At 40.4% G+C, this 288,358-nt stretch overlaps 2 protein-coding genes across 2 annotated transcripts in view; one reads left to right on the forward strand and one right to left on the reverse strand.

Moving 5' to 3' along the window:
• Positions 1-75,945: 75,945 nt before the first annotated feature.
• Positions 75,946-203,325, forward strand: C3H11orf65 (chromosome 3 C11orf65 homolog). Its single transcript, XM_053705059.1, has 9 exons — positions 75,946-76,018; positions 77,886-77,994; positions 91,904-91,996; positions 117,744-117,797; positions 118,888-119,097; positions 157,056-157,189; positions 168,531-168,701; positions 186,839-186,894; positions 203,009-203,325. Exons 2-9 carry the CDS (start codon positions 77,893-77,895, stop codon positions 203,098-203,100), a joined length of 912 nt encoding a protein of 303 aa, XP_053561034.1. The 5' UTR covers positions 75,946-76,018; positions 77,886-77,892; the 3' UTR covers positions 203,101-203,325.
• A 35,186-nt stretch (positions 203,326-238,511) lies between these two features.
• Positions 238,512-288,358, reverse strand: part of ATM (ATM serine/threonine kinase) — a 925,848-nt gene continuing 876,001 nt past the window's right edge. Inside the window, exons 62-63 of the mRNA XM_053708547.1 lie at positions 240,632-240,759; positions 238,512-239,266 (exon numbers count right to left, since the gene is read on the reverse strand). Coding sequence (XP_053564522.1) covers positions 239,083-239,266; positions 240,632-240,759 — 312 coding nt within the window. The 3' untranslated portion in view covers positions 238,512-239,082. The remainder of the gene's footprint in view (positions 239,267-240,631; positions 240,760-288,358) is intronic.

Genomic DNA, 288,358 nt, shown 5'->3' on the forward strand with positions numbered 1-288,358 from the left:
ATCAAACACATGTGATATGGCTAATACAACATAAGGTATCCATACTTTTATACTTGCATTTTCACTCAATCCACATGTGTTCAAAAATAGAGAACTGAACATAAATCCAAATTTGAACTCAAATTCAAACCTGAATTTAAAATAGTTCCAAATAGTTACCCACTATATGAAATTTATTGAACACTTATTAGAATTAAACTATATATTATTATTTAACTTTCATCCAAAATATTAAGTTAAATTAAGAAAGCTTGGATATCCACTTCTCTATTCATTACATAGGGCTCCAAGGTCTGGAGGGAGTGGATCCAGAATGTTTCCCTTTGTCTTAGGCGTAACATCCTGTCCCCCCTTCTTTCATACTACCTGTTCAATTGCTTTGAATCTTAAACTTGAGGGATCGTTATTATGTACCCTTCTAAAATGGTCTGTCACTCCATGGGACATATCTCCCTTTTTCAATATTGGCTATATGTTCCAAAACTCTTCTTTTGACAGTTCTTTTGGTCCTGTCCACATACTGGCAATGGCAGCCACACTTCAAAACATACACTACATATTTGGAATGGCAATTCGTAGATGTCTTTATTGGTTTTGTAAAACCATTTACCTGTGATACTATTTGTTTGTTATTTTCATCAATTATTGGACAAGTATTACAGTTTTTTCGATTACACCTAAAAAAGCCAAAATTGGCTTTATTAAGCCAATTCTTATTTGAATCTTGTTTCAATCGACTTGGAGCTAGAATGTCCTTTAAGTTTTTATTCTTCCTGAATACTACTGTCGGGGTCTTATCCAAAGATTTTTTTAGGATAGGGTCTTCCAGCAATACATGCCAGTGCTTTTTTATAGCTCTTTTGATTCCCCATGATTTTTCATTATATTTAGTCAGAAAAAGGTTATTCTTCTTGCTGTCCTAAGACAAAGGGAGACATTCTGGATCCACTCCCTCCAGACCTTGGAGCCCTATGGAATGAATAGAAGTGGCTATCCAAGCTTTCTTTATTTAACTTAATTTCATATTTTGGATGAAAGTTAAATAATAATATATAGTTTAATTCTATCTAATAAGTGTTCCGTCGCCAGAACCCAAGGTATGGCAGTAGCTCCCTACTTGGACGACATTTTGGTTCAAGCACCATCCTATCATCTTGCAGAAGACCATTCAGTTTCTCTTCTCTCTCTTCTTCGATCACATGGATGGAAGATAAACTTAGAGAAGAGTTCTCTCATCCCGTGCACCAGGGTAGAATTACTGGGCACTATAATAGATTTAGTATCCATGAGGATATTTCTAACCGTCCAGAGACGGTGCAAACTAGCTAAGGCATGTCTTGCCCTCTGGACCTTCTTAAGGCCATCTGTGGCTCAGGGTATGGAGGTAATTTGTCTCATGGTGTCCAGGATGGACATAATTCCTTTTGCAAGGTTCCGTCTCAGACTGCTACAGCTGTTCATGGTTGCCATTCGGATCTGTCTCAAAAGATTTCCCTGGACAACCGGTCGAGATAATCGCTCTTTTGGTGGCTCTGTCCAGATCACCTGTCCCGAAGGACATCCTTTCTCAGACCATCCTGGGAGATTATGACTATGGACGTAAGCCTCTCAGGATGGGGAGCTGTTTGGGGTGCCAAGAAGGCACAGGGCCTGTGGTCGCAGAAGGAAAGCTCCCTCCCAATCAACATTTTGGAACTTCCAACAATTTACAATGCTCTGAAGGCTTGGCCTCTTCTGGGTTCGGCCCAGTTTATCAGATTCCAATCGGACAATATAACCTCGGTGGCTTACATCAACCATCAAGGGGGAGCGAGAAGCTCCCTAGTGATGAGGGATGTATCTTGGATTCTGGAATGGGCAAAGGCCCACGACTGTTCGCTTTCAGCGATCCACTGGGAAGCGGATTTTCTTAGCAGACAATCCTTGTCTCAATACCAAGCTACCCAGATATGGGTCGAGGTCCAGGGATCCTCAGGCGGAGCTAATAGATGCATTAGCGGTGCCTTGGAGTTTCAAGCTAATCTACCTTTTTCCACCCTTACCACTCCTTCCTCGAGTAGTGGCCTGCATCAAGCAGAAGCAACCGTCAGTGATACTGATTGCTGCCTCGTGGCTGTGACGGACATGGTTTGCGGATCTAGTGAGCATGTCATCTTTTCCTCCATGAAAGTTGCCTTGTCGCAGGGATCTGCTGCAACAAGGTCCTTTTGTTCACCAAAATCTAGATTCTCTGAGGCTGACTGAGTGGAGATTTAACGCTTAGTCTTAACCAAGAGAGGGTTTTCTGAGGGAGTTATTGATACTCTCATTCAAGCTTGTACGCCGGTTACTTGTCACATCTATCACAAGGTGTGGAGAACCTACTTATTCTGGTGTGAAGAGCATGCATTTCCTTGGCATAAAGTTAAGGTTGCCAGGAGACAGATTTCTGCCTTGTCTGTTTTACTGCACAAGAGGCTCTCTGAGCTTCCAGACGTTCAGTCCTTTGTTAAGGCTCTGGTTAGGATCAGACCTGTGTTCAGATCTTCGGCTCCCCCTTGGAGCCTGAATCTGGTTCTTAAGGTTTTGCAACGGGCTCAGTTTGAACCTATGCATGAAATTGATATTAAGTTGTTGTCCTGGAAAGTTCTCTTTCTACTGGCTATTGCTTTGGCGTGCAGAGTATCTGAGATTGCCACCTTACAATGTGAGCCTCCTTATCTGGTGTTCTATTCGGATAAGGCTGTCCTGCGTACTAAGTTAGGGTTTCTCCCTAAAGTCGTGTCAAACCGCAACATCAATCAAGAGATTGTGGTCCCTTCATTGTGTCCTAATCCTTCCTCTTCGAAGTAACGTTTGCTTTATAATTTGGATGTGGTTCATGCCTTGAAGTTTTTCTTCAAGCTACTAAGGATTTTAGACAAACTTCTTCCTTATTTGTGGCATATTTTGGGAAGCGTAAGGGCCAGAAGGTTTCTTCGACTTCCTTATCTTTTTGGTTGAGGAGTCTTATCTGCTTAGCTTATAAGACAGTGGGTCATAGACCTCCTCAGAGAATTACGGCTCATTGTACTAGAGCAGTGGCTTCCTCTTGGGCCTTTAAGAGCGAGGCCTCTATGGAGCAGATTTGTAAGGCGGCCACTTGGTCCTCCTTACACACTTTTTTTTAAATTTTACAAGTTTGATGTTTTTGCTTCAGCCAAAAAAGCCTTCGGGAGAAAGGGGCTGTGGTGCCCTCAAATTAGGGTCTGCCTCTCTTTTGTCCCTCCCATTATCATTCAGTGTCCTCTATAGCTTGGGTATAAGTTTCCCAACAGTAAAGAATGATGCCGTGGACTCTCCTTGTATTAAGAAGGAAAACATAAACTATGCTTACCAGATAATTTTATTTCCTTCTGTACAAGGAGAGTCCACGGCACCCGCGCGTATTCTCCGATGGGCAGCCCCCTAAATTATCATTTTCTTCTGGCACTTTTTATACCCTGATATTTCTCCTACTGTTCCTTGTTCCCTCGGCAGAATGACTGGGGGATAGGGGAAGTGGGAGATGTATTTAAGCCTTTGGCTGTGGTGTCTTTGCCTCCTCCTGGTGGCCAGGTTCAGTATTTCCCAACTGTAAGGAATTATGCCGTGGACTCTCCTTGTACAGAAGGAAATAAAATTATCTGGTAAGCATATTTTATGTTTCCATGATGAATTGAGGAATACAGGGACACCACATCTACAGTTAACCAACTGTAGTGTGGTTCCCAAAAAAGTTTTCAAAAATCTGCAATAGATGCTTGGTATCCCTGAGATAACTACACACATTAGGGAGTAAGGGTTGGAGTAGGCTATTCAGCCACTTCAACAGGGGTTCGCACAAGGAGCCAATTCCTGAGACAATAGGGCGTCCCTTTACCTCTACTAGGGATTTATGGACTTTGGGTAATATGTGGAAGATATTAATTATTGGTTCTTGTACCAATAAATAGTCATGAGTACTACGATCAATGTGGCCCAACTCTAGGCCCTCATCTAACAGGGACCCTAATTTTCTCATAAAAGTAAATGTAGGGTCACCTGGGAGAAATTTGTAGTCTTCATGGTTATTTAATTGGCGCAAAATTTCATTCTTGTAGGATATTTTATCCCACACTACTATACTTACTCCTTCTGCTGTTTTAATCACCAATTGGTCATATTTTTTATGACTTATTTGCCAACCTACACATAAACAAAGAATAAGGCCTTTTCTGATTTAAGAAAACTGAATGAATAATCAGGATCCATTGTCCCCTCCGGGTAATCGGCAACAACCCAATGAGTGTATGTGAAAACAATTTGAGCGTGTGAGAGAGTCACTCACCAGGCCGCCATCAGAGCTCAGCGTTTGCTGCCAGAATCACCGCTTCATACGTAACCAACCTGTGCCGCACACGAAGCAAGATTCAAATCCTCCCACTTCAGATCGCGTGGCTCACAGGGTTTCACTGGATGGCTCTTGCGGACAAGTAGAGTGCTTACATCACATCACCTCCTCCAATAGGGTTCGCTCTCCTCCGGATTAATGACAAACTGGGATCCGCTTCAACGGGTAGCACTGGCTTGATGAGTCGGAAGGACTGGAACATATGGCGAGAACATAGTATGGTGTGTATATATGTGTATTACCAAACCGTCATTATATAGTGGGAGTGTTTCTCTGCTTGGTGGTAATATAATATAGCATGGCATATATCTATATATCACTATACTGTCACCATACAGTGGGAGTGTTTCTCCGCCTGGATCAAACACCATTAGACTGGTGTGTGTGGTGACAGGCTGTGCTCTCGCCAACCTGTGGTACACCTGTAGGTAATGTCGATACTTTGGTTAGATAATAGACATGCCGTTTCTTACAATAGGGGCATTGTTTAAATATTAAATTTTCAATTTAATGTTTACCCATTCATGCATTTAGTCATCTACTTATTTATGTACATATATGGATTAATTGTGCATTCTCTTGCGATTTTGGATATATATATATATATATATATATATATATATATATATATATATATATTTTTTTTTTACTTTTTGAATATTTATTATTTTGTATATACTGTGTATATTTTGTATACTACAATTCTAAGTCTCTTATCTTATCAGATTGAAATGTTGCCCTATATAGCTTCATATGTGAGTAGTTTCAGGGGTTATTTCCTATCTCTAATCTGTAATTCATATATTTTGTGTTAAATGTTAACTACTGTAAGTTAAGGGTATGTAACTTTTTCAAGAGCGGTCAATGGTCAGTTTAATGGGGGGGTGTTTTTTGTTAACCTATTACATTTGTCTTAAGGGCTTTTAAACAGGTGTATGGGTCAGCACTTCAGGCTGTGACTACGGATATCATCCGAAACGCGTAAGCCTGTCAGTGCTGCGCCCATGTTTGACCATTTTCTACATATTTTCTGTGTCTAGTTTTTTTTTTTAAATTGACGAATAAAATTGTTGATACTTTTAAACATTTGATGGATGTCGGACCTCTTCATTGAATTTATTTGCCAACCTCTCATCTTTGGTAAGATTAAGGGGGACCTCACTAAGTCTCTGCTACTAAGCCACTAAATCTGCCTCTATTCTTTTTTGAAAATTGAGAAGGATGTCTCCTCTAGACTGAACAGGATAAAAAATCGATTTGGGCTTAAAGCCTCCATGTGAATTAACACTGTAAACCCTGATTACTCTCTAGACTCAACAAATTCTGTACATCCTGCAATTTGGAAAAATCTAAGGGGGAGCAACCACTATAACAATTACCCTCATCGGTAATATCTGAACTGGGTTCCACTATAATAATTACCCTCATCGGTAATATCTGAACTGGGTTCCTCGTTAGTAAGTATGTGTCCCTTGAAGTGTTTTCTTAGGGTAAAATTTCCGATTCACCTGTTCACATCGACCAATGTCTGGAAAAGATTAAATCTGTTGGTTGGCACAAATCCCATTCCATACCCAAGTACCCTTTTTTCATGTTCACTAAGAGGATAGTCTGTTAGATTGATAAGATTACTGGTAATAGATTCATTCATTGATATTTGTTTTGTCTCCTGCCTTGTCTAAGGGAATAACGCAATTGATTTGTTTTTCCTCTTGTTATACCTCTTGCCCCCTCCTCCTCTTTGTATGGTATTCACTGGGAGTACTTGAAAAACCTGGTCTAGGTAATTTTGTTCTTTATTCTGATTAGCTGCAACATTCTCCCCCATGCTCTGTGAGTTTGACGTATACTTATTGCCTCCTTGTCAGGGTGCCAGGAATCAGACTGAGATGAGAAGTGCAAAAATAATCACACCTTTATTAATAACAAAAAATAATAAAAAGTCCACAAGTCAAATAACAAGCCAGGAGTCAAAACCAGAGCTGGAAGTCAGACGAGCCGAGTCAGGAGCCAAAGCGAATAGTCAGACAAGCCGGAATCAGGAACAAGGAAAACAGCAGAGTCAGGAACAAGCCAGGGATCAGGAACCAGGAAGGATGTCGGACAGCCAGGTAATGCACAGGAACTCTCAAACAGGTCTGAGACAACGCAAAGGCAAAGCATACTGAACAGAGGCCCTTTAAATAATAAGTGATGACATCACAATTCTGAGACTGCTTCCTGTCTCACACAGATGGTGCACACCAGTCTGGCCATAAAAGGAAGTGCAGGAAATGAGCAGCATCCCCCACAATGCACCATAGTCAGCAAGAGAGGTGAGTAAAGTGGCTGCCAGCAGCACATGACAATCAAAACAGGGAAAAAACCCTGACACTCCTATAATCTGTTGGGAATTAGTTATGTTATCTTGGAACTTAACCGTCTTAGGTGTCAAATCTTTTTGGAGTTTTAGAATAGGTTTAGGCATAGTATCAGGTTTATGACTATTAGCCTGGTCATTGTCAGTCAAGTCATTATCAGAGTTTGTAGTTTCACCTGAATCAGTGCCCCTGGTTTTGAAGATCTTGTTTATCACTATCTGGTTTCCCTTCCCTCCCTTGGTTTTTACGTTTATTGAATCTATCACGGGATCAATTTATAGACCCTCTCTGCCAAACGTAGACACGTCCCTGAGAGTAATCCATTTGATACCTCATGAATTTATCATGTTTTGTTTGGATAATTTCTTTCTTAAGGGTAGCTATTGTCTCTTTTAGAATAGCATCATATTCCCTATATTTTTAAGATGAACTGAATAAAGTATTGAAGCTTTTACGAAGATAGTGCTGGCTATTCTTAATCTTGCTTTTTGGAACCATTTCCCTTCTACAATGCAATCCTTCTGCAATGATTGGTGGACAAGCGGTCAAATGTGAATGAGGGGGCCGAACCTGCACGCTACGTTGAACAAGTGTAGACGAGGGTGAAGCGGATAAGAGTGGTGCAGATGAGACGCGCAGCTATACGGGATCCTTGGACATAGTTCCTATATAAGAAGAGTGAGAGGTAAAGTTCCAGACCAAGGACAGCTACTTACCGACGTTTGTGCTGTGACAGGCGGCAGATGCAGTGGGTGAGTCCTTAGCTCCCTGTGATACCGGATGTAAGTTTTTTCCTTTCTCTTGGGGGATCCAGACCTGTACAGAGGCCAGCAGATGCCGCTGCTTCGAGCTCCAGTCTGTTATCCACACTCGTCCCTCCTCACCTTTATTATTGTCATTTACTTTGTAACCATCTGGAGATTGAGCACTCTTTCACTTGGGAACTTTTTGCTTTAAATATATAAAATACCTTTTCAGGCAGGAAAGGGTGATGGGGGAAAAACATCAAAAATACTTTTAAAAGTATAGTTACAATCAGAAAGGGTCGGAAAGCCGCAGCTGTTACCCTATCCTTCTGGCTCAGAAGTGTGATTCGGAGGGCGTATGTAGAGGCGGGACAGCTGCCTCCATCACAGATTATGGCACATTCTACTCGTGCGGTGTCTTCTTTCTGTGCCTCCAAGAATGAGACTTTATGTTTTTGCATTTGCAGAGGCGTCTTTTGGGGAAAAAGGTTCTTCAAGCTGTGGTGCCTAGTATTTAGGACTGCCTTCCCTCCCTACATTTTTCGTAGACTCCACAGCTTGGATATGAATGGATTGCGTGGACTCTTACTGCCATTAGAAAGAAAACTTAATGTTTGCTTACGTGATAAATTCTTTTCTTTCTTGGCAGTGAGAGTCCACGAATCCGCCCTGATAAAATGTAGTAGCGGCAGTCTTATGGCACCTCTGTACTCCTTTTTATATCTCTACTTTTTCTTATCCTTGGCTTGAACTACTGAGGGTAGGGGAAGTGGGAGGGATATTTAATGCTCTCTTTCATGTGGCCAGGTGAAGTATTTCCCATAGGTTATGAACGTATTTTGTGAACTCTCACTGCCATGAAAGGAAATAATTTATCAGATAAGCATAAATTATGTTTTTTTAAGCAGATAGTGCTGCAATACTGAGGATTATGAATGGTATCTTGCTTCAGGGGTAAACTTTCTCTGATGTGCCCCACACAGTTCTGAAGTCTTTTTGAAGTAGGTTGGATTTAAGAATAGAGATTTAGTTTAAATGGGAATTGCTGAAGGTTCCCTGTAATATATTGTATTGATAGATAATTAGAGATATTTTGCTCAGTTGAAAAATCTTAATGCATAAATATGTGTCCTTATAAGTTTATCCTGTAATTTTTTTTATAAGTCATTTCGCCCAAAAATTGCGTCTCTTGTAACTAGAATAGATTATTTAATACTGGCCCTACCCAATACATAGATGTAACGTATAAGTATAACTGCTAGCAAGGAAGACACTCCACCTAACCAATTAAATAATAGGGGAGTAACATAGGAGAACTATGGTGCCATAAACGCACAAGCTTGTTGCCGATAACCCCCCCCCCCCCTCATTATGACGACTGAATCAACGTCAGTCTGATGATAGAGAGGGGGCATGGTTAAAAGAAGACATGTTGCTCGCTCGCACAGGGAGCTAGGGTATAAAAATGACCCAATAGCAAGGCCTCAGTTTGTTAAACAATACATTGAAAAAAAAGGCCTATAATATGGCTGAAACGCGTCTGTTTTGCTCTGCTTATGCGCTCTTCACCCCTGTCATCTGATGTTGACGGATTCAGTTAACGGCCAGGAAACAAGGTGAATTGCGCTTTTTAATTGTTTTGCACTGCTAGCACTTTTTGTAGTGTGTAGGGAGATGTGAAGGAAGGGGCTTTGTTCCTCTTTATTTTAACTTAAAGGGAGAGTCAATTTAAAATTAAACTTTTATGATCTAGATAGGCATGCAATTTTAAACAACTTTTCAATTTACTTTAATCATAAAATTTGCTTTGTTCTCTTGGTATTTGCTGAAAGCTAAACCTAGGTAGGCTTATATGCTAATTTCTCCTTGAATGCCGCCTCTTATCTCAGTGCATTTTGACACTTTTTTACAGCAAGACAGCACTAGTTCATATGTGCCATGACATTGTCTCACTTCTGTGGAGTTACCTAGGAATTAGCACTGATTGACTAAAATGCAAGCCTGTCAAAAGATCTGAAATAAGGGGGCAGTCTACAGAGGCTTATATACAAGGTAATCACAGAGGTAAAAAGTATATTAATATAACCATGTTGGTTATGCAAGACTGGAAAAAGGGTAATAAAGGGATTATCTATATTTTTAAACAATAACAATTCTGGAGTAGACTGTCCATTTAATTCAATATACATAGTAACATACATTGGATGAGGTTGAAAAAAGACAGAAGTCAATCGAGTTCAATCTATAGAAATTTTAATATACTTACAATAAAAGCTACAGTTGAACTTAAATTAGTCCCATTAAAAAGGTGACCCATTTAACACAAGCAATCATATCCCTGAATTCTGTTTCTAGCCAGAAATGTATCTAAACCATTTTTAAATGTATCAAAAACTTTGGCATGTACAATCTCCTTAGGTAATGAGTTCCATAATTTGATTGCTTTTACTGTAATTGTTTACCAGAACTGCACTCCATACTCAAGGTGAGGTCTTACCAGGGATTTATATAGTGACAGAATTATGCTTTCCTTCCTTGCATCAATGCCTCATTTAATACATACTAGTATCTTATTAGCCTTAGAAGCTGCTGTACTATGCACCCAGCTTTAGCTTGTTTAACTCCTAAATCCCTTTCCTCCTCTGTTGTGCCATGTCTAGTCCCATTTAAATAATAGGTTAAAGAAGCTATACAATACTACCCAAAATAGTGTTACTATAGTGGAGATATATTAAAAATGAATCAAGGACTCTCAATTAATTATGTTCGTACATAGATGCAAATCAAAGTCTTTCAGTCAAGTGCACAAGTCCATTTCATCTATCAGGCGAAGGGATATGGTGTAGTAGGTAAAAAGCTTCAATGTGTATGAGGTGTGGTGCAGGCAGCACTCTCCTTTCTCCTTCACAGGTGATCGTTTTAAAATGTAACCCAAAGCAGAGAGGCGCCAACATGTGTGTATCAGTAGGTTATGAAAATAATACACACAGTAAGGATAAACACAGGGTACTCACATTTATGTAGAGCATACCAATGTGATTGTAGACATAGGCTGGTTATCACAGCTAACGAGCTAGCTGTTCCTGGGCTCTGGAACCGGGGGATTCCACAATCCGATAGTTTGGTAGTGTAAAGCTCACAGTAGGAAAGTGCAGACAGCGGTATCAAATAAAACAGTGTTTATTAAACACAATACAAAAAGATACCATAAAAGCAATCCCACTGGATGAGCAATAAAAACAATTCTATTTTGCAACGCGTTTTTCATCAGGCATAACTAGAATTTCAATTTATCCGGCTTTTATAGCCGTACACTACCAAACATTTGTTAGCATCTCCCCTACTGGGAGGAAATAAGACAACCAATCCCAGTATATTTTTATATGCATTCACATTCTAATTACACATTTTTAGTATAAATGACACTCACTAAATTATTTTATACACTATTCCATTACCTACTTTTGTGGAGTGTCACGCTAGTTTATATTAGGCTTTAGATCTATATTTATACATTCATTTAGGCAATTGGACACACCCCACTTATTTGTTCTCCCTTTTTTCTTTACACTATTTTTGAGTGAGATATTTAGAATGTAGATAATTGGGAAACACTGTTGCTTATTGGGTATAACTGATACATTTCCCTATTCACAGTTTTGTCAAGTGGTAATAATATCCCCATAACACTTTACATCTGACACATAGTAGCTCAGACATAGTTGCACAAACATGCAGCAATGTAGCGAGATCATGTCGGTACACACTGGTCGTCTAGCAACGTGTATTGGTTCAAAATATCTTTACAGCAGTGTAGCTACTTTCAGTTAGTGCATCACTTCAGTTAGTAATCACTGATTTTTCAAAATTCCATTATATATATTTTTTTTTATTTTTTTTTTTATTTAGGTAACAATGTTGTACATACAGTACATACATGCATAGAAATACAAGGTCGTCCCATTTGGTTACAGGGGGGACAGTAGGCAACTTAATTACATGTGCATGGTATGAAAAAAAAATTATGAACATAAACCGTCAATTGATTCTCTTAAAACACAAACAATAGAAACATTTGTGACAGGTATGAACCCCAGTTACCTCATTTTACATCTAAGCTGTGCTAAGGGGGATGCAGTACAGCTATAATAACACTGTATATAAATATATATATATATATATTTTTATTTTTTATTTATTTTTATTTTTTTTTGGACACACTTTGGCTTTAATGATTGAGCAGTCCGAAGTAGATTACACATTTTCACAGCTTTTAGTGACGTCACTTTATCACTCCCACACACTCGAGTTCAATATAATGTATATTTTTATTAGATTTTCTTTATTCAGCCTCATTGACACTTTAGGGATCCACACAATAGTAACTTTCATGTATTTTTTGCACTCTGTATGTGTATATTTATTACCGCATTGAATAAATCTTGTGTTCATTTACGAGTGATCCCCACACACCCACCATTAGGACGACAGGGATTGGTTGTCTTATTTCCTCCCAGTAGGGGAGGGGCTAACAAATGTTTGGTAGTTGTATTGTATTTAAAAAACACTGTTTTATTTGATACCGCTGTCTGCACTTTCCTACTGTGAGCTTTACACTACCAAACTATCGGATCGTGGAATCCCCTGGCTCCAGAGCCCAGGAACAGCTAGCTGGTTAACTGCAATAACCAGCCTGTGTCTACAAGCACATTGGTGTGCTCTACATAAATGTAAGTACCCTGTGTTTATCCTTACTGTGTGTATTCTTTTTGTAACCTACTGATACACACATGTTGGTGCCTCTCTGCTTTGGATTACATTTTAAATAATAGGTTGCCTACTTATTTTTATTTCCAAAATGTATAACCTTGCATTTTCCAGTAATAAATATCATTTTCCATTTACCTGCCCATTCTTCTCATTTTTGTAGATCCAGTTTGTTAGGTGTTCTCTTAAGAGGGGGTATCACTTAGCACTTATTAGTATTCTACACCTTTACCTGGAACTTAATGGGTTACCTGATCTCGGGAACAGAAATCAGACACGCAGCAAGTAAAAGTCTAATCACTGTTCTGTTTATTATAAGGCGTACAATACTTTTATAGACAATGGTTACGGCATATAGGGTTAAACAATGACGTATCATAATCACACCATTTTACATAGTATAGCTTAGAACAAAATAACCTTATTAAAAAATAAGAAATAAAACAGGAGTGTTAAGGGGTATTTTTAATAAGCGAGGAGTGTTAGTTAAAAAGTATATCTTGGCGCATCGCCCAGCACCTAGCAAGGCCATTGGACCAATTATTGAGATAACGTGTTCAGCTTAGAACATCAACGTATTATTTTCTCACAGCATAATAAGCTGTTATAATAAACTTATAATAAACCATTCTTAACCAAAATGGATGACTAAAGACAAAATGGCATCAGTATTGCTATATATATTCTAACACCGTTGTAAAGCAATTTCATCCTGCACTGACCTAATGACCTTATAAAACTTTGTATCATCTACAAAAGTAGAGATGTTGCTATTTATTCCTTGGTCCAAGTCATTAATAAAAAATATTAAAAAGAACAGGGCCCAGTACTGATCCCTGGAGGACTCCACTGATTACCAATCTGAGTATGAGTATTGCTACCTGTCTTTTATCCAGTTATTTATCCATAAAATAAAATTTTCAGCTATTCCCAGTCCCTTCATTTTGTACACGAATCTCTCATGTGGCACTGTTTTAAATGCCTTTGTAAAATCCAAGTATATCACATCAACTGATTCCCATTTACCTATATTTTTACTTAGTTCTCTGTAGAATCCAATTAGATTAGTTTGACATGATCTATTGCTCATAAAACCATGCTGATTTTAACTCATAATCTTGCTTGCACAAATATACTCATCAATATAATCCCTTATGATCCCTTCAGGTATCTTTCCCACTGTTGATTTCAGACTTACTGGTCTATAGCTTCCTGGATCAGCCTGGCTTCCATTTTTTAAAAAGTAGCACCACATTAGCTTTACACCAGTCCTGGGGTACTATGCCTGAGGATAATGAGTCTTGAAAAATTAAGCGTAGAGGTTTGGCTTTAATAGTGCTAAGTTCCCATAAAACCCTTGGGTGTATTCCATCTAGACCTGTAGTTTTATTTAACTTAATATTATCCAGTTTTTTTCCTGATATCCTCTAGAGATAACACAGTTAATGGTATGGGCTTGTATGTTCTAGTTTGTTTCAAAGTATCTCCCATTGGTTCATCCCCTGTGTATACTGAAGAAAAGAACTGGTTTAGTACCTAATCCTTCTCCCTGTCACTATTAATATTAATCATGCTTTTATTTTCAACTTTGGGTAATTTGATTGCTTTTCTGCATGCTTTGTTACATTCCTTATATATTTGGAATGTTGAGTCTGTACTATTTTCTTTAAATAATGTCAAGGTATTTGAAAGATTATTAAATAATATATAGAAGTATATTTATCTTTATTTAATAAATCTGTGGATGTGCACATGGTCTGTAAAACAAAGGATTATTTCTAAGAGATCTCCCACACTCATTATGTAAATTATGCTAAACACACAGGGGGGGGGGACAATGGAACATTTGGCCTGCCCAATTTAATACAGTCACTTAGAGGAATGTTGGGGAAGTAATTTTGAAAGAGAACAGGATACAGGCCCATATATGGGTTTCCTCCAAGGTAAATGCCGATCCGTCTGAAGAGATGTGAGAGATGCAAACATTCTTCAAGGGACTGATAATTAGCACAGATTTGTTTGAGTGACTCAGGCTGTGTGGCTGATAACACCAGAATACACGTGACACAGACATTGTGTCTGGGGTTAGGATAACATAGAGAAAGCACATGACTTACATTATGATTTCAAAGCAACTGTAGTTAGATTTCAAATAAAATATACTAGGAAAATAAATACAAGACATTCATATTTTGAAAGCATGAATATCTTAGCCTCTGTGTGTTTAAGAACATGAATAGATGTTTATGGACCTGAAGAAAAGTGATTATTAACATTTATTTTTTTATTTCAGATCTACATAGACAGGATTCATGTATTCAGAAAGAAATACATATAATCTCAGATCTGCATGAAGAAGGCTGATACATCCTGGGCTTATTAGAAACATAAAATATGGCATATTCTTGTTGGAATACAGTACAATACTGAATTAAAAATAAGCTGCTATTCACATATAAATGCCAGAATACTGATAAAATTGTAATGCATTTTAAGCTAATAATTAGCAGTATTAAATTGCCTTAATATAATAAAATGTTAATAATATAACATATTTAGTATCAGAATAATCAGAAAAAAATAACCTAATATTAACCATCTGTAATTGGGGTTATATATGATTAATGCAGAAAGTGTAATCTGATTAAATAACCATTTTATGAAAAAAATTAACTTGCTTAAAAGTGTTTAGAAGTGGTCTTGTTGTATTTGTTTGTTTGTACGTCTGCTGCCACCTAGTGTTATGATGCGGAATTGCAACCATGAGACGATTGGTTGTTGCAAAGAATGCATTTCCTTGACAACACATTTACCAAATGAACCAATCCATGTTCAGTTGCAAAGAACCAATCCAAGACAAGGCCGTGGACGTTTCCAATATTCACCAATGACTGATAAAAATAAAAAACGGGGAGGGGTGAGATGAGATGATTTAAACCCCAGCATAAAAACTAAAAGGTTGTGAGGTTGTTGTTGACTGATCCTGAAGGGAATAACTGCCGTGGTTATTACTAAAGCACACACCTACTATTGGACTCCATATGCATTATCCCCGAATTTTGACATTTCTGAGGTGAAATTGGATCTGTTGCGAAACATTGGAAACTGGATTGATGTTTGGTGATGTATACAAAAGTTTTATTGTAAGATAAGTCATATGCATAGCCTTTACAGTTAATAGATTTAAAGAGCAGATTATACTTTTAAACTGTATGCCATTGTTTCAGATAGCTCTTAGCCTGCCTATTTGCATGAAAGCATTTAAAGTAAGCATTTATCATTACTGTATGTAGCAGAGTTAAAGAAATAGTTTGGATTTTAAGTTAATATTTCACAGCCTATATATATATTGTTTAAATCTGTATCTGATTTGTTAAGTAATTCATCTGTGCAAGTTCTGATACTGTAAATTTTGTATTAGGATAAATTGCAGTTAAATAGCAGAATATATATATTATCCTATTGTTTAAGAGCACAGCTTAGAATTGTATTGCTTGGATGTTAAAAGATTTGTAAATAAGGTTGGTTTTTAAGATAAGCGTGTATGAATTTTGCATAGCATGTTTAAATAGTTTTCAAGTGCATATAATATTATTTCATTTCCTTTTATTGCAAATATATTTCAATATGTTTATGGATATTAACTAAATAAAAGAATTCAGATATTTATATTAATTGTATGGTCTAGTAGGTGCATGTTGAGCAAGGGTTTCTATTTTTAAGGAAAATTATTATTTGTATTGTGATTATAACCCTGCCATAAGCTGATATATCATTTGGATAGCACTACTAAGATTTTCATAAATATACTGACAATAATTTAAATACCCTACATTTGTTCCTAATTTGTCTTAACACTTTTTTTTTTTAACTTTTCAAATGCTTTATTGAAAATTACACATAATACAGTAAATATAAGAAAAAAGGACAATTACAACGGCAACCAATGAATCAAAGATCATTTATGTCCAATAAGAACATATACAAATTAGGAAATACATATTCCAAAATAAACACCAGAAGTGGCAAAAGTACCCAAAATGAGGGACTTAGTAACATGACACAAAAGAGGGACATAACGTCCCCAGAGAAACTTAGAGTAGAGGTAGATTGAAGAATAGGAAGGATGGGGGGGGGGGAGGACGAGAATAAGGGGGGGTGAAGCAACATCCAGTCAGGAAATGAATAGGTAGTGTTGGGGGGATTAATCAATCAGTAGTCAGGGGGTTCGGTTTCCAGGTCGTGTGAAAATGAAGTTGCCAGTCTGCCCAAATTAATTCAAAAAGGTCTGAAGTGCCTAATTTGTAATAGATGTCTTTCTCCATAGTATACAGGTAGGCCATTGTGGAGCAAATTTTAGACCAATTTGGGAGGCACTCGCTCTTCCAAGCGCATGCAATGGTGTGCTTAGTAGCTATAAAAAGATATATGCATAAATAAGAGTGGTGTTTAGGGAGGGGGTGCAGGCCTAAGTGTAGGAGAGCTACTGCAGGTGATTTATGAAGAGAGATGCCCAGTTTGGAAAGCACACAAAAGCACGTGTTCCATAGGGGGCGGAGCTTAGGACAGTCCCACCTTATATGCATGATGTTACCCTTCTGGCCACAGTTTCTCCAACAGTCAGGTGAAACATTTGGGAATATTTTAGAGAGTCTGGAAGGGACGTAGTACCAATGTACTAACAATTTGTAATATGTTTCAAACAGGGTAGTGCAATGAATAGTTTTACGGGTCAGTTCAAAGGTGCATCCCTAAGTCTCCATTGAAGTGGTCATCCCCAAAAGGGCCTCCCACTTCAATAGGTGGGCCGGAGGGTCTGTAGATGAGGATGAACCCAGAAGGGTATAGTGAAATAATAAGGGGCCACAAAGTCTATTTCCAAGAATCCACACGGATTCCCAGGCGGTCAGTGGGCGAGCTAGAGTAGGATTGAAGCCCCAACTTAGTAAGAAGCTTTTGACTCTGTAGTATTCAAATGAGAAATACAGAGGTGGCACACAATCCTCTTGAAATCCAAAGGTCTGACACTGTAGTGATCCCCAATTGGGCCCATCTATTAGGGTGGGTATCCTGCAACCCAATAAGGAGTCCAGCCAAAGAGGTAATGGGGGAAGGGTGTGGGGCTATGTGTGAGAAGTGACGAAGGCTGTCCCAAAGCTTTAGGCATTCACAAATGATGGGGTTGGTAATACCTAATTCCGTACGGCAGTGTAGGGGAGTCCAGATCAGATCTCTGATTTTTAAACTATAGGGTAAGGAAGCCTGCTCAAGAGACCTCCATTTACTTGTAGATTGTTTAACTCCCCACTGAGCAATATGGGTAAGCATAGAGCCCTCATAATATCTGAGAACAGAGGGAGAGCCTATACCACCCCTGATTCTAGGTAGTTGGAGAAGCTTGTGGGCCACTCTAGGCGGCTTACTACGCCAGATGTGTTTAGTAAATTCACCTTGAAACTGCAGTAAGATGTGTTTTGGAACCTTAATGGGAAGACAGCAAAATAGATATGTAAGTTTAGGCAGGAAAGACATTTTAAGCGCTGCTATCCTACCTAGCCATGAAATATGGGACAAGTCCCAAGTTTTATTGAGGGAGCGGAGTTTGGTCAGTAGGGGTAAGTAATTTTCTTTAATAACCCGAGACAAGTCACCCGATAATTTAACTCCTAATTGGAGGACTGAGGATTCCGTCCAATTGAAGGGATACTTGGACTTCAGGGAGGATAAGCACGAGCTGTGGATATCCTGTGTATATATCTCAGTTTTTGTTAAATTTAGTTTATAATATGAGTGGGCATTGAAGGAATCTACTATTTGTAATAATCTTGGCATGGTTTGTTTCAGATCTGACGAAAATAGGGTCACGTCATCCGCGAATAAGGCTATTTTATGGACCATTCCATGGAGAGTGACCCCTTTAATTAGGGGATCGGCTCTAATCTGGGCTGCTAGCAGCTCGATGGCCATAGCGAACAATAAAGGCGACAGGGGGCATCCCTGTCTGGTGCCATTTGTTATATCAAATGGGGCCGACTGGAAGCCAAGCCCCCTTACCAAAGCAGAGGGAGAGGAATAAAGGGCCCTAATTGCTTGGATAAGCTCACTAGGAAAGCCGAAGGCCTCAAGGACCTCCCATAAAAACCGCCACCGTACCCGATCAAAGGCCTTTTCGGCGTTGAAAGAGATAACCGACAAAGGCTTGCGGAGACTAGAAGAAAGGCTAAGAATATTTAAGAGACGACGAGTGTTATCCGGACCCTCTCGCCTGGGGACAAATCCCACCTGATCAGGATTGATAAGATGTGATAAAAGGGATGCTATTCGGTTGGCCAGCAATTTGGAATAAAACTTTATATCAGTGTTAATAAGTGATATCGGACGGTAGCTGGAACATTGGGAGGGGTCCTTGTTGGGTTTAAGGATCGTTATAATATGGGCCTCAAGAAATTCTTTTTTCATAGTGCCCTCATTTCGGGTAAGGTTATAAAATTTGGGAAGTAGGGGCGAGAGCTCTTGGGAAAACGTTTTATAAAAATGGGCCAGGAATCCATCAGGGCCATGGGATTTAAAGGGTTTTGAGTTTTTGATGACCTGTCGAACTTCAGTTAAGGTAAAGGGAGATTTTAGTTGGTCACATTGGTCTGTTGAAAGTATAGGGAGATTCAGGGATTTTAGATAACTGCATAATACCTCTGGGGACGACGGGTTAGGATTTTCAGAGTTGTTTATATTGTAAAGATTTGAGTAATACTTGGCGAACTCATTGCCGATTTGAGAGGGGATTTTAAGAAGGGATTGGGGTGTCCGAATACTATGTATGCACGAAGTGCCCGCTCTACATCTGAGTTTGTTGGCCAGGAGGGTATCTGCCTTATTACTTTTGTAATAGAATAACTGCTTCAGTTTGGTTAGGTTGGTTTGGGTCCTTTTAAGTTCAATTTGGGATATGTGATTTTTGATGGTAATAATCTGATTCGACAGAGTGGTTGAAGGGGCTCCTCTGTTTTGAGATTCAAGATTCCTCAGCTGAATATGAGCCTGTAAAAGGGTCAGACCAGCTTTTTTTTTATTGCTCGCCTGCTTACTGATTATGAGTCCTCGTATTGTCGCTTTTGCAGCACCCCATAGGGTATCATCTTTGACCAGGGTGTTGTTGTTTGTTTGTATGAAATGTTTAATCTCAGTGCGCAATAACTCTCTAAACGGTATATCACTCAATAAGTTGTGGGGCATTCTCCATAGGGGTCTAGATAGAGAAGAATTTATTGAATGGATATCAGCTAAGACGTGATCATGGTCCAACCAAGCACAGAGTGAGATGTTGGATTATGTAATGAGGTCTAACGAGTCTGCTGTGGAAAAGATGTAGTCAATCCTAGCATACTGTCTGTGCGGGTGTGAGTAATGCGTGAAGTCCTTGTCTGTGGGATGAATAGCTCTCCATATATCGTAATATCCAGAACAGGACATTAGGTTACGGAACTTCTTAGCTAAAAGTTCAGAGGCTGGGTGTGTCTTATTTGTGTCAGCAGATTTTTTGTCAATTTTAGGGTCCCAAACCATGTTGAAGTCACCTGCTAAAATGACTCTGCCTTGTTTAACTTGGTCTATTGTGTGAAGAATACGTTTCAGGCATTTTGGCTGGCGAGCATTAGGGAGGTATACAGAGGCCAACGTGTATAGCACGTGGTTCAGTCTGCAAATCAGTATTACGTATCTAGCCTGCGGGTCTCTAATAGTCTGTATGAGTTCAAAAGCGATGCGCTTATGAAGCAAAATAGCTGTACCTCTAGCTTTTTTACAAAAGGGGTCATATTCTATATGGGTGCACGACTTGGAGAAGAGTCTGATGGGTTCGTCTATTAGCCAATACGTTTCATGCAAGAAAACAATGTCAGGGTTATGGTGTTTGAGAGACCGAAGAAGGAGGCTGCGTTTGTGTGGGGAGTTAAGACCTCTGGTGTTATGGGTAAGAAGTCTAAGTGTGGGTCGGGGCATATATGACTATGAGAGGACAAACTGTACGAGTTGTATACGTCACTTGGGATAAAGCATTGGGAAGGAGAGGTAGGGAAGAAAGGAGAAAGAAGGAAAGAGGCACTGGGAAGTACCTGAAGTGTGGTGAAAATAGTCCACCTTAAAGGAACCCTGGAGTGGGTTTTCTAGTGGGGGGGGGGGAGAACTTAATGCTTGAAAGCAAAGGGGAGATGATAGGGCTGGAATATCAGCCCCGCTCTAACATGCAAAACATCTCTTCGGGAAAACATTAAACCTTAGATGCAAACTAAACATAGCTGAACGTGTAATAATAGTTAAATATATAGCCGTAACAGAAAATATAGTGGTTCATTTCTAAATCCCTAAGGAAATCATTCTGAACATTTAACTAAACTTATTTACTTAATTAGTGCAACTTTAGTGAAGGTGTAGAATCTGAGCCCAGAGAAGCCCTATTGAATACCTATTATAATCAAGTGGCTGTACCAGGTTGCCCCGAAAAATCCAGGGGTTGCTGCAACTTAGGTCGCTTCGGTCTCTGCTCTCTTGTAGTCCATTCCGGAGCCGAGGCTCAAAGCGTAGGTTGAACTGGAGCCTGTGCTGTTGGGGGTTCCTGGAGCAGACCCCATGACGTGAGAAGAGAAAATCCCTGAGATACCGAGGAGGCCACAACTGTATGGTTGTCTTTGGTAATAAAGAGTCTCGTAGGAAAGCCCCATCTGTATCTAACATTGGCTTTGCGCATGGCGGAGGTAACTGCTTGGAACTGTCGCCTTTGTTGGAGAGTATGTGTAGATAAATCAGGAAGAAGTTGGATTTCTTTGAATTTGTCACTCAGTGTTGGCTTTTGAAAGGCAGCCTGCATCAGCCGATCCTTATACAGGAAGCTGTGGAAGCACACAATAACATCCCTCTGTTTATCCTGCGCTACCAATCTAGAGCGCAATGCTCTATGAGCCCACTCCATAGTACATGTTAACCCCTCAGGGACGCCAATAAGTTCCCGGAAAAGAGCCTGTAAGTAATCTTGTAGTCCAGATAGAGCAACAGATTCAGGAATACCTCGGAATCTAATGTTGTTGCGCCTAGCTCTGTCTTCTACGTCAGCTAGCTTGAACTCTAACTGAGAAATTTGTTCGGCCAGGCTCTCGGAATAAGCCAGAACATTAGATTGATCCACAGCAAAGTCATCCTGCTTACGCTCCAAGGCATCCACCCTTTCTCCAATCTCTGAGATTTCCTTCTTGAGCTCAGCCGAGCTACGTTGCATCTCCTGGGTAATGGAATGGGTCTGAGTAGCTAGGAGCTTTTTAAGGGAAGACTCTGTGATGAAGTGCTGCGAGGCAGCCACTGAGTGGTAACTAGATAGAGACTCCTTGTCCTGAGAGTCAGGCTCGCTCAACTCTCTATTAGGTTCCATAGCCAGTTCCCTGGACGCTTGTGAAAAATGATCAAAGACTGTTTTTTTGTGGACTTGAGGATCTTTCTAGCTATGTGAGGCATTTTCATACAAGGTTCCAAAAAAACATAGGGAGGAATGGTAGTTAAATTTTATACACTCAGAGAATATACACAGTACAGAGTAAATGATTTATAAGCTAGATGCACCTGTACATTCAGAAGCAACACTTTCCACAAAAACCTTTAGAGCGGGGCTGGAAGAAATGTCACATTTACGGTCTACATTATTACATGCTTATACTACTAAACATAGCAGGCAAATTATAGGACATAGGAACCTGAGGAGTGAACCGTCACAAGAGCACCTTAATGTACCACTAATTGGGAGAAAAAAGGTGTTAAAAGCACATATGTATATACAGCTTTAGTACAACCTGTTATATGGTTAGAGCGGGAATGAGCAATGTACCATAATAGGAACTACATTATGTATTTGAGACAGGACAGTAACAACCGTGCAGGCATACTAGACCTAGCCCCTCACCTTAGGGAACTTGGGGATACGACCCGAAGGAAGGGAGAGGGAAGTTGGAAGTGACCCACCCAGGCAAGCTGGGCGGGAGCGGAATGGTGAGGGGTGACCTCTCAGGTGTTACACTTAAAGGCCTACAATCACAATGAAGAAATGCAGTTTTCAATATAAATCATAACACAAACAAGCTATTTAGGCCCTATACAGTTATGCAATTCAAGTACTAAGAACCCTGTAAAAGCAAGAGAAAAAAAAAACAAAAAAACGTTAGGGTAAGGACATCTGAGAACAATTTAGCTGACGCAGCAGCACACCCAATACAGTAATTATGAATATGATTACCCCCCAGACCAAAATTGCTTGCCAGGGAGTCTGGTGGGAAATGAGGAGCCGTCCTGTGAAGATATTACATATATATATATGCCTAATTCTTTGCAACTCTTGCTATTTAGTGGTTATGTGCCACAATACATGAACCACTTAGCTGGTGAAGGTCAATCCTGAAGTATACTGCCCTGATCTGGCCTAGATTAAAGAGGCAAGTTTAGTTCTGGCTCCAGATATTCAGTGCTCTCAATCCCTGTGGGAGAGCAAAGTCGGCAGGTAATTGATGCGCCAATGTCTCTGTCCCTAGAAAAGGTCTAGGCTTAAAGGTGTCCAGAAGAGGGCTAAGACCTGGGAGGAGCTATGTGGAGAAATGCAGGGGTTAAGGTACAAACAGTTCTAGGAACCCTGAATAATAGCCCAGGCTATAAGAAGCAGTGCTGTAGGGGTGACTATGAGTCTGGAACAACTGCACAGGGTGTTTGCGCAGGATGTTTGTTTACTTGCCAGTAGTTGTTGGGAGTGTAAATCAGATATGTGGAGTTGGATTCTGCTCCTGTCACCTCCTGCGCCTCTCCCAGTGTCACTGATCAGAAAGGGCTAAGCCACAGTGATACTGTCACCTCCCGTGTTGTTAATGATTCCCTGGTTACTTCAAAGGGAATATGTGTAAAGACAGCTTGGGGCACTTACACCTTTGTATGCTCAGATGTTTAGGGTAGGAGTGCTTGAAAATTTTGGGGGCGGGAAGTCAAGAACCAGATGGGTACTATAGCGACTAATGAGTATGTCTTACACTTGGAAGCTGCAGGGGTTAAAAAATGTGAGGCCGAATTATGTCCCCCTGACAGGTGTGCAGCAATATCGTGTCTCACCAACTCAGAAGGGACCTCCCGGTCAACAGATGTCTAAGCGGGTCCACCCGCAGCAAAGGAAACTCCCAGGGCGAGCACCCGAGCAGAAGGAAGGAGGAAGACTACAGAAGTCTATTCCACAGAGGCCCCTGTGCTGGATTCTGTGTCGGGCTGCAAAGCCAAGATGGCGGCCGTTCGCGCCAATCCAACTCCGGCGGGCTGCCTCCCCTGTCACTGATGAAATGTACACCGGGGCAGAAACAACAGGCTAGGGCTTGCGGCTGGAGTCTCCACAGTTCGGATCGCCAATTGCGCAGGTTTGCGAGGCTTCAGACGGCTGTGCATGGTATGTGTGTTGTCCCCACGTGGAATTGCAGTCACTGGCAGCCACCTCCTCAATTTCTCTTAGCTTTAGCCGCTCCTGCCTCTTCCAGCCACACAGCTGTCTGATCTCTTCTGAACCGGAGCGGAGCCCCGACCCTCCGGCTCAGTAAGTGAAGGCTGGGGTTGTTGTACAAGTAGGCGCCAGTTCCCCACCATGGGCAAGAGTAGTTCCACAGTATAGCTACTGATCGGCCGATCTGAGACAAATCTAGGAGAGATATTAGTTCAGTTTTACCTACCAGTTAAAGATAGGAGGTTTTATAAAGAAAAAGGCTTATTTGGCCTGATAAATGTAATTAAAAATCGTCTTAACACATTTTTACCACATTGGCTTGGATTTTTTTTTAAACTTTTATAACCATGTGGTATGTGTTGATATGTATATTTATTTAACAAAGTTTTAAATGCTATCCATATATCCTTTTTATTTTTATTAGATAATTCTTTGTCCCATGTTATTTAACAACTTCCTTAAATCATTGAAAATGAAAAGTCTTAGTTAAACCCTTATGACACTGCTTATGGAGAGTGATTTCAAACGTGACCATTGTATGAACACTGTTACCCAAAAGTTATTTGACTTCTATGTTTGATATTATATATTGTTTGATAACACTAAATCCAGTATAGCTTTATTTTTATTTGGCTGCTCTATTAATTGTGACAAGAATTTATCCCTGAGAACATTAAAAAAGCTATCCCCCTTCATTGCTTAACTAGTTTCATTGGCTCAGTATATGTCAGGGTAGTGTTAAAATCTCCCATAATTACAGCCCTAGAATCGCATTAGTAGTTGATTTTCCTCCTTTTCACTAATGTTTGGGGGGCTTGTAGTATGTTCCTAGTATTATTTTTTTAGGACTTTCACCCACTCATTATGTTAACCCACAGGGTCTCTACATTATTACCTGTATCATCATAAATATTTCCCTTATTCCAGGATTAAGGTCAGGTTTGATATACATGCAAATCCATACACCCCTTTTATTTAGTGATGTCCGGTTCATGAACGAATCGTTCATTTGAACCGGATCTTTTCACTGAACTGAATGAATCAGTACATCAGACTGAACTGATTCGTTTGAAACAGTTCAGTTCCTGAGTCATCAGCAGCACTCTGGTAATACGATCCTAGAGTGAGTTCTGCTCTGCTAACTCCTCCTTTAATGAATCACACAGCAGAATCTCACTCTAGGATCATATTACCAGTGTTGTTGAATCAGTGAACTGTTAGCTAACTCGTCTGCAATGAATCAGTCTGTTAACAGTTCACTGATTCAAAAGAAGTGAACTGTTAGCAAACTACTCAGTGTACTGCTAACAGACAGATTCATTGCATACGAGTTAACTAACAGTACACTGATTCAAATATCAGGTCACACTCACAGCAGTTCTCAACAGACCCCTGCATTTACATTAACCCATTCAGCATCCCATGTTTGTGTATATATATATATAATATATATATATATATATATATATATATATATATATATAAAATTTGTTGTTCTTCCTCTATATCTAAGCTAACTTTTACTTAGCAACAGCTACAAATTATATATATATATATATATATATTATATATATATATATATATACACACAAACATGGGATGCTGAATGGGTTAATGTAATTGCAGGGGTCTGTTGAGAACCGCTGTAAGTGTGACCTGTTATTTGAATCAGTGTACTGTTATCTAAATGATTCATTAGAGTTACAGTACACTGAGTCATTTACATACAGCACTTAGCACTGCAGGAAACGAATCTGCGGCTCTACAGTTCACCTACTGAACATGAGGTAGAGCCTCTACCTCATGTTCAGTAGGTGAACTGGTGAATCGGTTCATGAACCGGTTCAGTTAATCGAACCGTCCGAAATGAACCGGTTCACCCAAAAGAACCGAACTGCACATCACTACTTTTATTACTCCTGTCCCTCCTAAATAAAGTTAACTGCCCAGTCATGTGATCACCCCCACCAGGTTTCAGTTATACTAAGAGCTCCAGCTCCCCATTTTACTCATCATGTTTCTTGCATTTTCTGTCATACATGTAATTTTCATGTGTTTTTTGCTGCTACTTCTATTATGTTTGGACTGGCTCTTCCCCACCCCACTTTGCCTAGTTTAAAAAGATTTTATAAGTTTGCGACCATCCTCTCCCCCAACACATCTGCACCCATGTTATTCAGGTGCAATCCATCCTTAGTGTACAAATAAAAGTAAATTCTTATTAGCTGATACTTACTATTAAGTATAAGGAGTGCTATTAACCCCTATCTGTTTTCTTTACTCTCTTGTAACTACCAAAAAGAGCTCTAGCAATAGTAAAAGTCACAATTATTTAGAAGATGTGGCCCATAAATGGCCAGATAAGTAGTTACATTCTTTGCATCATTGCGTTCAACAACAAAAAATGAGGTTTTTAATGAGTGTTATGCTTTGCAAGTGCCTTTAGAATTTTCATTTTACAGCGTATATATTGATAATTGATTGTTATTTGTACATGTGATATTATGCACTATATATGATACATGGTTCTTTGGTGCTGCCTGTTTAACTTTTTGACATTGGTTCATAAATGATGTCATAATTGGGAAATACTGTGTAAGCAAGACTCTTTTATTGGACATTATATTTTTAATTTATATAAACCTAAATATAAAATTATATAAAGCGGCACCTTTTTACATCTAAAGCATTTCCTGATTTTTTTATCCCAAAGTTGGACTCCGCTCAAAGTTCTACTGAGCTGGTCTTGTTTATAAAATGCGCTTCGTGGGCGCGCTGTCTAGTAACAGCACGCCCGATCGTGCCATTGAAGTGAATGTAGCACGCTTCTGCTACCAGATCAGAGCGGGAGCAAGCTGCATTCACTTCAATGGCGCGATCGGGCGGGCTGTGACTAGACAGAGCGCCCACGAAGCGCATTTGAAAAACAAAACCCGCTCAGTAGAAACTTGAGCGGAGTTCAACTTTGGGATGAAAAAAGTCAGGAAATGCTTTAGATGTATAAAGTTGCAGCTAAGATAATGCTATATAATTCTGCACTATGTGCAGAATTATATATCATTATTTTGAATGTTTACTGTCCCTTTAAAGGGACATGAAACCCATCTTTTTCTTTCATGATTTAGAAAGAGCATGTTATTTTAAACATGTTTCCAATATACTTATATTATCTAATTTGTTTTGTTCTCTTGGTATTCTTTGTTAAAAAAAGATGCAAAAGTAGGCTCAGGTGCTGCTGATTGGTGGCTGCACACATGTCTCATGTTATTTGTTTACCCAATGCGTTCAGCTAGCTCCCAGTAGTGAATTGCTGCTTTTTCAATAAAGGATATCAAGAGAATATAGCAAATTAGAAAATTGAAGTAAATTGAAAAATTGTTTAAAACTGTATTCTCTTCCTGAATCATGAAAGAAAATTTTCCCTTTAAGGATTATCTGATATTGTACTTATATTACTATGAGTCCCTCAATTTTAAAGGGAGAGTGTACTGTAACATTGATTTCCCCTAAATACGTTTAAATGATTTGCTATACCAGCTGAAGAGTTTAAAATGTATGGATAATTGTTAATTTAGTTATATTTTTGTACATTAAATAGCTGTATTTGCTAATTGAAACCATAACCCAATCAAATGGGCTGAATTTCCAGCATGAGTAGACATCATTAGATGATCACTCTATTTTTACACAAAATGCTCTTTATCTTATCTCTCTATAAACAGAGAGACCTATACTTATAATAATGTAACATTAACCTTTTAATATCCCTCTGTCCAACCTCCCCCCACACACACACACACACTGGGAGTGTGATTTCTTCTAAACCTTCTGGTTTACATAGATTTTTTTTATAACCAGTACTGAAGTATTGAAATATTCAATATAGGTGGGGATAAAACTGGCAAATACAGCTATTTCAATTGGCAAAATAAAGGTAAATTAACTATTTGTAAACAATTTAATACTCTCCAGTAGGTAAAATGTATCATTATTAACACATAAAAGGAGGGGAAATCACAGTACAATGACATTTTAAATTAGATCAAAATTTTACATTACAATGTTCATTAATTAGAGTTTGTAATTTTAACCTTACTGACCCTGCAAAGGAGTTAAATGCATAGGTAAAGCCCCACTCAGCAGCTCCAAGCCTTGGTGATCCTAAGCAGGATATGGTGAGTTGTGAGACTACTGTTACTGATTGGCTGACTGTTTATGTTCTACTCGGGAACTGCAAGGTACGCAGCCTTCAGTGGGACTTTGACATGAAATACATCACTGCATATACTTGCAGCACTTAGATAAGCCCTTAGTATTAACTAGCCTATGTTTGGGGGAGCATGTCCTCCATATGGGTACCTACTATATAGCTAAGTTACCAATATATCCTTTGTTTAACCACATCTAAGCACTCATATGCTCAATTTGACTCCCTCTGCTTAAGTTAGTTACAACTAGTATTATTACCCATTTTTTCAATTGTTGTGTCAAACGTAAGCATACTTCATGGGGGGTGGGGTGTCCTGTTGAAGCCGTAATAACGGCCTTACCTGTAATAGATATTAGTACATTGATTGGAATTATTACTCTATCACCCCTTGGTCTGTACTTTCAGTTTACTAGATACCAACATAAGATAATCGTAGTCTGTATGGCTCAATTTCCAGAGGGCAGGCCAGGCATGTGTATTTGTATGTTTTTTAATATCATTTTTTTTAAATATATCTATATTTTATCAATTATTATTAATAGTTAAATTTTATCCAACAACCACCTACTTTCTTTTTCCATTATTTTGAACCTGGTAAATCTCATACTTATTGTATTCTAGTGTGGCACACAGTACCTCTTTTTTCTCTACTTTGTAACGTGAGTGGAGCTTTACCTATGTGTTTAATCACGTTGTAGGAGTTAAAACATAGTTATATTGAGTCACTAATGCAAAAATCAAATGCTCTAACAAATAAGATAATTTAATTTTTGCATCAGAATATTTTATATATATAGATCCATAGCGTGTAGTATATGCACTCCCACCAACAGACTTCAACTTGCCAGGGTGCTTTAGCCAGGTATACAAAGTTTCAAAGAATTAAGCACTCACTGGACTGCAGACATCAGTGGTAAATCCAATCTTTATTATGTGACGTTTCTGGACAAACAGCGGAAGGGACGCTGTTTGTCCCGAAACGTCACATAATAAAAATTGGATTTACCACTGATGTCTGCAGTCCAGTGAGTGCATATACGGTATATATATATATATATATATATATATATGAAAAACAATTATGATTACATTTAAACAAATGTGCTGGTTCTGATCCAATGAGTTGGGAAGATTATTTGACTTTGCAGTGTGTTTTATTTGCATATGTGTCATACCTGTTAGACAACATCATTTAAATATTTTTTCTTTTCCAAACATTAGTAAGTCTCCTGTTCATACAAAGGAATTTGGATAGCTGTGCTTACATTAATGACATATTGGGAGGTTTATAAACAATAGAGTCATTAAACTGTAACACAAGACTTTTGTGGAGGCGTGGAAAGGACACATCTCAGATATGTGTGTTCAAATTACAAAGTAGTTCCATCACTTTAAAACATTATCTAGTTACTAGGCGTTGCTTATGCAACACAAGGGTAAATATATTCTATTTATAAAAGTATGGAGAGTTATTATAATATTATATATGGCACAAAAAACAATCCCTTAGTGGTGCTGAGAATTATTATTAAATATTGAATTTAATAGCCTTAAAATATTTGTTTTTGTTTCATACTTACATTTTCGTGATTAAGTTACAGTATTTTTTTCTTATTAAACAGGGTTTTCTATCTTTGTGATCGTGATTTAACAGTTTTCCATTCATTCTTGTTTAATGCCGACAAAGGGCTTGTTTCCACTGAGCAGTAAAAAATTGAGCTGTAACCTACCAACGTTGCTGACATCTAAAAGTAGTTTACGATTCCATTTTAGTACCAGGTTTCCATTGAAATACTTGTGTGCATTGTGTTCCATCGGTCTTTTTGAGTAGACCTCGGATTTCTTGAATATTGCATCATAACAAGTTAGTTGCTAACAAGTTAGTTGCTATGGTAACCCGAGCTTATGTTTAACGTCTGCACTCCTTACCTGTGATCACCTCTAAAGAGAAACAAAAACAAAGATATACTTATTTATAATACATATTTAATAAATATAAGCAATTACTACTTTATTTCCTAAGATATGGAGAGTCCACAACAACATCAATTACTAATGGGAATATCACCCCTGGCCAGCAGGAGGAGGCAAATAGCACCATAGCAAAGCTGTTAAGTGTCAATCCCCTACCCATAATCCCCAGATATTCTCTTTGCCTCTGTCAATGTAGGAGGTGAAGTTCAATGATCAGGTCTCGGGGAATTGCAGTAGCTCCATACCTGGACGACATATGGTTCAGGTGCCATCTTTTCAACAAGCAGACTCTCATACAGAGATCTTGTTGTCTTTTCTACCTTCCCACAGATGGAAAGTGAATCTGGGAAAGAGTTCCCTTGTTCCAGCTACAAGGGTAGTTTTCTTAGGGACCATAATAGATTCCCTATGAAAATATTTCTGACAGAGGTCAGAAAATCCAAAATTATTTCCTTTTGCCTCTGCAGTCTACTGTTCGGCCATCAGTTGCTCAATGTATGGAGGTAATTGGTCTGATGGTCGCTTCCATGGACATCAGTCCCTTTGCTTGATTCCATTTGAGAGCTCTGCAATTATGCATGTTGAAACAATGGAACAGAGAACATTCGGATCTGTCTCAGAGGATAGATCTAGATCAGTCGACAAGAGACTCCCGTGGTGGCTTTCTCAGGCAGTGACGTGCAGTCATAGGAGGCAGGGGAGGCAGCGCCTCCCCTGTCCTATGTGTGTATTACACTTTTTTTATTTTTGTTTAATAAAAAAATATATATTTTTTTTAAACTTTACATATATATATTTTTATGTACCCTAAGGCTAAGGTAAGACCCTCCCCTCCTGCTGCCAAATCCAATTTCATGATACAAGGCTGCCTGCCTGCATTGCAATCCATGATATCCATCCATATCCATGTTGCGCAATGGAGAGGCTGTGAGCCGTTCAGCTGCCCTCCCATTACGCAGCATGGATATCTTGCTATAGACTGCGAAAGCTAGCCCCACCCAGAGGTGCTCCTCGCGGCCCATACACTCCTAATAGAGGTTGCTGTCCAATGCAGCCTCTAGCCAATCAGTTTTCACTCAGTGACATCAGTCTTCTTCTGGAGCCTGTCAGCTTGGAGGAGGCGTGTGTTATTCTGGCGCGGGAAGAGTAATATATTTGTATTTATATCTATCTTTTTCACGCAATCCTCTCCTCTTGGTCTCCTGTTCTCCTCTCTCTGTCCTTTCTCCTCTCCCTGCCTCTCTCCTTTCTCCACGCTCTCTATCTTCCTCTCTAGTCACTTGGCTTCTTATTCTCTTGTTCCCCTCATTCGTGCTCTTCTTCCTTTCTCCCCTCTCCATTCCTCATCTCCCTCTACTCTCAATCCTCCCTCCCCACTTTCTTGTCCTCCTCTGTCACTGTGTGTCTGTGCTCCCTAGTCCCTTCCTCTCTCCCCGGGTCTATGTGCCGGATGGTGTGTGGGGCTCCCCGGGGCCGGGCAGAGGATGTGATCTGCCCAGGGCCGGGCTCAGTCTCACAGCGGCCAGCGCGCGATGATCAGGATCTTCCCGGACTTCAGTGTGCAGGTGACAGCGGCTCCTGGGGCTGGCGGCCAGCCCCAGTAGCCGCTGTCACCTGCACACTGAAGTGGCAGGGATGCAGCTGCAGCTGAGGTTGCTAGGAGCGGAGGTGCCAACGGGAACCATTTGCACGATGTGCCTGGGGTCAGCTGAGCTCAAGCCTTCTACCACCAACGGTGAGTACAGGCAGGGCAAGTGCAGGCAGATGAATGGGATATGGGCAGATGCATACTGGGTATATCAAATCACACAATACAGTTTGGTGCGAGGAGTCAAGGACCAGTGGTTATTAGCACTGGATGTGGAGCAATAACTTGTGCACATATATATTCAGCTTATCTCATAGTTTATTTTAATATATCTGATTGTATATCTTTTGTTTTCTATCTAGGTTTTTTGCCCCCTATTACCATCCAATTTTTCATTCAAAATCACCTTGTGATTTATTTATTTATTAGCATAAAGGGTTATTTTTTTTTTTAATCAGTTGACTTTGTAAAAATTGTAAGCTCAAATAGCAAACTTCTACTGACTTTTCCAGCATAATATTTTTATTTCTCTAGTCTTACTCTGTCGGTTTCTAGCGCCAGATATTTTTTTAATTTTCTCCCTTGCATTTCCCCTTTTTCTTTTTCTTATCAGATATTTCTGCCCTGTAAATTTTCTGTATCCTCCCACTTTTCTTGCACTTTGTATTTAACTGTCTTATTCTCTATGCTTTGGGCTGTATAAGCATAATTTGCAGAATTAAAGTAAAAAGTATGTTTTAAACATATTTTAATGGGCCTGGATTTCTAGATCTCAGAGCAAGCATTTTGTTATCTGGCAAGAGTTTCTGTTACAATCTTTTAGACTAAAATCAGATGTTTACTAAGTTGACCAGTTTTCCAAGACACCATTTAAAGGGAAATGAAACCCATATGTTTTCTTTCATGATTTAGAAAGAGCATGCAATTTTAAATAACTTTCCAATTTACATCTAATATCTAATTTTCTTCATTCTTTTGATATCCTTTGTTGAAAATCATGTCTAAATATGCTCAGTAGCTGCTGATTGGTGGCAGCACATAGATACCTCATGCGATTGGCTCACCCATGTGCATTGCTATTTCTTCAACAAAGGATATCTAAAGAATGAAGGCGTATCCTAACCACTGCCTCACCAGCCTCTGATGTCACCGCACATCACTGTTCTCAGGATCATCTGTCTCAGGGCACATGCTTCCAGAGACCTTGGACGCCATTCTGCTGGGCTGGGGAGCAGTCTGGAACTCGTTAAAGGTGCAGGGACTATGAACTCGGTAGGAGTCTGCTCTCCCCATAAACATCTTGGAGTTGAGAGCGATTTACAAGTCTCTGATGGCTTGGCCTCAGTTGTCCTTAGCCCGGTTTATCAGGTTCCAGTCGGACAACATCACCTCAGTGGCTTACATCAACCACCAGGGAGGAACTCAGAGTTCTTTAGCCATTAAGGAGGTGGATCAGATTGTTCGGTGGTCGGAAGCTCACAATTGCTGTCTATCTGCCATCCATATTCGAGGAGTGGACAACTGGGAAGCAGATTTCCTGAGCAGACAGACATTTCATCCCGGGGAGTGTGCCCTCCACCCGGAGGTGTTCTCCAGGTTAACCCTCAAATGGGGGGTGCTTTAGTTGGATTTGATGACGTCTCGGCAGAACGTCAAGCTTCCAAGGTACGGTTCAAGGTCAAGAGATCCGCAGGCCGCTGTGGTGGTTCTTTGGGATTTCAGTCTAGCATATCTGTTTCCTCAGTTTGCTCTCCTTCCACTAGTCATTGCTCGTATCAAACAGGAGAGAGCCTAGTAATTCTAATAGCTCCTGCATGGCCTCGCAGGATCTGGTATGCAGACCTAGTGAAGATGTCATCTCTTCCACCTTGGAGGTTGCCTCTGAGGAAGGACCTTCTAACTCAGGGTCCTTTCCTTCATCCAAATCTCGTTTCTCTGAAGCTGACTGTTTGGATATTGAACACTTAGTTCTGTCTAAGCGTGTTTTTTTCTGAATCGGTCATTAAGACCATGATTCAGGCTCGCAAGCCTGTTACTAGAAAGATTTACCATAAGGTATGGCGTAAATACCTTTATTTGTGTGTATCCAAAGGCTACTCATGGAGTAGGGTCAGGATTCCTAGGATTTTGTCCTTTCTCCATGGAGGGTCTGGAGAAGGGATTGTCACCTGCACACTGAAGTGGCAGGGATGCAGCTGCAGCTGAGGTTGCTAGGAGCGGAGGTGCCAACGGGAACCATTTGCACGATGTGCCTGGGGTCAGCTGAGCTCAAGCCTTCTACCACCAACGGTGAGTACAGGCAGGGCAAGTGCAGGCAGATGAATGGGATATGGGCAGATGCATACTGGGTATATCAAATCACACAATACAGTTTGGTGCGAGGAGTCAAGGACCAGTGGTTATTAGCACTGGATGTGGAGCAATAACTTGTGCACATATATATTCAGCTTATCTCATAGTTTATTTTAATATATCTGATTGTATATCTTTTGTTTTCTATCTAGGTTTTTTGCCCCCTATTACCATCCAATTTTTCATTCAAAATCACCTTGTGATTTATTTATTTATTAGCATAAAGGGTTATTTTTTTTTTAATCAGTTGACTTTGTAAAAATTGTAAGCTCAAATAGCAAACTTCTACTGACTTTTCCAGCATAATATTTTTATTTCTCTAGTCTTACTCTGTCGGTTTCTAGCGCCAGATATTTTTTTAATTTTCTCCCTTGCATTTCCCCTTTTTCTTTTTCTTATCAGATATTTCTGCCCTGTAAATTTTCTGTATCCTCCCACTTTTCTTGCACTTTGTATTTAACTGTCTTATTCTCTATGCTTTGGGCTGTATAAGCATAATTTGCAGAATTAAAGTAAAAAGTATGTTTTAAACATATTTTAATGGGCCTGGATTTCTAGATCTCAGAGCAAGCATTTTGTTATCTGGCAAGAGTTTCTGTTACAATCTTTTAGACTAAAATCAGATGTTTACTAAGTTGACCAGTTTTCCAAGACACCATTTAAAGGGAAATGAAACCCATATGTTTTCTTTCATGATTTAGAAAGAGCATGCAATTTTAAATAACTTTCCAATTTACATCTAATATCTAATTTTCTTCATTCTTTTGATATCCTTTGTTGAAAATCATGTCTAAATATGCTCAGTAGCTGCTGATTGGTGGCAGCACATAGATACCTCATGCGATTGGCTCACCCATGTGCATTGCTATTTCTTCAACAAAGGATATCTAAAGAATGAAGGCGTATCCTAACCACTGCCTCACCAGCCTCTGATGTCACCGCACATCACTGTTCTCAGGATCATCTGTCTCAGGGCACATGCTTCCAGAGACCTTGGACGCCATTCTGCTGGGCTGGGGAGCAGTCTGGAACTCGTTAAAGGTGCAGGGACTATGAACTCGGTAGGAGTCTGCTCTCCCCATAAACATCTTGGAGTTGAGAGCGATTTACAAGTCTCTGATGGCTTGGCCTCAGTTGTCCTTAGCCCGGTTTATCAGGTTCCAGTCGGACAACATCACCTCAGTGGCTTACATCAACCACCAGGGAGGAACTCAGAGTTCTTTAGCCATTAAGGAGGTGGATCAGATTGTTCGGTGGTCGGAAGCTCACAATTGCTGTCTATCTGCCATCCACATTCGAGGAGTGGACAACTGGGAAGCAGATTTCCTGAGCAGACAGACATTTCATCCCGGGGAGTGTGCCCTCCACCCGGAGGTGTTCTCCAGGTTAACCCTCAAATGGGGGGTGCTTTAGTTGGATTTGATGACGTCTCGGCAGAACGTCAAGCTTCCAAGGTACGGTTCAAGGTCAAGAGATCCGCAGGCCGCTGTGGTGGTTCTTTGGGATTTCAGTCTAGCATATCTGTTTCCTCAGTTTGCTCTCCTTCCACTAGTCATTGCTCGTATCAAACAGGAGAGAGCCTAGTAATTCTAATAGCTCCTGCATGGCCTCGCAGGATCTGGTATGCAGACCTAGTGAAGATGTCATCTCTTCCACCTTGGAGGTTGCCTCTGAGGAAGGACCTTCTAACTCAGGGTCCTTTCCTTCATCCAAATCTCGTTTCTCTGAAGCTGACTGTTTGGATATTGAACACTTAGTTCTGTCTAAGCGTGTTTTTTTCTGAATCGGTCATTAAGACCATGATTCAGGCTCGCAAGCCTGTTACTAGAAAGATTTACCATAAGGTATGGCGTAAATACCTTTATTTGTGTGTATCCAAAGGCTACTCATGGAGTAGGGTCAGGATTCCTAGGATTTTGTCCTTTCTCCATGGAGGGTCTGGAGAAGGGATTGTCAGTCAGTTCTTTGAAGGGTCAGATTTCTGCATTATCTATTTTGTGCCAGATTTTCAATCTTTTTGTCAGGCCCTGGTCAGAATCAGGCCTGTGTTTAAGTCTGTTGCTCCTCCTTGGAGCCTTAAGCTTGTTCTTAAAGTTTTCCAGCAGGCTCTGTTTAAGCCATTCCATTCCATAGATATTAAGTTGTTATCTTGGAAGGTTTTGTTTCTTATTGCTATCTTTTCTGCTTGGAGAGTCTCAGAACTCTCAGCTTTGCAATGTGATTCGCCTTACCTTATCTTTCATGCTGATAAGGCGGTTCTTTGTACTAAGTTGGGTTTTCTTCCTAAAGTGGTTTCGGATAGAAATATTAATCAGGAGATTGTTGTTCCTTCTCTATGTCCTAATCCTTCTTATCATAAAGAACGTTTGTTGCACAACTTGGATGTTGTGCATGCTCTAAAATTCTACCTACAGTCCTCTGCCCTGTTTGTTTGTTTCTCTGGAAAGCGTAAAGGTCAGAAGGCTACAGCTACTTCTCTTTCCCTTTGGTTGAGAAGTATAATTAGTTTTATTTATGAGACTGCTGGTCAGCAACCTCCTGAGAGAATTACAGCTCATTCCACAAGGGCTGTCTCTTCTTCTTGGGCTTTCAAAAATGAAGCTTCTGTGGAACAGCTTTGCAAGGCTGCAACTTGGTCTTCTCTGCATATTTTTTTCCAAATTTGATACTTTTGCCTCGGCTGAGGCCTCTCTTGGGAGAAAAGTTCTTCAAGCGGTAGTGCCTTCTGTCTAGGTCTGCCTGTCTTATTCGCCCTCTCTAGTCATCTGTGTCCTCTAGCTTGGGTATTGGTACCCACTAGTAATTGATGTCGTCATGGACTCTCCACATCTTAGGAAAGAAAACAAAATTTATGCTTACCTGATAAATTTATTTATTTTCGGATATGGAGAGTCCACGATCCGACCTTTAATTTAAAACAGTTATTTTTTACTATTCCTCAGGCACCTCTATACCTTTGTTTTATTCCTTTTTCCATTTACTTTGGTCGAATGACTGGGGATTATGGGTAGGGGAATGACACTTAAAAGCTTTGCTGTGGTGCTCTATGCCTCCTCCTGCTGGCCAGGAGTGATATTCCCACTAGTAATTGATGACATTGTGGACTCTCCATATCCGGAAAGAAAGAAAATTATCAGGTAAGCATAACATTTTGTTTATATTATAATTACATTTTCTACTTTATTAAAGGGATAGAAAAGTCAAAATTGAAATGTCCTTTAGCAATAATGTGTCTAGTAAAAGTAACTACTATTTTTCAGCAGCATACGCGCATATTCTGTGAGCACCGTGCACCAGTATTTAAACACCACACCTGCTCAAAGAGCTGGCAGTGGTGTGTATTGCTTTGGTGAAGACATAATTTGTGTCATACAAGCCACCACTGACTCTCTGCAAAGGTGTTGTGTTTGAATACCAGTGCATGGGCCCTCAAAGGATATGTGCGTATGCTGCAGAATAACTTTTACTAGAAACATTTTTACTGATAGAAATATATTGCAAAAATACTTCTATTTCAAATTTAAATGCACCCATGTACATTTCAATTTTGACCTTTCTTTCTCTTTAATATATGTAATCTTTATTGCTGCCCTAGGCATAGGTCTTGTTTGAATTCTGTAGATATGTGCTTGCATATATTTTTATATGTAATGTAAATACATATTTATATTTCTAGAAGAACAGAAGTGCAACTATTCCTATACATTGGACAACAATAAATATTACATATTACAATTTTTATCTACATTTAAAAACTTGAATTAATTGCAAGTTTTAAAATTTCAATGGGAACTAGGCCTAAAAAAACTTTTCTCTTTTACACCAAGTTGTGCTGGGTGTAATTTTTTCAATGTATCGGCAGCCTCCAGCAGTGTATTAACGGTTTGCGCTTTCATTGGAAATCTGTTGTAAATTAACACGGGCTTCTAATTCTTTTTATGGGATGCAAAAATATTTTCGGCAGCCGATATTAGGCTAGGTTATGAGTGGAGCACTAACAGTTACACACGAGCGATAAGGGGTTTATTGCAGGTTTTTGCGCACATCTGGTTTTTCACTTGAAAGTGAACATGATCGCTTGAGCGCAGTTGAAGTTAACACGCAAGCTCTGATGAACTGTTTTGTAAAACAACAGACAATCTGTTTGCTTTTTTTAGAGAAAATGGACAGAAAAAGGTTTTTAAAAATACAGGAAATGTGGGCCAAAAAATAATGAAAGTGCATACTCGTATTTAAACATAAAAGCATTTTGAGTTTAAAGAGACATAAAAATCAATATTACACTTTCATAATTCAGATAGAGCATGAGATTTTAAGAGACTTTTACATTTACTTATATTATAAAAATTAGTTTATTCCCTTGGTATCTTTTCCTGAAAAGCATACCTAGGTAGGCTCAGGAGCAGCGATGCCTTACTGGGAGCTAGCTGGTGATTGGTGGCTACACATAAATGCCTCTTGTAACTGGCTCACCAGATTTGTTCACCTAGCTTCCAGTAGTGCACTGATGCGGTGGAGCTAACTTTTACCTATGTGTTTAATGCCTTTGAAGGGGTTACACACATATTTATATGCAAGCAAAAGTGAAATAATAAAATGTTCTAACTCATTAGCTGGTTATTAATCTGTAAATGTGCAGCATTACTGGCACAGTGTATGAGAATATGTACGCTCCAAGATAGAGGCGTCCAGTACGAAGATGCAGAGCTTGGCCAACCTGTACTTTATAAGGGTTTAAAATTAGAGAACGGCTTTGCAGGCCAGCAATTTAATGTCCCTTTAAATTTATAATTACATATCTGCATAAAAAAATCTTAAATAAAACGTTATAAAGTTATAGGGGCCTATTTATCAAGCTCTGCCGAAAATCAACCCGATCCAATACGATCGGGTTGATTGACACCCCCTGCTAGTGGCCGATTGGCCACGAATCTGCAGGGGGCGGTATTGCACGAGCAGTTCACAAGAACTGCTGGTGCAATGATAAATGGCGAGAGCGTATGCTGTCGGCATTTATCAATGTGCAGAGGACATGATCCGCAATATCGGATCATGTCCGCTCGCATCATGATAAATAGGCCCCAAGGTATTATTTTGTCTCCTATTTTTTTTTAAATGCCTCTAAAAAGTGTGCATGTTCCACTTTTCTCATAGAGCAGTCTCCATCATACTTAGGTATGGGGAAAATGACCTGAGCCTCCAACGTTCTACACCGTGATTGGTTAGTTCAGATAAATCTGTCCTTATTTGGCCACAGCTAAGGAAACTAGGAACATAGATTCTACCAGACATTATGACAGGAATAAACTTGAACTGCTCTTGGGCTAACAAAACGACAAGTAAATAATTTATTTTGCAATGACTATAATGTCCATTTATGTATCAGCAAATAAGCACTATATTGCTAAAAAAAATGTTTTATAAGCATTTAAATATGCAGAGTCTTTAAAATATACAGACCACAGTGCACCACAGTAAGAAGCTGCATGTAAATAGGCTTGTGCATTTATCTAAGTAAATAGCTTAGTCAAGCAAACGTCAGCAAATGTAGATATACAGTACACAAAGGGTTTCACAGCCCCCGCATACTATTTAAATATATTCTTCAATGTAAACCTTTTTAACTCTGTGGTTGGCACTTTTTAAGTCTTCAGTGTAGATATTGGAACATACATAACTTCTGACCAATCAGCCGCTGGTTTGGCTCTAGGACTCGTTCCAGTTGCGTGTACAAGGTCTTGGAGCCCAGCAGCTCTGATGCTGCAGCATACTGTTTTAATGTTATATTAATATATTTTTTCCAGGATTGCACCCCAACCTACCTGGGAGAATGAAAAAATAGTAATTTACACAAATAAAATAAAAAGAAAAGCAGGCAAAATAAATAATGAATGTACACTGCATTTTTTTTAAAATAAGGGGATTTTATTTTTAGTTAAAGTGATTGTAAAGTTTAATGAATTACTGCCCAGTATCTAAAAAATAATCTTAAAAACAGGGGCACTTTAATTAATTCAACTTTACAAAGATGCTTCTTTTGTAAAACATTTACCATTGTGTTATGGTGAACATACCGCCATTCCTCCACTGGCATCTCCTGCTGTATTGAACATAGCGATAACAAATCCAGCTTTAACCAATCATTGTGTGCCCCAATAGCTGGACACCATGTGGGGCATGCAACGATTGGATGAAGCCGGATTCGTCATCGCTCAGCTAAATGAAGTATGGGATGCGGGCAGAGGAACGGTGCAATGTTTACGATCACAAAATGGTAAATATTTTACAAATAAAGCGTCTTAAAAAAAAGTAATCAATAAAAGTGCCCCTTTTTTGAAGACTAATTGTATATACTGTTCCCAATCCCTTTAAAAGGGACATGAAAGTCAAATCCCTTTAAAAGGGACATGAAAGTCAAAATGAAACTCATAATTTAGATAAAGAATGCAGCTTTAAGACTTTTTAAAACTCTTACTTACTTTGATCTCTTGGTATTCTTTGTTAAAAATAATATGTGCATATCCTCAGCAGCAGCAATGCACTACTGTGAGCTAACTGATGATTGATGGATACACACATCTGCCCCTTGGTATTGATTTACCAGAAGTGTTCAGCTAGGGGTAAATTCTGGTCGTGATATTTTGTGCTGTGTCTTTGATTTACTGGGCCATCTAATGCTAAGACTTGTGGAGCTTGAGTTTGTTGGTCATTCTGCTTTGTTTAAGCCGTCTATTGTGTCAGCTAGAAGCCTTAATGTTCTGGAGCACTTTCTGAGGCTGAGGCCTCCAAACCTACCTCCCGGCAGGAGACTTGTGTTCTGTTATTTTGTAGTACTCTTAGTGCAATATACTTGGACTTGTTCCAGAATAACCTGAACAGAGATTACTTCCATAAAGAACCCCCTAGATACTTTCTAGCAGCTGCTATATATTTACCTTGACAAGTTTCCAACTCCACTCCCTGCCAATGCTGCCTATCCTGACTTAGGTGAGGATGGATGTCTGGCTGGGTCCTCGCTTGAGAAGGTAGAGATGGTGCCCGCTAGGCCTGTTCATTTAGTGTCTATTTAGATGGCTGATGATATTCAGGAGACCCAATCTTCTGTGTTTATGTTCCACCTTGAGCCCTCCAATACAATTGATATTCAGGTGCAGTTTGGTGATTCTGGTGAACAGGTGCAACTTAAGAGTGACCTAGTTCTGAAACAAGGTGTCCAGCAGTGCAGAAGCCTTGAGACGAAGCCGGTTCTTGTATGTGGCAAAATGTGATATATGCTTGTACAAGAGAACACTATTACTGCCGTATTATGCCTGACTGATCAATTATGGAGGTTCTTTGCTCTAATTTCTCATGGTGAACAGAGGATTTATGCTGCCAGTCTTATATTAAACTGGACCTTAGGAAGATCAGAGAGTTGGCATCTAAAATGCGGAGTGGAATAACTCTCCAAGATTGTTCGAAGTATTTACAGCTTGGACTGTTTCCAGCTAAACCAGGGCCTTAGGTTTACATAAATAGCGATTAATCACATGTCTTCATAACTCTAACAGAAGAAAATGCAGTTGGTGCTGCTTTACTAGGGCCCACAATATCAAGATAGTATAGTAGAAACCTGCACATTCTGGGTGTTCCATTTACTTTGTATAAGAAGATGATAAATCTGCTGTCAACAACAATATCCAGAAATACTAATCCTTGTACATAAATTCACAGTTAGTCTACTTATTTTCAGCAACAAAAAGAAAAGAATGTAGGTATTTTATTACAATACAAAGAGAGAAAGACGATTAGAGGGTTACAAGCAACATATATATGTTCCTAACTCACCTTGCTTAGAGTATTATATGACAAATGTCCTCTATGCACAAAAAAGCTAGCATTGTTCACTTGAAATGACACTGGCATACGACACTATAAACAAATGAATGTCATAAATAAGTTGTAACTAACATTTTATTCCCTTTTTGTGTGCTACTATAGTTCATAAAAAAATGTATTCACAGATAAATCAGATAGAGCATACAGTTTTAAGAAACTTTCCATTTGACTTCTATTATCACATTTTGCACATTCTTTTTATATACACACTATCTGAGGCATTAGCTCCTACTGAGCATGTGCACAAGTTCACAGGATATAAACATACTAGTCTGTGATTCGCTGGTGGCTGTCAAATGATACACGGGGCCAGGAAGTGGGGGAAAAATACACTTGTCAGAAAAAAATAAATCTACTGCTTATTTGAAATTCAGAGTAAGAGTTATTGCATTGCCTTTTTATTTTGCACTGGTTAATTATGCAATTGTACTGTATTTAGTGGTCCTCTAAAGGGACACTAAACCCACATTTTTTCTTTAATGATTCAGATAGAGCATACACTTTTAAGCAACTTTCTAATTTATCAATTTTTCTTTGTTCTCGTTATCTTTAGTTAAAAAGCAGGAATGTAAAGCTTAAGAGCCGGCCCATTTTTTTTATTTTAAATCTGGGTTATGCTTGTTTATTGGTTTGCTAACTATAGCCACCAATAAGCAAGCACTATCCAGGGTGCTGAACCTAAAATGGGCTGGCTCCTAAGCCTGAAATTCCTGCTTTTTAAATAAAGATAGCAAGAGAACGAAGAAAAATGGATAGGAGTAAATAAGAAAGTTGCTTAAAATGTCATGCTCTATCTGAATCATAAAAGAAAAAAAACATAATTTATGTAAGAACTTACCTGATAAATTCATTTCTTTCATATTGGCAAGAGTCCATGAGCTAGTGACGTATGGGATCTACCGCAGGACACAGGAAGGCAGGCATCTGGGGCAAAAACACGCCAAGGCTCACAGTGAGTAAAAAATTAGGTGCAGGACACCACCATAAAGCACCGATACAAGCATCTCACAAGAGGGGGGGGGGGGAGCAGGCACTATTGGGCTCCATTATAGTGAAATAGATGACCCATAGCAAAAGGCAAAGCTATATCTGTGGCCTCAATCATATGCATTACCATTCAGCACAGGCCTGAACCACCAGCAGACATTACAGCAGTGCTGGCAAGCACAGAACATAGCAACAGTTCAGAGCAGTCCACATAATACATAAAGGTACTGTGCAGTACCGGGGACAATCCATACAGGAAATCCAAACACTGCTAATTCCTGAGCTACAATCCAGCAAACACCACTAACATATACCCCCCCCCCCCCCCCACGCAGAAAAATATAAATATGCCTGGGAAAAGAACTAACAAGACTGACAACAGCACACACCCCAGAAATATGCAGCAATTCATGAGGCCAATGGATACAAACCCTGCTCAAATGAACCATACCTCTGACAACAATATCCCCACAAATGTCATGCAAAGCACCGGGCATCCCACTACCTCTGCAACACTAGATGCCACACAACTTACAAAAGAAGATTTGAAGTCATTATGTACAAAAGATGACCTAAAAGAGATGCTCTCAGAGGTGAAAGGGTGGTATGGTGACCTGAAGAGAGATCTGAATAAGGTTACGCTAAGGGTCACTAACTTAGAGGAGAACCACAATACCACCTGCAATGATATACACCACATGTCCCGCCTGGTATATGACCAAGAAGAAACCATTTACAACTTACTTGAAAAAGTGGAAGATCTAGATAATAGGGGTAGGAGAAACAACCTCAGAGTGCGCGGGATCCCAGAATCCATACAACAAGGAGCCCTGGAAGGATGTCTCCAGGCTCTGTTTCGCACAGTAAAAGGAGATGAAAATGCACCAGAGTTGGTCATAGAAAGAGCGCACAGGGCATTGAGAGCCAAACCGCCACCTAAAGCCCCACCCAGGGACGTGATTTTAAAGCTATTGCACTTCAAAGACAAAGAGGAAATTCTAAAGCATTCAAGACAAAAACAGGACATCACGCATGCTGGAAATCGTATACAGATCTTCACAGACCTCAGCCCCACAACACTTCAAAAGAGAAGGGACCTTGGCCATATAACCACCGCACTCCGGGAGAAAAAAATACCTTACCGCTGGGGATTCCCAGTCAGCATCATAGCTACTAATGGCAACAACACTGCAGTCTATAAAAATCAAGAAGACCTTCATCACTTTTGTGAGACTTTACAGATAAAAATCCGGACTAGAACCCAAGCCACTGATGGATTCACGCCACATCACCCTCTTGGGGGCAAACCAAGGTCCTCGGCGGCGCTCTCGGCCGCTCGGGACAACATCACATACACAGCCGCAGCAGCTGCAGCCGAGGACCCTGAGAACTCACGACACACACTGGACACACCACCAATACAGCCCCCCAGAGGATCCTAGCCAGTGAGACGGAGCTACAGGTCGTATGATATATTTTCAATGTTTATATTTCTAATGTTGGATTTGGTGGCGGGGATACTACCCTGCAAATTTGTTCAATTATTGTTACTGTTTCACTATCTTATTGTAATTGGTTTATTGCACGTAATTGAGCTTATCTCTTCATGTACAGTACATTAACTTGCACTTATAGAAACAACCACAGTTTTGATTGAAGTGGACATTCTTATTCTTGACTTGTACACACATACCTCAGTACCAGGACATTGGACATTCAACCTTCAAACAAGAACAACTAGAATACTAGGCATAGCAGGTACATACCTTAACTAGCGCTCTCACATCAAAACATTAGGAGAACACCCTAGGCAAACACCTCACATATACAACACCGAGACTCTTCCAACGTAGGAAACATGCAACCACACTCCCTCAAGCTGATCACAATCAACACAAAAGGGCTTAATAGCCCAGAGAAGAGGTCCATTGCGTTCACCCAATTATCTAAGGATGGGGGGGACATTATATACATACAGGAAACGCACCTTAAAAAAGGGAGAGAACCTAGATGCATCAGCTATAAATACAGAACCTGCTACCTAGTGTCAGGTAACTCGAAAAGAGGTGGGGTAGGAATCTTTATCAAAAACTCAATCCCTTTCCAACCCACCCAAGTGATACGGCACCCTAATGGCTCGTATGTACTCGTAGTGGGAATCCTATATAACTCATACATCACCTTAGCCAACATATATTTACCAAACCAAGGGCAACACATAGCATTTAAGAAGTTAACCCAATTATTACTAGAACACACAAGAGGAGTACTATTACTAGCGGGAGACTTTAATCTACCGCTGGACCCTATTAAGGACACATCAACAGGAAAGACTAGCACACCGCTAAGGGTAATTAAAGCCGTGAACACACACCTCCAACTACTTAAATTGCATGATGTATGGCGATTAGTACACCCCCAAAAACGAGACTACACCTTCTACTCACACCCCCACCGCTTATACACAAGGATAGATTATCTAATATCAGACCACATAGGGTTGTCCTTTATAAACAATGCCAGTATTTTACCAATCACATGGTCTGATCATGCACCGGTTCAATGCTCAATATCCTGGCCTGACATGCCCATACGCCACAACACCTGGAGACTTGACGACCGAATGCTAGACAGCCTTCTGACCAAACTAGAAGTCGACACGACTTTAAGACATTATTTTGAAGACAACCCACTAGATGCCCTGCCTACCTCTACCACATGGGAAGCCCACAAGTGTGTGGCACGGGGGGGAATTCATTAAACTCGAAGCGAGGGACATTTAACAAAACAGACAGTTTGTAAACTCCACACAATCACAGATCAGATACTGGGAATCGGAACTAAAAAGAAACCCCACCTCCACCACCATCCTAGCCTCACTAACCAAAGTTAAAACTGACCTGCACAATCACATGGTTAAAGAATACCAGCGAAAGGCATCCATTTTGCAGCAAAAATATTTTGACCTAAATGATAAAATAGGATCCTCTCTTGCTAAAGCACTAAAGAGAAAGCAGCTTAGTATGCACATATATTCAATGAAAGATGCTGCTGGATAGGTGCAGAAAGACAGTGAAAAAATAGCGGAGACATTTCGACAGTACTATGACAGGCTATACAATATCCAAAACACTAGCACACTGACTGACATAGACAAATACTTGGAGGGAGTGCAATTGAACACGCTTTCCCCAGAGGATAAGGAGACACTGGACAGACCAATCACAATCGAAGAGGTAAAGTCGGCCATTAAAAGCATGCCAAATGGCAAAAGCCCAGGCCCAGATGGACTGGGAGTCAAGTATTACAAAACATTCATTAACCATCTATTACTGCCATTAGCAACCCTATTTAATTCCCTATTACAAGAAGAAGGGTTCCCAGATCAAATGCTAGAAGCGAACATAACTGTTTTACCTAAGCCGGGGAAAGCCCCAGACAGGCCAGAGAACTTCCGCCCAATCTCCCTACTAAACGTAGACATAAAAATATATGCCAAGATATTGGTCAATAGAATCAACAAGCTTCTCCCCGCCTTGATCCACCCGGATCAAGTGGGGTTCGTTCCAGGCAGGGAGGCACGAGACAACACGCTAAAGGTGTTACAGCTAGTAACTCACGCCCAGCAACAACAAACGCCCCTGATACTAGTCTCGACGGACGCCGAAAAGGCGTTTGATCGAGTGCACTGGCCTTTCCTGGCAGCAGTCCTCACCAAAATGAAATTTAGCACAACCCTCATAAACCAAATATTTGCACTATACAGAAACCCCACAGCAAGAGTAAAAGTTAATGGTCTACTATCCAACAGATTTCATATCAGGAATGGCACCAGGCAGGGGTGCCCCCTCTCGCCACTCCTTTTTGCCATATCAATAGAAGCACTAGCGCAGAGGATCAGGGAAGATGCACAGATTCAAGGAATAGACACCAGATCATGCACACATAAGCTGGCCCTATATGCGGACGATGTCCTAATGACTCTGTCCAATGCAGACACCTCTCTCCCAAGAGCCCTAGCCATTTTTGAAGAATACGGGCAGTATTCCAATTTCCACTTAAATGTAACAAAATCAGAAATATTGAACATAACATATGATACAGGGGAATTGGAAAGGATACTACAAAATTGCAGCTTGCAGCGATGCAAGGACAAAATGAGGTACCTGGGGATATATCTATCTCCGGACCCACAAATTGTCTTCCGAGAAAATTATAAAACCCTGGAAAGCACATTGATAGCAGACCTTTCCAGCTGTAAAAATAAGGAAACGCATCGGAGGCAGCACCTGTGTGCTGAGGTTGTATGAAAACAATAGAAGTGTGGGTAATATGTAATAGAGACTTCCTGTGGGTGGAGCGTTGAGGAAGGAGCACTCACGCTGAGCTCTCTCGTATGTGGAGCTAACTTTAGACCTAACACCCTACCACGGAGCCCTATTGCTGGGGCAAAAGAAATACCCAGCCTGGGGGAGAGAAATTGTGGTGTGAGGAAGTCATAGCACCCCTAACAAGTGGTCATTGCATATCCGCTGGGAAGGAATGCGGCAGCCACCCCTGTAGGAGAGACAGACATAGCTCGGAGCTGACATTGTGCTCGGAGGGAACCGAATCGCACCTGAGGTCAGAAAGGTGGGGACCTGAGGCACAAGCGGTGCGGTGGGCTCAGAAGAGTGACGAGGGAGCCACTGCATAGAACACAACTGTGAGCGGTGTCAATACCCCCCCCCCCCATACAGGAAAGTCGGCGTGGAAACGTGACGTCATAACCGCAAGACGGTGGCATTGAGAGAAGCTGCCGGATGGGAGCTGCGGTGTAAGCTGAACCGCGGGTTGAGACACAGGCTCTACAGACGGATCAAAAGTAGAGGCCCCCCGGGTGGGGCAAACCATCGGAGAATGGCCACCTGAAACAGAAAACCTGCCGTGAAGCAAGGGGGGGGGTAAGTGTACAAAATATTAACTCACACAAGACTGATTGTAAAACTGCGGAGGCGAGATTTGATGTAAGGAAAACTTGAGGGGTTGAAGGAACAGGGGGATGGCACGCAGCTGTATTGCACCCAGGGCTGGAGTGGCTTTATTGACCAGAAATGACTATACACAGATTTAAGGCAGTAGCCACTGGAACTTTTAAAGTCACAGTAGAATAGGAGCCCTTAAGCAATAGAGGGGAGCACTTACTTTGCATACGTTTTTCTTCCCTTTCAAGAGTTTAAAGGGTAGAACATATAAAGGCCGGTGTGCTCAGAGTAACAAAGGAGGACCAGCCCAATAAAAAATCTAAAGACTTAGGTTTATGAGGCTTGAGCACTAGGCCGGCTGACTCACAGTTTGAGAATTTGATGTGAACAGGACCTGCCGGGAAACAAGCTATAGACTACCCTGTACTCCCAGAGTTAACCCCGGCAAGCATCAGAAGGGAAAGTGTAAGAGGCCAGAATATATGTGGCAGGAGGTGGTGTAACTTAAAGCAGCTCCTTTCCCTCAGTATTTAATCGAGGAAAAACTTTGTGATTCAGAGATGCAGAAGGGGCAGCTGCTTCTTGGGGCAATATAAAGGAGCCATTGGATCAAGGCCAGAACTTTGTTTAGTATTTAACTTTGTGAATAGCTGCTGACCACAGTTGAAGGTTGAGAGACATTTCACACTGTTAAGACGTTAAATACTAGACATTCTGCACAAGACAGTGAGCTGAGTAACAGCCTAGGCTTGCTTAACTCCAGTTAAAAGTAACACAGCTGAGTGGGTTGTGATTTTTCTCTGACTATTGAGGCATTTGAGGATTGAAAAAGATCGCAAACAGGGAAAAAAAAAAGAAAAAAAAAAGGGGGAAAAAAAATAAATAATTTTTCTATGTTTTTGTATATGTGAAGAGACCACATTTGCACTATAAGATTATCTGTATATTTCTAATGTTGCAAGTTACTAGATACTCTGTGCAAGAAAATTTGCAGGTTAACAGGCTGGATAAGCTTAATTCTTACTGAAAGTAATATAGCTTAGAGGATTGTGACTTTTTTCTGAATATTAAGGTATCTGAGGGCTGAAAAAGACTGCAAATAGGGAGGGGGGAGAGGAGAGGGAAGGGGGGATTTTCTTTTTTCCCCCTCTTTTCTTTCTCTTCTCTTCTTTTCTTTTTATATATATAACTGTCATATATGCGAAGGGACCACATGTGCATTACAAGATTAATTGCATTTTTTGTATTCTTAATGTTGCATAACACTAGGTAGTATCTGAGTACTGAAAGTAATATAGCTTAGAGGATTGTGACTTTTTTCTGAATATTAAGGTATCTGAGGGCTGGAAAAAAAAAAAAAAAAAAAAAAATTCTATGTTTTTGTATATGTGAAGAGACCACATTTGCACTATAAGATTAACTGCATTTTTGTGTATTTCTGATGTTGCAAGTTACTAGATACTTTGTGTAAGAAAATTTGCAGGTTAATAGGCTGGATAAGCTTAATTCTTACTGAAAGTAATATAGCTTAGAGGATTCTGACTCTTTTCTGAATATTAAGGTATCTGAGGGCTGAAAAAGACCGCAAATAGGGAGGGAGGAGAGGAGGGAAGGGGAGAGGAGAGGGAAGGGGGGATTTTCTTTTTTCCCCCTCTTTTCTTTCTCTTCTTTTTCTTTTTATATATATAACTGTCATATATGCGAAGGGACCACATGTGCATTACAAGATTAATTGCATTTTTTGTATTCTTAATGTTGCATAACACTAGGTAGTATCTGAGTACTGAAAAAGGCTATAAACAAGCGCGAAACACAACTCGTTCAGATGCAAAGGGGTTATGTGTGCCTTTCAAGATTAAGTCCAGAAATGTAAAGCACAGACAGGGAGCAGACACAGCAACAGTAAGGTCTAACTAAAGCTGCAAAACTAGGAACAGATTCTAATAACATTCAGTATCAGGAGTAATTGCTAGACACAGCTGAATGTTGGAATGTATTTAATTCCTATGAGGGTGTAAAAAGTTCAGATATCTAGGGAATAGACACAGCAGCACTAATGTTCAGTTAGAATAGCAACCTAGGAGTAGAGCCTATTAGAGTAACTCCAACAGTGAGTGGCAGCTGGTTTAGGTCTATTAGAGAACACCAAGAGAAACTTGGCAGAGAAGAAGTGTCAGAGAAAAGACAGTATACACAAAGGGTCGTGGTAACACTAGGTTTCAGGAGAAAAAGAAACGTACAAATGGAAAAATACGTTACAAGTGTGAAAAACAAATCACCTGCAATGCCTATAAGAAGAGATAAAAAACAGAAAGCTCAAAGTGAAATTAGCGCAGAATCCAACATACAGAGTCCAGAGAGAAATGCAGAAACTCAGCTCACAATTAATCAATTGGCTGACTTAATTCTACCACAATTCGAAATTGTTAAAAAAGAGATTGCAGATTTATCGCATGAATTTAGGCAATTCTCGATCAGGTTAACTGAGGTAGAAAGCAGAGTGTCAGAGGTAGAAGATAAAACAAACTTACAGGAATCAACACTGGTTAGACACACAGAAAAAATTAACGCATTACAGACAAAGATAGAGGATCTAGAAGACAGGTCACGAAGGAGCAACATTCGTGTAATAGGTCTACCTGAAACAAATGGGCAGGAAGATCTATTGACCTTTGGCGCTGTCACACTGCCTAAGTTATTAGGGATGCAACCTGTAAACGGGGCGCTGTTGGTTGAAAGAGCGCACAGGATTGGCCCTCTAAGGCAACCTAGAGAGAATAATACTAGGCCGAGAGTGGTTATTATAAAATACCTGAATTTTCAGGATAAGGCAAACATAATGTATCACTATAGGAAAACAAGAACAATCATGATAGGCGACAAACCAATCTTAATTTTTCAAGATTTCTCAGTGGAAACATCGGTCAAAAGACGGGCCATGGCACCGTACTGCACAGGGCTGATTAAAGCCGGGCTGAGGGCCACGATGAAATATCCAGCAAAAATCACGGTCCTGGGCATGGACGGTGTCATGGCGCTAAATACGGTGGAAGAAGCGAAAGCTTTTTGCGCAGAGAATAACAGAACTATGATGTACTGCTAGGGGTGCCAGAAGATCTCCGTAATTGTAGAGTAATGATGAGAAGGTACCAGGAAGCGGACACGGGGGGGGGGGGGGGGGGACGCGGGGGGGGTCTCTATCTGGTTTTTTTTTTTTTTTTTTTTTCTTCTTTCTTCTTTTTTTTTTTTTTTTTTCTTCTCGCCAGTACTTCTGCTCCGGTAGAATAATGGCGGTAAAAGATAGGCTACTACTTGTAAAAGATGAGTGTGTCACTTAATTTTGTATCATGGAATGTGGGAGGGATAACCTCCCCTATTAAACGAAAAAACATCCTCAAACTATTAAAAAAGCAGAAACCAGACATCATATTATTGCAAGAATTGCATTTGAAAGCGTCTGAAATAGATAAACTACGAACCAATTGGCTTGCTGAAGTTATCGCAACTCCTTGTGAGTCACGCAAACGCGGGGTTGCCATATTATTAAACAGGAGTCTGGATTATGAGATAATTAAGGTAAAACTGGATCAGAAGGGTAGATTTATTATTTTGCAAATAAAAATTGACGGTAGAATATGGACCCTCTGTAACATATATACGCACCCAATACATTTGAAGTGAAGTTTTGGCACCTGATACAAAAAGAGCTGACCCCGTATTTAGGTCAGAACCTAATTATCGCGGGAGATATGAATACAACACCATATCCAGACAGCGACAGATTTAAGGCAGGGTACAGACAAGCATACCATCGGGAAGCAAGAACTTTTCGGAATTTCTTAAAAACAATCAAAGTCAACGACATTTGGCGTCTACAGCACCCAGATGATCGTACCTACACGTGTGAGTCTAAGACGCATCGGTGTTTTTCTAGGATAGACATGTTTCTAATAGAAGAACAACTTCTAAAGTATGAAATTAGGACACACATAGGAGAGATTATACTATCTGACCACGCAATAATTAGCTTCAAGATTGTACCGCCTGACAGGTCAAGTTTTAAGACAAATACATTCAGATTCCCTGGATATATGTCTAACAATCCAAAATTCATTAATTGGGTCTCGAATAAATGGAAAGAAAATATTTTATTCAATAGGGAGTATACGGATAAACCAGAGATCTTGTGGGAGGCAGGGAAGGCGGTCATGCGCGGCGAGATAAAGGCGTACATGGTAAAAGCAAATCGGAAGAACAAGGCGAGAGAAATCCAGTTGGCCAACCAGGTTAGAAACGCGCACGCCAGGTATTTGTACTGCCCCAATGCTGGTCGGTGGGAAAAATACACGCAAGCTAAAGCAGAAAGAGAACAATTTATGAAAGAAAAATGGGCAAATGAAGAGGCAAAGTGTAGAGCAAAATTTCAAGGCATGCAGGGAGTCTCGGCAAAACATCTAGCCAAGATAACCAAATATCGTAAGAAACAAAATATAATTTTGTTGATCAAAGAAGGAGAGAATACACACACTACTCCCACTGCAATTAGAGAAGCATTTTTTCAATACTATCAGAAGTTATACTCCAAGGAGGGCATAAATAGGGAGTGCAAGGAACAATTTTGGGATCAGATAAAAACTCCTAAAATCACCCCAGAAGCGTTACAGCAGATTAACGCACCAATTTCGGAAAGGGAGGTGTTGGGAGCCATTCAAAAAGCTAAAATAGGAAAAGCACCAGGACCAGACGGTCTCTCTGCGGAATTCTTCAAAATGATCTCAGAAATGATAGCAGGGACTCTCACCAAATTATACAACGGGTATTATATTAAGAAAGACATGAAATCCCCTTATTTTTCTGACGCAATAATATCATTAATATTAAAAAAAGGGAAAGATGCCTCAAATTTGTCCTCATATCGCCCTATCTCATTACTAAACCAAGATTACAAGATATTAATGTCTATAATAGCAGATAGATTAAAGAAAGTTATACCAGATTTAATAAATGCAGATCAGGTCGGGTTCATACCTGGCAGGAACTCGGTACGCAACATGAGAAGGGTGTTGACAATGGTGGATCATTTTTACCAGGTCGGACGGCGCGCCTCACGACAAAAAAAGAATAGGAGGGATCAAGACATTGCAATAGTAACAATAGACGCCGAAAAGGCATTTGATTCTATAGGATGGGACCATCTTTTTGTAACTCTGGAGAAATTCGGTCTCTCGGGTGCCTTGCTCGACCTGGTCAAAATGATCTACAAAAAACCTAAGTCACAGTTGTTAATTAATGGGGAATTACTGAAGCCGATAATACTGGGCAGGGGAACGCGTCAAGGGTGTCCTCTTTCCCCTTTATTGTTTGACATCGCGCTAGAACCCCTCGCAATATACATCAGAGATAAATTACCACCGGTAAAGATAGGCGCAGAAAAAATGACGATTTCATTATACGCAGACGATATTTTGTTATTTTTACAAGACACAGCTAATTGCGTCCCTCAACTTCTGTTGATGATCCAGAAATTTAGCTCATTTACAGGGTATAAAATAAATCCCACAAAATCTGAAATCTTATGGCTAAAAAAAAACCGAAGCGAGTCAGAACACAATTTTCAAAGACGTCCAGTATATCAATTACTTGGGGATTAAAATTGCGAAAAATCCATGCGAATGGTACCAGCTGAATTATAAAGAGCTATTTCACAATATCCAATTCGAATTAGGAAAGTGGAATATGTATTATTTATCATTAACTGCACGAATTATACTGATAAAAACAATTTTCTTTCCGAAGGTGTTATTTCGTCTACAGAATTTACCCCTAGTAATCAAAAAGGAAGATATAGATAGGTACAATAGAGCATGTGCACTGTTCATTTGGGGTAAGCAGAAGCCCCGCATTTCGTCGGAAAAGCTAAGCTACCCCAAACAATATGGCGGATTTGCCCTCCCCAACATTAGATACTACAATTATGTCTCTCTGATTAAGTTTGGAATAGATTGGCTAGCTGAGTCTGAATATGTCACCTATTACAAGTTGGAAACTGAAATGGTGAAACCTTTTAAGTTACAAGCAATATTACACTGCCCATATAAGACCTTACCAAGTAATGTGGCAAATTTGGTAACATTTTCTAGTATTGTGTGGGCATGGCAAAAATATTGTGACTTATTAGGACAAAAGTATCAGGTGTCAACAGTGCTTCCGATTGTTGGGTGTGTAGATTTTGCTCCAGGGTTGCATAACAGGACATTTCGAGAATGGGAAGATAGGGGCTTGAGATACTTTTCACAGATAAGAACGGGGCAGGAGAGACTAGCACGGACTTTTGAGAGCTTAGCGCTAGAATACAATCTCCCCGCCAAACATTTTTATACATACCTGCAAGCAAGACATTTTGTAGAATCACACATTATGGAACATGGTGTGGACTGGAGTCAGGAGGCTATAGAAGCAGGTCTAAAATTATACAAGGCAGGAGTACGTTCAATAGCGATGTGGTATCAAAATATAGTGCGGAGGCTAGGATTGAGACAAATAAATTTGAGCACAGAAATATTTTCTAGATATTTTCCCTCTATACAAGCTGAAAATATTTTGGATAGTATCAAAAGGGTGGAAGCAGCTTCTGAGAGAACTAGCTGGAGGGAGTCGCATGCGAAATTGTTAAATAATTTCTACTTGACTCCAGAGAGAATCAGCGGATGGACTAGAGCCGCCCCAGTAAGCTGCTACAAATGTAATTATATGAAAGCAAATCTGCTACACTGTGTATGGGGCTGCCCAAAAGTACACCAATTTTGGTTGAGAGTGCAGTTCTGGCTCAATAAATACTTACATGACAAGATAAAATTAGAAGCAATACAGATATTTTTCTTTTACCAGGCTGAAAACTTAGGGGATACAAATCGTGTAAATTTGGCTATTTTAGCAGCCCGTAGTCTCATATTTAAGAAATGGAAACAGATAGCGGCTCCAAGTATGAATGAGTTTATCAATAATATGAAAGTTCAAATGACAGTAGAAAGGCAGGATTTGAAAAACTCAGACAGACACTACAGAAGGTATTTTTGTAAATGGAAAAAATATATTGAGTCTTGGCCAATAGTTTTACAACAGCAGTTCCTCGACCCATTGCAAGGCACAGTCCCTTTCCTAAACTTAGTAGCGGCAGAAATTCTGCCGCTACATTGGATGGAGCAGATAAGATGACACATTCGTCTGGGGCAGGGTTCTGAAATTTTTAGAAAAACGCACAAACATTCTCAAGAGGGAAATAATTTTTTTTTTTTTTCTTTTCTTCTCTCTTTCTCCTTCTTATTTTCCCTCCCCCTTGCTTTCCGTGTCCCTCCCCCCCCCCCCCCGGGTGTTTATATTCACCCGCACTAAAACGGATTTTAATTTGTAGTCCAAAGCCAGGAGAATCTGTGTTTAGTTCTTTGTAACCAAGAGACTAATAGCTATAGAGATAGACTGAGGACAGTTGGTAGCCTCAATCGATAGGAATATAGCACTGAGGGTTTATATACCTCAGGACGTTTAAGATTGGTGGGACAATCTGGAGAAAGGAAGGGCCAGAGAACGGCTCAACGTAATATCTAAATGTGGAAATAGTATCCCTCATTTGTAATAAGAGCTAGAGGAGAAGTGTTGGAGGTAGTTGTGGGGGCTATACTAGAACACAAAACAACAAATTGTTTTTCTTTCTTTTTTTTTCATGACTTCTTATGATGTTCAAAGGATAAATGTAATAAGATGTAATGGATTATTTTTGAAGTGGCTATGATTGTCTAATATGTCTTATCTTTAATAAAATTTAAAATTGAAAAAAAAAAAAAAGAAGTGTGCCTTTCTTTGATATAAATTTTTAATCATGTTCAAATAAAATATTTTGGATTTTTATAACATCTAATTTTGGTACTGCCTGCAATTTCTTTCTTTTTTGTGGACTGACCAGCTGGAAAAATAAGTCAATTTCATGGATAGGTAGGATCAATGTAGTGAAAATGAATGTGGTCCCTAGACTACTATATTTACTCCAAACAACGCCAATCCCTCTACCGGTGAACTTTCTACAAAAAATACAAAGTATTCTAGAGCAATACATTTGGGGAGGGATCAGGCCAAGAGTAGCAAGGAAAACACTGTACCTACCGAGAGACAGGGGAGGGCTAGGGGTCCCAAACATTCAAACAGGCAATCACGTTACACAGACTGCTGGACTGGAGCTCTAATGACCCTAATAAAAAATGGGTTCAACTGGACTGTGACATAATGGAAACAAAAAACGCAGGCCTGGGAGCCTGGACAAAGACAGACATACAGCGACGACAATATACCCCTTACTGGTAGACTTCTATACGACCTGGGACAAGATAATCCGTACTATGCCAAACATATCGACAGTGTGCTCTCCACTAACACCCATACATCAGAACCCCGCGGTGCCATGGAACTGCCCAGAGAAGAACATAACCTGTCAGACACCTATCAGAGAATGTACTTTATTGGCACTGACTGACGGGGGTAAACTCAAGCCTCACCTAGACATAACAGAAGAACAACCTGACCTACTCATGAGCTGGTATTCACACGCCCAATTAAACCATTACCTCATGACACACAAACATAAACAATGCCTCACTAGGCAACTCACCACATTCGAAAGCTTATGCGTGAAAAACACACCAACAGCTCACGCAATCTCCTTGATATACAAAATCCTTCTCACAGACGACACGCAAGCTTTACCTACTTACACAGCTGCCTGGGAGAAAGAGCTGCATACAGAAATAGAACCCAAGGAGTGGCAGATACCCTTTCAAACAACTAAAACTGCCTCTATATCCAAAAAAGTACAGGAATCTAGCTATAAATTTATGTCAAGATGGTATCTTACCCCCAGTAGATTGCAACGTGTATATATAAGCAAGCCTCAGGCAAATGCTGGAGAAAATGTGGGGAATTGGGCACACCAACACATATTTGGTGGGACTGCACTAGACTAGATGACTTTTGGGTGGGAGTCCTCCACCACATGGAGATAGTCCTGGGAACCCCCATACAGAATAGCCCAAAAACGTTGTTATACATATCACTACCTAAAATGGCCAGCAGGGCAGGGAGGGCACTCATGCTGGTCATGTTGAACGGAGCTAAACTACTGATACCAAAACATTGGAAATCACGAGTAGTCCCCACAGTAGAAGAATGGCGCAATCAGGTAGATTCCCTGCTACACCTAGAGAGATATCATCACAAGACACAGGGTACTATAGACACACACAAAATGATGTTAGCACAGTGGAGGCAACACAGACAATAAGCAGCACTAGAAGAGGTACTTAATACTGACCCTAGTCCGATTGGACAACACTAACACGAGATAAAGCACACAGATGACATGATAATTTATCTCAAGCAGAAATCAGATATTTGCATGCCTCCCCCCTTGGGATGATATCCAGTGTATGTGCTAATGAGAACCGCAGTATGCCACAGGTGTTACACACCTTAAAATGAAGGACTTTACTTGTGGACTGGTACTTGAAATCGGCTTTGCATTCACAGACTTTTCCCACATGAACAGCAATGCATAACCAACCCAGGCACTTGCAAAGTCGCAAAGGAAGGGATGTAGACATGTACAATACTTGAGGATGTTCATTGATCTCACTTATGGAATGTACAATTTGTAAAATTGAAAAAGTTTGAAAAATTTTTTAACGCTTTAATCTCATGGAATGTTAAATTTGAAAAACTGAAAAAGTTTGTAAAATTTGATTGCACTTAAATCTCATGGAATGTAAAATTGGAAAAATTTGAAAAAGTTTGTAACACTTGTTGGCACTTCAATAAAGATCAATTAAAATAAATTAAAAAAAAAGTCCTTCCAAATGAATAAGCAGAGTAAATATTTAGTTGTATTAATTAATTAAAAATAAATATACCACAAGAATCTCATTTTAAGTTAAAGTCAAAATTAAACTTGCATGATTCAGATGGAGAATGTAATTTTAAGACACTTTTAACCCTTTCGTGACCGAGTTATAAAGTCTACATCGGAACAACATTCCGATGTAGAGATTTCAATTATGGGATCGGGTCTGGGGGGCGTCCCTATGTCGCTAGGAACGCCCTCCAGACCGCGATCAAATCCTGCAAGCGCAGTAGGCTTCAGGACAGCCGTTGGCTATGACGTTGCATTCCGTCTTAACGGCTTTAAAGCCCAGCGCTGTTGTGACGGAATACAACGGCATAACGGCGGGAAAAAGTTAAATTCACTTTTATTTTCAAATGTGCTTTGTGTTCTTGGTATCCCTTGTTCAAAAAGAATACACTCATATCCTACAGTAGTGGGAGCTAGTTGCTGATTGGTGCCTGTACACATTTGTCTCTTGTGATTGGTTAACGAGATATGTTCATCTAGCTGTCAGTAGTACAATACTGTTCCTTCAGCAAAGGATAATACGAGAATGAAGCAAATTTGAAAATAGAAGTAAATTGGAAAGTTGTTTAACATTGTATGTTCTATCCAAAACATGAAAGAAAATATTTGGGTTTCATGTCCCTTTAACCCCTTAACGACCGACGACGTATGCCATACGTCCTAAAGAAAAAAGCACTTAACGACCGAGGACGTATGGCATATGTCGTCGGTTTAACAGAGCACTGGAAGCGATCGAAATCGCTTCCAGCTGCTCTAACAGTATTGCAGGCTTGCCTTGATGTCTAGGCATCCTGCAATACTGTTCCCGAGTGCCGGAACCGGATTGATCACTCCCCCAGGAGTGATCACTTCCGGTTTCGCTCCACGTGGAGCCCGGCAGTGTTTCAGAGCATCGGAAGCGATCGGACACGCTTCCGATGCTCTGCTTGTGTGCTAAGTGCCTCGGTGGGTCGAGGCACTTAGTTGGTTATTAAGTAATAAATAAAAAAAATAAATAAAAAAACGGATAAAATAAAAAAAAAAGCCCAAATAGCCCCCCCCCTCCCCTAGGCATCCAAGATGGCGATGCCCAGTGCATCATGGGGCCTCTGGGGGTGTCCCTAGCCTGCATCATCATAGGGGCAAGCTAGGGTCACCCAATCTGAGCCTCCCACCCTAAAAATAATAATAATAATAAAATACCCCATTTGTCTGATCATGTCAATATTTGTAAATATTGACACTGATCAGTGTGGATCTCCCTCCCTCTCCTCACTTGCAATTTTGTTGGAGAGAGAGAGAGACCTATATTTAGCAGAGAGAGAGATTTATTTCTTTTATTTGTTAAAAAATATAGAACCAAAGGCTCTTTTCAGAGCCATTAACCCCTAGCTTGCCAGTGATCACTATATATCACTGGCAGTAGCATAGGTGCACTTTTTTTTTGCTACATTTTGCTGTCTGTGCATTTATTTAGGGGTTAATTTTGTTGTTGTAATTTTTTAAAAACCCAAAGGCTCTTTTCAGAAACATTTAGTTAATTTAATTTTCAGAGCCATTAACCCCTAGCTTGCTAGTGATCGCTATAAATCACTGGCAGTTGCATAGCTGTACTTTTTTGCTGTCTGTGCATTTTTTTAGGGATTAATTTTGTTGTTGTAATTTTTTAAAAACCCAAAGGCTCTTTTCAGAAACATATAGTTAATTTAATTTAATTTTCAGAGCCATTAACCCCTAGCTTGCCAGTGATCGCTATAAATCACTAGCAGTTGCATAGCTGTACTTTTTTGCTGTCTGTGCATTTTTTAGGGGTTAATTTTGTTGTTGTAATTTTTTAAAAACCCAAAGGCTCTTTTCAGAAACATTTAGTTAATTTAATTTTCAGAGCCATTAACCCCTAGCTTGCCAGTGATCGCTATAAATCACTGGCAGTTGCATAGCTGTACTTTTTTGCTGTCTGTGCATTTTTTTAGGGGTTCATTTTGTTGTTGTAATTTTTTAAAAACCCAAAGGCTCTTTTCAGAAACATTTAGTTAATTTAATTTAATTTTCAGAGCCATTAACCTCTAGCTTGCCAGTGATCGCTATAAATCACTGGCAGTAGCATAGCTGTACTTTTTTGCTAGTTAATTTAATTAATTAATTTAGTTAATTAAATTTTCAGAGCCATTAACCCCTAGCTTGCCAGTGATCGCTATAAATCACTGGCAGTTGCATAGCTGTACTTTTTTGCTGTCTGTGCATTTTTTTAGGGGTTAATTTTGTTGTTGTAATTTTTTAAAAACCCAAAGGCTCTTTTCAGAAACATTTAGTTAATTTAATTTTCAGAGCCATTAACCCCTAGCTTGCCAGTGATCGTTATAAATCACTGGCAGTAGCATAGCTGTACTGTTTTGCTAGTTAATTTAGTTAATTAATTTAGTTAATTTAATTTTTTTAGTAATTGTTTTCTGTGACAGATACAAAAATGTCACAGAAAAGATATAGTGCTGAGGAGGCGTATGCCATCCTTGCGTCAGAGTCAGATGCCTCTATTTCTGACTCAGACCCCAATTTTGACCCTGCCATGTGCTCAGATACATGACTAGATGCAGTCTCAACTGATAGTGATGTATCTGTGGCTGCTAGCCCCCCTGCTACCCCCTCTGCCAGCCCCCCTGCCAGAAGGAGGCGTGTTGCTGCCATTGCTGCTGAAGAGTGGGTAACGCCTCATCTCCAGAGGCCAGATATCCCACCCTTCACAGCAAATGCTGGCATAAATATAGATGTGGCAGGTTTTAGCCCCCAGCAGTTTCTGGAAGTGTTTCTGGGCGATGATATATTGGGGAACATTGTCGCCCAAACTAATTTATATGCCCATCAGTTCCATGCTGCAAAGCCTGGAACATATTTGGCAAAGCAGCAATGGGCCTCCATCAATGTGCCAGAATTCAAAAAATTCTGGGCATTGACTATGCTGATGGGCATCATAAAGAAACCCTCCATTCGCTCCTACTGGAGTACTAGCCCCATCTGCTCTACCCCCATTTTCTCCCAGACTATGTCGAGGAAGAGGTATGAAATGATTCTGCATTTCATGCACTTCAGCGACAACAGCCTGTGCCCCCCTAGGGAGCATCCCCAATTTGACAGGCTGTATAAAATCCGCCCCCTGATAACCCACTTTTCTGCCAGGTTTGCAGAGGCTTATACACCTGGAAGGAATATATGCGTTGATGAATCCCTAATGAAGTATAAGGGAAGGCTGGGATTCAAGCAGTATATTCCTTCCAAACGCTCCAGATATGGGGTAAAGGTGTATAAGCTCTGTGACAGCGAGACTGGGTATACTCAGGCCTTCCGGGTGTATGAGGGAAAGGATAGCCACCTTGACCCTCCAGGTTGCCCAGAACATATGCGAACCACTGGCAAGATTGTCTGGGACCTGATATTACCCCTAATGAACAAAGGGTATCACTTGTACTTAGACCATTTTTATACAAGTGTCCTTTTGTTCAAGCTACTGTATTGCTTTGATACAGTAGCTTGCGGTACAATTAAAAAGAACCGCGCAGGTTTCCCAGGACAACTTGTACGCACCCGGCTACGAAGGGGGGAGACCTCAGCTCTGCGCCAAGAGGAGCTGTTGGCACTTAAGTACAGAGACAAGAAGGATGTATACCTTCTTACCACCATCCACACAGAGAGGACGGTGGCGGTTTCTGTACGTGGCAGAGCTGAGATCATAAGGAAGCCAGTGTGCATCAAGTCTTATAACCGGCATATGGGTGGGGTTGATCTGGCTGATCAGCTGCTGCAGCCCTACCTAATTATGCGGAAGACAAGGGCCTGGTACAAAAAGGTTGCAATTTACCTAATGCAGATTGCAACCCACAACGCTTTTTTGTTGTTCAAAAAAGCAAACCCCAGAGTTAAAAAAACTTTTTTACAGTTTCAGCTCCAGATTATTACTGGGATTTTGTACCATGATGCACCTGCTCCCCGGGCGGTGATGGGAGAGAGCAGAGTTGGGGCTACTCATTTTATTTTTAAAATCCCCCCTACTGCCGCAAAGCAGAAACCACAAAAAAAATGCAGAGTCTGTACCAAGAGGGGGAAGAGAAGAGACACCATATATCACTGTCCTGATTGCCCTGGACAGCCTGCACTCTGCATTGGGGACTGCTTCAAGCGGTACCATACAATGGTCAATTTTGAAAAAAATAAATACATTTGGTGTTATATATATATATATATTTTTTTTTTTTTTGGTTATGTTTACTGTTAGATGGGTTTTTTTTTTTTTTTTACTTTTACTGTGCCAGATTTTTACATTTCACTACTCTTTTGGCAGTAACTACTATTTTTTTCTAAAATTGGGCCTGTTTTTTTTTTTTAACCAAAGCCCCTGTCAAACCTATGCATGGGGGACATAGGTGTTCTCAGGGTGCCTTGCAAAAAACAACCTGAAGTATGTTTTTATAATAACTTACAACAGTCTCTCCTAAATCATAGTCAAAAAGCAATGTGTCTGTAAAAATGAAAATTGAAAAATTACCACCATACACTTTCTCCAATTTTTTGGGCTAAAACGGTTGCTTCAAAGGCATCAAAGCACACCATATACAATACCTTGGGGTGTCAACATTTAAAAAATATACACTTTCAGGGCAATAAATAAAAGTGGGGTATGCGATAGGCCACAAACTAAATATAGGCCTATCAGAAGAAATACTCTCATTGTTAATAACTAAAATCACAAGTCATAAAATTGTAACATAACCTTCCCAAAATCCTGGCAAACCTATGCATGGGGGGCATAGGTGTACTCAGGGTGCCTTGCAGAAAACAACCTGAAGTATTCTTTTGCAATAACTTACAACAGTCTCTCCTAAATCATAGTCAAAAAGCAAAGCGTTTTTAAAAGTTAAAATTGAAAAATAACCACCATACACTTTCTCCAATTTTTTGGGCTAAAACGGTTGCTTCAAAGGCATCAAAGCACACCATATACAATACCTTGGCTTGGGGTGTCAACTTTTCAAATATATGCACATTCATGGAAAACAAATAAATTGGGGTATGTTAAAAGACCCCCCAAAAAGACGATAGGCAAAGAAAATATGTTAAATGTGAAAAAAAATCACAAACGCATGTCAGACATTTGGCATTGCACTACCCAAACAAGCCACCAAACCTATGCATAGGTGGTATCACTGAACTCAGGAGATGTTGGTGACCACATATTGGTGTCTTCTTTGGTAGTAACACATAACAGGAGCTGTGAATCCATGTCTAAAGTACAATGTATGTGAACAATAACACAAAAATATGAATGCCCAATAGTTTGACAAAGACTAGTGGTTAAATTAGTGCATGGAAAGTGTTAAAATACCTGCATTTGAAATACCCTAGGAAGTCTACTTTTCAAAAATATATGGTTTGATTGAGGTAAATTACATTGGCCGGCTTCAGAAATGTCTTAAATAGGACATGGGTGCATGGGATGTGAAAAATCAAAGTGGAAAAAATGGAATGGGCTTCCTAAAAATAAGGCCTTTTAGCCCCCAGAGAACCCAACACACCTATACATGGGTGGTATCACTGTACTCAGGAGAGGTTGTTGAACACATATTGAGGTGTTTTTTGGCAGTAACACATAACAGGAACTGAAAATCCATGCCTAAAGTACAATGTGTGTGAAAAATAACACAAAAAAATGACTACCCAAAAGTTTGACAAAGACTGGTGGTTGAATTAGTGCATGGAAAGTGTTAAAATATCAGCATTTGAAAAACCCTAGGGTGTCTACTTTTCAAAAATATATGGTTTGATGAGGGTAAATTCCATTGGCCAGCTTCAGAAATGTCCCAAATAGGACATGGGTGCATGATGACCGATGTGAAAATTCCAAGTTGAAAAACTGGAATGCGCTACCTAAAAATAAGGCCATTTAGCCCCCAGAGAACCCGACACACCTATACATAGGTGGTATCACTGTACTCAGGAGATGTTGTTGAACACATATTGAGGTGGTTTTTGGCAGTAACACATAACAGGAACTGAAAATACATGCCTAAAGTACAATGTGTGTGAAAAATAACACAAAAAAATGACTACCCAAAAGTTTGACAAAGACTAGTGGTTGAATTAGTGCATGGAAAGTGTTAAAATACCAGCATTTGAAATACCCTAGGGTGTCTACTTTTCAAAAATATATGTTTTGATGGGGGTAAATTCCATTGGCCAGCTTCAGAAATGTCCCAAATAGGACATGGGTGCATGATGACCGATGTGAAAATTCCAAGTTGAAAAACTGGAATGCGCGACCTAAAAATAAGGCCATTTAACCCCCAGAGAACCCGACACACCTATACATAGGTGGTATCATTGTACTCAGGAGATGTTGTTGAACACATATTGAGGTGGTTTTTGGCAGTAACACATAACAGGAACTGAAAATACATGCCTAAAGTACAATGTGTGTGAAAAATAACACAAAAAAATGACTACCCAAAAGTTTGACAAAGACTAGTGGTTGAATTAGTGCATGGAAAGTGTTAAAATACCAGCATTTGAAATACCCTAGGGTGTCTACTTTTCAAAAATATATGGTTTGATGGGGGTAAATTCCATTGGCCAGCTTCAGAAATGTCCCAAATAGGACATGGGTGCATGATGACCGATGTGAAAATTCCAAGTTGAAAAACTGGAATGCGCTACCTAAAAATAAGGCCATTTAGCCCCCAGAGAACCCGACACACCTATACATAGGTGGAATCACTGTACTCGGGACATGTTGTTGAACACATATTGAGGTGGTTTTTGGCAGTAACACATAACAGGAACTGAAAATACATGCCTAAAGTACAATGTGTGTGAAAAATAACACAAAAAAATGACTACCCAAAAGTTTGACAAAGACTAGTGGTTGAATTAGTGCATGGAAAGTGTTTTAAATACCAGCATTTGAAATACCCTAGGGTGTCTACTTTTCAAAAATATATGTTTTGATGGGGGTAAATTCCATTGGCCAGCTTCAGAAATGTCCCAAATAGGACATGGGTGCATGATGACCGATGTGAAAATTCCAAGTTGAAAAACTGGAATGCGCGACCTAAAAATAAGGCCATTTAACCCCCAGAGAACCCGACACACCTATACATAGGTGGTATCATTGTACTCAGGAGATGTTGTTGAACACATATTGAGGTGGTTTTTGGCAGTAACACATAACAGGAACTGAAAATACATGCCTAAAGTACAATGTGTGTGAAAAATAACACAAAAAAATGACTACCCAAAAGTTTGACAAAGACTAGTGGTTGAATTAGTGCATGGAAAGTGTTAAAATACCAGCATTTGAAATACCCTAGGGTGTCTACTTTTCAAAAATATATGGTTTGATGGGGGTAAATTCCATTGGCCAGCTTCAGAAATGTCCCAAATAGGACATGGGTGCATGATGACCGATGTGAAAATTCCAAGTTGAAAAACTGGAATGCGCTACCTAAAAATAAGGCCATTTAGCCCCCAGAGAACCCGACACACCTATACATAGGTGGAATCACTGTACTCGGGACATGTTGTTGAACACATATTGAGGTGGTTTTTGGCAGTAACACATAACAGGAACTGAAAATACATGCCTAAAGTACAATGTGTGTGAAAAATAACACAAAAAAATGACTACCCAAAAGTTTGACAAAGACTAGTGGTTGAATTAGTGCATGGAAAGTGTTAAAATACCAGCATTTGAAATACCCTAGGGTGTCTACTTTTCAAAAATATATGGTTTGATGGGGGTAAATTCCATTGGCCAGCTTCAGAAATGTCCCAAATAGGACATGGGTGCATGATGACCGATGTGAAAATTCCAAGTTGAAAAACTGGAATGCGCTACCTAAAAATAAGGCCATTTAGACCCCAGAGAACCTGACACACCTATACACAGGTGGAATCACTGTACTCGGGACATGTTGTTGAACACATATTGAGGTGGTTTTTGGCAGTAACACATAACAGGAACTGAAAATCCATGCATAAAATACAATGTGTGTGAAAAATAACACAAAAAAATAACTACCCTAAAGTTTGACAAAGACTAGTGGTTGAATTAGTGCATGGAAAGTGTTAAAATACCAAAATTTTAAATACCCTAGGGTGTCTACTTTTCAAAAATATATGGTTTGATGGGGGTAAATTCCATTGGCCAGCTTCAGAAATGTCCCAAATAGGACATGGGTGCATGATGACCGATGTGAAAATTCCAAGTTGAAAAACTGGAATGCGCTCTCTAAAAATAAGGGCTTTTAGCCCACAGAGAACCCGACACACCTATACATGGGTGGTATCACTGTACCCAGGAGATGCTACTGAAGACATATTAGGGTGTTATTTGGCAGTAACCCTTACCATTTTATCAGTAAATGTATTCTTAAATTGCTATTTGTCAAAAAATCAAATTATTTCCCCCCCCCAAAACTTTGGCATAGATTGGTGGTAAAATGGTTGCATGAAAAAAGTCAAAATACCCCAAGTTTAATACCTTAGGTTGTCTTCTTTTAAAAAATATATACATTTGAAGGGTTATTCAGGGATTCCTGACAGATATTGGTGTTACAATGTAACTATCGCCAATTTTGAAAAAACATGGTTTTGAAATAGCAAAGTGCTACTTGTACTTATTGCCCTATAACTTGCAAAAAAAGCAAAGAACATGTAAACATTGGGTATTTCTAAACTCAAGACAAAATTTAGAAACTGTTTAGCATTGGTATTTTATGGTGGTTGTAGATGTGTTAGAGATTTTGGGGCTCAAAGTTAGAAAAAGTTTTTTTTTTTCATTTTTTCCTAATATTTTATAATTTTTTTATAGTAAATTATAAGATACGATGAAAATAATGGTATCTTTAGAAAGTCCATTTAATGGCGAGAAAAACGGTATATAATATGTGTGGGTACAGTAAATGAGTAAGAGGAAAATTACAGTTAAACACAAACATCGCAGAAATGCAAAAATAGCCTTGGTCCCAGATGGTCAACAAATTGAAAAGTGGTCTGGTCACTAAGGGGTTAAAGTACATCTGATGATGCCTATAGCAGTTTCCAGTATTGTAACATTTTCAATATTTGTGCAAAATCTTTTGTTGATTCAGAATAAATTATGGCACGCACTGTATTGTGAATGTTCATGTTTAACATAACAGTTGTATTTAAAATATACAGTAACTTGCATTGCTTGAAGTAATAACCTGTGTTTTTTTTTTTTTTTGTATTAACACAATTAGAATGCAAAAATGCTTGTAATGGTATTTCAGATCTGCTACTGGGAATTACAAATAAAATCCAAATGAATAGGATGGCGGTAACTTTATAATTGTAAGAATAGATAGGTATAACAGAAATGCCAATTCTCACATCTCAGAAACAAATAATCAAAACTATATAAAATTTGGTGTTTATTTTTGGGCTGGCAGTCATTACAATAATTAAAAATCGTTACTTAATTAGTTAATATTTTATAAATTGAAAGGGTCTATTTTTTTGCTGTTTTTCAGTATTTAGACAAAGTTACAGCCAAAATGACTTACACCTAAAATACTGTAAATGCTTCTGGTGTGATTTAAAAAAGCAAACAAAAAATATAGCTGCAAGCAGCGATAGAGGTGGCCACGCGCATCACCTTTGCAATGGCATACAAGCTGTTAAGTCACAATATATAGCTATGCAGCAAATTTCAAATATTTAATATAAGCGGTTGCAAAGAAATCACATTTTCAAATTTTTTTGCGTAAACCAATATGGCTGCCATAGCTTGTGACCAATTCCTTCAACATGAACAAATGTGACTCTATGTCACAATATAAGGTTATACAGCAAGTTTCAAAGTTCTAAAATAAGCAGTTGCAGAGAAAATAGATTTTCTAAATGTTCGCTTAAAACAAAATGGCTGCCAGATCATATGATATACAGCTTCCATATTATGCACAATAATTTTCATCATAGATGTCAATAAACATGGCAAAAATAAAGCATTTTTGTAAAAAGGTTGTTGTTTTATTATTAATTTAAAAATATCGTTAAGCGTTTTTGAACAATTCAAAATGACTGCCAAACCACATGACCTATCAACTTCTCTTGAACAAATCTGAATGTTAGTCAAAAGATAACTCTGTAAACAAAATTTCAAGTCTGTCCCATAAGCGGTTTTGGAGAAGAAGATTTTTGTAGCTTTTAAACAGTGCATACGAAATAAAATGGCCGCCAAGCTATGCAATGTATGGCTTTCAAATTGCACATACTAATGCTCACTATAGACCTCTACAATTAGTTTGATGAAAATTTGCAAATGTTTTATTTCACGAAGGCGACTGCGCAATGCGAATTTTAACTGCAATATTGTCTTTAAGGGTTATGACTATGTGTAATCATGTGTCTATTACACTGTAATATTGTTAAATATTGTAAAACTAATATATAAAGTGCAAAATTACGCAATTAAATGGCGATAAAAAAGGTTAATGTCTCACAGCAGCCATGTTGATTATGGAAAAATCGCAATTTTAACAAACATGGTAGAGGACCTTGCAAGGAGCATATTTGCAAAATTGCGCTTCATTGCACTAAGCGGTTTAAGAGAAGATGTTTAAAGATTTTCGCAAAATGCAAGATGGCTGCTACATCATGTGACCAAGGCACTTCTGTTGAGCAATGACAAATCTAGGTCATAGCAGCACTAAGCACAGCAAGTTTCAAAGTTGCAACATAAGCAGTTCCAGAGCTAAAGATTATTAAGCAGTTCTCAAAATTTGTTGCAAAAAACAATATGGCTGCGTAACCTTATGATCTATGAGTTCAATGTTGCATGAGATAAAGCATTGCAATAGGCTGTATCAGCGTACCTGATTTCAAGAGTTTAGCATAAGTAATTTGTGTTCTGTGAGCAATTGACTCAAAAGAGGCAGTTTTGAATTACAAATAATTACGATAAACATAAAACCGATATTGCTGCTGCATCATATGACTGATTCTCTCCTAATGAGCAATTGTGAATCTAGGTCACCATATAAGTTTATACAGCAAATTTCAAAGTTCTTACATAAGCGGTTGCAGAGAAAATAGACTTTGGAAATGTTCGCGTAAACCAAGATGGCTGCCCGGTTGTAAGATATACAGCCTCCATATTACGCACAATAGTGCTCACTATAGAAGTGACCAAGGCACTTCTGCTGAGCAATGGCAAATCTAGTTCATAGCAGCACTGAGCACAGCAAGTTTCAAAGTTGTAACACAAGCAGTTCCAGAGATAAAGATTATTAAGCGTTTCTCGAAATTTGTCACAAAAAGCAATATGGCTGCGTAACCTTATGACCTATGAGTTCAATATTGCATGAGATGTAGCAAAGCAATAGGCTGTACCAGCATACCTGATTTCAAGAGCTTTGCTTTAGCAGTTCAAAAGTTATGGGCAATAGAAAAAGTGGCGGAATAAAAATAATAATCCTGACAATAACAATAGGTTGTCCTGCAACTTCGTTGCATGGCCACCTAAAAACATTTTATTTTGTCTTAAAAGAGTGCTAACAACGGCTCAGAGCCGTCACTAGCACTCACCCACCTTTAGAGCAATCTGGGGGCTCCCACCGACTCTCACCCCGGAGATCGGGCCTGTATAGTGACAGGCATCGCCGGGGCTTCCCGTTACGTGCAGTGACGTCACGCGCAATAACGTGATGACATCACGCGCAACTTTATTTAAAATTTACAATACAAAATATAGGGAAAGGTGGCATACTGCTTAGAAGCCTGTATCTCAGGCATTTAAGCAGCTACAGACCCCTAAGACCCACAGATGGAAAGGTAATCCCTAACTGGGGTGGGGTGAAAATAAAAAAAAAATTTAATAACAGAAAAAACAGAATTTTTTTTAAATCCAGCTTAGCACTCAAAGGGTTAAAGGGACACTGAATCCAATTTTTTTCTTTTGTGATTCAGATAGAGCATGCAATTGTAAGCAACTTTCTAATTTACTCCTATCGTTTTCTTCGTTCTCTTGCTATCTTTAGTTGAAAAAGAAGGCATCTAAGCTAAGGAGCCAGCCAATTTTTGGTTTAGAACTCTGGACAGCACTTGTATATTGGTGGGTGAATTTATCCACCTATAAGCAAGAACAACCCAGGTTGTTCACCAAAATGGGCCGGCATCTAAACTTGTATTCTTGCTTTTCAAATAAAGATACCAAGAGAATGAAGAAAACTTGATAATAGGAGTAAATTAGAAAGTGGCTTAAAATTGCATGCTCTATCTGAATCACAAAAGAAAAATTTTTGGTTCAGCGTCCCTTTAATCATCTCCAGCATTTATTTTTAAAGGCTTAGTAGGAATCTGTAGAAATAATGTATCTATTAAAATGATGTAAAAACAAAAAATGTACTATAGAAACAAAATACAGAACACGTTGTATTAGTCAGTGAAGTGAAAGTGACACATTCACATTGCAAGCATTATAATGTATAGTCATTATTAATTGTGCCTGTTATTCCTGTCATTTACCTGAAACATACTAGTTATCCTGAGAATGTCTGTGTATACAACAATACGTATCACGTCACCTATCTCAATACTGCAGTTATCCTGAGAATGTCTGTGTATACAACAATACGTATCACGTCACCTATCTCAATACTGCAGTTATCCTGAGAATGTCTGTGTATACAACAATACGAATCACGTCACCTATCTCAATACTGCAGTTTTCCTGGGAATGTCTGTGTATACAACAATGCTACATTAAATCTCACATCACCTATATCCATACTGCAGTTATCCTGAGAATGTCTGTGTATACAACAATGCTACAATAAGTCTCACACGTCACCTATCTCAATACTGCAATTATCCTGAGAATGTCTGTGTATACAACAATGCTACATTAAATCTCACATCACCTTTATCCATACTGCAGTTATCCTGAGAATCTCTGTGTATACAACAATGCTACAATAAGTCTCACACGTCAGCTGTCTCAATACTGCAGTTATCCTGAGAATGTCTGTGTATACAACAATGCTACATTAAATCTCACATCACCTATATCCATACTGCAGTTATCCTGAGAATGCCTGTGTATACGACAATGCTACATTAAATCTCACGTCACCTATCTCAATACTGCAGTTATCCTGAGAATGTCTGTGTATACAACAATACGTATCACGTCACCTATCTCAATACTGCAGTTATCCTGAGAATGTCTGTGTATACAACAATGCTACATTAAATCTCACATCACCTATATCCATACTGAAGTTATCCTGAGAATGTCTGTGTATACAACAATACGTATCACGTCACCTATCTCAATACTGCAGTTTTCCTGGGAATGTCTGTGTATACAACAATGCTACATTAAATCTCACATCACCTATATCCATACTGCAGTTATCCTGAGAATGTCTGTGTATACAACAATGCTACAATAAGTCTCACACGTCACCTATCTCAATACTGCAATTATCCTGAGAATGTCTGTGTATACAACAATGCTACATTAAATCTCACATCACCTTTATCCATACTGCAGTTATCCTGAGAATCTCTGTGTATACAACAATGCTACAATAAGTCTCACACGTCAGCTGTCCCAATACTGCAGTTATCCTGAGAATGTCTGTGTATACAACAATGCTACATTAAATCTCACATCACCTATATCCATACTGCAGTTATCCTGAGAATGCCTGTGTATACGACAATGCTACATTAAATCTCACGTCACCTATCTCAATACTGCAGTTATCCTGAGAATGTCTGTGTATACAACAATACGTATCACGTCACCTATCTCAATACTGCAGTTTTCCTGGGAATGTCTGTGTATACAACAATGCTACATTAAATCTCACATCACCTATATCCATACTGCAGTTATCCTGAGAATGTCTGTGCATACAACAATGCTACAATAAGTCTCACACGTCACCTATCTCAATACTGCAATTATCCTGAGAATGTCTGTGTATACAACAATGCTACATTAAATCTCACATCACCTTTATCCATACTGCAGTTATCCTGAGAATCTCTGTGTATACAACAATGCTACATTAAATCTCACGTCACCTATCTCAATACTGCAGTTATCCTGAGAATGTCTGTGTACACAACAATGCTACATTAAATCTCACGTCACCTATCTCAATACTGCAGTTATCCTGAGAATATCTGTTTATACAACAAATCAATGCTACAATAAGTCTCACTTGTCACCTATCTCAATACTTCAGTTATCCTGAGAATGTCTGTATATACAACAATGCCACCTATCTCAATACTGCAGTTGTCATGAGGTTGTCTGAGTATATGTTAAAGGGACAGTATACACTAATTTTCATATGCAAAACAGAATGAGAAGCAGTCTGCCAGGAACGAACAGCAGCATCAATAGCTTGTTCTATGGCCCGGTTACCACCTGGTAGTAGCTTCTTTCTGCCCAATTGTGCTTTTCACAGAGGAAAACTTTCCTGTAGTATATCAGTCTGATCCCGCCAACATGGTCAGTCCAGCCCCGAAATACCAGGCAATTCTCCTCTGAACAAGGAACATGACAACCCCAGACGATCGTTTCGGCCTCCTTTGGGCCTCGTCAGTGAGGTGCAGCCATATCCCTCTAAGCACATTGGGCAAGGAGTCCACGTCTGGTTTCCCCCATCACCCTTAGGGAGACTATCCCCAGGGTCATATTTACATATGCAAAACAGAATGAGAAGCAGTCTGCCAGGAACGAACAGCAGCATCAATAGCTTGTTCTATGGCCCGGTTACCACCTGGTAGTAGCTTCTTTCTGCCCAATTGTGCTTTTCACAGAGGAAAACTTTCCTGTAGTATATCAGTCTGATCCCGCCAACATGGTCAGTCCAGCCCCGAAATACCAGGCAATTCTCCTCTGAACAAGGAACATGACAACCCCAGACGATCGTTTCGGCCTCCTTTGGGCCTCGTCAGTGAGGTGCAGCCATATCCCTCTAAGCACATTGGGCAAGGAGTCCACGTCTGGTTTCCCCCATCACCCTTAGGGAGACTATCCCCAGGGTCATATTTACATATGCAAAACAGAATGAGAAGCAGTCTGCCAGGAACGAACAGCAGCATCAATAGCTTGTTCTATGGCCCGGTTACCACCTGGTAAGTAGCTTCTTTCTGCCCAATTGTGCTTTTCACAGAGGAAAACTTTCCTGTAGTATATCAGTCTGATCCCGCCAACATGGTCAGTCCAGCCCAGAAATACCAGGCAATTCTCCTCTGAACAAGGAACATGACAACCCCAGACGATCGTTTCGGCCTCCTTTGGGCCTCGTCAGTGAGGTGCAGCCATATCCCTCTAAGCACATTGGGCAAGGAGTCCACGTCTGGTTTCCCCCATCACCCTTAGGGAGACTATCCCCAGGGTCATATTTACATATGCAAAACAGAATGAGAAGCAGTCTGCCAGGAACGAACAGCAGCATCAATAGCTTGTTCTATGGCCCGGTTACCACCTGGTAGTAGCTTCTTTCTGCCCAATTGTGCTTTTCACAGAGGAAAACTTTCCTGTAGTATATCAGTCTGATCCCGCCAACATGGTCAGTCCAGCCCCGAAATACCAGGCAATTCTCCTCTGAACAAGGAACATGACAACCCCAGACGATCGTTTCGGCCTCCTTTGGGCCTCGTCAGTGAGGTGCAGCCATATCCCTCTAAGCACATTGGGCAAGGAGTCCACGTCTGGTTTCCCCCATCACCCTTAGGGAGACTATCCCCAGGGTCATATTTACATATGCAAAACAGAATGAGAAGCAGTCTGCCAGGAACGAACAGCAGCATCAATAGCTTGTTCTATGGCCCGGTTACCACCTGGTAGTAGCTTCTTTCTGCCCAATTGTGCTTTTCACAGAGGAAAACTTTCCTGTAGTATATCAGTCTGATCCCGCCAACATGGTCAGTCCAGCCCCGAAATACCAGGCAATTCTCCTCTGAACAAGGAACATGACAACCCCAGACGATCGTTTCGGCCTCCTTTGGGCCTCGTCAGTGAGGTGCAGCCATATCCCTCTAAGCACATTGGGCAAGGAGTCCACGTCTGGTTTCCCCCATCACCCTTAGGGAGACTATCCCCAGGGTCATATTTACATATGCAAAACAGAATGAGAAGCAGTCTGCCAGGAACGAACAGCAGCATCAATAGCTTGTTCTATGGCCCGGTTACCACCTGGTAGTAGCTTCTTTCTGCCCAATTGTGCTTTTCACAGAGGAAAACTTTCCTGTAGTATATCAGTCTGATCCCGCCAACATGGTCAGTCCAGCCCCGAAATACCAGGCAATTCTCCTCTGAACAAGGAACATGACAACCCCAGACGATCGTTTTTCATATAACTGCATGTAATAGACAATACTATAAAGAATAATATACACAGATACTGATATTTTTACAAAAACACTCCCAGATGGGCTATTTAAATAGATAATCTACAAAACATTTATGCAATGAAAAATCTAGTGCACAATATCCTTTTAATGCTACAGTGAGTCTCACATGAGCAGCCACCAGTGGGAGAGGAGACCAGAAATCTCGTCACCACTCAGTGCATATCGCAGTTTCTCAGATTTTCAGTAGGTGTATTATTGGGCAGCTCTGCAGTGTCAAGGACCTGTAAAACGTATGCATGTGTTTGGCAATGAGTAGCTTAATTGCTAATATATCATGCACATAACACACTGTTTATTTTATTATTAAAGATGTACAATTTCTGCTATACAGACAAAAACTTGAATATCTTTTTTAGATCTGTGAAAAAAGAAGAGTTTTGTCTCTCTCTCTATATATATATACTCACACATACAAAATGGGATACTAGTTACAACTCTACTACCCACCCCACATATGTACACTTGATATGACCCTGCAACCCACCCACCCACAAACACACCTGCTTTTTTACATAATCCAACACCCAACCAATACATTCTTGTGCCACCATCCCTCTCGTCCCACAGTCTAAATGCCATTGCTCTCTCTCTTTTACTAGTATTCTCCTGTTACACCCTACACACACTCCAACTGTCATTACACACACTGCAAGGAGGAAGAAGGGGAAAGTAAGAGACATCAGCAAATGAGGGGCATGGAGAGAGAAGAGACAAAATAAAAAGGAGATAGAAAGTTAAAAGGGAGAGAGAGAGAGAAAGAGTGTGAGAAAGACAGAGTGAGAGAGAGTGTGACAGGTAGAGAGTGAAAAAGGAGTAACAAATAAGCAGACAAGGAAAGAGTGACAGCGAGAGTGAAAGACAGCAAGAGAGAGAGAGAGTGTGACAGGTAGAGAGTTAAAAAGGAGTGACAAATAAACAAACAAGCAAGAGTGACAGCAAGAGAGTGTGACAGAGAGAGAGAAAAAGCCTGAGAGTGACAGCAAGAGAGAGACACAGCTTGCCAGTGACATCAAAAGAAAGAGAAAAAAAGCATGAGTGACAGCAAGAGACACAGAGAGACAGACAGCAAGAAAGAGTGTGACAGTGAGTGAGACACAGACCAAGTGACAGAAAAAAAGAGTGACAGAGGGGAGACATACAGAAGACACGTGTGTACCTGTCTATGTGTCTCTATCTGTCAGATTGACAAGACACAGAGAAATGCACATACATAGACACAGACAGACATGTATATATACACAGGGAGAGAGAATAATGCCCCTTTATACCATTAACACAGGGATTAACACCTTCCCTTCCATAATCCCTTTGTTGTCAATCATAGTGTAGTTTGTAGTAATGTGTGGTAGTAACATTACCACCACACAAAGAATTATGAACAATAATGATCAACAAGATTATTATACACAAGGCAGTTAAGAAATATAGTGACAATATAATGAATTCAGGATCCCAGCTTCTTGGTTCATAAAATCACATATTCTTCTCACTCCTTTGCCAACATTCGTGGTCCTTTCAAATTCAAAATGAACCCAGGTAAAATCCTGGCCAGTTTTCTATTGATGATTTGAGTCTCCAGCCCTTCTGCTTTTTGAGCCTTCCACTCTCTTTACCATGTGATTCCCTACAGTCACGTGACTGCTGTGATGTCAGAATGTCCTTTAGCGGGATGGAATCTAGCTGCTACCATCTTTGTTTTGGGCTTTACTTTTTGACGTTCATCATTATATATTTCCAAAAGAACCCATACTCAACTGATAAATACAAAAATATACTATGTTTACCTATTAAGTTTAAAAAGACACCACAGTCAACTTATACCAACGTTTGAAGCTAAAAGCTCGAACACCTAAAATGTTACGTCACATCCGTTCCAGAATTTGGTTGCTATAGCAACGGGACGCCACGGCTGCAGACAGGTAAGATATTGATACATACAACTCCGTTATAAAGGGGTTGCTCGTACTTACGCTATAAGATGACGATCCTCCTATATAGATGGATTGAATATGTATGCTATATGGGCGCCCGCATCCAGTAATCATGCTCGTGCTCATTTTACTCAGATTCTGACGGTTATGTTTAGACCCTCCTAAAGTTAGACACTTTTTTTTATATATATATATATATATATATATTTAAATTTAATGAAAAAAGTTCATGAGATTATTAGGACATTAAGCAAAAACTTTTTACTATTTCTTGATAAAAGTTATTAGGCAGAGGATAACAAATTCATCGCTAGCCAGGGAGCCACGCACATATATTTTAAGGCGCCAGACAAAGGCATCTGCAAAATATAGCTATAAAATCCAAAATGTTAGGCGCTAACAGTAGAATTTATGTAGATACAGTATCTCCCTGGCTCACACTATTTGACAAACCCTCGTTAAAGTGATGGTAAATTTTCCCTATTTTGTATAAACAGATATGGAATGATATTTTAGATGGACTTTAATTAATCTGTTGTAATGAAGATGTGTTTTAACTTACATTTTAATGTAGCTACCACCACCCACTTAAAAAGTATCTTTTTTTTGTGTGAGCTGTTTGAACTTTTGTCCAATCGTCGCTCTCGGCCGTATGGCTAGAGTGCCAATTGGAGAACAGTTCAAACCGTTAGCTCACAAAAAAAATTACTTTTGAAGTGGGCGGCAGGCAGGAGCACAGTGTATTTGAATTTCAACGTTACATTAAAAAGTAAGTTAAAGCCTATCTTTATTACTACTAATGAATTAAAGTCCATCTTTAATACCACTAACATTTCAGATGTTTATATAAAGGGCTACGTTTACCATCACTTTAAGCAACCTCAAATTGATTCTGCTTGTCAAAGCTTTCAAAAGGTATAAAGTAAGACAATGAACAGCAGATTGCAATGCTGCATAATAACCTATCTGGCAAGCACCATGTGTAAAACTTCATTATTTGCCTAATTATAAAGCCAATTCTTTTGCCACAATGTTGCTAGCCCTGTGTCTATACATACATTTTACTCTATCCCTACATTATATAATCCCTATTTCCCCACAGTCCTGAGATTGCAGATTAAGTAGTAGGTTTTTATAAACCATAGTTTCAATAAGGTCAGTTAAACCATTGTATCTCTATATATACAAAAAGATAAACTCATAAGGCAACTTCATTCTAAAAGCTATGCACTCTGCCCTTACCTTATCTTCTATTACTCCATTCTCTCCTCCCACAAGTCTTCAGGCTTCCCATCATATACTAAACTAGCGTGGAATTCAGATGTATCTACCCATATCAATAACAAAAACTGTCAAATTGTCTTGTAACACTGCAAGTTTCTCCATCCAAATTAGGAGTCAGTAAGAATATTTAGGAGCCAGTCATATTTTTAGACATTTTGATTTGTATATAGATATATTGAGAATAACCCAAAAAGTTAGGAGCCAGGGGTAAAATTCTAGGAGCCAGTGGCTCCCAGGCTCCTGGGTTTGTCAAGCCCTGTCTTATATTATACAACAGTTCTGAGCATCCCTCAGTATTTTAATCTACTACTACTACTGTTTATGTTTCTTTTGGAAAATTATAACTAAATCTAAAATATATTCAATAAAAAAAAAAAGATAGAAACAAAAAAGCGTTTTACAAATTTAGGCAAACACACATACCTTAGAGGGGACGTAGGTACCAGAAATGACTGGATATTTAGTTTATACTAGTTCAGAGGTCAGGTCTCACAATAGAAATCAAAATATTAACATTATTATACAGAGCAAGCTTCAATGAGCTGTTTTAATCAATGTTTTTGCATTACAGAGAAGAAATGGGAGAAACGAGTGATTACATTGCAAACTATGCAAATATATTTGATGTTGAGCTGGACAAAGCAGCACGGGTAATACAGCGAGCCTTCCGGAGGTTTATAGTAAGTAGCTGCCAATGACCTACCTATTGCTTAGCCCATAAACCAAACTACTGTCACCATATAATCTGGAAAGATAGGCAAGTTATTTTCAGACAAACCCTCTGAAGTTTGTGTTCAAATAAATACCAGAGGTCCATGTCATTGTTGTTATGTTCACTATACACCGTAATCTCTGTAATAACTACAGTTCCCTCTAAGGTGTGCACATTTTTCAAAGGGAGTGCACAGAGCATTTAAAATTGCACACAGGAGGTTAAAGGGACATGAAACCCCATGTTTTCTTTCATATTTTAGAAAGAGCATGCAATGTTAAGAAACTTTCCAATTTACTTCTATTATCTAATTTGCTTCATTCTCTTGATATCCTTTGTTGAAAAGCATATCTAAATAGGCTCAGTAGTTGCTGATGGGTGGATGCACATATATGCCTCATGTGATTGGCACACCCATGTGCATTGCTATTTCTCCAACAAAGGATATCTAAATAATGAAGCTAATTAGATAATAGAAGTATATTGAAATGTTTGGAATTGTATTCCCTCTCTTAATCATGAAAGACACATTTTGGGATTTCATGTCCCTTTAAGGCAGAGTTTTTTGGCCTTTTTGGGCATTTTTAAAAGTTTATTTTTAAAAACAATTGTGGGGATTACTCCGGACTTCTGAAGGAGACGCAGCGTGTCACCAGCAAGAGGCCTTCCACTAGCTGTTTACTGTATATTTATGTGGCTACCCTATCCCCTCACTCTAAAAGCTCATGTGTATTACACTAAGCGCTACAGCGCGCAGGCTTATAGATAGAGCACAGAGCAGATAGGGTGGATGTGTAAGGAACCTCTGTGCTGAAGTGGAGTCAGCAAACAGGAGCCCCCAGTACAGGTAGGCTGTTGTGCTGCACCTTTCTCCTGCGGTCCATGGGTAATGTGTTATCATTATTGTTAGAGTGACTTTGTAGCATAGAGGAATTCTAGAGGTATTAAAGGACACTGCAAAAAAGAACACATTTAGTCACTAGTGGCCAATAGAAAGAAAAATTAAGTAATTCAAGGAATGTGAATCATTTTAGGTTCAGCACCCTGGATAGTGCTTGCTTATTGGTGGCTACATTTAGCCAGCAGTCAGCAAGCGGTACTCAGGTGCTGAACCAAAAAAGTCCCGGCTCCTAAGTTTTACATTCCTGCTTTACAAATAAAGCTAGCAAGAGAATGAAGAAAAATTGATAATAGGAGTAAATTAGAAAGTTGCTTAAAAGTGCATGCTCTATCTGAATCATTAAAGAAAAAAATTGGGTTTAGTGTCCCTTTAAAGATTTACTATGCAAAGCAGAAGCCATACATCAACACTGTCCAGAAGCGCTGCCGACTTCTCTGGGCTGAGTCTCATCTGAGATAGACAGTAGCACAGTGGAATCGTGTGATTTGAGGTGCAACAAGTCAACATTTCAAATCGTTTTTGGAAAAAAAAGGCCGTCGTGTTCTCTAGGCCAAAGAGGAAAAGGACCATCCAAGCTTTTATCAGCATCAAGAAATATTTTTTTTTTGGGTATAACATCCCTTTGAGTATTATATGTATGATGCTAAATTGGTCATGGTATGGCTTTGCTGTACAGCATCATCATTATAGCTATGTGAGAGTGTTTGTTTATTTAGCCTAATGTATTTATTTATTTTAGAAAAGGTCACCCCTCACAATTGATTAAATTTGATTTGGTTGCAACTCACAAGCATCTGTGCCTTGTGTAAACCCGGGGCATCCCTGCGCACTGAATTTTCTGAGCACTCCCCTAGCTTTAATAAGATCAGATAAAGTTCTGCAGTCCAGTCTTCCCTCTCCTATGAAATATCTTACATCCTTATTACTGAGACTCACTCATCTCTCCATCCTTAGTGAATCCAAGAAACTGTGCTTTTGTATAACAAGCCATTCCTTACCCTGACAATCTTCACAAGTAGTTTGGAAAACAGCACATTTATACCTTTGGCTTGTGGGGCACGGAACCCAGGACTTGCCACGTCCCACTGATACTCCAAACAAACAAAAGGTTGTTCCAGCCACCAAAACTTTTAAAATAGACCTTTATTATTTCGCATAGGGTCCACAGAAAAACTACATCGTTTCAGGCCTGCTATAGGCCCTTAGTCATGTATGCATACATGACTAAGGGCCTATAGAATTCCTTACCCTGACCCAGCAGTTAGAAGCTTAAATGGATAGTAAACACCAAAAATGTTATTGTTTAAAAAGATAGATATTCCCTTTATTTACCATTCCCCAGTTTTGCATAACTAACACTGTTATAGAAATATACTTTTTACTTCTGTAATTACCTTGTATCTAAGCTTCTGCTGACTGCCTCCTTATCTCAGATCTTTTAACAGACTTGCATTTCAGGCAATTAGTGCTGACTCTTATATAACTGCACGTACATAAGCACAATGTTATCTATATGAAACACATGGACTAACGCCCTCTAGCTGTGAAAAACTGTCAAATGCATTCAGATGAGAGGCGGCCTTCAAGGGCTTAGAAATTAGCATATGAGCCTACCTAGATTTAGCTTTCAACTAAGAATAACAAGAGAACAAGGCAATTTGATGATAAAAGTAAATTAGAAAGTTGTTTAAAATTACATTCCCTATTTGAATCATGAAAGGTTTATGTGTGAGAAAGACTGTGTATGTCTCTGTGCGTGAGTGAGAGTGTGTCTGTGTGAGTGTGTGTGATAGAGGGTTTGAGAGTATATCTGTGTTTGTGTGTGAGTGCCTTTCTGTGAAGGAGAGTTTATGTGTGAGAGTGTATATCTGTGTGAGTTTGTGTTAAAGAGTACATATATGTGTGTTAGAGAGTGTATCTGTGTGAGTGTAATTGTGTGTGAGAGTGTGTATCTGTGTGAGAGAGTGTGTGTATATCTGTGTGTGAGATTATATCTGAGTTTGTGTAAGTGCATATTTGTGTGTATGTGAGTCTGTTTATCTGTGTGGGGAGTGGGTTAGTGTTTGTGTGAGAGAGAGAGACTGTGTATGTCTGTGTGTGTGAGAGTGTGCATCTGTGTGTTAGAGGGTGTGTGTCTGGGTATGTGTCTGTACATGTCTGGGTGTGTGTCTGTGTGTGAGAGAGGGTGTGTGTCTGTGTGTGTGAGAGAGGGTGTGTCCCTCTGTGTGTGTGATAGAGGTTGTGTCCCTGTGTGTATGATAGAGGGTGTGTCCCTCTGTGTGTGTGATAGAGGTTGTGTCCCTGTGTGTGTGATAGAGGGTGTGTGTCCGTGTGTGTGATAGAGGATGTGTGTCCCTGTGTGTGTGATAGAGGATGTGTGTCCCTGTGTGTGTGATAGAGGATGTGTGTCCCTCTGTGTGTGTGATAGAGGTTGTGTCCCTGTGTGTGTGATAGAGGGTGTGTGTCCGTGTGTGTGATAGAGGATGTGTGTCCCTGTGTGTGTGATACCCTGTTTGTGTGATAGAGGGTGTGTGTCCCTGTGTGTGTGATAGAGGGTGTGTGTCTGTGTGTATGAGAAAGGGTGTGTGTCTGTATTTGTGAGAGAGGTTGTGTGTCTGTGTGTGTGTGTAAGAGAGTGTGTGTGTCTGTGTGTGTGATAGAGGGTGTGTCTGTGGTTGTGTAAGAGAGGGTGTGTGTCTGTGTGTGTAAGAGAGGGTGTGCGTGTGTAAGAGAGGGAACATTGGTAATAACACACAGTACTAATTTAATGACAGTTCTATGTTAAATCACTTTGGATATAATTATTTCTTACACCCTTTCACAACAGCAATGGGATCAAGAGCTGTTATGTTTAGCTATTAAGTTCTATGTGAGTGCCTTGCGTATCTGAGCATATTGTTTCTTTATGGGCTATTATAAACACTTTTGTGTAGCAGTGCCATCAAGAAAAAGAGTTTCCTAAAAAGGAAGATGAATCATGAACATCTACATTCATCTTATTCCAAAACGCACCACCCAAACAATAATTTTATATAAAAAAAGAAGATATTTCCTGAGTACTTTTCTCATCATTGGCTCTTATCAATTTCCCAAATTGCTAGATGGTAGCAAACTAGTGGGACATAACTGCAACCAGAACAAGAGTGTTCTACTCCTATAAGTAAGCCGGCATATCAATAGGAATAGAGAGAAAAAAGAGTTAGAGGGTAAAAGTAATGACTTCCAGGGGAAAAAAGGTTTATAAAAAAAAAAAGGGAACCTCCATCTCCCTCTTCCTCAAGGCATACACAGTGGAGAAATGGTGGAGAAATGCCTCCCAGTAAAATTGGACCATTTGAAATGTATTTAAAGTGTTTATCTTAAAGGGACATTAAACTCTTAAGGGCTAGATTATGAGTGAAGCACTTTTTATTGCTCCCGCTCGCGTGCTAACTGCGCTTGACTTCAGCTTTTTGCACGTCAGGTACCGTGCATATAAAAAGTTTTCGCTTTCGTGCTAATCTGATGCGCGCAAAAAGCAGAAGTTACAATATCGGCACTGCATTAATGTATTCTCCCATCAACTTCAATAGAGTGCGAAAATTAACACCCAACATGTTGCCGCAAACCCAATTAAGTTTTTTCAAGTGCGCTAATATGTATATTTCACATTCCAATGTTATTCACTTAGAAGAATATTTTTTCTTTGTATTTATATATATATAAACTGTATATATCAGTGATGTGCAGTCACTAGAGGCAGGTGAGGCAGTGCTTCACCTCTCATATGGGCAAAAATATATATTTTTTTATTGGCTTTAAAAAAAAAATTGTAATTTTTTTTTCCCAGCATTTTTTTTTCTCACAGCTATATGTTGTGCAATGAAGAGGCACAAGCAGTTAATGGGCCATGCAATGATCTTAACCACTTTCATCCAGTAGATGGCGCAGCATGTTGTGTAATGGTGGGCAGACCTGCTTGTGCCTCTCCATTACACAACATGCTGCGCCATCTACTGGATGAAAGTGGTTAAGATCATTGCATGGCCCATTAACTGCTTATTTGAGGCAGTCCTATTTGGGCTGAACCAATCCAGCGAGAGGCATTAGTAAGTGGAACATAGGGTTGGGGCTGGATGTTAAATCATATAAAACAAAACAAAAACGGAAAAAAACAACTTTCATATATTTTGTTGCTGTCCTGTGAAGCTGCCAGCTTTGCTAAAGTAAAAAAGAGAGTTCTGTTCTTCCCCTTTAAGTGCAGTGGAATGTGCCACTGTCACTTCCTGAATCCTTATACAGAGCAGGAATAGAGGCACAGAGAGCAGTGTTTCACCCACATCTTATTAAAGTAAGATTTTACTGTAAGGGATTCTGTTAGTGAAAATGATAATTTAATGAATGTGGTTTAGTGTTTTTTTTACTCTTTTACAGCAAAGGACCGTTTTTGTATTTTGTTTACTCAAACTTTACACCCACTAACTTAGCAGCTTGCCTCTGTACTTCACACTAAATTATAGACTAATTTTCTGAACTCTCTGTAGCTCTGCTGTTTTATTACTTTAAAATGCAGTGGTTCCCCCCCCCCCCTTGTGTGTGTGTGTCTCTCTCTATCTATCCATCTCTCTCCTTATGTGTTGTTCTCCCTCATGGTCTCTTTCTCTCTCTGTCTCTCTTCCTCCCCCTCTGACTCTCATCCCTTATGTAATGAAAGAATCTATAAGCATAATTTGCAGCATTAAAGTAAAATGTATGTTTTAAACATATTTTAATGGGCATGGATTTCTAGATCTCATAATCAGAGCAAGCATTGTGTTATCTGTCAAGAGTTTCTGTTACAATCCTTTTAGACTAAAATCAGATGTTTACTAAGTTGACCAGTTTTCCAAGACACCATTTAAAGGGACATGAAACCCATATGAAACCCATATGCAAATTTAAATAACTTTCCAATTTACATCTAATATCTAATTTTCTTCATTATTTTGATGTCCTTTGTTGAAAATCACATCTAAATATGCTCAGTAGCTGCTGATTGGTGGCTGCACATAGATACCTCATGTGATTGGCTCACCCATGTGCATTGCTATTTCTTCAACAAAGGATATCTAAAGAATGAAGGCGTATCCTGCCACTGCCTCACCAGCCTCTGACGTCACTGCACGTCACTGGTATATATATATATATATATATATATATTTTTTTTTTATATATATATATATATATATATATATATATATATATATATATATATACAGGGAGTGCAGAATTATTAGGCAAATGAGTATTTTGACCACATCATCCTCTTTATGCATGTTGTCTTACTCCAAGCTGTATAGGCTTGAAAGCCTACTACCAATTAAGCATATTAGGTGATGTGCATCTCTGTAATGAGAAGGGGTGTGGTCTAATGACATCAACACCCTATATCAGGTGTGCATAATTATTAGGCAACTTCCTTTCCTTTGGCAAAATGGGTCAAAAGAAGGACTTGACAGGCTCAGAAAAGTCAAAAATAGTCAGATATCTTGCAGAGGGGTGCAGCACTCTTAAAATTGCAAAGCTTCTGAAGCGTGATCATCGAACAATCAAGCGTTTCATTCAAAATAGTCAACAGGGTCGCAAGAAGCATGTGGAAAAACCAAGGCGCAAAATAACTGCCCATGAACTGAGAAAAGTCAAGCGTGCAGCTGCCAAGATGCCACTTGCCACCAGTTTGGCCATATTTCAGAGCTGCAACATCACTGGAGTGCCCAAAAGCACAAGGTGTACAATACTCAGAGACATGGCCAAGGTAAGAAAGGCTGAAAGACGACCACCACTGAACAAGACACACAAGCTGAAACGTCAAGACTGGGCCAAGAAATATCTCAAGACTGATTTTTCTAAGGTTTTATGGACTGATGAAATGAGAGTGAGTCTTGATGGGCCAGATGGATGGGCCCGCGGCTGGATTGGTAAAGGACAGAGAGCTCCAGTCCGACTCAGACGCCAGCAAGGCGGAGGTGGGGTACTGGTTTGGGCTGGTATCATCAAAGATGAGCTTGTGGGGCCTTTTCGGGTTGAGGATGGAGTCAAGCTCAACTCCCAGTCCTACTGCCAGTTTCTGGAAGACACCTTCTTCAAGCAGTGGTACAGGAAGAAGTCTGCATCCTTCAAGAAAAACATGATTTTCATGCAGGACAATGCTCCATCACACGCGTCCAAGTACTCCACAGCGTGGCTGGCAAGAAAGGGTATAAAAGAAGAAAATCTAATGACATGGCCTCCTTGTTCACCTGATCTGAACCCCATTGAGAACCTGTGGTCCATCATCAAATGTGAGATTTACAAGGAGGGAAAACAGTACACCTCTCTGAACAGTGTCTGGGAGGCTGTGGTTGCTGCTGCACACAATGTTGATGGTGAACAGATCAAAACACTGACAGAATCCATGGATGGCAGGCTTTTGAGTGTCCTTGCAAAGAAAGGTGGCTATATTGGTCACTGATTTGTTTTTGTTTTGTTTTTGAATGTCAGAAATGGATATTTGTGAATGTTGAGATGTTATATTGGTTTCACTGGTAAAAATAAATAATTGAAATGGGTATATATTTGTTTTTTGTTAAGTTGCCTAATAATTATGCACAGTAATAGTCACCTGCACACACAGATATCCCCCTAAAATAGCTAAAACTAAAAACAAACTAAAAACTACTTCCAAAAATATTCAGCTTTGATATTAATGAGTTTTTTGGGTTCATTGAGAACATGGTTGTTGTTCAATAATAAAATGAATCCTCAAAAATACATCTTACCTAATAATTCTGCACTCCCTGTATATATATATATACAAATCAAAAGGGGTAACAAATAAGAACATACCTTTTTATGTTTTAACCATGAGAAATGTTGTGGTTAAAGAAATGCTGAAACAGTTCTCTTTGAGTCCAAGCTTGTTGTCAGATTTGACAAGTTTACCCCCACTTGGATATCCATATATTAAATTTCATAGGTAAATAGTAAAAAAATAATATACATGACATCTAGAAGGCAGTGTTACCACTTTATTCGAATGAGTGTCTTTCAAACGAAGGTTCTCATGGTTGTATGGATTTATTTTTTTTCCTGTGGAACAAACATACTTTCAGTATGTTCCACTTTTTTACTCAACTGTCATTTGATGTCATCAGCTGTATAATATCTAGAGTATCATGTGACCATTCAATTAAAAGAGGAGATTCCTGTGTTTCTATTGAGCGGTATTAGGATGTGTAGGTTTAGTTTTGGCTGATAAACTGTTTATAATTTTAGAGTCCTCCCTCATTGATTTGTCTAACGAGGTGCCTAAAGGGACATGATAATCAAAATTAAACTTCCATAATTCAGATAGAGTATGTGATTTCAATCAACTTTACAATTTTTTTCTTTTATCAAATTGTATTTTTCTCTTTTGTTGAAGGGCACACCTAAATAGGCTTAGGAGCGTGCACATGTTCTGAGCACTTTATTGCAGTAGTATCTTTAACAACATTATACGCCGTTGAATACTAGAGGTCATCAGTGTTTTCTAACAAACTATAACAGTTTTGCAATTATTGTTGCAAACATTACTGCTATACAGTGCTCAAGGCACGTGTATGCTCCTGAGCCTACCTTGGTATGCTCTTCATCAAAAAATACCACGATAATGATGCCCATTTGATTATAAAAGTACACTGGAAAGGTGGTTGAAATGACATACACTATCTGAGTCATGAAGTTTCATTTAGATATTTTTTATTGTACTAATGGTTCATAGACTTTCATTTTCACATTGTTCACATGTTAACCAGAGTATCAAATGAGTACCTGAGGCAGAAATATGGGTGTTGTTCTACTAATTCCCAGTAATCAGATCATATAAAGCCCAGAGGAGCATTTAACCATTAAGCCCCAGGTGCTTCTTCACGAGACGCAAACGATAAAAAATAAACATAAGATAAAAAAAAACTTTCATATGCTACAGCTTGTACTAAACCTTCACATTTATGTATAGGGAACAGGATCATCTGTTTGGCTCAGCTGGTTCAACCCCTTTAATAGAAATTACAATTTTTAGTGAGATTTCAGGAAAAAAGTATTTTTCTCCCTAAAACAACATTATGGGGCGTAGATATTTTTATGCTGTTGGTCATACTAAAGAATATCTTAAGAAATGGTGTATATTTTATTTTGGGGGGTTTATTCAATAACTAGATCTGGATCTAGAGGGAACTGAATATCTAGGATGTCTTCTATTTCGCTTATGACTGATCTCCAAAGGTTTTGAATAGAGTTACACAACCACCATCTATGTGCCATGCCACTGTTAACATGGCCACAGCACCAGCAAGTGTTTTTTGCTTTATGGAAAAGGCGATGTAATTTTTGGGGGATATAATACCATCTATGGAGAATTTTTAGGTTTATTTCTAAGGCGACGGATGATATAGAAGTTTTTAGAGTAGAGTGAAGTATTATAGAGCTTTTTTGTGGTAGTATAATGGTCCCAAGGTCCCTTTCCCAGCTTTCTATATATGGAAAGGTGTGTCCCGGTAAAGGTGTTATTTATATCTTATATTGCAGGGATAAAGTGTGACTAAGTGGAGGTTCTTCAATACATATTATTTCGAAATGGTTAGGGGTCTGGTCATGTTCATAGATAGATGATGTGTTTTAATGAAGTTATAAGCTTGTCTGTATACAAACCATTTGTTAAAGTAAGGAAAGCCTTGCTGTATCAAAGTTTCCTGGGATTTTATTTGTTCCTTGTCTATAAGCCACAAGATTGGGAAATCATTAAACTGTGTAGGGTATTGGTGGGATAGCAGTCCTGTACCTACTTCAATTAGATTTATGCACCCTAACCAAGATAATTTTTTGGACCTCCAGCTTGATAATTCTCTTATAATTTCATTTTTTATCTTTCTGTAGTTTATTGGTTTAGAGCGTCGATGGAGGTGGTAAGAAATATACCTAAATATTTGAGGGAACGGGGGCACCAATTGAATAGAGTTAATTGTTTAGTTTTAATTAGTGTGGTAGGGTCTAGGGTAACATTCAAGATCTCCAATTTTGATATGTTGATTAAGAAATTTGAGAGTGAGTGGAATACTTGGAATTATGTGATTAGGAGGGGTAAAAAGAGTACTGTGTTTGTTAAGGAAAATAATATATTGTCCGCAAATAGGGAGATAGTGAAGCTTTAGTTTCCAACATGGATACCTTTTATGTCGGGGTGTGCTCTGATCCTCGTTGCTAAGGTTTCAATGAGACAAGCAAATAATATTGGGGACAGTGGGCACCCCTGTTGGGTTCCATTTGTTATCTGAAACAAGTCAGATAAAATGCAGTTTGTAAGTATCCTTGCATTTGGTAATGTATATAGTGAAAATATGCGTTGTAGTATACCCGGTCCAAACCCATGATGTCTAAGGTGGTCTGGAGAAAGTCCCAGGCAACACGGTCAAAGGCTTTCTCCGTGTCTGTGGACAATATAATTAGAGGTATCTTATGATTTTAAACGTGAAAAATCACATTTAAAGCCCTGACTGTGTTGCCCTTCGCCTCCCTGCCGGGTACAAATCCAACTTCGTCTGGATGAATAAGGTATGGTAAGAGAGCGTTGAATCTGTTTGCTAATAATTTGGAGAAAATCTTTGTATCTGAGTTTAGTAGCAAAAAGGGATGATAATTTGAAGGGCATTCTGAGGGATTATTCAGTTTTAAGAGAACAATTATGTGGGCCTCCAATGCTGTATTAGGAAAAGGGTGAGAGTCATCTATGGTGTTGAAATACATTAAAGGACAGTCAAGTAAAAAAAATGTAAACAACTTTTCAATTTACTTTTATTACCAATTTTGTTTTGTTCTCTTGGTATTCTTAGTTGAAAGCTAAACCTAGGAGGTTCTTATGCTAATTTCTTAGACCTTGAAGGCCGCCTCTAATCTGAAAGTATTTTGACAGTTGTTCACCACTAGATGGCGTTAGTTATGTGTTTCATATAGATAACAGACAAGGTGGTCTCCTTGCAAAAAATTCCTTATTTTATTATATACAAAAGGAACAGGAACAAACAAAGTCACGACGTTTCGGGGCCGTGCCCCTTAATCATGTGATAACATCACTCATTACACACCTGTGTTTTATAGGCAAATACCTGGGAGTTTTAACCCTTACATTCTCAGAGCTTCACATAATATGTATATAGCGCCATCTTGTGTCACAATAAGTGTGAATGAAAAATTTAAAAACAACAGTTAAGAGGCCTCAAAAAACTATGATATACTTAAATATATATATACTTAATATCAAAATTGATAATATATATTGTAATAATGTAACAACTATCAACCACAGTGGATTAGCCTAAATAGGTAGATTTTATAGATACAATAATAAATGGCTCATTATTACTAAAAATAAATCACAAACAGTGTACAATTAGCAGTATACTTATATCACTTCAGAATCAGCAACTTCCACTCAAGGAATCAGGACAGGCAATGGTCATAGAGATCTAAGATACAGAATATAAAAGCAACAATTAAGTTACATAAACTAATAAACAAAAATAATAACAAGTTACTTAACCAAAGAAAATTTGACTTAAATAGTAACTTAAGAGTCCAATCAATAAAAGGGGTTCCAATCAATCTCTCTATTCATGCCCTTAGGTTCCAGGGTATCGAGCTTAAAGATCCAAAATGTTTCACGCTGTTTGAGCAATAGCTCCCTATTACCCCCACGCCTGGGGGTGCGGATTTGCTCGATAACCTGGAACCTAAGTTGGTTGACCTGATGACCTGCAGATAGAAAGTGGTGGGCTACAGGGGCAGATTGTACCTTGCATCTAATATTGCTTTTATGTTCCGTAATGCGGTCCCCTATGCGTCTAGTTGACTCCCCCACATAGACACGCCCACAAGGGCATTTGATGAGATAGACCACGAATTTCGTATTACAAGTAAAAAAATCTCTGTAAATAAATTTATAACCAGTGTGTGGGTGTGAAAAATGGGGACTTTTAATAATAGACCCACAATTGCTGCAGCCTAGACATGGAAAACAACCTAGGTTTTTATTAGTGATGTAAGTCTGCCTAGAGGTTTTACTGGGGCCCAAATCAGCTTTGACTAGAATATCACGTAGATTCTTAGACCTTTTAAATGCGGGCATAGGAAATTGCTGAAATTCTTTTATCTCTGTATTGCATCTCTGTAAAATGCCCCAATGTCAGCGAATAATTTTTGTAATTAATTTACTCTGTCTGCAATATTCAGAGACAAAAGTCATTCTGCTTTGGTCAGTTTTAGGAGGTTTAGATTTCAAAAGATCTTGTCTCTGCAAAGGTAAAACATCCTGAATAGTTTTAGTAACCAAATCTAGGGGATAACCACGTTTCAAGAACTTTTCACCCATTTCTGTTAATCTCAATTTAGAAGTGTCATCCTTAGCCACAATTCTCTTGACACGTAGCATCTGACTCCATGGTAAGGAATTAACAAGAGATGGGTGATGAGCGCTGTTAAAGCTCAAAAGGCTATTACGGTCAGTTTTCTTTGTGTAAATGTCAGTAAGGAAACCATTACCATTCTTAAATACTGACACATCCAAAAAATCGATTTTAGTTTCACTGCTGACCAAAGTAAGTGTGATATTAGTGGTAGATGAATTAAGATCAGCAACAAAAGACTCCAGGGCCCCAACGTCGCCCAGCCAAACCACAAAAATATCATCAATATAACGCCACCAGGTGGCGCCATACTGATGAAAAAGTGGATGTTCAAATACAAATTTTTCCTCATAGAAATTCATATAAATATTGGCATAATTAGGGGCGACGTTGGAGCCCATGGCAGTACCCTGCAATTGGAGAAAGAATCTTCAAATAAAAAGTAGTTGTTATATAAAATAACCTCCAATAGCTGTAAAAGAAAGTCAATCCTGTCAGCCGAATAGACACCTTTAGACTGTAAAGCATTCCTTACTGCACCAATCCCACTTGCATGAGGTATAGAGGTGTAAAGGCTACTAACATCTAGACTAAACAAAATATATTTGTCCGTCTGTAATTGTAAATTATCTAGTTTAATCAAAAAATCATTGGTGTCTTTAATAAAGGAACATGACTGCTCCACCAGGGGTCTCAATACTTTATCCAAATAAATGGCTATATTCGATAGATTACATTGAGCTCATGCACGTGAAGCTCCTAGGAGTTAGCACTGATTGTCAAAAGAACTGAAATAAGGGGGCAGTTTGCAGAGGGTTAGATACAGTTTAATCACAGAGGTAAAAAGTATATTATTATAACTGTGTTGGTTATGCAAAACTGGGGAATGGGTAATAAAGGGATTATCTACCTTTTTAAACAACAAAAATTCTGGTGTTTACTGTCCCTTTAATAAGGGAGGTGACAGTTGTTTTGCAAATAAAACTTTTTAAAAACTTACTAAGAAGCTTCCAGTTTAGCACGGTTGAGGAGGTAAGGCTAAGACACCCACTGAAAGGGGCTGAGAAAACATGAAGAGCAGACACTTCCCCCTTCCCTGCATATGAAAATACAGATTATACAAACAGGAACAGCAGGAGTCTGTAGACATCAGTATACATATAAAACTTTGGGGCTTGGTTAGGTATCTGAAAATCAGCACAATGTTATTATAAATTAGCAAAACTATACATTTTTACAAAAACACTCCCAGGTGGGCTATATAAATGGATCATCTACAAAACATTTATGCAAAGAAAAATCTAGTGTGCAATGTCCTTTTAAACAGTTTTACACTATGATTTTTTGAGGTTACATCGAAGAATTATTTGGAGATTCATCTGCTTTTTAAATATCACAGCACACGGTGTTGTATACTTTTTATTTCTTATTGTCAAATTAGAAAGCGGTTGGCCATCTTAAATATTCCCTAATTAAACTACGTTCTGAACATGTCTTCTCCAGGTGGGAAAATTCTAAAACTTTTTTTTTTCCCTCCTTAGAATATTAAAGTTTTTAATTTCTACAAAAATCTCATCAATTTTAAAGGCAAAGGGGATCCACGGCTTTTGCTAAAATGCATCAACCCCCAGGAGGTACGTACGTTATGTGGTCACATATATACTGTATATATATATATATATATATATGTTTACATATAGTTACGTTGTTATGACATAGTCTGTTATACTCACTGTATTATGTCACAGTCTGTTACACTCACTGTATTATGTCACAGTCTGTTACACTCACTGTATTATGTCACAGTCTGTTACACTTACTGTATTATGTCACAGTCTGTTACACTCACTGTATTATGTCACAGTCTGTTACACTCACTGTATTATGTCAGTCTGTTACACTCTCTGTATTATGTTGCAGTCTGTTATAATCACTGTATTATGTCACATTCTGTTATACTCACTGTATTATGTCACATTCTGTTATAATCACTGTATTATGTCACATTCTTTTATACCCACTGTATTATGTCACATTCTGTTATACTCTCTGTATTATGTCACATTATGTTATACCCACTGTATTATGTCACATTCTGTTATACTCTCTGTATTATGTCACATTATGTTATACTCACTGTATTATGTCAGTCTGTTATACTTACTGTATTATGTCACATTCTGTTATACTCACTATATTATGTCACAGTCTGTTATACCCACTGTATTATGTCACAGTCTGTTATACTTACTGTATTATGTCACATTATGTTATACTCACTGTATTATGTCACAGTCTGTTACACTTACTGTATTATGTCACAGTCTGTTATACTCACTGTATTATGTCACATTCTGTTATACTCACTGAGTCACTGTATTATGTCACATTCTGTTACACTCACTGTATTATGTCACAGTCTGTTACACTCACTGTATTATGTCACAGTCTGTTATACTCACTGTATTATGTCACATTCTGTTACACTCACTGTATTATGTCACAGTCTGTTACACTCACTGTATTATGTTACAGTCTGTTATACTCACTGTATTATGTCAGTCTGTTACACCCACTGTATTATGTCACAGTCTGTTACACTCACTGTATTATGTCACAGTCTGTTATACTCACTGTATTATGTCACATTCTGTTACACTCACTGTATTATGTCACAGTCTGTTACACTCACTGTATTATGTCACAGTCTGTTACACTCGCTGTATTATGTTACAGTCTGTTATACTCACTGTATTATGTCAGTCTGTTACACCCACTGTATTATGTCACATTCTGTTATACTCACTGTATTATGTCACATTCTGTTATACTCACTGTATTATGTCACAGTCTGTTACACTCACTGTATTATGTCATATTCTGTTATACCCACTGTATTATGTCACAGTCTGTTATACTCACTGTATTATGTCACAGGGGGGTAGTTATCAAGCCGTCAACCTCAAATATGCTGGAATTCCGCAGCGTATTTGTGGCGAGGCTGATTCGCCTTAGTTATCAAAGGCTAGACACCGGCAAAAGTAGAATTTTGTGACGTAAGCTTCTATCCGCCGGACTCAGTCCGACACAGATCGATTCTTACGTCACTACAGATGTTCCGCACACAAGTGCGGCACAATCTGACTACTTTTGCTAGTTATCAAAAAACTAGCAGGTACGCTCGGCACTTTTCCGGCCCAGCGTACCTGGTTTTCAATCCGCCGCCCTGGAGATGGCGGATCTCATAGGAATCAATGGGAGTCTGACCATAGCGAAAGTTCATGTTCGCTGCTGCCAGACATCCCATTGATTTCTATGGGAGATGTCTGCACCTAACACCCTAACATGTACCCCGAATAAATAAATGTATTAGCCCCTAAACCGCCGCTCCCGGAGCCCACCGCAAGCTACTCTATACATATTAACCCCTAAGCCACCACTCCCTGACCCCGCCGCAACTATAAGAAATGTATTAACCCCTAAACCGACGCTCCCGGACCCTGCCGCCACCTACATTATACCTAGTAACCCCTATCCTGCCCCCCCTATACCGCCGCCCTCTATAATAAAGTTATTAACCCCTATCCTGCTGATCCCGCACCTCGCCGCAACTAAATAAATAGTTTAACCCCTAAACCGCCGCTCCCGGACCCTGCCGCAACCTATATTAAATTTATTAACCCCTTATCTGCCCCCCCTACACCGTCGTCACCTATAATACATTTATTAACCCCTATCCTGCCCCCTACTACACCGCCGCCACTGTAATAAATTTATCAACCCCTAAACCTAAGTCTAAAACTAACCCTAACACCCCCTAATTTAAATATTAATTAAATAAATCTAAATAATATTTCTATTATTAACTAAATTAATCCTATTTAAAACTAAATACTTACCTTTAAAATAAACCCTAATATAGCTACAATATAAATAATAATTTTATTGTAGCTATCTTAGGATTTATTTTTATTTTATAGGTGACTTTCAATTTATTTTAACTAGGTACAATAGCTATTAAATAGTTATTAACTATTTAATAGCTACCTAGCTAAAATAAAGAGAAATTTACCTGTAAAATAAAAACTAACCTAAGTTACAATTACACCTAACACTACACTATACTTAAATAAATTATTCCTATTTAAAACTAAATACTTACCTGTAAAATAAACCCTAAGATAGCTACAATGTAATTAATAATTACATTGTAGCTATTTTAGGATTTATATTTATTTATTTATTTTTTTAAAATGGTTTTTATTAGAGGTTCAAAATAAAGCATACATGAATATAAACAGTGTCAGATGTAAACAGCACATTATTTGTATGAAAAGACAATTTCCAGTTAACAATGAATACATCTGAAAAGAAATTTAAAGAAAATACAATAAAAGCAGTATGCCAAAGAATGAGCAAACCTCCTAAAAAACAACAACATAAGAGGCCACCCTTGGGCCTCAGAAATGTAAAGCAAAATCACAAGAGGTTACCTTTGATCCAAGGAGACCACTCATGGGTCCCAGATGATTGACCTCATTTTTCAATTTTTATATATTTTTAAATAAAATAGTACACTGAACAAATGTTAATGACATAATAGCCTTATAGAGCTGTACTCTAAACAAAGAAAGCATTGTAATATAGGATATCGCAGGGCTCACTAATGTATCATTAGTTATATGGAGAACCTCTTGGAATAGACAAGTAGTAAGAGACATTTAGATCTTTCACTTAAAGGCCACCTGACCATAATACATACTTTAAATAGTGTAAACTTCCCCAGACACTAGCAGAGAGTTTGGAGTAATGTAACTTCAAAATGCAAAGGGAAATAAAATTTAGGTATGTTTTGTGTATAGTTATCTACCAATGAAACTTTGGAAAAAATGGGGGGAGGGTTTGGTGCGTGGGACAAAAGTTAACAACTTTATTCTATTTGAGAGAGTGGAGGTCCTTTGTGGGAGAAAAAGGAACATCAAATAAATAAAAAAACAAACCCCCCCCCCCCAAAAAAAAAACCTACAAGAGTTCCACCTCAATTGTATGCTAAGAACCCCCAATGATAGGCTACACCTATCCTGAAAGTGTGTTATGTAGATTGCCATGTTACACCCTAGACAGAATGGAGTATGATCCCTGAACGCTTAGTGCTGGCAGCATTTTGAAAAACTCCCTGTATGTAACAAACAACATACTTATCCCACTGCTATACATTTACATTGACAGAATTAAAATCTTCTTTCCTTGATAACATATCGGAAGGGAGAGAGAATGCATAGTGATAAATGATTACACACATAATAACAAATTGAACTAGTCAAACATTAAAACCAGGGCCTTCCACATGTTATCTACAAATGGGCTAGTTATGACAGTGGGTTAAGACCTACATAGTTCAGCCATATTTGTTTAGTATTGACCAATTGGTATTAAAGTGACCCTGGACTTTCCGAATGATCTAACCTATTCCCACCTTCCAAGTACTAATCAGTCCCTGCAATTCAGAGTATCTTACCACCGTGGGTATGAAGGGTGGGTATTGTAAACAAAATGAAGCGTCCTTCAAGTCTTTTTGTGAAGCTACCAAACGAAGTGATCTCACAGCCAGGTCTCCACACAGTATCTGAGTCGGGTAGTACAGCTGCTTTTTGGTATATCGCAGCAAATGCTCCTTTACCGACATAGGCTCAGCTTCAGTGGTTAAATGGAAACCCCCTCCTGATATGTCCTCATCATCACTCGTTAAAGGAAGGCAGACCGGGTCCAGTCTTTGCGTACAAGCTCCACTCTGATCCACATGTGTAGTCATACCTATCTTTGTGGTGGTATTCGTGGCAGCGGTCAGCTCTGTTAAAAAAGTGAATGCGGAGTATAGATCCTTGTGGGTCTCCCCCTCACTTGTTATGACTGCCGCGTTATCCTCTCTACCTAACTTGCGATCCGGCCAGAGGCTAGTAGGCACTATGATGTGGGACACATCTCCGGGTAGCTCATGGGCCCCTGGTGCAGTCCGGAGGGACTTTTCTAAGCTCAAGCTTGTTGGGGTCTGGGTTGCAGTCGAGAGGGCCTCTCCCCTATAAGCCCTCTCGGTCGAGATGATATCCAGGCTCTCCTCAATCTCTAGAGCATGTGTAGCAAGGATTGCACATATATCTCTCTCTAGGTCATGGAAGTGTTCCTGTAGTAGGCTTTGTATATGTGTCTCCCACTTTGCTAGGGCCTCCATTTGTGCTCATCTGTTTAGGAATAGGTCCTATAGCAGGGTAGTCTCTTATAACGATACTGTTGCGTTAATAGTGGTTCTCTCGTTGTAGGAAGAAAACAGTCTGTATATGACTGCTGGGTATCCTATTTCAGGATATCGTAACCCCGGAATTCAGGGGGGGGGGTAATATTGCGGCAGCCCCAGACCTACGCTCCAAATCCTTTGCAGGCACTTCTTCAATTTCTAGACTCACTGCGAAGGTGCAGAAGTTTTTCAAGATGGCTGCAGATCTTGGGAAGAAGTGTGTCACGTAGCTGACTCAAAAAACGTTGGCATAAACTTTGTCAAATTTATCCACTCTTAGAGCTTAGCTGGTAATAGTAGTAGAAAGCTGCTACAGTATAGGAAATGTCAAGTTTTACAATGAATAGCTCCTATAATTAGTGTTTGTCTCAGAGAGCTTCATTGAGACACGTCTTGCCGCATTGAGTGTAGGCTCCGCCCCCGGATTTATATTTATTTTACAGGCAACTTTGTATTTATTTTAGCTATTTAGAATAGTTATTAAATAGTTATTAACTATTTAATAACTACCTAGCTAAAAGAAATACAAAATTACCTGTAAAATAAATCCTAACCTAAGTTACAATTAAACCTAACACTACACTATCATTAAATAAATTAAATACAAATAACTACAATTAAATACAATTACATAAACTAACTAAAGTACAAAAAATAAAAAAAAAGCTAAGTTACAAAAAATAAAAAAATAGGTTACAAACATTTAAAAAATATTACAACAATTTTAAGCTAATTACACCTAATCTAAGCCCCCTAATAAAATAACAAAGCCCCCCAAAATAAAAAAAATTCCCTACCCTATTCTACATTAAAAAAAGTTGAAAGCTCTTTTACCTTACCAGCCCTCAAAAGGGCCTTTTGCGGGGCATGCCCCAAAGAAAACTGCTCTTTTGCCTGTAAAAGAAAAATACAACCCCCCCAACATTAAAACCCACCACCCACATACCCCTAATCTAACCCAAACCCCCCTTAAAATAACCTAACACTAATCCCCTGAAGATCATCCTACCTTTAGTCGTCTTCACTCAGCCGAGCCACCGATGGAACTGAAGAGGAGATCCGGAGCGGCAGAAGTGATCCTCCAAGGGGCGCTGAAGAAATCTTCCATCCGATGAAGTGATCCTCCAGGCGGCGCTGAAGAAGTCTTCCATCCGGGCGATGTCATCTTCCAAGCAGCGCTGAAGAAGTCTTCTATCCGGGCGATGTCATCTTCCAAGCGGGGTCTTCAATCTTCAATCTTCATCCCGCCGATGCGGAACATCCTTCTTTCCCGACAGACTACCGACGAATGAAGGCTCCTTTAAGGGACATCATCCAAGATGGCGTCCCTTCAATTCCGATTGGCTGATAGGATTCTATCAGCCAATCGGAATTAAGGTAGGAAAAATCTGATTGGCTGATTGAATCAGCCAATCAGATTAAGCTTGCATTCTATTGGCTGATCGGATCAGCTAATAGAATGCGAGCTCAATCTGATTGGCTGATTGGATCAGCCAATTGGATTGAACTTCAATCTGATTTTCTGATTCAATCAGCCAATCAGATTTTTCCTACCTTAATTCCGATTGGCTGATAGAATCCTATCAGCCAATCGGAATTGAAGGGACGCCATCTTGGATGACGTCCCTTAAAGGAGCCTTCATTCGTCGGTAGTCCGTCGGGAAAGAAGGATGTTCCACGTCGGCGGGATGAAGATTGAAGACCCCGCTTGGAAGATGACATCGCCCGGATTTTAAGACTTCTTCAGCGCCGCTTGGAAGATGACATCGCCCGGATGGAAGACTTCTTCAGCGCCGCCTGGAGGATCACTTCATCGGATGGAAGATTTCTTCAGCGCCCCTTGGAGGATCACTTCTGCTGCTCCGGATCTCCTCTTCAGTTCCATCGGTGGCTCGGCTGAGTGAAGACGACTAAAGGTAGGATGATCTTCAGGGGATTAGTGTTAGGTTATTTTAAGGGGGGTTTGGGTTAGATTAGGGGTATGTGGGTGGTGGGTTTTAATGTTGGGGGGGGTGTATTTTTCTTTTACAGGCAAAAGAGCTGAATTCTTTGGGGCATGCCCCACAAAAGGCCCTTTTAAGGGCTGGTAAGGTAAAAGAGCTTTGAACTTTTTCAATGTAGAATAGGGTAGGGAATTTTTTTATTTTGGGGGGCTTTGTTATTTTATTAGGGGGCTTAGATTAGTTGTAATTAGCTTAAAATTGTTGTAATATTTTTTAAATGTTTGTAACCTATTTTTTTATTTTTTGTACTTTAGTTAGTTTATGTAATTGTATTTAATTGTAGTTATTTCTATTTAATTTATTTAATGATAGTGTAGTGTTAGGTGTAATTATAACTTAGGTTAGGTTTTATTTTACAGGTAATTTTGTATTTCTTTTAGCTAGGTAGTTATTAAATAGTTAATAACTATTTAATAACTATTCTAACTAGTTAAAATAAATACAAAGTTACCTGTAAAATAAATATAATTCCTAAAATAGCTACAATGTAATTATTAATTATATTGTAGCTATCTTAGGGTTTATTTTACAGGTAAGTATTTAGTTTTAAATAGAAATAATTTATTAAAGTATAGTGTAGTGTTAGGTGTAATTGTAACTTAGGTTAGTTTTTATTTTACAGGTAAATTTCTCTTTATTTTAGCTAGGTAGCTATTAAATAGTTAATAACTATTTAATAGCTATTGTACCTAGTTAAAATAAATTGAAAGTTACCTATAAAATAAAAATAAATCCTAAGATAGCTACAATATAATTATTATTTATATTGTAGCTATATTAGGGTTTATTTTACAGGTAAGTATTTAGCTTTAAATAGGAATAATTTATTTAATAAGAGTTAATTTATTTCGTTAGATTTAAATTATATTTAACTTAGGGGGGTGTTAGTGTTAGGGTTAGACTTAGCTTTAGGGGTTAATAAATTTATTACAGTGGCGGCGGTGTAGTGGGGGGCAGGATAGGGGTTAATAAATGTATTATAGGTGGCGACGGTGTAGGGGGGGCAGATTAGGAGTTAATAAGTTTAATATAGGTTGCGGCAGGGTCCGGGAGTGGCGGTTTAGGGGTTAAACTATTTATTTAGTTGCGGCGAGGTGCTGGATCAGCAGGATAGGGGTTAATAACTTTATTATAGAGGGCGGCAGTATAGGGGGGACAGGATAGGGGTTACTAGGTATAATGTAGGTTGCGGCGGTGTCCGGGAGCGGCGGTTTAGGGGTTAATACATTTATAAGAGTTGCGGCGGGGTTTAGGAGCAGCGGTTTAGGGGTTACTAACTTTATTTAGTTGCGGGAGGCTCCGGGGGCGCCGGTATAGGGGGTAGAACAGTGTAGTTTAGTGTGGGTGCTTAGTGACAGGCTAGCAATAAAGCTATAAAAAAGCCGAAGAGCAGCGAGATCGGATGAGTGATAACTCTCACAGTCCGCTGCTCATCGCCCCATACTTTATTGATAACTTAGGCGAATTTTTTCAGGTCCGCGGCAGCGATGGTAGGCGAGCTTAGGCGGGCGTATTGGGCCGGCGAACGCAGGAAAGTTGACACGTTGATAAATACCCCCCACAGTCTGTTATACTCACTGTATTATGTCACAGTCTGTTATACTCACTGTATTATGTCACAGTCTGTATTAATCACTGTATTATGTCACAGTCTGTTACACTCACTGTATTATGTCACAGTCTTTTACACTTACTGTATTATGTCACAGTCTGTTATACCTACTGTATTATGTCACATTCTGTTACACTCACTGTATTATGTCACAGTCTGTTATACTTACTGTATTATGTCACAGTTTGTTATACCCACTGTATTATGTCACAGTCTGTTATACTTACTGTATTATGTCACAGTCTGTTATACCCACTGTATTATGTCACATTCTGTTACACTCACTGTATTATGTCACAGTCTATTATACTCACTGTATTATGTCACAGTCTGTTATACTTACTGTATTATGTCAGTCTGTTACACTCACTGTATTATGTCACAGTCTGTTACACTTACTGTATTATGTCACAGTCTGTTATACTCACTGTATTATGTCACAGTCTGTTATACTCACTGTATTATGTCACAGTCTGTTATACTTACTGTATTATGTCACAGTCTGTTATACCCACTGTATTATGTCACAGTCTGTTATACTCACTGTATTATGTCACATTCTGTTATACTCACTGTATTATGTCGCAGTCTGTTATACTCACTGTATTATTTTGCAGTCTGTTACACTCACTGTATTATGTCATATTCTGTTATACTCACTGTATTATGTTGCAGTCTGTTATACTCACTGTATTATGTCACAGTCTGTTATACTCACTGTATTATGTCACAGTCTGTTATACTTACTGTATTATGTCACAGTCTGTTATACTTACTGTATTATGTCACAGTCTGTAATACTTACTGAATTATGTCACAGTCTGTTACGCTTACTGTATTATGTCACAGTCTGTTATACTCACTGTATTATGTCACAGTCTGTTATACTTACTGAATTATGTCACAGTCTGTTACACTTACTGTATTATGTCACAGTCTGTTATACTCACTGTATTATGTCACAGTCTGTATTAATCACTGTATTATGTCACAGTCTATTACACTCACTGTATTATGTCACAGTCTTTTACACTTACTGTATTATGTCACAGTCTGTTATACCCACTGTATTATGTTACACTTACTGTATTATGTCACATTCTGTTATACTCACTGTATTATGTCACAGTCTGTTATACTCACTGTATTATGTCACAGTCTGTTATACTTACTGTATTATGTCACAGTCTGTTATACCCACTGTATTATGTCACATTCTGTTACACTCACTGTATTATGTCACAGTCTATTATACTCACTGTATTATGTCACAGTCTGTTATACTCACTGTATTATGTCGCAGTCTGTTATACTCACTGTATTATGTCACATTCTGTTAAACCCACTGTATTATGTCACAGTCTGTTATACTCACTGTATTATGTCACAGTCTGTTATACTCACTGTATTATGTCACAGTCTGTTACACTCACTGTATTATGTCACAGTCTGTTATCACAGTCTGTTACACTCACTGTATTATGTCGCAGTCTGTTACACTCACTGTATTATGTTGCATTCTGTTATACTCACTGTATTATGTCACAGTCTGTTATACTCACTGTATTATGTCATGGTCTGTTATACTCACTGTATTATGTCACATTCTGTTACACTCACTGTATTATGTCATGGTCTGTTATACTCACTGTATTATGTCACGGTCTGTTATACTTACTGTATTATGTCACAGTCTGTAATACTCACTGTATTATGTCACAGTCTGTTATATTCAGTGTATTATGTCACAGTCTGTTATACTTACTGTGTTATGTCACAGTCTGTTATACTTACTGTATTATGTCACAGTCTGTTACACTCACTGTATTATGTCATAGTCTGTTACACTTAATCTGTTATGTCACAGTCTGTTATGCTCACTGTATTATGTCACAGTCTGTTATGCTCACTGTATTATGTCACATTCTGTTACACTCACTGTATTATGTCACAGTCTGTTACACTCACTGTATTATGTCACAGTCTGTTACACTTGTGTCATGTGAGACATGATTAAGAACCAGGTTATGGTTTGAAACGTTGTTGTTTGTATGATGGACCCTGTAAAGAGAAAATAAAGGTCTTTTAATCTTTTACTGGAGGCTGGAAAATCATTCATTTGGACATTACATTGGGATTTGGCTAATCCTTTCCTGTGCCCCAGAATATTACCAGAGGTGCTGTCTTTCATTACAATATTTAAACTTACTATATTATGTCACAGTCTGTTATACCCATTGTATTATGTCACATTTAGGGGCCAATTTATCATCAGGCTGTCCGACATGATCCGCTCAGCGGATCATGTCCGACAGACATTGATGAATGCCGACAGCATACACTGTCGGCATTTATCATTGCACAAGCAGTTCTTGTGAACTGCTTGTGCAATGCCGTCCCCTACAGATTTGCGGCCAACAGACCGCTTGCAGGGGGTGTTAATCAGGCCAATCGTATGAGATGGGCGGATTGATGTCCACAGCCTCAGAGCAGGTGGACCAGTTAAAGGGACACTGAACCCAAATTTTTTGTTTCATGATTCAGATAGAGCATGCAATTTTAAGCAACTTTCTAATTTACTCCTATTATTAATTTTCTTTGTTCTCTTGCTATCTTTATTTGAAAAGAAGGCATCTAAGATTTTTTTTGGTTCAGGCTCTGGACAGCGCACTTTTTTTATTGGTGGATGAATTTATCAACCAATCAGCAAGAACAACCCAGGTTGTTCACCAAAAATGGGCTGGCATCTAAACTTACATTCTTGCATTTCAAATAAAGATACCAAGAGAATGAAGAAAATTTGATAATAGGAGTAAATTAGAAAGTTGCTTAAAATGTCATGCTCTATCTGAATAATTTGTGTTCAGTGTCCCTTAAGACCGCTGCTTCATAACTGCTGTTTCCGGTGAGCCATTCGGCCCTTGATAAATCGGCCCCATAGAACGGTCCTTTTTTTTTTACACACTGTTCCTTTGTCCCCAGAACTTTTTTAAGGCATGGCAAAATCAGTATTTAGTGTGACCTCCCTGGGCACTAAGCACATCTTGAACTCTTTTGGGCAGGCTGTCCTGAAGTTTTCTAAAGTAATCTTCTGGTATATTATTCCAGACTTCTTTCAGTACTTCCCAGACTTCTTCTTTAGATTTATGTTGTCTTTTATTTCTTTCTCTGCCCAGGTGATCCCATACCGCCTCTATAATATTCAGGTCAAGACTCTGTGGAGGCCAGTCTATGACTCTCAGTGTTTTATCAGCTATTTCTTCTGTTAAGTGTGATCAGTCCACGGGTCATCATTACTTCTGGGATATTACTCCTCCCCAACAGGAAGTGCAAGAGGATTCACCCAGCAGAGCTGCATATAGCTCCTCCCCTCTACGTCACTCCCAGTCATTCTCTTGCACCCAACGACTAGATAGGATGTGTGAGAGGACTATGGTGATTATACTTAGTTTTATATCTTCAATCAAAAGTTTGTTATTTTAAAATAGCACCGGAGTGTGTTATTACCTCTCTGGCAGAGTTTGAAGAAGAATCTACCAGAGTTTTGCTATGATTTTAGCCGGAGTAGTTAAGATCATATTGCTGTTCTCGGCCATCTGAGGAGTGAGGTAAACTTCAGATCAGGGGACAGCGGGCAGATGAATCTGCATAGAGGTATGTAGCAGTTTTTATTTTCTGACAATGGAATTGATGAGAAAATCCTGCCATACCGATATAATGTCATGTATGTATACTTTACACTTCAGTATTCTGGGGAATGGTACTTCACTAGAATTACACTGTAAGAAATACATAAAGCTGTTTAATAACTAGAGATTATGTTTAACGTTTTTGCTGGAATGTAAAATCGTTTTCATTTGCTGAGGTACTGTGTGAATAAATGTTTGGGCACTATTTTTCCACTTGGCAGTTGCTTAATCTGTTTTCTGACAGTTTCTGTTCTCCCTCACTGCTGTGTGTGAGGGGGAGGGGCCGTTTTTTGGCGCTTTTACTAGCATCAAATATTTCAGTCAGCAACTCATTGTATTCCCTGCATGATCCGGTTCATCTCTACAGAGCTCAGGGGTCTTCAAAACTTATTTTGAGGGAGGTAATTTCTCTCAGCAGAGCTGTGAGAATTATAGTTTGACTGAGATAAAAAACGTTTATTCTGTAATTTGTTTCCTGCCTTCAGAATTTGTTATCTTTGCTAATGGGATTAAACCTTTGCTAAAGTTGTGTTGTTTACAAGGATTGAGGCTATAACTGTTTCAATTTATTAATTTTCAACTGTCATAGATCTTCTGTGCTTCTTAAAGGCACAGTACGTTTTAATATTATTCTAATTGAATTGTATTTCCAAGTTGCAAGTTTATTTGCTAGTGTGTTAAACATGTCTGATTCAGAGGATGATACCTGTGTCATTTGTTGCAATGCCAAAGTGGAGCCCAATAGAAATTTATGTACTAACTGTATTGATGCTACTTTAAATAAAAGTCAATCTGTACAAATTGAACAAATTTCACCAAACAACGAGGGGAGAGTTATGCCGACTAACTCGCCTCACGTGTCAGTACCTACATCTCCCGCTCAGAGGGAGGTGCGTGATATTGTAGCGCCGAGTACATCTGGGCGGCCATTACAAATCACATTACAGGATATGGCTACTGTTATGACTGAGGTTTTGGCTAAATTACCAGAACTAAGAGGTAAGCGTGATCACTCTGGGGTGAGAACAGAGTGCGCTGATAATATTAGGGCCATGTCAGACACTGCGTCACAGGTGGCAGAACATGAGGACGGAGAACTTCATTCTGTGGGTGACGGTTCTGATCCAAACAGACTGGATTCAGATATTTCAAATTTTAAATTTAAACTGGAAAACCTCCGTGTATTACTAGGGGAGGTGTTAGCGGCTCTGAATGATTGTAACACAGTTGCAATACCAGAGAAAATGTGTAGGTTGGATAAATATTTTGCGGTACCGACGAGTACTGAGGTTTTTCCTATACCTAAGAGACTTACTGAAATTGTTACTAAGGAGTGGGATAGACCCGGTGTGCCGTTCTCACCCCCTCCGATATTTAGAAAAATGTTTCCAATAGACGCCACCACAAGGGACTTATGGCAAACGGTCCCTAAGGTGGAGGGAGCAGTTTCTACCTTAGCTAAGCGTACCACTATCCCGGTGGAGGATAGCTGTGCTTTTTCAGATCCAATGGATAAAAAGTTAGAGGGTTACCTTAAGAAAATGTTTGTTCAACAAGGTTTTATATTGCAACCCCTTGCATGCATTGCGCCGATCACGGCTGCAGCGGCATTCTGGATTGAGTCTCTGGAAGAGAACATTGGTTCAGCTACTCTGGACGACATTACGGACAGGCTTAGAGTCCTTAAACTAGCTAATTCATTCATTTCGGAGGCCGTAGTACATCTTACTAAACTTACGGCGAAGAATTCAGGATTCGCCATTCAGGCACGCAGGGCGCTGTGGCTAAAATCCTGGTCAGCTGATGTTACTTCTAAGTCTAAATTGCTTAATATACCTTTCAAAGGGCAGACCTTATTCGGGCCCGGGTTGAAAGAGATTATCGCTGACATTACAGGAGGTAAAGGCCATGCCCTGCCTCAGGACAAAGCCAAAGCCAAGACTAGACAGTCTAATTTTCGTTCCTTTCGTAATTTCAAAGCAGGAGCAGCATCAACTTCCTCTGCACCAAAACAGGAAGGAGCTGTTGCTCGCTACAGACAAGGCTGGAAACCTAACCAGTCCTGGAACAAGGGCAAGCAGACTAGGAAACCTGCTGCTGCCCCTAAAACAGCATGAATTGAGGGCCCCCGATCCGGGATCGGATCTAGTGGGGGGCAGACTTTCTCTCTTCGCCCAGGCTTGGGCAAGAGATGTTCAGGATCCCTGGGCGCTAGAGATAATATCTCAGGGATACCTTCTGGACTTCAAATACTCTCCTCCAAGAGAGAGATTTCATCTGTCAAGATTGTCAACAATCCAGACAAAGAAAGAGGCGTTTCTACGCTGCGTACAAGAGCTCTTGTTAATGGGAGTAATCCATCCAGTTCCACGATCGGAACAGGGACAGGGGTTTTACTCAAATCTGTTTGTGGTTCCCAAAAAAGAGGGAACTTTCAGACCAATCCTGGACTTAAAGATCCTAAACAAATTCTTAAGAGTTCCATCGTTCAAGATGGAGACTATTCGGACAATTTTACCTATGATCCAAGAGGGTCAGTACATGACCACTGTAGATTTAAAAGATGCTTACCTTCACATACCGATTCACAAAGATCATTATCGGTACCTAAGGTTTGCCTTCCTAGACAGGCATTACCAGTTTGTGGCTCTTCCATTCGGATTGGCTACAGCTCCAAGAATCTTCACAAAGGTTCTGGGTGCTCTTCTGGCGGTACTAAGACCGCGGGGAATCTCGGTAGCTCCATACCTAGACGACATTCTGATACAAGCTTCAAGCTTTCAAACTGCCAAGTCTCATACAGAGTTAGTGCTGGCATTTCTAAGGTCACATGGATGGAAGGTGAACGAAAAGAAAAGTTCACTCGTTCCACTCACAAGAGTTCCCTTCCTGGGGACTCTTATAGATTCTGTAGAAATGAAGATTTACCTGACAGAGGACAGGCTAACAAGACTTCAAAGTGCTTGCCGCACCCTTCATTCCATTCAACACCCGTCAGTGGCTCAATGCATGGAGGTAATCGGCTTAATGGTAGCGGCAATGGACATAGTACCCTTTGCACGCTTACACCTCAGACCACTGCAACTGTGCATGCTAAGTCAGTGGAATGGGGATTACTCAGACTTATCCCCTTCTCTGAATCTGGATCAAGAGACCAGAAATTCTCTTCTATGGTGGCTTTCTCGGCCACATCTGTCCAGGGGGATGCCATTCAGCAGACCAGACTGGACAATTGTAACAACAGACGCCAGCCTTCTAGGTTGGGGTGCCGTCTGGAATTCTCTGAAGGCTCAGGGACAATGGAGTCAGGAGGAGAGTCTCCTGCCAATAAACATTCTGGAATTGAGAGCAGTTCTCAATGCCCTCCTGGCTTGGCCCCAGTTGACAACTCGGGGGTTCATCAGGTTTCAGTCGGACAACATCACAACTGTAGCTTACATCAACCATCAGGGAGGGACAAGAAGCTCCCTAGCTATGATGGAAGTATCAAAGATAATTTGCTGGGCAGAGTCTCACTCTTGCCACCTGTCAGCAATCCACATCCCGGGAGTGGAGAACTGGGAGGCGGATTTCTTAAGTCGTCAGACTTTTCATCCGGGGGAGTGGGAACTTCATCCGGAGGTCTTTGCCCAAATTCTTCAACGTTGGGGCAAACCAGAGATAGATCTCATGGCGTCTCGACAGAACGCCAAGCTTCCTCGTTACGGGTCCAGATCCAGGGATCCAGGAGCAGTCCTGATAGATGCTCTGACAGCACCTTGGGACTTCAGGATGGCTTACGTGTTTCCACCCTTCCCGTTGCTTCCTCGATTGATTGCCAGAATCAAACAAGAGAGAGCATCAGTGATTCTAATAGCACCTGCGTGGCCACGCAGGACTTGGTATGCAGACCTGGTGGACATGTCATCCTGTCCACCTTGGTCTCTACCTCTGAAACAGGACCTTCTGATACAGGGTCCCTTCAAACATCAAAATCTAACTTCTCTGAAGCTGACTGCTTGGAAATTGAACGCTTGATTTTATCAAGACGTGGATTTTCTGAGTCAGTTATTGATACCTTAATACAGGCTAGGAAACCTGTTACCAGAAAGATTTACCATAAGATATGGCGTAAATACCTATATTGGTGTGAATCCAAAGGTTACTCTTGGAGTAAGGTTAGGATTCCTAGGATATTGTCTTTTCTACAAGAAGGTTTAGAAAAGGGTTTATCTGCTAGTTCATTAAAGGGACAGATCTCAGCTCTGTCCATTCTGTTACACAAACGTATGTCAGAAGTTCCTGACGTCCAGGCTTTTTGTCAGGCTTTGGCCAGAATTAAGCCTGTGTTTAAAACTGTTGCTCCACCATGGAGTTTAAACCTTGTTCTTAATGTTTTACAGGGCGTTCCGTTTGAACCCCTTCATTCCATTGATATAAAGTTGTTATCTTGGAAAGTTCTATTTTTAATGGCTATTTCCTCGGCTCGAAGAGTCTCTGAATTATCAGCCTTACATTGTGATTCTCCTTATTTGATTTTTCATTCGGATAAGGTAGTCCTGCGTACTAAACCTGGGTTCTTACCTAAGGTAGTTACTAACAGGAATATCAATCAAGAGAGTGTTGTTCCTTCTTTATGCCCAAATCCTTCTTCAAAGAAGGAACGTCTACTGCACAACCTGGATGTAGTCCGTGCTCTAAAATTTTACTTACAGGCAACTAAGGAATTTCGACAAACGTCTTCTCTGTTTGTCATTTACTCTGGGCAGAGGAGAGGTCAAAAAGCTTCCGCTACCTCTCTTTCTTTTTGGCTTCGTAGCATAATTCGTTTAGCTTATGAGACTGCTGGACAGCAGCCTCCTGAAAGAATTACAGCTCATTCTACTAGAGCTGTGGCTTCCACTTGGGCCTTCAAGAATGAGGCCTCTGTTGAACAGATTTGCAAGGCTGCAACTTGGTCTTCGCTTCATACTTTTTCCAAATTTTACAAATTTGACACTTTTGCTTCATCGGAGGCTATTTTTGGGAGAAAGGTTCTTCAGGCAGTGGTTCCTTCTGTATAAAGAGCCTGCCTATCCCTCCCGTCATCCGTGTACTTTTGCTTTGGTATTGGTATCCCAGAAGTAATGATGACCCGTGGACTGATCACACTTAACAGAAGAAAACATAATTTATGCTTACCTGATAAATTCCTTTCTTCTGTAGTGTGATCAGTCCACGGCCCGCCCTGTTTTTAAGGCAGGTAAATATTTTTTAATTTATACTCCAGTCACCACTTCACCCTTGGCTTTTCCTTTCTCGTTGGTCCTTGGTCGAATGACTGGGAGTGACGTAGAGGGGAGGAGCTATATGCAGCTCTGCTGGGTGAATCCTCTTGCACTTCCTGTTGGGGAGGAGTAATATCCCAGAAGTAATGATGACCCGTGGACTGATCACACTACAGAAGAAAGGAATTTATCAGGTAAGCATAAATTATGTTTTCTTTCATGTAATTAGCAAGAGTCCATGAGCTAGTGACGTATGGGATATACATTCCTACCAGGAGGGGCAAAGTTTCCCAAACCTCAAAATGCCTATAAATACACCCCTCACCACACCCACAAATCAGTTTTTACAAACTTTGCCTCCTATGGAGGTGGTGAAGTAAGTTTGTGCTAGATTCTACGTTGATATGCGCTCCGCAGCAGGTTGGAGACCGGTTTTCCTCTCAGCGTGCAGTGAATGTCAGAGGGATGTGAGGAGAGTATTGCCTATTTGAATGCAGTGATCTCATTCTACGGGGTCTATTTCATAGGTTCTCTGTTATCGGTCGTAGAGATTCATCTCTTACCTCCCTTTTCAGATCGACGATATACTCTTATATATACCATTTCCTCTACTGATTCTCGTTTCAGTACTGGTTTGGCTTTCTACTACATGTAGATGAGTGTCCTGGGGTAAGTAAGTCTTATTTTCTGTGACACTCTAAGCTATGGTTGGGCACTTTTATATAAAGTTCTAAATATATGTATTCAAACATTTATTTGCCTTGACTCAGGATGTTCAACGTTCCTTATTTCAGACAGTCGGTTTCATATTTGGGATAATGCATATGAATAAATCATTTTTTTCTTACCTTAAAAAATTTGACTTTTCCCTGTGGGCTGTTAGGCTCGCGGGGGCTGAAAATGCTTCATTTTATTGCGTCATTCTTGGCGCAGACTTTTTTGGCGCAAAAATTTTTTTTTTCTGTTTCCGGCGTCATACGTGTCGCCGGAAGTTGCGTCATTTTTGACGTTCTTTTGCGCCAAAAGTGTCGGCGTTCCGGATGTGGCGTCATTTTTGGCGCCAAAAGCATTTAGGCGCCAAATAATGTGGGCGTCTTTTTTGGCGCTAAAAAATATGGGCGTCACTATTGTCTCCACATTATTTAAGTCTCATTATTTTGTGCTTCTGGTTGCTAGAAGCTTATTCACTGGCATTTTTTTCCCATTCCTGAAACTGGCATTTAAGGAATTTGATCAATTTTGCTTTATATGTTGTTTTTTCTATTACATATTGCAAGATGTCCCACGTTGAAGCTGAGTCAGAAGATACTTCTGGAAAATCGCTGCCTGGTGCTGGAGCTACCAAAGCTAAGTGTATCTGCTGTAAACTTTTGGTATCTGTTCCTCCAGCTGTTGTTTGTACTGTTTGTCATGACAAACTTGCTAATGCAGATAATATTTCCTTTAGTAATGTTACATTACCTGTTGCTGTTCCGTCAACATCTAATACTCAGAGTGTTCCTGTTAACATAAGAGATTTTGTTTCTAAATCCATTAAGAAGGCTATGTCTGTTATTCCTCCTTCTAGTAAACGTAAAAAGTCTTTTAAAACTTCTCATTTTTCAGACGAATTTTTAAATGAACATCATCATTCTGATACTGATATTGGTTCTTCTGATTCAGAGGATTCTGTCTCAGAGGTTGATGCTGATAAATCTTCATATTTATTTAAAATGGAATATATTCGTTCTTTACTTAAAGAAGTCCTAATTGCATTAGAAATTGAGGATTCTAGTCCTCTTGATACTAAATCTAAACGTTTAGATAAGGTTTTTAAATCTCCTGTAGTTATTCCAGAAGTGTTTCCTGTCCCTGGTGCTATTTCTGAAGTAATTTCCAGGGAATGGAATAATTTGGGTAATTCTTTTACTCCTTCTAAACGTTTTAAGCAATTATATCCTGTGCCATCTGACAGATTAGAATTTTGGGACAAAATCCCTAAGGTTGATGGGGCTGTCTCTACTCTTGCTAAGCGTACTACTATTCCTACGGCAGATGGTACTTCCTTTAAGGATCCTTTAGATAGGAAAATTGAATCCTTTCTAAGAAAAGCTTCTTAGACCTGCTATATCTTTAGCGGATGTTGCTGCAGCTTCAACTTTTTGGTTAGAAGCTTTAGTGCAACAAGTAACAGATCATAATTCTCATAGCATTATTCTTCTTCTTCTTCAACATGCTAATAATTTTATTTGTGATGCCATCTTTGATATCATTAGAGTTGATGTCAGGTATATGTCTCTAGCTATTTTAGCTAGAAGAGCTTTATGGCTTAAAACTTGGAATGCTGATATGTCTTCTAAGTCTACTCTGCTTTCCCTTTCTTTCCAGGGTAATAAATTATTTGGTTCTCAGTTGGATTCTATTATCTCAACTGTTACTGGAGGGAAAGGAACTTTTTTACCACAGGATAAAAAATCTAAAGGTAAATTTAGGTCTAATAATCGTTTTCGTTCCTTTCGTCACAACAAGGAACAAAAGCCTGATCCTTCATCCTCAGGAGCGGTATCAGTTTGGAAACCATCTCAAGTCTGGAATAAATCCAAGCCTTCTAGAAAACCAAAGCCAGCTCCCAAGTCCACATGAAGGTGCGGCCCTCATTCCAGCTCAGCTGGTAGGGGGCAGATTACGTTTTTTCAAAGAAATTTGGTTCAATTCCGTTCACAATCTCTGGATTCAGAATATTGTTTCAGAAGGGTACAGAATTGGCTTCAAGATAAGGCCTCCTGCAAATAGATTTTTTCTTTCCCGTGTCCCAGTAAACCTAGCGAAGGCTCAAGCATTTCTGAAATGTGTTTCAGATCTAGAGTTGGCTGGAGTAATTATGCCAGTTCCAGTTCTGGAACAGGGGCTGGGGTTTTATTCAAATCTCTTCATTGTACCAAAGAAGGAGAATTCCTTCAGACCAGTTCTGGATCTAAAAATATTGAATCGTTATGTAAGAATACCAACATTCAAGATGGTAACTATAAGGACTATCCTGCCTTTTGTTCAGCAAGAGCATTATATGTCCACAATAGATTTACAGGATGCATATCTGCATATTCCGATTCATCCAGATCACTTTCAGTTTCTGAGATTTTCTTTCCTAGACAAGCATTACCAGTTTGTGGCTCTACCGTTTGGCCTAGCTACAGCTCCAAGAATTTTTACAAAGGTTCTCGGTGCCCTTCTGTCTGTAATCAGAGAACAGGGTATTGTGGTATTTCCTTATTTGGACGATATCTTGGTACTTGCTCAGTCTTCACATTTAGCAGAATCTTATACGAATCGACTTGTGGTGTTTCTTCAAGATCATGGTTGGAGGATCAATTTACCAAAAAGTTCATTGATTCCTCAGACAAGGGTAACCTTTTTAGGTTTCCAGATAGATTCAGTGTCCATGACTCTGTCACTAACGGACAAGAGACGTCTAAAATTGATATCAGCTTGTCGAAACCTTCAGTCACAATTATTCCCTTCGGTAGCTTTATGCATGGAAATTCTAGGTCTTATGACTGCAGCATCGGACGCGATCCCCTTTGCTCGTTTTCACATGCGACCTCTTCAGCTCTGTATGCTGAACCAGTGGTGCAGGGATTACACAAAGATATCTCAATTAATATCTTTAACACCGATTGTACGACACTCTCTGATGTGGTGGACAGATCACCATCGTTTAGTTCAGGGGGCTTCTTTTGTTCTTCTGACCTGGACTGTAATTTCAACAGATGCAAGTCTGACAGGTTGGGGAGCTGTTTGGGGGTCTCTGACAGCACAAGGGGTTTGGGAATCTCAGGAGGTGAGATTACTGATCAATATTTTGGAACTCCGTGCAATTTTCAGAGCTCTTCAGTCATGGCCTCTTCTAAAGAGAGAATCGTTCATTTGTTTTCAGACAGAAAATGTCACAACTGTGGCATACATCAATCATCAAGGAGGGACTCACAGTCCTCTGGCTATGAAGGAAGTATCTCGAATTCTGGTATGGGCGGAATCCAGCTCCTGTCTAGTTTCTGCGGTTCATATCCCAGGTATAGACAATTGGGAAGCGGATAATCTCAGCCGCCAAACGTTACATCCGGGCGAATGGTCTCTTCACCCAGAGGTATTTCTTCAGATTGTTCAAATGTGGGGACTTCCAGAAATACATCTGATGGCCTCTCATCTAAACAAGAAACTTCCCAGGTATCTGTCCAGATCCAGGGATCCTCAAGCGGAAGCAGTGGATGCATTGTCACTTCCTTGGAAGTATCATCCTGCCTATATCTTTCCGCCTCTAGTTCTTCTTCCAAGAGTAATCTCCAAGATTCTGAAGGAATGCTTGTTTGTTCTGCTGGTAGCTCCAGCATGGCCTCACAGGTTTTGGTATGCGGATCTTGTCCGGATGGCCTCTTGCCAACCGTGGACTCTTCCGTTAAGACCAGACCTTTTGTCGCAAGGTCCTTTTTTCCATCAGGATCTCAAATCCTTAAATTTAAAGGTATGGAGATTGAACGCTTGATTCTTAGTCAAAGAGGTTTCTCTGACTCTGTGATTAATACTATGTTACAGGCTCGTAAATCTGTATCTAGGGAGATATATTATAGAGTCTGGAAGACTTATATTTCTTGGTGTCTTTCTCATCATTTTTCCTGGCATTCTTTTAGAATTCCGAGAATTTTACAGTTTCTTCAGGATGGTTTGGATAAAGGTTTGTCTGCAAGTTCCTTGAAAGGACAAATCTCTGCTCTTTCTGTTCTTTTTCACAGAAAGATTGCTAATCTTCCTGATATTCATTGTTTTATACAAGCTTTAGTTCGTATAAAACCTGTCATTAAGTCAATTTCTCCTCCTTGGAGTTTGAATTTGGTTCTGGGGGCTCTTCAAGCTCCTCCGTTTGAACCTATGCATTCATTGGACATCAAATTACTTTCTTGGAAAGTTTTGTTCCTTTTGGCCATCTCTTCTGCCAGACGAGTTTCTGAATTATCTGCTCTTTCTTGTGAGTCTCCTTTTCTGATTTTTCATCAGGATAAGGCGGTGTTGCGAACTTCTTTTAAATTTTTACCTAAGGTTGTGAATTCTAACAACATTAGTAGAGAAATTGTGGTTCCTTCATTGTGTCCTAATCCTAAGAATTCTAAGGAGAGATCATTGCATTCTTTGGATGTAGTTAGAGCTTTGAAATATTATGTTGAAGCTACTAAGAATTTCCGAAAGACTTCTAGTCTATTTGTTATCTTTTCCGGTTCTAGGAAAGGTCAGAAGGCCTCTGCCATTTCTTTGGCATCTTGGTTGAAATCTTTAATTCATCATGCTTATGTCGAGTCGGGTAAAACTCTGCCTCAAAGGATTACAGCTCATTCTACTAGGTCAGTTTCTACTTCCTGGGCGTTTAGGAATGATGCTTCGGTTGATCAGATTTGCAAAGCAGCAACTTGGTCTTCTTTGCATACTTTTACTAAATTCTACCATTTTGATGTGTTTTCTTCTTCTGAAGCTGTTTTTGGTAGAAAAGTACTTCAGGCAGCTGTTTCAGTTTGAATCTTCTGCTTATAATTTCAGTTTTTTTCATTTAATCTTTATTTTGGGTGTGGATTATTTTTCAGCGGAATTGGCTGTCTTTATTTTATCCTTCCCTCTCTAGTGACTCTTGCGTGGAAAGATCCACATCTTGGGTAGTCATTATCCCATACGTCACTAGCTCAAGAAAACATAATTTATGTAAGAACTTACCTGATAAATTCATTTCTTTCATATTAGCAAGAGTCCATGAGGCCCACCCTTTTTTGTGGTGGTTATGATTTTTTTGTATAAAGCACAATTATTCCAATTCCTTATTTTTTATGCTTTCGCACTTTTTTCTTATCACCCCACTTCTTGGCTATTTGTTAAACTGAATTGTGGGTGTGGTGAGGGGTGTATTTATAGGCATTTTGAGGTTTGGGAAACTTTGCCCCTCCTGGTAGGAATGTATATCCCATACATCACTAGCTCATGGACTCTTGCTAATATGAAAGAAATTAATTTATCAGGTAAGTTCTTACATAAATTATGTTTTTTCTCTCCAAATATGATTTCACAGCATTTGCAGTGTGCTTGGGATCATTATCATGCTGAAAAATAAAACCATTCCCAATGAGTTCCAGAAGGAATGGCATGGTGAATTAAAACCTGTCTGTACTTTTCAGCATTGGCTCTGTGCAGGAAGTAGAGCTCTCCCCCTTCTCATTCGGCATACCATTATCAGAGACATTGCTGATGCTTTCTGCCTCCACAATCATAGGCACATTGAGCAGAAGCTTTGCCTTTAACTCTTTGCTCATCATTCACGTTTATGTAAAAACTTTGATCAACAAGCTGGTTTAACTGCACAACGTGATCCTCAAGTAGCTCACATATATCGTCCTCAAACTCTGTTGGCTCTATATGCACAAGCATGAGCAGAATGAGTCAAAGTAAAATTATGATTTAGCTCTGGTGGCTTCACCCAGTAACCTGGGTGGGGGTTTGCGTGGCAGCCTAGGTTTCCAAGGACAGTGGGTTTCAATCAGATAGTTGCGCCCATGATAGCACAAAATCCACTAGCAACCTCGCGGCCTTACTGAAGAGCATAGGCCAGAATCGTGAACCCAGCAAAAGCTCCAAAACTTTTTCTCTTGTAAAAAGAAGGGGGGGGGGGGGGTTTCCCATAGGAATCTTGATTGCAGATTTTAAATATTATAGATGTATGCATGTAGAAACCTAAAACATCTGTATTTGAAGCAGGAGCTCCCGGAGTACACATCCTGCCGCTTCAGTAGTCCGCTCTGCCTCCCCCCACAAAAGTATGATTTTATGTCTGTCAAATTCTGTAATCTTTGGCATTTCGAATGAAATGATGTGATTCAAAGTTGGTCTTATTAGCAAGCTTCCAATGAATTAAACTCATACCACATGAGTATGTAATGCTCAAGCATGTCGTACAAAAATCTAGTGTAATAGACTTTTTTAACAGCAGTCATTTTGACATAAAATAGTAGGACAGGCAGAGATTACTTAGGGCCAGATTACAAGTGGAGCTCTAATTTACCGTGCTCCCGCAAATGAACAAATTTGCCTATTTATGGCCGCACAATAAATAACCAGCCATTACAAGTGGCTGGTTATTGCTACCGCAAGCCCGTGGTAGCAATTAGCGATCCTAAAATTAACCAAAGATTAGATCACTGGTTAATTTTATAAATATCCCCCAATTGACCCAAAAATACAGTCTCCTTTAGTTAATTAAAAAATACAATTTGTAGCATTTTTATTTTTTAATAAAATAATTGTTTTTATTGCGGGAAGTTGGCGGGTGTGGGTTGTTAGAAAAAAAAAAAAAACAGCATTGAAAAGTGCCTTTACATTGCGGTCTATGGGGACTTTGTGTTCCCAGTAAATATTCAGTATATGTATATGCTTATATTATTATATACATCTATATTGATGTGCTAATATGTGTATATATACATTTATATTTGCTGCCCGACTTACCCCCTTTACTGTGCTATTTCTCATGCCATGTCTCATGGCATGAGAACGAGGCTCCCATTTGGAACCTATGGAAGCGCGCTCTCCTTGCACCTTACTTGTAATACCAGCGCACATTTGCGTGCGCTGTTATTACTAAGTTGAGCGCAACTATCACTTTCGCGGAAGCAGTATTTTGCACTCAACTTGTAATCTGACTCTTAGTGATTTATGGTTAATATATACCAATGTACTTTATTTATCTGTTGTGAATATTTTATTTAAATAATTCAAATGTGTTAGGGTGTGTGCGAGGTAGAAGAGACACCTTTTAAAATATAAAATAAGAACGGCTAAACACAAGAGCTGCTGGTGCAACGCTGCCCCCTGCTGACTCGCGGCCAATCGGCCGCCAGCAGGGAGGTGTCACTCAACCCGATCGTATTCGATCGGGTTGATTTCCAGCGATTCCTGTCCGCCTGCTCAGAGCAGGCGGACAGGGTTATGAAGCAGCGGTCTTTAGACCGCTGCTTCATAACTTGTGTTTCTGGCAAGTCTGAAGACTCGCCAGAAGCACGGCCCTTCAAGCTCCGTACAGAGCTTGATAAATGGGCCTGCTAGAGTCTTCTGCCTAATCAACTTTAAAAAAATCACGACTGGTACAGTTTATAATGCCTGTTACAGATTGTTATCTGTGTGTTTTCAGCAATGTGGCAGTTATTATTTTCATTCATTATTTAATTTAAAATACATGGTTTGAAATTCTGCAACCAAAACCTACTCTAATGATTCAACCTTTTCGTTTTGAGTATTTTGAGTGTCGTTGATGAAGATTTCCCTTTTTGTTTTCCCTGAGATCTGGTCACCATTAGTTATACCTAATGTACCATGGCACTGTCTGTGATAGTTTGGTACATAATACCCACAGTATAGCCAGTATTATACACTCCTATTGTATGTTAGCATGGTTAGTTTTATCCGCTGACATTTATTCAGTTGTATATTGTCACAATATTGCAGTTTTTCTGTTTCAATGTATTTTTTTTATTAGGCAGAGCTAATTGATGCTGCAGCCGGTATCCACGTCCGATTCAGATTAGGAGGGGTAAGTACAATGTATCCTGTAATGTGTTGTCTAACTTCGCTACGCTCCCCTATAGTAGTTATTCATGTGTGAGGTGGGTTCCTATAGCATTCTACAGACTCTTCCTAAAGTTAGACAGCTAAGCCTGCAAGGTCTGATTCTGTAACTCTCCCATCCCAGAATGTGATGGTAGGACGACAGGTGCAAGAAGAGAATGGTAAAAGAGACAGTGGTGAAGGGAGAACTGTAAAGAGTAAGATGGGAAGTAGGATGCAGATATGAGAAGGCATTGGGGGAAAGAGAAGCGTTCTGGGGATAAAGTAGATAGAGAAAAAGGGGAGGAGGTAAGGTTGGATTGTGGAAAGACAAACTCTGAGGAATTACAGTAGTTTTCTAATTTAATTATTTATATAGAGAACATAAAGGGATAGTCTTTTACAGAACTTTTGTTGTTTAAAAAGATAAGTAATCCCTTTATTACCCATTCCCCAGTTTTGCATAACGAACGCGGTTTTATTACCTCTGTGATTACCCTGTATCTAAGCCTCTGCAGACTGCCCCCTTATTTCAGTTCTTTTGACAAACTTGCATTTTAGCCAATCAGTGCTGACTCCTAGGTAACTCCATGAGAATGAGCACAATGTTATCAATATGACACACATGAACTAGCACTGCCTAACTGTGAAAAACTCTCAAAATGCACTGAGATAAGAGGTGGGCTTTAACGGCTTAGAAATTAGCATACAAGCCTACTTAGGTTTAGCTTTCAACAAATAATACCAAGAGAACAAAGCAAATTTGATGATAAAAGTAAATTGGGAAGTTGTTCATGTTGGTCTGAATTTCCTCAGAAAATAGATTTCTATGAGGGCCCGTACTAAAATTAATGTTGTCTTCTACTTGAGCAATATGTTGGTACTGATATTATGGGGGATTTTATTTTTTGTGGACCCCAATGCTGTTCTGTTTTAATCTCCACTAATTCTCATTGTGCAGTGATGTACAGGTAGTAAAGATGAACATTTGGTGCAAGGTTGTCTTAGAGATGAAATTACATTGGTTGTTTAAATCCTCTAAATGAATGGAAATACTATTTTTTTTTCTTTTGTAGGTAAGATTCCCTCCAAATATATATTACAAACTCTTTACTCACAGGCCTGTTGTGGACATGTGTGCAAATAGCCCCAAAAATTACACCAGTCCTTCCACGAAACAGCTGCTTCCTAAACAAATACACAATCGCGGCGCAATTCCAGTGAAGGACTTTAGCGGCTGGTACTCGCGTGTAGAGAACAACGGCTGGAGGCTACTCACACTCAGGGTCAGTATATAGTTTTAATCGTCAGCAGTTTCTTCCAAATTTTCTGTAAACAACAATTATATATGTACAACTGTAAGACAGTGTGTTTTAGTTTCTTTTTAGTGTAACTATGTAAAAGTGACATGAAATAAAAATTGTAATTCACAAAAAACTCACGGCTAGATTTAGAGTTCTGCGGCCAAAGGGGTGCGTTAGCTACGCGTGCTTTTTTTCTCCCGCACCTTTTAAATACCGCTGGTATTTAGAGTTCACAGAAGGGCTGCGTTAGGATCCAAAAAGGGAGCGTATAGCATATTTACCGCCACTGCAACTCTCAATACCAGCGGTGCTTACGGACGCGGCCAGCTTCAAAAACGTGCTCGTGCACGATTCCCCCATAGGAAACAATGGGGCTGTTTGAGCTAAAAAAAAACTAACACCTGCAAAAAAGCAGCGTTCAGCTCCTAACACAGCCCCATTGTTTCCTATGGGGAAACACTTCCTATGTCTGCACCTAACACCCTAACATGTACCCCGAGTCTAAACACCCCTAACCTTACACTTATTAACCCCTAATCTGCCGACCCCCCTATCGCTGACCCCTGCATATTATTATTAACCCCTAATCTACTTTAATAAATTATTCCTATTTAAAACTAAATACTTACCTGTAAAATAAATGCTAACTTAAGTTACAATTAAACCTAACACTACACTATCATTAAATTAATTAAATAAATTAACTACAAATAACTACAATTAAATACAATTACATAAACTAACTAAAGTACAAAAAATAAAAAAAGCTAAGTTACAAAAAATAAAAAAAATAAGTTACAAACATTTAAAAAATATTACAACAATTTTAAGCTAATTACACCTAATCTAAGCCCCCTAATAAAATAACAAAGCCCCCCAAAATAAAAAAAATGCCCTACCCTATTCTAAATTAAAAAAGTTCAAAGCTTTTACCTTACCAGCCCTCAAAAGGGCCTTTTGCGGGGCATGCCCCAAAGAAAACTGCTCTTTTGCCTCTAAAAGAAAAATACAACCCCCCCAACATTAAAACCCACCACCCACATACCCCTAATCTAACCCAAACCCCCCTTAAAAAAACTTAACACTACCCCCCTGAAGATCATCCTACCTTGAGTCGTCTTCACTCAGCCAAGCCACTGATGGAACTGAAGAGGAGATCCGGAGCGGCAGAATTGATCCTACAAGGGGCGCTGAAGAAATCTTCCATCCGATGAAGTGATCCTCCAAGCGGCGCTGAAGAAGTCTTCCATCCGATGAAGTTGTTCCGATCAGCCAATAGAATGCGAGCTCAATCTGATTGGCTGATTGGATCAGCCAATCGGATTGAACTTGAATCTGATTGGCTGATTCCATCAGCCAATCAGAATTTTCCTACCTTAATTCCGATTGGCTGATAGAATCCTATCAGCCAATCCGAATTTGAGGGACGCCATCTTGGATGACGTCCCTTAAAGGAGCCTTCATTCGTCGGTAGTCCGTCGGGCCAGCAGGATGTTCCGCGTCGGAGGTCTGCAAGATGGATCCTGAAGAAAGAAGATTGAAGACCCCGCTTGGAAGATGACATCGCCCGGATGGAAGACTTCTTCAGCGCCGCTTGGAGGATCACTTCATCGGATGGAAGACTTCTTCAGCACCGCTTGGAGGATCACTTCATTGGATGGAAGATTTCTTCAGCGCCCCTTGGAGGATCACTTCTGCTGCTCCTGATCTCCTCTTCAGTTCCATCGGTGGCTCGGCTGAGTGAAGACGACTCAAGGTAGGATGATCTTCAGGGGGGTAGTGTTAGGTTTTTTTAAGGGGGGTTTGGGTTAGATTAGGGGTATGTGGGTGGTGGGTTTTAATGTTGGGGGGGGTTGTATTTTTCTTTTACAGGCAAAAGAGCAGTTTTCTTTGGGGCATGCCCCGCAAAAGGCCCTTTTGAGGGCTGGTAAGGTAAAAGAGCTTTGAACTTTTTTAATTTAGAATAGGGTAGGGCATTTTTTTTATTTTGGGGGGCTTTGTTATTTTATTAGGGGGCTTAGAGTAGGTGTAATTAGTTTAAAATTGTTGTAATATTTTTCTAATGTTTGTAAATATTTTTTTATTTTTTGTAACTTAGTTCTTTTTTATTTTTTTTACTTTAGTTAGTTTATTTAATTGTATTTATTTGTAGGTATTGTATTTAATTAATTTATTGATAGTGTAGTGTTAGGTTTAATTGTAGATAATTGTAGGTAGTTTATTTAATTAATTTATTGATAGTGTAGTGTTAGGTTTAATTGTAACTTAGGTTAGGATTTATTTTACAGGTAATTTTGTAATTATTTTAACTAGGTAGCTATTAAATAGTAAATAACTATTTAATAGCTATTGTACCTGGTTAAAATAAATACAAAGTTGCCTGTAAAATAAATATTAATCCTAAAATAGCTACAATATAATTATAATTTATATTGTAGCTATATTAGGGTTTATTTTACAGGTAAGTATTTAGCTTTAAATAGGAATAATTTATTTAATAAGAGTTCATTTATTTCGTTAGATTTAAATTATATTTAACTTAGGGGGGGTGTTAGGGTTAGGGTTAGACTTAGCTTTAGGGGTTAATACATTTATTAGAGTAGCAGTGAGGTCCGGTCGGCAGATTAGGGGTTAATATTTGAAGTTAGCTGTCGGCGATGTTAGGGAGGGCAGATTAGGGGTTAATACTATTTATTATAGGGTTATTGAGGCGGGAGTGAGGCGGATTAGGGGTTAATAACTTTATTATAGTAGCGGTGAGGTCCGGTCTGCAGATTAGGGGTTAATAATTGTAGGTAGCTGGCGGCTACGTTGTGGGGGGCAGATTAGGGGTTAATAAATATAATATAGGGGTCGGAGGTGTTAGGGGCAGCAGATTAGGGGTACATAGGGATAACGTAGGTGGCGGCGGTGTGCGGTCGGCAGATTAGGGGTTAAACATTTTTAATAGAGTGGCGGCGATGTGGGGGGGGCCTCGGTTTAGGGGTACATAGGTAGTTTATGGGTGTTAGTGTACTTTAGAGCACAGTAGTTAAGAGCTTTATGAACCGGCGTTAGCCCAGAAAGCTGTTAACTACTGACTTTTTTCTGCGGCTGGAGTTTTGTCGTTAGATTTCTAACGCTCACTTCAGCCACGACTCTAAATACCAGCGTTAGAAAGATCCCATTGAAAAGATAGGATACGCAAATGGCGTAGGGGGATCTGCGGTATGGAAAAGTCGCGGCTGCAAAGTGAGCGTTAGACCCTTTCCTGACTGACTCTAAATATCAGCGGTAGCCCAAAACCAGCGTTAGGAGCCTCTAACGCTGGTTTTGACAGCTAACGCCAAACTCTAAATCTAGCCGTCAGTTTTTTCAAATATTAACCCCTTAATGACCACAATGTACCCTGTATGTCACTGGTCGTTAATGGTTTTTTCAGGACATAATAGCATAAGTCTAGCAAGAACACGCTATTAATGCACTCCCTCCAGCAGGCTTTTTGGAATAGAGCAGTCTCAACGCTTGTGGCAAGACCGCACTATAAAACAATCAAGTCCCAAAAAAAGGCCAGCGACATACAGGGTATGTCGCTGGTCCTTAAGGGGTTAAATATATTTTTTATTGAGGTTGAACGCAAACGGCACAGATATCGATGTAAGCAAATGACACAGAACAATTATGTAAACAATACTTCTCTAAATTATAAATGTGAAATATATTTACAATAGAAATTAAAAGGGCATGAAATTCAAAATTAAATTGCCATGATTCAGATAAAGGATTTAGTTTTAAGTCACATAATTTGAATTCTGTTATGATATTTTATTAGTTCTTGTGGTATTCTTTGTTTAAAAGAATGTACATATCCTTAGTATTTAACATTTTCTTATTGCATTTTATATGCCTTTTAGTCTTACAATATAGCAGAGCTCTCTGTTAAGCTTTGGACAAAAATTCCACATTCACATCAACAGATAACTTGAGAAAAACAGACAGTAAACATACAGGAGTGCATTTATCTGAGTAGGGCCATAGTAATGGTCCCTCCTGATCTCTTTTCATAAATGGTATCAGAATAGGAATGAGTGCTCTTAAAGTTAAAACTTTAAGAAAGACGTGTGAAACGCGTGTCAGTCTTCCAGTTTTCCTGGGGAAATTACTTGTTAGATCTGTTACATGTGTATTTGATTGTTATTTTTGGTGCAGTCTGTGTTGTTTATACATGGGAACACCCAATACTTTTTAAAATAATTTAATTGTTTAAGCAAGTGATATCAGTCAGTGGGCACCCATACTGTGCTCACTTGCAGTGAGTATTTAACAGTCATGAAAGGGACACTGAACCCAAATGTTTTCTTTTGTGATTCAGATAGAGCATGCAATTTTAAGCAACTTTCTCATTTACTCCTATTAGCAAATTTTCTTCATTCTCTTGCTATCTTTATTTGAAAAGCAAGAATGTAAGTTTAGATGCCGGACCATTTTTGGTGAACAACCTGGGTTGTTCTTGCTGATTGGTGGATTCATTTATCTGACTAATAATCAAGTGCTGTCCATCGTCTGAACTAAAACACAACTTACATAGAAATAAAGATAGCAAGAGAACAAAGACAAATTGATAATAGGAGTAAATTAGAAAGTTGCTTAAAATTGCATGATCTATCTGAATCACAAAAGAAAAATTTTTGGGTTCAGTGTCCCTTTAATAGGTATTTCTTAGAGCTGTTTTTGTTACCCTCTTTAAAATGTGAATCTGAGGCCACACTATATACTTATTTTATTCTATATTTAATTGGACTATATAGAAGTATATTTAATCACTTTCTTTATCACTGTGGAAACCTCTAAACTTTTGTTGATTGTAATCGTTTTTTAATTAACTTTTTATTGGTGTGAAATGTGAATAAAGTTTTAACTCTAGGACAACTATTTCCTATTCTGATACAATATTTGATATAGAATAATTGTAGGTGCTTGAATTCTCTTTCTCTCTAAACTTTTTGAATGTAGTTTTTTTCTTGGGAGAGAAATGTTCACTTACACTGTTTGTGGTATTTAATTGTTACTTACCCACACCATTCACTTCTTATTTATTTATTTTTTTAAAACATTTTATTAAATTATTTCAAGTAATACAACACAATGGGTACAAACTGATTATACAATATTTGAAAAGTATTTAGCGATACATAACTATACGACATAGCAAGTCAACAATTATTAGTGTTAAGGTATTCCACCTATATGAATTTAATAGAAAAATAGTCCTCTAGTTGGTGAATTTGGAAATAGTGGCACTTTTCTAGTGACAGTGTAAAGGAAACATGAGCAATCCATTCTTCCATTGAGGGGGTCTTTTCTTTTTTCCAAAGTCTAGGTATTAATTGATTAGCGCAATTCAACATAATATATAATCATTTGGATCTGAGTTTACATCTTAATTTAGTGGGTTTCTGAAAAAGACATATCAAAGGATCAATAGAAATGTCAAATTGTAAAACGTTAGTCATTTCGTGAGTAATGAGAATCCAATAATTTTCAATTTTTGGACATGTCCACCATATGTGGAGGGCTATTCCTATTTGTTTACAGTTTCTCCAGCATATGGCTGAAGTTTTTGGGTATATTTGTGCCAATCTATGGGGCCTATAATACCATTTGCTGAGCAATTTCATATTGATTTCCCTAAAACTCATAGATGATGACGAAGAGTTCATTTGCAAAATGATGGTGGACCATTCCTTATTAGTAAGTTTAGTATTTAATTCCTCTTCCCATTTCTGCGTATATGTAGGTAAGGTACGTGAGTGATCTTGCAGTATTAATTTATAAGTTATAGATAAGTATCCCCTTGAAATAGTGGGTCTATAACATAGAGTCTCTAGTGGTGTAAGGTTTTTATTAATCTTAGTTTTTTCTGGATGTGAGGAAATGAGGTGGCTTAATTGTTGGTATTTGTACCAGTGGTCGAATTGGTAAATGTTTAGCCCCAAGAGATCTGTTTTAGTGCGTAGCTTACCATTATCTGAAACAGCATAATATGGTATTAAGGTGTGAATTGAATGTGGTTGATCTGGGTTAATATTGTGTCTGATAATAAAAACGGGTTCATGGCTATAGGAGTTAATGGAGAGAGGTTTGTGGAGAGAGTAGAGTTTTTCCTATTTATTCAATCCCACACTCTAAAAGTTTCCATAGTAAAGGTAGATGGTGTGGATATTGTTTTCCGATCTGTTGTTGGAGACCAACGCATACTACCCAGATTAATGGATTTGGCTAATGATCTCTCTAAGGCTACCCATTCTTTAACTTTTTCATCTTTACTCTTTATTTCATCTTTACTCTTTATTATTCGAACTAAGTGTGTTGCAGACTTATAATATGCTAGATTGGGAACTCCCATTCCCCCTCTATCTCTAGACATGTACATGGTTTTCATTGAGACCCTAGTCATTTGTTTGGACCCATTTTCTTCTTATTTATTCAAATTACAATAATTATTTTGAGAGTAAATATATTTATTAAAGAAGAAATTCATGAATTATTTACTATTTATTATTTTTATCCCATTAGAAAACAAAGGTTACCATTAATCAAGACCCTATGCCATAATAGATGCTACACAGACAGGGGAGTAACTGCAGGGGTCTCAGAATTTTCAGAGACTAGTCCCACACCTTTAGATGGTCCAGCTGAAGTGGTGCTGGGGGAGGCCAGGTCTTCACCTGGCTGCTTTGTGTGACCCCTAATAAAGAGGCTTACATTTTAAGGAACGTGTGACAGTTTACTTTTATGATATGATGTCAGAATTTCCAAGATGGATACCGCAGATTTGTTATATAGAAAAACCTGCCACCATATTTGTACAGAATGGCAGTACAGTTGTATATTCTCTTGTGCAGACTAACCCAAGGGGAAGGATGTCCCACAGTCACAGAGAAGCCATTCTTTTCTCTTGTTAGGTGTATCCAGTCCACGGATCATCCATTACTTGTGGGATATTTTCCTTCCCAACAGGAAGTTGCAAGAGGATCACCCACAGCAGAGCTGCTATATAGCTCCTCCCCTAACTGCCATATCCAGTCATTCTCTTGCAAGCTCTCAACATAGCTGGAGGTAGAGGAAAGTGGTAAAATATAGTTAGTTTTTTCTTCAATCAAAAGTTTATTGTTTTTAAATGGTACCGGAGTGTACTATTTTATCTCAGGCAGCATTTAGAACAAGAATCTGCCTGCGTTTTTCTATGATCTTAGCAGAAGTAACTAAGATCCACTGCCGTTCTCACATATGTCTGAGGAGTGAGGTAACTTCAAAGGGAGAATGGCGTGCAGAGTATCCTGCAATAAGGTATGTGCAGTTAAGTTTTTCTAGGGATGGAATTTGCTAGAAAATGCTGCTGATACCGGATTAATGTAAGTTAAAGCCTAAATACAGTGATTTAATAGCGACTAGTATCAGGCTTGCTATCAGAGGTATATACTCTGATTAATGTGCAATATAAAACGTTTGCTGGCATGTTTAATCGTTTTTATATATGCTTTGGTGATAAAACTTATTGGGGCCTAGTTTTTTTCCACATGGCTGGCTTTATTTTTGCCTAGAAACAGTTTCCTGAGGCTTTCCACTGTTATAGTATAAAAGTTACAGTTGGTGCAGTTAAAATTACAAACTGTGACATTCAGCTTCCCTCAGCAGTCCCCTGCATGCTATAGGACATCTCTGAAGGGCTCAAAAGGCTTCAAAAGTAGGAGCTGTGGCAGTTGTTATGACTGTTTAAAAAACATATTTTTCGTTTTGTTAATCTGTTTTTTGTATTAAGGGGTTAATCATCCATTTGCAAGTGGGTGCAATGCTCTGCTAACTTGTTACATACACTGTAAAAATTTCGTTAGTTTAACTGCCTTTTTTCACTGTTATTTCAAATTTTGGCAAAATTTGTTTCTCTTAAAGGCACAGTAACGTTTTTTTTTTATATTGCTTGTTAACTTGATTTAAAGTGTTTTCCAAGCTTGCTAGTCTCATTGCTAGTCTGTATAAACATGTCTGACATAGAGGAAACTCCTTGTTCATTATGTTTAAAAGCCATGGTGGAACCCCATAGGAGAATGTGTACTAAATGTATTGATTTCACTTTAAACAATAAAGATCAGCTGTTATCTTTAAAAGAATTATCACCAGAGGATTCTGACGAGGGGGAAGTTATGCCGACTAACTCTCCCCACGTGTCAGACCCTTTGACTCCCGCTCAAGGGACTCACGCTAAAATGGCGCCAAGTACATCAAAGACGCCCACAGCGATTACTTTGCAGGACATGGCGGCAATCATGGATAATACCCTGTCAGCGGTATTAGCCAGACTGCCTGAATTCAGAGGAAAGCGCGATAGCTCTGGGGTTAGACGTAATACAGAGCGCGCAGATGTTTTAAGGCCCATGTCTGATACTGCGTCACAATATGCAGAAGCTGAGGAAGAGCTTCAGTCTGTGGGTGACGTCTCTGACTCGGGGAAACCTGATTCAGATATGTCTACTTTTAAGTTTAAGCTTGAGAACCTCCAGGTGTTGCTTGGAGAGGTTTTAGCTGCTCTGAATGACTGTGACACAATTGCAGTGCCAGAGAAATTGTGTAGACTGGATAAATACTACTTGGTGCCGGTGTGTACTGACGTTTTTCCAATACCTAAAAGGTTTACAGAAATTATTACTAAGGAGTGGGACAGACCCGGTGTGCCGTTTCCCCCCCTCCTATTTTTAGAAAAATGTTTCCAATAGACGCCACCACACGGGACTTATGGCAGACGGTCCCTAAGGTGGAGGGAGCAGTTTCTACTTTAGCAAAGCGTACCACTATCCCTGTCGAGGACAGTTGTGCTTTTTTAGATCCAATGGATAAAAAATTAGAAGGTTACCTTAAGAAAATGTTTATTCAACAAGGTTTTATCCTGCAGCCCCTTGCATGCATTGCTCCTGTCACTGCTGCTGCGGCGTTCTGGTTTGAGTCTCTGGAAGAGGCCTTTCAGACAGCTACTCCATTGACTGAAATACTTGACAAGCTTAGAACACTTAAGCTAGCTAATTCTTTTGTTTCTGATGCCATTGTTCATTTGACTAAACTAACGGCTAAGAATTCTGGATTCGCCATCCAGGCGCGTAGGGCGCTATGGCTTAAATCTTGGTCATCTGACGTGACTTCAAAGTCTAAATTACTTAACATTCCCTTCAAGGGGCAGACCCTATTCGGGCCTGGTTTGAAGGAAATTATTGCTGACATTACTGGAGGTAAGGGTCATACCCTTCCTCAGGACAGGGCCAAATCAAGGGCCAAACAGTCTAATTTTCGTGCCTTTCGAAACTTCAAGGCAGGTGCAGCATCAACTTCCTCTGCTACAAAACAAGAGGGAACTTTTGCGCAATCCAAGCCGGCCTGGAAATCTAACCAGGCCTGGAGCAAAGGCAAGCAGGCCAGAAAGCCTGCTGCTGCCTCTAAGACAGCATGAAGGAACGGCCCCCTATCCGGCAACGGATCTAGTAGCAGACTTTCTCTCTTCGCCCAGGCGTGGGCAAGAGATGTTCAGGATCCCTGGGGGTTGGAGATCATATCTCAGGGATATCTTCTGGACTTCAAAGCTTCCCCCCCACAAGGGAGATTTCACCTTTCGAGATTATCTGTAAACCAGATAAAGAAAGAGGCATTCTTACGCTGTGTGCAAGACCTCCTAATAATGGGAGTGATCCATCCAGTTCCACAGATGGAACAAGGACAGGGATTTTATTCAAATCTGTTTGTGGTTCCCAAAAAAGAGGGAACCTTCAGACCAATTTTGGATCTAAAGATCTTAAACAAATTCCTCAGAGTTCCATCGTTCAAAATGGAAACTATTCGGACAATCCTACCTATGATCCAGGAGGGTCAGTACATGACCACATTGGATTTGAAGGATGCTTACCTTTACATACCGATTCACAAAGATCATCATCGGTTCCTAAGGTTTGCCTTTCTAGACAGGCATTACCAGTTTGTGGCTCTTCCCTTCGGGTTAGCTACAGCCCCAAGAATTTTTACAAAGGTTCTGGGGTCTCTTCTGGCGGTCCTAAGACCACGGGGCATAGCAGTGGCCCCTTATCTAGACGACATCCTGATACAGGCGTCAAACTTCTAAATTGCCAAATCTCATACGGACATAGTGTTCTGAGGTCGCATGGGTGGAAAGTGAACGAGGGAAAGAGTTCTCTATCACCCCTCACAAGGGTTTCCTTCCTAGGAACTCTGATAGATTCTGTAGAAATGAAAATTTACCTGACGGAGTTCAGGTTATCAAAGCTTCTAAATTCCTGACGTGTTCTTCACTACATTCCGCGCCCTTCGGTGGCTCAGTGCATGGAAGTGATCGGCTTAATGGTAGCGGCGATGGACATAGTGCCATTTGCGCGCCTACATCTCAGACCGCTGCAATTATGCATGCTCAGTCAGTGGAATGGGGATTACACAGATTTGTCCCCTCTGCTAAATCTGGATCAAGAGACCAGAGATTCTCTTCTCTGGTGGCTATCTCGGGTCCATCTGTCCAAAGGTATGACCTTTCGCAGGCCAGATTGGACAATTGTAACAACAGATGCCAGCCTTCTAGGTTGGGGTGCAGTCTGGAATTCCCTGAAGGCTCAGGGATCGTGGACTCAGGAGGAGAAACTCCTCCCAATAAATATTCTGGAATTAAGAGCAATATTCATTGCTCTTCTAGCTTGGCCTCAGTTAGCAACCCTGAGGTTCATCAGATTTCAATCGGAAAACATCACGACTGTGGCTTACATCAACCATCAAGGGGGGACCAGGAGCTCCCTAGCGATGTTAGAAGTCTCCAAGATAATTCGCTGGGCAGAGACTCACTCTTGCCATCTATCAGCGATCCATATCCCAGGTGTAGAGAACTGGGAGGCGGATTTTCTAAGTCGTCAGACTTTTCATCCGGGGGAGTGGGAACTCCATCCGGAGGTGTTTGCTCAATTGGTTCATCGTTGGGGCACACCAGAATTGGATCTCATGGTGTCTCGCCAGAACGCCAAGCTTCCTTGTTACGGATCCAGGTCCAGGGACCCAGAAGCGACGCTGATAGATGCTCTAGCAGCACCGTGGTTCTTCAACCTGGCTTATGTGTTTCCACCGTTTCCTCTGCTCCCTCGACTGATTGCCAAAATCAAACAGGAGAGAGCATCGGTGATCTTGATCGCGCCTGCGTGGCCACGCAGGACCTGGTATGCAGACCTGGTGGACATGTCATCCTTTCCACCTTGGCCTCTGCCTCTGAGACAAGACCTTCTACTACAAGGTCCTTTCAATCATCCAAATCTTATTTCTCTGAGACTGACTGCCTGGAGATTGAACGCTTGATTTTATCAAGGCGTGGCTTCTCCGAGTCAGTCATTGATACCTTTAATACAGGCACGAAAGCCTGTAACCAGGAAAATCTACCATAAGATATGGCGCAAATATCTTCATTAGTGTGAATCCAAGAATTACTCATGGAGTAAGGTTATGATTCCTAGGATGTTGTCCTTTCTCCAAGAGGGTTTGGATAAAGGATTATCAGCTAGTTCTTTAAAGGGACAGATTTCTGCTCTGTCTATCCTTTTGCACAAGCGTCTGGCAGAGGTTCCAGACATCCAGGCATTTTGTCAGGCATTGGTTAGAATTAAGCCTGTGTTTAAACCGGTTGTTCCTCCATGGAGCTTAAACTTGGTTCTTAAGGTTCTTCAAGGAGTTCCGTTTGAACCCCTTCATTCCATTGATATCAAACTTTTATCTTGGAAAGTTCTGTTTTTGATGGCTATTTCCTCGGCTCGTAGAGTCTCTGAGTTATCAGCTTTACAATGTGATTCTCCTTATCTGATTTTCCATACAGATAAAGTAGTTCTGCGTACAAAACCTGGGTTTTTTACCTAAGGTAGTTTCCAACAAGAATATCAATCAAGAGATTGTTGTTCCATCATTGTGTCCTAATCCTTCTTCAAAGAAGGAACGTCTTTTACATAATTTGGACGTAGTCCGTGCTTTAAAGTTTTACTTACAAGCGACTAAAGATTTTCGTCAAACATCTTCCCTGTTTGTTGTTTACTCTGGACAGAGGAGAGGTCAAAAGGCTTCGGCAGCCTCTCTTTCTTTTTGGCTTCGGAGCGTAATACGCTTAGCCTATGAGACTGCTGGACAGCAGCCCCCTGAAAGGATTAAAGCTCATTCTACTAGAGCTATGGCTTCCACCTGGGCCTTTAAAAAACATAATTTATGTAAGAACTTACCTGATAAATTCATTTCTTTCATATTAGCAAGAGTCCATGAGCTAGTGACGTATGGGATATACATTCCTACCAGGAGGGGCAAAGTTTCCCAAACCTCAAAATGCCTATAAATACACCCCTCACCACACCCACAATTCAGTTTAACGAATAGCCAAGAAGTGGGGTGATAAAAAAGTGCGAAAGCATATAAAATAAGGAATTGGAATAATTGTGCTTTATACAAAATCATAACCACCACAAAAAAAGGGCGGGCCTCATGGACTCTTGCTAATATGAAAGAAATGAATTTATCAGGTAAGTTCTTACATAAATTATGTTTTCTTTCATGTAATTAGCAAGAGTCCATGAGCTAGTGACGTATGGGATAATGACTACCCAAGATGTGGATCTTTCCACACAAGAGTCACTAGAGAGGGAGGGATAAAATAAAGACAGCCAATTCCTGCTGAAAATAATCCACACCCAAAATAAAGTTTAACGAAAAACAGAAGCAGAAGATTCAAACTGAAACCGCTGCCTGAAGTACTTTTCTACCAAAAACTGCTTCAGAAGAAGAAAATACATCAAAATGGTAGAATTTAGTAAAAGTATGCAAAGAGGACCAAGTTGCTGCTTTGCAGATCTGGTCAACCGAAGCTTCATTCCTAAACGCCCAGGAAGTAGATACTGACCTAGTAGAATGAGCTGTAATTCTCTGAGGCGGAATTTTACCCGACTCAACATAGGCAAGATGAATTAAAGATTTCAACCAAGATGCCAAAGAAATGGCAGAAGCTTTCTGGCCTTTCCTAGAACCGGAAAAGATAACAAATAGACTAGAAGTCTTACGGAAAGATTTCGTAGCTTCAACATAATATTTCAAAGCTCTAACAACATCCAAAGAATGCAACGATTTCTCCTTAGAATTCTTAGGATTAGGACATAATGAAGGAACCACAATTTCTCTACTAATGTTGTTGGAATTCACAACTTTAGGTAAAAATTCAAAAGAAGTTCGCAACACCGCCTTATCCTGATGAAAAATCAGAAAAGGAGACTCACACGAAAGAGCAGATAATTCAGAAACTCTTCTAGCAGAAGAGATGGCCAAAAGGAACAAAACTTTCCAAGAAAGTAATTTAATGTCCAATGAATGCATAGGTTCAAATGGAGGAGCTTGAAGAGCTCCCAGAACCAAATTCAAACTCCAAGGAGGAGAAATTGACTTAATGACAGGTTTTATACGAACCAAAGCTTGTACAAAACAATGAATATCAGGAAGAATAGCAATCTTTCTGTGAAAAAGAACAGAAAGAGCAGAGATTTGTCCTTTCAAAGAACTTGCGGACAAACCCTTATCTAAACCATCCTGAAGAAACTGTAAAATTCTTGGTATTCTAAAAGAATGCCAAGAAAAATGATGAGAAAGACACCAAGAAATATAAGTCTTCCAGACTCTATAATATATCTCTCGAGATACAGATTTACGAGCCTGTAACATAGTATTAATCACGGAGTCAGAGAAACCTCTTTGACCAAGAATCAAGCGTTCAATCTCCATACCTTTAAATTTAAGGATTTCAGATCCTGATGGAAAAAAGGGCCTTGTGACAGAAGGTCTGGTCTTAACGGAAGAGTCCACGGTTGGCAAGAGGCCATCCGGACAAGATCCGCATACCAAAACCTGTGAGGCCATGCCGGAGCTACCAGCAGAACAAACGAACATTCCTTCAGAATCTTGGAGATTACTCTTGGAAGAAGAACTAGAGGCGGAAAGATATAGGCAGGATGATACTTCCAAGGAAGTGATAATGCATCCACTGCCTCCGCCTGAGGATCCCGGGATCTGGACAGATACCTGGGAAGTTTCTTGTTTAGATGGGACGCCATCAGATCTATTTCTGGAAGTTCCCACATTTGAACAATCTGAAGAAATACCTCTGGGTGAAGAGACCATTCGCCCGGATGCAACGTTTGGCGACTGAGATAATCCGCTTCCCAATTGTCTACACCTGGGATATGAACCGCAGAGATTAGACAGGAGCTGGATTCCGCCCAAACCAAAATTCGAGATACTTCTTTCATAGCCAGAGGACTGTGAGTCCCTCCTTGATGATTGATGTATGCCACAGTTGTGACATTGTCTGTCTGAAAACAAATGAACGATTCTCTCTTCAGAAGAGGCCAAAACTGAAGAGCTCTGAAAATTGCACGGAGTTCCAAAATATTGATCGGTAATCTCACCTCCTGAGATTCCCAAACTCCTTGTGCCGTCAGAGATCCCCACACAGCTCCCCAACCTGTGAGACTTGCATCTGTTGAAATTACAGTCCAGGTCGGAAGCACAAAAGAAGCCCCCTGAATTAAACGATGGTGATCTGTCCACCATGTTAGAGAGTGTCGAACAATCGGTTTTAAAGATATTAATTGAGATATCTTCGTGTAATCCTTGCACCATTGCTTCAGCATACAGAGCTGAAGAGGTCGCATGTGAAAACGAGCAAAGGGGATCGCGTCCGATGCAGCAGTCATAAGACCTAGAATTTCCATGCATAAGGCTACCGAAGGGAATGATTGTGACTGAAGGTTTCGACAAGCTGTAATCAACTTTAGACGTCTCTTGTCTGTTAAAGACAGAGTCATGGACACTGAATCCATCTGGAAACCCAGAAAGGTTACACTTGTCTGAGGAATCAAAGAACTTTTTGGTAAATTGATCCTCCAACCATGATCTTGAAGAAACAACACAAGTTGATTCGTATGAGATTCTGCTAAATGTAAAGACTGAGCAAGTACCAAGATATCGTCCAAATAAGGAAATACCACAATACCCTGTTCTCTGATTACAGACAGCAGGGCACCGAGAACCTTTGTAAAAATTCTTGGAGCTGTAGCTAGGCCAAACGGCAGAGCCACAAATTGGTAATGCTTGTCCAGAAACGAGAATCTCAGGAACTGATAATGATCTGGATGAATCGGAATATGCAGATATGCATCCTGTAAATCTATCGTGGACATATAATTCCCTTGCTGAACAAAAGGTAAGATAGTCCTTACAGTTACCATCTTGAACGTTGGTATCCTTACATAACGATTCAATATTTTTAGATCCAGAACTGGTCTGAAAGAATTCTCCTTCTTTGGTACAATGAAGAGATTTGAATAAAACCCCATCCCCTGTTCCGGAACTGGAACTGGCATAATTACTCCAGTCAACTCTAGATCTGAAACACATTTCAGAAATGCTTGAGCTTTTACTGGATTTACTGGGACACGGGAAAGAAAAAATCTCTTTGCAGGAGGTCTCAACTTGAAACCAATTCTGTACCCTTCTGAAACAATGCTCTGAATCCAAAGATTGTGAACAGAATTGATCCAAATTTCCTTGAAAAAACGTAACCTGCCCCCTACCAGCTGAGCTGGAATGAGGGCCGCACCTTCATGTGGACTTAGAAGCAGGCTTTGCCTTTCTAGCTGGCTTGGATTTATTCCAGACTGGAGATGGTCTCCAAACTGAAACTGCTCCTGAGGATGAAGGATCAGGCTTTTGTTCTTTGTTGAAACGAAAGGAACGAAAACGATTATTAGCCCTGTTTTTACCTTTAGATTTTTTATCCTGTGGTAAAAAAGTTCCTTTCCCACCAGTAACAGTTGAAATAATGGAATCCAACTGAGAACCAAATAATTTGTTACCCTGGAAAGAAATGGAAAGTAAAGTTGATTTAGAAGCCATATCAGCATTCCAAGTTTTAAGCCATAAAGCTCTTCTAGCTAAAATAGCTAGAGACATAAACCTGACATCAACTCTGATAATATCAAAAATGGCATCACAGATAAAATTATTAGCATGCTGAAGAAGAATAATAATATCATGAGAATCACGATGTGTTACTTGTTGCGCTAAAGTTTCCAACCAAAAAGTTGAAGCTGCAGCAACATCAGCCAAAGATATAGCAGGTCTAAGAAGATTACCTGAACACAGTTAAGCTTTTCTTAGAAAGGACTCAATTTTCCTATCTAGAGGATCCTTAAACGAAGTACCATCTGACGTAGGAATAGTAGTACGTTTAGCAAGGGTAGAAATAGCCCCATCAACTTTAGGGATCTTGTCCCAAAATTCTAATCTGTCAGACGGCACAGGATATAATTGCTTAAAACGTTTAGAAGGAGTAAATGAATTACCCAAATTATCCCATTCTTTGGAAATTACTGCAGAAATAGCATTAGGAACAGGAAAAACTTCTGGAATAACCACAGGAGCTTTAAATACCTTATCTAAACGTTTAGAATTAGTATCAAGAGGACCAGAATCCTCTATTTCTAAAGCAATTAGAACTTCTTTAAGTAAAGAACGAATAAATTCCATTTTAAATAAATATGAAGATTTATCAGCATCAACCTCAGAGACAGAATCCTCTGAACCAGAGGAGTCATCAGAATCAGAATGATGATGTTCATTTAAAAATTCATCTGTAGGGAGAGAAGTTTTAAAAGATTTTTTACGTTTACTAGAAGGAGAAATAACAGACATAGCCTTCTTTATGGATTCAGAAACAAAATCTCTTATATTATCAGGAACATTCTGCACCTTAGATGTTGAGGGAACTGCAACAGGCAATGGTACTTTACTAAAGGAAATATTATCTGCTTTAACAAGTTTGTCATGACAATCAATACAAACAACAGCTGGAGAAATAGCTACCAAAAGTTTACAGCAGATACACTTAGCTTTGGTAGATTCAGCACTTGACAGCGATTTTCCTGTAGTATCTTCTGGCTCAGATGCAACGTGAGACATCTTGCAATATGTAAGAGAAAAAACAACATATAAAGCAAAATTGATCAAATTCCTTAAATGACAGTTTCAGGAATGGGAAAGAATGCCAAAGAACAAGCTTCTAGCAACCAGAAGCAATAAAAAATGAGACTTAAATAATGTGGAGACAAAAGTGACGCCCATATTTTTTCGCGCCAAATAAGACGCCCACATTATTTGGCGCCTAAATGCTTTTTGGCGCCAAAAATGACGCCACATCCGGAACGCCGACATTTTTGGCGCGAAATAACGTCAAAGAATGACGCAACTTCCGGCGACACGTATGACGCCGGAAACGGAAATAGAATTTTTGCGCCAAAAAAGTCCGCGCCAAGAATGACGCAATAAAATGAAGCATTTTCAGCCCCCGCGAGCCTAACAGCCCACAGGGAAAAAGTCAAATTTTAAGGTAAGAAAAAATGGTCAAATCAAAATGCATTATCCCAAATATGAAACTGACTGTCTGAAAATAAGGAAAGTTGAACATTCTGAGTCAAGGCAAATAAATGTTTGAATACATATATTTAGAACTTTATAAACAAAGTGCCCAACCATAGCTTGGAGTGTCACAGAAAATAAGACTTACTTACCCCAGGACACTCATCTACATATAGCAGATAGCCAAACCAGTACTGAAACGAGAATCAGCAGAGGTAATGGTATATATAAGAGTATATCGTCGATCTGAAAAGGGAGGTAAGAGATGAATCTCTACGACCGATAACAGAGAACCTATGAAATAAACCCCTTAGAAGGAGATCACTGCATTCAAATAGGCAATACTCTCCTCACATCCCTCTGACATTCACTGCACGCTGAGAGGAAAACCGGGCTCCAACTTGCTGCGGAGCGCATATCAACGTAGAATCTAGCACAAACTTACTTCACCACCTCCATCGGAGGCAAAGTTTGTAAAACTGAATTGTGGGTGTGGTGAGGGGTGTATTTATAGGCATTTTGAGGTTTGGGAAACTTTGCCCCTCCTGGTAGGAATGTATATCCCATACGTCACTAGCTCATGGACTCTTGCTAATTACATGAAAGAAATTAGGCTTCTGTTGAACAGATTTGCAAAGCGGCGACTTGGTCTTCGCTTCATACCTTTTCAAAATTTTACAAATTTGATACTTTTGCTTCTTCGGAGGCTATTTTTGGGAGAAAGGTTCTACAGGCAGTGGTCCCTTCCGTTTAAGTACCTGCCTTGTCCCTCCCTTCATCTGTGTACTTTAGCTTTGGTATTGGTATCCCACAAGTAATTAATGATCCGTGGACTGGATACACCTAACAAGAGAAAACATAATTTATGCTTACCTGATAAATTTATTTCTCTTGTGGTGTATCCAGTCCACGGCCCGCCCTGTCCTTTTAAGGCAGGTCTAAATTTTAAACTACAGTCACCACTGCACCCTATGGTTTCTCCTTTCTCGGCTAGTTTCGGTCGAATGACTGGATATGGCAGTTAGGGGAGGAGCTATATAGCAGCTCTGCTGTGGGTGATCCTCTTGCAACTTCCTGTTGGGAAGGAGAATATCCCAGAAGTAATGGATGATCCGTGGACTGGATACACCACAAGAGAAATAAATTTATCAGGTAAGCATAAATTATGTTTTTTTATTAGCTCATAGGCAATGGGGAAATGTGGGCCCCTCAACATCCTTTTACCTGGGGCCCAATGAGGTCTTGTTATGCCTCTATACACAGATATCATGTTTTAAAGTAAGTTGTAGCAGTAAGGTTTTTCTATGATGTCTACAGGAAAAGGGTAAGTTGTAGGCAAAATAATTATAGAGAAAGATAGCTTCAAAATAACAACAGATTAACAAACCTCACATTGTCTGACTTATCAAAACACAATATATAATAGTGAATACACCACACAAGACCTTACAATAATAAAGGCCACTTATAGAGCCTGATTATATAACATTATTTGTATCAGACATGACAAAATCCTTGCCTGCACTCACATGGGCTGCCCTCAGTGAATTTTCTAAAAAAAAGGTGCGAGTGGCAAGATTCCTCCTGTAGAAAGTAATGGAGTTAACTGGAAAGGGAACGTTTGCTGAGGAGAGTAGGGTTAGCAGGGGGGCAAGCTATAAAAATTAAATACTACACTGCAGCCAATATAAATCAGATAACCCTGTTTTTGTTGTATCATATATATTTTGATTGCGTTTTTCTATTAGGGTAATAAGTGTTTTGCCTATTTGTAAATAATCTTACTACTTTCATTTTGCAAAATAAAACCGTGAGATATGCAGGAGGAACATATTTAGAGAATTATAGAACACCCCAATTTAGGCCACTAACAGAGGCAGGGAAACTTGTTTTACAATATGCTTTGAATTTTAGAATTTCGTACTTATTACTCTCGTACTGTGTTTTTTTTGCGCAGCTACAGTGTCGTTTTATTATAATTTCTAGTGTGTGTATTAACCCCTTAACCTATTTAGACTTAAATCTACATTATACGGTAGATAGCCCATTGTACTGTATAACCTAGATCTACATCCATACTACTGGAATCCCAAGCAGTCTCGGTTGGTAAGTGACAGCCAAGAGCTGCTATTCCTGTGCTTCCAGCATCTGCCTTCATATGGTAACGGAGTACGATCGTTGTTCCTTTTCCATATGAAGGCAGACTGACAGATTGTTACAGCCATGTAATGATATTCATTGGTGCCGGCGGGAGGTGTGGGAGGGAAGGCAGGTGGATAACCCAGCAGTAGAGGGGTGAGACATGGGGAGGGAGTGGAACGAGCTCTACACTAAAGAAAATGTATTTTAAAAGAAGAGCGAGTAATAGAAGGCTGCACTACAGAAAAAAAGTTTGGGATGGGGTGGGGGCCCCTAAATAATTATTGTGGGGAGGTGGCGGGGGATGCTACGCTACAAAAAAATTATATACATTTAAAAAAGAATTAAAAAATAGGTATAAAATGGGCAGATAGCTGCCCGTACCTAAGATGGCGCATGTCATTGGGAGGGGGGACGGTTAGAGAGCTGTTTGTGGGGGATCAGAAAGGTGGGAGTGTAATGGGTGATCCTACACTGCAGAAAATAAAAAATATTAATAGAATTATTAAAATTAATTAATAAATAAAAAAAAGAAGCCCTAAACTTCTTACTTGGCAGACTGTCTGCCAGTACCTAATATTGTTTAGTAAGTTTTTTCCTGTTTAATTTCAATACGAATTTAAATTTTTCCATAAAAATTATTTTTGCAGAACAATTTTAAGATTTTTAATGTGATTTATCATTTTTAATGTGAATATCATTTTGTTATTCTCTTTGTATTTCAATAAGTAATTTATTCGTTTAGGGCTAGATTACAAATGGAGTGATATTTATGCTAACTGTGCTTGACTTTGGCTTTTTGCAAACGTCGTATACCACGCGTATTACAAATTGAAAGTAAAAAGTTTTCCATTGTGTGCTAACATGAAAAAGACATAGCTACAATATTGTGATTGCATTAATATATTTTTCTCACCGTTGCACAAACCCGATCACATTTTCTCAAGTCCGTTAACCATGACATGAAATCTGAATATTTCACATTCAAATGTTCTTCATATAGCAGAATATGTTCCATTTATTCTTAAATATATATATATATATATATATATATATATATGTGTGTTTTTTTGCAAAATATTTATCTGTGCATATATATGTATATATAGATGATTATACAGATAAATATAGGAATACCTATTTAAAAATACTTAAAACATATTCCCCTATGTGAAGAACATTGGAATGTAAAATATTTACAGTACATACATAGTTAAACACTTGATTAATGAATATTGCTTAAAAAATATTTTTCATGGTTTCATCTACCTGACTGCAAAGTCCTGCAATGCACTTCTATATATGTCTATATATTTATACGTATTAGGGCTGGGCGATATGGGGGGAAAAATTGTGATTTAAAAAAAAAACAATAAAAAAAACGTGATTGCGATTTAATCGCGATTTTCTTACAAATTACTATAACACCTTAATTTTTCAATAAAAAGTTTATTTAACACTACATAATCTTAATGTACATGTTTCTCAATGTCCAATACACTCTGGGAGCATAACAATACAAACCACATATGTGTGTGTGTATATATATATATATATATATATATATATATCTATATCTATATATATATATAAAATTAAGATTAAGCCAATTTATCCTCCTTGGAACCTTAATTTGGTTTTAAGGGTTTTGCAGGTTCCGTCTTTAGCATAATTTGGACATTCTTTTGCTAGAAGAGTTTCTGAATTGCTTTTTCCTCACCCTCCATATCTTGTTTTTTAATCAGGATAAGGCTGTTTTGAGGACTAAGATTGAATATTTTTGGCCTAAAGTGGTTTCTTCTGACAATATTAATCAAGAGATTGTTCCTTCTTTTTGTCCTAATCCTAAAAATTCTAACAAGACTTTCTCTTACTTGGTGTATCCAGTCCACGGATTCATCCTTACTTGTGGGATATTCTCATTCCCTACAGGAAGTGGCAAAGAGAGCACACAGCAGAGCTGTCCATATAGCTCCCCCTCAGGCTCCGCCCCCCCAGTCATTCTCTTTGCCGCTCTAACAAGTAGCATCTCCACGGGAGGGTAAAGTGAATGTGGTGTTAGATTTGTAGTTTTTATTTCTTCAATCAAGAGTTTGTTATTTTAAAATAGTGCCGGTTTGTACTATTTACTCTGTGGCAGAAAGTGATGAAGATTTCTGCTGAGAGGAAAACGATTTTAGCATGTTGTAACTAAAATCCATTGCTGTTCCCACACAGGACTGTTGAGTACCGGAGAACTTCAGTTGGGGGGAACAGTTTGCAGGCTTAACTGCTATAAGGTATGCTCAGTCACTTTTTTTCTAGTCAAGACTTGGTAATGCTAGAAGACTGACAAGAATCCCCATGTGGGGAAGGTAAGCCATATTCTGAGACTTAGTATAGAAGGATGGCTAAGTTAAAAGGGCTTAAAACGCTGGTGGACACTGTTAAGGGGAAATCGATTATTTTATTACAATAATCTGATATTTGTACAAGTGTGTATTACATTTGGAACACTTTTTTGGGGTTTTATTCCGCATGGCATATCTTGACACCTATTTTGGCTTGGGAAGGCCCCACAACTCCGGAGTGAAGAGGGAGGGGGCCTAAATTTTGCACCTCAGTTGCGCAGTTCATTTGGCAGACAGCTTCATGCAGCTTCACGTGTAGAGTCCAGAGATTGCTGGAGGACTTCAGAGAGGCTTATTTTCGTTCAAAACTAATCCCCAAGGAAGGTAGGGCCACAGCAGAGGCTGTGGCATGGTGCTGTAGTTTGTTAAACCGGTGGCCTGCTTTAATTTGCTCCGGTTTGGGCAGTAAGGGGTTAATTTACTGTGCAATCATTTCAAAGCATTAGGATCATATGGTGAAAATTTCATAAAGATTGGACTTTTTTTGAGGTTTAGTAAAAAAGTGTGCGCTTTTTATTATTTAAAGGCACAGTACCGTTTTTTCAAAAATTGTATTTTACTGTATTTGAGTGCTGTCTAAGTCTGTTTAACATGTCTGAGCCTACAGATAGACCCTGTTCTATGTGTTTAATAGCCATGGCGGTACCCCCTTTACATTTGTGTTTAAAGTGCTCTAAGGTATCTAAACATTTTAAAGAGCATGCAGTGACACTTAAAAATGTAGCCCAAGATGATTCTTTGACGGAAGGTAACGAGGATAGTCCTCCTTCCTCTCCCCATGTGTCGACACCAGTTACGCCCGCGCAAGCGATGCCTAGTACCTCTAGCGCATTGGGCCCTATTACATTACAACAATTAGCAGCAGTCATGGATAATTCCCTTGTGGCATTTCTATCCAAACTGCCAGTTTTTCCTAAGAAGCATGATAGCTCAGTTTTAAGAACAGAGGATGAGCAATCAGAAGCTTTAGATGATTTATCCGTTGTACCCTCACAACACTCTGAAGTGGCAGTGAGGGACGGGCTGTCCGAAGGAGAAATTTCTGACACAGGAAAGGTTTCTCAGCGGGCAGAATCAGATTCCTTAGCGTTTAAATTTAAGCTGGAACACCTCCGCGTACTGCTTAAGGAGGTTTTAGCTACGCTGGATGATTGCGACCCCATGGTGGTCCCAGAAAAATTGTGCAAAATGGACAAGTTTCTAGAAGTCCCTGTATACACTGATGCGTTTCCGATCCCGAAGAGGGTGGCGGACATTGTGACTAGGGAGTGGGAGAGACCAGGCGTACCTTTTGTTCCCCCTCCTATCTTTAAGAAAATGTTCCCTATAACTGACCCCAGGCGGGATGTGTGGCAGATGGTCCCTAAGGTAGAGGGAGCAGTTTCAACACTTGCCAAGCGCACAACCATTCCAATAGAAGACAGTTGTGCTTTCAAAGATCCTATGGATAAAAAATTGGAAGGTTTACTGAAGAAAATATTTGTTCAGCAAGGTTTCCTTCTTCAACCAATTGCCTGCATTATTCCTGTAACTACTGCAGCGGCTTTTTGGTTTGAGACGCTGGAGGAGTCGCTCCAGAGGGAGACTTCGTATGACGAAGTCATGGATAGAATTCATGCTCTAAGGCTGGCTAATTCTTTTATCACAGATGCCGCTTTCCAATTAGCTAAGTTAGCGGCGAAAAATTCTGGTTTTGCCATTATGGCACGAAGAGCGCTTTGGCTCAAATCATGGTTGGCTGACGTGTCGTCCAAAACAAAGTTGCTAAATATTCCTTTCAAGGGAAAGACCCTTTTCGGTCCCGAATTGAAAGAAATTATCGCGGATAACACTGGGGGAAAGGGCCATGCCCTTCCACAGGATAGTCCGTTTAAGGCCAAAAACAAGGCTAATTTTCGCTCCTTTTGCAACTTCAGGAGCGGACCTGCTTCAACCTCTGCTGCCGCAAAGCAAGAGGGTAACGCTTCACAGCCCAAAGCAACCTGGAAACCCTTGCAGGGCTGGAACAAGGGTAAACAGGCCAAGAAGCCTGCGGCTGCTACCAAGACAGCATGAAGGGGTAGCCCCCGATCCGGGACCGGATCTAGTAGTTGGCAGACTTTCTCTCTTTGCTCAGGCTTGGGCAAGAGATGTTCCAGATCCTTGGGCATTAGAAATTGTTGCTCAGGGGTATCTTCTAGAATTCAAGGATTCTCCTCCAAGGGGAAGGTTCCACATTTCTCGTTTGTCTTCAGTCCAGACAAAGAAACAGGCGTTCTTACGCTGTGTAGAAGATCTACTAAAGATGAGAGTGATACACCCAGTTCCAATTACAGAACAAGGACTGGGTTTTTACTCAAACCTGTTTGTAGTTCCCAAAAAAGAAGGAACTTTCAGGCCAATCCTGGATCTAAAAATTCTAAACAAATTCCTCAGAGTTCCATCATTCAAAATGGAAACCATTCGGACAATTTTGCCGATGATCCAGGAAGGTCAATATATGACTACCGTGGATCTAAAGGATGCGTACCTACATATTCCCATCCACAAAGATCACCATCAGTTCCTAAGGTTCGCTTTTCTGGACAAGCATTACCAGTTCGTGGCCCTTCCTTTCGGGTTGGCCACTGCTCCCAGAATTTTTACAAAGGTGCTAGGGTCCCTCCTAGCGGTACTAAGACCGCGGGGCATTGCAGCAGCACCTTACCTAGACGACATCTAAATACAGGCGTCGTCTTTTCACAGAGCCAAGGCTCATACGGACATTGTTCTGGCCTTTCTAAGGTCTTACGGGTGGAAGGTGAATGTCGAAAAAAGTTCTCTGTCCCCGCTCACAAGGGTTCCCTTCCTGGGAACACTAATAGACTCGGTAGAAATGAAAATATTTCTGACGGAGGTCAGGAAGTTGAAGCTTTTAACTACTTGCCGAGTTCTTCATTCCATTCCTCGGCCTTCTGTAGCTCAGTGCATGGAGGTAATCGGATTAATGGTCGCGGCAATGGACGTGGTCCCTTTTTCCCGAATCCATCTCAGACCACTGCAACTGTGCATGCTCAAACAGTGGAATGGGGATTATGCAGATTTGTCTCCTCAAATACAACTGGACCAGAAAACCAGGGATTCTCTTCTCTGGTGGTTGTCTCAGGATCACCTGTCTCAGGTAATGTGCTTCCGCAGACCGGAGTGGATCATTGTCACGACCGATGCCAGTCTGTTAGGCTGGGGTGCGGACTGGGACTCCCTGAAAGCTCAGGGCCTATGGTCTCTGGAAGAATCTCTTCTCCCGATAAACATTTTGGAACTGAGAGCGATATTCAACACGCTCCAGGCATGGCCTCAACTAGCGGAGGCCAAATTCATCAGATTTCAGTCGGGCAACATCACGACTGTAGCATACATCAATCATCAGGGAGGAACAAAGAGTTCCCTAGCGATGAAGGAAGTAACCAAGATCATCAAATGGGCGGAGGATCACTCCTGCCATATCTCAGCAATTCACATCCCAGGAGTAGACAACTGGGAGGCGGATTTTCTGAGTCGTCAGACTTTTCACCCGGGGGAGTGGGAACTCCACCTGGAGGTTTTTGCTCAGTTGACCCAGCTATGGGGCATTCCGGAATTGGATCTGATGGCGTCCCGTCAGAACACCAAACTTCCTCTTTACGGATCGAGGTCCTGGGACCCCAAGGCGGCATTGATAGATGCTCTAGTAGTGCCTTGTCCTTCAGTCTAGCTTATGTCTTTCCACCGTTTCCCCTTCTCCCTCGGCTGGTAGCCAGAATCAAACAGGAGAAGGCTTCGGTAATTTTGATAGCGCCTGCGTGGCCACGCAGGACTTGGTATGCAGACCTAGTGGACATGTCATCTGTTCCACCATGGAAGCTGCCATTGAGGCAGGATCTTCTAATACAGGGTCCATTCAAGCATCCAAATCTAGTTTCTCTGCAACTGACTGCTTGGAGATTGAACGCTTAATTCTAGCTAGACGTGGGTTCTCTGAATCAGTTATTGATACTCTGATCCAGGCCAGAAAACCTGTCACCAGGAAAATTTACCATAAGATATGGCGGAAATATCTTTGTTGGTGTGAATCCAAGGGTTACTCGTGGAGTAAAGTTAGGATTCCCAGGATTTTGTCTTTTCTCCAAGAAGGATTGAAGAAAGGATTGTCAGCTAGTTCCTTAAAGGGACAGATATCTGCTCTGTCTATCCTGTTACACAAGCGGCTGGCAGCAGTACCAGATGTTCAGGCGTTTGCACAGGCTTTAGTTAGAATCAAGCCTGTCTATAAACCTGTGGCTCCTCCATGGAGTCTTAATTTAGTTCTTTCAGTTCTTCAAGGGGTTCCGTTTGAACCTTTACATTCCATAGATATTAAGTTATTATCTTGGAAGGTTTTGTTTTTGGTAGCTATCTCTTCTGCTCGGAGAGTTTCAGAATTGTCTGCTTTGCAGTGTAATTCACCCTATCTGGTGTTTCATGCAGATAAGGTTGTTTTGCGTACTAAACCTGGTTTTCTTCCGAAAGTTGTTTCTAATAAGAATATTAACCAGTAAATCATTGTTCCTTCTCTGTGTCCTAATCCAGTTTCTAAGAAGGAACGACTTTTGCACAATCTTGATGTGGTTCGGGCTTTAAAATTCTATTTAAAAGCAACTAAAGATTTCAGACAAACATCATCCTTGTTTGTTGTCTATTCTGGTAAGAGGAGAGGTCAGAAAGCGACTGCTACCTCTCTTTCCTTCTGGCTGAAAAGCATTATCCGATTAGCTTATGAGACTGCTGGGCAGCAGCCTCCTGAACGAATTACAGCTCATTCCACCAGAGCTGTGGCTTCCACATGGGCCTTCAAGAATGAGGCTTCTGTTGAACAGATTTGTAAGGCAGCGACTTGGTCTTCACTGCATACTTTTGCCAAATTTTACAAATTTTGCTTCTTCTGAGGCTATTTTTGGGAGAAAGGTTTTGCAAACAGTGGTGCCTTCCGTTTAGGTTACCTGACTTGTTTCCTCCCTTCATCCGTGTCCTAAAGCTTTGGTATTGGTATCCCACAAGTAAGGATGAATCCGTGGACTGGATACACCAAGTAAGAGAAAACAGAATTTATGCTTACCTGATAAATTACTTTCTCTTACGGTGTATCCAGTCCACGGCCCGCCCTGGCAATTAAGTCAGGTTCAAATTTATCTTTGTAAAACTACAGTCACCACTGCACCCTAGTTTCTCCTTTTTCTCCTAACCGTCAGTCGAATGACTGGGGGGGGCGGAGCCTGAGGGGGAGCTATATGGACAGCTCTGCTGTGTGCTCTCTTTGCCACTTCCTGTAGGGAATGAGAATATCCCCCAAGTAAGGTTTAATCCGTGGACTGGATACACCGTAAGAGAAAGTAATTCATCAGGTAAGCATAAATTCTGTTTTTTCATAATTTGGATGTGGTAAGAGCTCTGAAATTCTATTTGTCAGCTACTAAGGATTTTAAACATAAATCTCTAGTTTGTTTATTCTGGTTCTAGGTAAGGTTTGAAAGCTACTGCTGTTTCTTTGGCTTCTTGGTTAAAGTTTTTTTTTTTTTTTTAATCAATATTTTTTATTGAGGTTGTAGAGAATACAGTGTAAATAAAATGCCATGCAATAAGAATAACTGAATGATTAACATATAAAAGAAAAAAGAAATATTGAATAATACAAATACATTACAGTAAATCTGTGCAGGCATCTATCATAAACCTCCATTTTATGTTATTTTCTGTAATGTGTTCCTCTATGAAAAGGGGGAGTTACTTTTGAACCCCAAAGAGCTTATGGTCAGTGGTAGAGGAAATTGGCTTTTGAAGAGGCCACTTTTGGGCCAAGTATTTAGGACAGGAAGATGGGGGAGATCAGCTGAGTAAAGCTGCTTAAAAGAGATGAGAGGTGGGGGGGGGGGGGGAAAGTGAGAAAAAAGGGGGAAAAGAAGAGAAGGAATTGGAGGGGGGAGATGGGCTCTTGTTGGAGGCGTGTGTTATCTGGAGCTGAGGGGGTGTCAGGAAGGTATTGATTTAGGGAGATACAATTTTAGTAGAAGAGCCATGTGGGGTTGTCTCATGGGGTGGGTAGGTAGAGAAGTTTTGGTACACTTAATAATCATAATAGCGCTATTAATTATGTCTAGGGGTTGAGGCTAAAATAGCTGAGAAGAGGAAAAAGGTGCTTCTTATATGTACCGAAGTAAGTGATGTCTTAATTTTCACAGTGCTCCAACATGTACTATATCAATTTTACTCCTTTTTATTAGGAGAGTGTGTGAGAATCATGTCTGAAAAGTGTATATCTTTTACCTCAAGGACAACATGAATAGCAATAGTTGATAACCATGATGTACAGTAGGACTGTAAACATACTATTTATGATCGGAAGAAAATCCTTTGTAGTGTGATCCTCTATTGGGGAGCATATGAAGTAATGGATATGAGTGTGATAAGCAACGTAGCATTATGATAATACTGTGTGAAGATAAAGCTATAAGTATACCTAGGTGTCACAATACAACTCTCTTTAAACAAACATTGGAATAGATTCAGCTCTGTATGTCATAATATTTCAACAGTCCAAACTGGTGGAGAATATAATCAAACAGTCTTACAAAGTAAGTCTCCTCTTCTTAGCATGTGTTAAACTGGCCATGGAGGAGTATATGAGGAGGGAGCTGCCATATTTACCCTATCCCAAGTCTGAGGGCCATGAACACAGAGGGTATGGAAAGTGGCAGACTTGTGGTATCGCTGTCACAACCCGGGAGAGCGGTCTGGAGCCGTTGGTTGGGATCGTATAGACGCTGCAGCCTGTTCTTGTATGTGCTGTATTTCCTGCCTTCCTTCTTCCACAACACTCTAGAGGAGGGTCTGTAATAGACGGTGAGTCTGAGGACTATAGTGGGATCTGGTATATACCAGAGCTTGTGCAACTGTCGGTGTCTGGCCCGCATAGAATACCGGATATCATAGTGAGGCCTCTCTCCCGGATGTACGGGTGTCAGCTGCTGTACTGCGGTAAATTGTGACGGCGTAAGCGGTGGTGTCTTGCTTAGCAAAGATCCCTGATCAGTCTCTAGTTTAATAGAAGCGGTGTCGGTATCTGACTGAGTAAGGTCCTGGGGGTCTGACGTACCGATCTGGATGTGTCTCCCAGTCTCCACTGTCTCTGAGGCAATAGTAACACTGGCGGTCTCCGGGTGTAAAGAGAGCAATACATTTTTAAAGCATCTGTCCATCTGCCGCTCAAAGGCTGCCAGCCGATCAGCAATTACTGTGTGTGAAGGGTTTCTATGTATCGTGCAGGGGTTACAGAGTCCCAAATACTAACGGTTGTTTTCAGAAAGGGTATGCCAGCATGGTCCACCCCACAAAATGGCGTCTGCAGTATATTCACTGTGCAGTCCTCTGTGAATAAAAGCCGTTAAATATAGCACTGCACTTGTCTCCTGTAGCTTCTTAGCTGACTTAGGTGTTCTGCCTCCTGAACTGCTCTCATGCAGTATGTAGTTACCTGCCCTGAGCGGTCTGAGAAGTAAAAATCTATGAAATATAGCCGGAGCTCATGTGGAGTGTGACCGCTCAGATGCAGGGCTAACTCCGCCCCCCCTTGGTTAAAGTTTTTGATTCATAAGACTTACTTGGAGGAAGGACATTACTGCCCATTCTACCAGATCAGTTGCTGCATCTCGGGCTTTTAAGAATGAGGCTTCTATGAACTAGAATAGCTGAATAGCTAATTATATATAAAAAATGTGTACAAAATGTATAAAAATGTATACAATTAATAAACTAAGTAACTAACATTACTAGCAATGTGCTTAATTAATATGGTTTAATAACACAATATATACATATTTAATACATATAAACATTTTAATAAATAACCACCGGTGGCTAACCATGCTAAAAATGCTAGGCAAATAGTAATTCTCAAATGAAACTCTGGAAAGTGATCAATGATCTTCAGTATGCTGTTTACCCTCGATCGCTACTTATGCAGCTGACTGCTCAAAAAACATGCAGATATGTATATGTATGTCCTATCTGATAAAGGCCTTGAACGGCTGAAAAGCGTAAATGCGTAGTACTTGAAACACTGCTTATGATTATAGTTTGGAAACAGAGCGCTCTGTATACTTCATCTGGAAGATGGACTTTTCTATTAAACTAATTTAAACTTTACCACAATTGATACAGCTCAAAGATACAACACGGCTATTGGAGGATACTGGTCACGTGATCGTCACTGACCAGAGAGAAGCAAAAGCCCCTGATTAAAGCATGCTAGAGAGATACAACGCCAGGATTGCAAGGTAATCGGACAGTTTTCGTCTTATAATTGTACCAAGCTGCTTGGGGATAACAAGAATTATTTAACCCACTTACAAATCTGCATGTTTTTTAGCTGTCAGCTGCATAAGTAGCGATCGAGGGTAAACAGCATACTGAAGATCATTGATCACTTTCCAGCATTCCACTTTGATATTTTCCAGATTTTACCTGAGTTTGCCACACTTGCCTTTTTTGGGACTTTTTCAGTCTACGAAGCTATCAACCAATATAGCTCTATATGAGTTTCATTTGAGAATTACTATTTGTCTATCATTTTTAGCACTTTTAGCCACCGGTGGTTATTTATTTAAATGTTTATATGTATTAAATATGTATATATTGTGTTATTAAACCATATCAATTGTGCACATTGCTAGTATTGTTAGTTACTCCGTTTATTCATTTTATATAACTTTGTACACATTTTTTATATAGAATTAGCTATTCAGTTATTCTAGTTCATAGATCCTTCAATATTCTGCTTTTGAGCGCAGGGACAAGCCCTTTTTATATTGCTAACCTTTTAAACGCTTCCAGAGGGCGTTTTCTTTTTGTCTCTTGCCTGTAATATTACACTTTTACATTTAGGGGCCGAATTATCAAGCTCTGAATGGAGCTTGATGCCCCTGTTTCTGCACAAGCCTTCAGGCTCAACGGAAACAGCAGTTATGAAGCAGCGGTCTAAAGACCGCTGCTCCATAACTGATCCGCTGCCTCTGAGGCTGTGGTCTTCAATCCGCCCGATTCTATACGATCGGGCTGATTGACATCCGCTGCTAGCGGCCATAATTGGCCGCAAATCTGCAGGGGGCGGCATTGCACAAGCAGTTCTGGATGGAAGAAGACTTCTCTGCTGCTTGATTGGACATCGCCTCGGATCGGATGAAGAGTTCTGCCCGGCTGGGTGAAGACAAGGTAGGGAGATCTTCAGGGGGGCAGTGAAGTCTTCTTCCATCCGGCGATGTCTTCAATCAAGCGGCAGTGAAGTCTTCTTCCATCCGGCGATGTCAGATTCAAGTTCAATCCGATTGGCTGAACCAATCAGCCAATCGGATTCAACTTGAATCCGATTGGCTGATTCAATCAGCCAATCAGATTTTTTTACCTTAATTCCGATTGGCTGATAGAATCCTATCAGCCAATCGGAATTCGACGGACGCCATCTTGGATGACGTCATTTAAAGGTACCTCATTCCTCGTTTAGTCTTCGTGCCGGATGGATGCTCCGCGGCGGAGGAGCGAAGAAAGAAGATTGAAGATGCCGCTTTGCTTGAAGACATCGCCGGATGGAAGAAGACTTCACTGTCGCTTGATTGAAGACATTGCCGGATGGAAGAAGACTTCACTGCCGCTTGATTGAAGACATCGCCCGGATGGAAGAAGACTTCACTGCCGCTTGATTGAAGACATCGCCCGGATGGAAGAAGACTTCTCTGCTGCTTGATTGGACATCGCCTCGGATCGGATGAAGAGTTCTGCCCGGCTGGGTGAAGACAAGGTAGGGAGATCTTCAGGGGGGTAGTGTTAGGTTTTTTTAAGGGGGGTTTGGGTGGGTTTAGAATAGGGGTATGTGGGTGGTGGGTTGTAATGTTGGGGGGTGGTATTGTGTTTTTTTTTTACAGGCAAAAGAACTGTTTTCTTTGGGGCATGCCCCGCAAAAGGCCCTTTTTTAGGGCTGGTAAGGTAAAAGAGCTGTGAACTTTTTAAATATAGAATAGGGTAGGGATTTTTTTTTATTTTGGGGGGCCTTATTATTTTATTAGGGGGCTTAGAATAGGTGTAATTAGCTTAAAAATCTTGTAATCTTTTTTTTATTTTTTGTAATTTAGTGTTTTTTTTTTTTTGTAATTTAGTTTAGTTTATTTTATTGTATTTTAGTTTAGATATTTGTAGTTTATTTAATTTATTGATAGTGTAGATGTATTTGTAACTTAGGTTAGGATTTATTTTACAGGTAAATTGGTAATTATTTTAACTAGGTAGCTATTAAATAGTTATTAACTATTTAATAGCTATTGTACCTAGTTAAAATAAATACCAAGTTACCTGTAAAATAAATATAAACCCTAAAATAGCTACAATGTAATTATTAATTACATTGTAGCTATCTTAGTGTTTATTTTATAGGTAAGTATTTAGATTTAAATAGGAATATTTTAATTAATAATATTAATATCAATTAGATGTATTTTAATAAGAATTTAGTTAGGGATATTAGAGTTAGATAGGGTTATTATAATTAATATATATATATAATATAATAACGATATTAACCCTAATATAATTAGGGTTAATATAGTTAATATATATAATATAATAACTATATTAACCCTAATATAATTAGGGTTAATATAGTTAATATAGCTGGCGGCGGTGTAAGGGGCTCACTTTAGGGGGTAGGTAAGGTAGATGGCGGCGGGGTAGGTGCTCACTTTAGGGGGTAGGTAAGGTAGATGGCGGCGGTGTAAGGGGCTCGCTTTAGGGGGTAGGTAAGTTAGATGGCGGCGGTGTAAGGGGCTCACTTTAGGGGGTAGGTAAGGTAGATGGCGGCGGTGTAAGGGGCTCACTTTAGGGGGTAGGTAAGGTAGATGGCGGCGGTGTAAGGGGCTCACTTTAGGGGGTAGGTAAGGTAGATGGCGGCGGGGTAGGGGCTCACATTAGGGGGTTATAGATTTAATATAGCTGGCAGCGGGGTCCGGGAGCGTCGGTTTAGGGGTTAATAACTTTATTACGTGGCGGCGGGGTCCGGGAGCGGCGGTTTAGGGGTTAATACATTTTTTATTGTTAGGATAGTGAGGGGGGATAGAGGGTTAGACGTGTCGGGCTATGTTTGGGAGGCGTGTTAGACAGTACGGGTGATTTTATAACTTAGTCAGGTTTTGTAGGCGCCGGCAGTTTCTAAAGTGCCGTAAGTCACTGGCGACTCCAGAAATTTGTACTTACGCAGATTTCTGGACATCGCTGGTTTGTGAGACTTACGGCACTTTAGCCTCTGATGGCGCCGTATATAGGATAGCTCGAGTTGCGAGCTGAAACTACGGGCGGCGGGGGTTCCCTCGCTTGCGCCGCAAACTACGATCTTTATCGGATCGCGCCCCAGCTGTGCAGGGTTTGCGCGAGGAAGAAAGGTGCGAGGCTTTAAAAAGTAAATAAAAGAGCACAACACTGCGCTATACGTCACACACAAGAACTGGCTGTAGAAGTGGAAAGTTCAGTAGTTAAGAGAAAAAAAAAGAGAGGGGGAGAGAGCACAAAAGAGAGGGGGGGGAGAGCGCGCAAGAGAGGAGGGAGAGTGCACAAAAGAGAGGGGGGGAGAGAGCGCAAAAGAGAGGGAGGGGAGACACAGCGCAAAAGAGAGGGAGGAGAGACACAGCAAAAGAGAGGAGGGAGAGAGACAGCAAAAGAGAGAGGGAGAGAGACAGCAAAAGAGAGAGGGAGAGAGACAGCAAAAGAGAGAGGGAGAGAGACAGCAAAATAGAGGAGGGAGACAGACAGTAAAAGAGAGAGGGAGAGAGACAGCAAAAGAGAGGGGGGAGAGAGACAGCAAAAGAGAGGGGGGAGAGAGACAGCAAAAGAGAGGGGGGAGAGAGACAGCAAAAGAGAGGGGGGAGAGAGACAGCAAAAGAGAGAGGGAGAGAGACAGCAAAAGAGAGAGGGAGAGAGACAGCAAAATAGAGGAGGGAGACAGACAGTAAAAGAGAGAGGGAGAGAGACAGCAAAAGAGAGGGGGGAGAGAGACAGCAAAAGAGAGGGGGGAGAGAGACAGCAAAAGACAGGGGGGAGAGAGACAGCAAAAGAGAGGGGGGAGAGAGACAGCAAAAGAGAGGGGGAGAGAGACAGCAAAAGAGAGGGGGGGGAGTGCGCAAAATAGAGGGGGGAAGTGCGCAAAAGAGAGGGGGGGAGAGTGCACAAAAGAGAGGAGGGAGAGAGACAGCAAAAGAGAGGGAGAGAGACAGCAAAAGAGAGGAGGGAGAGAGACAGCAAAAGAGAGGAGGGAGAGAGACAGCAAAATAGAGGATGGAGAGAGACAGCAAAAGAGAGGGGGGAGAGAGACAGCAAAAGAGAGGGAGGAGAGGGCACAAAAAAGAGGGGGGAGAGTGCACAAAAGAGAGGGGGCAGAGTGTGCAAAAGAGAGGGGGAGAGTGCGCAAAAGAGAGGGGGGAGAGTGCGCAAAAGAGAGGGGGGAGAGTGCGCAAAAGAGAGGGGGAGAGTGCGCAAAAGAGAGGGGGAGAGTGCGCAAAAGAGATGGGGGAGAGAGCGCCAAAGAGTGGGGGGAGAGAGCGCCAAAGAGTGGGGGGAGAGAGCGCCAAAGAGTGGGGGGAGAGAGCGCCAAAGAGTGGGATAGTGAGGGGGGATAGAGGGTTAGACGTGTCGGGCTATGTTTGGGAGGCGTGTTAGACAGTACGGGTGATTTTATAACTTAGTCAGGTTTTGTAGGCGCCGGCAGTTTCTAAAGTGCCGTAAGTCACTGGCGACTCCAGAAATTTGTACTTACGCAGATTTCTGGACATCGCTGGTTTGTGAGACTTACGGCACTTTAGCCTCTGATGGCGCCGTATATAGGATAGCTCGAGTTGCGAGCTGAAACTACGGGCGGCGGGGGTTCCCTCGCTTGCGCCGCAAACTACGATCTTTATCGGATCGCGCCCCAGCTGTGCAGGGTTTGCGCGAGGAAGAAAGGTGCGAGGCTTTAAAAAGTAAATAAAAGAGCACAACACTGCGCTATACGTCACACACAAGAACTGGCTGTAGAAGTGGAAAGTTCAGTAGTTAAGAGAAAAAAAAAGAGAGGGGGAGAGAGCACAAAAGAGAGGGGGGGGGGAGAGCGCGCAAGAGAGGAGGGAGAGTGCACAAAAGAGAGGGGGGGAGAGAGCGCAAAAGAGAGGGAGGGGAGACACAGCGCAAAAGAGAGGGAGGAGAGACACAGCAAAAGAGAGGAGGGAGAGAGACAGCAAAAGAGAGAGGGAGAGAGACAGCAAAAGAGAGAGGGAGAGAGACAGCAAAAGAGAGAGGGAGAGAGACAGCAAAATAGAGGAGGGAGACAGACAGTAAAAGAGAGAGGGAGAGAGACAGCAAAAGAGAGGGGGGAGAGAGACAGCAAAAGAGAGGGGGGGAGAGAGACAGCAAAAGAGAGGGGGGAGAGAGACAGCAAAAGAGAGGGGGGGAGAGAGACAGCAAAAGAGAGAGGGAGAGAGACAGCAAAAGAGAGAGGGAGAGAGACAGCAAAATAGAGGAGGGAGACAGACAGTAAAAGAGAGAGGGAGAGAGACAGCAAAAGAGAGGGGGGAGAGAGACAGCAAAAGAGAGGGGGGAGAGAGACAGCAAAAGACAGGGGGGAGAGAGACAGCAAAAGAGAGGGGGGAGAGAGACAGCAAAAGAGAGGGGGAGAGAGACAGCAAAAGAGAGGGGGGGAGTGCGCAAAATAGAGGGGGGAAGTGCGCAAAAGAGAGGGGGGGAGAGTGCACAAAAGAGAGGAGGGAGAGAGACAGCAAAAGAGAGGGAGAGAGACAGCAAAAGAGAGGAGGGAGAGAGACAGCAAAAGAGAGGAGGGAGAGAGACAGCAAAATAGAGGATGGAGAGAGACAGCAAAAGAGAGGGGGGAGAGAGACAGCAAAAGAGAGGGAGGAGAGGGCACAAAAAAGAGGGGGGAGAGTGCACAAAAGAGAGGGGGCAGAGTGTGCAAAAGAGAGGGGGAGAGTGCGCAAAAGAGAGGGGGGAGAGTGCGCAAAAGAGAGGGGGAGAGTGCGCAAAAGAGAGGGGGAGAGTGCGCAAAAGAGAGGGGGAGAGTGCGCAAAAGAGATGGGGGAGAGAGCGCCAAAGAGTGGGGGGGAGAGAGCGCCAAAGAGTGGGGGGAGAGAGCGCCAAAGAGTGGGGGGAGAGAGCGCCAAAGAGTGGGGGGGGGGAGAGCTCCAAAGAGTGAGGGGAGAGAGCGCCAAAGAGTGGGGGGAGAGAGCGCCAAAGAGTGGGGGAGAGAGCGCCAAAGAGAGGGGGAGAGAGCGCCAAAGAGAGGGGTGGGAGAGAGCAAGAAAGAGAGGGGGGATAGAGAGAGAGCAAGGGGTGGGACCGCTGTACTGCAAAAAAATGTTCCGTGTACACTGGCTTTAGGATTAGTTTCTTTCATAATTCAGATAGAGAATACAATTTTAAACAGCTTTCTAATTTACTTCTATTATCTAATGTGTTTCATTCTCTTGGTACAATTTGTTGAAGGAGCAGCAATGCACTACTAGTTTCTAACTGAACACATGAGTGAGCCAATCACATTAAATATATTTATGCAGCCACCAATCAACAGCTAGAACCTAGATTCTCTGCTGCTCATGAACTTGCCTAGATAAACCTTTCAGCAAATGATAAGAGAAGGAAGCAAATTAAATAATAGAAGTAAATTGGAAAGTTGTTTAAAATTATATTCTCTATCTGAATCATGAAAGAAAATTTTTGGGTTTCATGTCCCTTTAAGTGAGTTGTAAATGTTTTTGAAGAAAAGTCTGGAGTTAAAGACGACATTAAAGGGACAGTAAACAGCAGAATTTTTGTTGTTTAAAAAGGTAGATAATCCTTTTATTACCCATTCCCCAATTTTGCATAACCAACACAGTTATATAAATACACTTTTTACCTCTGTGATTACCTTGTATCTATGCCTCTGCAAACTGTCCCCTTATTTCAGTTCTTTTGACAGACTTGCATTTTTAGCCAATCAGTGCTGACTCCTAGGAGCTTCACGTGCCTGAGCTCAATGTTATCTATATGAAACACATGAACTAACGCCCTCTAGTGGTGAAAAACTGTCAAAATGCTTTCAGATTAGAGGCAGTCTTCAAGGTCTAAGAAATTAGCACATGAACCGCCTAGATTTAGCTTTCAAATAAGAATACCAAGAGAACAAAGCAAAATTTTTAATAAAAGTAAATTGGAAAGTTGTTTAAAATTACATGCCCTATTTAAATCATGCAAGATTTTTTTGAGTTTACTGTCCCTTTAAGGCTGTAGGCTCGGTTAGTTAATGTAATTGCAGTATCGTAGGTGGAGGAGACACGTAAAACATTATCTGTAATATGACTTGTAAAGTGCCTTCTTTAATTTTGCTAGACCACTAGTTATGCCAGATTGATGTTGTCAGTCCTGTTAAAGGGCCACTGTAAGTAAATATTTTCTATGCCTGTTACTAACTAACTACCCCAAATACGCTTTTTATCAATAGCATTTCATTAACATATCTCTACCGTATATCAGAAATCTTGTCTGCAAATGTAATTGTTTTCCAAACCCACTCCGTGGGTATCCTTTGCTCTGTACCAATCCGTTTACAATACCTAGGTTTCAAAATGGCGCTTTAAACACAAAGTTATTGGTTTAAGTATTTTGAACACGCAGTGCTGAAAATAGTGGGCAGGATAACGTGACATCATCGGCGAATAAAAGATATAACTTTTAGAACGTTATGAAACTTCGTTTTGGAGAAAATATAGGTCAGTAGGTTTTAATTAATGTTTATTAACTTTAATATGTTAGTTGTTTAGCTTAAACATTATAACAGAAAGTAATCCTTTAACATAGGTTCTGTGTCCTTTTCAGGCCTATAGCAGCACAGATCAAATAACTACTACTGGTAATAGAAAGAGAATAACATTTCACCACACCAGAATGCAACGGAAACAGGATGTGGAAAGAAGACAAAAGCTAAGGAAAGTTGACTGGATGAAAAAGATGTAAGTTGAAGATGAGAAATTATAAAAAAATAAATATATAGAATCAGAAAAAGAGATTGTCCTCCGCACTGTGCTCAGTGTAGAACTTGCAATACTTTCCCCACATTAACAGCTTCACTAACGGGACTTTCAGAGAAGAACTTGCTCAAAATACCGGAGAATTTGTAGCATTTTTGTTATCACTCCATTTAAAGTGAATGTCAATGTTGATGCTAAAGTGCCCGGTTTTTAAAACTTTGATTATAAACAGGGGCACTTTAATTCATAAAAATTTACATTTCACTCCTGTTGTGAAAAAAAAAACTTACCTTTTAATCTTGACAGCCGCTCCAGCTTCCTCCACCCGTCGCAAAGCCTTTTCCTGGCTCTAAAATGAGGAATCCGGCTAAATCAGATACGGATTCCCCCGAGGGGGAAGCCGTGATTGGAGAATGACCTATCCATCATTTCTGATGTCAGAAATGGCTTGCAACGACCGGAGGAAGCTGGAGCTGCTGTCAAGATTAAAAGGTAAGTTTTTTTTCACAGCACAAGTGAAATGTAAATTTTGATGAATTAAAGTGCCCCTGTTTTTAATCTAATTTTTAAAAACCGGGCACTTTAGTATCAAAATTGACATTCACTTTAAATAGAAATAGAGCCTTGTTTTTTTTATTTACCTGTCAAAATGATATATTGTTTTTAAGTAGCTATTAATCTAGGCCCATTTTGGCATATTTCATGTCACAATTTTGCCGCCAAATATGATCATATAAAAAAAGTTAACTTTTGACAAACTTTAGGATTCTCACTGAACTTATTTACATACTGCTTGTGCAATCATGACACAAATGGCTGTTAAGCGTCTCTGGGATCCCTTTTGTTTTGAAATAGCAGGCATATATGGCTTTGCCATTGCCTTTTGGTAATTAGAAGGCTGCTAATTGCAGCTGCGCACCACACGTCTGAAATTCCCAGCATTGAAGGGGTTAATCAGGTAGCTTGTAAAGTTAATTTTAGCTTTAGTTTAGAGATTACCCTCCCACCCCCTGATCCCTCCCAAACAGTTCTCTTCCCTCCCTCACCCCCATCTTAGGTACTGGCAGACAGTCTGCCAATATGATAATTTTATGGGATTTGTTTTTCTCTCCTATGGCATGGAGAGTCCACAACGTCATTCCAATTACTAGTGGGATATTGAACTCCTGCATAAAAAACAGAGGGTCTCCAATGATGCAAAACTCTTTATTGTGTTGAAATATCCAGGACAAGATCAAAAAAAATAACCATGACGTTTCTGGGCCAATGCCCCTTAATCATGTGATCACATGATCTGGAGTCGCTCTGTTTTTTATGCTTCATGTTTTGAGAGAAAGGTAGTAGCTCTCTGCAGTTCTCCTGGTTGTTTTTTTGGTGCTGGATTCCACATTATTTGTTATATTCAACTCCTGGCCAGCAGGAAGAGTCATTCTCTTTGCCTCTGTCAATGGAGGATGTGCGAAAATGGTGTCTCAAGATATATAATCCTTTAATGGGTACTTTTCCATGCAAGCAAGGATTGGGGTTCTGCTGTGTTCATGTCAATCTCTTTAGTAAGAGTAATGGTGGCTTTTAGCAGTTAGAAAGCGGCGAGGTGGTCCTTGCTTTATTTCTAATATTTATGCTACCCCTTATATAGAAAAACAGGGTTGGTTACTCTGTTTTTTCTTTTACTTTCAGACCTGCAGCTGCTGTAACTGCTCTACAGCAGAAGACCCTGGAGGGGAAGTCCTTTAATATAAATGTCTTTCCACACTAAAGGGTGAGAGGACAGACAATCAGGGGCCGGGTGGGACCTGTTACCCTCAGAAAGGGTTTGTATTTTAATGAAGTTATGTCCTCAAAGTTTGGGAGGTTTTGCGGCAGTGCAGATCCCTGGACTAATCCAGTCCTCAACAACATGTAGAACAGCTGCCAGGCAAATAATGTGCTTGTGACGACTGTGGAAATCTGCCCAATTCCACTGTGACAATATTAAACACGAAAATGTCCACAGCACAGCTTGCTTAAAAAGTGTCTTTATTGACAAAAGAAAGAGCAACGTTTCGTGACTGTTGTCACTTAATCATGCTATACAAACAATACTCAGAGGTGATCCTTTTAAACTGGTTAGCTTGGCGCCAATACATTCTATACTTGAGCGCCACCTGCTGCACAGAATACATTACTCTTTAAACATCCAAAATGTATACAATTTGCAACAAGACACTTTTTGTTAAAGAAACATTGTTTAAACATCTTTACAGCAAGGAAATAGTATCTCTACAATATCTAAAGCAGTTACAACGAACCCTGATGCCAGTACTACAATATCTATACATTATTGTAAATAAAATTTAATTAGACCTAATCTTTACCAAAAAACTGACCAATCGAAATCCCTATTCATGCCATAAGGTGCCAGTGATCCTAATTTATGAATCCAATGCATTTCTTTTTGTTTTAATATTTTCTCACGGTCACCACCCATTCTCTGCGGGCCTACGCGATCAATAACCTGCCACCGGAGCTGGCTGATACTGTGGCCTTTCTCCAAAAAATGATTGGAGACAGGTGCCTCCCTGTTCCCACATCTAATATTGGAGCGATGCTGGCTAAGCCTATCTTTCACTTTTCTTACCGTCTCTCCGATATAGATGTGGGAACACGGACATTTAATTAAGTAAATTGCATATGTAGTGTCGCAAGTAAAAAAATTCCTAATAGTATACCGTTTACCACTTCTAGGGTGGACAAACTCTTTGCCCCTTATTACTGAGTTACAACTAATACAACCTAAACAAGGATAACATCCTACATTCTTCTTTGTCAAGTGGCTCTGCTGTAGCTGCTTAGCTGGTCCTATGTCAGACTTAACAAAGTAGTCCCTCAAATTCTTTACCCTTTTATAGGCCATAATAGGTCTCTCTTTGAATTCAATAATATTATTATTGCACCTCTGCAATATAGGCCAATGTTTATTAATAATTTTGGCTATTTGTCTACCATGGGCACTGTACTGTGATGTAAAGATCATTCTCTTACTCTTATCTTTATCATCTTTATTGGTAGTGAGGTTATTACTACATTTATCTAGTACATTTTGGGGGTAACCTCTATTACGGAATTTTTCTTGCATTTCATTAATTCTTTTATTAAGATTATCTGATTCCGACACAATACAATGAACTCTCATCAATTGACTCTTGGGTAAGGATTCTACCAAATGGCGTGGATGGAAATTATGAAATTCTAACAATGTATTCCTGTCCGTTTCCTTCGAATATAAATCAAATTCCAATGTAAGACTTTTCTTATACACTCTAGTGTCCAAAAACATGATACTCTCTTCACTGAAATTCAATGTGAATTCCAAATTCCTTACAGAAGAATTTAGGTCAGTAATAAACTGTACCAGGGAGTCCACGGGGCCCCACCATACGCCAAATATGTTGTCTATGAAGCGCCACCAGGCTCCTCCATAGTCTTTAAACAATTTATTTTCATAAACTATGTTCTCTTCAATAATACTCATAAATAAATTGGCGTATGATGGGGCCACGTTGGACCCCATGGCAGTTCCTCTTATCTGTATGAACCAATCATCCTGAAACATGAAGTAATTCCAGTGCAGAATCAAGCCTAGTAGTTCTTCTATAAAAGCATTTTATTGAGGAGTATACCCCCCATTTACATGCAATATTTTCTTAATCACCCCCATACCTGTTTCATGCTTTATACAGGTATAGAGGCTCTTAACATCTAATGTATATAATACAAAACGGTCACTAGGTAGATGTAATTCTCTCACTTTTTTCAAAAAATCACCTGTGTCTTTAATGTACGAACTGCACTTTAAGACCTCAGGCTGCAACAATTTATCAATAAAAATAGATACATTAGAAAAGGCAGAATCTATACTGGAAATAATTGGCCTACCTGGAGGAGCAGCAAGGTTTTTGTGAATCTTTGGTATAGTATAAAAAAACGGTGTTCTTGGTGACTTATTATATAGAAAATCTTTCAATTTTAAGTCAATTACCCCAACCTTTACTGCTCTCTCCAGGCAGGCCAATAATTCTTTTTGTATCCTATGAACAGGATTTTGAGACAATTTCTTATATGTTTCAGGGTCATCCAATTGTTGTCTAATTTCCCCAATGTAGTACTGTTTATCAATAACCATAGATGCGCCTCCCTTATCGGCTCCCTTCAGGATAACATTATTCAATTTACTTTGAAAGGATTGTATTGCTTTCTTTTCAACATTACTCATATTACTTTTTACCTTCTTACCATCCCCTGAGAACCTGCTGTTGTAATTTGCTCACATCCAAATTTACAAGTTGTATAAATGTATTAATACTATTGTTATGAATTACTGGTGTATAATTACTCTTTTTCCATAAACCCAGCTTTTTTAAAGTCCAGTCCCCAGAGTCTTTGCAAGGGGTATTGTGCTTAACACTCACATCACCAAACTGTACTCTCAATTTAATGTTCCTATAGAACCTATTCAGATCTTTATTTACTTCAAAAAAGTCAGTCTGCTTACTTGGGCAAAACGATAGTCCTCTATTGAGGAGTGCAAGCTCACCATCATCCAATGCAACACTGGATATATTCACTACTGTCGATTCCTCTGATGTCCTCCGCCCCTCCGGTTGGATTTTCTGACCGGTGCCTTTCTTGCGATGCTTTCTTCCTGCTCTCCGCTTGTATCGCTTCTGCTCAGACTTGTGGAACTTGACGTCACATCCATCGAGTCGCCTTCTGTATCACGTGCGGCTTTCTTGTGGTGCTGATTGGTCGTACGTCTGCCTCTGGTCTGTTTACCCCGGTTGCCATGGGGACCCTGTCGCCATCTGTAGACCCAGCCTTGTGAGTAATCTTGTTCATCTCAAACAAACTTTGTACGCTTTCTTTCTTTTAGCTCCTTTTGCAGGCGATCCATTTTTTCATCCGTCTGTGTTATCAGATTTTTCAAATCTTCCTCGGAGATTTGGCCAGAAAGCTCCTCTTTGACGGTAGCCAATTCCACTTCTTGTTTGGCCATTTCCTTAGTGAGGGATTCCACTGTATGCACAATTAAATCGAATGAGCACTTGTTGATTATTGCCTCAAACTTATCGCAATAATCTTTGTTATTTTTCAACAAAGTAGGGCAACTGGACTAATCCAGTAGAAGAAAAATGAGGCCGCCTTATATCCTTTTGAAGAGTCAAGTCCATAAAGACCCAGGCTTATATTGTATGGAGACCGTGTGTATATTTACACTAGGGATATTTATCACGTTCCTTTCCATACCAGGAGTTAATTCACTAAGATATAGGGAATAATATGCCTCTTTACAGTCAGGGGTTCCCTATTGATGACTGAGTTAATTAATACGTTTTTCTGTCTCAGACTAAATGTGTTCTAAACTATATACACAATAATTAATGTAGGTACGATCTTTTTGTATATTTGCACTCAGATACAATGATCTATGACCTTTTTTCACACCTTTTGCACAATGGCGCTCTTCTCCTTAGCTTATGTCCGGGTAAGGTAAGGACATGAGGTTTCTTTATTACGTTAGCAGAGAGCAGTTATCAAATTTAGTAGTGCCTAAATCATTTAGCTGCTTGGCTGACATTGCAGTTATCCTAGCCGGTCACACTGGGATATTTCTTAAGGTGCGCGGTTTTGATTGTAAATATCTGGCATTGGTTAGAGCCGTGTCTGCAGCATCTTCAAGAGAGGCTGTTATCTTTCCCCCCGTATTTATGTTAGTGACATCAACAGTTAGCGGTACGGGGTTGTTTATTTTGTATGGGATCAAGCACGATTGTTTGTTCTCTATACCAGTTTATATTAAGATCGAGCCGGGCTCCCTCAGGGGAACGGTTCCTTTACTATAGGTTTTACTAGGGGTGTGTGACGCTCCGGTATATCTTCTAGACTCTATGCATAGCTATATTAAGACTATATGGGGATGTTATGTTTGTATGGCGGCAGTGTGTCACACTTTTGTATAGTGCTTTAGCCGTTATTAGTTTTAGATTTCTTACAGATTGTTAACCTCTTCCTTATCGGAGGTATCACTTGAGAGCCTTTCCTCTGCATATTTCCCTATTGGACCCTTTTTTCTTGTGCCGTTTAGGTGTGTGCAACGACAGTCCATTATTTCCTTGTTATAGGATTTTTTTAGGGAATTCTTTATATATAAGGGTGCAAACACAGTCTATATTAAGTTAGTTTGTGTACTCTGAGGTCTGTAGCTTGTCTGCTTGACTTTACCTAGTGTCTGCCCATTCTTATAGTAGACTTGCTAGTATATATACATTATGTGTATTTTTTTCCTGATATTCAGTATTTTCAAATTATTTGGTGCCACCTAGTGGTGTTTAAGGGTGTTTTTAATACACTTGTCTTATATTTTCAAACTGAGGTGTGAAATATTTTAAAGTTTTTTTTTAAATTTTTATCTGAACAGTAGTATCTGTATCTCAGCTTGGTGTTAACCTTGTGGTTAGTATAACTGTCTATTAACCTCAGGTTCAATCCCTGTATATCAGATTTTTTGATCATCTCATGAAATGTTTGTTTCTGCCTGAGTCTTGCTAACGCAATTGGTAGCGCATCAGTCTCAAACTCTGAGTTCAGATTTCACGCTAGGCACATGCTCTAGTTAGAGGATTATGTGGAGTTTCTTTATTCTCAGGGGTTTTTTTGCTGCAATTTTGTGGCTATTCCACGTAAAAAAAATTATATATTTTTTTAAGACCCTGGATTGATCTTCGTGGCAGATTAATGAGATATGTCTTGGGGTCCAGTATTTAGGACCTTATGGTGACAGGACTTCCACTCTATATTTCTGGTTTTCTTTCCAGGAGTATGACTGGAGAATTAAAGGGCCATTTTGTTATCTGTTCTGGGTGCTCTCAGGACTCTAAATTGTTTGTCTCTCATTTTTTATGTATTTGGAGACATGATTTCAGCTCTGTTTATGTCTGGGGCATTTCCTATGATCGTAGGATTATACATTATACATAATGTTTAGTGCTTTTTTATCACCAATATCTTATTTTATGTCCCTAGTTTGGACATTGTGGCTCAATATTAATCTCTCTCTCATATTGAGGTGATTTATGTTCTTCTTTATGTAGGTTTGGCCAATTGTATCATATTCCTACTTTTTGATGCATTTAGGTCACTAACGCTTAATTGATGTCCATGATTAGGTTCTTGGAATCATTATTATCTAATTTCTCCTAGGGAGGCATTTCTAATAGTGTTTGAGACATCAAGGTATTGTCTTAACTATATCATATCTCTTTCCCAGTGATCTCAGGACACTAGGAGATTCTTCGGTATCCTTTTTTTTTTTATATATAAAAGGTTCTTTATTTTTTTTCTTCTCATGTTAAGGAGATTATCTTTTGATACGGTGCCATCTTAGATAGTTCTAGGTTGAGATCATCTTCTGTAGTGATCTTAGGACTACAATAGCAGTGACGCCATACCTAGACGATCTTGGTTCAGGCACCATCTTTTCAGTTAGCAAGATCTCATTCTGAGGTGTTGTCTATTCTTCATTTCCACGGGTGGAAAGTGAATCTGGAATAAATGTCCCCTAGTGCCAGACACAAAGGTGTGTTTTTTGGGAACAATTCTAGATTCTATATCCATGAATATTTTCCTGACGGATGTCAGAAAATCAAATCTTCTGACTTCTTGCCTTTCTCTCCAGGCTTATGTTCGCCCATCAGTGGCTCAATGCATAGAGGTGATTGGTCTCATGTTAGCTTCAATGAATATCATTCCTTTTGCTCAATACTATCTGAGACTTCTGCAGTTATGCATACTCAGACAATGGAACGGAGACGACTCAGATCTCTCAGCGGATATATCTGGATTCCCTGACAAGAGACTGTCTTTCATGGTGGATTTGACAGGATCATCTGTCTCGGGGCACATGCTTTCTGAGACCTTCCTGGGTGATTGTGACCACGGACGCCAACTTGTTAGGCTGGGGAGCAGTTTGGGGCTCATTAAGAGCTAAGGGCCTGTGGACTCAGGAGGAGTCTTCTCTTCCCATATACATCTTAGAGTTAAGAGCAGTCTCCAATGCCTTGACGACATGGCCTCAATTATCTTTAGTCTGGTTTATCAGATTCCAGTTGGACTACATCTCCACAGTGGGTTACTTCAACCACCAGGGAGGAACTCAGAGTTCCTTGGCTATGAAGGAGGTGACTCGCATTCTGCAGTGGGCGGAAGCTCACAATTGTCTCCTATCTGCTATCCACATTCCAGGGGTGGTCATCTGGGAGGTGAATTTTCTGAACAGAAAGATCTTTCATCCCGAGGAGTGGGCTCTCTATCCGGTGGTGTTCTCAAATATACCCTACAGGTGGGAGTTGGATCTGATGGTGTTTCGTTGAAACGCCAAGCTTCCAAAGTACGGTTCAAGGTCAAGAGATCCTCAGGCCGTTCTGATAGACGCTCCAGCGGTTCCTTGGATCTTCTCTCTGGCATACCTGTTTCCTCCGTTTGCTCTCCTTCTACGAGTGATTACTCATATAAAACAGGAGAGAGTATCTGTAATTTTAATAGCTCCTTCATGGCCTTGCAGGATCTGTTTCGCGAATCTGGTGAAGATGTCTTCTCTTCCATCTTGGAGGTTACCTCTGAGGAAGGACCTTCTACATCAGGGTCCATTCCTACATCTGAAGCTGATTGCTTTGAGATTGTTGCTCCTCCTTGGAGTCTTAACCTAGTTCTTAAAGTTTTGCAGCAGGCTCTGTTTGAGCCGATGCATTGTGTTGATATAAAGTTGTTATTGTGAAAGGTTTTGGTGCTCCTTGCTATTTCTTCCGCTCACAGAGTTTCTGAGTTTTCAGCTCTGCAGTGTGATTCCCTGTACCTTATTTTTCATGCAGATAAGGTGGTCCTTAGTACTAAATTGGGGTTTCTCCCTAAGGTGGTGTCGGATCGAACCATTAATCAGGATATTGTTGTTCCTTCTTTTTGTCCTAATCCTTTATCTCATAAGGAACGTATTTTTCATATCCTGGATGTTGTGCGTGCTCTCAAATTTTTCCTACAAGCTACTAAAGATTTTCGGCAATCTTCTGCCCTGTTTGTTGTTTTCTCTGGAAAGCATAAGGGTCAGAAGGCCACTTCTACTACTCTTTCCCTCTGGTTAAGAAGTATGATTCATTTTGCTTATGAGACTCCTGAGAGAATTACGGCTCATTCCACTAGGACTGTCTCCTCTTCTTGGGCTTTCAAAAATGAAGCTTCTGTGGAACAGATTTGCAAGGCAGCAACATTGTCCTCTTTGCATACTTTTTCCAAATTCTACAAATTTGATACTTTTGCCTCGGCTGTGGCCTCTTTTGGGAGAAAGGTTCTTCAAGTGGTGGTGCCTTCTGTTTAGGTCCTCCTGCCTTGTTCTCCCTTTCTGTTCATTCCGTGTCCTCGAGCTTGGGTATTGGTTTCCACTAGTAATTGGAATGACGTTGTGGACTCTCCATGCCATAGGAAAGAAAACAAAATTTATGCTTACCTGATAAATTTCTTTCCGGGCATGGAGAGTCCATAACCCCGCCCTCCTTTTTAGTTATAATTCGGCAGTTTGTTTGAGTAAACCTCAGGCACCTTTTCACCCTTGTGTTTCTTCTTTTTCCATTTTCCTCCTCCTGCTGGCCAGGAGTTGAATATCCCACTAGTAATTAGAATAATGTCGTGGACTCTCCATGCCTGGAAAGAAATTTATCAGGTAAGCATAGATTTTTTTTTTTTTTAAATATTTTTTTATTTTGTTAATATTTTCTGCAGTGTAGGATACCCCCTTACCGTCCAACCTCCGTGATCCCTCTCAAACAGCTCTCTAACCCTCCCCCCTCTAACTAGTGCCCACCATCTTAGGTACTGGCAGCTTTCTGCCAGTACCTATATATATATATATATATATATATATATATATATATATATATATATATATATATATATACACACACACACAGTATATATATATTTATTTATATTTTTTATGTTTTATTTTTTTTAAATTTCTGTAGTGTAGTAGTTCCCCCACCTTCCCCCTCCCGTGATCATTAGTTAAGGATCACCCACCTCACCTTTTTTCTGTAGCGTAGCTCCCCATCCCTCCCTCTCCCTTTATTTATTTTTTCTGCGGTAGGGCCATCCCACTCCCTCCCCCCTCCGCTGCTGGACCACTCATCTGCCTCCCGGATTTACTCCCTCTGTGTGTCACCATCTGTAACGATCTGGCATCTGCCTTCATATTGAAGCGGAGCATGGATGGTGCTCTGGTTCCATATGCAGGCAGATACCTGGAACTCAGGAACTCCAGCCTGTACCTTAACACCCGAGACTGCTGGAGCTCCCTGCAACTCCCAACGTAAAAGTACATTGTGCGGTACAATATGCAAAGTACCGCATGACCTATATATACATTGCTTTGGGTTAAGGGGTTAAAATTCGAGACCACCTTTGGAACTCAGGAACTAGTGTTAAAGCAATTTGTCCTGATAAAACACCAGATAGCTGCTATGTTGGATGTCTGTCATGCAGATCTGTTGATTTGTTTGGATAAGATAATGGAAACCATAACCTTTTTGACCAAATGGATGAATAAACACTTTAATTAGGTGCAATAGTTTGAGAACAAACGGAGGAAAAATGTAGTCTGGACATTCTGAAATTCACTTCAATCTAAGCTAACTTGGGGCCAAATTTTTAGAAACTGTCCGTCATGGAGAAAAATTATAAGCTTACTGAGCCCTATACTATAAAGTAAGCGTCTCTCCTTCACATAAAGAATATTAATGACCTCTCATTAATGAGATACTCTGTTTTCAAGGTAAAAACGTCTTCCATTCAATTCCTGAGGGACTCGTAATACTGACCATAGATCTTTAGAGTCTGGTCTTTGGTTTTAGAAACCTGGAATAGAAATTTTCTAGTTTGTAGTCAGAACTATCAACAGTCTTTTTTGAGAAAATCTACATAACAATTCTGCTCTCCAGGAAAATGAACTGCCAGTAACCCTTTAAAAGGACATAATGGTCAAAATTGATTCTGAAGCATTTTTACAATATACTTGCGATCGTTTTTGGAGGAAGCTGTGGCATGACACTGACTTAATTAGAATCATGAAAGCCACCACTGATTCTCTGAGCAGACGTGCAATTTGAATGCTGCTGCATTGAACTTTTTATCTAAACATTAAATATATACTGTTTTATTCAGACCTGGTTACATAAAGACCCTTATGTATGTTTTGGGTTTATTCTCACATTTATGGTTTAATTTTGTTGTGTTTTCCTAGGTATTATGAAGGAAGCCTGCATGCTCGCACTGAAGACCCAAACACACAAATCCTAGTTCAGAGAGCGACACAGGGAGTCATACAATCTGTAGAGCAATATGGAGCTGATATTATCATGGACTGGGAGGTGGATGAACTTCTAACCTGGACCAATGCACTCAACTACAATGAGTAAATATTTTTATGTTAATAAAGAATTCAGCATCAAGTATTTAGTGATCAAATGTGATTTCCAGCAAAGAAAAGATATAGCCAATAATATTTATGCTACAGAGGTTGAAACAGCTGAAGCTGTGAAAAGGCACCTAAAGGTCTCTGGGGTTTCTACCTACTCAAACAATGAACAAGACTGTATATCTACCCATTTTGTATAAGATCTGTTAGGATTGCATATACTTTTAGTTATATATATATATTAGTATATAAAATAATATAATATATACCACCTTGTCACAGGTTAGTAAAATGTATCCAACCTAAATCATGGTGTACCCAAAATACAGGATGACCATCTTTATTTCATGCAATCTAGGTCATATATGTACACACAAGCTTGTGTGCTGCCTAAGGCTAAGTTCCTATGCAGTTTCACAATCCTATTGATTGTACAACTAGGAGAGTACAGCCAGTTCAATTATCCCATATAGGGCTAGATTACGAGTGGAGCCCTCCCGCACTAACTGCGCTAGAAGTTCTTTGCACGATTCGGGTAGCGTGCGTATTATAAGTTGAAAGTAAAAAGTTATTGCTCGCATTCTAACCTGATTTGCGCAAAAAGCCGAACTAACAATATCACACTTGTTAACCTAATCCCCCATAGAACATCCTACTCGTGCGCTACCCCAAACGCATATTCTAAAGTGCGCAAATCTGACATGAAAAAAATAATATTTCACATTCCAAGCTTCTTCACATAGCAGAATATGTAATATTTATTCACAAATAGATATTTCTACATATGTCTAATGGTAGTTTGGTACAATATATATCTTTACCTATATATATATATATATATATATATATATATATATATATATATATATATATATATATATATATATATATATATATATGTGTGTGTGTGTGTGTGTGTGTGTGCAGAACATTGGAATTTGAAATATTTACAGTACAATTATATTTAACACTTTATTAAAGGGACAGTCTAGTCAAAATTAAACTTTAATGATTCAGATAGGGAATGCAATTTTAAACAACTTTTCAATTCACTTTTATCATCAAATTTGCTTTGTTCTCTTGGTATTCTTTGTTGAAAGCTAAACCTAGGTAGGCTCATATGCTAATTTCTAAAACCTTGAAGGTCGCCCCTTATTTCAATGCATTTGGCAGTTTTTCACAGCTAGAGGGCGTAAGTTAATGTGTGACATACAAATAACATTGTGACCACGCCCGTTTATTTACAAGTGAGAGGGCACTGATTGGCTGAATTCAAGTCTGTAAAAAAAAACTGAAATAAGGGGACAGTCTGCAAAGGCTAAGATACAAGGTAATCATAGAGTTAAAAAGTATATTAATATAACCATGTTGGTTATGCAAAACAGGGGAATCTGTAATAAAGGGATTATCTATCTTTTTAAACAATAACAATAATAACCTTTAAATATGAATATTGCATAAATAATATAATTTATGTAAGAACTTACCTGATAAATTTATTTATGTCATAGTGGCAAGAGTCCATGAGCTAGTGACGTATGGGATATACATTCCTACCTGGAGGGGGCAAAGTTTCCCAAACCTCAAAATACCTATAAATACACCTCCCACGTCACTTATACTTCAGTTTAACATATAGCCAAGAAGTGAGGTGTAAAAAAAGGAGTAAAAAGCAGACAAAAAAAGAGGAACTGGAAAAAATAATGTGCTTTATACAAAAAAAATCATAACCACTAAGAAATAGGGTGGGTCTCATGGACTCTTGTCACTATGAAAGAAATTAATTTATCAGGTAAGTTCTTACATAAATTATGTTTTCTTTCATGTAAGTGGCAAGATCCTAGGAATTCTAAAAGAATGCCAAGAATAATCATGAGTTGAACACCATGAAATATAGGTTTCTCCAACATAGGTGTGTCCGGTCCACGGCGTCATCCTTACTTGTGGGATATTCTCTTCCCCAACAGGAAATGGCAAAGAGCCCAGCAAAGCTGGTCACATGATCCCTCCTAGGCTCCGCCTACCCCAGTCATTCTCTTTGCCGTTGTACAGGCAACATCTCCACGGAGATGGCTTAGAGTTTTTTAGTCTTTAACTGTAGTTTTTATTATTCAATCAAGAGTTTGTTATTTTAAAATAGTGCTGGTATGTACTATTTACTCAGAAACAGAAAAGAGATGAAGATTTCTGTTTGTATGAGGAAAATGATTTTAGCAACCGTTACTAAAATCCATGGCTGTTCCACACAGGACTGTTGAGAGCAATTAACTTCAGTTGGGGGAACAGTGAGCAGTCTCTTGCTGCTTGAGGTATGACACATTCTAACAAGACGATGTAATGCTGGAAGCTGTCATTTTCCCTATGGGATCCGGTAAGCCATGTTTATTAAGATAGTAAATAAGGGCTTCACAAGGGCTTATTAAGACTGTAGACTTTTTCTGGGCTAAATCGATTCATTATTAACACATATTTAGCCTTGAGGAATCATTTAATCTGGGTATTTTGATAAGATTATATCGGCAGGCACTGTTTTAGACACCTTATTCTTTAGGGGCTTTCCCAAATCATAGGCAGAGCCTCATTTTCGCGCCGGTGTTGCGCACTTGTTTTTGAGAGGCATGACATGCAGTCGCATGTGTGAGGAGCTCTGATACATAGAAAAGACTTTCTGAAGGCGTCATTTGGTATCGTATTCCCCTTTGGGCTTGGTTGGGTCTCAGCAAAGCAGATACCAGGGACTGTAAAGGGGTTAAAGTTAAAAACGGCTCCGGTTCCGTTATTTTAAGGGTTAAAGCTTCCAAATTTGGTGTGCAATACTTTTAAGGCTTTAAGACACTGTGGTGAAATTTTGGTGAATTTTGAACAATTCCTTCATATTTTTTCGCAATTGCAGTAATAAAGTGTGTTCAGTTTAAAATTTAAAGTGACAGTAACGGTTTTATTTTAAAACGTTTTTTGTACTTTGTTATCAAGTTTATGCCTGTTTAACATGTCTGAACTACCAGATAGACTGTGTTCTGAATGTGGGGAAGCCAGAGTTCCTTCTCATTTAAATAAATGTGATTTATGTGACAATGACAATGATGCCCAAGATGATTCCTCAAGTGAGGGGAGTAAGCATGGTACTGCATCATTCCCTCCTTCGTCTACACGAGTCTTGCCCACTCAGGAGGCCCCTAGTACATCTAGCGCGCCAATACTCCTTACTATGCAACAATTAACGGCTGTAATGGATAATTCTGTCAAAAACATTTTAGCCAAAATGCACACTTATCAGCGTAAGCGCGACTGCTCTGTTTTAGATACTGAAGAGCATGACGACGCTGATAATAATGGTTCTGAAGGGCCCCTAAACCAGTCTGATGGGGCCAGGGAGGTTTTGTCTGAGGGAGAAATTACTGATTCAGGGAACATTTCTCAACAAGCTGAACCTGATGTGATTACGTTTAAATTTAAGTTGGAACATCTCCGCATTCTGCTTAAGGAGGTATTATCCACTCTGGATGATTGTGACAAGTTGGTCATCCCAGAGAAACTATGTAAAATGGACAAGTTCCTAGAGGTCCCGGGGCTCCCAGAAGCTTTTCCTATACCCAAGCGGGTGGCGGACATTGTAAATAAAGAATGGGAAAGGCCCGGTATTCCTTTCGTCCCTCCCCCCATATTTAAAAAATTGTTTCCTATGGTCGACCCCAGAAAGGACTTATGGCAGACAGTCCCCAAGGTCGAGGGAGCGGTTTCCACTTTAAACAAACGCACCACTATACCCATAGAAGATAGTTGTGCTTTCAAAGATCCTATGGATAAAAAATTAGAAGGTTTACTTAAAAAGATGTTTGTTCAGCAGGGTTACCTTCTACAACCAATTTCATGCATTGTCCCTGTCGCTACAGCCGCGTGTTTCTGGTTCGATGAGCTGGTAAAGGCGGTCGATAGTGATTCTCCTCCTTATGAGGAGATTATGGACAGAATCAATGCTCTCAAATTGGCTAATTCTTTCACCTTAGACGCCACTTTGCAATTGGCTAGGTTAGCGGCTAAGAATTCTGGGTTTGCTATTGTGGCGCGCAGAGCGCTTTGGTTGAAATCTTGGTCAGCTGATGCGTCTTCCAAGAACAAGCTACTTAACATTCCTTTCAAGGGGAAAACGCTGTTTGGCCCTGACTTGAAAGAGATTATCTCTGATATCACTGGGGGTAAGGGCCACGCCCTTCCTCAGGATCGGCCTTTCAAGGCCAAAAATAAACCTAATTTTCGTCCCTTTCGTAGAAACGGACCAGCCCAAAGTGCTACGTCCTCTAAGCAAGAGGGTAATACTTCTCAAGCCAAGCCAGCTTGGAGACCAATGCAAGGCTGGAACAAGGGAAAGCAGGCCAAGAAACCTGCCACTGCTACCAAGACAGCATGAAATGTTGGCCCCCGATCCGGGACCGGATCTGGTGGGGGGCAGACTCTCTCTCTTCGCTCAGGCTTGGGCAAGAGATGTTCTGGATCCTTGGGCGCTAGAAATAGTCTCCCAAGGTTATTTTCTGGAGTTCAAGGGGCTTCCCCCAAGGGGGAGGTTCCACAGGTCTCAGTTGTCTTCAGACCACATAAAAAGACAGGCATTCTTACATTGTGTAGAAGACCTGTTAAAAATGGGAGTGATTCATCCTGTTCCATTAGGAGAACAAGGGATGGGGTTCTACTCCAATCTGTTCATAGTTCCCAAAAAAGAGGGAACGTTCAGACCAATCTTAGATCTCAACATCTTAAACAAGTTTCTCAAGGTTCCATCGTTCAAGATGGAAACCATTCGAACAATTCTTCCTTCCATCCAGGAAGGTCAATTCATGACCACGGTGGATTTAAAGGATGCGTATCTACATATTCCTATCCACAAGGAACATCATCGGTTCCTAAGGTTCGCATTCCTGGACAAGCATTACCAGTTCGTGGCGCTTCCTTTCGGATTAGCCACTGCTCCAAGGATTTTCACAAAGGTACTAGGGTCCCTTCTAGCTGTGCTAAGACCAAGGGGCATTGCCGTAGTACCTTACTTGGACGACATTCTGATTCAAGCGTCGTCCCTTCCTCAAGCAAAGGCTCACACGGACATTGTCCTGGCCTTTCTCAGATCTCACGGATGGAAAGTGAACGTGGAAAAGAGTTCTCTATCTCCGTCAACAAGGGTTCCCTTCTTGGGAACAATAATAGACTCCTTAGAAATGAGGATTTTTCTGACAGAAGCCAGAAAAACAAAACTTCTAGACTCTTGTCGGATACTTCATTCCGTTCCTCTTCCTTCCATAGCGCAGTGCATGGAAGTGATAGGTTTGATGGTAGCGGCAATGGACATAGTTCCTTTTGCGCGCATTCATCTAAGACCATTACAACTGTGCATGCTCAGTCAGTGGAATGGGGACTATACAGACTTGTCTCCGAAGATACAAGTAAATCAGAGGACCAGAGACTCACTCCGTTGGTGGCTGTCCCTGGACAACCTGTCACAAGGGATGACCTTCCGCAGACCAGAGTGGGTCATTGTCACGACCGACGCCAGTCTGATGGGCTGGGGCGCGGTCTGGGGACCCCTGAAAGCTCAGGGTCTTTGGTCTCGGGAAGAATCTCTTCTACCGATAAATATTCTGGAACTGAGAGCGATATTCAATGCTCTCAAGGCTTGGCCTCAGCTAGCGAGGGCCAAGTTCATACGGTTTCAATCAGACAACATGACAACTGTTGCGTACATCAACCATCAGGGGGGAACAAGGAGTTCCCTAGCGATGGGAGAAGTGACCAAAATCATTCTATGGGCGGAGTCTCACTCCTGCCACCTGTCTGCTATCCACATCCCAGGAGTGGAAAATTGGGAAGCGGATTTTCTGAGTCGTCAGACATTGCATCCGGGGGAGTGGGAACTCCATCCGGAAATCTTTGCCCAAGTCACTCAACTGTGGGGCATTCCAGACATGGATCTGATGGCCTCTCGTCAGAACTTCAAAGTTCCTTGCTACGGGTCCAGATCCAGGGATCCCAAGGCGGCTCTAGTGGATGCACTAGTAGCACCTTGGACCTTCAAACTAGCTTATGTGTTCCCGCCGTTTCCTCTCATCCCCAGGCTGGTAGCCAGGATCAATCAGGAGAGGGCGTCGGTGATCTTGATAGCTCCTGCGTGGCCACGCAGGACTTGGTATGCAGATCTGGTGAATATGTCATCGGCTCCACCATGGAAGCTACCTTTGAGACGAGACCTTCTTGTTCAGGGTCCGTTCGAACATCCGAATCTGGTCTCACTCCAGCTGACTGCTTGGAGATTGAACGCTTGATCTTATCGAAGCGAGGGTTCTCAGATTCTGTTATCGATACTCTTGTTCAGGCCAGAAAGCCTGTAACTAGAAAGATTTACCACAAAATTTGGAAAAAATATATCTGTTGGTGTGAATCTAAAGGATTCCCTTGGGACAAGGTTAAGATTCCTAAGATTCTATCCTTCCTTCAAGAAGGATTGGAAAAAGGATTATCTGCAAGTTCCCTGAAGGGACAGATTTCTGCCTTGTCTGTGTTACTTCACAAAAAGCTGGCAGCTGTGCCAGATGTTCAAGCCTTTGTTCAGGCTCTGGTCAGAATCAAGCCTGTTTACAAACCTTTGACTCCTCCTTGGAGTCTCAACTTAGTTCTTTCAGTTCTTCAGGGGGTTCCGTTTGAACCCTTACATTCCGTTGATATTAAGTTATTATCTTGGAAAGTTTTGTTTTTGGTTGCAATTTCTTCTGCTCGAAGAGTTTCAGAATTATCTGCTCTGCAGTGTTCTCCTCCTTATCTGGTGTTCCATGCAGATAAGGTGGTTTTACGTACTAAACCTGGTTTTCTTCCAAAAGTTGTTTCTAACAAAAACATTAACCAGGAGATTATCGTACCTTCTCTGTGTCCGAAACCAGTTTCGAAGAAGGAACGTTTGTTGCACAATTTGGATGTTGTTCGCGCTCTAAAATTCTATTTAGATGCTACAAAGGATTTTAGACAAACATCTTCCTTGTTTGTTGTTTATTCCGGTAAAAGGAGAGGTCAAAAAGCAACTTCTACCTCTCTCTCTTTTTGGATTAAAAGCATCATCAGATTGGCTTACGAGACTGCCGGACGGCAGCCTCCCGAAAGAATCACAGCTCATTCCACTAGGGCTGTGGCTTCCACATGGGCCTTCAAGAACGAGGCTTCTGTTGATCAGATATGTAGGGCAGCGACTTGGTCTTCACTGCACACTTTTACCAAATTTTACAAGTTTGATACTTTTGCTTCTTCTGAGGCTATTTTTGGGAGAAAGGTTTTGCAAGCCGTGGTGCCTTCCATTTAGGTGACCTGATTTGCTCCCTCCCTTCATCCGTGTCCTAAAGCTTTGGTATTGGTTCCCACAAGTAAGGATGACGCCGTGGACCGGACACACCTATGTTGGAGAAAACAGAATTTATGTTTACCTGATAAATTACTTTCTCCAACGGTGTGTCCGGTCCACGGCCCGCCCTGGTTTTTTAATCAGGTCTGATAATTTATTTTCTTTAACTACAGTCACCACGGTATCATATGGTTTCTCCTATGCAAATATTCCTCCTTAACGTCGGTCGAATGACTGGGGTAGGCGGAGCCTAGGAGGGATCATGTGACCAGCTTTGCTGGGCTCTTTGCCATTTCCTGTTGGGGAAGAGAATATCCCACAAGTAAGGATGACGCCGTGGACCGGACACACCGTTGGAGAAAGTAATTTATCAGGTAAACATAAATTCTGTTTTTTCAAACCCGATAATACATTTTCCTTGAAACAGACTTACAAGCCTGTATCATAGTGCTAATCACCGAGTCAGAAAAACCTCTATGACTAAGCACTAAGCGTTCAATTTCCATGCCATTAAATTTAGAGATTTGAGATCCTGATGGAAAAATGGCCCTTGAGACAGAAGGTCTGGCCTTAAAGGGACACTGAACCCAAATTTTTTCTTTTGTGATTCAGATAGAGCATGCAATTTTAAGCAACTTTCTAATTTACTTCTATTATCAAATTTTCTTCATTCTTGGTATGTTTATTTGAAAAGCAAGAATGTAAGTTTAGATGCCGGCCCATTTTTGGTGAACAACCTGGGTTGTCCTTGCTGATTGGACAGCACCAGTAAACAAACAAGTGCTGTCCATGGTTCCAAACCAACAATTTGCTGGCTCCTTAGCATAGATGCCTTCTTTTTCAAATAAAGAGAGCAAGAAAATGATGAAAAATTGATAATATAAGTAAATTAGAAAGTTAATTGCATGCTCTATCTGAATCATGAAAGAAAAAAATGTGGGTTCAGTGTCCCTTTAAAGGAAGTGGCCAAGGTTGGCAACTGGACATCCTGACAAGGTCCGCATACCATAACCTGAGAGGCCAAGCTGGAGCTATCAGAAACACATAAGATCGTTCCATTATGATCTTAGAGATCACCTTTGGAAGAAGAACCAGAGGTGGAAAAATGTAAGCAGGTTGGTAAAACCAAGGAACTGCTTGAGCATCTACCATCTCCGCCTGAGGATCCTTGAACCTGGAGAGGTATCTTGGAAGCTTCTTGTTCAGACGCGAGGCCATCAGATCTATTTCTGGTGGACCCCACATCTGTACCAATTGAAAAAACACATCTGGATGGAGAGACCACTCTCCCGGATGTAAAGTCTGAGATAATCTGCTTCCCAATTGTCTACTCCTGGGATATGAATCGCAGAAATTTAACAAGAGTTGGACTCCGCCCAAGAAAGTATCAGAGATACTTCTTTCATTGCTGAAGGACTGCGAGTCCCCCCTTGATGTTTGACATATGCCACTCTAGTGATATTGTCTGTCTGAAACTGAATATAAAGTTCTCTCCAGCCAAGCCTCAAGAGCTCTGAAAATAGCACAGAGTTCTAAAATCTTGATTGGTAACCTCACCTCCTGAGGTTCCAAACCCCTTGTGCTGTCAGAAACCCCCCAGACAGCTCCCCAACCTGTAAGACTTGCATCTGTTGTGATCACAGTCCAGGGAGAACGAACGAAAGAGGCCCCTTGAACAATAAGGTGATGGTTTAACCACCAAGTCAGAGAGTGTTGAATGTTGGGACTTAAGTATATCAACTGTGATATCTGAGTATAATCCCTGCACCATTGGTGCAACATGCTAAGCTGAAGAGGTCTCATATGAAAACGAGCATTCGATACTGCAATCATGAGACCTAAAACTTCCATGCACATAGCCACTGAAGGGAATAATAGAGACTGAAGTTTTAGACAAGCTAACACTAACTTCATTCGTCTCTTGTCTGTCAAAGAAAGAGTCATGGACACTGAATCTATCTGAAAACCTAAAAAGGTGACCTTTGTTTTTGGAATCAAGAAACTCTTTTGTAAATTGATCCTCCAACCATGTCTTTGAAGAAACGACACAAGTTGTTTCATGTGAGATTCTGTTAAATGAAAAGATTGAGCTAGTACCAAGATATCATCCAAATAAGGAAACACCGCAATACCCTGCTCTCTGATTACAGATAGAAGGGCACCGAGAACCTTTGAAAAGATTCTCGGAGCTGTCGCTAAGCCAAACGGAAGAGCGACAAATTGGTAATGCTTGTCTAGAAAAGAGAATCTCAGAAACCGATAGTGATCTGGGTGAATCGGAATATGAAGATAAGCATCCTGTAAGTCTATTGTGGACATGAAATGACCTTGGTCTGAATGAATCTTCCTTCTTTGGGACAATGAACAGATTTGAATAAAAACCCAAACCTGTTCCTGTAGAGGAACAGGAACAATCACCCCTGAAAGCTCTAGATCTGAAATACACTTCAGAAAAGCCTGAGCCTTTACAGGGTTTGTTGGAACATGGGAAAGAAAGAATTTTCCCATGGTAGGTCTTTTTCTGAAACCTATTCGATACCCCTGAGAAACAGTATCCTGAATCCACTGATTTTGGACAGAATCTGCCCAAATGTCTTGAAACAATTTCAATCTGCCCCCCCCCACCAGTTGAACTGGTTTGAGGGTCGCACCTTCATGCAGTCTTAGGGGCTGTATTTGGTTTCTTATAAGGCTTGGATTAATTCCAATTTATGGATGGTCTCCAATTGGAACCAGAGGCTTTAGGGGAAGGAGTGTTTTTTTGTTCCTTAGTCTGACGAAAGGAACGAAAACTATTGGAAGCTTTAAATTTATCCTTAGATTTTTTTATCTTGGGGCAGAAATAGTGATAGTGGAGATAATAGATTCCAATTGAGAACCAAATAAATTATTACCTTGAAAAGATAAAGATAGTAATCTAGATTTAGACACCATATAAGCATTCCATGATTTAAGCCATAAAGCTCTTCTAGATAGAATAGCTAAAAACATAGATTTAATATCAATCTTAATAATATCAAATATTATTTCAGTATAAGTCAGTAATACTCCAGCACCAGTGGTAATACAAGTGCACGCTGGAAGAGCCCCTGCTTGTAGGCTCCAACACATCCACAATCAAATAACTCCAGCAGCACATCAAGGGTTAACAATTTCCAAACCTTTTATTGTACCAGGAGGAAAGCAAACATGACGTTTCGGGCTCAAATGCCCTTAATCATATGACCTTTTTACAACACACACATTACTTAAATACCTGTCACCATAGGTGCAACTAATCTAATACAATTTCATCAAATACCTATCCTTTAAATCTAGACGCCACCTAGTGGTCAAAGTATAGAATTACACCTTAATAAAAAGTCTAACAGTGTTACATATTCACATTTTGGCATTAAACTACATCAAACAAATAAATAAATAGTTACAAATCTAGAGAGAAGGGATTCTTCTTCGCAGCACTCTTATTTAGAAAAAGGAATAGCAGAATCTGGAAAAAAACAGAATTTATGCTTACCTGATAAATTACTTTCTCTTGCGGTGTATCCAGTCCACGGATTCATCCTTACTTGTGGGATATTCTCATTCCCCACAGGAAGTGGCAAAGAGAGCACACAGCAGAGCTGTCCATATAGCTCCCCCTCTGGCTCCGCCCCCCAGTCATTCGACCGACGGTTAGGAGAAAAAGGAGAAACCATAGGGTGCATTGGTGACTGTAGTTTAAACAATAAATTTCAACCTGACTTAATTGCCAGGGCGGGCCGTGGACTGGATACACCGCAAGAGAAAGTAATTTATCAGGTAAGCATAAATTCTGTTTTCTCTTGCAAGGTGTATCCAGTCCACGGATTCATCCTTACTTGTGGGATACCAATACCAAAGCTTTAGGACACGGATGAAGGGAGGGAACAAGACAGGTAACCTAAACGGAAGGCAACACTGCTTGCAAAACCTTTCTCCCAAAAATAGCCTCCGAAGAAGCAAAAGTATTGAATTTGTAAAATTTGGCAAAAGTATGCAGTTAAGACCAAGTCGCTGCCTTACAAATCTGTTCAACAGAAGCCTCATTCTTGAAAGCCCAAGTGGAAGCCACAGTTCTGGTGGAATGAGCTGTAATTCGTTCAGGAGGCTGCTGCCCAGCAGTCTCATAAGCCAATCGGATGATGCTTTTCAACCAGAAGGAAAGAGAGGTAGCAGTCGCTTTCTGACCTCTCCTCTTACCGGAATAGACAACAAACAAAGATGATGTTTGTCTGAAATCCTTGGTTGCTTGTAAATAGAATTTCAAAGCACGAACCACATCAAGATTGTGTAAAAGCCATTCCTTCTTAGAAGCTGGATTAGGACACAGAGAAGGAACAACTATTTCCTGGTTAATATTCTTGTTAGAAGAAACTTTAGGAAGAAAACCAGGTTTGGTACGCAAAACTACCTTATCTGCATGGAACACCAAATAGGGTGAATTACACTGCAAAGCAGACAATTCTAAAACTCTTCGAGCAGAAGATATAGCTACCAAAAAACAAAACTTTCCAAGATAATAACTTAATATCTATGGAATGTAAAGGTTCAAACGGAACTCCTTGAAGAACTGAAAGAACTAAATTTAGACTCCATGGAGGAGCCACAGGTCTATAGACAGGCTTGATTCTGACTAAAGCCTGTGCAAACGCTTGAACGTCTGGTACTTCTGCCAGACGCTTGTGTAAAAGGATAGACAGAGCGGATATCTGTCCCTTTAAGGAACTAGCTGACAAACCTTTCTCCAATCCTTCTTGGAGAAAAGACAATATCCTTGGAATCCTAATCTTACTCCACGAGTAACCCTTGGATTCACACCAAAAAAGATATTTCCGCCATATCTTATGGTAAATTTTCCTGGTGACAGGCTTTCTAGCTTGGATCAGAGTATCTATGACTGATTCAGAAAACCCACGCTTGGATAAAATTAAGCGTTCAATCTCCAAGCAGTCAGCTGCAGAGAAACTAGATTTGGATGCTTGAATTAGAAGATCCTGCCTCGTTGGCAGTGTCCATGGTGGGACAGATGACATGTCCACTAGGTCTGCATACCAAGTCCTGCGTGGCCACGCAGGCGCTATCAGAATTACTGAGGCCTTCTCCTGTTTGATTCTGGCTACCAGCCGAGGGAGAAGGGGAAACGGTGGAAAGACATAAGCTAGATTGAAGGACCAAGGCGCTACTAGAGCATCTATCAATGCCGCCTTGGGGTCCCTGGACCTGGATCCGTAAAGAGGAAGTTTGGTGTTCTGACGGGACGCCATCAGATCCAACTCTGGAATGCCCCATAGCTGGGTCAGCTGAGCAAAAACCTCCGGGTGGAGTTCCCACTCCCCCGGGTGAAAAGTCTGACGACTTAGGAAATCCACTTCCCAGTTGTCTACTCCTGGGATGTTAATTGCAGATAGATGGCAAGAGAGATCCTCCGCCCACCTGATTATTTTGGTTACTTCCTTCATCGCTAAGGAACTCTTTGTTCCTCCCTGATGATTGATGTATGCTACAGTCGTGATGTTGTCCGACTGAAATCTGATGAATTTGGCCGCCGCTAGCTGAGGCCATGCCTGGAGCGTGTTGAATATCGCTCTCAGTTCCAAAATGTTTATCGGGAGAAGAGACTCTTCCCGAGACAATAGGCCCTGAGCTTTCAGGGAGCCCCAGACCGCGCCCCAGCCTAACAGACTGGCGTCGGTCGTTACAATGATCCACTCCGGTCTGCGGAAACACATTCCCTGAGACAGGTGATCCTGAGACAACCACCAGAGAAGAGAATCTCTGGTTTTCTGGTCCAGTTAGATTTGAGGAGACAAATCTGCATAATCCCCATTCCACTGTTTGAGCATGCACAATTGCAGTGGTCTGAGATGAATTCGAGCAAAAGGGACTACGCCCATTGCTGCTACCATTAATCCGATTACCTCCATGCACTGAGCTACAGATGGCCGAGGAACGGAATGAAGAGCTCGGCAAGTAGTTAAAAGCTTTAACCTTCTGACCTCCGTCAGAAATATTTTAATTTCTACCAAGTCTATTAATGTTCCCAGGAAGGGAACCCTTGTGAGCGGGGACAGAGAACTTTTTTCGGTGTTCACCTTCCACCCGTGAGACCTTAGAAAGGCCAGAACAATCTCGGTATGAGCCTTGGCTCTGGGAAAAAGACGACGCCTGTATTAAGATGTCTTCCAGGTAAGGTGCTACTGCAATGCCCCGCGGTCTCAGTACCGCTAGAAGGGACCCTAGCACTTTTGTGAAAATTCTGGGAGCGGTGGCCAACCCGAAGGGAAGGGCCACGAACTGGTAATGCTTGTCCAGAAAGGCGAACCTTAGGAACTGATGGTGATCTTTGTGGATAGGAATATGAAGGTACGCATCCTTTAGATCCACGGTAGTCATATATTGACCTTCCTGGATCATCGGTAAGATTGTCCGAATGGTCTCCATTTCGAATGATGGAATTTGTTTAGAATCTTTAGATCCAGGATTGGCCTTAAAGTTCCTTCCTTTTTGGGAACCACAAACAGGTTTGAGTAAAAACCCAGTCCTTGTTCTGTAATTGGAACTGGATATATCACTCCCATCTTGATTAGATCTTCTACACAGCGTAAGAACGCCTCTTTCTTTGTCTGGTCTGTAGACAGACAAGAAATGTGGAACCTTCCCCTTGGAGGAGAGTCCTTGAATTCTAGAAGATATCCCTGAGCAACGATCTCTAATGCCCAGGGATCGGGAACATCTCTTGCCCAAGCCTGAGCAAAGAGAGAGAGTCTGCCCCCTACCAGATCCGGTCCCGGATCGGGGGCTACCCCTTCATGCTGTCTTAGTAGCAGCCGCAGGCTTTTTGGCCTGTTTACCCTTGTTCCAGCCCTGCAAAGGTTTCCAGGTTGCCTTGGGCTGTGAAGCGTTACCCTCTTGCTGTGCGGTTGCAGAGGTTGAAGCAGGACCGCTCCTGAAGTTGCGAAAGGAACGAAAATTAGCCTTGTTTTTAGCCTTAAAAGGCCTATCTTGCGGGAGGGCATGGCCCTTTCCCCCAGTGATATCCGAAATAATCTCTTTCAACTCGGGTCCAAAAAGGAATATTTAGTAATTTTGTTTTGGACGACACGTCGGCCGACCATGACTTGAGCCAAAGCGCTCTGCGCGCCATGATGGCAAAACCAGAATTTTTCGCCGCTAACTTAGCTAATTGCAAAGCGGCATCTGTGATAAAAAAATTAGCCAGTTTTAGAGCATTAATTCTATCCATGACTTCGTCATATGAAGTCTCCCTCTGGAGCGACTCCTCCAGCGCCTCAAACCAAAAAGCCGCTGCAGTAGTTACAGGAATAATGCAGGCAATAGGTTGGAGAAGGAAACCTTGTTGAACAAATATTTTCTTTAGTAAACCTTCTAATTTTTTATCCATAGGATCTTTGAAAACACAACTGTCATCAATTGGTATGGTTGTGCGCTTGACTAGTGTTGAAACTGCCCCCTCTACCTTAAGGACCGTCTGCCACGCGTCCCGTCTGGGATCAGTTATGTGGAACATTTTCTTAAAGATAGAGGGGGGAACAAAAGGTACACCTGGTCTCTCCCACTCCCTAGCAACAATATCCGCCACCCTCTTAGGGATCCGAAACGCATCAGTGTATACAGGGACTTCTAGATATTTTACACAATTTCTCTGGGACCACCATAGGGTCACAATCATCCAGAGTTGATAAAACCTCCCTAAGCAGAACGCGGAGGTGTTCCAATTTAAATTTAAACGCTAGTGAATCTGATTCTGCCCGCTGATAAACTTTTCCTGAGTCAGAAATTTCTCCCTCAGACATCAGGGTACATCAGATAAACCTCCCAAAGCTTCCGACTGCTCCTCATCTGTTCTCAAAACAGAGCTATCGCACTTTTTAGGGAAAACTGGCAGTTTGGATAGAAAGGCCGCAAGGGAATTATCCATGACTGCCGCCAGTTGTTGCAATGTAATAGGTGCCAATGCACTAGAGGTACTAGGTATCGCTTTAGCGGGCGTAACTGGTGATGACACATGGGGAGAGGAAGGCGGACTATTCTCATTACCTTCAGTCAAAGAATCATCTAGGGCTATATTTTTAAGTGACACAATATGATCCTTAAAGTGTATAGACACATTAGTGCACTTGGGACACATTTTGAGTGGGGTTTTCCACCATGGCTTCTGAACACATAGAGCAAGGCTTTTCCTTAGTGTCAGACATGTTTAACAGATTAGTATTATACACAAGCAGGTTTGGAAAAAACACTTTATCAAGTAAAAAATACAATTTGCAATAAATGGTACTGTGCCTTTAAGAAATAAAAGCGCACACAATTTTACAAAACGGTGAAAAATGAACCAAATCTCTTGAAATTTTTACAGTCTGTGCCTAATGCTTCGATATGATTGCACAGCAAGTTTCAGCCTTATTAACCCTTTAATGCCCAAACCGTAGCAAACAACCGGTTAATAAACTACAGCACCTTGCCACAGCAGCCTGCTGTGGCCCTACCTTCCCTTAAGGATTGGATTTGAGAAAAGCAAGCCTCCTGAAGTCCTCAAGCAGTCTCTGGACCCATGTGAAGCAGCATGCAAAGAAATCTGTCAGAATAAACTGCACAACTGAGGCGTGAAATTAGGCCCCTCCCACTCCACTCCGGAGCTGTGGGTCCTTCAGAACCCAATTTAGGTGACTAAAAATAATGCCATGTGGAATAAAACCCCAAATAAACACACCAAAAGTGCGTTAAAGGTATTAATAAAGAGTATTTTGTTAAATAAAATAATCGATTGCCCTGCAAAAGTGTTAACCAGTCTATTGAGCCCTCTTAAATAAGCCTCTAGTTCTATACTAAGTCTCAGAACATGGCTTACCCTTCCCACATGGGGAATCTTGTCAGTCTTCTAGCATTATCTTGTCTTGACTAGAAAAAAGATGACTGAAACATACTTCAAAGCAGTTAAGCCTGCAAACTGTTCCCCCCCAACTGAAGTTTTCTGGTACTCCTCAGTCCTGTGTGGTAACAGCAATGGATTTTAGTTACAACATGCTAAAATCATTTTCCTCTCAGCAGAATTCTTCATCACATTTCTGCCAGAGAGTAAATAGCACAAACCGGTACTATTTAAAAATAATAAACTTTTGATTGAAGATATAAAACTACAAATCTAACACCAAATTCACTTTACCCTCCCGTGGAGATGCCCTATCTGTTAGAGCGGCAAAGAGAATGACTGGGGGGCGGAGCCAGAGGGGGAGCTATATGGACAGCTCTGCTGTGTGCTCTCTTTGCCACTTTCTGTGGGGAATGAGAATATCCCACAAGTAAGGATGAATCCGTGAACTGGATACACCTTGCAAGAGAAATCAAATTAGAGAAAAATATTAAAATCTATCTCACGATTCATACCTTTTGGATATAAACAATCCAATTTATATATCCACATTGATTCTTTTTTAAGATCAACTCCCTGTCACCACCTCTCCGTGAGACAGGGACATGATCTATAATTTGAAATTTAAGTTGTGCAATGGAGTGACCAAAAGTCAAAAAATGGTTAGAGACTGGAGCATTAAAATCCTTACACCTTATATTGGACTTGTGTTGTATGATCCTCTCTCTCACCCTCTGGGTGGTCTCTCCAATATAGATCCACCCACATGGACACTTAATTAGGTAGATCACATACCCTGTATTGCATGTAAAAAAGCCATTAATCTTATAGATCTTGCCAGTAAGCGGATGTGCAAAAGTGGGACCTTAAAAACCATATTATTACAATTTGCACAACCCAAACAGGGATAGGAACCTAGGTTCTTACTTGAGATATAACTTTGTTTTAGTTTCTTACTGCCAATATCAGCCCTTACAAGTCTATCCTTAATACTGGAGCCTTTCCTAAATGCAGACATAGGGCCATTAGCAAAAGCTTGTACACCCGGATGACATTCTTTTAACATGAACCAGTGTTTCTTGAAACTCTGATTGCGCTATGGAGAGTGTGATACCGCTCATTTTTTTGCGTTATTTACGCACTAGGTTTAGCGCACAACTTATAATCTTGGTGACAGTAAGCAATGTAATAGAAAACAAGCAGGCTGAAGAAGTCCTCTCACTAAAATGATCCAACATGTTCTAGCAGAACGTGCCTTACTTTGACTTTGAATCTATCTATGGTCTATGATAAAACATGTCCTGCTGAAATATTTTAAACCATTTTAGTGAGGGGGCATCTTCACTCTGAATATTTTTTTCTTATATAATGCTATGTGATTTTAAAATGAGTAGCTAAATAAGTGATTTTTTTACTGTTATGACAAGCTAGCAGTATGTGATGTACCATATCATTGCCATGCCTTAAAACATTTTTAAAATGTGGTCTTTGTCAAAATATTTGGCACTCTAAGGATGATCAGTGTGCCACAATTGCACACGTGAGATATTTTAGGTAGTTACCTTCATAACGTCAGAGGTCTGCAAGTGCATTTCATCTACAGCTTCAGACTAGGATGTATAAGCATTTAACGTTTAAGGACTTTCACTATTAATAGTTGTGCATTGTAGAGAGTGTGGCAAAGGCACAGTCAGGATCTGATCGGCAACTAGAGGATAGTTATCCAATCAAGAATACGTTCTCTCATGCTTTAATTTAAATTTGTTTGCTAAAAGATGAAAACAATAATAAATATGATTGCTATTAAGAATGTGCCTTATAGTGAGCTAACATATCTGTTAACATTTTCAGATACTGTGATGACTGGAGGATAATTGGAACTAGCAAATCATCATCTGCCTTTAAAGGTAAGAAATATACATTTTTTGCTGTATGAGGACAGCTTTTAGCCAATAAGTGGATCTGTAATGTAGATGTTGATTATCTGCGGAGAGCTTGTAATTGTATGTGTTTCTGTTTTTCTATTAAGTATCAAGTGTTGTAGTAGGAATATGTGTGTAATTTCTGATTTTTTTTGTACATGGGTTAGAGCAACGTTGTCCAATGTGCCAGTGGTAACCAGTCATTTTTCAGGGTGATGTACCAGGTTATAGCACTGAGTTGCTTTTAATGCTGCGTTTACTCAGACAAATGGTGCTAATTTTCACCCCTCAATCCCCCATTAGGTGTGTGACTTTATGATATGTACCCTTCCAACATTACTATAGTTTCTCCTGTGAAGAAAAGAATTACAGGTGCTAGGGGGAGTAAGGGGTAAATAAATACAGCTTATCTCCCTTGAAGTGTAAAGAGTAAGCAAGGTATATTGTATACCTCTTGCCTAATGACCTTCAAAAATATATTTTGGGAGAGGAGGAAGGAATGGAATTGTATCTGTGTTATAGTGATCAGATATTATCATAAACTTATGTGCTTTTATTGTCCATTGGCAATGAATGATCAAGGAAAGAATCAGTAATCCCCTCTCTTGCAGCCACTACTTTTTTTTTATAACTTCTTAAATTGTATGTTAAAAAGTTTATAGGTGCTGGAGAATTGTGCGGCTTGGCCATTGTATAATTATATATTTTATATATATATATATATATATATATATATATATATATATATATATATATATATATATATATGTTACGGGTAAAGTAAGAAATTTGGTGGGTAGCGCCCAATGTACTGCAATTCCCACATCTAGACTATTTATTTTGCCCTGAATTGCGCTTGCTTATTAATGGCTACATTTAACCACAAATAAGCAAGCGTAACCCAGGTTCTGAACTAAAAATGGGCTAGCTCCTAAGCTTTACATTCCTGCTTTTTTTAATAAAGATAGCAAGAGAACAAAGAAAAAATGATAATATGAGTAAATTAGAAAGTTGCTTAAAATTGCATGCTCTATCTGAATCATGAAAGAAAAAACAAAATGTATGCTTACCTGATAAATTTATTTCTCTTGTGGTGTATCCAGTCCATGGATCATCCATTACTTGTGGGATATTCTCCTTCCCAACAGAAAGCTGCAAGAGGATCACCCACAGCAGAGCTGTCTATATAGCTCCTCCCCTAACTGCCACCCCCAGTCATTCGACCGAAGACAAGCAAGAGAAAGGAGAAGCTATAGGGTGCAGTGGTGATTGTAGTTTAAAAATAAAAAAAAAATGCCTTAAAATGACAGGACGGGCCGTGGACTGGATACACCACAAGAGAAATAAATTTATCAGGTAAGCATAAATTTTGTTTTCTCTTGTAAGGTGTATCCAGTCCACGGATCATCCATTACTTGTGGGATACCAATACCAAAGCTATAGGACACAGATGAAGGGAGGGACAAGGCAGGCGATTTAACGGAAGGCACCACTGCCTGTAAGACCTTTCTCCCAAAAATAGCCTCCGAAGAAGCAAAAGTATCAAATTTGTAGAATTTAGAAAAAGTATGAAGCGAAGACCAAGTCGCCGCCTTACAAATCTGTTCAACAGAAGCCTCATTCTTAAAAGCCTATGTGGAAGCTACCGCTCTAGTAGAATGAGCTGTAATTCTTTCAGGAGGCTGCTGGCCAGCAGTCTCATAAGCTAAGCGGATTATACTTCTTAGCCAAGAAGAAAGAGAAGTTGCCGAAGCCTTTTGGCCTCTCCTCTGTCCAGAGTAGACAACAAACAATGCAGATGTTTGACGAAAATCTTTAGTAGCTTGTAAATAAAACTTTAAAGCACGAACCACGTCAAGATTGTGTAATAGACGTTCCTTCTTTGAAGAAGGATTAGGACACAGTGACGGAACAACAATCTCCTGATTGATATTCTTATTAGATACCACCTTAGGTAGAAAACCAGGTTTGGTACGTAACACTACCTTATCTGCATGGAAAATGAGATAAGGGGAATCACATTGTAAAGCAGATAACTCTGAAACTCTTCAAGCCGAGGAGATAGCTACTAAAAACAGAACTTTCCAAGATAAGAGTTTAATATCTATGGAATGCAAAGGTTCAAACGGAACCCCTTGAAGAACTTTAAGAACTAAATTTAAACTCCATGGCGGAGCAACAGGTTTAAACACAGGCTTGATTCTAACCAAAGCCTGACAAAACGCCTGAACATCTGGAACCTCAGCCAGACGTTTGTGCAAAAGAATAGACAGAGCAGAAATCTGTCCCTTTAAGGAACTAGCTGACAAACCCTTCTCCAATCCTTCTTGGAGAAAGGATAGTATCCTAGGAATCCTGACTTTACTCCATGAGTAACCCTTGGATTCACACCAATGAAGATATTTACACCATATCTTATGATAGATTTTCCTGGTGACAGGCTTTCGCGCCTGTATTAAGGTATCAATGACCGACTCGGAGAAACCACGCTTTGATAAAATCAAGCGTTCAATCTCCAAGCAGTCAGACGCAGAGAAATTAGATTTGGATGGTTGAAAGGACCCTGAAGTAGAAGGTCCTGTCTCAGCGGCAGAGTCCATGGTGGAAAGGATGACATGTCCACCAGATCTGCATACCAAGTCCTGCATGGCCACGCAGGTGCTATCAAAATCACCGAAGCTCTCTCCTGCTTGATCTTGGCAATCAGACGAGGGAGCAGAGGAAATGGTGGAAAAACATAAGCCAGGTTGAAGGACCAAGGCGCTGCTAGAGCATCTATCAGTGCTGCCTTGGGATCCCTGGACCTGGATCCGTAACAAGGAAGCTTGGCGTTCTGACGAGACGCCATGAGATCCAGTTCTGGTTTGCCCCAAAGTTGAATCAACTGCGCAAACACCTCCGGATGGAGTTCCCACTCCCCCGGATGAAAAGTCTATCGACTTAGAAAATCTGCCTCTCAGTTCTCTACTCCTGAGATATGGATAGCTGATAGAAGGCAAGAGTGAACCTCTGCCCATAGAATTATTTTTGAAACCTCCAACATTGCTAGGGAACTCCTTGTTCTCCCTTGATGGTTGATGTAGGCTACAGTCGTGATATTGTCCGACTGAAATCTGATGAACCTGACCGCAGCAAGTTGAGGCCAAGCCTGTAGAGCATTGAATATCGCTCTTAGTTCCAGAATGTTTATCGGAAGAAGTGCCTCCTCCTGAGTCCACGAGCCCTGAGCCTTCAGGGAGTTCCAGACTGCACCCCAGCCCAAAAGGCTGGCATCTGTCGTTACTATTGTCCAATCTGGCCTGCGGAAGGTCATACCCTTGGACAGATGGACCCGAGATAGCCACCAGAGAAGAGAATCCCTGGTCTCTTGATCCAGATTTAGTAGAGGGGACAAATCTGTGTAATCCCCATTCTACTGACTGAGCATGCAGAGTTGCAGCGGTCTGAGATGTAGGCGGGCAAACGGCACTATGTCCATTGCCGCTACCATTAAGCCGATTACTTCCATACACTGAGCCACTGAAGGGCGAGAAGTAGAATAAAGTACACGGCAGGAATTTAGAAGTTTTGACAACCTGGCCTCTGTCAGGTAAATCTTCATTTCTACAGAATCTATCAGAGTTCCTAGGAAGGAAACTCTTGTGAGAGGGGATAGAGAACTCTTTTCTTCATTCACTTTCCACCCATGAGACCTCAGGAATGCCAGAACAATGTCCGTATGGGACCTGGCGATTTGAAAATTCAACGCCTGTATCAGAATGTCGTCTAGGTAAGGGGCCACTGCTATACTCCGCGGCCTTAGGACCGCCAGGAGTGACCCCAGAACCTTCGTAAAGATTCTTGGTGCCGTAGCTAACCCAAAGGGAAGAGCCACAAACTGGTAATGCCTGTCTAGGAAGGCGAACCTGAGAAACCGATGATGATCTCTGTGTATCGGAATGTGAAGATTAGCATCCTTTAAGTCCACGGTAGTCATATATTGACCCTCCTGGATCATAGGTAGGATGGTTCGAATAGTCTCCATCTTGAAGGATGGGACCCTGAGAAATTTGTTTAGGATCTTGAGATCTAAGATTGGTCTGAAGGTTCCCTCTTTCTTGGGAACTACAAACAGGTTTGAATAGAAGCCTTGCCCCTGTTCCTCCTTTGAAACTGGGTGGATCACTCCCATAACTAGGAGGTCTTGAACACAATGTAAGAATGCCTCTCTCTTTATCTGGTTTGCAGATAATTGTGAGAGATGAAATCTCCCTTTTGGGGAAGAAGCTTTGAAGTCCAGAAGATATCCCTGGGACACAATTTCCAACGCCCAGGGATCCTGGACATCTCTTGCCCAAGCCTGGGCGAAGAGAGAAAGTCTGCCCCCTACTAGATCCGTTACCAAAACGGGGGCTGATCTTTCATGCTGTCTTAGAGGCAGCAGCAGGTTTTTTGGCCTGCTTTCCTTTGTTCCAAGCCTGGTTAGGTCTCCAGACCGGCTTGGACTGGGCAAAATTTCCCTCTTGTTTTGTATTAGAGGAAGTTGAAGCTGCGCCACTCTTGAAGTTTCGAAAGGCACGAAAATTTGTCTGTTTGGTCCCTAATTTGTTGGACCTATCCTGAGGAAGGGCGTGACCTTTTCCTCCAGTAATATCAGAAATGATCTCCTTCAGTCCAGGCCCGAATAGGGTCTGCCCCTTGAAGGGAATGTTAAGAAGCTTAGACTTTGAAGTAACGTCAGCTGACCAGGATTTAAGCCATAACGCCCTACGCGCCTGAATAGCAAAACCTGAGTTCTTAGCCGTTAGTTTGGTTAAATGAACAACGGCGTCAGAAACAAATGAATTGGCTAGCTTAAGAGCTTTAAGCTTGTCAAGGATATCATCCAATGGGGTTTCTACCTGTAGAGCCTCTTCTAGAGACTCAAACCAGAAGGCCGCAGCAGCAGTGACAGGGGCAATGCATGCAAGGGGCTGGAGAATAAAACCTTGTTGAATAAACATTTTCTTAAGGTAACCCTCTAATTTTTTATCCATTGGATCTAGGAAAGCACAACTGTCCTCGACGGGGATAGTTGTACGCTTAGCTAGGGTAGAGACTGCTCCCTCCACCTTAGGGACCGTTTGCCACAAGTCCCATGTAGCGGCATCTATGGGAAACATCTTTTTAAAAACAGGAGGGGGAGAGAATGGTACACCTGGTCTATCCCATTCCTTAGTAATAATTTCTGAAAACCTCTTAGGTATTGGAAAAACATCAGTGTAAACAGGCACTGCATAGTATTTATCCAATCTACACAATTTCTCTGGGACTATAATCGTGTCACAGTCATCCAGAGTTGCTAAAACCTCCCTGAGCAACACGCGGAGGTGTTCAAGCTTAAATTTACATGTAGACATATCAGAATCAGGTTGAAGTGTCTTCCCTGAGTCAGAAAAATCACCCACAGATAGAAGCTCTCCTGCCTCAGCTTCTGCACCTTGTGAGGGTATATCAGACATAGCTACTAAAGCGTCAGAGAGCTCTGTATTTTTCCTAGCCCCAGAGCTGTCTCGCTTTCCTTGTAACCCTGGCAGTTTGGACAATACCGCTGTAAGGGTATGATCCATAACTGCCGCCATGTCGTGTAAGGTAAACGCTATGGGCGCGCTAGATGTACTTGGCGTCCCTTGAGCGGGAGTTATAGGTTCTGACACGTGGGGAGAGTTAGTCGGCATAACTTCCCCCTTGTCAATTTCCTCTGGTGATAAATCTTTTAAAGCAAGAATATGGTCTTTATAACTTATAGTAAGATCAGTGCATTTGGTACACATTCTAAGAGGGGGTTCCACAATGGCTTCTAAACATAATGAACAAGGAGTTTCCTCTATGTCAGACATGTTTAACAGACTAGTAATGAGACCAGCAAGCTTTGAAAACACTTTAATTAATGTGAAAAAGCAGAATATAAAAAACGGTACTGTGCCTTTAAGGGAAAAAAACAAACACAAAAACTGCAAAACAGTGAAAAAAGCAGTTAACTCTATGAAATTTTTGCAGTGTATATACTAGACTAAAATAGCATTGCACCCACTTGCAAATGGATGATTAACCCCTCAGGCTCAAAAACGAAGCAAAAAAACCGTAAAACCGTTTATAACAGTCACAAGCAAACTGCCACAGCTCTACTGTGGCTCCTACCTTCCCATAAAATGACTTTTGTAGTCACAAAAACCCTTTACAGAGGTCCAATATGTCAGGGGACTCCTTCAGGGAAGCTGGATGTCTCAGAATGTAAAAACTACTGCGCAATTAATTAGAGCGTGAAAATGGGCCCCTCCCACCATGCACTCAAAGTCAGAGGGCCTTAAAAACTACTCCTAGGAGTGAAATAACAGCCATGTGGAAAACTAGGCCCCAAAATAAAGATTTATCACCCTTAGTAAAAATCGTTCTTTATAAATCCTGTAAACGTTTAACATACTAAGCCATAAGAGCAAGTAACATGAATATTACCCTTTACTGCAAGCATGATGCCAGTCGTTATTAAATCACTGCAATCAGGCTTACCTTAAATATATCAGGCACTGTCAGCATTTTCTAGACTTCTTATCATCTCTCTAGAAAAAAATATACTGAACATACCTACCCACCGTGATGGACACTCAATTGATCTGGTATTCTCCTATCTCTGCTCTCTCTCTAATGTTGCATGTTGCCCATTTCCCATCTCAGACCACCATCTGCTCACCTTTAATCCTAATATAGATACTAAACCTACTTCCCCCTCTTGCCCGTGCACCAGCAGAAATCTGCACACTGTGGACGCTCCCCAACTCTCCAATCTCATTCAACTACGCCTACCCCACACTTTTGCTGGTGACTCCTCCTCTCTATTGCCCCTGTCTGTTGGAGTACCTCAAGGCTCTGTCCTGGGTCCTCTACTCTTCTCTATTTACACTTCTTCACTGGGTAAACTTGTCAACAGTTATGGCTTCAGCTATCACCTCTATGCTGACGATACCCAGATCTACCTTTCCACCCCTGCACTCTCTCCTTCTGTCAACTCTCACATCAGCGACTGCTTATCTGGCATTTCCTCCTGGATGGCCTCTCACCACCTAAAAATAAATATGTCCAAGACCGAACTACTTCTAATTCCCCCCTCTAGCTCCACTCCAGTCTCAAATTTTTCTATCACTGTTGGCGGCACCACTATCTCCCCATCACCCCAAGTCCGATGCCTCGGAGTCACGCTTGACTCAAATCTGTCCTTCATCCCCCACATCCAACTTCTCTCTTCATCCTGCCGCAACCACCTACGCAATATCTCCAAAATTCGCCCATTTCTGAGTGCTGAAACTACCAAACAGCTCATCCACTCCCTGGTAATTTCCCGACTTGACTACTGTAACAACTTACTAACTGGCCTCCCTCTCTCCCGCCTCTCTCCCCTCCAATCTGTCCTAAATGCATCTGCCAGACTAATCCACCTCTCTCGACGCTCTGCTTCTGCTGCGCCTCTCTGTGTGTCCCTTCACTGGCTCCCCATTCACAACAGAGTTCAATTCAAAATTCTCACCCTGACCTACAAAGCCCTCACCAATGCTGCCCCACCCTACCTGTCCTCACTCATCAACAAATATACTCCTGCCCGTCCCCTAAGATCCAACAACGACCTGCTTCTTGCATCCTCTACCATCACCTCCTCTCATTCTAGACTACAGGACTTCTCTCGTGCGGCACCAACCCTCTGGAACGCACTTCCTCGAGATGTCAGACTTGCCCCTAACATCTCCTCCTTTAAACGTTCCCTAAAGACCTTTCTGTTCAGGGAAGCTTATCACCCGACTTATTAACAAACTAACCAATTAACAGTTGCCCTCTATCTCCTCACTAATATCATTCTCACCTCTGCAGTCCCCACCTCCTGTTTCCCATCCTCCTACCCATCTAGATTGTAAGTTCCCACGGGAACAGGGCCCTCAATTCCCCCTGTATTTGTTTGTAAAATTTTGTGTCTTATCGTATTGTTTCTCCACTGTACTGTAATCCTTGTACCCATGGGCAGCGCTGGGGAATCTGTTGGCGCTTTATAAATAAAGAATAATAATAATAAAAAATAATACCTCAGGGCAGTTAATTCTGCAGGCCGTTCCCCCAGCTGAAGTTTTCCCATACTCTTCAGTTATGTGTGAGAACAGCAGTGGATCTTAGTTACAACCTGCTAAGATCATCAAAAACCTCAGGCAAAACTCTTCTTCTAATTTCTGCCTGAGGTAAAAACAGTACAACGCCGGTACCATTTAAAAATAACAAACTTTTGATTGAAGATAAACTACACTAAGTCACCACATATCTCTAGCTACTTCCCTTGTCGAGAGCTGCAAGAGAATGACTGGGGGTGGCAGTTAGGGGAGGAGCTATATAGACAGCTCTGCTGTGGCTGATCCTCTTAAAGCTTCCTGTTGGGAAGGAGAATATCCCACAAGTAATGGATGATCCGTGGACTGGATACACCTTACAAGAGAAAAAATGTATGCTTACCTGATAAATTTCTTTCTTTCCAGCCATGGAGAGTCCACAACGTCATTCCAATTACTAGTGGGATATTCAACTCCTGGCCAGCAGGAGGCGGCAAAGAGCACCCCAGCAGAGCTTTTAATTGTCACTTCCTTTACCCATAATCCCCAGTCTTTCAGCCAAAGAAAATGGAAAAAGAAGAAACACAAGGGTATAGAGGTGCCTGAGGTTTACTAAAAAAAAACTTCCAAATTATAATTTAAAAAGAGGGTGGGGTCATGGACTCTCTATGCCCGGAAAGAAAGAAATTTATCAGGTAAGCATAAATTTTGTTTTCTTTCCTATGGCATGAAGTGTCCACAACGTTATTCCAATTACTAGTGGGAACCAATACCCAAGCTAGAGGACACAGAATGAAAAGGGAGGGAGAAACAAGGTAGGAGGACCTAAACAGGAGGCACCATGCTTGAAGAACCTTTCTCCCAAAAGAGGCCTCAGCCAAGGCAAAAGTATCAAATTTGTAGAATTTGGAAAAAGTATGCAGAGGACCATGTTGCCGCCTTGCAAATCTGTTCTACAGAAGCTTCATTTTTAAAAGCCCAAGATGAGGAGACAAGCCTAGTGGAATGAGCCTTAATTCTCTCAGGAGGCTGCTGTCCAGCTGTCTCATAAGCTAAACAGATAACACTTTTTAACCAGAGGGAAAGAATAGTAGAAGTGGCCTTCTGACCTTTATGCTTACCAGAGAAAACCACAAACAGGTCAGAACACTACCGAAAATCTTTAGTTGCTTGGAGGTAAAATTGTAGAGCACACACAACATCTACGTTATGCAAAAGACATTCCTTATGGGAAGAAAAATTAGGACAAAAAGAAGGAACAACAATTTCCTGATTAATGTTTCAATCCGACACAACCTTAGGGAGAAACCCCAATTTAGTACAAAGAACCACCTTATCTTCATGAAAGTAAAAAAAAAAAGGACAGGGAATCACACTGCAGAGCTGAAAGCTCAGAAACTCTGCGAGCATAAGAAATAGCAAGGAGAAACAAAACCTTTCTGACCAGGGCCTGAACAAAGGCTTGAACATCTGGTAAATCTGCCAGACGTTTGTGCAAAAGAATAGTGCAGAAATCTGACCCTTTAGAGTACTGACTGAAAAACCTTTCTCCAGGCCATCCTGAAGAAAAGATAACATTTGGGGAATCCTCACCCGGCTCCAGGAGAAACCCTTAGATTTGCAACAAAAAAGGTATTTACGTCATACCTTAAGGCAAATCCTGCGAGTAACAGGTTTCCAATCCTGAAGCATAGTATCAATGACCGCTTCAGAAAAACCATGTTTAGACAGGACTAGGCGGTCAATCGCCAAGCAGTCCAGCTTCAAAGAATCTAGCTTGGATGGAGGAATGGACCCTGAATTAGAAGGTCCTTTCTCAGAGGTAACCTCCAAGGTGGAAGAGATGACATCTTCACCAGATCCGCAAACCAGATCCTGCGAGGCCAGGCAGGAGCTATGAGAATCACTGATGCTCTCTCCTGTTTGATACGAGCAATGACTCGTGGAAGGAGAGCAAACGGAGTGAACAGGTATGCCAGACCGAAGTTTCAAGGAACTGCTAGAACTTTGATCAGAGCGGCTTGAGAATCTCTTGACCTTGAACCATACTGTGGAAAGTTTGGCGAAACTGCGCAACGCCATCAGAACCAATTCCGGAACCCCCCACCTGAGGGTTAACATTGAGAAAACCTCCAGAAGGAGAGCCCACTCCCTGGGAAAAAAGGTCTGTCTGCTCAGAAAATCCGCTTCCCAGTGGGATTTGGAAGGCAGACAGGAGACAATCTGGAGAATCCGCCCACTGGAGAATGTGGGGCACCTCCTTCATTGTCAACAAACTCTGCGTTCCTCCCTGGTGGATGATGTATGCCACAGAGGAGAAGCTGTCCGATTGAAATCTGATAAACCGGACTAAAGCTAGTAGAAGGCCAAGACATCAATGCATTGAACATCGCTTTCCACTCTAGAATGTTTATGAAAGAGAAGACTCCTCTGGAGTCCAAAGACCCTGAGCTCTTAAAGAGCCCCACACAGCTCCCCAGCTGGACAGGCTGGCGTCTATGGTCACAATCATGCAGGAAAGGTATCAGGAAGCATGAACCCTGAGACAGATGGTCCTGCGAAATCCATCACGAAAGAGTGTCTCTCGTTAGGAGATCCAGAGCTATTTTCTGCGAGAGATCTGAGAGGTCCCGATCCATTGATTAAGTATGCCTAGATGTCCATGGAAGCAACCATAAGACTAATTACTTCCATGCACTGAGTCACTGACGAATGGACATAGGCTTGGGGTGAAAGGCAAGAAGCAAGAAAATTGGATTTTCTGACATCCTTCAGAAAATTCTTCATAGATAGAGAATCTATAATGATTGGTCATAAACACACCCTGGTGTCTGTTACTATGGAACTATCTTTCAGAGTCACTTTCCACTCGTGTGAACGAAGAATAGACAACATCTCAGTATGAGATTTTGGTACCTGAAAAGATGGCGCTTGAACCAAGATATCTTCTAGGTAAGGCACCACTACTATCCTTAGAGATCTGATCCCTATCAAAAGAGCCCCTAGAACCTTTGAAAAGATTTGAGGAGCAGTAGCAAGGCCAAAAAAATTAGTCCAAAAAGGCAAACTGAAGGAATTGGTAATGTTTCCTGTGAAAGAGGACATGGAGATACGCGTCCTTTAGGACTATGGTCGTCTTGAACTGACCACCCCCCCCTGTACCAGGGGGAAAATGGAACGAATAGTTTCCATTTAAAATAATGGAACTCAGTGTAAAAAGGGATGGGAAATTCCCTCCTCTTTGGTTACAAAGAGAATTGAGAAAAATCCCTGACCCTGTTCCTCTAATGGAACTGGAACAATCATCCCCAGGGAAGAGAGATCCTTTACGCAGTTTAAGAAAAGGTTTCTCTTCTTACCTAGGTCCTGACAATCTGGATAGAATGAATCTGCCCCTGGGAAGGCAAGACTTACAGCCAATTTAAAACCCTGGGCTACTTTTTCCACGGCCCAAGGATCTGGGACATAATGGATCCAAGCCTCTCAAAAAAGAAACAGTCTGTCCCCCACCTGATCCACGAATTGATCGGGGGCAACCCCTTCATGCTGAGTTAGATTTAGATGAAGGTATCAGATTTTTCGGGCTTGGAAGTGGAAAAGACCCTTGTCCCTTGAAATACGAAAGGAACGAAATTTAGAATTCTGTTGGCCCTTAGGTCGTCTCTTCTTATCCTGAGGTAGGAAAGAACCCTTTCCACCGGAAATTTCGGAAATATTTGCCGCCAGACCAGGACCAAATAAAGTCTTATCCTTAAAGGTAAAGACAGAAGCTTGGATTTGAAGATACTCTGCAAACCAAGAGTTTAACCAGAGAACTCTGTGAGCTAGAACTGCAAGGCTGGAGATCTTGGCCGCCAGTCTGACCACCTGCATACTGGCATCACAGATAAAGGTCTTAGTCGGCATTAGCGCTTTTATCCTATCCTGAACTACTTCTATAGTAGTTACCTTAATTGAAGCACTATCCTCAATAGGTATAGTGGTTCTCTTGGCTAGAGCAGAGATAGCTTCCTCCACCTTAGGGACGGTGCGCCAGAAGTCACGTACAGTGTCCGCCACAGGAAACATATACTTAACAGGGGATCGGGAAAAAGGAATTCCTGGATTTTCCCATTCTTGAGAAATGATTTCTGTCATCCGGACTGGAACTGGAAAAAAACCTCAACCGATGACAGCATAAAATCAAACACTCTGTTTTTGGGGACCTCAGCAACATTATAGTGTGAGTCTTCCAAAGAAGCAAGGACCTCCTTCAACAGAATCCAAAGGTGTTCCAGCCTAAGTCTAATTAACTTTCTCTGGATCTAATGCAGTAGGACTTGCGTCTCTATCTACAGTCTCAGAGTCCGAAAATTCACCATCAGAATAGGCAGAGGAAAGATCTTCCCTAGATAACTGAAAAAGAGCGACTAACGCAGACTTAGAGGAGTCAGAGCTCTTGGTATGAACAATATCTACATTATCTCTTCCTTATTCCAGATAAAGGGAATGCAGACAATGCTGCAGAAGAAAATTTTGGGCAACAAAATCACTAAGCAAATACATATTCCAGAAACCTGCTGAGAGGAACAAATCTTGGGACATTTGAGGAGAAAAGAGAGGCATGGCATGGATAACATTGTCCTGAAAGATAACTGGCTCAGAAAGGGTTCTTTTTTTGTTTTTTATTCTTGTCCCTGCAAAACAAGATCTTATTTAAGAAAGAAGGACAAACTTGCACAGGAGGAACAATAGTAAACCTCCAAACAAAAAAAAAATATTTGTAAACTGTTAGTGGGTAAATCATTATCAGTGTCCATAATAAAAATAAAAGAAATGCCCCTTTAAGAAAAATACAGCGTTCAATTATAAGTTCTGTCTTAATAAAAATATAAACTATACACAACTTGGCAGCAATAAATTTGAATAATAAAAGTAGCACCTTAATACTTCAAAAACTGAGGTAACTCACCCTCCTGAACTAGGAGACTAATCCACTAGATAGAGCAGAAACTCCCCACCGGAACAAACACCTGTAGTCACTAAGCGGTTCTCACTGACAATTGTGATCGTCAAAGAAGACTAAATATCAGATCCCCACAGCCTATTATCAGTCTTAGGCTGATATAAAGACTGCTACACTCTGCTTTCTGAAAACGCTTTGTCAAAACAAAGGCGGAAGTGAAGGGTCACAAGAGCGCCGAAAAGAAATTGCGCCATTAACTACAGTAGTTTCTTCACAGAAAAATGGTGCGAAAAAGCGCAACTCCTCCGTGACTCCCAAAGTGTAAAAGTATGTCTGGTCTTAGTTCAAACAGACAAAGTGATACACAAAGACCCCACTTATAAGATAGGAGACTGTCACTCCTATAATACAAAGGAAACCATTATTCCCTATGCCAGTTCAGCCTCTTCATTATAATAGGAATTAACTCCTTATGTCCCAAATGCTTTTTAAGTGCCCTTTTCCACCTTAAAATTAGTCTCCACTGCCCATAATATCCCTGACATGTGTCTATTGAAAGGGATAGGTACTAATCCCCACCAGGGATCCTTGAAGTGCTGTCCTACCACCTGTAAGGTAAAAAGGCACTTGTTTTGTTGTAGGGCAGGAGCACTTCTAGGTGTGATAAATTACCATATCTATCAGGGACCTGTAGAGAAAGAAAATACAGAGTAACCAACCCTGGTTTTCTATAACGGGGTAGCATTAATGTTAGAAGGTAAGCAAAGACTACATCGCTGTCTTCTAACTGCTAAAAGCCACCATTAATCTTGCTTGCAGGGAAAAGTACCCCTTAAAGGATTAAATAGCTTCAGACACCATCTTCGCACATCCTCCCTTGACAGAGGCAAAGAGAATGACTGGGGATTATGGGTAAGGGAAGTGACACTTAACAGCTCTGCTTTTTGCCTCCTCCTGCTGGCCAGGAGTTGAATATCCCACTAGTAAATTAATTGGAATGATTTTGTGGACTCTCCATGCCATAGGAAAGAAATTGGGTTTAGTATCCCTTTAACGAAAAAAATGGATTAAGAAGGGGGCGCCTGAGGCAATATGTTTTTTTTTTATATCAGTCTTAGTCTTTGGTTTGGATTTAATCTAATAGGGATAAGTTATCAATATTTATTTTGTGTCCAAAGTGTATGATGTTATGGTTCCACTGTGGTAAATATTCAGAAATGTGAGGTGTGTATAATTTTTAAAATTTTAAAAAGACCTGCTAATAAACTATAGGTTCTGTTTGTGAGGTGCTTTTACTGTGATGTAGTGTCTGTATCTTCCAATATCAATTTTATAAATTAAAAATAAAAATAAATCTAATATAAATAATATCCTTCTTCCTCTAGTGGGTTTCAATTGGATAAACCCAAATCAAGTGTGTGTCGTGACTGGTGTCAAATTGTGTTAATACTAAAATTGTTAAATGCTAAAAGTTCTTAGTAGATTCAAAGTCTTGAAACTTTAGAAATCGCTGTGAATTAATTTCTAAGTGCTATCACTTGCGAAGTGTAAGGGTGTGTTTGTGAAATAGTTGAATGTTCTTATATAAGGAACTTGTTTTTTGAAGATATAAAATAAAAAATTGGAAAAATAAAAAATAGATGGTCAAATTTAAAAAAATTAGTGCGAAAGTTTAATCATATTAACAGTTCATTCTAACAAATAAATTGCCTATACATATTAATTACTATACACAATAAAATTTTCTAATATACCATTGATATTCCCTTTAAAAAAAGACACCGGTGTCCAAAATTATAAAAGATGCTTAATACGCATAAAAATAGCTTGAATAAAAAACAGGATAGTAATGTACAATGTGTACAACTTTCTATACAAATTTGCCAGTAGAATCAGATAGTGGAAAACCGTAACATTTGTTGTAAATACTGGCTGTCTACAGCCTTGTTGTAATATCGTTCTCAGTCTCTGAGTAAAAACTGTTTGTTCTTTAGGGCAAATGGAAAAAATGAATAAAAATGTGCAATGTGTACAACTTTTTTTTTTTTTTTTTATAAATTTTTATTGGATTTTCATCATGTGTACAACTTTCTATACAAATTTGCCAGTAGAATCAGATAGTAGAAAAAAACGTTACATTTGTTGCTTATAGTGGCTGTCTACAAATTTCGCACTTTTTTTAAAAATTTGACCATCTATTTTTTATTTTATATCTTCAAAAAACAAGTTCCTTATATAAGAACATTCAACTATTTCACAAACACACCCTTACACTTCGCAAGTGATAACACTTAGAAATTAATTCACAGCGAATTCTAAAGTTTCAAGACTATTAGAATCTACTAAGAACTTTTAGCATTTAACAATTTTAGCAAACACAATTTGACACCAGTCACGACACACACTTGATTTGGGTTTATCCAATTGAAACCCACTAGAGGAAGAAGGATATTATTTATATTAGATTTATTTTTATTTTTAATTTATAAAATTGATATTGGAAGATACAGACACTATTTCACAGTAAAAGCACCTCACAAACAGAACCTATAGTTTATTAGCAGGTCTTTTTTATAAATTATACACACCTCACATTTCTGAATATTTACCACAGTGGAACCATAACACCATACACTTGGGACACAACATAAATATTGATAATGTATCCCTATTAGATTCAATCCAAACCAAAGACTAAGAATTATAAAAAAAACATATTGCCTCAGGCGCCCCCTTCTTAACCCATTTTTTTCCTGTTTTTTCTAAACCTATGGAGTCAATTTTGAGAGACCCACTAGTAAGGGAGGCCATATCTGGTTAAGGGTTTAAACAGCTCAAGAAAACCCACATTTAGTATCCCTTTAAATTTGGCAGGGGCACCCAGTGAGATAGGAAGATAATTTTAATGAAGCAGGTGTTTTGATATTCTTCAAGGACTGAGTACATCTGCTCTCCCTTTAATTACATATATGTCATATCAGAGTTTATAAATAATAACTGTAATGTTACAATATTTCTGTGTACCTATAATTTTTCTTTTGTTTTCTTTCAGGATCCGCTCTAATTAGATCAGCATATGATACCTATGAATTCTCACGTCTTTCCCTAAGCAGCCAAGACAGTACAGCTAATATAATGACATAAAATCTCACAAACTGTTCAATAATTAGAAACATTTATATTATTCAATTTATAGAAAAAAAACAACCAATTTAATCTGTGAAGTATTAAAATACCACATTTGAAATAACTGGTTGACAAAATGTAAGTAATGTTATTAAAAAGGAGAATTTCTTACCTGTTATGTAGACTGGAACAAAATAATTCTGCTTTTCTTCTTCTTTTCTAGATAAACTTTATAAAACCCCTTCCCTGAAGTACAATTCAAATATATAATTATCTTTAATCAAGTGCATGTATTTTTAATGTTTACAAATGATCAGAAATCTGTTTAAATATATGGCTTGTTCATCCAGTTTCACTAAAATGTTGAAGAACATAGCCCATAAGCTAGAAGTTTTTGAAGGATCATGAATTTTCTTTTTAGCATCCTCTGCAAGGGTCAAGCTGACGTATCGACTGTAATTCAAATGCATAAATCTGCACATGGTACTAATGTCATTGGTTCTTTTAATCCCTGATACGCCCCTACAACATAATTATTTAATTAGAGCACAGAAACCAATCTCAAATGCCTAACAGATCACAGTGTTTTATAAATTATATTTTTTTTTGTTTCTTAAAATGTCCCACTGCCTTATGTGAAAATTCTACACCTAAAATGCCTTATCTTACAATCTACAGGACGCAAATGGTCAATGTTTTTCACTAAACTTTTAGATTGTATAACTATTCTTCCATATCCGTGTAGGGAAAAAGGAACATGATTGTGTATCAGACGATTCACAAAGCTCACTAATATTTTGTGTAATGATAGTGCTGCCTCTCTGTCCCTCCTGCCACTCACTCTCCGATCCCTTTAGATTTTAGTAGGGGACCACCTAAAACTATCCACTACCAATACCTACCTTAATCAGAAACAAGCAATAGAACACGCTTTGTTGCAGATTGAGAGAGGAGCTTTTAGGTCTCTCCTTAGGGACTTCCAGACTTTTTCCGTTATCCTTAGCAGTTTAGCCGCCTTCTGGGAGGGCCTGTGGCTTTTTCCTGTTTTTGGGAGTTAGTTTTTCCCTATTGGGGACAATTGGCTCTGTTATCTACTTCTCCAAGCTTTGCTTAGGGGTTTTCTACTGGGATTGGGATGCTTTGCAGGTGGGTTCCTCTGGTTACGTACTCAGAGGTGTTTATGGAGATTTTATGGGGCACACTGGCATGGCCTTGTGGTTTGCTCTAGCCTTGGTCCCCAATGTTTTCACTTGGTCTTGGATGTCTTGGTGTTATTCTGCACGCCTTTTGGGCTCTAGAGTCTTGTAGCGACTCTGTTGTGCTCTAGCTCCTTTTGGAGTGCTGGACTCCAGCAAGGGGTGTTTTCTTCCTTTGAGTTGGTAATTTTCGAGTGACTCTTGTTTTCCGTTTTTCTGGGTTAGTCCGGTCATTCCCCGGTGAGGTTTGTTTTCAGACGGGGTACTTATGTTCTTTGGGGTGTGGTTGGTTCAACACCTTCTGGGCTCGGGCCTATAGTTTTTGTCTTGGATCTTTCCGAATGTCTGGAACCGTATGATCCTATGGCTGGTTCAGTGTGTTCCAGTTTTTCCAGGGAACAATGGCTATGACTTATGGTCTAGTTAGTTGAGCAGCTTGAAGCTTGGCCAGGATCTGTGTGTTTTTGGATACGCTCTTTTTGGTCTCTCCTGTCCTTTGAATGATGGGTGCTTTCCTTCAATGGGAGTTCTGCTGTGTTTTTTGGTGTCTGTATGGTTTTCATTCAGCTTTTGTTTTCATCAGTTACGGATTCCTGTTTGGGGCTTGTGCCCTGCTGTTCTCTGTGCTCTCCCCCTTGGGGGGTAGTTTTGTTCTCCTTTAGGAGGTGAGGTGATGGAATGGTTATTTTACCCCATAGTGGGTTGTTCTGTTCCATCGGTGGAGATGAAGTCTTCGTGTTGAGGCTGTCATTAGTATTGTGCTGGGTCTTACGGCGATCTACTGCATTTCTCCATTCATCGCTATGAGGTTCTCTTGGAAGTTCCTAATTGAGGGACCTATTCGGTTGGCACCCAAATTCTATTGGGATGGCTAGGTCCGTCCCATTCTGTCCTTTTTCTGGGCGGAGATTGGGGTCTTTTTGTTCCCCTGCTTGTCACATCTGCCTGTTGCTGGGCTGGTCTGGTGCTGCGAACAGAATCTGGGATCAGTCCTCGGGTCATGAGGGGCGGTGAGCCTCTTTGAGGTTTCGGTGCTTCTCCATGTTCAAGTTATGCGAGTAGGTTTGGTGGCTTGTGGATAGCCTGTGATGTGTCCACTCGCTCAGTGGATGTTTCGCAGTTTGAAGGTGGGGTTGGTGCTCTAATCTGGTATATTGATTAGGTCTGTTGACAATTTAGGTTTGATTCCCATTACTGGGAAATTTATTTTTATCAAATCTACTTCAGCTACTCTTTACTTGCTCTGCAAGTATTTTTGTTTACAAGTCATCCTGGTATGACTATTGCGTGTGCTTGATGTAGGTGTTTTCTATCTTTGTTTGCGGCATGTATTTTGGCTTCTGAATATCTTGATATTCTGTGTTCCTTGCAACTTGATAACTTCGTCTTCAGTTGTTATTTAGGGTGCGTTCTCACTGTAATAGGATAAGTTTTCTTCTCTGTTTTCGGATCCCGGTCCTATTCTTGTGGTTTCTGTACTATTTAGGGTCTGGGTGTTGCCTCCCCTTGTTTCTCAGGACTGGTTTTTGGTCTCTGTGAGCTTGACTTGGTTCTGGAGTTTTTTCCTTATTTTATTTGGAACTTATTGTACCCTATTTAGGGTCTTCTGGGTATACTTGTCTGGGTTCTCTTCCTTTTGGGAAGTTTACGATAGTTGATCCCTTTCTCTCGTAAGGGGTGTGTTGTGGGGGACCATCTGCTGTGCGATGGTGTCTCCCGGAGGCGCTCTGTCGAGTCTAATTTCTGCAGTCTCTAACAAGGCTTGTGATCTTCTGTGGGTCAGTGTCCTTTTCCTAAGTTTTCTCGGCTTTGGACGAAGCAGGTTTTTTGATGGGTAGGGGTTTCAGGCCTGGTGCCCTCAGAATGGGCCACCATTTGTACCCTTCCGTTTTAGCATTCAGTGTCCGCTATAGCTTGGGTATTGCTTTCCCAAAAGTAATGAATGCAGCTGTGGACTCTTTCCATTTATGAAGAAAAACATAAATTATGCTTACCTGAATATTTTATTTTCTTCAGATGGAAAGAGTCCACAGCTCCCCACCCGTATTTTTCTGTGGGGCGTCCGTCTTTTGTTCTTCTGGCACCTTTTCACCTGGATATTTCTTCTACTGTTCCTTGTTCCTCGGCAGATTGACTGGGGGATGAGGGAAGTGGGAGAGGTATTTAAGCCTTTGGCTGGGGTGTCTTTGCCTCCTCCTGGTGGCCAGGTTCTATATTAGCCAAAAGTAATTAATGCAGATGTGGACTCTTTCCATCTGAAGATAAGAAAATTATCAGGTAAACATAATTTATGTTATCCACCATATTTTTAAGATATCCCCTCTCTCTCAATCTTTTACTGAGGTCTCTGCTCTCCTCAAGAAATGTACCCTCCTGGGTGCAATTGTGATGCACCCTCATGAATTGACCCTTGGCTATGCCCCTAAAGACATGCCTAGGGTGACTGCCGCGTGCATGCAACAAACTGTTGCCAGCAATCGGTTTCCTGAAGAAAGGAGACAACCTTACCCTCTAGGGGCAGACCCTTAAGGGAGATATCCAAAAAGGAGATAGTGTCTTTGCACCACTCGTGGGTGAACTGAATACCCATATCATTGATGTTTAAGTCATCAACAAACAACTTTGCCATGGCTGAGTCAGCAGACCACACCATGAGCAAATCGTCAATATACCGTACATATTTAACAATATGCTTAGATGGTGGGGCGCTACTATCTCCATAGATGTGGGTCCTCTCCCACCACCCCATAAGAGTGAGCACATTTTGCTCCCATAGCGGTCCCACGTCTCTGGAGGTAGTAGCGGCCATGAAACATAAAAAAAATATGTTCCAACAGAAACTTGACTGACCGTACCACAAATTCCTTAATCTCAGCTGAAAGATCAGTAAAAAGATCCAGATAAAATTCAACAGCTCTAAGGCCATAACGTATGAGGAATGGAGGAGTACAGTGATACAACATCAACTGTTAACCAACTGTACTCCTCTCTCCAGACTATGTCTTCCATCACATGCAGGGCCTGAGTGGGATCCCTTATGTAACTGGGTAAACTGGGGACCAGTGGCTGCAAGAAATGGTCTACCCATTTAGATAATGGTTCCATCAGAGAACCAATTCCTACAACGATTGGTCTACCCTTAACATTAATAGTGCTCTTATGAACCTTTGGGAGAGGTGGTGGAAGATGGGGCAACTGGATCTTTAACCAGCAAGTGGTTGGCTGTTTCGTAGTTCATCAACCCATCTTCCACCGCTTCATCAATAAGGTGACTCAATTCCCTGGAGAACCTTGAAGTAGGATCCCCTGAAAGTAAAGAATATGTGTCTGAATCATTCAGTTGGCGCAGAGCTTCTGCCACATAACTGTCCTTGTCTATAATCACCACGCTGCTACCTTTATCTGACTGTTTGATGACAATTTGATCATTATTTTGTAAGCCTGTCAATGCAGCTTTTTCTTTAACAATCAGATCGTGTGGCCCAGCCTGTGTGGCCATGGACAGTTCAGTCAGGTTCTCAACCAGCCGCTGATGAAAAACCTCAAGGGATTTACCTCTAACATGGAGGGGATAGAAAGATGACTTCTATTTAAGTGTTGGCACTGTCACCAAGGGAAAATCATCAGCATCCCTCCCCTCATAATGTAAGCCCTCTAGGGATATCATGGCACAAGTATCCACAAAATTTAAATCATTCTGTACATCAGTATTATGGGATATACAATCCCGGTAACCCTCACCAGTGGCCCCTGTATCAGAGAAGTATTTGCGAAGTGTAAGGTCACAAATTAATTTATTCACATCCAGAATTGTCTGGAATAAGTCAAAGCTTCTCGATGGAACATACCCCAAACCATAATTAAGAACTTTACGTTCAACATCTAATAAAGGGTACATGGATATATTAATCACCATATCTAATGGTATTTCTTTTGTTTTTTGTTCTTTGCTCTTAACGGATATCTTGGTTGTTCTAGATTCCCCAACTGAGTATTTGGAGTGGCTGTGCCTTGTTTCCCTCCACCCTGAAATGGAGTCTGAGCCCTGTGAAAAACCTGCATCTATGGGTATTGTGAGGTACTTGGTAAAGCTATGGGTTCAGTATGGACCTTTGGTCTAGCTCCTTGATTCATAGCTCCTTTGAGTATACCCTTATTCATGCCACTTGCTTGGGTATTTAGATTGGCTAATTCTGGCTGTTCATCCACCCAAACCTCCAAATCGTCACCTGAAACCCCCTCAAAGCTTGAGGCAAATCTGTTCTCATCAGAAGCCTCCACCTCTGAATCCGAAAAGATTACTTTTTTGGAGGGTTCATGTGAAGAAATTTGTGCCCTATGTCTATTACCCCTATTATTGTGATGCCCTTTGTTCCTTTTTTTGTTTTTGTTATTCAAAGAGGTCTCCAGATTCCCTAAACTGAACCAGGACTTATTTCTTTGGCCGTGACGCCAAACATACACATTACCTAGTGAATAATCCTTTTGATCTCTCAAGAATATAGTATGTTTTGTCTGTATTACTAGTTTTTTAGACTCCTCAATTCTTTTCTTCAAATCTCATATATCACAATCTTTGAACCTATCCATATCAGACTGTATGCTGGCAAGCTTAGATTTAACCTCTAATAACAATACATCTTTATATTCAATAAGAAGGGAAATTAAGGCAAGTAAGCAGTCCGTAAGAGCTTGATTCCAGCGACTGACAAAGTCCTGATCTTTAATATCTTATGTTGGGAACTTATTTAACCTTAGCCCCCTGGGTTTCCACTAAGGACTCCACTTCTACACTTTCATCACATATTTTAATTCTATAATATGTATAATGTCATATCAACCTAAAGGGACAGTCAACACCAGAATGTTTGTTGTTTAAAAAGAAAGACAATCCCTTTATTACCCAGTTTTGCATAACCAACACAGTTATATAAATATACTTTTTACCTCTGTGATTACCTTGTATCTAAGCCTCTGCAAACTGCCCCCTTATTTCAGTTCTTTTGACAGACTTGCTTTTTAGCCAATCAGTGCTCACTCCAGGGTAACTTCACGTGCATGAGCTCAATGTTATCTATATGAAACACATGAACTAATGCCCTCTAGTGGTCAAAATGCAGTCAGATTAGAGGCAGTCTTCAAGGTCTAAGCAATTAGCATATGAACCTCCTAGAATTAGCTTTCAACTAAGAATACCAAGAGAACAAAGCAAAAACATAATTTATGCTTACCTGATAAATTCCTTTCTTCTGTTGTGTGATCAGTCCACGGGTCATCATTACTTCTGGGATATAACTCCTCCCCAACAGGAAATGCAAGAGGATTCACCCAGCAGAGCTGATATAGCTCCTCCCCTCTACGTCAGTCCCAGTCATTCGACCAAGAATCAACGAGAAAGGAGTAACCAAGGGTGAAGTGGTGACTGGAGTATAATTTAAAAGATATTTACCTGCCTTAAAACAGGGCGGGCCGTGGACTGATCACACAACAGAAGAAAGGAATTTATCAGGTAAGCATAAATTATGTTTTCTTCTGTTATGTGTGATCAGTCCACGGGTCATCATTACTTCTGGGATACCAATACCAAAGCAAAAGTACACGGATGACGGGAGGGATAGGCAGGCTCATTATACAGAAGGAACCACTGCCTGAAGAACCTTTCTCCCAAAAATAGCCTCCGAAGAAGCAAAAGTGTCAAATTTGTAAAATTTGGAAAAAGTATGAAGCGAAGACCAAGTTGCAGCCTTGCAAATCTGTTCAACAGAGGCCTCATTCTTAAAGGCCCAAGTGGAAGCCACAGCTCTAGTGGAGTGAGCTGTAATTCTTTCAGGAGGCTGCTGTCCAGCAGTCTCATAGGCTAAACGTATTATGCTACGAAGCCAAAACGAGAGAGAGGTAGTAGAAGCTTTTTGACCTCTCCTCTGTCCAGAATAAACGACAAACAGGGAAGAAGTTTGGCGAAAATCTTTAGTTGCCTGCAAGTAGAACTTGAGGGCACGAACTACATCCAGATTGTGTAGAAGACGTTCCTTCTTTGAAGAAGGATTTGGACACAAGGATGGAACGACAATCTCTTGATTGATATTCCTGTTAGTAACTACCTTAGGTAAGAACCCAGGTTTAGTACGCAGAACTACCTTGTCTGAGTGAAAAATCAGATAAGGAGAATCACAATGTAATGCTGATAACTCAGAGACTCTTCGAGCCGAGGAAATAGCCATTAAAAACAGAACTTTCCAAGATAACAATTTTATATCAATGGAATGAAGGGGTTCAAATGGAACACCTTGTAAAACGTTAAGAACTAAGTTTAAACTCCATGGCGGAGCAACGGCTTTAAACACAGGCTTGATCCTAGCTAAAGCCTGACCAAAGGCCTGGACGTCTGGATTTTCTGACAGACGCCTGTGTAACAAGATGGACAGAGCTGAAATCTGTCCCTTTAATGAACTAGCCGATAAACCCTTTCCTAAACCTTCTTGTAGAAAAGACAATATCCTAGGGATCCTAACCTTACTCCAGGAGTAACGTTTGGATTCGCACCAGTATAGGTATTTGCGCCATATTTTATGGTAAATCTTTCTGGTAACAGGCTTCCTAGCCTGGATCAGGGTATCAATAACCGACTCAGAAAAACCACGCTTTGATAAAATCAAGCGTTCAATTTCCAAGCAGTCAGTTTCAGAGAAGTTAGATTTTGATGTTTGAATGGACCCTGTATCAGAAGGTCCTGTCTTAGAGGTAGAGACCAAGGTGGACAGGATGACATGTCCACTAGATCTGCATACCAAGTCCTGCGTGGCCATGCAGGCGCTATTAGAATCACTGATGCTCTCTCCTGTTTGATTTTCGCAATCAATCGAGGAAGCAGCGGGAAGGGTGGAAACACATAAGCCATCCCGAAGTTCCAAGGTGCTGTCAAAGCATCTATCAGAACCGCTCCCGGATCCCTGGATCTGGACCCGTAGTGAGGAAGTTTGGCGTTCTGGCGAGACGCCATGAGATCTATCTCTGGTTTGCCCCAACGTCGAAGTATTTGGGCAAAGATCTCCGGATGAAGTTCCCACTCTCCCGGATGAAAAGTCTGGCGACTCAAGAAATCCGCCTCCCAGTTCTCCACTCCCGGGATGTGGATTGCTGACAGGTGGCAAGAGTGAGACTCTGCCCAGCGAATTATCTTTGATACTTCCATCATTGCTAGGGAGCTTCTTGTCCCTCCCTGATGGTTGATGTAAGCTACAGTCGTGATATTGTCCGACTGAAACCTGATGAACCCCTGAGTTGTTAATTGGGGCCAAGCCAGAAGGGCATTGAGAACTGCCCTCAATTCCAGAATGTTTATTGGAAGGAGACTCTCCTCCTGATTCCATAATCCCTGAGCCTTCAGAGAATTCCAGACAGCGCCCCAACCTAGCAGGCTGGCGTCTGTTGTTACGATTGTCCAGTCTGGCCTGCTGAATGGCATCCCCCTGGACAGGTGTGGCCGATAAAGCCACCATAGAAGAGAATTTCTGGTCTCTTGATTCAGATTTAGAGTAGGGGACAAATCTGAGTAATCCCCATTCCACTGACTTAGCATGCACAATTGCAGCGGTCTGAGGTGTAGGCGTGCAAAAGGTACTATGTCCATTGCCGCTACCATTAAGCCGATCACCTCCATGCATTGAGCTACTGACGGGTGTTGAATGGAATGAAGGACACGGCATGCATCTTGAAGCTTTGTTAACCTGTCTTCTGTCAGGTAAATCTTCATTTCTACAGAATCTATAAGAGTCCCCAAGAATGGAACTCTTGTGAGAGGAAAAAGAGAACTCTTCTTTTCGTTCACTTTCCATCCATGCGACCTTAGAAATGCCAGAACTAACTCTGTATGAGACTTGGCAGTTTGAAAGCTTGAAGCTTGTATTAGAATGTCGTCTAGGTACGGAGCTACCGAAATCCCTCGCGGTCTTAGTACCGCCAGAAGGGCACCCAGAACCTTTGTGAAGATTCTTGGGGCCGTAGCCAATCCGAATGGAAGAGCCACAAACTGGTAGTGCCTGTCTAGGAAGGCAAACCGTAGATACCGTTGATGATCCTTGTGAATCGGTATGTGAAGGTAAGCATCTTTTAAATCCACTGTGGTCATGTACTGACCCCTTTGGATCATAGGTAAGATTGTCCGAATAGTTTCCATTTTGAACGATGGAACTCTTAGGAATTTGTTTAGAATCTTTAAATCTAAGATTGGCCTGAAAGTTCCCTCTTTTTTGGGAACCACAAACAGGTTTGAGTAGAACCCTTGTCCTTGTTCCGACCGCGGAACTGGATGGATCACTCCCATTAATAACAGATCTTGTACACAGCGTAGAAACGCTTCTTTCTTTATCTGGTTTGTTGACAACCTTGACAGATGAAATCTCCCTTTTGGGGGAGATAATTTGAAGTCTAGAAGGTATCCCTGAGATATGATCTCCAGCGCCCAGGGATCCTGAACATCTCTTGCCCAGGCCTGGGCGAAGAGAGAAAGTCTGCCCCCCACTAGATCCGGTCCCGGATCGGGGGCTCTCGGTTCATGCTGTCTTTGGGGCAGCAGCAGGTTTCCTGGCCTGTTTGCCCTTATTCCAGGACTGGTTAGGTTTCCAGCCTTGCCTGTAACGAGCAACAGCTCCTTCCTGTTTTGGTGCAGTGGAGGTTGACGCTGCTCCTGTTTTGAAATTCCGAAAGGGACGAAAATTAGACTGTCTAGCCTTAGCTTTGGCTTTGTCTTGAGGTAGGGCGTGGCCCTTACCTCCTGTAATGTCAGCGATAATTTCTTTCAAACCGGGCCCAAATAAAGACTGCCCCTTGAAAGGTATATTAAGTAATTTGGACTTAGAAGTAACATCAGCTGACCAGGATTTTAGCCACAGTGCTCTACGTGCCTGTATGGCGAATCCTGAGTTCTTAGCCGTAAGTTTGGTTAAATGTACTACGGCCTCCGAAATGAATGAATTAGCTAGTTTAAGGACTCTAAGCCTGTCCATAATGTCGTCTAGCGTAGATGAACTAAGGTTCTCTTCCAGAGACTCAATCCAAAATGCTGCCGCAGCCGTAATCGGCGCGATACATGCAAGGGGTTGCAATATAAAACCTTGTTGAACAAACATTTTCTTAAGGTAACCCTCTAATTTTTTATCCATTGGATCTGAAAAAGCACAGCTATCCTCCACCGGGATAGTGGTACGCTTAGCTAAAGTAGAAACTGCTCCCTCCACCTTAGGGACCGTTTGCCATAAGTCCCGAGTGGTGGCGTCTATTGGAAACATCTTTCTAAATATTGGAGGGGGTGAGAACGGCACACCGGGTCTATCCCACTCCTTAGTAACAATTTCAGTTAATCTCTTAGGTATAGGAAAAACGTCAGTACTCGCCGGTACCGCAAAGTATTTATCCAACCTACACAGTTTCTCTGGTATTGCAACGGTGTTACAATCATTGAGAGCTGCTAAGACCTCCCCTAGTAATACACGGAGGTTCTCCAATTTAAATTTAAAATTTGAAATATCTGAATCCAATCTGTTTGGATCAGAACCGTCACCCACAGAATGAAGCTCTCCGTCCTCATGCTCTGCAAGCTGTGACGCAGTATCAGACATGGCCCTAGTATTGTCAGCGCACTCTGTTCTCACCCCAGAGTGATCACGCTTGCCTCTTAGTTCTGGTAATTTAGACAAAACTTCAGTCATAACAGTAGCCATATCATGTAATGTTATCTGTAATGGCCGCCCAGATGTATTAGGCGCCATAATATCACGCACCTCCCGGGCGGGAGATGCAGGTACTGCCGCGTGAGGCGAGTTAGTCGGCATAACTCTCCCCTCGCAGTTTGGTGAAATTTGTTCACATTGTACAGATTGACTTTTATTTAAAGTAGCATCAATACAGTTAGTACATAAATTTCTATTGGGCTCCACCTTGGCATTGGAACAAATGACACAGATATCTTCCTCTGAGTCAGACATGTTTAACACACTAGCAATAACTTGCAACCTGGTTATAATCTTTTTTAGCAAAAACGTACTGTGCCTCAAAGAGGTACTTAAACGATTAAATGACAGTTGAGATAATGAACTGAAAAACAGTTATAGCATCAACTTTAAAATAACACAACTTTTAGCAAAGGTTTGTTCCCATTAGTAAATAACAATAACTAAATTTGACATAAAAAATTATAGAGTAACGTTTTTATTCACAGTCAATATAAAATTCTCACAGCTCTGCTGAGAGAATGTACCTCCCTTCAAAGAAGTTTGAAGACCCCTGAGATCTGTCAGTGAACCGGATCATGCAGGAAATATAATAGTAGCTGACTGGAAATTTTTGATGCGTAGCAAAGAGCGCCAAAAACGGCCCCTCCCTCTCACACACAGCAGTGAGGAGAAACGAAACTGTCACAATTTAAAGCAGACAACTGCCAAGTGGAAAATAATGCCCAAACATTTATTCACTCAGTACCTCAGCAATGTAAACGATTCTACATTCCAGCAAAAACGTTTAACATGATAATATTTATTAAAAGGATTAGTGACCTTTAACAGAGTAGTTCCGGTGAAATACCATTCCCAGAATACTGAAGTGTATACATACATGTCATTATAACGGTATAGCAGGATTTTCTCATCAATTCCATTCAGAAAATAAAAACTGCTACATACCTCAATGCAGATTCATCTGCCCGCTGTCCCCTGATCTGAAGCTTTTACCTCCCTCAGATGGCCGAGAACAGCAATATGATCTTAACTACTCCGGTTAAAATCATAGTAAAAAACTCTGGTAGATTCTTCTTCAAACTCTGCCAGAGAAGTAATAACACGCTCCGGTGCTATTGTAAAATAACAAACTTTTGATTGAAGTCATAAAAACTAAGTATAATCACCATAGTCCTCTCACACATCCTATCTAGTCGTTGGGTGCAAGAGAATGACTGGGACTGACGTAGAGGGGAGGAGCTATATCAGCTCTGCTGGGTGAATCCTCTTGCATTTCCTGTTGGGGAGGAGTTATATCCCAGAAGTAATGATGACCCGTGGACTGATCACACATAACAGAAGAAATTGGTGATAAAATTAAATTGGAAAGTTGTTTAAAATTACATTCCCTATATAAATCATGAAAGTTTTTTTTGGACTTGACTGCCCTTTAAATGAGGGTTAAACAATTATACGATCTAGTATTATTTTCAACTTACAACAGTACATTGGTGAAACTGACACACTAGCAGAACTGAAGGAAATCAGTTCCTCTGCTAGCGTGTCAGTTGGCATTCCCCTTCTTACTCTGACAGCGTGATATTGTGTGCTTGCTCCCGTGTCTAATCAGAAAGGCTTTACCAATGAGGGAAATTTAGTAATTGAAAGACCTCGTCGTGGAAATATTTTACATAGTTCAAAGATTAATTATATAAAAACAGTTTGTTTTTAAAAAATAAATATACAGCTTTATTAAAAAAATAAAAAAACAATTTAAAGCTATCAAAATTTTTGTCATTTATTATGGACCTTTAAGAAGGAATTAAGGAGTGTGGGTGGGGGAAAGAGAGCTGTTTGAGAGGAATCGGGTAGGAATCAGAGAGGTGGGAGGTGTCAGGTGGAGGGTGATCCCTACACTAAAGCAAATATTAACCTTACAAGCTAACTGATTAATCTCTTCACTGCTGGGAATTTCAGAAGTGTGGTGAGAAGGCTGCAATTAGCGGCTTACTAATTGCCAACAACCAATGGCAAAGCCATGCATGTCTGCTGTTTCTGAACAAAATTTCCAAAGAAGCTTTTACAAATTGTGTTACGACTGCACAAGCGGTATGTAAGAAATCCAAAGTTTGAGAATATATATATATATATATATATATATATATATATATATACATACACACATAATCGCATTGGGGGATGAAATGGTGGCATGAAATATACCAAAATGGGCCTAGATCAATAGTAAAAAAAAACAAAAACAAACAAGGCTCTATTTCTGTTTAAAGGGAGTAAAAAACAATTGCTAAAAATTCTCTGGTATTTTGGGCAAGTTTTTCTCTGAAATTCCTGATAGCAAAGGGGTTAATAATAACCAATCACATATATTTCTCTTATCTAGGAATGTTACTAGTATATAAGTTGTTACACATAGCAAGAGCTTCACTGTCTATCTGCAAGGGAAGTCCTGCTAGCAGTAAATAAAAGATCAACCCATAAAGGGCTTGCTGTTGCTGAAATATTTTGGCCTGGTCTGTTTCTCCACCTGGTACATCACACGTTGGCTAAAGTTCCACAACATCTATTAAACTGTACTTAACATCCTTTCGAGTAGAGCAGAGAATAATCTTAAAGGACCACTAAATAAAGTAGAATTTAATAATTGGCAAATAATTGACAAATACACTAATTGAATTTGAAATGAGCAGTAGCATAATTTCTGGCAAATTTCACAGTTAATCCAAATTCCCCTCCTCCTGTATCATGTGACAGCCATTTGCCAATCACAAAATGCATATATATGTATATACTGTGCAGTTTTGCACATGCTCAGTAGGAGCCGGAGCCTCGGAAAGTGTGCATATGTGCACGTGTGGATAATGGAAGTAGATTAGAATTTGTTTCTAAATTGCATACTTTATAAGAATCACAAAACTTTAATCTGACTTTAGTGGCCCTTTAAATATTGATGCCGCATAAATCCTACAACAGAGATCAGGCAGTACATGTAACTATGTTTTTGTCTAGTGCAGAGATAATATTAGCCAGGAAATAGCAATTTCAGAACAGGTGTGAGTTGCAGAACAGATTTGCCTTTATTATTAACAATATTTACAATCTGATAATGTACTGAACTGTATTTAACCAGATACCAATAAAAACATGAAGTATTCACACAACACAAAGTGTAAATACATGTTTTTCAGTACTACAAAAATCTGAATCAAGTAATATATTTATTTAAATATCAGTTCATCTGAATTTATTTAGTAAAATGCATTTTTATTAAGTTAGATAGGGAAATAAAATATGAAGCATTGTTGAACTTCTCTTTATTTACTTGCTGAAATATCATGCGACCAATAAAAAAAGATGTATTCCTGAAGTAGCATTTCAATCTATTTTTACATGTAAAAATTATACTGAATCCTCATCTAAGTTGTAAAACTGAGAATCTTAATCATTTGAAGAATTTGTGCAAAAAGATGTAAGGACTATTTTTGGAATATAAAGCAGTAGGTGGCATTATGTTATGAGGATAATGCACAAAAATACCTTGTCCTGGTGGAATACCAGTCAAGGGTTTGTTTTTTTAAACACCCTAGCAGATGAGGTGCAGAATCATTTGCATGCTAAAATAAAGGCTGCAATAGCCAGAACATTAGATTGGTAAGAGGCAAATTTGGTTAATGGTAAAATGAGATAGGAGTCTTGTAATTAACGGAGGATGAAGAAAAGACTTTGTAGACAGTGTAATGTGAATCAAGTCCTTTGTGGTCATACCTGGTTAATGAAAATTGTGAGCAAAAAGAGAAAAAGGAGCACAAGCAGCGGTTCAATGCACAAAAATTAATTTATTTACAAGTAGCAAACATAGCGCCTTGGCGCTCATAGTGAAGAAATTAACACGTTTGTCAAACAAACAAACAAAACCGTGAGAGGGGAGAAAACACCCCGGGGTAAATACTGACAAAAATCAATAAGACTAGCGTTAAGAAACAGGTATACGCGTTTCAGCTTACAGCCTTACTCATTACCTGACTAAAACACAGTGAAGTGAACTTAAAAACAGTGGCTAGTCATCCTATTGGTAGTTGGGAACACTCCCCTCAATTAATCCTCCAATAGGTATTTCTCTTGTTAAGTGTATCCAGTCCACGGATCATCCATTACTTATGGAATATATTCTCCTTCCCAACAGGAAGCTGCAAGAGTCCACCCACAGCAAAGCTGCTATATAGCTCCTCCCCTAACTGCCATATTCAGTCATTCTCTTGCAAGCCTCAACATAGATAGGAGGTTGTGAGAGTCTGTGGTGCTTTCTACTTAGTTTATTCTTCAATCAAAAGTTTGTTATTTTTAAATGGCACCGGAGTGTGCTGTTTATCTCAGGCAGTATTTGGAAGAAGAATCTGCCTGCGTTTTTCTATGATCTTAGCAGACGTAACTAAGATCCATTTGCTGTTCTCACACATTCTGAGGAGTGAGGTACTTCAGAGGGGGAATGGCGTGCAGGTTTTCCTGCAGATAAGGTATGTGCAGTAAAATATTTTTCTAGGAATGGAATTGACTAAGAAAATACTGCTGATACCGAAGTAATGTAAGTAAAGCCTTAAATGCAGCGATAGCGACTGGTATCAGGCTTATTAATAGAGATACATACTCTTGTAAAAATGTGTTTTAAAACGTTTGCTGGCATGTTTAATCGTTTTTTAACATATGTTTGGTGATAAAACTTATTGGGGCCTAAGTTTTTTCCACATGGCTGGCTTAAATTTTGCATAGAAACAGTTTCCTGAGGCTTTCCACTGTTATAGTATAAAAGTTACAGTTGGTGCAGTTAAAATTACAAACAGTGACATTCAGCTTCCCTCAGCAGTCCCCTGCATGCTATAGGACATCTCTGAAGGGCTCAAAAGGGCTTCAAAAGTAGGAGCTGTTATGACTGTTTAAAACATATTTTTCGTTTTGTTAATCTGTTTTTTGTATTAAGGGGTTAATCATCCATTTGCAAGTGGGTGCAATGCTCTGCTAACTTGTTACATACACTGTAAAAATTTTGTTAGTTTAACTGCCTTTTTTCACTGTTATTTCATATTTTGGCAAAATTTGTTTCTCTTAAAGGCACAGTAACGTTTTATATATTTGCTTGTTAACTTGATTTAAAGTGTTTTCCAAGCTTACTAGTCTCATTATTAGTCTGTTCTAACATGTCTGACATAGAGGAAGCTCTGTGTTCATTATGTTTTAAAGCCATGGTGGAACCCCATCTTAGAATGTGTACCAGATTTACTGATTTCATGTTAAACAATAAAGATCATTTTTTGTCTTTAAAAACATTATCACCAGAGGATTCTGTCGTGGGGGTAGTTATGCCGACTAACTCTCCCCACGTGTCAGACCTTTTGACTCCCGCTTTAGGGACTCACGCTCAAATGGCGCCAAGTACATCAAGGGCACCCATAGCGTTTCTTTACCAGGGGATTCTGTCGAGGGGAAAGTTATGCCGACTAACTCTCCCCACGTGTCAGACCCTTCGACTCCCGCTTCAGGGACTCACGCTCAAATGGCGCCAAGTACATCAAGGGCGCCCATAGCGTTTATTTTACAAGACATGGCAAAGGTGGTGAATAATATTCTGGCAGCAGTATTAGTCAGACTACCTGAAATTAAAGGAAAGCAGTTAGCTCTGGGGGTAGATACAGAGCATACAGACGCTTTAAGAACCATGTATGATACTACCTCACAATATGCTTAGTCTGTGGGTGATTTTTTTTTTTTTTTTTGACTCAGGGAAGATGATTTAACCTGATTCTGATATTTCTACATTTAAAATTTATGCTTGAGAACCTCCACTTGTTGCTCAGGGAGGCTTTGGCTGCTCTGAATGAATGTGTACAATCGCAGGGCCAGAGAAATTGTGTAGACTGGATAAATAATATGCAGTGCCGGTGTGTACTGATGTTTTTCCAATACCTAAAGAGGTTTACTAAATTTTTTTTTAATAAGGAATGGGATAGACCAGGTGTGCCGTTCTCTTCCCCTCCTATTTTTTAGAAGAATGTTTTCTAATAGTTACCACCACACGGGACTTCTAGCAGACAGTTCCTAAGGTGGAGAGAAGAGTTTCTACTCTAGCTAAGCGTACCACTACCTCTGACGAGGACAGTTGTGCTTTTTAGATCCAATGGATAAAAATTGTTTATTCAACAGGGTTTTATCCTGCAGCCCCTTGCATACATTGCTTCTGTCACTGCTGCTGCGGCGTTCTGGGTTGAGTCTCTTGATGAGGCTTTACAGTTAAGCGACTCCATTGGATGAATATATTTGACAAGCTTATGCTAGCCAATTCCTTTGTTTTCTGATGCCTTGTTCATTTGACTAGACTAACGGCTAAGAATTCTGTTTTTTACTATACTGGCGCGCAGAGCGCTATGGCTTATATCATGGTCAGCTGTCGTGACTTTAATAAATAAGCTACTTAACTTCCCTTCAAGGGGCAGACCCTATTCGGGCCTGGTTTGAAGGAGATTTTTGCTTATATCACTGGAGGAAAAGGTCATGCCCTTCCTCAGGATAGGTCTAAATCAAGGGCAAAAAAAAAAAAAGTAAAAAAAAAAAGTCTAATTTTCGTACCTTTTAAAAACTTCAGGGCAGGTGTGGCATCCTCTTCCTCTAAGGCAAAACAAGAGGGAATTTTTGCTCAGTCCAAGGCGGTCTGGAGACAATCGGACCTGGAACAAAGATAAGCAGGCCAAGGAGCCTGCTGCTGCCTCTAAGGCAGCATGAAGGAACAGACCCCTATCCGGTAACGGATCCTATAGGGGGCAGACTTTCATTCTTTGCCCAGGCGTGGGCAAGAGATGCCCAGGATCCCTAGGCATTGGAATTTATATCCCAGAGATATCTTCTGGATTTCAAAGATTCCCCCCCAAAAAAAGGGGAGATTTCGCCTTTCACAATTATCTGCAAACCAGATAAAGAAGGAGGCATTCTTACATTGTGTACGAGATCCATCCAGTTCCAAGAGAGGAACAGGGACAGAGTTTTTACTCAAATCTGTTTGTGGTTCCCAAGGAGAGGGAACCTTCAGACCTATTTTGGATCTAAAGATCTTAAACAAATTCCTCAGAATTCCGTCATTTAAGATGGAAACTATTCGTACCATCTTAACTATGATCCAGGAGAGTCAATAGAGGACTACAATGGATTTGAAGGATGCTTATCCTCACATTGTGATGCATAAAGATCACCATCGTTTTTCAGGTTTGCCTTTCTAGACAGGCATTACCAGTTTGTAGCTCTTTCCTTTGGGATATCTACAGCCCCAAGAATCTTTATGGAGGTTCTGGGGTCGCTTTGGCGGTCCTTAGACCGCGGGGCATAGAAGTGGCCCCTTATTTAGACGACATCCTGATACAGGCGTCAAACATCCAAATTGCCCAGTCTCATACGGACGTAGTACTGGCATTTCTGAGATCACATGGGTGGAAAGTGAACAAGGAAAGAGTTCTCTATCCCCAATCTCAAGGGTTTCCCTCCTAGGGACTCTGATAGATTCTGTAGAAATGAAAATTTACCTGACGGAGTCCAGGTTGTCAAAGTTTCTAAATTTCTGCCGTGTTTTTTTCATCCCATCCGCGCCCTTCGGTGGCTCAGTACATGAATGAAATCGGCTTAATGGTAGCGGCAAGGGACATAGTACCGTTTGCACGTCTACATTTCAGACCGCTGCAACTATGCATGCTCAGTCAGAGGAACGGGGATTACACAGATTTGTCCCCCTGTTAAACCTGGACCAAGAGACCAGAGATTCTCTTCTCTGGTGACTATGTCGGGTCCATCTGTCCAAGGGTATGACCTTCCGCAGGTCAGATGGGACAATTGTTACAATAGATGCCAGCCTTTTAGGTTGGGATGCAGTCTGGAACTCCCTGAAGGCTCAGGGATAGTGGACTTAGGAGGAGACCCTCCTTCTAATAAATATTCTGGAACTGGGAGTGATATTCCATGCTCTTCAGACTTGGCCTCAGTTAGCAACTCTGAGGTACATCATACTCAGTCGGACAATATACACGACTGTGGCTTACATCAGCCATCAAGGGGGAACAGAAGTTCCCTAGCGATGTTAGAAGTCTTACAATAATTCACTGGACAGAGACTCACTCTTGTCTATCAGCTATCCATATCCCAGGTGTTGAGAACTGGGAGGTGGATTTTCTAAGTCGTCAGACTTTTCTTCCGGGGGAGTGGGATTTCCTCCGGAGGTCAAGACCAAGCAGGAGAGGGCTTTGGTGTTTTTGACAGCGCCTGCGTAGCCACGCAGGACCTGGTATGCAGATCTGGTGGACATGTCATCCTTTCCATCACGGTCTCTGCTTCAGAGACAGGTCCCTCTACCTCAGGGTCCTTTCAACCATCTAAATAGAATCAATCTGAGATGGACTGCCTGGAGACTGAACGCTTGATGTTATCAAAGCATGGCTTCTCCGAGTCAGTCATTGATACCTTAATACAGACATGAAAGCCTGTCTCTAGGAAAATTGAACATAGATATGGTGTAAATATCTGATTGTTATGAATCCAAGGGTTACTCATGGAGTAAAGTCTGGATTCCCAGGATATTATCTTTTCTCCAAGATGTTTTTGAGAAAAGGGTTGTCAGCTAATTCCTTAAAAGGGGACATATTTTTACTCTGTCTATTTTTTTGCACAAGCGTCTGGCAGGTATTCTAGACGTTCAGGCATTTGGTCAGGCTTTGGTTAGATCCAAGCCTGTGTTTAAAACTGTTGCTCCGCCATGGAGCTTAAACCTGATTCTTAAGGTTCTTCAAGAAGTTCCGTTTGAACCTTTTTTGTTCCATAGATATCAATCTTTATCTTGGAAAGTTCCTTTTGGGTAGCTAATTCCTCGACTCGTAGAGTCTCCAAGTTATCTGTGTTACAATGTGATTCTCCTTATCTGGTCCTTCGTACGGATAAGGTAGTCCTGCGTACCAACCTGGGTTTTTTCCTAAGGTGGTATCTAAGTACATCACTCAAGAGATAGTTGTTCCATGCTTGTATCCTAATCCTTCCTCAAAGAAGGAACGTCTATTACACAATATTGGACGTGGTTTGTGCTTTAAAGTTTTACTTACAAGCTACTACAGTTTTCATCAAACGTTCACCTTGTTTGTTGTCTATTCTGGACAGAGGAGAGGTCAAAAGACTTCAGCAGCCTCTCTGTCTTTTTGGTTAAAAAGCATAATTCATTTAGCTTATGAGACTGCTGGACAGCAGCCTCCTGAAGGGATTACAGCTCATTCTACTAGAGCTGTGGTTTTCACTTGGGCCTTTTTTAAATGTGGCTTCTGTTGAACAGATTTACAAGACGGAGTCTTGGTCTGCGCTTCATACTTTTCAAATTTAACAAATTTGATACCTTGCTTCTTCGGAGGCTATTTTTGGGAGAAAGGGTTTTTTACAGGCAGTGGTAACTTCCGTTTAAGTACCTGCCTTGTCCCTCCCATCATCCGTGTACTTTAGCTTTGGTATTGGTATTCCATAAGTAATGGATGATCCGTGGACTGGATACACTTAACAAGAGAAAACATAATTTATGCTTACCTGATAAATTTATTTCTCTTGTAGTGTATCCAGTCCACGGCCCGCCCTGTCACTTTAAGGCAGGTAATTTTTTCATTTGAACTACAGTCACCACTGCACCCTATGGTTTTTCCTTTCTCTGCATGTTTTCGGTCGAATGACTGAATATGGCAGTTAGGGGAGGAGCTATATAGCAGCTTTGCTGTGGGTGGACTCTTGCAGCTTCCTGTTGGGAAGGAGAATATATTCCATAAGTAATGGATGATCCGTGGACTGGATACACTACAAGAGAAATAAATTTATCAGGTAAGCATAAATTATGTTTTATTTACGTAGCTATGAACACAGAGGTATGCACTGTTGTCAGCACACAGTAAATACATATGGATTAGAATAGAAATAAAAATAAATAAACAATTCCTGTACATTATGTGTAATAACAATCTAATATGTATAAACAATTTCAGTGATCAAAAATAAATTCAGTTTAATGGGAGAGAGGAAAGAGAACTCCGGACCCAGCTGGAAGCATTTGTGGTGCTGGGAAACCGCTTCATAATTGCTGAAATGAAAAAACATAATTTATGCTTACCTGATAAATTTATTTCTCTTGTAGTGTATCCAGTCCACGGATCATCCATTATTTATGGGATATTAACTCCTCCCCAACAGGAAGTGCAAGAGGATTCACCCAGCAGAGCTGCTATATAGCTCCTCCCCTAACTGCCATTACCAGTCATTCGACCGAAAACATGCAGAGAAAGGAAAACCATAGGGTACAGTGGTGACTGTAGTTTAATGGAAAAATTACCTGCCTTAAAGTGACAGGGCGGGCCGTGGACTGGATACACTACAAGAGAAATAAATTTATCAGGTAAGCATAAATTATGTTTTCTCTTGTTAAGTGTATCCAGTCCACGGATCATCCATTACTTATGGGATACCAATACCAAAGCTAAAGTACACGGATGACGGGAGGGACAGGCAGGCTCTTTATATGGAAGGAACCACTGCCTGAAGAACCTTTCTCCCAAAAACAGCCTCCGAAGAAGCAAAAGTGTCAAATTTGGAAAATTTGGAAAAAGTATGAAGAGAAGACCAAGTTGCAGCCTTGCAAATCTGTTCAACAGAAGCCTCATTCTTAAAGGCCCAAGTGGAAGCCACAGCTCTAGTAGAATGTGCTGTAATTCTTTCAGGAGGCTGCTGTCCAGCAGTCTCATAGGCTAACCGTATTATGCTACGAAGCCAAAAGGAGAGAGAGGTAGTCGAAGCTTTTTGACCTCTCCTCTGACCAGAATAAACGACAAACAGGGAAGACATTTGTCGAAAATCCTTAGTTGCCTGTAGATAAAATTTCAGGGCACGGACTACATCTAGATTGGGTAGCAGACGTTCCTTTTTCGAAGAAGGATTAGGACACAAAGATGTAACCACAATCTCTTGATTGATATTCCTGTTAGTGACCACCTTAGGTAGGAACCCAGGTTTAGTACGCAGAACTACCTTGTCTGAATGAAAAATCAGATAAGGAGAATCACAATGTAAGGCAGATAACTCAGAGACTCTTCGAGCCGAGGAAATCGCCATTAAAAACAGAACTTTCCAAGATAACAACTTGATATCAATGGAATGAAGGGGTTCAAACGGAACCCCCTGTAAAACATTAAGAACTAAGTTCAAACTCCATGGTGGAGCAACAGTTTTAAACACAGGCTTGATCCTAGCTAAAGCCTGACAAAAAGCTTGAACGTCCGGAACTTCTGACAGACGTTTGTGTAAAAGAATGGACAGAGCTGAAATCTGTCCCTTTAAGGAACTAGCGGATAAACCCTTTTCTAAACCTTCTTGTAGAAAAGACAATATCCTCGGAATCCTAACCTTACTCCATGAGTAACTCTTGGATTCGCACCAATATAAGTATTTGCGCCATATCTTATGGTAAATCTTTCTGGTAACAGGCTTCCTAGCCTGTATTAAGGTATCAATAACTGACTCAGAAAAACCACGTTTTGATAAAATCAAGCGTTCAATTTCCAAGCAGTCAGCTTCAGAGAAATTAGATTTTGATGTTTGAAGGGACCCTGGATCAGAAGGTCCTGTTTCAGAGGTAGCGACCAAGGTGGACAGGATGACATGTCCACTAGATCTGCATACCAAGTCCTGCGTGGCCATGCAGGCGCTATTAGAATCACTGACTCCTGTTTGATTCTGGCAATCAATCGAGGAAGCATCGGGAAGGGTGGAAACACATAAGCCATCCCGAAGGTCCAAGGTGCTGTCAAAGCATCTATCAGAACCGCTCCCGGATCCCTGGATCTGGACCCGTAACGAGGAAGCTTGGCGTTCTGTCGAGACGCCATGAGATCTATCTCTGGTTTGCCCCAACGTCGAAGTATTTGGGCAAAGACCTCCGGATGAAGTTCCCACTCCCCCAGATGAAAAGTCTGACGACTTAAGAAATCCGCCTCCCAGTTCTCCACTCCCGGGATGTGGATTGCTGACAGGTGGCAAGAGTGAGACTCTGCCCAGCGAATTATCTTTGATACTTCCATCATTGCTAGGGAGCTTCTTGTCCCTCCCTGATGGTTGATGTAAGCTACAGTCGTGATGTTGTCCGACTGAAACCTGATGAACCCCCGAGTTGTTAACTGGGGCCAAGCCAGAAGGGCATTGAGAACTGCTCTCAATTCCAGAATGTTTATTGGTAGGAGACTCTCCTCCTGATTCCATTGTCCCTGAGCCTTCAGAGAATTCCAGACAGCGCCCCAACCTAGTAGGCTGGCGTCTGTTGTTACAATTGTCCAGTCCGGCCTGCTGAATGGCATCCCCCTGGACAGATGTGGCCGAGAAAGCCACCATAGAAGAGAATTTCTGGTCTCTTGATCCAGATTCAGAGTAGGGGACAAGTCTGAGTAATCCCCATTCCACTGACTTAGCATGCACAATTGCAGCGGTCTGAGATGTAGACGTGCAAAGGGTACTATGTCCATTGCTGCTACCATTAAGCCGATCACCTCCATGCATTGAGCTACTGACGGGTGTTGAATGGAATGAAGGACACGGCATGCATTTTGAAGCTTTGTTAACCTGTCTTCTGTCAGGTAAATCTTCATTTCTACAGAATCTATAAGAGTCCCCAAGAAGGGAACTCTTGTGAGTGGAAAGAGAGAACTCTTCTTTTCATTCACCTTCCATCCATGCGACCTTAGAAATGCCAGTACTAACTCTGTATGAGACTTGGCAGTTTGAAAGCTTGAAGCTTGTATCAGAATGTCGTCTAGGTACGGAGCTACCGCAATTCCTCGCGGTCTTAGTACCGCCAGAAGAGCACCCAGAACCTTTGTGAAGATTCTCGGAGCCGTAGCCAATCCGAATGGAAGAGCTACAAACTGGTAATGCCTGTCTAGAAAGGCAAACCTTAGATACCGGTAATGATCTTTGTGAATCGGTATGTGAAGGTAAGCATCCTTTAAATCCACTGTGGTCATGTACTGACCCTTTTGGATCATGGGTAAAATTGTCCGAATAGTTTCCATTTTGAACGATGGAACTCTTAGGAATTTGTTTAGGATCTTTAAATCCAAGATTGGCCTGAAAGTTCCCTCTTTTTTGGGAACCACAAACAGATTTGAGTAAAACCCTTGTCCTTGTTCCGACCGCGGAACCGGATGGATCACTCCCATTAATAAAAGATCTTGTACGCAGCGTAGAAACGCCTCTTTCTTTATTTGGTTTGTTCACAACCTTGACAGATGAAATCTCCCTCTTGGGGGAGAGAATTTGAAGTCTAGAAGGTATCCCTGAGATATGATCTCTAACGCCCAGGGATCCTGGACATCTCTTGCCCAAGCCTGGGCGAAGAGAGAAAGTCTGCCCCCCACTAGATCCGTTCCCGGATCGGGGGCCCTCGATTCATGCTGTCTTAGGGGCAGCAGCAGGTTTCCTGGCCTGCTTGCCCTTGTTCCAGGACTGGTTAGGTCTCCAGCCTTGTCTGTAGCGAGCAACAGCTCCTTCCTGTTTTGGTGCAGAGGAAGTTGATGCTGCATCCGCTTTGAAATTACGAAAGGAACGAAAATTAGACTGTCTAGCCTTAGGTTTGGCTCTGTCTTGAGGCAGGGCATGGCCTTTACCTCCTGTAATGTCAGCGATAATTTCTTTCAACCCGGCCCCGAATAAGGTCTGCCCTTTGAAAGGTATATTAAGCAATTTAGATTTAGAAGTAACGTCAGCTGACCAGGATTTTAGCCACAGTGCTCTGCGTGCCTGAATGGCGAATCCGGAATTCTTAGCCGTAAGTTTAGTTAAATGTACTACGGCATCTGAAATAAATGAGTTAGCTAACTTAAGGGCTTTAAGCTTGTGTGTAATCTCATCTAATGGAGCTGATTCAAGTGTCTCTTCCAGAGACTCAAACCAAAATGCTGCTGCAGCCGTGACAGGCGCAATGCATGCAAGAGGTTGCAATATAAAACCTTGTTGAACAAACATTTTCTTAAGGTAACCCTCTAACTTTTTATCCATTGGATCTGAAAAGGCACAGCTATCCTCCACCGGGATAGTGGTACGCTTAGCTAAAGTAGAAACTGCTCCCTCCACCTTAGGGACCGTTTGCCATAAGTCCCGTGTGGTGGCGTCTATTGGAAACATCTTTCTAAATATCGGAGGGGGTGAGAACGGCATACCGGGTCTATCCCACTCCTTAGTAACAATTTCAGTAAGTCTCTTAGGTATAGGAAAAACGTCAGTACTCGCCGGTACCGCAAAATATTTATCCAACCTACACATTTTCTCTGGTATTGCAATGTTACAATCATTCAGAGCCGCTAACACCTCCCCTAATAATACACGGAGGTTTTCCAGCTTAAATTTAAAATTTGAAATATCTGAATCCAGTTTGTTTGGATCAGAACCGTCACCCGCAGAATGAAGCTCTCCGTCCTCATGTTCTGCAAATTGTGACGCAGTGTCTGACATGGCCCTAATATTATCAGCGCACTCTGTTCTCACCCCAGAGTGATCACGCTTACCTCTTAGTTCTGGTAATTTAGCCAAAACTTCAGTCATAACAGTAGCCATATCCTGTAATGTGATTTGTAATGGCCGCCCAGATGTACTCGGCGCTACAATATCACGCACCTCCCGAGCGGGAGATGCAGGTACTGACACGTGAGGCGAGTTAGTCGGCATAACTCTCCCCTCGTTGTTTGGTGAAATATGTTCAATTTGTACAGATTGACTTTTATTTAAAGTAGCATCAATACAGTTAGTACATAAATTTCTATTGGGCTCCACTTTGGCTTTAGCACATATAGCACAGATATCTTCCTCTGAATCAGACATGTTTAACACACTAGCAAATAAACTAGCAACTTGGAAATACTTTTCAAGTAATTTACTATAATATGAAAACGTACTGTGCCTATAAGAAGCACAGAAAAAGTTATGACAGTTGAAAATTAATAAACTGAAAAGTTATAGCATCAAATCTTTGTAAAAAACACAATTTTAGCAAAGGATTGCTCCCATTAGCAAAGGATAACTAACCCTGATAGCAGAAAAAAAAAAAAAAATACAGAAATAAACTTTTTTTTTATCACAGTCAACTACAATCTCACAGCTTTGCTGTGAGTGATTACCTCCCTCAAAACAAGTTTTGAAGACCCCTGAGTTCTGTAGAGATGAACCGGATCATGCAGGGAAGACAATAAACTTCTGACTGAATTTTTTGATGTGTAGCAAAAGCACCAAAAAAGGCCCCTCCCCCTCACACATAACAGTGAGAGAGATCAGTAAACTGTCATAAATTAAATAAAACGACTGCCAAATGGAAAAAAAATAGTGCCCAAAACATTTTTTCACCCAGTACCTGGGTTTTACATGCCAGCAAAAAACGTTTAACATTAATAAATTGAGTGTTATTAAAAAGCCTATTGCTAGTCCCTGCAAATTAGGCTAACGTTTTATGCATACAGTATAATTCCAGTGAAGTGCCATTCCCCAGAATACTGAAGTGTAAAATATACATACATGACAGCCTGATACCAGTTGCTGCTACTGCATTTAAGGCTGAGTTTACATTATATCGGTATGGCAGAATTTTCTCATCAATTCCATTGTCAGAAAATAATAAGCTGCTACATACCTCTTTGCAGATTAATCTGCCCGCTGTCCCCTGATCTGAAGTTTACCTCTCCTCAGATGGCCGAGAAACAGCAATATGATCTTAACTACTCCGGCTAAAATCATAGAAAAACTGAGGTAGATTCTTCTTCAAATTCTACCAGAGAAGGAATAACACACTCCGGTGCTATTATAAAATAACAAACTTTTGATTGAAGGTATTAAACCAAGTATAATCACCACAGTCCTCTCACACATCCTATCTATTCGTTGGGTGCAAGAGAATGACTGGTAATGGCAGTTAGGGGAGGAGCTATATAGCAGCTCTGCTGGGTGAATCCTCTTGCACTTCCTGTTGGGGAGGAGTTAATATCCCATAAGTAATGGATGATCCGTGGACTGGATACACTTAACAAGAGAAATACAGATAATATAAGCAAGGAATAACAGTTGTTTGCATCCAGAGACATACATCTCATATAAATATTAAGCTATAGTCAGTGGACCCTAGGCATACATGCTGAACCTTAAGCTATAATAATAATAATAATAATGATGGTACAGTTAACCATTAATAAAAATAAAGTCAAAGAGTGTCTACAAATACATAAATGCTGTTATCATATGCATTCCTTGCCATACGGGACAGTAGGTAGCGTATTATAGAGAGCCTTATTTACAATAGAAAAATAGAACAATTAGTCCAGAGGGCAAGCTGAAGTACCAGAGACCCGAAAAATTATACTAAAGTATCCTGAGTTGATAGGCTCCTACGCTCCAGGGGTAACATAGTATAGACAGGGTGAGCCAGGTGGGGGAGAGGATAGGCCCTACCAAAAATTGATGAGGTCATATTCCGAATTAAGGCCCTCTGGAACTCTTGTCCTGAGCTTAAAAATCCAGAAGGCCTCCCTCTCCCCCAACCTGCGGACCCTGTCGACTCCCCCCTTACAGGGAGCCACCCTCTCAATGATGGTCCAAGAAAAGGAGCTAGTGTCTTTCTGGTGTGTACCCGCAAAATGTTGAATCAATGCTGTAGTGAGTACACCCGCCCTTATATCACTAAGGTGCTCTTTAATACGGGTTCTAGCCTCTCTTGTCGTGAGGCCTACATATTGGAGGGAGCATTCCCTACAAGAAATGACATAAACCACATATGTAGACCTACAGTTGAGGCAAGAATCTATCATAAAATTCTGACCTGTCATTAGTGAGATAAACTGGTTACCAGGGGCCAGCTTCTCACAGGCCACACATGTACGATGGTGGCAGTGAAAAGTACCCTTACAGCTCAACCATGAAGAAGTGGGTTGTCCTGTCTTTTTAATTCTTGTGGGTGCCACAATGTTGCCTATTGTTCTATTTTTCTTGTAGGAGTACCTTAGGCCATCTGTAACCACTTTCTGGAGTTTGTCATCTGCAGATAGCATATTAAAGTTATGCCTCACTATTTGGCAGATTTCCCTGTATTGTCTTGAGTACTCTGTTAAAAAGACAACTTTGTTGTCTTTCTCATCCTGAGTACAGGATTTAGGCCTAAGAAGTCTTTCCCTAGGTATTCCTCTTACAGTGTTCCTTGCTTTTGTGATGACAGAACTCCTATAGCCCCTCTCTTTCAGACGTATGGTCAGTTCATTGGCCTGTTTCTCATAGACCTCTGCATCACTGCAGTTCCTTTTCAGCCTAATGAACTGACCCTTCGCTACTCCTTTAAACACTCCTGGCGGATGGCAGCTAGCTGCATGTAGCAGTGAGTTGCCCGAAATGGGTTTGCGGTAGGTCTCTGAGCTGATAAACTGATCCTGTCTACCTCTAAGAGTCACATCTAGAAAGTTAATAGTGTCACTTTGTATCTCATTTGTAAAGTGAATCCCCATAGAGTCATCATCAAGACTTCTTATGAATGTCTGTAATTCAGATTCACTACCTCCCCATATAAATAGGAGGTCGTCGATATAGCGACCGTACCAAACTACTTTGTCTTTGTGAGGATTCCCATCTCCATAGACGTGGGACAGCTCCCACCAACCCATAAACAAGTTGGCGTAGGAGGGGGCAAATTTCGCCCCCATAGCCGTCCCACGCCTCTGGAGAAAGAAATCCCCCTCAAATTCAAAGTAGTTATGGTTGAGAAGGAAGTTGGTAACTTCCACCACAAAGTTCACAAAATTTAATTCCGGTCCATATTGTTTTTCTAGGAAAAACCGAATGGCCTGTAACCCCTTTTTGTGTGGAATAGAGGTATATAGCGATTTTACATCGGCTGTCAACCAAACATAGTGTTTGCTCCAAACTACTCTTGAGAGAAGATTGAGTACATGCTTAGTATCTGAGAGAAAGCTCCATAGAGCACTCACCATTGGCTGCAAAACATGATCCAGCCACTCTGACAGGTGCTCCAGCAGGGATCCAATGCCACTCACGATTGGCCTCCCCTGTACATTATCAGTGGATTTGTGGACCTTAGGCAGGTGGTTAAATGTAGGAATGGTGGGATTAGACACTATGAGATAATCGCGTGTCTTGGCATCAATAAAGCCTAGCTCCACACCATCGTCCACAAGGGAGGCCAACCGTCGCTGGAACCTCCCCGTCGGATCACCCGGCAGAGCACTGTAATCATCAATACTTCTTAGTTGCCTGTAGGCCTCCTCCCTGAAGCTACTGGCATTGAGCACCACTATGGTGCCACCCTTATCTGCGGCCCTCACCACTATGTTTTCATTGCTGGCTAGGCTGTCTAGTGCCTTCCTCTGTAGTGCTGATATGTTGTTATGTTTGCCCCTCTTTGACTTATAATACAAATTTGTGAGGTCTGACTCTACCCTCTGTTGGAATTTCTCCAGGACTTGGCCTCTGTTCTGGATGGGATAGAACGAGGACTTACACTTAAAGGATGGAACCTGTATATACCCAGCTCCACTGGCCTCATCCCCTAGTGTCTCCAGAGACCTAATGTCACAGAGTTCCTGGAAACTTAGTTGATTATCGGGCCCTAAGCCTACCAAGCTTCCTGATCTATTCCTGGGAATGGATGCGTGGCTCTCATCACTCCCTCCCTCTTGGGAATGGTAGAACTTTCTCAGTGTTAGTTTTCGAATTAGTTTGTTGATATCAAGTAGTGTCCTGAACAAATTAAAGTCTGCAGTGGGTGTAAAGGACAGTCCCAGACTCAGTACCTCCAGTTCATGTTTGGTCAACACCACATCTGAAAGATTCAGTACATTCTGTAGTTGCCTCGGCCTCGGCCCCTCCTCTGGGGATACCTCCTTTGATCTTTGTATTGATGGCTTTGATCCTTGCTGGCGCCTCCCCCCCCGTCTGGTGTTCTTTGGGGGACCTGAAAAACCTGTTCCAATTGTACTCTCTCCACTTCCATAGCTTCTGTAGTGCTCGTCTCTGCACATCTTGTTTCTTCCCTATAATGTGAACGAGGCTGTGGAGCCTGTGTTTTTAATATAGAGGGTGGTAGAGGTATTGAATTATCCTTTGGTCTGGTAGCTTGTGTCTTAGGTGGTAATTCTTCCCCACCCGATCCAGAACCCTCATCACACGATTCACCTTCACTTTCGAAGAAGTTCACTCTCCTTCTACTTTGCCTATGTCTGTTGTTCCCCCTTGATTTGTTTGGGTAAAATGTATTTCTATTATGTTCCTTCCTTAGAGTTTGTCTATCCTTTTTGTTCCATACATAGACACGATTCAAGTCGTAATCTAACTGATCTCTAAGGTATTTACTGTGTTTTATTTCCAATAGCAATGTTTTAGCTTCTGCTATTATTTGCTGGAGTGTGCTGTCAAACTTTAGATAGCTTGGTTCCTTGCTCCTATTGTTTAGTTCCCTCTGAACCTCCTTGATTTTTATTGTTAGCTCCTCTAGGGATTTCTGTTTATATTCGCAGATCAACTGCATAAGTTTCTGTGAACAAGTACTCAGGTGGCCATTCCACAGATCAATAAATACTTTATCATCTGTGATGAAAGTTGGAAATTTGTTTAGCCTCAGTCCCCTGGGTATGATGCCCAATTCCTGATATTTAGTTAAAGTCTTTATATCCCAAATGAGCTTGTTTTCTTTTAGGAGTAGAAATTCTAATTCTTCAAATAGGGCAACCAAGCTATAATGGGATTTGTCAGTAGAAAACACCTTATTATAATCCACAGGTGCAGTGTTCCTTTCCTGTGCATTCCTCAGTGAAAACAGTAAAGCTACTTCAGTATTACCCCCTTCACTCATACCTGACCGCAAAAAACGCTCACACAATAAAAGATATGTAAAAAAATAGTAGCAATGATTGTGTGCCAATGACACCAATGGATGCAGATACCACCTAGGACTTCAGTTACTCTCCCAGGAGTCTGGCCTAGACCCCACGTGTACACGAATAATTAAGCAGCAAACAAGGGAAAGAAAGTTAGATGGAGAGTAACCGCGGTGATGTGTGTCAATCAACTTAAGAGTAGTGTGTTGATCAGCTAGCTCCCAAATCACAATACATGCAGTGTTTGAATGTTGACAGGATTATATAACCAGGTCCTGTGAGTTTTCCCTACCTCAGACTTGGACCGGTGAGACTCGTATGCCACCGCTGAATGCACATGTATAAGAATGAAAATACAAATACACTAGATATCTAGTAAATATACGCCAAGAGTCCACACCTCATACCTGTGTGCTGCTGGATCCTGAGCGACAGTCCGTTGCGGCAATATATCCGTTCTCCTTACTGTGTATGGATCGTCTAGTTCAGTTAGTGTCCAGCTCCTGCGGTAAACCTGAGTGAGCTCTGATGGCTGCGGTGGGTGACTCCTCCTTCCGTTAGCGTCCCAGGTGATGGGCGTGATGATGCGGTCAGGATTTTGGTGCAATACCTAGCTGCTGTGCTACACTGGAGGCCGGTCAAATGAGAGCAAAAAGAGAAAAAGGAGCACAAGCAGCGGTTCAATGCACAAAAATTAATTTATTTACAAGTAGCAAACATAGCGCCTTGGCGCTCAGAGTGAAGAAATTAACACGTTTGTCAAACAAACAAACAAAACCGTGAGAGGGGAGAAAACACCCCGGGGTAAATACTGACAAAAATCAATAAGACTAGCGTTAAGAAACAGGTATACGCGTTTCAGCTTACAGCCTTACTCATTACCTGACTAAAACACAGTGAAGTGAACTTAAAAACAGTGGCTAGTCATCCTATTGGTAGTTGGGAACACTCCCCTCAATTAATCCTCCAATAGGTATTTATTTACGTAGCTATGAACACAGAGGTATGCACTGTTGTCAGCACACAGTAAATACATATGGATTAGAATAGAAATAAAAATAAATAAACAATTCCTGTACATTATGTGTAATAACAATCTAATATGTATAAACAATTTCAGTGATCAAAAATAAATTCAGTTTAATGGGAGAGAGGAAAGAGAACTCCGGACCCAGCTGGAAGCATTTGTGGTGCTGGGAAACCGCTTCATAATTGCTGAAATGAAAAATACAGATAATATAAGCAAGGAATAACAGTTGTTTGCATCCAGAGACATACATCTCATATAAATATTAAGCTATAGTCAGTGGACCCTAGGCATACATGCTGAACCTTAAGCTATAATAATAATAATAATAATAATGATGGTACAGTTAACCATTAATAAAAATAATAATGAAAATTGTGTTCTGGCTACTTGAGCTTGCAAGAGAATCTTGGGTTCCACCTCAATGGGAGGAAAGACAAAGACTAGAGGATAATCTCAAGGTTAGGCAATGGTATCTACAAACATCACCTGTGGATCTTTGGCCCTGGTTCTGTCTGAATGCCTGTTTGGTGAGTTCTGTAAGCAAATATAGCTGAAGAGACTATTGCCCGGAATAAAGAATATAATAGCTGTAGTATCCCACTACTCTGTTGTTTATTCCTTGAATCTGGATGTAAGACTACTTTCTTGTCAAAATCCCGATAATCTCTTGCAGAAAAGCTGAACTGTGTGCTAATGTACGGCTGGGCCAACAGTTGAATGCAGGGACAGATGCTCTAAGCTAGAGAACATTTATAGGAAGGGTTGCCTCCTTTGGCGACCATATACCTTAAGTCCGACTGTCCTTCCACAATACTTCCCTACCAGCAACACTTTTACATTTGTAGTTAAAAATGAATAATTCCAGAGGCATTTGAGATAGAGACCTAATGATAAAAACACCTTGTGACACTACCTCCAAGAAAGACTTAAACTATTGGCAAAGTTAGATGAATCTTTAAGACTATCATTGAGTATGTGTTCCTACAACAGAGGTTGTACCGCTATAAAGCACGGTTGAAAATGGTTGAAAAAAATCCAAACAAGCCAATAGAGCCTGTTGCAAAGCAGGATTGAGTGATACTATCAATAATGACTCCCAAGATAGTAATCTTTGTGTTGGGAAGAAGGAAATTCTTGAAAAAAGCATCCAGCTGTGACACTTAGGAACTTTGGATATGTGAGCTAAAGCCAGGCTGTATAATGGGGTCATGACCAGGATGTTCCCCAGGGAGGAGAATATGACAATTCCTTAGAGATACAAAGTAGAAGTTAGAGCTGCAAGGACTGTGGTAAATAAACTGAAGATTCACAGTCTGGAAATGCAACTAACTGTAAGGGAAAGGAACCGGTAGAAGGGGTAGATAGGAATGTAAATGTAAGCATCCTTGTGGTTATAAGTGGCCATTTTGAACGGGGTCAGTATATAGACTTTTTGTGAACCTTGAGGTCTGGGACAAGGTGATATTGTCCTCACTTATTTATTACAGTGAAGAGATTGAAATAAAAACCTTGTCTGGAGACAGGTTGGATCACTTCAGCTGAATATTACACTCACAGTGAGGAAAAAGTGGTGGGATTCATGACAGAAAGAATCTGTTGGAGAGAGGGAAAGTTATCTTGTACCTGGAGGTAATGATATCAAAGATGGAAGGGGAGTTGATTACAGAACCAGTTAAAATATGGCATTTAATGCCTTGTTGAATGGAAGTCATAGTGAAGAACCAGGGGTGGCATGGGGAACGCTAGGTTCATAAATACCTTGAATAAAGGTGATCACTGTAGACTAAACAAAATCTGACAAGGACTGAGTAGTGGGCCAATAGTTCTATACTTCAGTGGGACCTAAAGGACATGTGGCTATACTTAGGGCATGAGATGAAAGCAGCTACAAAGGATGAGAATTAGCTTCAAGCACCTGGAAAACACACCTGGAAGCAAATATCTTAATCCTTTGCTAGTTTTTGCTAGTGCTGTTTTTTCAAAGCTGTGCATTTTTTTAGGTTTACCATGGTCAATACAGAAACAAGATTGATGACAGGAATAAAACCCCTATATGGTAGAAATGAGAGAAAAGGTGCAGAAGATTTAAAGCAGTGTTTCTCAAATCCAGTCTTCAAGTACCGCTAATAGGCCAGATTTTAAAAATATCTGAACTGAAGCACAGATTAAATAATCAGCTGATGGTTTGAAAACAGGTTAGTAACCATGGGTACTGATTAACTGATTATTTCACCTGTGCTCTAGTTAAGATATTCTAAATATCTGGCCTGTTAGGGGTACTTGAGGACTGGAGTTGAGAAAAGAAATAAGAGTTGCAGCAATATTGCATTCTCTGCATGCTTGAATAATACTATTTCCTGTGTTGTCATTGCAGTCAGAATGTGGTGGGTATCTCACAATCTGCGTGTACTGCTGTAAGGTGATTATGGTTCCTTATAAATCTTGTAACTGTTGTAGGGCCAGAATGAGGCTATTGGTAAAAGTATCAGCAAAATGTAATGGTGCCACACAAGAGGGTAAGGAATTCTATGTTATGTGCCATGAAGCATATGTTGTACAGATGGTAAAACCCAGCAAGCATCCTCTAGAAATTGACTCTGTATCAGATTATCTTTACTGAGAGATCAGAAACATTTAGATGAATGAGCACATCATTAGAAGCCTTTCAGATTACATGAATAAACAGTGATTGTTTGGAGCTATGTGGTAGAGATGACAATCTATTTGATGAATTGAAGTTAAAAGGTGAAAAAGTCCAGGTGAAGTAACCATCTCTAAGAAGAAACTTCAAAAAATATTCGAGATTGAAATGGACTGAAGGAGATGAGGTTTCCTGGTTACATTTATAATTTTAAGTTTTACCATTCTCCAAGTAGTTTGATACTAGCCCTATGGTGATGAAACATCTCCTGCTTAATGGACTGTGAAATACATAATTGTTGGTTTCAGATATTTATGTTACCTGCTAAAATAAAAATAACCAACACAGCTACTGTCATATCATTAAATCTGCAATAAGGACATCCATATTATTTATATTGCTTTAGTTATTTAATAGAATATAAAAAAAAATTATTTAACTTAATTGTGTGCCAGCAAATCTTCCTTATTATTTGGGTACTAACTTATGGCATATGTGTAATAAATCATTTGCTTTTCAAACCTCACAGTACAGTACCTACCATATGAACAAGTACAAGCAAATGTCAGATTATAACAGTGATGGCCAACAGAATGATGTCATTTTAGAACATGACCAACAAGCAGAAATCAGCAATTTCTTCCACTGCATAAAGAAATATTTGACTGCTGTTTGAGACTAGCACAGTGGCTAACTGTGAAGACAGCAGAAAATATAAATTGCTAAGGGCTTCATATCATAAAATGGCACCATGCTTTCATGTGTTAAAAACCGCAAAAAGTTAGTAGAAGTAAAAGGTTTTGAATTTCATCATTCTAAACCGTTTTTATATATAATACAGACTTCAATGCCCCTTAGTAAATCAATTTCTTAAAGAAAGGATTTAATAATTGCTTTTATAACATTGGTTTATTACCTTTTTAAATATCAACAGATTTTGTGAGTATTATATCAATACATGTTTAAAATGAACTTCTAAATACAGAATTATAACAAAATACACAATGTATGTATTTTTGCTAACTAAAAACTAATAATGAGGTCCTTTACTAAAGACAATGAAGAGAATTATCCTTCCTTTGTATGTAACTTTACAATATACAGTTATACTCAAAGTGCTATCTACAGACTGTAAAAAAAGGTTCTTTAAAAGCTACAATAGGAATTGCATATTTAAATTTTACACTATTCGGTATCTACAAAGAGCAGTAATCTATGTAATCTACTAGCCCATTAAAGCAAAGTGAAATGACTTTGGTTCACATCTACATCATTATATTTATATTTTTGACTCCTATTTTATCATAAGATGTAGAAGCTGATTAACTATTACTTAAAGTAAAAATGAAATGTAATAATTGAATTTAACTGCTTTGCAGTCCTATGGGCGTTGCATTTTTTCCATTATGAAAAACAGTTATAGAGAGAAGGCTTTATTGGTAGAAGTCTCTCATTAAACCCATGCCTTCCAGCCAGGAAAGAGCCTGCTGAGATTCTTAGGATCCATTGCTTGTTGGATGAGAAGATTCACTTGTCCACCTACGTTGAGGACAGTCCCCTCTTCCACTCCTTTTAGCTTCTCCTGAAGACGCAGTAGAACACGTTCCGCAACTTTATTAAAGCTCTGTGTGTCATTGCTGAGAAACATAGACACAGCAAGGTTTATATCAATAATGATGCATCAATTTCTTTATTCCCAACATGGTGACAGAGTATTCAGGTACTTAGGGTATAATGCCTCATTTGCCTTTTTGGAGTATATAACATTTTCCAGTATCCTACATGGGTGCCTCCCCTTTAAATATATATGTATGTGGTTATGTGTGTGTGTTCCTATATATAGGTAAACAACTTTATCCTGAAGACCTGAGATTGCCTGTGCCACTTAGTGCTAAGGTTGGCCGTGTGTTGCTGGATTCTGCACAAAGGATTTAGCTCCTTCCTGTAACAAAACTACCTAATTTTTCAAAATAAGGGACTCAACATATTTGAAAACAAAAAAAGAATAACAAAAGAAAAATAACCAAAAAATTTATACATTGCCATTTCTCCTTGACAAACTATTAAGCCAAGAGAATCTTCTTCTGATTGTTGCTAATGGTTCCCAAACCTTCCAAACTTTGGGAGAATTACAGAAAAGCATATATGAGAAGGGACCATTGCCCTGTAAGAAACGTTTGAACACCTGAAATGTGACTAACATTTTATGAATTTTGCCCTGTTTTGTACTCTAGGCCTTGAAACGGGCATCAGTCAATATCAAAGACAAAGCACAAGCTTTGCATAAGCAAATATTTTTTAACTGATATTTACACAAGTCAAAATTTATAAAAAAACAAACAGTGTGTCATAATTTAGCACAAAAATGTTTGTATTATCAGGTATATCTTTCTCAATATAGATTATTTTATATTAGTTATATATGCTATCATCAGTTAGCCAAGTATAAATCTTAATTCCCCGATGCAAGTTAACATAGGCACAAATGTTGCATAAGCAACAAATTTTAACTGATATCAAAATTTATTAAAAAAAATTCAGTGGGTCAAAATGAAACACAAAATGTTTCTCATGCCTCTATTTGGTGTACCAAACCACTGCTACAGTAAAGTACTTTAAAAAGTACTTGTGCAGTCATGCCCCATGCTCTTGTGCAACCAATAGCACAAGAGCAGGGCTTGTCACCTGACTGGATCTATATGATTTAACTCCACTACCCTTGAGGTGGCGGAGAGACTTAACTACCTTTTCATGCTTGCGCATCCGCAACTTAATAAATTAGGCCCATCAACTTCAGTGGCAGAACACTTACGATGCTTGGAAGCTCTCTACCAACTCCAAAAATATAACAGGCACCATACTCCCATCAGAACCTGAATATAATGTCACCAATGTAGTGGGAGAGTAAATATTGTTATAAGTGGTAGACAAAAACAATGTGATACATGCAACGCAAAAATACCAATAGCTAGAGTGACATTGTAATCTAAATTTCATCTCACCAGGAGTTCCTGTGACACTCTGGATCATCTCCACCAGCTGTGGCGTTGAGATCAGCTTCATCCTGCTGCAGATACAGTGCTTTCAGTGGATTCATTGTCCAGTCAAACAGGGGATCATAGAGAAGAACCTAGGAATTTGATGAAAACAATGATACAGGGATGTTGGATCTGGTAATAGCTTCCCTTAACTATAATAGAACATTATAAACATCAACCCTTCATAGAATAAACAGAAATGACTGCAGGTTAGCTCTTTAATGGCCACATAAGTGATATCACTGCAAATTTAATTGCTGGGACATAAAAAAGAATCAGGTAATATCTGATGTACATAAAAGTAACAATGTACCTAATATTATGGCAAGATGAGTAGCTAAAGCATAATTTCAGACCATAAATATTGCCCAGTGCAAACATAACCCACAGTCCAAGGGGTCATAGCTCTGCAGAACAAGGCAGTGTTGGACAACTCAGGTCATAGTTTGACTAGCATGGACTTTATGTAGCCTGAGATTGGGGCTCACACAGAGCAATGAGACTGAACTTGATGGTAAGGGCCTGTAAGATAGTCCCATATGATGCAGGACACTTGGCAATTTTTTTAATTAGAACAATATTGTTCTTAGATATTTGTAGTTATAAAACAAGGGTGTCCACTTAACTTATGGGCTGAAAACATGACAGGGGTTCAGGTTAAATACAGGCGAGTCAGATATTTTAATTTTTTTCTCAAGCGGTAAGATCATTAAAATCTGGTCTGGACCAGTGTTCCCTCTAAGGGATGTTTTGTGAGTGGTTCAGCAGTGAAACAGTTAATTAGAGCAATTAGCAAACAGTACACAATGCAGACTGCAAGGTATGGGCGCTTCCTTTATTAACTGTTTCACCACTTCTAGGCCACTCACAAAACTGGCCTTAGAAGTAACACTGGTCTTGATTATACTCATGGGGCAGTAAAGAATAGTTGCCAATATGGTGTCTGTCAATTTGTAGTGAAGGTGAATTTGCAGCATAATTATATATAAACCGATTTACTCCATTAATTAAATTATATGCAAATTTCTTAAATATCTTGGTATTGATAAGGTATACAGCTTTGTGTCTTCTTCTACCCATTATATATATATATATATATATATATATATATATATATATATATATATATATATATATATATATATAAACACCCTCCCATGAAAGGAGGAAAGTGATTTATGACCTCAAGAGCGAAATTATCTGAGAAGTCTTGTAATTTTAGAAAGGCAAATTATAGCTTGAGAGCCGTTTATCTCGCTATGCAGGGTTCTGGAGGTGGAGAGACACGCACACACATTACAATATAATACTACAACACCAAAGATTTTAGGTGATTTCTAGAGGTATGCACAGGTGAAAAATTCAGTTTAGCCGAATCTTTTGTTACAAATATAAAAAAAATTAAAAAAAAGAGTATTTTGAATATAAATTTCCTATGCTGTTTGTTATTTGTTTTGTTTTAAATTAAACAAACACCGACCATTTGTGTAACATTTTAATTTTTCGTAAAAGGGACACTCAAGAGAAAATAAAATTACTTTATCTGAATCATGAAAGTTTCAAACAACTTTCCAATTTACTTCCATGTGCACAGTCTTTTAATATTTACACTTTGAGTCATAAGCTCCTACTGAGCATGTGCAAGAATTCACAAAATGACAGCTGTCACGTGATACAGGAGTGGAAACAGACATAACTTTGAAATTTGTCAGAAAAAACATAATTTATGTAAGAACTTACCTGATAAATTAATTTCTTTCATATTGGCAAGAGTCCATGAGCTAGTGACGTGTGGGATATACATTCCTACCAGGAGGGGCAAAGTTTCCCAAACCTCAAAATGCCTATAAATACACCCCCCACCACACCCACAATTCAGTTTAACGGATAGCCAAGAAGTGGGGTGATAAGAAAGGAGCGAAAGCATCAACAAGGAATTGGAATAATTGTGCTTTATACAAAAAAATCATAACCACCACAAAAAGGGTGGGCCTCATGGACTCTTGCCAATATGAAAGAAATGAATTTATCAGGTCAGTTCTTACATAAATTATGTTTTCTTTCATGTAATTGGCAAGAGTCCATGAGCTAGTGACGTATGGGATAGCAAATACCCAAGATGTGGAACTCCACGCAAGAGTCACTAGAGAGGGAGGGATAAAAATAAAGACAGCCAATTCCGCTGAAAAAAGAATCTAAAACCCAAATCAAAAGTTTTAATCTTTATAATGAAAAAAATGAAATTATAAGCAGAAGAATCAAACTGAAACAGCTGCCTGAAGAACTTTTCTACCAAAAACTGCTTCTGAAGAAGAGAAAACATCAAAATGGTAGAATTTAGTAAAAGTATGCAAAGAAGACCAAGTTGCTGCTTTGCAAATCTGATCAACAGAAGCTTCATTCTTAAAAGCCCAGGAAGTAGAAACTGACCTAGTAGAATGAGCCGTAATCCTCTGAGACGGGGATTTACCTGACTCCAAATAAGCATGATGGATCAAAAGCTTTAACCAAGACGCCAAAGAAATGGCAAAAGCCTTCTGACCTTTCCTAGAACCAGAAAAGATAACAAATAGACTAGAAGTCTTTCTGAAATCTTTAGTAGCTTCAACATAATATTTCAAAGCTCTTACCACGTCCAGAGAATGTAAAGATCTTTCCAAAGAATTCTTAGGATTAGGACACAACGAAGGGACAACAATTTCTCTACTAATGTTGTTAGAATTCACAACTTTAGGTAAAAATTTAAATGAAGTCCGCAAAACCGCCTTATCCTGATGAAAAATCAGAAAAGGAGACTCACAAGAAAGAGCAGATAGCTCAGAAACTCTTCTAGCAGAAGAGATAGCCAAAAGGAACAACACTTTCCAAGAAAGTAATTTCATGTCCAAAGAATGCATAGGCTCAAACGGAGGAGCCTGTAAAGCCTTCAAAACCAAATTAAGACTCCAAGGAGGAGAAACTGGCTTAATGACAGGCTTGATACGAACCAAAGCCTGTACAAAACAATGAATGTCAGGAAGATTAGCAATTTTTCTGTGAAACAGAACAGAAAGAGCATAAATTTGTCCTTTCAAAGAACTTGCAGACAAACCCTTATCCAAACCATCCTGAAGAAACTGTAAAATTCTAGGAATTCTAAAAGAATGCCAAGAGAATTTATGAGAAGAACACCATGAAATGTAAGTCTTCCAAACTCGGTAATAAATCTTTCTAGACACAGATTTGCGAGCCTGCAACATAGTATTAATCACTGAGTCAGAGAAACCTCTATGACTTAGCACTAAGAGTTCAATCTCCATACCTTCAAATTTAATGATTTGAGATCCAGATGGAAAAATGGACCTTGAGATAGAAGGTCTGGCCTTAACGGAAGTGGCCAAGGTTGCCAACTGGACATCTGAACAAGATCCGCATACCAAAACCTGTGTGGCCATGCTGGAGCCACCAGCAGTACAAATGAATGCTCCATTATGATTTTGGAAATCACTCTTGGAAGAAGAACTAGAGGCGGAAAGATATAAGCAGGTTGATAATTCCAAGGAAGTGACAACGCATCCACTGCTTCCGACCTGAGGATACCTGGACCTGAACAGATACCTGGGAAGTTTCCTGTTTAGATGAGAAGCCATCAGATCTATTTCTGGAAGCCCCCACATCTGAACAATCGGAAGAAACACATCTGGGTGAAGAGACCATTCTCCCGGATTTAAAGTTTGGCGACTGAGATAATCCGCTTCCCAATTGTCTATACCTGGGATATGAACCACAGAGATTAGACAGGAGCTGGATTCCGCCCATGCAAGTATCCGAGACACTTCTTTCATAGCCTGAGGACTGTGAGTCCCACCTTGATGATTGATATACGCCACGGTTGTGACATTGTCTGTCTGAAAACAAATAAACGGTTCTCTCTTCAGAAGAAGCCAAAACTGAAGAGCTCTGAGAATAAAATATTGATTGGTAATCTCGCCTCTTGAGATTTCCAAACCCCCTGCGCTGTCAGAGATCCCCAGACAGCTCCCCAACCTGAAAGACTTGCATCTGTTGTGATCACAGTCCAGGTTGGACGAACAAAAACAGAATTTATGTTTACCTGATAAATTTCTTTCTCCAACGGTGTGTCCGGTCCACGGCGTCATCCTTACTTGTGGGATATTCTCTTCCCCAACAGGAAATGGCAAAGAGCCCAGCAAAGCTGGTCACATGATCCCTCCTAGGCTCCGCCTACCCCAGTCATTCGACCGACGTTAAGGAGGAATAATAGCATAGGAGAAACCATATGGTACCGTGGTGACTGTAGTTAAAGAAAATAAATTATCAGACCTGATTAAAAAACCAGGGCGGGCCGTGGACCGGACACACCGTTGGAGAAAGAAATTTATCAGGTAAACATAAATTCTGTTTTCTCCAACATAGGTGTGTCCGGTCCACGGCGTCATCCTTACTTGTGGGAACCAATACCAAAGCTTTAGGACACGGATGAAGGGAGGGAGCAAATCAGGTCACCTAAATGGAAGGCACCACGGCTTGCAAAACCTTTCTCCCAAAAATAGCCTCAGAAGAAGCAAAAGTATCAAACTTGTAAAATTTGGTAAAAGTGTGCAGTGAAGACCAAGTCGCTGCCCTACATATCTGATCAACAGAAGCCTCGTTCTTGAAGGCCCATGTGGAAGCCACAGCCCTAGTGGAATGAGCCGTGATTCTTTCGGGAGGCTGCCGTCCGGCAGTCTCGTAAGCCAATCTGATGATGCTTTTAATCCAAAAAGAGAGAGAGGTAGAAGTTGCTTTTTGACCTCTCCTTTTACCTGAATAAACAACAAACAGTTAAACACTAAAAAACTCTAAGCCATCTCCGTGGAGATGTTGCCTGTACAACGGCAAAGAGAATGACTGGGGTAGGCGGAGCCTAGGAGGGATCATGTGACCAGCTTTGCTGGGCTCTTTGCCATTTCCTGTTGGGGAAGAGAATATCCCACAAGTAAGGATGACGCCGTGGACCGGACACACCTATGTTGGAGAAAGAGGCCCCTTGGACTAAACGATGGTGATCTGTCCACCACGTCAGAGAGTGTCGTACATTCGGATTTAAGAATATCAATTGTGATATCTTTGTATAATCCCTGCACCACTGGTTCAGCATACAAAGCTGAAGAGGTCGCATGTGAAAACGAGCAAAGGGGATCGCGTCCAATGCAGCAGTCATGAGACCTAGAATTTCCATGCATAAAGCTACCGAAGGGAATGATTGAGACTGAAGGTTTCGACAAGCTGAAACCAATTTCAGACGTCTCTTTTCTGTTAGAGACAAGGTCATGAACACTGAATCTATTTGGAAACCTAAAAAGGTTACTCTTGTCTGAGGAATCAATGAACTCTTTGGTAAATTGATCCTCTAACCATGTTTTTGAAGAAACGACACAAGTCGATTCGTATGAGATTCTGCAGAATGTGAAGACTGAGCAAGTACCAAGATATCGTCCAAATAAGGAAATACCGCAATACCCTGTTCTCTGATTACAGATAGAAGGGCACCGAGAACCTTTGAAAAGATCCTTGGAGCTGTCGCTAGGCCAAACGGCAGGGCCACAAACTGGTAATGCTTGTCTAGAAAAGAGAATCTCAGAAACTGAAAATGATCTGGATGAATCGGAATATGAAGATATGCATCCTGTAAATCTATTGTAGACATATAATGCCCTTGCTGAACAAAAGGCAGAATAGTCCTTATAGTTACCATTTTGAATGTTGGTATCCTTACATAACTATTCAATATTTTTAGATCCAGAACTGGTCTGAAGGAATTCTCTTTCTTTGGTACAATGAATAGATTTGAGTAAAACCCCAGACCCTGTTCCAGAACTGGAACTGGCACAATTACTCCAGCCAATTCTAGATCTGAAACACATTTCAGAAATGCCTGAGCCTTCACTGGGTTTATTGGAATGCGAGAGAGAAAAAATCTTCTCGCAGGCGGCCTTACCTTGAAACCTATTCTGTACCCTTGTGAAAAAATGTTCTGAATCCAAAGACTGTGAATCGAATTGATCCAAATATCTTTGAAAAATCGTAACCTGCCCTCTACCAGCTGAGCTGGAATGAGGGCCGCACCTTCATGTGGACTTGGGAGCTGGCTTTGGCTTTCTAAAAGGCTTGGATTTATTCCAGACTGGAGATGGTTTCCAAACAGAAACCGTTCCTTTAGGGGAAGGGTCAGGCTTCTGTTCCTTATTCTGACGAAAGGAACGAAAACTATTAGCAGCCCTATATTTACCTTTAGATTTTTTGTCCTGAGGCAAAAAAGTTCCTTTCCCCCCAGTAACAGTTGAAATAATAGAATCCAACTGAGAACCAAATAATTTATTACGTTGGAAAGAAAGAGAATGCAAAGTTGACTTAGAAGACATATCTGCATTCCAAGTTTTAAGCCATAAAGCTCTTCTAGCTAAAATAGCTAAAGACATATACCTGACATCAACTCTAATGATATCAAAGATGGCATCACAGACAAAGTTATTAGCATGTTGAAGAAGTTTAACAATGCTATGAGTATTATGATCTGACACTTGTTGCGCTAAAGCCTCCAACCAAAAAGTTGAAGCTGCTGCAACATCAGCCAAAGATATAGCAGGTCTAAGTAAATTACCTGAACATAAATAAGCTTTTCTTAAAAAAGATTCAATTTTCCTATCTAAAGGATCTTTAAACGAAGTGCTATCTGCCGTAGGAATAGTAGTACGTTTAGCAAGGGTAGAGATAGCCCCATCAACTTTAGGGATTTTGTCCCAAAACTCTAATCTGTCAGATGGCACAGGGTACAATTTCTTAAACCTTTGAGAAGGAGAAAATGAAGTACCCAGATTATTCCATTCCCTAGAAATTACTTCAGAAATAGCATCAGGGACAGGAAAAACTTCTGGAATAACTATAGGAGGTTTAAAAACCGAATTTAAACGCTTAGTACATTTAGTATCAAGAGGACTAGATTCCTCCATCTCCAATGCGATTAAAACTTCTTTAAGTAAAGAGCGAATAAATTCCATTTTAAATAAATATGAAGATTTATCAGTGTCAATATCTGAGACAGAATCCTCTGAACCAGAAAAATCCTCATCAGAAATAGACAAATCAGAATGATGACGGTCATTTAAAAATTCATCTGAAAAATGAGAAGTTTTAAAAGACCTTTTACGTTTACTGGAAGGAGGAATAATAGACATAGCCTTCCTAATAGATTTAGAAACAAATTCTTTTATATTAACAGGAACATCCTGAGTATTAGATGTTGAGGGAACAGAAACAGGTAATGGAATATTACTAATGGAAATACTATCTGCATTAGCAAGTTTATCATGATATTCATCACAAACTACAGCCGGAGGAACAGTTACCACAAGTTTACAACAGATGCACTTAACTTTGGTAGAACCAGCATCAGGCAGCGTCTTTCCAGAAGTAGATTCTGATCCAGGGTCAATTTGAGACATCTTGCAATATGTAAAAGAAAAAACAACATATAAAGCAAAACTTATCAAATTCCTTAAATGACAGTTTCAGGAATGGGAAAAAATGCCAATGAACAAGCCTCTAGCAACCAGAAGCAATGAAAAATGAGACTGAAATAATGTGAAAAAAAGGTGGAGACAAGAATGACGCCCACATTTTTTAGCGCCAAAAAAGACGCCCACATTATTGGCGCCAAGAATGACGCCACATCCGGTGACGCCGACATTTCTGGCGCAAAAACGTAAAAAAAATGACGCAATCACGAACAACTTCCGGCAATATGAATGACGCCGGAAATGACAAAAAAAATTTTGCGCCAAAAAAGTCCGCGCCAAGAATGACGCAATAAATTGAAGCATTTTCAGCCCCTGCGAGCCTAACAGCCCACAGGGAAAAAATTGATTATTCATATGCATTATCCCAAATAATGAAACTGACTGTCTGAAATAAGGAATATTGATCATCCTGAATCATGGCAAAACATAATTTATGTAAGAACTTACCTGATAAATTCATTTCTTTCATATTAGCAAGAGTCCATGAGCTAGTGACGTATGGGATATACATTCCTACCAGGAGGGGCAAAGTTTCCCAAACCTTAAAATGCCTATAAATACACCCCTCACCACACCCACAAATCAGTTTAACGCATAGCCAAGAAGTGGGGTGATAAGACAAAAGTGCGAAAGCATAAAAAATAAGGAATTGGAATAATTGTGCTTTATACAAAAAAATCATAACCACCACAAAAAGGGTGGGCCTCATGGACTCTTGCTAATATGAAAGAAATTAATTTATCAGGTAAATTATGTTTTCTTTCATGTAATTAGCAAGAGTCCATGAGCTAGTGACGTATGGGATAATGAATACCCAAGATGTGGACCTTCCACGCAAGAGTCACTAGAGAGGGAGGGAAAATAAAGACAGCCAATTCCGCTGAAAATAATCCACACCCAAAATAAAGTTTAAATCTTATAATGAAAAAAACTGAAATTATAAGCAGAAGAATCAAACTGAAACAGCTGCCTGAAGAACTTTTTTACCAAAAACTGCTTCAGAAGAAGAAAACACATCAAAATGGTAGAATTTAGTAAAAGTATGCAAAGAAGACCAAGTTGCTGCTTTGCAAATCTGATCAACCGAAGCTTCATTCCTAAACGCCCAGGAAGTAGAAACTGACCTCTGAGCTGTAATCCTCTGAGGCAGAGTTTTACCCGACTCGACATAAGCATGATGAATTAAAGATTTCAACCAAGACGCCAAAGAAATGGCAGAGGCCTTCTGACCTTTCCTAGAACCGGAAAAGATAACAAATAGACTAGAAGTCTTTCGGAAATTCTTAGTAGCTTCAACATAATATTTCAAAGCTCTAACTACATCCAAAGAATGCAATGATCTCTCCTTAGAATTCTTAGGATTAGGACACAATGAAGGAACCACAATTTCTCTACTAATGTTGTTAGAATTCACAACCTTAGGTAAAAATTTAAAAGAAGTTCGCAACACCGCCTTATCCTGATGAAAAATCAGAAAAGGAGACTCACAAGAAAGAGCAGAAAATTCAGAAACTCTTCTAGCAGAAGAGATGGCCAAAAGAAACAAAACTTTCCAAGAAAGTAATTTAATGTCCAGTGAATGCATAGGTTCAAACGGAGGAGCTTGAAGAGCCCCCAGAACCAAATTCAAACTCCAAGGAGGAGAAATTGACTTAATAACAGGTTTTATACGAACCAAAGCTTGTACAAAACAATGAATATCAGGAAGATTAGCAATCTTTCTGTGAAAAAGAACAGAAAGAGCAGAGATTTGTCCTTTCAAGGAACTTGCAGACAAACCTTTATCCAAACCATCCTGAAGAAACTGTAAAATTCTCGGAATTCTAAAAGAATGCCAGGAAAAATGATGAGAAAGACACCAAGAAATGTAAATCTTCCAGACTCGATAATATATCTTCCTAGATACAGATTTACGAGCCTGTAACATAGTATTAATCACAGAGTCAGAGAAACCTCTTTGACTGAGAATCAAGCGTTCAATCTCCATACCTTCAAATTTAAGGATTTGAGATCCTGATGGAAAAAAGGACCTTGCGACAGAAGGTCTGGTCTTAACGGAAGAGTCCACGGTTGACATGTGGCCATCCGGACAAGATCTGCATACCAAAACCTGTGAGGCCATGCTGGAGCCACCAGCAGAACAAACAAGCATTCCTTCAGAATCTTGGAAATTACTCTTGGAAGAAGAACTAGAGGCGGAAAGATATAGGCAGGATGATACTTCCAAGGAAGTGACAATGCATCCACTGCTTCCGCCTGAGGATCCCTGGATCTGGACAGATACCTGGGAAGCTTTTTGTTTAGATGAGAAGCCATCAGATCTATTTCTGGAAGTCCCCACATTTGAACAATCTGAAGAAATACCTCTGGGTGAAGAGACCATTCGCCCGGATGTAACGTTTGGTGACTGAGATAATCCGCTTCCCAATTGTCTATACCTGGGATATGAACCGCAGAAATTAGACAGGAGCTGGATTCCGCCCATACCAGTATTCAAGATACTTCTTTCATAGCCAGAGGACTGTGAGGCCCTCCTTGATGATTGATATATGCCACAGTTGTGACATTGTCCGTCTGGAAACAAATGAACGACTCTCTCTTTAGAAGAGGCCATGACTGAAGAGCTCTGAAAATTGCACGGAGTTCCAAAATATTGATTGGTAATCTCACCTCCTGAGATTCCCAAACCCCTTGTGCTGTCAGAGACCCCGAAACAGCTCCCCAACCTGTCAGACTTGCATCTGTTGAAATCACAGTCCAGGTTGGAAGAACAAAAGAAGCCCCCTGAACTAAACGATGGTGATCTGTCCACCACGTCAGAGAGTGTCGTACAATCGGTTTTAAAGATATCAATTGAGATATCTTTGTATAATCCCTGCACCACTGGTTCAGCATACAAAGCTGAAGAGGTCGCATGTGAAAACGAGCAAAGGGGATCGAATCCGATGCAGCAGTCATAAGACCTAGAATTTCCATGCATAAGGCTACCGAAGGAAATGATTGAGACTGAAGGTTTCGACAAGCTGAAACCAATTTTAGACGTCTCTTGTCTGTCAAAGACAGAGTCATGGACACTGAATCTATCTGGAAACCTAAAAAGGTTACCCTTGTCTGAGGAATCAATGAACTTTTTAGTAAATTGATCCTCCAACCATGTTCTCGAAGAAACAATACAACCTGATTCGTATGAGATTCTGCTAAATGTGAAGACTGCGCAAGTACCAAGATATCATCCAAATAAGGAAATACCACAATACCCTGTTCTCTGATTACAGACAGAAGGGCACCGAGAACCTTTGTAAAAATCCTTGGAGCTGTTGCTAGGCCAAACGGCAGAGCCACAAACTGGTAATGCTTGTCTAGGAAAGAGAATCTCAGAAACTGATAGTGATCTGGATGAATCGGAATATGCAGATATGCATCCTGTAAATCTATTGTGGACATATAATGCCCTTGCTGAACAAAAGGCAGAATAGTCCTTATAGTTATCATTTTGAATGTTGGTATCCTTACATAATGATTCAATATTTTTAAATCCAGAACTGGTCTGAAGGAATTCTCCTTCTTTGGTACAATGAAGAGATTTGAGTAAAACCCCAGCCCCTGTTCCAGAACTGGAACTGGCATAATTACTCCAGCCAACTCTAGATCTGAAACACATTTCAGAAATGCTTGAGCCTTCGCTGGATTTACTGGGACACAGGAAAGAAAAAATCTTCTTGCAGGAGGCCTTATCTTGAAGCCTATTCTGTACCCTTCTGAAACAATGTTCTGAATCCAAAGATTGTGAATTGAATTGATCCAAATTTCTTTGAAAAAATCGTAATCTGCCCCCTACCAGCTGGGCTGGAATGAGGGCCGCACCTTCATGTGGACTTGGGAGCTGGCTTTGGCTTTCTAAAAGGCTTGGATTTATTCCAGACTGGAGATGGTTTCCAAACTGATACCGCTCCTGTAGGGGAAGGATCAGGCTTTTGTTCCTTATTGTGACGAAAGGAACGAAAACGATTATTAGACCTAAATTTACCTTTAGATTTTTTATCCTGTGGTAAAAAAGTTCCTTTCCCTCCAGTAACAGTTGAAATAATAGAATCCAACTGTGAACCAAATAATTTATTACCCTGGAAAGAAAAAGTTGACTTAGAAGACATATCAGCATTCCAAGTTTTAAGCCATAAAGCTCTTCTAGCTAAAATAGCTAGAGACATATACCTGACATCAACCCTAATGATATCAAAGATGGCATCACAAATAAAATTATTAGCATGTTGAAGAAGATTAACAATGCTATGAGAATTATGATCTGTTACTTGTTGCGCTAAAGCTTCTAACCAAAAAGTTGAAGCTGCAGCAACATCCGCCAAAGATATAGCAGGTCTAAGAAGATTACCTGAACATAAGTAAGCTTTTCTCAGAAAGGATTCAATTTTCCTATCTAAAGGATCTTTAAAGGAAGTACTATCTGCCGTAGGAATAGTAGTACGTTTAGCAAGAGTAGAGATAGCCCCATCAACCTTAGGGATTTTGTCCCAAACTCTAATCTGTCAGATGGCACAGGATATAATTGCTTAAAACGTTTAGAAGGAGTAAATTAATTACCCAAATTATTCCATTCCCTGGAGATTACTTCAGAAATAGCATCAGGGACAGGAAAAACTTCTGGAATAACTACAGGAGATTTAAAAACCTTATTTAAACGTTTAGATTTAGTATCAAGAGGACCAGAATCCTCTATTTCTAATGCAATTAAGACTTCTTTAAGTAAAGAACGAATAAATTCCATCTTGAACAAATATGAAGATTTATCAGCATCAACCTCTGAAACAGAATCCTCTGAACCAGAGGAATCATTATCAGAATCAGAATGATGATGTTCATTTAAAAATTCATCTGAAAAATGAGAAGTTTTAAAAGACCTTTTACGTTTACTAGAAGGTGGAATAACAGACATAGCCTTCTTAATGGATTTAGAAACAAAATCTCTTATGTTAACAGGAACACTCTGAGTATTAGATGTTGATGGAACAACAACAGGTAATGTAACATTACTAAAGGAAATATTATCTGCATTAACAAGTTTGTCATGACATTCATTACAAACAACAGCTGGAGGAACAGATACCACAAGTTTACAGCAAATACACTTAACTTTGGTAGATCCAGCATCAGGCAGAGATTTTCCAGAAGTATCTTCTGATTCAGGGTCAATCTGGGACATCTTGCAATATGTAATAGAAAAAACAACATATAAAGCAAAATTAATCAAATTCCTTAAATGACAGTTTCAGGAATGGGAAAAAATGCCAGAGAACAAGCTTCTAGCAACCAGAAGCAATAAACAATGAGACTTAAATAATGTGGAGACAATAATGACGCCCATATTTTTTAGCGCCAAAAAAGACGCCCACATTATTTGGCGCCTAAATGCTTTTGGCACCAAAAATGACGCAACTTCCGGTGACACGTATGACGCCGGAAATAACAAAGAAAAATTTTTCTGCGCCAAAAAAGTCTGCGCCAAGAATGACGCAATAAAATGAAGCATTTTCAGCCCCCGCGAGCCTAACAGCCCACAGGGAAAAAAGTCAAATTTTAAGGTAAGAAAAAAATTGATTATTCAAATGCATTATCCCAAATAATGAAACTGACTGTCTGAAATAAGGAATATTGAACATCCTGAATCAAGGCAAATAAATGTTTAAACACAATTATTTAGAACTTTATATAAAAGTGCCCAACCATAGCTTAGAGTGTCACAAAAATAAGACTTACTTACCCCAGGACACTCATCTACATGTAGTAGATAGCCAAACCAGTAATAGACCCCGTAGAAGGAGATCATTGAATTCAAATAGGCAATACTCTCTTCACATCCCTCTGACATTCACTGCACGCTGAGAGGAAAACCGGGCTCCAACCTGCTGCGGAGCGCATATCAAAATAGAATCTAGCACAAACTTACTTCACCACCTCCACAGGAGGCAAAGTTTGTAAAACTGATTTGTGGGTGTGGTGAGGGGTGTATTTATAGGCATTTTGAGGTTTGGGAAACTTTGCCCCTCCTGGTAGGAATGTATATCCCATACGTCACTAGCTCATGGACTCTTGCTAATTACATGAAAGAAATATAAGTTTAAAGACATATATTTAGAACTTTATAAATAAAGTGCCCAACCATAGCTTAGAGTGTCACAAAAAATAAGATTTACTTACCCCAGGACACTCATCTACATATAGTAGATAGCCAAACCAGTATCTGAAAAGGGAGGTAAGAGATGAATCTCTACGACCGATAACAGAGAACCTATGAAATAGATCCCGTAGAAGGAGACCATTGAATTCAAATAGGCAATACTCTCTTCACATCCCTCTGACATTCACTGCACTCTGAGAGGAAAACCGGGCTCCAGCCTGCTGCGAAGCGCATATCAAAGTAGAATCTAGCACAAACTTACTTCACCACCTCCACGGGAGGCAAAGTTTGTAAAACTGAATTGTGGGTTTGGTGAGGGGTGTATTTATAGGCATTTTGAGGTTTGGGAAACTTTGCCCCTCCAGGTAGGAATGTATATCCCATACGTCACTAGCTCACGGACTCTTGCTAATTACATGAAAGAAACATATATTTAGAACTTTACATAAAGTAGATAGCCAAAGCGGTACTGAAACGAGAATCAGTAGAGGTAATGGTATATAAGAGTATATCGTCGATCTGAAAAGGGAGGTAGGAGAAGAATCTCTACGACCGATAACAGAGAACCTATGAAATAGATCCCCGATAGAATGACCATTGCACTCAATAGGTAATACTCCCTTCACATCCCTCTGTCATTCACTGCACTCTGAGAGGAACCGGGCTTCAGCATGCTGAGAAGCGCATATCAACGTAGAAATCTAGCACAAACTTACTTCACCACCTCCATAGGAGGCAAAGTTTGTAAAAACTGAATTGTGGGTGTGGTGGGGGGTGTATTTAAAGGCATTTTGAAGTTTGGGAAACTTTGCCCCTCCTGGTAGGAATGTATATCCCATACGTCACTAGCTCATGGACTCTTGCCAATTACATGAAAGAAAAACAATTTATGTAAGAACTTACCTGATATAGCCAAGTAGTGGGGTGATAGAAAAGGAGTAAAAAGCATCAAAAAAGGAACTGGAAATATAATTGTGCTTTATACAAAAAAACATAACCACCATAAAAAGGGTGGGTCTCATGGACTCTTGCCAATATGAAAGAAATAAATTTATCAGGTAAGTTCCTACATAAATTATGTTTTCTTTCATGTAATTGGCAAGAGTCCATTGAGCTAGTGACGTATGGGATAGTAATACCCAAGATGTGGTACTCCACAGAAGAGTCACTAGAGAGGGAGGGACGAAAAATTAAATCCACATACAAAAAAATGAGTTTTTCTAATAATTGAAAAGAAAAAACTTAAAACATAAGCAGAGGAATCAAACTGAAACAGCTGCCTGAAGAAATTTTCTACCAAAAACTGCTTCCGAAAAGGCAAATACATAAAAACTGTAGAATTTAGTAAATGTGTGCAAAGAAGACCAAGTTGCTGCTTTGCAAATCTAATCAACTGAAGCTTCATTTTTAAAAGCCCACAAAGTGGAAAATGATCTAGTAGAATGAGCTGTGATTCTCTGAGGCGGGGCCTGACCCGACTCCAAATAAGCCTGATGAATCAAAAGCTTTAACCAGGATGCCAAAGAAATGGCAGAAGCTTTCTGACCTTTCCTAGGACCAGAAAAGACAACAAATAGACTAGAAATCTTACTGGAATCTTTAGTAGCTTCAACATAATATTTCAAAGCTCTTAGAACATCCAGAGAATGTAAGGATCTCTCCAAAAAATTCTTAGGATTAGGACACAAAGAGGGAACAACAATTTCCCTATTGATGTTGTTAGAATTCACAACTTTAGGTAAAAACTTAAATTAAGTCCGCAAAACTGCCTTATCCTGATGGAAAATCAGAAAAGGAGATTTAGAAGAAAGAGCAGATAATTCGGAAACTCTTCTAGCAGAAGAGATAGCCAAAAGGAACAACACTTTCCAAGAAAGTAGTTTAATATCCAAAGAATGCATAGGTTCAAAAGGAGGAGCCTATAAAGCCTTCAAAACCAAATTAAGACTCCAAGGAGGAGAGATTGATTTAAAAACAGGCTTGATACGGACCAAAGCCTGCACAAAACAGTGAATATCAGGAAGCTTAGCAATCTTTCTGTGAAATAAAACAGAAAGAGCAGATATCTGTCCCTTCAAGGAACTTGCAGACAAACCTTTATCCAAACCATCCTGAAGAAACTGTAAATTTCTAGGAATTCTAAAAGAATGCCAGGAGAATTTATGAGAACACCATGAAATATCTTCCAGTCTTCCAAACTCGATAATAAATCTTCCTAGAAACAGATTTACGAGCCTATAATATAGTATAAATCGCTGAGTCAGAGAAACCTAATGACTAAGCACTCAGCGTTATATTTCCATACCTTCAAATTTAACGATATGAGATTCTGATGGAAAAACAGTCCTTGAGACAGAAGGTCTGGTCTTAAAGGAAGATCCGCATACCAGAACCTGTGAGGCCATGCTGGTGCTACCAGAAGCGCAAACGATTGTTCCATGATGATCTTGGAGATCACTCTTGGAAGAAGAACTAAAGGCGGGAAGATATAAGCAGGTTGGTAAAACCAAGGAACTGCTAATGCATTCACCGACTCCGCCTGAGGATCCCTGGACCTGGACAGGTACCTGGGAAGATTCTGGTTTAGATGGGAAGCCATCAGATCTATTTCTGGAAGACCCCACATCTGAACAATCTGAAAAAACACATCTGGATGGAGAGACCACTCCCCCGGATGTAAAGTCTGACGGCTGAGATAATGCACTTCCCAATTGTCTACACCTGGGATATGTACGTCAGAAATTAGACAAGAGCTGGATTCCACCCAAGAAAGTATCCGAGATACTTCTTTCACAGCCTCATGATTGACATATGCCACAGTTGTGATATTGTCTGTCTGAAAACAAATGAATGGTTCTCTCTTCAACAGACCTGAAGAGCACTGAAAATAGCACAGAGTTCTAAAATATTAATTGGTAACCTCACCTCTTGAGATTTCCAAACCCCTTGTGCTGTCAGAGATCCCCAGACAGCTCCCCAACCTGAAAGACTTTCATCTGTTGTGATTACAGTCCAGGTTAGACAAACAAAAGAGGCCCCTTGAGCTATACGATGGTGATCTAACCACCAAGTTAGAGATAGTCTAACTTTGGGATTTAAGGATATTAATTGTGATATCCTTGTATAATCCTTGCACCATTTATTCAGCATACAAAGCTGAAGAGGTTTCATGTGAAAACGAGCAAAGGGGATCGCGTCCGATGTTGCAGTCATGAGACCTAAACTTCCATGCACATAGCCACTGAAGGGAATGATTGAGACTGAAGGTGTCGACAAGCTGAAACCAATTTTATTCGTCTCTTGTCTGTTAGAGACAAAGTCACGGACACTTAATCTATCTGGAAATCTAAAAAGGTGACCCTTGTCTGAGGAATCTAGGAATTTTTTGGTAAATTGATCCTCCAACCATGTCTTTGAAGAAACAACACTAGTTGATTCGTGTGAGATATGGCAGAATGTAAAGGTTGAGCTAGTACCAAGATATCTACCAAATAAGGAAACACTACAATACCCTGTTCTCTGATTACAGAGAGTAGGGAACAAGAACCTTTGAAAAAATTATTGGAGCTGTTGCTAGGCCAAATAGAAGAGAGACACATTGGTAATGCTTGTCTAGGAAAGAGAATCTCAGAAACGATAGTGGTCTGGATGAATCGGAATATTAAGATATGCATCCTGTAAGTCTTTTGTGGATATATAATGACCTTGCTGAACAAAAGGCAGAATAGTCCTTATAGTCAACATTTTGAAAGTTGGCACTCTTAGAAAACGATTCAAAATTTTCCGATCGAGAACTGGCCTGAATGAATTTTCTTTTTTTGGGACAATGTTTAGATTTGAATAAAACCCCAGATCCTGCTCCTGAAATGGAACTGGTATGATTACCCCTGAAAGCTCTGGATCTGAAACACACTTCAGAAAAGCCTGAGCCTTCACTGGATTTGCTGGGACGTGTGAGAGTAAAAATCTTCTCACAGGAGGTCTTACTGTGAAACCTATTCGATACCCTTGATAGACAATACTCTGTATTGATTTTGGACAGAATTTGCCCAAATGTTTTGGAAAAAACATAATTTATATAAGAATTTACCTGATAAATTTGTTTATTTCATATTGGCAAGAGTCCATGAGCTAGTGACGTATGGGATATACAATCCTACCAGGAGGGGCAAAGTTTCCCAAACCTCAAAATGCCTATAAATACACCCCTCACCACACCCACAATTCAGTTTAACGAATAGCCAAGTAGTGGGGTGATAAAGAAAGGAGTAAAAAGCATCAACAAAGGAATTTGGAAATAATTGTGCTTTATACAAAAAAATCATAACCACCATAAAAAGGGTGGGCCTCATGAACTCTTGCCAATATGAAAGAAATGAATTTATCAGGTAAATTCTTACATAAATTATGTTTTCTTTTATGTAATTGGCAAGAGTCCATGAGCTAGTGACGTATGGGATATCAATACCCAAGATGTGGAACTCCACGCAAGAATAACTAGAGAGGGAGGGATAAAAATAAAGAACAGCCATTTTCCGCTGAAAAAATAATCCACAACCCAAATTATAAATTTATTCTTTAATGACAAGAAAAATTTAAAACATAAGCAGAAGAATCAAACTGAAACAGCTGCCTGAAGAACTTTTCTACCAAAAACATAATTTATGCTTACCTGATAAATTTATTTCTCTTGTAGTGTGTTCAGTCCACGGGTCATCCAATACTTATGGGATATCTTCTCCTTCCCAACAGGAAGTTGCAAGAGGATCACCCAAGCAGAGCTGCTATATAGCTCCTCCCCTCACATGTCATATCCAGTCATTCGACCGAAACAAGACGAGAAAGGAAAAACTATAGGGTGCAGTGGTGACTGGAGTTTTAATTAAAATTTAGAACTGCCTCAAAAAAAGACAGGGCGGGCCGTGGACTGAACACACTACAAGAGAAATAAATTTATCAGGTAAGCATAAATTATGTTTTCTCTTGTTAAGTGTGTTCAGTCCACGGGTCATCCATTACTTATGGGATACCAATACCAAAGCTAAAGTACACGGATGATGGGAGGTACAAGGCAGGAACATTAAACAGAAGGAACCACTGCCTGTAGAACCTTTCTCCCAAAAACAGCCTCCGAAGAAGCAAAAGTGTCAAATTTGTAAAATTTTGAAAAGGTATGAAGTGAAGACCAAGTTGCAGCCTTGCAAATCTGTTCAACAGAGGCCTCATTCTTAAAGGCCCAGGTGGAAGCCACAGCTCTAGTGGAATGAGCTGTAATTCTTTCAGGAGGCTGCTGTACAGCAGTCTCATAGGCTAAACGTATTATGCTACAAAGCCAAAAAGAGAGAGAGGTGGCCGAAGCCTTTTGACCACTCCTCTGACCCGAATAAACGACAAACAGAGAAGAAGTTTACCGAAATTCTTTAGTTGCCTGTAAGTAGAACTTCAGGGCACGGACTACATCCAGATTATGCAAAAGACGTTCCTTCTTTGAAGAAGGATTAGGACATAATGATGGAACAACAATCTCTTGATTGATATTCCTGTTAGAGACAACCTTAGGTAAAAACCCAGGTTTAGTACGCAGAACTACCTTGTCTGAATGAAAAATCAGATAAGGAAAATCGCAATGTAAGGCAGATAACTCAGAGACTCTTCGAGCCGAGGAAATAGCCATCAAAAACAGAACTTTCCAAGATAAAAGCTTAATATCAATGGAATGAAGGGGTTCAAACGGAACAACCTGAAGAACTTTAAGAACCAAGTTTAAGCTCCACGGAGGAGCAACAGTTTTAAACACAGGCTTAATCCTAGCCAAAGCCTGACAAAAAGCCTGGACGTCTGGATTCTCTGCCAGATGTTTGTGTAAAAGAATAGACAGAGCAGAAATCTGTCCCTTTAACGAACTAGCGGATAAACCCTTTTCTAAACCTTCTTGTAGAAAAGCCAATATCCTAGGAATCCTAACCTTACTCCATGAGTAACTCTTGGATTCACACCAATATAAATATTTACGCCATATCTTATGGTAAATTTTTCTGGTAACAGGTTTCCGAGCCTGTATTAATGTATCAATAACCGACTCCGAAAAACCACGCTTTGATAGGATCAAGCGTTCAATCTCCATGCAGTCAGCCTCAGAGAAATTAGGCTTGGATGGTTGAAAAGACCCTGAATTAGAAGGTCCTGCCTCAGAGGCAGAGACCATGGTGGACAGGACGACATGTCCACTAGGTCTGCATACCAGGTCCTGCGTGACCACGCAGGCGCTATCATAATCACAGATGCTCTCTCCTGTTTGATCCTGGCAATCAGACGAGGTAGCAACGGAAACGGTGGAAACACATAAGCCATGTTGAAAACCCAAGGGGCTGCTAGTGCATCTACCAGCACCGCTCCCGGGTCCCTGGACCTGGATCCGTAACAAGGAAGCTTGGCGTTCTGGCGAGATGCCATGAGATCCAGCTCCGGTTCGCCCCAACGAAGAATCAGTTGAGCAAACACCTCCGGGTGAAGTTCCCACTCCCCCGGATGAAAGGTCTGGCGACTTAGAAAGTCCGCCTCCCAGTTCTCCACGCCTGGGATGTAGATTGCTGACAGGTGACAAGAGTGAGACTCTGCCCAGCGAATTATCTTCGAGACTTCCAACATCGCTAAGGAACTCCTGGTTCCCCCTTGATGATTGATGTAAGCCACAGTCGTGATGTTGTCCGACTGAAATCTGATGAACCTCAGTGTTGCTAACTGAGGCCAAGCTAGAAGAGCATTGAATATTGCCCTTAATTCCAGAATGTTTATTGGGAGGAGTTTCTCCTCCTGAGTCCACGATCCCTGAGCCTTCAGGGAGTTCCAGACTGCACCCCAGCCTAGTAGGCTGGCATCTGTTGTTACAATCGTCCAATCTGGTCTGCGAAAAGTCATTCCTTTGGACAGATGAACCCGCGACAACCACCAGAGAAGAGAATCTCTGGCCTCCTGGTCCAGATTTAGTAAAGGGGACAGATCTGAGTAATCCCCATTCCACTGACTTAGAATGCATAGTTGCAGCGGTCTGAGATGCAGGCGCGCAAATGGCACTATGTCCATTGCCGCGACCATTAAGCCGATTACTTCCATGCACTGAGCTACTGATGGGCTTGGAATGGAATGAAGGACACGGCAAGCATTTAGGATTTTTGATAACCTGGACTCCGTCAGGTAAATCTTCATCTCTACAGAATCTATAAGAGTCCCTAGAAAGGGAACCCTTGTGAGTGGTAACAGAGAACTCTTTTCCATGTTCACTTTCCACCCATGCGACCTCAGAAATGCTAGAACTATCTCTGTATGAGACTTTGCATTTTGGAAACTTGACGCTTGTATCAGAACGTCGTCTAGGTACGGAGCCACCGCTATGCCTCGCTGTCTTAGTACCGCCAGAAGCGAGCCCAGAACCTTTGTAAAAATTCTCGGGGCCGTAGCTAACCCGAAGGGAAGAGCTACAAACTGGTAATGCCTGTCTAGAAAGGCAAACCTTAGGTACCGATAATGATCTTTGTGAATCGGTATGTGAAGGTAGGCATCCTTTAAGTCCACTGTGGTCATATACTGACCCTCTTGGATCATGGGTAGGATGGTTCGAATAGTTTCCATTTTGAACGATGGAACCCTTAGGAATTTGTTTAAGATCTTCAGATCCAAGATTGGCCTGAAGGTTCCCTCTTTTTTGGGAACCACAAACAGATTTGAGTAAAAACCTTGCCCTTGTTCCGTCCGCGGAACCGGGTGGATCACTCCCATTACTAAGAGGTCTTGTACACATCGTAGAAATGCCTCTTTCTTTATTAGGTTTGTTGATAACCTTGACAGATGAAATCTCCCTTGTGGAGGAGAAGTTTTGAAGTCCAGAAGGTATCCCTGAGATATGATCTCCAACGCCCAGGGATCCTGGACATCTCTTGCCCAGGCCTGGGCGAAGAGAGAAAGTCTGCCCCCCACTAGATCCATTTCCGGATATGGGGCCCTTCCTTCATGCTGTCTTAGGGGCAGAAGTAGGTTTTCTGGCCTGCTTGCCCTTGTTCCAGGACTGGTTGCCTTTCCAACCCTGTCTGTAACGAGTAGCAGTCCCTTCCTGTTTTGGAGCGGAGGAAGTTGATGCTGCTCCTGCCTTGAAATTACGAAAGGCACGAAAATTAGACTGTTTGGCCTTTGATTTGGCCCTGTCCTGAGGAAGGGTATGACCCTTACCTCCAGTAATGTCAGCAATAATTTCTTTCAAGCCGGGCCCGAATAAGGTTTGCCCTTTGAAAGGAATATTAAGCAATTTGGATTTAGAAGTTACATCTGCTGACCAGGATTTAAGCCATAGCGCTCTGCGCGCCTGGATGGCGAATCCGGAGTTCTTAGCCGTTAGTTTGGTTACATGCACAACGGCATCCGAAACAAATGCATTAGCTAGCTTAAGGGCTTTAAGCTTGTTCATAATCTCATCCAATGGTGCTGTGCGAATAGCCTCTTCCAGAGACTCAAACCAGAATGCCGCTGCAGCAGTGACGGGCGCAATGCATGCAAGGGGCTGTAATATAAAACCTTGTTGAACAAACATTTTCTTAAGGTAACCTTCTAATTTTTTATCCATTGGATCTGAGAAAGCACAACTATCCTCCACCGGGATAGTGGTACGCTTGGCTAAAGTAGAAACTGCTCCCTCCACCTTAGGGACCGTCTGCCATAAGTCTCGTGTGGTGGCGTCTTATGGGAACATTTTTCTAAATATCGGAGGAGGGGAAAAGGGCACACCGGGTCTATCCCACTCCTTGCTAATAATCTCTGTAAGCCTTTTAGGTATAGGAAAAACGTCAGTACACACCGGTACCGCATAGTATTTATCCAGCCTACATAATTTCTCTGGGATTGCAACCGTGTCGCAATCATTCAGAGCCGCTAACACCTCCCCTAGCAATACACGGAGGTTCTCAAGCTTAAATTTTAAATTTGAAATTTCTGAATCCGGTCTCCCCGGATCAGATCCGTCACACACAGAATGAAGCTCTCCGTCCTCATGTTCTGCAAATTGTGACGCAGTATCGGACATGGCTCTCATGTCATCAGCGCGCTCAGTCCTTAACCCAGAGCTATCGCGCTTGCCTCTTAACTCAGGCAAATTAGATAATACTTCTTTCATAACATTAGCCATATCATGCAAAGTGATTTGTAAGGGCCTTGATGTACTTGGCGCCACAATCTCATGCACCTCCTGAGCGGGTGGCGCAGGTACTGACACGTGAGGAGAGTTAGGCGGCATAACTTCCCCCTCGTTGTCTGGTGATAATTTCTTTACCGGTAAAGACTGACTTTTATTTAAAGTAACATCAATACAATTGGTACACATATTTCTATTGGGCTCCACATTGGCTTTTAAACATAATGAACAAGTAGATTCATCTGTATCAGGCATGTTTAAACAGACTAGCAATGAAGGCTAGCAAGCTTGGAAAAAATCTTTCAATAAATTTACAAGCAATAGAAAAAACGCTGCAGCGCTTTTAAAAACACAAAAAACTGTCACAGTTGAAATAACAATGAACTAATTCAGTTATAGCCAACAATTTTAACAGTAAATGTATGAATTTAGCAGAGGATTGCACCCACTAGCAAACAGATGATTAACCCCTCAATACCCAAAAACGGATAATCAATTTAAGATTTAACACTTTTATCACAGTCAAACACACTGTCACAGGTCTGCTGTGACTGATTACCTCCCTCAAAAATGAATTTTGAAGACCCCTGAGCTCTCTGGAGACGTCCTGGATCAAGGAGGAAGAAGCAGGAAGACTGTGCTAGAATTTTAACTGCGCAACAAGGCGCTAAAAAAGGCCCCTCCCACTCATATTTACAACAGTGGGAGACCTGTTACAACGGTTTCTACACAGAAATATACGTTAGCCATATGGAAAAAAAATCATGCCCAAAAAGATTTATCACCAAGTACCTCACAAAACGAATAACATGCCAGTAAACGTTTTAAAAACAACTTTCCAGTGTTATGCAAAGTTATCATTAAGCCTGCTACCAGTCGCTTCTACTGCAGTCAAGGCTCATACATTTATTTCAGTATTAACAGTATTTTCTCAGTCAAATTCTAGTCCCTAGAAAATAACTCAACTGCGCATACATTTATCAGCCTGATACCAGTCGCTATTACTGCATTAAAGGCTGTACTTACATCATATGGGTAACAGCAGTGTTTTCTTAGTCAATTCCATTCCTAGAAAATATTACTGCACATACCTCATTTGCGGGGGACCCCGCATGCTATTCCCTTTTCTGAAGTTACCCCACTCCTCAGAATGTGCGAGAACAGCCAGTGGATCTTAGTTACGTCTGCTAAGATCATAGAAAACGCAGGCAGATTCTTCTTCTAAATACTGCCTGAGAGAAAAAACAGCACACTCCGGTGCCATTTTAAAATAATAAACTTTTGATTGAAGAATAATTAGGTAAAAAACTCCTATCTCCTCTCGCGACCTCCTTCTTTGTTGAGACTTGCAAGAGAATGACTGGGTATGACATGTGAGGGGAGGAGCTATATAGCAGCTCTGCTTGGGTGATTTTCTTGCAACTTCCTGTTGGGAAGGAGAATATATCCCATAAGTAATGGATGACCCGTGGACTGAACACACTTAACAAGAGAAAACTGCTTCTGAAGAAGCAAATACATCAAAATGGTAGAATTTAGTAAATGTATGCAAAGAGGAACAAGTCGCCGCTTTGCAAATCTGATCAACTGAAGCTTCATTCTTAAAAGCCCACGAAGTGAAGACTGATCTAGTAGAATGAGCTGTAATTCTCTGAGGCGGGGCCTGACCCGACTCCAAATAAGCTTGATGAATCAAAAGCTTTAACCAAGAAGCCAAGGAAATAGCAGAAGCCTTCTGACCTTTCCTAGAACCAGAAAATATAACAAATAGACTAGAAGTCTTCCTGAAATCTTTAGTAGCTTCAACATAATATTTCAAAGCTCTCACCACACCCAAAGAATGTAAGGATCTTTCCAAAGAATTCTTAGGATTAGGACACAAGGAAGGGACAACAATTTCTCTACTAATGTTGTTAGAATTCACAACCTTAGGTAAAAATTTTAATGAAGTCCGCAAAACCGCCTTATCCTGATGAAAAATCAGCTCAGAAACTCTTCTAGCAGAAGAGATGTCCAAAAGGAACAACACTTTCCAAGAAAGTAGTTTAATTTCCAAAGAATGCATAGGCTCAAATGGAGGAGCCTGTAAAGCCCTCAAAACCAAATTAAGACTCCAAGGAGGAGAGATTAATTTAATGACAGGCTTAATACGAACCAAAGCCTGTACAAAACAGTGAATATCAGGAAGTTTAGCAATCTTTCTGTGAAATAAAACAGAAAGAGCAGAGATTTGTCTCTTCAAGGAACTTGCAGACAAACCCTTATCCAAACCATCCTGAATAAACTGTAAAATTCTAGGAATTCTAAAAGAATGCCAAGAAAATTTATGAGAACACCATGAAATGTAAGTTTTCCAAACTCGAGAATAAATTTTTCTTTCATGTAATTGGCAAGTGTCCATGAGCTAGTGACGTATGGGATATACAATCCTACCAGGAGGGGCAAAGTTTCCCAAACCTCAAAATGCCTATAAATACACCCCTCACCACACCCACAATTCAGTTTTACAAACTTTGCCTCCTATGGAGGTGGTGAAGTAAGTTTGTGCTAAGATTTCTACGTTGACATGCGCTTCTCAGCATTTTGAAGCCTGATTCCTCTCAGAGTACAGCGAATGTCAGAGGGACGTGGAGACTATTACCTATTGAATGCAGTGATTTCTCTAACGGGGGTCTATTTCATAGGTTCTCTGTTATCGGTCGTAGAGATTCATCTCCTACCTCCCTTTTCAGATCGACGATATACTCTCATATACAATTACCTCTACTGATAACTGTTTCAGTACCGGTTTGGCTATCTGATTTATGTGGATGGGTGTCTTTTGTAAGTATGTTTTTATTTCTTAAGACACCTCAGCTATGGTTTGGCGCTTTATGCATTTATATAAAGTTCTAAATATATGTATTGTACTTATATTTGCCATGAGTCAGGTTCATGTATTTCCTTTTGCAGATTGTCAGTTTCATATTTGGGAAAGTTAATATTGATGAAATATTTTTCTTACCTGGGGTTTAGTCTTTTTTTTCAATTGAGTACTTGTTTTAAATTGCGGGCTGTCTTAGGCTCGCGGGTGCGCTAAACTTTATTGCGTCCGTTGACGCAATTTAGTAATTTCCGGCGTCGTAATTGACGCAGGGGTTCACACTGGGTTGCGTCGTTAGTGACGCGAGTGTATCACTTCCGGACATGGTTGGCGCCAAAAAATGTTCTAGTTACGTTGTGCGTCATATTTGCCGCCAATTTTTTTTCCATTATTTATTGCCCCATTGCTTTTGCCTCTTGCCTTCTTCTAAGTCAGAGGGCTATGCTATTTGCATTTTTTCCCATTCCTGAAACTGTCATATAAGGAAATTGATCATTTTGCTTTATATGTTGTTTTTTCTTTTACATTCTGCAAGATGTCTCAATCTGATCCTGCCTCAGAAGTATCTGCTGGAACTTTGCTGCCTGAGATCGGTTCTACCAAAGCTAAGTACATTTGTTGAAAAATTATATCTCCTAATGTCATTTGTATTAGTTGTCATGATATACTTTTACATGCAGATAGAGTGTCCATCTGCAATAGTACATTACCGGTTGCAGTTCCTTCAACTTCTAATGTACATGATATACCTGTGAATTTTAAAAAATTCGTTACTGATTCTATTCAGAAGGTTTTGTCTGCATTTCCACCTTCTAATAAGTGTAAGAGGTCTTTTAAAACTTCTCATAAAGTTGATGAAATTTCAAATGACCGACAACATAATGAATTATGCACTTCTGATGAGGATCTATCTGATTCAGAAGATCCTTCCTCAAACATTGACACTGACAAATCTACTTATTTCAGTGGCGTACTTAGGTTTTGTGCTGCCCTAGGCACACAAAATTCTGCTGCCCCCCACCCTCCTAGGTTTTAGGATTTTTTTCAACTATAATATTTTTTGGTCAGAGTATAATTTGACTTTTGTTTAGAAAATGTTCACCCCAGGACTTGCAGTGTGTGTGTGTGTGTATGGCTCAATTATTTATATAAGGGACAGAATAGGTAAAATATCCACATCATGTGTGAATTAGATGCTGCAACACTTGAAAAATGATATCAGAACCACAAGCAAACAATACATAGAATGTACAAAATAAAGCAAACATGCCAAAATGCATAAACTAATAAGAAAGTCTATGCACAAAAACCGGTGCCGGTCACTGACAATATTAGCACCAAATAATGAGAGTGCACAGAGAGCTGCAGAATACAGCTGGCATAATAAAGGACACAGATAAAGTCAGCTACACCCCATCTGAAACCTGGAGCCCCCAGAACACACCATTGAGGTGGTGAAGCCAGGAGATAACGGGATTTAAGCTTTCAATCTCTGTTCTAATGCGCAGGATAGACTAAGCATAAATTATTAGGGACAACTATATAGCAATAGAATAAACGAGAGATGAAGCTGAGTACACTACACCTCTACTATCCCTAGGACTCCCTCCCTTGTAATAACCAAAGGAGCAATACCTGGGTAGTAAACGTACTTGGGGATCTAAGTGTCTCAGTTGTCTCTGCAAACATATAAGCAATCAAAATGTCCTAGGGATAGTAGGGGTGTAGTGTACTCGGCTTCACCTCTCGTTTATTCTATCGCTGTATCGTTGTCCCTAATTTATGCTTAGTCTATCCTGCGCATTAGACCAGAGATTGAAAGCTTCTTAGATCCCGACCCCGTTACAATCTGTCCTGGCTACACCTCCATCCATGGTGTGTTCTGGGGGGTCCAGGTTTCAAATGGGGAGATGCGCAGGCCTCAAGCCTAAATTGTTGTGCGCATACACCAGACTCTGACTAGCGCTTGCGGTTATACCCGGTCCCTCCTGCTTACCTGGTGGCATCACATTCCTACTGAAGAGGGAAGAGTTGGGTGGACTGGCCGCGAATAACTACTAGACATGACGCGGCAGGAGCCGGACAGCCGTGAATCTCAGACAGGACTGTGCTGTCATGATATTGGTTTACTATCAGTCTGAAAATCCCGCGGAGGTGTAAGAGGGCGGTGCGTCTGGCCTCAGGGAGGCGACGGTGGGTGTGACTGTGATGAGATGAGGGCCCAGTAGCCATATTTGGTTTTGGCAAAGCTTGAAACGGTAGCATGCACTTTCAAGTTCAATTTTTTTTTTTAATAACCGCATATTCAGTGCAGTCATGGCAAGTGCCGCCTCCCAAAAGCTGCCACCCTAGGCACCGGCCTTGTTGGTCTATGCCTTAACACGTCCCTGACTTATTTATTTAAAATAGAGTATATGCGTTCTTTGTTAAAAGAAGTGTTAATTACTTTAGATATTGAGGAAGCTAGTCCTCTTGATATTAAAACTAGTAAACGTTTAAATGCTGTTTTTAAACCTACTGTCCAGAGATTTTTCCTATTCCTGATGCTATTTCTGACATGATTTCTAAGAAATCTAATAAGCCAGGTACTCCTTTTAATCCTTCTGCAAGGTTTAAAAGATTGTATCCTTTACCAGCGGTTGCAATAGAGTTTTGGGAATAAATCCCCAAAGTTGATGGGGCTATTTCTACTCTTGCTAAAGGAACCACTATTCCTATGAAAGATAGTACTTCCTTTAAAGATCCTTTAGATAGGAAGCTTGAATCTTATCTAAGGAAAGCCTATTTATATTCAGGTCATCTTCTTAGGCCTGCAATTACTTTGGCTAATGTTGCAGCTGTTTCAACTTTTTGGTTGGAGAATTTAGCGCAACAAGAATTGGATTCTGACATATCTAGCATTGTTCGCTTATGCAACATGCTAATCATTTTATTTGTCATGCTATTTTTTTAAATTATCAAAATTGATGTTAGATCCATGTCTTTAGCTATTTTAGCTAGAAGAGCTTTGTGGCTTAAATCTTGGAATGCTGATATGACATCTAAGTCTAGATTACTATCTCTTTCTTTCCAAGGTAATAATTTATTTGGTTCTCAGTTGGATTCTATTATTTCAACTGTTACTGGGGGAAAGGAGGATAAAAAAACCTAAGGGTAAATCTAAGGCTTCTAATCGTTTTCGTTCCTTTCGACAAAATAAGGAACAAAAACCTAATCCTTCCCCCAAGGAATCTGTTTCCAATTGGAAGCCTTCCTCAAATTGGAATAAATCCCAGCCTTTCAAGAAACCAAAGTCAGCCCCTAAGTCCGCATGAAGGTGCGGCCCTCATTCCAGCACAGCTGGTAGGGGGCAGATTAAGTTTTTTCAAGGATGTTTGGATAAATTCTGTCCAAAATCTATGGATTCAGAGCATTGTCTCTCAGGCGTACCGAATTGGATTCAGAGTAAGACCTCCTGTGAGGAGATTTTTTCTCTCACGCATCCCAGTGAATCCAGTAAAAGCTCAGGCTTTTCTGAAGTGTGTTTCAGATCTGGAGGTTTCAGGGGTAATCATGCCGGTTCCTTTTCAGGAACAAGGCCTGGGGTTTTATTCAAATCTATTCATTGTCCCAAAGAAAGAAAATTCATTCAGACCAGTTCTGGATCTGAAAATTTTGAATCGTTATGTAAGAGTACCAACTTTCAAGATGGTAACTATAAGGACTATTCTGCCTTTTGTTCAGCAAGGACATTATATGTCTACAATAGACTTGCAGGATGCTTACCTTCATATTCCGATTCATCCAGAACATTATCAGTTCCTGAGATTCTCTTTTCTAGACAAGCATTACCAATTTGTTGCTCTTCCATTTGGCCTAGCAACAGCTCCAAGAATCTTTACAAAGGTTCTGGGTGCCCTACTCTCTGTAATCAGAGAACAGGGTATTGCGATGTTTCCTTATTTGGACGATATCTTGGTACTAGCTCAGTCTTTACGTTCTGCAGAATCTCACACAAATCAACTTGTGTTGTTTCTTCGAAAACATGGTTGGAGGATCAATTTACCAAAAAGTTTTTTGATTCCTCAGACAAGGGTCACCTTTTTAGGTTTCCAGATAGATTCAGTGTCCATGACTCTGTCTCTAACAGACAAGAGACGTTTGAAATTGGTTGCAGCATGTCGGCACCTTCAGTCTCAGTCATTCCCTTCAGTGGCTATGTGCATGGAAGTTTTAGGCCTCATGACTGCAGCATCGGACGCAATTCCTTTTGCTCGTTTTCACATTAGATCTCTCCAGCTTTGCATGCTGAATCAATGGTGCCGGGGTTATACAAAGATATCACAATTAATATCCTTAAATCCCAATGTTCGACACTCTCTGACGTGGTGGTTAAATCAGTTAGTTAGTTAGTTCAAGGGCCCTCTTTTGTTCGGCCAACCTGGACTGTGATCACAACAGATGCGAGTCTTTCAGGTTGGGGAGCTGTCTGGGGATCTCTGACAGCACAAGGAGTTTGGAAATCTCAAGAGGCAAGATTATCAATCAATATTTTAGAACTCCATGAAATTCTGAGAGCTCTTCAGTTTTGGCCTCTGTTGAAGAGAGAACCGTTAATTTGTTTTCAGACAGACAATATCACAACGGTGGCATATGTCAATCAGGGTGGGACTCACAGTCCCCTAGCTATGAAAGAAGTATCTTGGATACTTGTGTGGGCGGAATCCAGCTCTTCCCAGATACCTGTCCAGGTCCAGGGATTCTCAGGCGGAAGCAGTGGATGCGCTGACACTTCCTTGGTGTTATCAACCTGCTTATATCTTCCCGCTTCTAGTTCTTCTTCCGAGAGTGATCTCCAAGATCATCATGGAACAATCGTTTGTGTTGCTGGTGGCTCCAGCTTGGCCCCACAGGATTTGGTATGCGGATCTTGTTCGGATGTCCAGTTGCCAACCTTGGCCACTTCTGTTAAGGCTGGACCTACTGTCTCAAGGTCCGTTTTTCCATCAGGATCTCAAATAATTAAATTTGAAGGTATGGAAATTGAACGCTTAGTATTAAGTCATAGAGGTTTCTCTGACTCAGTAATTAATACTATGTTATTATCGAGTTTGGAAGATTTACATTTCATGGTGTTCTTCTTATAAATTCTCTTGGCATTCTTTTAGAATTCCTAGAATTTTACAGTTTCTCCAGGATGGTTTGGTTAGGGGTTTGTTGTCAGGGTGCCAGGAATCAGACTGAGACGAGAAGTGCAAAAATAATCACACCTTTATTAATAGCAAAAAATAATAAAAAGTCCACAAGTCAAATAACAAGCCAGGAGTCAAAACCAGAGCTGGTAGTCAGACGAGCCGAGTCAGGAGCCAAAGCGAATAGTCAGACGAGCCGGAATCAGGAACAAGGAAACAGCAGAGTCATGAACAAGCCAGGGCTCAGGAACCAGGAAGGACGTCAGGCAGCCAGGTAATACACAGGAACTCTCACAAACAGGTCTGAGACAACGCGAAGGCAAAGCATACTGAACAGAGGTCCTTTAAATAATAAGTGATGACATCACAATTCTGAGACTGCATCCTGTCTCACATGGATGATGCACACCAGTCTGGCCATAAAAGGAAGTGCAGTAAATGAGCAGCATCCCCCACAATGCACTATAGTCAGGAAGAAAGGTGAGTAAAATGGCTGCCAGCAGCACATGGCAAACACAACAGGGAGAAAACCCTGACAGTACCCTCCCCTCGACGACCCCTCCCCCGCGGGAGGACAAAAGGCTTATTGGGGAAACGGGCATGGAAGGCACGGAGGAGGGTGGGAGCATGAACATCAGAGGAGGGAACCCAAGAACGCTCCTCCGGACCGTAGCCCCTCCAGTGAACCAAATACTGTACACGGCCCCTGGACATACGAGAGTCAATAATGCTACTGACCTCATACTCCTCATGGTTGTCAACAAAGATAGGACGGGGACGAGGCAACACAGTGGTAAACCGATTACAAACCAATGGTTTCAAGAGGGAGACATGAAAAACATTGGAGATGCGCATAGCAGGAGGAAGGTCAAGAGCGTAGGTCACAGGATTAACCCGTCGGAGTATTCGAAAATAACCAACATAACAGGGAGCCAATTTATTGGAAGGCACACAAAGGTTCAAGTTGCGGGAGGACAGCCAAACTCTCTCACTAACCTGGTAGGAAGGTGCGGGCAGACGCCTATGATCAGCCTGCAACTTTTGGAGCTGCAAAGAACGATGAAGGCAATCCTAAATCTGCACCCACGTGGAACGGAGTTGCCGGAGATGCACCTTCAAAGCCGGAATACCCTGAGACATAAATGAATCAGGCAACAAGGATGGTTGAAACCCATAATTCGCCATGAACGGGAATAACTTGGAGGAAGCATTAATAGCAGTATTATGAGCAAACTCTGCCCAAGGTAACAGTTCAGACCAATTATTTTGGTGATATGAGACATAGCAATGGAGGAACTGTTCCAGAGCTTGATTAGACCGTTCCACAGCCCCATTGGATTGAGGGTGATATGCCGAGGAGAAGGAAAGCTGGATCCCCATTTGAGCACAAAAGGGACGCCAATATCTGGAGACAAACTGGCTACCCCGGTCCGACACTATCTCCTTGAGTAACCCATTTAAACGGAAGACCTCCCGGGCAAAAATTGAAGCAAGCTCCTGAGCGGTAGGCAGCTTCATCAAGGGAATGCAATGGGACATTTTAGAAAAACGGTCAACCACCATAGGGATAACAGTATTGCCATTGGAAACAGGGAGCTCGATAATGAAGTCCATGGAAAGATGTGTCCAAGGACGCTCACCATTAGCAATAGGTTGAAGAACACCCACAGGAAGACGTTGAGGAGTCTTATTCTGTGCACAAACTGAGCAGGAGGCAACATACGCAGCAACATCAGAACGAAGACCTTTCCACCAGAATTGTCGAGTGACAGACCAAATTATTTGGTTCTTGCCTGGGTGACCTGCGGCTTTAGGATAGTGGTAAGTGTGCAAAAGGTTAGTTCGAAGATTCTCAGGAACAAAACACTTACCACTAGGTTTCTCAGGAGGTGCATTGGTTTGTGCAGCCAGGATCTCCTCCCCCAAGGGAGAAGTCAAATTAGTACGTATGGTAGCCAAAATATGGTCAGGAGGTATAACAGGAGTAGGTACAGACTCCTCCTTGGACAGAGGCGAAAATTGTCGAGAGGGGGCATCAGCCCTAACATTCTTACTACCAGGCAGGTAGGAGACCACATAATTAAACCAAGACAAAAATAGCGCCCATCTGGCCTGTCGGGGCGACAAACGTTTTGCTTCAGATAGATAAGTTAAATTCTTGTGGTCAGTAAGAATGAGCACCGGCGCGCTAGTACCCTCGAGAAGATGTCTCTATTCCTTAAGTGCCAAAATTATGGCCAGTAATTCCCTGTCACCAATTTCAGAATTGCACTCCGCTGGAGACAATTTCTTAGAGAAGAAACCCCACGGATGCAAGGACGTTGAGACAAGAGGGCACCTACTCCAGTCTCAGACGCATCGACCTCAAGAACGAAAGGCAGGACAGGGTAAGGATGAGCCAGAACTGGAGCGGCAGCAAAGACATTCTTAAGACTATCAAAGGCCTTAATGGCAGTAGGTGACCAATGGAGTGGATCATTCTCTTTACGGGTCATGTCAGTGATAGGTTTGACCAAGGAAGAAAAGTTTTTAATAAACTTTCTATAGTAATTGGCGAACCCCAAAAAACGTTGAATAGACCGACGACCAACTGGGCGAGGCCACTGCAGATAACTTGTCAGGATCCATGGAGAACCCTGCAACGGAGATAACATAACCTAGGAAGGTTACTTGAGTCTGATGGAACTCACATTTCTCGAGTTTACAAAACAGGCCGTTGTAGCGTAGTCTCTGAAGAACCAGTGTAACATTAGAACGATGAGCCTCAAGTGTGGGTGAGTGTATGAGGATGTCGTCTAAGTACACCACAACACACTGTTGCAACATATCTCGTAGGACATCATTAATAAATTCCTGAAAAACAGCAGGAGCATTACATAGGCCAAAGGGCATTACAAGATACTCATAATGCCCGCTCCTGGTGTTAAATGCTGTTTTCCATTTGTGGCCCCCCTTAATCCTAACGAGATTGTACACTCCTCTCAAATCAAGTCTAGTAAAGACTGTAGCTCCCTTGAGGCGGTCAAAGAGTTCTGTAATAAGCGGAATAGGGTAAGCATTCTTAATGGTAAGACGATAACCAATACCTATAACCAATACATGGTCTTAACTCGCCACCCTTTTTCTTCACAAAGAAGAAGCCAGCCCCTGCAGGAGAGCAGGATTTGCGGATGATCCCCGCGACAGAGCATCGGCAACATACTCCTCCATAGCACAATTCTCTGAAACAGACAGAGGGTACACCTGGCCCCGAGGACGAATGGCTCCAGGTTGCAGGTCTATAGCACAATCGTAAGACTGGTGAGGAGGCAACGTACTGGCACGCACCTTGTCAATCACATCTAGGAACTCTCGGAACTCCTCTGGCAATTGAGATACCAAAGAAGTGCACAAGTCTTTAACTGGTTTCCGAAGACAAGTGGAAATACATTGCGGGGACCACAACAAAATTTTGGACCTGCGCCAGTCGAGACTGGGATTGTGCTTTTGGAGCCAGGGATAACCCAGAACAACCGGAAAATGCGGAGAGTTAATCACCTGGAGCTGGAGGGTTTCAAAATTGAGAGCCCCAACAGCCATGGACAACGGAGCAGTTTCGTGAGTAACGAGTGCGGGCTGAAGGGGCCTGCCATCAATGGCCTCAATAGCAAGCGGAATGGACCGAGGCAAAACAGGAATGGAGTGCTTTGATACAAAAGCACTGTCAATGAAATAGCCCGCAGCACCGGAGTCAAAAAGAGCCTGAGTGACTATGGAGGAGTCCACCCAGGAAAGGACAACCGTGATCAAAGGTTTCTCCTTAAGCGGTTCCGGGGACGAGGATAAACCACCCAAGGTCTGCCCCCGACTGGACCTTAGGTGTGAGCGTATCCCGGCCGTGAAGGACAAGACTTCAAAAGGTGGCCCTCACAATCTTAGATTCTTATCATCACACAAACAAGTAACCACGTAGAAATTCTAAATTTTGTCACTGTGTTCACTAACCACGCTGCAACACTACTATTAGCACTTTGTAACTATTTTCTAACTAATTGAAACTTAGCTCCCCTTCACTTGTCCGTTTTAACTTTTATATCGATAACTGTTTGGAGGAACTTTTAGCACTTAGAAGGGTTAGAGGATAATTTTAATCACTCAATTTTTTGTTCACTAATATTTAATCAGTTTCAAGGTGCACTCGCTCCATCCTGTTTTTTCAAAAGGTGGCCCTGTAACCCACAATAGAGGCAGAGCCCCTCCCTCCTCCTAAAGGCCCTCTCCGCCGCTGAGAGATGCGTGAATTTCAGCTGCATTGGCTCAGCAGTATCTGGTGACTCGGGACCAGGAGGCATGGGAGGAGAGGGAGGCATGGATGGGAACGAACACGTAGGAGACAACGGAACAGGAGGCTTCCGCAAGTGCTCCTTGAAAGAGGGCCTCTCACTGAGTCTGATGTCAATTAGGATAAAAAAAAGACACCAATGCCTCGAGATCCTCTGGTAAATCTCTGTCAGCAACTTCGTCTTTAATCGCATCAGAGAGCCCATGAAAGAAGGCGGCAACAAGGGCTTCATTGTTCCAACCTACCTCTGCGGCAAGCGTACGGAACTCAATAGCATACTGAGCAACAGATCTTGTACCTTGCTGAATGGACATGAATCGTTCAGCAGCAGAGGAGGAGCGAGCCGTAACATCAAATACCCTTCGAAAGGAGGCCACAAATTCAGGGTAATTTGAAATCACAGGTTTATTAGTCTCCGACAAGGGATTAGCCCAGGCAAGAGCTGTGTCAGAGAGTAACGAGATGAGGAATCCCACCTTAGCTCTGTCAGAGGGAAACGCCTGAGGTAACATCTCAAAGAAAATGCCCACCTGGTTCAAAAACCCTCTGCACTGAATAGGATCGCCTCCATATCGCTGAGGTAGAGGTGCAGAACCGGACATGCTCCTGGTAGGACTAGGTTCAGCAGCGGAAACAGGAGCAGCCATAACTTGCGGGACACTTTGGTCCAAATGTGCAGTGCGAGACAGCAGGGTTTGCAGGGCTAGTGCAAATTGATCCAAGCAGTGATCCTGTTCATCTATCCTGGAAATGATGGCAGGTAAAGGTGGATTTTTAGCACCATCAGGATTCATGGCATTTGCGTAATGTCAGGTTGCCAGGAATCAGACTGAAACCAGAAGTGGAAAAATAATCACAACTTTATTAATAGCAAAAAATAATAAAAAATCCACAAGTCAAATAACAAGCCAGGAGTCAAAACCAGAACTGGTAGTCAGACGAGCCGAGTTAGGAGCCAAAGCGAATAGTCAGACGAGCCGGAATCAGGAACAAGGAAACAGGAGAGTCAGGAACAAGCCAGAAATCAGGAAGGACGTCAGGCAGCCAGGTAATACACAGGTACTCTCACAAACAGGTCTGAGACAGCGCAAAGGCAAAGCATACTGAACAGAGGCCCTTTAAATAATAAGTGATGACATCACAATTCTGAGACTGCATCCTGTCTCACATGGATGATGCACACCAGTCTGGCCATAAAAGAAAGTGCAGCAAATGAGCAGCATCCCCCACATTGCACCATAGTCAGGAAGAGAGGTGAGTAAAATGGCTGCCAGCAGTACATGGCAAACACAACAGGGAGAAAACCCTGACATTTGTCTGCAAGTTCCTTGAAGGGACAAATCTCTGCTCTTTCAGTTTTATTTCACAGAAAGATTGCTAAACTTCCTGATATTCACTGTTTTGTACTGACTTTAGTTCGTATTAAGCCCGTCATTAAATCAATTTCTCCTCCTTGGAGTCTTAATTTGGTTTTGAAGGCGTTACGGGCTCCTCCATTTGAGCCTATGCATTCTTTGGACATTAAACTACTTTCTTGGAAAGTGTTGTTCCTTTTGGACATCCTTTCTGCTAGAAGAGTGTCTGAGCTATCTGCTCTTTCTTGTGAATCTCCTTTTCTGATTTTTCATCAGGATAAGGCGGTTTTGCAGACTTCATTTGAATTTTTACCTAAGCTTGTGAATTCTAACAACATTAGTAGAGAAATTGTTGTTCCTTCCGTGTGTCCTAATCCTAAGAATCCTTAGGAAAGATCCTTACATTCTTTGGATGTGGTAAGAGCTTTGAAATATGTTGAAGCTACTAAAGATTTCAGGAAGACTTCTAGTCTATTTGTTATATTTTCTGGTCCTAGGAAAGGTCAGAAGGCCTCTGCTATTTCCTTGGCCTCTTGGTTAAAGCTTCTGATTCATCAAGCTTATTTGGAGTCGGGTCAAGCCCCGCCTCAGAGAATTACAGCTCATTCAACTAGATCAGTCTCCACTTTGTGGGCTTTTAAGAATGAAGCTTCAGTTGATCAGATTTGCAAAGCAGCGACTTGGTAATCTTTGCATACATTTACTAAATTCTACCGTTTTGATGTATTTGCTTCTTCTGAAGCAGTTTTTGGTAGAAAAGTTCTACAGGCAGCTGTTTCAGTTTGATTCTTCTGCTGCTATTTTCAGTTTTTCTTTTCTTCATAAGAATAACTTCTATTTGGGATGTGGATTATTTTTTCAGCATTTGGCTGTTTATTTTGTATCCCTCCCTCTCTAGTGACTCCTGCGTGGAGTTCCACATCTTGGGTATTTGATATCCCATACGTCACTAGCTCATGGACTCTTGTCAATTACATGAAAGAAAACATAATTTATGTAAGAACGTACCTGATAAATTCATTTCTTTCATATTGGCAAGAGTCCATGAGGCCCACCCTTTTTATGGTGGTTATGATTTTTTGTATAAAGCACAATTATTCCAAATTTCTTTGTTGATGCTTTTTACTCCTTTCTTTATCACCCCACTACTTGGCTATTCATTAAACTGAATTGTGGGTGTGGTGAGGGGTGTATTTATAGGCATTTTGAGGTTTGGGAAACTGTGATCACTCTTGGAAGAACAACTAGAGGCGGGAAAATATAAGCAGGTTGATAACACCAAGGAAGTGTCAATACATCCACTGCTTCTGCCTGAAAATCCCTGGACCTGGACAGGTATCTGGGAAGTTTCTTGTTTAGATGAGAGGCCATCAGATCTATCTCTGGAAGACCCCACATCTGAACAATCTGAGAAAACACATCTGGATGGAGAGACCACTCCCCCGGATGTAAAGTCTGACGGCTGAGGTAATCCGCCTCCCAATTGTCTACACCTGGGATATGCACCGCAGAAATTAGACAGGAGCTAGTTTCCGCCCAAACAAGTATCCAAGATATTTCTTTCATAGCTTGGGGACTGTGAGTCCCACCCTGATGATTGACATATGCCACTGTTGTGATATTGTCTGTCTGAAAACAAATGAACGGTTCTCTCTTTAACAGAGGCCAAAACTGAAGAGCTCTGAGAATTGCACGGAGTTCTAAAATATTGATTGGTAACCTCGCCTCTTGAGATTTCCAAACCCCTTGTGCTGTCAGAGATCCCCAAACAGCTCCCCAACCTGAAAGATTCACATCTGTTGTGATCACAGTCCAGGTTGGCCGAACAAAAGAAGCCCCTTGAACTAAACGCTGGTGATTTAACTACCACGTCAGAGAGTGTCGAACATTGGGGATTTAAGGATATTAATTGTGATATCTTTGTATAATCCATGCACCATTCATTCAGCATACAAAGCTGGAGAGTTCTCGTGAAAATGAGCAAAGGGGATTGCGTCCAAAGCTGCAGTCATGAAACCTAAAACTTCTATGCACATAGCCACTGAAGGGAATGACTGAGACTGAAGGTGCCGACAGGCTGCAACCAATTTTAAACGTCTCTTGTCTGTTAGAGACAGAGTCATGGACACTGACACTATCTGTAAACCTAAAAAGGTTACCCTTGTCTGAGGAATCAAGAAACTTTTTAGTAAATTGATCCTTCAACCATGTTTCCGAAGAAACGACACTAGTTGATTTGTGTGAGATTCTGCAGAACGTAAAGACTGAGCTAGTACCAAGATATCGTCCAAATAAGGAAACACTGCAATACCCTGCTCTCTGGTTACAGAGAGCAGGGCACCGATAACCTTTGAAAAGATTCTTGGAGCTGTTGCTAGGCCAAACGTTAGAGCAACAAATTGGTAATGCTTGTCTAGAAAAGAGAATCTCAGGAACTGATAATAATCTGGATGAATCGGAATATGAAGGTATGCATCCTGCAAGTCTATTGTGGACATATAATGTCCTTGCTAAACAAAAGGCAGAATAGTCCTTATAGTTACCATTTTGAAAGTTGGTACTCTTACATAACCATCGAAAATTTTCAGATCCAGAACTGGTCTGAATTAATTTTCCTTCTTTGGGACAATGAATATATTTGAATAAAACCCCAGACCCTGTTCCTGAAAAGGAACCGGCATGATTACCCCAGATAACTCCAGGTCTGAAACACACTTCAGGAAAGCCTGAGCTTTTACTGGATTTGCTGGGATGTGTGAGAGAAAAAATCTTCTCACAGGAGGTCTTACTCTGAATCCTATTAGATACCCCTGAGAGTCAATGTTCTGAATCCAATGATTTTGGACAGAATTTATCCAAACATCCTTGAAAATCCTTAATCTGCCCAGATTGAGCTGGAATGAGGGCCGTACCTTCATGAAGACTTAGGGGCTGACTTTGGTTTCTTAAATGGCTTGGATTTATTCCAATTTGAGGAAGGCTTCCAATTGGAAACAGATTCCTTGGGGGAAGGATTAGGTTTTTGTTCTTTATTTTGACGAAAGGAACGAAAACGGTTAGAAGCCTTAGATTTACCCTTAGGTTTTTTATCCTGAGGCAAAAAAACTCCCTTACCCCCAGTAACAGTTGAAGTAATAGAATCCAACTGAGAACAAAATAAATTATTACCTTGGAAGAAAGAGATAGCAATCTAGACCTAGATGTCATATCAGCATTCCAAGATTTAAGCCACAAAGCTCTTCTAGCTAAAATAGCTAAAGACATGGATCTAACATCAATTTTGATAATATCAAAAATGGCATCACAAATAAAATGATTAGCATGTTGCAGTAAGCGAACAATGCTAGATATGTCAGAATCCAATTCTTGTTGCGCTGAATTCTCCAACCAAAAAGTTGATGCAGCTGCAACATCAGCCAAAGAAATTGCAGGCCTGAAGATGACCTGAATATAAATAGGCTTTCCTTAGATAAGATTCATGTTTCCTATCTAAAGGATCTTTAAAAGAAGTACTATCTTCCATAGGAATAGTGGTACGTTTAGCAAGAGTAAAAATAGCCCCATCAACTTTGGGGATCTTTTCCTAAATCTGTATTGAAATTGCTGGTAAAGGATACAATTTTTTAAACTTGAAGAAGGAATAAAAGAAGTACCCGGCTTATGCCATTCCTTAGAAGTCATATCAGAAATAGCATCAGGAATAGGAAAAACCTCTGGAGTAACCACAGGAGGTTTAAAAACAGAATTTAAACGTTTACTAGTTTTAATGTCAAGAGGACTAGTTTCCTAAATATCCATTAAAAACACAGCTACGCGTTTCTCAGTATCATGTACTGTTTCCTCAGCCTGAGGAAACAGTACATGATACTGAGAAACGCGTAGCTGTGTTTTTAATGTGTTTAAATAAACACTTTTATTGATACAAACTTGCTACATTGCTTTTTATTTGGATATCCCTGTTTGGACTAACTCTCCAAGTGCTGGAGGAGTTTTAGTGCCTATCCTGACATCCATACACCTTAACGTTGCTGGTGACTACTACCCTGGCTGCTGAGAGCTTTAGCCTGAGAGGAAAGTTTACCGGACAACTCTGAGGTTCCGGTCTGCCTAGTCAGCACTACATCTTGGTGCTTTTTAACACGTGAGTGCATTTGAGTTACAACTCTGAATTTGGTATACCAAACGGAATTATGCTATGTGGCGCCTTCTCTGTTTCTTTATAGATTAATTCGTTGTGGACGGCCTTATACATCGAGGAGAGCTGCCTTACATCCTCATAATTATTGGGGACTCTGATAGATCTTTTTGGACTTTTGAATTTGTCTATTGGGACACTATCATTTTATACAGGTTATTTTTTCTGTAAATCTTCTATATTTTATATGCTTGTATGCCCATACAAATGTGATATTTCTTTCTGATATTAATATATTAAGAACTGAGTGTATCATCATCCTTGTATATTTAGTTACCTAGCATATTTAGATAGCGCCCCTATTTTATATATATATATTGAATCGCACATACCTTATAATTGGGTGTGTGTGTATATATATATATATATATATATATATATATATATATATAATTTAAAAGTTTACAACAAATGCACTTAGCTTTGGTAGAACAGATTTCAGGCAGCAAAGTTCCAACAGATACTTCTGAGACAGGATCAGATTGAGACATCTTGCAAAATGTAAAAGAAAAAACAACATATAAAGCAAAATTATCAATTTCCTTATATGACAGTTTCAGGAATGGGAAAAAAATGCAAATAGCATAGCCCTCTGACATAGAAAAAGGCAAGAGGCAAATAGCAATGGGGTGAAAAAAAATAATGAAAAAATTTGGCGCCAAGTATGACGCACAACGTAACGTAATTTTTTTGGCGCCAACAACGTCCGAACACTCGCGTCACTAACGACGCAACCTTGTGTAAGGAACTCGGCATTAATGGATGTACTTTCGCGCCAAAAAAATTCTCGCGCCAAAAATGAAGCAATAAAGTCTAGCATTTGGCGCACCCGCGGGCCTAATCCTGCCCGCAAATTGCAAAGAAAAATGAAGTCAATTTAAAACCCCAGGTAAGAAAAATATTTCTTAATATGTTTATTTTCCCCAAATATGAAACTGACAGTTTGCAAAAAGGAAATACATGAACCTGACTCATGGTAAATATAAGTACAATACATATATTTAGAACTTTATATTAATGCATAAAGTGCCAAACCATAGCTGAGGTGTCTTAAGTAATAAAAACATACTTACCGAAAGACACCCATCCACATATAGCAGATAGCCAAACCAGTACTGAAACAGTTATCAGTAGAGGTAATGGTATATGAGAGTATATCGTCGATCTGAAAAGGGAGGTAGGAGATGAATCTCTACGACCGATAACAGAGAACTTATGAAATAGATCTCCCGTGAGGAAAACCACTGCAGCATTCAATAGGTGATACTCCCTTCACATACCTCTGACATTCGCTGTACTCTGAGAGGAATCGGGCTTCAAAAAGCTGAGAAGCGCATGTCAACGTAGCAATCTTAGCACAAACTTACTTCACCACCTCCATAGGAGGCAAAGTTTGTAAAACTGAATTGTGGGTGTGGTGAGGGGTGTATTTATAGGCATTTTGAGGTTTGGGAAACTTTGCCCCTCCTCGTAGGATTGTATATCCCATACATCACTAGCTCATGGACTCTTGCCAATTACATGAAAGAAATTTTAATCTGTCCCCCACTAGCTGAGCTGGAATGAGGGCCGCAGCTTCATGCAGACTTGGGGGCTGGCTTTGGTTTCTTAAAAGGCTTGGATTTATTCCAACTTAAAGAAGGTTTCCAATTGGAACCAGATTCTTTGAGGGAAGGATTGGCTTTCTGTTCCTTATTATGTCGAAAAGAACGAAAAGGATTAGAAGCTTTAGATTTACCCTTAGATCTTTTATCCTGAGGTAAAAAAAACTCCCTTCACCCAGTGACTGTTGAAATAATTGAATCCAACTGAGAACCAAATAAATTGTTACCTTGGAAAGTAAGAGATAGTAATCTAGACTTAGATACCATGTCAGCATTCTAATATTTGAGCCACAAAATAGCTAAAGACATAGCGTTAACATCAATATTGATGATATAAAAAATAGCATCACAGATAAAATGATTAGCGTGTTGAAGCAAGCGAACAATGCTAGACAAATCAGAATCTGTTTCCTGTTGCGCTAAGCTTTCCAACCAAAAAGTTGATGGAGCTGCAACATCAGCCATGGATATAGCAGGCCTAAAAATGTAGCCAGAAAATAAATAAGCTTTCCTTAGATAAGATTCAAGTTTCCTATCTAAAGGGTCCTTAAAAGAAGTACTATATTCCATAGGAATAGTAGTACGTTTGTCAAGAGTAGAAATAGCCCCATCAACTTTGGGGATTTTTCCCCAAAACTCCAATCTAACTGCTGGCAAAGGATACAACTTTTTAAACCTAGAAGAAGGAATAAAAGAAGCACCAGGCCTATTCCATTCCTTTGAAATCATATCAGAAATTGCATCAGGAACTGGAAAAACCTCTGGAGTAACCACAGGAGGATTATAAACATAATTTAACCGTTTACTAGTTTTAGTATCAAGAGGACTAGTTTCCTCAATATCCAAAGTAATCAACACCTCTTTTAACACTGAACGAATATACTCCATCTTAAAGAGATAAGTAGATTTGTGAGTGTCAATATCTGAGGTAGGATCTTCTGAACCAGATAGATCCTCATCAGAGGAGAACAATTCAGTATGTTGTCGGTCATTTGAAATTTCACCAACCTCATGAGAAGTTTTTTTTTTTATAAACTTTTTTTTATTGAGGTTATAACAAGAATTACATAACATATTCATCCATTAACAAAGATAGCTTACTTCTGGGAAATATATCCCTGTAGTATAAACATGTTCATAAAGCAAGGAAGTAGCAAGTCTTGAGTTACAAGTCATATACCTTTGGAGGTATACGTAAACAATAGCTATGAAAAGTACATCCATGTCTCACATTCATATCCCTCTTATGAAAAGGCAGGTAATGACAACTTACAAAAGATATATGGAATCGTTATTAGTAGCCAAATAAGGTAGGGATGTCATTAATAGAATATGTGTTTATGTATAAAATAATGGAACCTCAGTTTTATAGTTTATGTCAGATATATGATGCCCACACCTTTCTGTGTAGAGAATTTATAAGTTTATCTGTGTAAATAGGATAGAAGCAGGTGTGGGGTAGTGTTTATTTGGGTTTCGTCAGACCAGGGTGGTCTAGAAGAGAGAGGAAAGAGTTCAGCGGACTAAAGCCGCTCATATTAGAAAAAAGGGAGATAGAAGGGGATGGGATGAAAGGGATGAGATGAAAGGGATGAGGGGCGGAGCTAACTAGAGTGCCAATTTAGTGGTAGGGCTGGGCAATTGGGAGGCTTGTTTTCTGATCACATATTTACCCATGAAATTATGTATAGAGAAGAATATTAGTAAATGGATAATGTAAGAATTTGCTGCATGAGCCCCTCTCCTGGGGTAAGTGCCAGCTTTAGGCAATGTGGGTAAAAGGGGAGTGAGTATGACCCGCAGGTCACAGGTACCTGCAGGAAAGGGAGAAGAGGGGCCCAGCGGGGACCAATATTTTAGGTACAGCAAAGTTCCTGCATAGGGGGCGTATTTAATCAAAGGTCTAATTATTAAATATCCTCGCCTGAGTTCCCTATAAGGAGAGATAGAGGTTCACCGAGCAAGGGAGTTTTAGTTCAGGAAAGGTCACTAAGATTTGAAGCTCCTATTAGTGCTGAGAGAAAAAGGGGAGATAAGTCAGAGCTCATATCTCTATCTCAGTAGGTAATATGCAAGTAACAGGCTGGACTGGGCTGATGTGAATATGAAACTTTACGTTACACCTATATATAGATGAGGGGCCTTGAAACTATTGGACTATTCGCTAGGCTGAAGGTAGTGTAACTAGGGACATCAGGCTAGGAAGATCAATGCTAAGTAACTAATACTGCTAGGAACAAATTGGGCTTACTATAGGGGTAAGGTCTCTTTCTTCATGCTCTAAATGAGTGAGATCCAGGATAATAATAAGAATAATGTGTAAGGAGTCTTTCTGCTCCTGCATGAGGGGTAAGGAGAGCGCCTCTGTAAACATTTAAAGTGGGAGCAACAAGTGGGTTAATCAACATTAAAGCCAAGAATGATAATACATTTTCACTATCAGATATATAAATAAAGAATGCCAGTCAGGGTTTCTAACATACTGTTGTCATACTACTGGCCTTTCCTGTTAGTAGAAAATATATAATTGTTAAAGAAGAATTAGATGTGCTTAGATGGCCTATACTCTGCAGTCTAGTGGGAACTCATACAACAGGGCATCAGTTTATACTTGACCACAACAATGTGAGTTATGTAACAGACAATATAAATAAATGTGTCCAGTGAGCCAGTGAGAGAGACCGGTCTCCAGTTCATTATAAGGTGGGCTTTAAGGTTTGAAAACTAGCTTGTAAATCAAACGGGTACAACGCTATATGTTAATAATGTTAGAGTAGGAACCCACATGTCTGCAGAAGCATAGATAAATGATCGTATTTATAAGGGAGGCGGTAAAGAGTTCTAGGAGACCCAGAGAGTGGTCACTCGTTCTTTTCAAGATCCTCTGTTACTTCAGCCGATGCCTAGGCTGTGTGATATAAACGTGAAAAGTGATAGAACCTCCGTTGCAAGCAGCCTAGCTGTGATCAGGACTTTGCATGAGATAGGTGCAGACCGGAGCCTTACTGTTTCCAGCTCAACCACTACTAGGTGACTGACCGGGCTCTTCACTGGTGCCACTGGGGGTATCAAATGACTCGGGAAAGAGAGCGCTGTCCGTGGGGGGTTTCCATAAACCTCTGAAGAGGGATATGCTGACGGTCTCTGCTCACGGTCTGCGGTCTTGCTGCTGACAGGTGGCAAGGCCGAGGAGGAGATTTCTGAGTCATTGCAGTCAGAGGAGGTGACAAAAGCCTCCGGTCTTGCAAGATGCCTGCAGCTGCTGCAATCAGGATCCGGTGTCTCTGCTCGAATGGGTGCACTTCCTGTGGACAAGATGTCTCCTTCTGTAGTGGTAGGTAGGCGGGCGCCAACACTTATTTGGGTAAAGTTGTTGTCATGCTCAGGCCCCTGCAATTGAAAGGAGAAGGGGGTGGCTGATAGCTCGACTAGAAGTTGAGATTGCCTTGTGGAGGGTTTAGCATCCTCACCGGTAGTGTTCCGCTTCAGCAAAAGTTCTTCATGCAGCTTAAGAAAGTGGGCGTCCATCTTTTCCCCTAACTGTTGTAATAGGAATAAGGCTGTCGCCATCTTGGTTAGGATTCAAATCTGATGTAGATCAACTGCCCTTTTGTAAAGTTAACTGTTTGGGTGGTTAAATTAAGCGCTGCTGTTATTATTAGAGAAGAGAGTGTTCACTGAGATGTTCACTGCTATCAGGCCACATTAACGGCAGGTTCTCTAAGTTAAGATGTGCAATGTCGCAAGGTTGATGCTTAGTAAAGATGTAGATCTTCACTCAGATCTCAGCTTCTTTAAGGTTTCCTCAGTCCAGAGTTCACTACTGTTCCTTCTAAGAGACAAATTAACAAAATTTGGAGATAAATTTTGAGGATATTAGTTGAAGTTAAGTAGTTAATGTCAGGAGCTTCATTGAAACACGACTTGCTTCTTCTGCGGCTAGCTCCGCCCCCCTCATGAGAAGTTTTAAAAGACCTTTTACATTTATTAGAAGGTGGAATAGCAGACAAAGCCTTCTGAATCGCATCAGCAATAAAATCTTTTATATTCACAGGAATATCATGTACATTAGATGTTGAAGGAACAACAGGCATTGTACTAGTACTGATGGATACATTATCTGCATGTAAAAGCTTATCATGACAACTGTTACATACTACAGCTGGAGATATAATCTCCACTAACTTACAACAGATGCACTTAGCTTTGGTAGAACTGTTATCAGGCAGCAGGGTTCCAAAAGTGGTTTCTGAGACAGGATCAGATTGAGACATCTTGCAAATGTAAGTGAAAAAACAACATATAAAGCAAAATTATCAATTTCCTTATATGGCAGTTTCAGGAATGTGAAAAAATGCAAACAGCATAGCCCTCTGAGCATAAAAAAAGGCAAGAGGCATATAGGAAGTGGGGTTTAAATAATTAAATTATTTGGCGCCAAGTATGACGCACAACGCAAAATTAAATTTTTTGACGTTAACAACATCCGGAAATGACGCAACTCGGGTCAATGCAGTCAATGCTTGTGCAAGGAAACCTGGCGTCAACTAAGACGCCGGAAATGACGAATTTGCGTCACCGAACATACCTTCGCGCCAAAAAAATTCTTGCGCAAAGAATGACGCAATAAATGAATGAAAAAGCAGTCAATTTGAAGAAAAGACTATACCCCAGGTAAGAAAAAATAACTTCCTAAATATGTTTCCCAATTTGAAACTGAAAGTCTGCAAAAGGAAATATACATAAACCTGACTCATGGCAAATATAAGTACAATACATTTATTTAAAACTTTATATTGATAAATAAAGTGCCAAACCATAGCTGAGAGTGTCTTAAGTAATTAAAACATACTTACCGAAAGACACCCATCCACATATAGTAGATAGCCAAACCAGTACTGAAACAGTATCAATAGGGGTAATGGAATATGACAGTATATCGTCGATCTGAAAAGGGAGGTACGAGATGAATCTCTACGACCGATAACAGAGAACCTTTGAAAAGATTTCCCGTGAGGAAAACCATAGAATCAATAGGCGATACTCTCTTCACATCCCTCTGCTCTACAAACACTGTACTCTGAGAAGAATTGGGGTTCAAAATGCTGAGAAGAGCATATCACAGAAGAAAATCAAACACAAACTTACTTAACCACCTCCATAGGGAGGCAAAGTTTGAAAAACTGAATTGTGGGTATGGTGAGGGGTGTATTTATAGGCATTTTGAGGTTTGGGAAACTTTGCCCCTCCTG

Source organism: Bombina bombina, chromosome 3, assembly GCF_027579735.1.
Source record: "Bombina bombina isolate aBomBom1 chromosome 3, aBomBom1.pri, whole genome shotgun sequence".
Classification (NCBI taxonomy): Eukaryota; Metazoa; Chordata; class Amphibia; order Anura; family Bombinatoridae; genus Bombina; species Bombina bombina.

Excerpts from the sequence above, each read along its gene's own strand:
- C3H11orf65 (XM_053705059.1), top strand. The coding sequence starts at position 77,893 with ATGGGAGAAACGAGTGATTACATTGCAAACTATGCAAATATATTTGAT. Across the intron at positions 77,995-91,903 it reads GAGCCTTCCGGAGGTTTATA|AATATTAAAGTTTTTAATTT; the intron begins GTAAGTAGCTGC and ends TTCCCTCCTTAG. Across the intron at positions 91,997-117,743 it reads AATGCATCAACCCCCAGGAG|GCAGAGCTAATTGATGCTGC; the intron begins GTACGTACGTTA and ends TTTTTTTATTAG.